The sequence below is a fragment of the Xiphophorus hellerii genome, chromosome 23 (genome assembly GCF_003331165.1).
Source record: "Xiphophorus hellerii strain 12219 chromosome 23, Xiphophorus_hellerii-4.1, whole genome shotgun sequence".
In the NCBI taxonomy this organism is placed as follows: Eukaryota; Metazoa; Chordata; class Actinopteri; order Cyprinodontiformes; family Poeciliidae; genus Xiphophorus; species Xiphophorus hellerii.
The window spans coordinates 31,976,010-32,249,057 of NC_045694.1; the positions used below are offsets into that span (position 1 = coordinate 31,976,010).

Below are 273,048 nucleotides of genomic sequence, written 5' to 3' on the forward strand. Positions count from 1 at the left end.
GCAATGGTGATTAAACAACAAAATCATTTGTGACATAAATTGAGACGAATCATCATTAGGAGAGTATAGGAGCAGTTATATGTTGTCCATGGATTGAGCCCTTAATAAAGGTAAATTTCCCCTCCACGTCCTTCTCCAGAATAAAGGGACGATTCTGCGACTGGACCCCTCTTGAACTCGGGGTCTGGGCTGGTCTGGGTTCGTTGCACTGTTTTGGATCGCGTTTTAAAAACACCCTCTCCTCCCCCTGGCCTAGAGGAATGTGTTTATGCGTGACGGGCTTTAACGCAGCCAGCCCAGACCAGCCCAGATTCCAAGTTCGCTACGACGTGACGGCGTTTTCCTGCAGGCCCCGCTGTTTTCCTCCACAAGAGGGCGTGAGGGTCGGATCTCGGTCTTGTCTCGGACATTGAGGACTTGGGATTTTTTTTTCAAGACCGTAACTGTGGAAATGTCACTAAATTGACAGCATGTTGTCCAGTTTATTGGTCAACATCCTTGTTTTCACTGGATGAAAAACAAATCTATTCAAATCCAAGCTGTTATGGATTCTGTGTTTGCCTCTCTTTATCCTCTTCTATCTGCTTACACGCACACGCTGCAATTTACATAACCATGTTTATGTGTGACTGCCACCATCAGTGAATTTTGCCTGCTAGAATCCTGTGTACCACGGCAGCATCAGACTATTGATGGGACTTATGGCTCATTGAAGTGAACGTATCCTGAAGATTTCAAAGAGCCATTCAAATTATTCATTTTTTAATGCATATTTTTCTAAGAATAGGCTAATTATCATCCGCCGTGGCCAAATGTGGGTAAAAGTATGAATTGTCGTGTAAATTGGAGCAACGCACCGCCACTGTGGCGGCTTGATCATTTGAACAGATGAAGGGGAAAAAAGCTGCATCCAGTTTGAACTTCTGTCCAGGGGAGGACTGACCGTCTGGGGTCCAGACTGATTCACATATTGTCCATATCTGGCGGCCCTAGGCTGTCAACATTTAACCAAAAACAGTATATTACATATAATCTTTATCGATCGCAAGAGCCCATTGGTTGATTTTATTGACGGACATTGAGCTTATCCAATGAAGTCCTTCAGTCCTCCTTAGAACGCCCTTCCAGTCGAGGTTAGAAATTGCGCCATTTCAGCCAAGAAAAGTGAGCGGATACGAGACGGGGAGGGTCAGAAAAACGACGACAACAAAAGCAAAAAAGCGCATAAGCCCATTCAGAAAAATGTGTCAAACCAACTGATATGTTATGACACAAACAGTAGCGGAGAAAGAAGGGGAATTAGTAATTCAGGGGATTTATTATTATCGGAGGAGGATAATGAGAGAGAGAGAGAGAGAGGTGACCAGGGACAGATTGAGGAAGAGTTCATTTTAGCTGCTGCCCGGTAGGGAGCGGAGAACACTTTATAAGAATAAAGAATTGTTAATTTCAATAGAAACCCTAACATGTAAGGGAAAACAAATAGAACAGTTAGAAAACAGCTATTGATTCCATTTTTTAAAAAAATTGTAAAATCACTAAACACATCTCTAAATACTATCTGGGGGAGTTGTAGCCAAAATATGGAAATATTCAACATTGGAAATAATTGCAAGAATGTTAGGGTTGTGTAGTTAAATTTGCTGTTAGTAATTACTTCAAGTGAACTTATTACATTACACCTCTGTTAAGGTATCCATCCTTTGTTATGTTAAATTAGTCTGTATAAGTATGGTAAACATATTGTCAGTAAATTGGTTTTCATAGAGTTAAGAATAAATCATATATTTTATATAATTTGCTTGTACTGGTGGGGTTTGTAATCAAAAGAAAAAACCTGGCTGGTGAAATGTCTGAGTGGCTGATATATATATATAGATATATATATATATCTATATATCTATATAGATATATATCTATATCTATATATAGATATATAGATATATATAGATATTTCCACCCGTTTCAAAATACAAATTTACTTTTCATAAGAGTTATGTGTATCAATAACATTTTAGTGCTATTTGTAAGATAGAAACAAAATAAATCTAAATTTAACAAACAATAGAGGAAAGAAGTGGACTCGAGTTGCTGTGGCAGTAACAAAAATCCTCGTCTGCACAATCATTACAATTAAGGCAACACACTAATGATAAACAATGCTTACCTATAAACATTAAGTAAAGAGAAACAAGCAAGAAGAACCAAAGAGAAGCGAACGCATCATGACGGTCCTCATCCTCTCTGCTCCTGCAGGAAGTCAGTGTAGCACATCTCTGCCATGAGATGAGATGAAAACAAACGGTGAGCAATGAGGATGAGATTTGTGATCATACAAGTAGCCCTTCCATCTATTTTATTTATTCGCAAATTAAATGAATATATGTTTGAAATTAAATAGAATAATAACAGTTACTGCAGGGCACTGTAAGCAAGCAATGTTGTAAAAAACAAAAAAGAACTGACTGAGACCTGTCATTCACGGTGAAGAGCAGAATCAAAAGAATCGGTTCTCTTGTGAAAGTCACATCACTAGATCAGACACTCTGGAGTAGAGTGACCCATCCCTCACAGATCACTAACTCCACTGGACCTCCCACCTCCACAGGTCAAGGAATAGTTCTTACACTGCAGTTCAGGAATGGTACAAATTTGGCCCCTCAACATATGGAGCCAATGCAGGTTAACAGCGTTTATATTTTCTAGGGTAAGGCTTTACATCTTATTAAATGAAAAATGCTACTATATGTACAGCACAAAGTATTCTCTTTTTTCAGCCATGTTTTTTCCACTTTCATTTTAATATGTATTAAAAAATGAGGATCATTATATGCTAGCTTTGGACAAAACGTTTGGCTCTTTTCCTCTTTAATCTTGCCCGGGATCTTCCGAGTCCTTGGCGAGTGACGCTCTCCGTGCAGCGACTTGCAGCGACCGCGTGCTGCTAAAACGAAACAACGACAAAACGTGTTGACGTCACAGATCACGGAGTTTAATCTCATACAAAGCAATCGACAACAAAACTGCAGAGGTACAGAGATATACATTTTATACAGACAAGAGAACAGACAACACGAAACACAAAAGACAGACAAAGGCGCCCAAAATGTGGAGGAAAAGATGAAAAAACCTCTCTTGCTGGCTTGCTGACCTGTACTTTTTAATGAAAGAGGTGTTTCCCTATTTAATATATGCAGTCAAGGCGTTCCGTTCTTTGACCAATTAGAAACTTAGAAACTCCCGGAAACTCCCCTTCTTTACAGCTCCGATGTCTGGTTTTTATCTAACCACTTCGTGCCCATCTCCGTCCGACCTGGCCGAGAGGCGCCAAGAAGTCTGTTCCCCCTTTTCGGAATGCAAATTTATTGCTCTGTCTTCAGCAGGGGAGGCAAAAAGGCCCTGCTTTGTCTGCTGAATTCCCAACTGCTCAACAGAAACTATTCCAAATAAGAGTGTTGGCTATAACTGTTACACATGTCGTAGATTAACTGTATCAAGCATTAAAAATAATCATTTTTCTTTAACAGTCCCCCTTTTGAGGTCTGAAAAACAGACCTCACTAAAATTGATTAAGCCTTCTAATACAGAGCCAAAAACTGTGTATTAAACTAAAAGAAAAACGAAAAAAACCAAAAAATGAAAACCAAAAGAGTGACGTACCCTAATTATATCCAGTCCCCCTTTTTAAACAAAACCCAAGGGTAAGAAATACTTATCCTCCCAAAAATAAAATCATAAAACAAAATTATCACAATAGAACCAAAAACACAGGACAAACAAAACCCAAAGTATAAAATGAAAAAATAAAACAGAAACATACATAGAAAAATTAGTAAGAAATGTCTGCAACTTAAAGGACAACATTCACCACAAAATTACAATCTGCCAAAATGAGAAACACACAAAGTTACAATCTGCTGCTCGTCTTTTTCTGTTTTTTTTTTTTTAAATGTCCATCGACAGTCTCTTAAAAAATATGAAGTCTTCGTCAGGAAATGTTCAAAAAATGCGCGCAAAAAACGAAACGAAAGTCCTTTTCAAAGTTCCCAACGAACGAAAAACACGCAATAAAAATTAATGTCGATGATGATCCTCCTGTAGCCTGATCTTCTTCGACTGGAAACCTCAAGAAACGACCTGTCACAGGTCATTACACAGACATTTTGTGTTCAACATGAATTTCATTAGCATCAGAAACACAATTACCACATTCTTTAATATCATCTTCATTACAGTCAGCATAATCAAACGATGGTTTCACCTAAAAATAAATTTGTTTTGTTATTTTCCATCCAGGGAAATTATTTTAATCCTTTTTATCAAAGAACGCAGACTTTGAAGGAGACCACATCCGCAGGGCACCAGGAAACCAGCTGCAAAACTATAATGACAAGACAGAGATCAGATTTATCCAAAGGCATCATTCATTTGTGTAATTCAACACAAACATCTTCAAATCACTGTGTGTTCGAGTGAATCCTTCCAACGCTCGTGGCTCTGTGGCTGTTATCTTCGAAATAAGTGTGAAGCCGCTTCTCCAAGCAGCCCCACCCCCGCCTCGCATGACACAGCTTGTATGACAGAGTCCAGAGTCCTGGAGCTCCGAGTTCCAGGGCAGTCTGTGTGTAAAACCATGAGCAACACATCACGTGAAACCTTATCTCCTACTCTGTCCAGTTCTGTTCATCAAATGGTGGATGTGATCCCTTCAATTTACGTTTCAATTATAATATACTATAGCTCCTAACCGATGGAAAACACCAAAACCCTGTAACCATTTGCTTCAAAAGACATGTTTCCAAAGTAACGTGTTCCCAGAATGTTAAACATATGCAGATCTTTTCTTAAACCAATCTTGTAAAAATAGGATTAAACAAACGAAACAAAACAATCACAAAAACTTAAAAATGTAGTTGTAAAGCTTACATGTACCACCAAAAAATGAATAACAATGTGAGTTAAACAGTCCAGTTTAAATTACCTTCATAGAAGAAACTAGATCTTACTGGTTATTTGTCTAAATCATTTTACATACGTTCCTGAAACAAAATTCAAAAGAGTTAGACCTGGAGAAATTATAATGCAACAAATCCAGACATTTTCAAAATATACCAATTTTCTAGGTCTTGTACTTGTCGTTGAATTTAAAGTTTTATTCAAAATCGTTTTAAATGGATGTAAATCAAAACAAAAATCAAGTTTAGAAAAATCATTATAATCCCGCCTGTGTACTTTTACTGATTAATGATAACTTTAATCAATGACAGATTCTTCAAAACATTTCTTAAAACATTCATGCTCCATTAAATTAATGCTCTGAAAATGGCTGACACAATAATATTTTAATTTCTATAATTATTTTCCCAAGTTAATTAACCAAAATATGCTCCATTATCACTATAAATTTATCTATTGTATCAACATACCTTAGCCCATTGTCAGAAAATCTTTTAATGGAGAACAACTCAAATCCATTTAAAATAAGCACATATCAGACATATTCTTCAAAAGTTTTGTTTAAGTAATATAAGTGTTTCAGTAATCTAATTAAGTAATATAAAAATAACCCATAACATATTCTCCCTCTGTATGATACATTACTGGCTAATGTATCATCAGTACCTAATATGTTAACTAACGATGTTGATTAAACGGGGTCATTATTTTACTGAGAAATTCTACCCAATACCGCCCCGTCCTAACAGGCAAACTGTCAAAACAAACAGAACAATTTATTATAGCATGCTTTAAACCTTCAAGATTACTATTTTCAAAAAAAAACATTTCACATTACAGTTTTAAAGCTCAGTATTCAATTTCACTCTCATGTTATCAAATAATTCGTCGTAGAAACTTCTCAAAAATTTTCAGCAATGTTTGACAAAACGTGTATACCAATTAAAAACTCAGTGAAGGTTATGCATAAACCAGCCAGAGAGACGTTGAAAGAGAAAAAATATAGTCTTAGTTAAGAAAATCTAAAAATGATAAATTTCGACAAATACTGATCAGAATATAACCAAATCTACAAATGAAAAAAATTAAACTAAAGACCAAAATTCCCTATCCCCTGGTGAACGGGTCCAGAGGAAACTGATAACTCAAAAGAAAGAAAGTAATTTGTTATATTTAACAAAATAGACAAAGAACTTACACAAATAGCCAAATAAAAAGTCAGACTAATGAAAAGAAATTTAAAGATAAAATCCTAAACTACTCACTAGTTAATATATAAAGTAATATGAAAGGAAAACAGAAAATCATTACCAAGAGTGTCTGTGTGTGACAGTCGACTCAGTGTTTTGACGCTAAAAACTTATATTTAACATTTTCCACATTATTCCTTACTCACTATGTATTTGCTTGTTTAAACTATCTACTTTAAAGAGAAAATGGTTCACTAAAGCTAGGAAACCAAACAGCATCAAAATTCTGTCTTATGTATGACTCTCTAAAATTAATTAAATCCTCATATTTAGATTTCACAAGACATATCTTAAAGTCACTACACTATGCTGAACAATCTCTATTGTCAGACGATAAAACAAATTCCTAAGCCCACCATAAAACCCCCTTTCACCTCTCAGAGGAACCAACTTGTATGGCAGGAAAGAGAGCCAATAAGGATTTCAGGAAGAACTCCCAATTCTCTTAATACATTATATGTTTTAGTCTCTTTTAATTGTAAAATTTGAACCTAAAAACCTTTTGTCGTACCACTACATTTTGTCAGGAGGTACTTTAAACAATGGGGGAGAAAATCATGTGCCTTACAGCTCCTCGTTCTCCCTTGCTGAACTTCTGTGAGCAGAGGTTGCTTTGTACTTAAAACGTGGTTTGCAAAGAGGCTTCACATGTTAATTAGTTGAATCTAGTGGGGGCAGAAGTTACAGCCCAGCTGTTGCTTGTTCTTGTTTTGTTCTCTTTATTTATTTTTCTTAATTTTCTTATTTTATTTGCAGCCCTCTCCTCTGTCTATAGGCACTATTTAATCATCTCTTATTACAGTTTAATATTGATTCTCTACCATAGTTCCATATAATCTTTTTTATTTATTAACCAATAAGTTATTTCAAACTTAATGTTATCCTTCAACAACAAATCTTGTAAGTTTTAGCAAACTTTTCTATATTCAACCAATTTCTATTTAACAAGAGAGTGACTTCTAATTTATCCTGTCAAATTATCCGTAAGTCCTGTAGATTTAACAATATTTTATCTATCTTAAAGTTTTGGTCTGTTTGAAAAAGACTGATTGTGAAAATATCTAGAGTCAGTTGCATATTGCAGTTTGTTATTATCTGAACAATTTCCTCTTACAGTTAGAGCCTGTTTCTCTAAAAATCTTCGTTTTTTTTTTTTTTTTTTTTTTTTTCTTATCCTCAACTCATGAAAAAAATCCTATTTTACTCATTGTATGTTATTCCATTTTCCTACTACCTTCACAGCCTTAGAAGGAATAATTAACATTATATCCACTATTCAGTTCTCAAGTCTATATAAATTTTTATTTAATTTATTTCATAGCTGTACCTAATCAGTTATGTATTTATCTATTTATCCATTCAGCATATTTATGTATTTAACTATTAATTTGCCAAGACAGCATTTCTAGAATCCTCTGTGACCTAATTTTCTTGGCTTATTCTTTCTTTCTTTATTTATTTATTCATTTATTTAACCGTAGAACCCATATTGTAATTTCAATTTGTTCAGATAATGTATTTTATCAAGATTCTATCCTTTAATCACCTTCCAAACTGTACACTGCAGGTCACACTTACTGCTGTTATTGTTTAATTTTAAGAAGTTAGTTCAATTTAACACAGAGGATGTTTGTAAAAACTAGAAATTTTGCACCATCAAACAGCACTGAGAAAAATTCAGTATTTATATGACATAAAATACCCAATGGTATTTTATCTCCAATCACACACTCTGTCAAACCAACATGAATTATAACACAAACAAAAACACACAACACATTACAGAAAACACAAAACACACACATCTGGCCAGGTTTTATAGTCAGTCAAAATTTCATCAGTCCCCAAGTGTCAGTCTGTGGTCATTATTCTATCAAATTTTACTGTAATTTATATCAATTTTACTAAAGTTTATATGAAATTTACTGAAGCTTCAGAAATTGTCCAATGTTGTCATGTGTCAATTTAATTAATTTTAAACCCCAATCGTCAGTAACCTTTTAAATCCCCGTGCACGTTTAAAAAGAGAGACATCTCAAAGTTATGTTAAAATCAAACCACAACCAATAATTTTGTTTTCTGGTACCAGTTTTATGTACTGAACTCCTATTTATTTTATTTATTTATTTATGTTTTAAACTAAACGACCACGTTTTCGCCATCGTTGTACTTTCCCCGTTACGACTCTTCAACGAACCCCGACCATAAAATAGCGTACAGCACGTGTCGCAACTCAGTGTCCATAATAACTTCACAATAAAACGCAGCAAAATCAATGCAAATTCACACACACAGCGCTATCCAAACAACTTAACACTCTGCTGAAACACACAGCCAGCCCGAACTCGTGCACGCGCACACACACGGCCACACAGACACACACGCAGACACACATACGCACACACACGCAGATACACACAGACACACACAAAGCTCTGAGGACAAACAGCGCACTTCCACGGCAGCCGGCACACAAAGCAGCACACACAGAGAGAACACAAACACGTTTTCAGACAAACGTAACAGACAGACGGGGAAAAATAAAATGCCGGCCAAAAAATAAAAAATGCACCATATCAAAGCCTACCGCAGGCCGTTTATAAAGTCTACCGCAGACTATTTGTCAAAGCCTCCCGCAGGCTTATTTCCAAAGCTTCCCGCAAGCTAATTTAAAGTCTACCGCAGACTATTTCTCAAAATCTACCTCAGATTATTTCCCAGAATCTACCTCAGATTCTCTTAAAGTGTACCCCACACTAATACTTGATTCCTAAAGCCTACCGCAGGCTATTTTCAAAGTCTACCCCAGACTATTGTACGCACGGAAAATTCATTTTTTAGGGACCCAGCCATTGATTCCCAGGGCACAAGAACACAATTAACAAACCCAGCTTTTTACGACGGAGGCAGCGCAAAATCCTCCGTCTGAACCCGCTACGGTTCGCTGTTCTTACGTGTACCACACACTCAAAGCCTACCGCAGGCTATCGTTAAATTCCAATTATAACTAACAACAGACTCTTTTAAGAGCAAAACTATCCACCCTTGCAGCTCCGAAACTCCGCGTGGCTGCGCACAACAAAAGAGTAATTAAAAAACGTCTTACCGCACCAGCCGGACGGATCGATCGGGGAGAGACCGCCACCCGCCAAGATTCCAGAACCGGACGAAGCCCCCAAATATTAAAAAATGAGGATCATTATATGCTAGCTTTGGACAAAACGTTTGGCTCTTTTCCTCTTTAATCTTGCCCGGGATCTTCCGAGTCCTTGGCGAGTGACGCTCTCCGTGCAGCGACTTGCAGCGACCGCGTGCTGCTAAAACGAAACAACGACAAAACGTGTTGACGTCACAGATCACGGAGTTTAATCTCATACAAAGCAATCGACAACAAAACTGCAGAGGTACAGAGATATACATTTTATACAGACAAGAGAACAGACAACACGAAACACAAAAGACAGACAAAGGCGCCCAAAATGTGGAGGAAAAGATGAAAAAACCTCTCTTGCTGGCTTGCTGACCTGTACTTTTTAATGAAAGAGGTGTTTCCCTATTTAATATATGCAGTCAAGGCGTTCCGTTCTTTGACCAATTAGAAACTTAGAAACTCCCGGAAACTCCCCTTCTTTACAGCTCCGATGTCTGGTTTTTATCTAACCACTTCGTGCCCATCTCCGTCCGACCTGGCCGAGAGGCGCCAAGAAGTCTGTTCCCCCTTTTCGGAATGCAAATTTATTGCTCTGTCTTCAGCGGGGGAGGCAAAAAGGCCCTGCTTTGTCTGCTGAATTCCCAACTGCTCAACAGAAACTATTCCAAATAAGAGTGTTGGCTATAACTGTTACACATGTCGTAGATTAACTGTATCAAGCATTAAAAATAATCATTTTTCTTTAACATATGGTACAAATGAAATTGACCAAAATCGATAATGTTCCTCTCAATAGCATAATTGTGCACATATGGTTTTTGCTGCAAACACATCTGTGGGTATCAACATTTTATAGCCCAGGAATTAGTAAACTCGAAACTAGAATTACTGAGTTTATTTATTTGAAGGCATTTCTTGTTCATGAAGACAAACAGAAGAAAACAAAGCCAGTCTGTATGGAGAATTCATGTTCTTTATGCACATACATGAGTTTTGTCCAGGTACTCGATATATTCCTCCCAATAGCTCAAACCATTCCCTGTGATGGAAGGTGAGCTCCACCTCTCACCATATGACATTGGAGAAAGAAGACCTGCCTTTTAGAGAAAATCTAAAATGAAAGAGGTTTCCTGACTTCAGTAGAATTAAATCATATTTCACTTATATATTTGCCAATCTTAAGGTGACAGAAACCCTTTCCTCACATTAGCTGCATCCTATCAGCAAAAATAAAGATGTCTATGCCTTTACCTGTTTTAGAATCAGCTTCTTGCTGTGTTGAGCTGTAGATAGAAAGATGTTCATTGTTGCTTATTTATTGTTTCTCTTTACCTTCAACTTTCCATTCTGTCTCATACATGACAGCAAATTAGGAAGACAGAGTAACAGGCACAATTTTAAAGCATGATGTTGCACTCCATCACATCTGTTTTGGAAGAGCAAATTTAGTTGTAACCCGTGGAATGACTACAGTTGTTCTTCATATCTAACAGACTTATTTTTTCTGACGTTTCTTCATAGTTCCCTTGCCCCAAACACTCTGCTTGCTCTCTGTATTTACAGCCTGGCATAAAGCTTTTTTTTTTTTACAAATGTTCCATGGTTAGGAGGGAGGTGTGGTTGTTACCAAATATGGGACATCCTATGTGGAGTTTGCATGTTCTCCCTGAGCATGTGCAGTTTTTATCTGGCACTGTGGTTTCCTCACATAGCCTAGAATCAATGTACCATAGTAAATTCATTCATTAATCAAATCTTGTCCTTGCGTTATTGTCACGTAAGAGAAAACTAAATAAATAGATTAAGTTCCCCTCTGGTCTGTCTTCCTCATTTTCTATTCGTAATTAAAAACTTCTCAGAAGACTCTCATTCTGCACTGCCCCACTTCCCAATTCACACACAAAGAAAATCTGCTCAATGCCTTTTCTGCCTAGAGAAATCACTACATTTCTTCTTCCTAATGGTGTCTTCAATTCCCAATGTTAGAAAGTTGTCAAATTCAGAATAGGGTCTTTCCTCCTCATTCTTCTGTTGTGGGATCTTCTTTGACTGTGATTGACTACTATAATTTAGGTTCATGTGGACTTCCATTAGTGATCATCTTGGCACAATCTTTCACAAAGGAAGTGACTTGATACATCCTGGGTTGGTGTGAAAACCAGCTGCAGCTCCAAAATGGATGATTTGTAGGACATCAGCGAGCAGAGCTGAAGTAGACAAGAGTTAACATGCATGGAAATAAGTGTCATCTACAGGATGAGTTGAAGACACTCAGGAACAGTGAGAAGTAGTATAAGAAGGTTTGATTCTACATCAAAGAATGTTCATTAATATTAGAGGAACTACTCATTACCTTAGATCACAGGTGTCAAACTCCAGTCCTCAAGGGCCGGTGTCCTGCAGTTTTTAGATGTGCCACAGGTACAAACCACTGAAATGAAATGGCTTAATTACCTCCTCTTTGTGTAGATCAGTTCTCCAGAGCCTTGCTAATGACCTAATTATTCTATTCAGGTGGTGCTGCAGAGGCACATCTAAACGTTGCAGGACACTGGCCCTTGAGGACTGGAGTTTGACACCCCTGCCTTAGATCAACATTTAGGATTACACTTTTAATATTGGAGCAAGATCTAGAGAAACTCCTGTTAGATTACAAATTTAGAACAAACTTAAAAAGTACCATCTACTTTATATAATCAAACATGGAGAACCCTACTAGTTTATAAATTATGGACTACTTATTCTTATTAAACATGGGGAACCAATATGTAGTTCTATACTTTTACCTTGTCTTTGTTTTGGTTTGTTGTTTTGCTTGTATTTCTATGTAAATCATGTAAAACATTTAGAATTACTTTGCTGCTGAAAATGTGTTATATAAATAAAATGACCTTACCTTACCTTGTTGCAACATCACAAAAGCCCAATCTTTCTACCAATATGTTAATAGCTTAATTTATGACTTGAAATTTGTCTGGCATTTGTAATATTTTGTTTTACTTTGCTCACAGTTAGTTTATGACTATTCTTTTTTATTTCTTCTTTTTTCTGCTCAGTTTATCATATCAAGATTTTTTGTTAATAATGTGTGCCTTGCCATACTTGAAGTTTCTATGAAGACAACAAAAAAATAACAAAACATTGCCATAATACCCCTATTAACTCAAAACATCACATGCAGCAATGAATTGTGGGTAATACACTTCATCGAAGTTAGCATCAATGCAGACTTTGCATAAGGGTGGAAATAGGACCCAAAATGGACAGAGCGAAGGCCAGATGTAGAGAATGTGGGACACACTCGGCACTCAAACCCTTCAACATGAAGGCGCATTTGAAGGACACAAGGGTGGAGCGAGGGTAAAATTATTGGGACGGGGCCTTAGTAGAAGAGCAGCTGTTTAATAAGAAGCAGCACAGCTGAAGACAATGAGCAATGAACAGGAGGGAGAGAAAGTAAGCAGCACCATCAAGGCAGAACTGAAATCATGACAAATAATATATTTAAAGAAGTTAATATTCATAGTAATTCTATAAATTAGACAAAATACTTCTCCATGATCATAACAGATGTTTGTCAGGCTGCAGCATGTACTGAGATATGTTTTTATAACCAAACATATTCAAGTTTGTTTATTAAAACAAAGTATGTAATATTTAACATTACATACTTCTGTGGATGTTTCTGTTTCATTCACTGCAAATAATCTGTATGTTTTTATGTGAATTATTACTTATTAGGAAAATATGACTATGAAAAGATCAATAAAGCCAAAGAATCAAGACTTACACTAAGAAATCTGACTGAAGAGACAGAAATTGAAGGAATGAGAGAATGCAGATGGAGGGTGTTAGAATTCTCCAATTTATAAATTTAATTCTTCCTTTTTATTCCCCCTTCATATCATATTTCACTAAGCTTTATTTTCCCTTCAAATGTAACACACACACACGCCCACACACACACATTGAAAATAGTCTGTAATAAAATGTAGCAGCTGTGTAAAATGTCAGGCTGGCCTTTTCTCAGACACACAGTTTGAACTAGTCCAAATGTTACCCTTTCTCCCCTTCGCAAGTAAGAAAAGAGAAGAATGAGAAAAGCAAGAATTTACATGGACTGAGGGACAGAGCAGACTGGGAGTGTGGGGAAGGGAGTTGTGGTTGAAGGTCTCAGGAAAGTAAAAGGAGGAAGACAAGAATACAAATGATCTAGAGTGCAACTCTATTTATTATCTGAATTGAATTAACTTTATTATCAAACGAACAGCAAGCATTTATGGTGTTTCCTATGCAATACCATTTTAATATACATTAAAACAATACAAAATTTATGGAATTTACAATACAGTTGTCTCTGGCTATCCAGTAAGTTATTGAAATTCCCTTGGCTGCACAGCTCCTACATGTATTGTGACTGGTTGTGAAAACAAGCAGGTTAGCTGCACATCATGCTCCAACCATGCTGCTGCAATGACTAGTTCACACTAGAGAGAGATATAGGCACCCTTCTGTCAAATTTTAATCGGAGTTTGATTGATGAGTGATTTATGACCCTAATCATTAATTGATTTTAATTTCCGGTCACATGATGCCCCTCATGTGCCCCTCCCCCCCATCCAATCCTCCGGTTTAGCATGATGCACTCTGATTGTGTATTAATGTGACTTTTACTACGAGACTTTATGGAGTTCCAGTTGTGTCCGGTAATAGCGGATTAAGTTCTATCTTGGTAGAATTATGTTTCCAATTATTTACTATCATCTGTAATAAAGTGATGCCAACACCACGGATTCAACAGTGAGGAGTTTGTTCTAGTCATCTTAAAGATGGAAAGAGTCAATGTTGTGCTGATTCTGAGTAACTGAATGATTAACTGAATGACTTTTTATTCATTTTAGAGTTCAATCAGCGAGGTTATTCATTTTGTGGTGATCCTAGTCTAAGAAAGAACAAAGAAAGAAAGCAGCAAATGTACATGTTGGTTCCACCGGCTTCCCCTGAAAATATGGATAAAATCAGTCATTGTAGGGTTAAAGTAATTTTAAGAAGGAGAAGCGTATATGCCGATCCTCCGCAAAAATACAAAAAAAAAAAAAAAAAACATTTGTTTAACATGTCAGAATTTTAACAAGAAAGAAAAACACAGAGTACAAGCGATAAAATTGTTGTGTTATTAGATGCAGGTCACAACAGCTGGAAGTGTACATTTTATCTTTAGGGTTTTATGTAACACCGTACTAATAAGCTACATTATTGTTGGTGAATAATATCATCCATCACTAGTGGATCTGTTCTTCTCTTTTTCTGCAGCCCCTGGATGAACAGGAACAACTGATGTTTGTCCGTTCTGTAGGACACAATTTCCCTTTAAGGAGAAAAAAAATCAAAGTTTAGTTTGTTTTACATTGTTGTTTTTTAGCACACGCAAATGATAGAGCACTTAATAAATTAAAATAAAAGTTGTTCATTTACATTATATTCATTTAGACCAAAAAGGAAAGTTATTAGTTATACTCTACAATTCAGAGTAGAATTCAATTTTTAACGAGATCCAAATTTTTTAAAGTTTTGACCAACCTTAAAGTGTCTTCAGCTCGTGGAGCCGTTTCAGTGAAGTTAGCGTTCATGGAGGGAAACTTGATGTTGCTGTTCTGCTCGGTCAGAATGTTGCTGATGTCAGAAAAATCTGCTGTCATGTGATGAGCTGGGAAAAAAAATTAACAAACATGTTTGCAAAAAGAAGTGTTTTCACTTAAGACTTATAAAATAGTTTCATGATTTTGGTTATGCCTGTAAAATTTAAACTGAGGTAACACTGAACAATGAATCGTTGGGTAAATAGTTTGAAAAAGAGTAGATATTAAAGACCTGCTAACCTAAATGGCTGCAAATGCATCCATTGCTGGAAATGAATCAAACTCATGTGTAACGTTTTGTCTTAGTGTAATGTTTCACCTCTCTGCAAAAATTTGAGTCACTAAGCTTTATTCTGTTTTAAACCCTTGCTATTTGATCAGTTTGATTTTAGAAGGGGAACAATGACATTTTTTTATTTATAACAGAAACATAAAATCTAGTCTTTTTACATCTTTAAGATGACTAGAACAAGACTCACTGTGTACACTGAGGCCCATGAGTTCAGCCAAAAGTAAGACATTCAGGATTCCCAAAGATACAGCAGCACGGGGGCAGAGCCTCTCTTTGGAGCTGCTCCAACCTTAACAAAAACCTTAACCTTAGCAAAATTGAATTAAATACACACTAGATTTCTCTGTAACTTCGTTCTTACCTGTGTGATTAGATGCAGTTTGTCCAACAGGTTCCATATTGACGTAAATTTCCTCCATCGCTTCAGTCTCTGTGCTGGCTTTAAACATTGACTATAAAATCCACAGCAGTAGTGGAACTAAGTGAAAAACTGTGGGAAAGAGATGAGATGTCTGGTGTTCAACAAAACAAAAGGTAAACGTATTTTAGAGATAACGACCAAATAAAGAAATTCATGAGCGCAGATTCAATATTAGTTTCTTAAATATCATGCACAACATAAAATTCTTGAAGGTTTCAATAGTTTCATAAGTTCATATTTGCTGATTCGGTTCTGTATCAATGAATATTTATTTCTCCCTTTTCTTTGTTTTCCTTCAGCTTGGTTAATCCTACTCATAATAAACACATTACACTTTTCCATGGGTGAAAAAATAATTGACTCTTTCCATCTTTAAGATGACACAAAATTAAAAATAGTTTTAAATCGCGGATATAAGGATGAAAAAATACATCTGATGTTGTGATGTTCTTGCTTCATCTTGCTCCTGCAGATGGCTGTGTCCAAAAATATTTCCTAAAGATTAATAAATTGTTGGAGCAGATGACTGGTTCCCTCCTTGGTCATATGGACCCAACAGTTTTACAGGTCTCATTCTGTCCTGATAACTAGTCACAGCCTTGCTCTCGGTAAAAACACTATCATCTTTGTATTTTGTTTTCTAAATCCTCTTTTAACCCTGTTTCTTGTCCAGTAGCAGAAACACTTACATTAAGAAACCACAGGTGTTGAACTGAAATCCTCCTTTATTCCAGAAAATGTAAAATCCCTGAATTGCATTATTACAAAACTTCTATAACCGTTGGATCGAATAATTATGGAATTGTACGTATTTATTCATATTTTAAAGATATGTACTTTTAGGACAGCCATCTAGTAAAAACAAGCTGCATGCGCTGGCTAGTACTGTCTAAAACTCAGTCACCATATCTTCTAAAACAGCCATGAGGCAGATCAACAGTTTGACAAACGGTTTGCTTTGTGAAGCACCGCCTCACTGGGAGGGAATCAAAAGGGAATCAGGTGCAAGTTGGGCGGGTTAAAGTAAGAGAAATCAGATACTCCATTCAGAGCATGCTGAAGACCAGCAAGCAAAACATTCACAGAGAGGATATAGTAGAATATCAGAGTTCAGGAGATACAGGATAGAAGATTTGACTGAATCAAGACATTGCCCAGAAGTTCAGACTGGGAAGCTAACTGGCAAATTGCTAACTAAGTATGTGGAGCAGGAAAATAGGTCGTATTTACTTTTATTTATGCAAACCAATTGCCTCAAAAAGACTCAATTACTGCAACATATAAAAGACAAGTGTAGTTACACCGTGTGATTTTGGCAAACAATATTCTTAAACTCATCCAAAATATTATTCTCCGCAAAACTTCTTTTATTTTCTGCTCACAGCAGCAGCAATATACTGTATTTGCTACATAGATTAAAGATACATGGTCTCGTTATTTGACATGGTTGTTCTGTTCAAAACCTTTTGGTTTGATTGAGCAGAAATGGCGTAGTGTCTGGGCATGTTAAAATGTTCAACTTTTACCGCCCAAAATCCTCATTACTTTCAAATAGTTCACTTTTTATTTAATTTTAGTTGTTGCATGGACTCAACTTAAATAGATTAACTTATAAAGCTTTTTTTTTTTATATATATATATCCAAATGTTCCTGCCACTTGCTTAAGATGAGTACAAATAACAAGTCGGTGATAATTAAGTGATGTTCACTTGAACTTTTTTTAAGTCTAATGTTTTATTTTACAGTGAGGAAGGCCAGAGTCTAGCTTTAGCAGATGGCTGAAGGCGTCTGATCCTGAAGGCATCTGATCCACACTTCAAACTCAGTACCTGTTTGCTCCAAGGCAAAACTTGGGTAAGGTTAAATTTAGTGGGTTAAAGAAAGTCAGACGGTTCGTTCTCCAATGTGAGAAATCCCTTGAGGTCGTCAAGTTTCTTGTTTGATCAGATCTTGTTAGTCATTTACATAGTATGATTACTAATTAACGGTTGATTCTTTTGTGTCTAGATGCAATGTAATCATTCAATTCATAATTGAAGTTTTATTATCGGGATTCTGCAAATTAAATATTTCATAGTATATTTCACTGATTCCTTTCATACAGTCTAAGTTCCCTGAAAAGGAGAAATTACCTTTCAGAGAAATATAATTTTGATTGCTTTGAGTATAATGATATTTTACTTAATTTGACTGATATGATCTTCTTTAGCGCATACTGATGCTTCGCATTGATCATTTATAAGCTTATCAATTACAAGAGGTATACTGTCTGTTAGAGAACATTAGTGAACAGCATCATTAGGACCAAGGAACAAAAGCTGTAGGTCATTTTAAAGGTAACAAAACAATTCACCATGTTCTGAGCAACTCTTGGAGCATGGTTGTGTAGTGAGTATGTTTAATTTTTATTTTTAGGTAAAGTGTACCAATAACAAACTTAGTCAATGTTATTATAAGTGGGGCTAGTTGTCAGAAGATGTAAGTAAGTCTCTGTGAGAGGGAGTATTTAAGAAAAAAACACAAATTCACTGATTAAATTGTTGGTTGATAGCCAGCATATATTTGAATTTGTGCAACAAACACATTCTAATGCAACCAGAATGCACAATTTGGAAATAAGACATGCTTTTCAATTTTTTTCTCAAAAATTCTGAAATCTGGTGCACATTTGTTGCTCACATGAGTGTATTACATTAAAGCAGCAAGTTTAGCTACAAATAAAGCTTTAAGTTTTTGCTATGTTGCTATAAGCTATAAATGGAGAGGAAATGAATTTTGTTCCATATTGAAATGCTGCTGCTGTTGTAATCCACTACAATACAGAGAACATAACTTGGTTTCAGTTACTGAGTCACAGTTAATGTCCAAATCAGTACTGATGGATTAACCTTTTTTCTGTTAGAAATAAACAGAGTAGTCCTGTGACAGACTGGCGACCTGTTCAGGGTGAACTCCACCTCTTGCCCAAAACGTTCACTGGTGATATGCACCAGCACCATTCCCAATCCCACTAGGGACAAGGGTGTTCGAAAATGGATGGATTGATGGATAAACATCAAAATTGTGTGCTACAGGTTTTTCTGAAAATGTATTTTAACAATGCCAAAAATACATAGAAAACAACTGAAGTCTTTCTAGCTTTCCTAGAACAGTAAAAAAAAATTCACTCCCAAACCAAAGAGGATATACTGTATATATAGATTAGATAGAAGATACATCAGAAATAATATATCTGGTTAGAGTTGACTGACAGTTATCTTTAACAAATGTGTCTGTAAGTGTGTATATGTGCTTTGTAGTTGATTCCTGCTTCCAGTGGATTGAAGTTACTACAAAAACGCTACTTTATCAGGGTACAGTGTTCCTAAACCATCACAAAATCTGCACAGGTGCAACAGGTTGGTGAATGACAGGAGAGCTTTATTAGAAGCCTACATTCCTGTGACAAAGTTGTAAATAGACAACCACCTTTGTTAATATTTTTTTGTGTTTCCTTTTCTAACAGCACTCAACAAGTCTCCGCCTCTAAATGTTCTCTGCTTTCTGTACTGCATGTGTCCTCTGAAACCAAGGCAAGTGCTGCTCTTGCTCTAGTTCTCTCAGGCTAAAGGGGGAGGGTGAGAAATTGTCTCCATAATTGAGTTACCTTACATATCTATTCCCTATTCCCATCCGTTCTGATCACCCTCTCCTATTTTATGTCTCTCTGACTCCATCATCAGCATTTGGCTTTGTGAAATTAGTTCTAACTTTATGAATTGTCAAGCAGGGCACACTATTTGATTTAGGTGACCTTTGAACTGTCAGATAGAACTGAATAGGAAAATGCATCCACCACAAGAGGAGATTAATTTATACAGAAAACAGAACACTAAAGACCATATACTGACTGAAAAGAGCCTCTGTTGGTGGTGCTGATGTAAATAAAGACGGTTTTCTGTTCCCCCAGTGAAACAACTGTCTGCACGTTTCTGGTTAAAGGTGGTCCTCCAACCACAGCCAATCACAGAGTTTGACAGCTGACATGGGTCACAAAACTGGCATTGAACTCAATTGTTTCAAGTAAAGTCAAAGTAAAAAGATCCTTCAGGTTAATTAAATTAATTTAAGCAAGTTAGATTTCTGAATTTTAAGTTAATTGAACACAAAAATGTAATTTGCCATCAATAAACCAAATGAATTAAGTTAGATTAATGTAAAAAGAAAAAAGAAAAAAGAAAGTCCATTAGATGAACTACAGCCAAAAACACTTTTTACAGTGTATAGCGGTGCACAGGTGAGGCTCAGTTAAATGATGTCGTCATTTGATATCGCGATATTAATTATTTGATTGGTGTCAAAAATTCCACTATTAAAGTAAATGAGACCCCCACAGGCCTTTTATGATTTTTACTCCTTCTAATGTGAAGCCCTTTGTAAATGGTGCTTTGTGTATAAAATTAGCTTAAGTGTTGGGTGGTGTTAGCAGTATGGAAATTTATGTAATTCGAATGTCAAGTCACCTTCCATCTGTCTTTTGATGTTTTATTTCTTTATTTTTTGAATGGTGTGTTGAACTTCCACTATCATTGCCTCGCTCAAATCTTAACCCAATTAGTACAATTTAACATTTATTTTAATTACCCCCAAAACGCCTTCACTCAATTTGAGATAATTAATCTAATCAATAATTAAATATCTTTTTGAAACGTAATTATTTTTGCAGTTCCAGTAATTACCTACACTAATTAACAGATTGACTATAAGTATGTCATCATTTTTGTTTAGAGGCAAGTTCTGTTCATTATGTAATGCTAATGGTCCTGAAGACTTTCTTCATCTAATTCTTACATTTTGATTTGAAATAATTAAGAGTTTTATGATTAACCTAAGTATGTTTTAATTAATTACCGTAATAATGATAATTTTCTAAAAACTTTTGTTTTGCTTTCTTGAAAAAGTTATACATTTGTACCTGTAAGATTCAGCTCTGTATTAGTTTACACAAGCAAAATTTCACAAAAGTAGGATTATGAAATCCAGTATAAGAGATAAAGCCAGGTTTGACATAGCACCATCAGTTCATCCTGCCTTTAACCATTTCACAAAGACCAAACCAGGTTCAGAAGCTGCAGGTTTAAGTAATTCAGGTGAATGAACGGCCACAGATTTCTTCAGCAGACCCTGAGATCAATCACAGATTCATTGATGCTACGCAAGATAAACTACGTACGCCTGACCTCACACCAAATGAACAACATCTTTTGATGAATCATTAGAGGAGTCGAAACTTCATAAAGAAAAAACTGTTACTATGATAGCAATCAGTAGTGAATTGATTAAATGCAGAATTAACCCAAAATATACATTTCCAAATCATTCTTAACTAAAAAAAAACATGATAATCACACCTGTTATTTGCTCAAATAAACAAATATGAACAGTGAAAGTCAATATTATAACATGTTATTCTGACAGCAAATTCTTTTTTGTTTTACATTTTATCAATACTTATACAGAACAAAAATGAGAATAGATCAAGATTAAATATAAGAACAACACTGGATTCAAAGACCAGAATGCTAAAAACACACCACCATAGAACTCATACATGACAAAGTTCTCCAAAGTCCTGCTAACAATATGATTATTTGATGTGTCTCTGCTGTGTTGAAGGAGAGACACATTTAAAGGTTGCAGGACACTGGTTCTTGAGGCTTGGATTTGTAGAAGGAAACAGCTGAATTACACAGAATCTCCTGACAACATTTTAGATAGAATTGTGTCATCATAAACATAATCCCTACTATTTTCCAGGGATCCAATTACTCTCCTTGTATTTATAGATGAAATGGCTGCAAATGTAGAAAACTTTCATTAAATTTGGAATGGAGCGGTTCTGATGCTTGTCTCCTCAGGGAAGGTGACAGTTAAAACAGGTCTGATCCCAGAAGTCTTGTTCCCTGAGCAAACACTGCTAATTCTTTCCTTTTTAAAAGCTATTATTTCTAATCATGTCATGCATTAAGAGACCCAATATAGAAAGGAGGTCATTTACAACCCAAACATTCAACACACTGAATCTGCAATAGAGAAAATAAAAGCTTTCAATCTTGCAAATTAATAGTTAGATTTTTTTTCTCACACAAAAGACCCGGTAACACTTTCTGAAATTTTGTGCAGCTATAGGGGTATTGTATTTTGAGTGATTTGCATTATGAATTCAGTATTCAAAGGCTGCATATTCAGCTAAAATCAGATATTAACATACACTGTAAATATTTTTTGTGTCTCTTTACCAGATATTAAATCTTTCAGGTTTTCCAGTTTTAGATCAGTTAAAGATCCCAGATTGGTGGGAAACGGTGTTCACATTAAACACTGTTTGTGCTTAACTGACAGGTGTGAAGTGGCTTCCCTGGAGGAGAAACAAGGCTAGGCACCCAACTAACTCCTCAAACTTGGTAGTAGTATACATTTGGATTGTGGGAAATGAAGGAATATGTCATGAGATATGTAGGCAATCAATCGATTAGTGATTATGAAATCTCAACCAGCCAGAGAGTGGGCACAGAGACTGAGCAGGAATCCCTCATACAGAGTATACATGAAGTGGCAGTGGAGAGAAAACACTCCTTTTAACATCAAGAGACCTTCAGCAGAACTTGGCTCAGTATAATTGGCTATCTGCCACGAAGATGTGGCAGATAATTTTCTACCACCAAATAGGGAAAAATGCACTGAAAAATACTGACTTACTGATCATTCCCATTTGGGGGCGCACCACAAAGCATCTATGTTAGTTTGTTTCTCTGCTACACTGAGCTTGAACATGAATGATGGTACGCTCCAGGAAATCAGAAGACAGACTACAAAACTCAGCTTTTAAAACAACAGCAAAATAAAATATACTTATGTGAGTGTGGGCTTTGTCTGGACCACCCTGATGTATGTGTTCTGTTTCTGATTACATGCAGGATTGAAATAAATCAATGAGAACTGTGGGTGTGTTTTAGCGGCACAGGCACTTTCAAGATCAGCCATCCATAACATCAGATATACAAGAAATAGGATTTTACTCCACAAGGCAACTGGTAAGTACTCTACAAAACACTAATATTATTTATTCTCAATTCTTATTAATACTCCACTATTACTAGTTTTTATTTGTTTGGGTTGGACTTTTTTTTTCTTTGTTTTTTGTTATTTTTCTTTCCTTCTCAGTGAAATTAACTTTCTGTTCAGTGGGTTCTGTAGTTCAAGTGTACATAATGAACAGTTTACACAATGGTGTAGCAGTTGTTGATGTAAATGCATAATGTGTCAATATTCTACAGTAAATGCAATGCCTTGTGTCACATTTTCTAATGCCTGGTAAAAGAATGGAACGAAAGAAGTAGGCTGAAATTAATAATAGAGGAAAATTACTGTGCATCCCATGGAGACCAACACTAATTGAATAAGTTATGCATTTGTTCAGTCTGGTTTCTCTTCAATTTCATCATTACGCAGCCTCAGAGGGACTTCCACAAGACTCCACGACACTCTTTCCGAAGCCCTTGTGTTTCTCATTCTGATAAGCTGTACCTTAATTAATTCATTGGGGTCAGGAGTTATTAGCACCTTCAGTGCACATTCTTCATTACTAGAACTCCTTATTAATTCTTTTGCAGCACACATAATGTGTTCTTAAGCTTCCAGAGGAGCACAACTGATCAGCATAGTGGGAATAATGTAAAAGTGACTGATTAAATGACTAAACCTAATTATAGGTTATATGTAGAACGTTTGATGCAAATAATTATTGTTTAGTTATGTAACTGCATCTGTAATGTTGTCCAAAAGTATTCATGTATTTCAAGAGATTGTCTTGTTAGAGTCGCAAATGTTATTATTTTCTCGGGATTTCAGAGACTGACCAACAGTAAGAAGTGCTGAATTCTGAACTGGAAAGAAAATAAAACAAGTTTTTTCAAGCATTTTATAAATATCTAAAAAGTACAACATGTATTTGTAATAATTACTGCTGGGTGGATACTTTGTAGTATCCACACTATATCCCTTCGTCATATCCCTTTTTTCTTCTTCGTGTTTACAGTTATCAAACAACAAATTGGTGCATTCCAACACAACCAGTTAGTATGTGAACCAGAATGTCACTCGACGATTAAATTCTGTTATACAAATGTGTTTGTTTAAGTTAACTAAATATTCCCCAATAACTTTTACTTCTTGACTAAATAAATCATCTAAATCTAGTTTTATTGTAATTCTGTTTCAGTTTTGAATCGATTGTTGTCCTTCTTCGTTGTACTTTTGACAGTATAACTGTATGCTATGTTAGTAAAAACGTTTTTTAAGTTAGTTTCATGTTTATTCATTTATGGTTTACCTTGTGTTTTTCACTGCTCAAGAGTTATTTTGGGCAGTTCCATGGATGTTTCAGGTGTGACAGTGCCAGTTATGTGACTGGTAGATAAAGGGGTGTGAGTGTGTGTCGGCATGAACACTATAAGTTTGTGATATTGACACTCAAACTAAATCCAGTGAATTTTTTTGTGTAGTGAATCATGATGTTGTTTTTAATTGAATAAATTAAGTGGATTTAATCTTCTTTTTTTTTTTACGTCACCATAAGCACTTCATTTAAATAAGTTAAGGCCTTTTGGAGCTAAAAACGTTTTAAAAATTAAAACTAATTTGAATTAATGTGAGGGGTAGGTGACAGGCTGGCCAGCAGATCAGCGAGTGCTTTGTGCTACCACCAGCAGCAACGAATTAAACCACTTTTGTCACAAAAATTAGTTTTAAGATGAAAAAGTAACTTTAATCAGATTACTGATTACTCCTTGAAAAGTAACTTAGATTACTGATTACTTGAGTGGAAAGTAACTCAGTTAGATTACAAGTTACTTTATTAGCTACTTTCAGTAACTGCTGACATCAACATTCCGCTGCCTCAATATAAAAATTACATTGAACTTTGCCAGTACTTATTTGATTGCAAGTTATTTTATAATGATAACATTATAAAATGTGGAGACACATATCAGTGTATCTCCACTTATAAGGTGGAACAGAAGAGGAGATTACAACAGTCCAAAATAAAACTTCAGTTATTTTTGCATGTTTTTATGTGTTCCACTGTTGTCTGGATTTTAGAACCTCCAGAACATCGGGCCCCATGTGTCACGGCCCTGCTGTTGCTGTCAGAGCGCAGCGCACAGCGCTCCTCCTGCGGCTCCACAACTCACATGGTCTGCTGCACAGATTTGTGACACTTGTCTTAATATTAAAGATTATAATGGCGTTTAGTTGTGCAACTTTACGGACAGGTTCATTCGTGGCTGTTTTCACGTTTATTGCGCTGTTCATATTAATCTCGGTGTTTACAGTTTTCTGGAGCTCAACGCGAAACTCGACGTCACTAAAGCCATTAAAACGTGCACCTTATGTGCTTTCATTAATATTGTGACGCATTGTCTCAATGTTTGTAACCCCAGGGCGGTCATTATTTCACACTATATGTTTTGCACTGCTTGTATTTTGTGTCCCAATAAAGACTTAAAACAAGAACAACAAAAAAGAAAAACAAATATACAAAAAACTTTATTACGTTTCAAAACAGTGACGTGCCTCGTGTGGCAGTAACTGAGCTTGCTTTGGTTTGTAGTTATAAAGTGAATCCAGAAGGTGGCAGTGTTACAACCTTTGGATTCAGATTCACCCAGAAAGAAAACAAAGACGAAGTAAAGGATCCGCCTTTTCCGTTCACGTGACTGCTTGTGTTGTTTGTGGCCGCGCTTCTTGTTCATTTGGCGGGTCTGTATAGATCAGACTGCTGTCCTTCAGCTCAGCGAATTCACTGTCATTTAGAAAATTATATTAAAAATGTCTCACAGGTACAGAGCCACGCGCAGCGACGCTCACGATAGTGACTTTAAACACAGGTATGTTTGAATGCAGTTAGCTACTTGAGTTAGCTTTGTTTTGTTAAGAGTGTTTTAGAAATCTTATTGAATTGTTACTATTGTGATTCATTTGAGCTCGGTAAAAAGCCTCCATCAGTTTCAGAAAGTAAATGGCAGAACGTAGCGTAGCTGCTATTTTGTTGCTCCGTTAACTTTTTATGTTCGGTTTGTCTTATGTGAAGGAAAACCAACATGTGAATGAAAACGATGGTTTCTGTGAAAACAATTGGCGAAAAACAGATCTGGTTGAACGGATAAATGTCTAACATTGACATCAAAGATCAGCCGACTGAAAGTGGATCCCCGCCACTCGACACAATGGATCGATGGAGGATCCGAAGAAAGAAGCAAATGGCGGGAGAAGTTTTAAAACCCGCTCATCAGCTTCTGCTAATTATCAGCCAACTCATCGGCTGTTGTAAATGAATGTCCCGCCCTGCTCTGTTGACCTTCACTAAGACTTTGTCAGCCATATCAGCATGTTGTGGATTTTCCTGAATGGAGCCTTTTGCTTCGTGTTGCTCATTTGTTCTGCAGGAAAAGCTATAGCCTGCTGTACTGTCAGTGTTGCCACAGAGTGTATTCACACAGAGGCTTTCCTTTACTGTGCTAGGACTGAGATGTTTAACTACAGGGCCAAACTAAGATAGGCCTCCTCGATGTTTTGTTGGGATACAGGAGCAGTGGCCCGTCTCGGTGGTCCCACTGCCGGAAGAGAGGAATAGATGGAAGTCTGAGGAGCCACAGTGACGAGGACGGTGATGATGGACACTCTGACAGCAGGAATTCCAGGTAAGAGTTTGTTTGAAACAGAGACATGCCTTCTTATTGAATTGTTTTCTTGAATCAGAAACTGCATATCTGTAATGTTATTCAAATATTTATTGAAGAAAGCCTAAATAATTGTTAGCAGTTTCAACTTCTCAAACAGATGTAATCCTTACTGCCAGCTGCAGCAGACGGGGCTTCAGCTAGCTGCTGCGCCTGTTGCTTCTGTTATTGAATTGAGTTTGGTTTTAAGGAGGCCTGAGCTCTTCTTTGCCCCCCTAGTTTCACCACCCCAGAGAGCGCAGCGCCTGTGTCTCGATGTGGTCGGCAGTCTGACTGGGGGAGCCAGGTGGAGGACGAAGAGATGAGGCAAGATGTTCACAGAGATATGCAACGGTAAAAGAATGGTTTTCATTTTAATTCAGTAGTCTTTTTGAATGCTGTCATTAGGCCTGTCGCGATAAACGATAAATCAATCAATCGTACGATAAATTAAAATTATCGACGTCATTTTAATTATCGGCATTATCGTCTCTTCCGACCTTTTTCTCTTTCTGTTAATGACACTGAATGAAAAAAGGCGAAACTCCGGTGCTCTCCACTGACCCCCCCCCTTCCTCATTTCCTTAGTGTAAAGCCCAGCGCACACTACACGATCTTAGAGCTGTCGGCCGATTGTCGGCTCATTTTCAAAACCTGAGAGACCACACATTAGTCGACAGAAATCCTAGGTATAACGGTTCGATCCTGCCCATTGTTGTGGTGTCCAACAATGGGCACAAAATAATGGCTACAAGTCCAGTGAACTAATTTTAAAACCAGGCATTAATCAATGCTTTACTACAATCTACCTGCAATGCATGTGGCTTTATGTTGTTTAGTTTTTTTTTCCAAGTGCGTTTTTTGTTTTTGTTTGTTATCCATCTTTGGCAAGAAATCGCATGCATTATTACGTCATTTCCATTAAATCAGTGTAAAAAGGTCTTTAAACAATATTATGGTTTATCGCAATAATTTTTGAGACAATTAATCGTTCAGCAAAATTTGCTATCGTGACAGGCCTAGCTGTCATTATTACTTGCTGTTTGTTGATGTTATGTGCCCCCTGTTCAGATACAGGAGGAGGATACTAGGTTCAGAGGTCAATCAGAGGGAGAGAAAAACTTCATCAGGCTCTTCTGGCAGGTAAATATGACCTCATCAAGAATATCTGACTCAAACTTTAAATGTTTAAAGCATGAAGCATTACAGATGCAGTGATATACATTAGTAGGAATGTGAAAGTATCACGTTGGTTTGGAAGGAAGAGTAATTAGCTGGTAAAAGCAACTAATGGGTGAATAAGTCAACTTTAAATCCAGCAGAACAGTTTGATACTTAGTCTTTGGGATGCTACCCGTTTCAAATGAAAAGCTATTGCAGATGTATATACTAATCTTTTTCTTAGAATATCCTACCTTTATAAAATATAGCAGAATTGTACATGTTGTACATAATCGGCATATCCCACTTTCACCACAATATCCAACTTTTATCAAATACTTAGGTAACACATTTTGTTACACCAATTTCCTGTCTTTGAATTGCCTATGTTTCATGAAATACAGAGGTAGCACATATTGATGCACTAAAAACCCTTCATCAGAATATCCTCCCTGGTAAATCGGTAGAGGATGTCAATGCACCAAAATCTTTCATCAGGATATGCTATTTGTTTCACATTGGTATGTGGCACATGTTTATCTGCTAAATTCCCTAATCAGAATATCCTGCCTCTATGTACACAGTGAATCACTAAATTATTTAATCAAAATATCCTATCTGTCAAATATGTGGGTAGCACATATCAGTGCATTAAGACACTGCATCAGAATATCCTACCTTTTAAAAAAATATTTCAAATACAGAGGTCTTTGTAAGAATGAAATAGTATCAGACAGATGAAATAATTTTTTTATTTAAATTAAATTAAACACAGACGTCTCCAAATAGAAAACACTGCAAACTCTTTTTTGCGCATTGATACGTTGTATGGCAGTCTTGAAGCGCTGTCAACATATGTCCAATGAACTGTACAGGTCACTGTGCATCTGAAATAATAGGATATGTTTCATGTACACTAATATTACACCATACACACAGCTTCAATCTCATGTGATATTGCTACCAACATGCTCTATGTAGCACTGTTTAATAAAAAAAGAGTGTTGTTAAACTAAATATTTAAAATAGGGACAAATTAGCCCACAAGAATAACTTATTTTATCCTGATTAATGTGATTGACGCCAAACAACGACTTGGTTACAGTACACAGGATAGTAACGACACTGCAGACGGCAAACTAAAGCCATTTACAAATATAGTTACAAGCTGCCTGTCATGTAAACTTAAACATAAAATAATACAACAGCTTAAGGAAAGCCGGATGTAAAATAAATTAAGTAAAGCTTACCTTAATCTTCGATTAAATAAAACGGATGGAACAAAACTTCCACAGGTAGGATGTGTTTATAAGAAATCTGATGAGTAAGCAGAATGTGACGTAGCATCGATGTGCGCATGCACATTACCACAAGGTAGGATGGATTGATAGGTAGCACAGATAGTTAGAACCCTGGGTGGCTGTTGTCAGCTGACGGGCATGTGATCTGCTGAGACTCAGCAGGGATCAGGCATCATTGAGCTCCTCTACTCTCTGCAGAAACTGCTGCTGTCTAAAATGAGAGCAGCAGCAAGGCCACGTCCAGACACAACGGTCATTCGGTTTACGCATGTGGTCTTGGCACTGCTTAAGATTCTCTAGTGGAGAAGCAGTTTTTTCCCCATCAGCCTCTCATGGGTCAGTATACTTTACTGGCTTTCCTCAAGAAAACTACTCACTTCAGTGAAAATCTGTTCCATAATTCTAATCCAGGGGTGGGCAACTCCAGGCCTCGAGGGCCGGTCTCCTGCAACTTTTAGATGTATCTCTACTTCAACACACCTGAGTCAAATAATGAGGTCATTAGCAGGACTCTGGAGAACTTGACTGCAGTTAGGTGATTCAGCTGTTGGATTCAAGTGTGTTTGATCAGGGAGACATCTAAGAGTTGCAGGACACCGGCCCTCGAGGACCAGGATTGCCCACCCCTGTTCTAATCCATAAACACTAAACCTTTCACTGATGGGATGAGAACCTGTTGACTCGTGAAAACCGACTGCTCAGCTCCATATCTCTAGTTATTTTGCAGATGTTTCATTAGCACTGCACCAAGCAAATATTCCATCATCTGCTCGTCTTATGGCAGGTTGGGATTCTTCCTTAAGCCAATCACCCTTCAGCCATGTTCACACCTCCTCTGAACTCGCTCCAAGTTCTCGTTAGAATCTTTTTGATTGGAACTTGCTCTTAAGGACAAAAATTGGTTTTGTAAAAAGAGCTGTTGTCACTTCATCTTTGGATTGTGGAATCAGTTGTTCTGTCAGGTTTTTAGTTAAAGGACAATAACATCTCTGTGTACTGCAGCTGTGACTCCAGAGAGGGTGAAAACATGGAGACTGACGAAGCTGTGTTGATGCGAAGACAAAAGCAGATCAGCTACGGCAAGAACACCCTGGCCTATGACCGTTACATCAAGGAGGTGCCAAAGTAAGATGATGCATGTTACAGTGTCAGCATCTTAAAGCAACATTGAACATGGAGAGCAGGTCTTGAGTGTTTACATGCTAAACATAGAAACATGAACCCTTGCTTTTTTCAGGCACTTGCGACAGCCGGGCGTTCACCCAAAGACTCCCAACAAGTTCAGGAAGTACAGCCGGCGTTCCTGGGATCAACAGATCAAACTGTGGAGAGTTAAGCTGCATGCCTGGGACCCCCCAGCAGGCTGCAGCCAGGAACACACCCTCAGTGACAATATGTAAGAAAACACTGGCTCCCTCAGGTTTCCAGTAACTGCTTCATCATTACTCTGGCAGGCCGGGTCATGAAGCTGAAAGGGGAGGAAAACAAAATGAGCAAAACATTGATATGTACAGCAGTGTTTCCCATCCTGGTTCTCAAGACACACCGCCCTGCATGTCTTAGATGTTTCCTTGCTTTTACACACTCTACTGGGTGATTGCAGATCAACAAAAGCCTGTAAATCAGCCATCAATTGAAATCAGATGTGTTTAAAGCAGGCAAGTATTCAGGGCAGTGTCCCTTGAAGACCAGGGTTAAAAACCAATGATCTATAAAAACCCACAATCTCCAGAATTCCTATGGAGCCTGGAAAATGGTTGCATTTTTAAAATCATTTTGCACATTTGAATAGTCTGGAGAATGGTTTCCAGACTTTATTCTTATTTGGTGAAAGCAGAATTTCACAGGATATGTAAAGTGAGGCTAAATGTTTTAGTCACACAATAGTTTAATGTTTTTTTTCCCCAATTTCTTGATTTTTAGATATCAATCTTGTAAAGATTATTTGATTTGCAACAATGCATCTTGAGAAGTTGGCAAGCTCATTGGTCATTTTATTTAGTGACTTATTGACAGATGAGCCTCAGAAATACACTTCTTCAAGGCTACGTTCACAAAGCTTGCTAAATGTCTTTTTTTTTTTCTTTTTTTTTTTTTAAATCCACGTTTTGTTTTGTTTTTTGCCTGGTCATTCATACTAATTAAACCCGACTGCAATGAGACTTCTGTGTGAAGTGTTTACGTCCCCGAAGCAATCCACATGCGGAGAAGAACGTTGACATCACACAGCAGCGCTCTGTTTACGGCAGTAATTATGAATTTTTAAATTTATCCAGCAATGGGAGCTGATAATATAATCACAAGATCATAACATGAGCAAAGCTGCCAAAAAAGCACAGCTAATAACATCCTTTAGTGGAGCATTTGCCTGCTGTGTGAACACAGCCCGTAGACAGAGATGGGTCCACATACTGTACTTGGCTGTTAAACAAATTTACTCACGGCTGATTTAGCAACAAAGTATCACAAAGTATGCATTAAAGAATCATATGTTAGTGAAAAAATATTAAATCCAGTTGTGACAATTCTGCATTGTTAATCTTTTTAAATAAAGCTAAAGTTAAACAAACAGTAAAAAGTCCTTCAGGATTGTGCTGTCAGGATATGAGGAAGGAACAGAGTTAAAAACATAATGACAGCAACTTAAAAAACAGTTGAAATCTGAGTTTGAAATGATTAATGTGTTAGTACCCTGAGTGTCCTACTTGTGGCACGCGGTCAACAGGTGATAACGCCTTGATGACTTGCATGTCCATGATGAGTCACTGCTTGGTTTCTGCAGAGAGGAGCTGGACCTTGAGGATATTGTGGACATTGAGTTGGATTTTCCTTCCTTGGCTGATTCCCAGAACGCACCGTCTTCCCTGCTGGTCCATAGCTCTGCAGCCGAGGTGAGCTCCTGTACAGGCTGAACCTGACTTGGTTTCCAACACTGACTGGTTTCAGTGGGGGAGGTGGGTGTGGCAGTGTGGTGAAGTCACCTCTAATGCCGTTGCCATACATTTGGTTCTAAATTCCACAAATTCCATCAAAGCTGCACCAAACTCACTAGGTTCAATCCTTATCTGCTCCCCAACAAGAATCTACAACAATCTCTGGTGGGCGTGGCCTAATTCCTCTACAGCACCCAACCACCGGGCCGCGCAAGAAATAATGAACTACTTCTGGATCTTTTATTTTGAAAATCCTAAACCGGATTTTACCGGTTACGTCTTGTGCGTCAAAATTGAGCCAACTTGCAGCAGAATGAGTAACAAAACAACATCCGCTGGGGACCGCTGCCCTAGAGCACTTTTAATAACCACCCACAGGTCAAGCTTTAACCCAGAATCATGAAACTCAGATTCATGATTCTGAGTTTCATGAATCAAGTCTCTGGGAGCCGTGGTCTAAATCCAACAGGAAGATGACCATTTTGGGTCAGGCATTGTGTCTTTAACATAGACTTTGTATCTGAGTGAACTTCTCCTGCGGCTTTTGAGACACAGACTTCAGAATCAGTCAGCAAGGTCTTGAGGCATAGATGATGAAAAGTTAAAAACATCTTTTTCGTACATCAAAACAATGTCAGCGTGGCCAACCCTCCAAGTCTGACCATTCGCCATGAAACATCAAGATTTATCAAGATCAAGATTTCCACATAAAAGGTCACAGTTGCACCAGACTTTCTTTCTCATTACAGACCAGCCCTCATCATATTCACATGTTCACTTAAGCACTGCTAACATATTTCCAAACCAAACACTCGTGAGAAACAAACATAAATGATGTCTTGCCTTGTGGCTATAAGATGAGACACTCATTTCTATTGAATTTTTAAGTAATTTTTAATACTTTAAATAATTGTAATTAATATAATCTTTTCTTCAACAGCTTCCAAGTCATCCTCCAGCCAAAATCAGTGTTGTTCTACTAGATTGCATAGAAAAGGCACACTCATTTTTATCCCGTTTTATTTTTTTAATATTTTTTTTTTTTACCCCTCCAGGGGGTCTTTTGTGGGCTCTAGTGTCCCTTATATGATAGTAGGCTGACAGGAAACGGGGAAGGAGAGGAGGGAAGACATGCGGCAAATGTCGTCGGGTCCGGGAGTCGAACCCGCGACGGCCGCGTCGAGGACTCAAGGCCTCCAAATACGGGTCTCGCTAACCCCTACGCCACCACGGCACGCCCTTTTTTTAGCAATTTTATTTGTCAAAATGTATTTTTATTCAATAGCTTTCAGATCATGAGACCTATTAGCTCAAAGTCATTCCAAAATTTTTCTACTGGACAATTTTGCTGAGGCACACTCATTTTTATTCTTTTACAGGTTTTTAAATATATATATACAGTATATACAGTACAGACCAAAAGTTTGGACACACCTTCTAATTCAATGAGTTTTCTTTATTTTCATGACTATTTATAAGGCAAGAAATCCCACTTATTAACCTGACAGGGCACACCTATGAAGTGAAAACCATTTCAGGTGACTACCTCTTGAAGCTCATCAAGAAAATGCAGAGTGTGTGCAAAGCAGTAATCACAGCAAAAGGTTGCTACTTTGAAGAAACTAGAATATAAGGGGTATTTTCAGTTGTTTTACACTTTTTTGTTTAGTGCATATTTCCACATGTGTTATTCATAGTTTTGATGCCTTCAGTGTAAATCTACTATGTCAATAGTCATGAAAATAAAGGAAACTCATTGAATTAAAAGGTGTGTCCAAACTTTTGGTCTGTACTGTATATATATATATTTTTTTTTTAACAATTTCTTTAGTCAATATTTAGGAGTTTCCTTCAATAGCTTCCAAGTCATGTGACCTACTAACTGAAAATGAATGTGAAATTGTTCTAGACTATTTTTGATGAGGCACACTGATTTTATCCCATTTTAGGTTTTTTATATTTTTCTGTGATTTTTATAAAAAACATATATAAGGTAGCTTCCATGTCATGACAAGGAATCTCAGCCATCTGGGGCCTCATGTATAAAACTTGTGTACGCACAAAAAATGTGCGGTGCCATATTTTATGCACAAGTCGGCATGTACACAAATGAACTTGGCACAAATGTTTGCGTAAATATACGCAAACCTTTGACCTGCGGTGAAAATGTTCAGCAACCTTAAATAATTAGGGGATCTCTGATTTATTGGCCAGCGGATTTATCAACTTAGCCGATACTTAAATATGAAAATGATTTTATCCACGTCAGCAGAGGTCTAAAAATCAACCAGTCTTCTTTTAATTATTTCTAAGTAAATAATTAGAATGAAAATAATAAACATAGAGCAGTAATAACAATAGTCTTAAGGACACACGCATATCACTGAGTATATTGCTCAAACTGTATTCAGCATTTCAAACGCACAGCTCTACACAGTATTATATGTGTATTATAAAGTCTGATAGCCTCAGGCAGAAAAGACTTGCCGTAGGGTTCCTTAGCACATTTGGGCTGATGATCTCTGCATCCATTCTGATGCAGAGATCAGTATGGATGCATACTGATTATGGATGCATAATGTAAGTATTTACATTAAGGGGTGTAAATACTTTTTGAAAGGCAATGTAGCTGTGTGTGCCTCCCTTGGACATGTTATCAAGCCTGACCTGTTCTGCTCTGTTTTGTCTAGAATGAAGACTGTTCTGCTACTCCAGTTAAAGTCAAGAAGACAGAGGATCCTGACGTGGCCAAGGGCCTCTGATGACAACATGCGCAAGGATTTCACCTAACACTGATGTCTCTCAAAGTTAACATGGACAGTGTCTGTGACTGCTTCTCAACTTGGGGATGCTTTTGGTTTTCTTGTTTAAAGTTTGCTTGTTTCTGGTCTGTAGCCTGAAATTTCTTACAGATTCATCTGCTCAGGGAGTCTTATTTACAAGATTTATACTTCCTGTTCTAACCAAGTTGGACTCATTTCAATGAATCAAATATTGGGAAATTAATGTCTCTGATGCATGTTGCTGTTGGAGGATTCCATTTCAGTGAGGAAAAATAGTTTTGTCTTAATAAGCCCTTTTGGGATGGGAGAGGGGTGGAAAAAACTGAAGCACCAAAATGTTTTAAGTTGAATTTTTTTATACAGTTATAACTATGTTTTTGTGTTTTTATTCCTGTTTCATATTGAAGAGTTTAAAATAAAAGAGCACATTGAAAACTATTTTTTATTAATGAAGTTTATATCTCAATAGAAAGTGTTGAGACTTGATGCTGAAATGCAAAGACTCATGGAATTACTTAGACTATTAGGTGTACATATTTTAACTTGCATATTTATGCAGTTAAATTATAAATATTAAAAGTTATGTTATTTTTAATCTAAGTGGAGACTTTAATGGTTGTATTATGACAGTAATCAAACAGAAAAGTTAGTACAGCCTTAAAATGAGGGTCTGGGTCTGTTTTTGGACAGAGCATTCCCAGGTGATCCCTCTTCGCGCCACTGCGCGGCAGTAAAGCTGAGTATTCCACCGGAAATGATCCATAAGCGCCGAGAAGAAGAGTCTGTCAGATGGTGGTGTACGTCAGTTAGACTAAAGCCAGTAGGAAAAAGTGAGCAAAGTGGTGCTGAGAGGGTAGTTCTAGGTCGAAATTCAGAAAAAGGAAGCGAGGACCATGCTGAGGGTTTGTCTGCGTGGAGTCAAGGCCACAGCTCAGGTAGGACTGAAATTACATTGCAGCTGTTAGCTGCCATGTTGGTGTTAGCTTGTTGTCATTCAATGACCCGCAGCTTGGCTCAAGGTGCCTCAGAGAGCTCGCTGCTAACTTGCAATTGTGCGGTTGTAAGGATCTTTCTAACGACAGCAGCTCCAGCACGCTGGTCCGTAGTGTGACATATATTTTCACTTTAAACGAATCTGTGGTCTGTTTACATTCTTGGTCAGGGAACTGGCTGAAGGTCCTCACACTTCAGCCAAGGAAAAGGAAAAAGCGTAGGAAAAGTTTGGAACCATTCGACGCGAGACGTTATTGATGAAATGTCATGGCGGGATTGTGACGCAGTGAGTTAGGCTCTGTGAGGAGCAGCAGACCCTGTAGTGCAGTGGTCTCAAAATCCAGTCCTCAAGGGCCAGACTCCTGCAACATTTAGATATCTCTGCTTCAGCACAGCTGGCTCTCATATCAACGTATTAGCAGAGCTTGAATTTATCCTGATCGGCAGGATAAATTCAAGTTCAACAGACTAGAACCAGAAGACATGAGAGGTCTGGAAGGTTGATACAACAACAGATCTTTAATATATTGTGGTGCTGAGCTGTACAGCGATTTATAAACTAACAACAGTATTTTAAAGTTATATGAGCTCCAGGGAGCCAGTGGAAGGACTTCAGAACTGAGGTGATCAGCATCCATAATAACTCTTGCAAAGTTATTATTCAATGTTGTAAATGAGTTACAACATTTATTTTCCCTTTGGGATAAATAAATTATTTTAAATTGAATAAAGTGCACTGAACTTGAAAAGTCCCATATTTTTGGAGAGTGGAAGTTCAAACTGAGTACTCTGATCTGTACTCAGTCCAGGTCCAGCTTAGGTTCAATATGGTGACAGCACACAACAAACATAGTGACTGTGGGTTAGGCTTAGGGTCTGACAGTTTCTATATCATTACACCAAAACAGTGTGCTGGTCTGCTTTGATGTTTAGAATGGAAAGAAATCCTTGTTTCGCTAACGGTAAAACAACAGTCAGTCAGGTCTGAGCTCCGACTTCTAAGACCAGATGAATTTAGCTTAAGCAGTATGTTATTAGCCTTCATCCAAACCTTCAGCAGCTTCACAGTAGTAGGATGTGGTTGGTATGGAAGCCTACTTTGATACATAACTGGGTTTAATAAATGGGCAATAGCAGCTTGAATTAATGTTCAGCTCTGCCAGGAAGCTACAAAGCTTTTATTCATTTAGTTGTTGAAATAAAAAATGTGAAGGAATATGTCCGGAGAGAATTCAGGACAGAACTTATCAACAGAAGATTTTTGGTTCTGATGTTAGAACTGAAGTAAAGATCCATGTGACCTGTTTCTTTTTGTGTGTCCTATTACCTTCTAGAAGAGCTCTGGGAGAATCCGTCTGACTAATGTGCAGCAGTGCAGAGAATACACAACAGGAGAAAGCAGGTAATGCTGTTATATCTGAACTGGATTTAAGACAAATATTCCAGTCAACTTTTTATTGCTTATTTTAATTACTAAGTCACATTCTAACATTCCTTGTGTGTGCTTCCCTCTTCCACCTCAGCGGTGCTTCCAGAGTGGTAGCAGCTGGCTTGTTGACGGTAACTGGGGGCATTGGAGGCACAATCATCTACGCCAAGTGGGACCACAAGTTTCGAGCAGCAGTGGAGAAAAATGTTCCATATTCAGAATGGCTGTTAGGTCTGGCCTTGGGACCTGTTTCTCAAGATGCAGGTCTTCCCATCAGGAAACCGGTTAGTTCAACCCCACCTATTTATACAGTACCAGTTCCCTCCAGATATTGTCTCTAAGGACTTTATTGAAACAAGTCAGTTCACACCAGTATTACAGACGATATCAAAGTCCGTTACATCCATTCGTAACTGATCCTAGTTGTCAACCAATGCAGTCAAGTTCCGTTCACTCATTAAACTGGTTAAGAGTTTGCTGTCAAAGGAAACCCAGCAGATTGCATGAAGTCAGTGACCGCAGCATCTGCATGTCAGACTGTGTCTGATACAGACATTTCTTTCATCTGGGTCAAATCATTACTGTTTTAATTCCACCACTGTTTGGTTGAAGGTGTAATTTTTCTTTGTTTTTTTTCCTGAGGCACTGTGTGTTGCCAGCCTTCAGTTTGGCCGATGACACAGAGCTATCACCTGCTATTCTCATGACTTTAGAACAGAAAACCCTGAAGAGGGTGGAAGTGATTTTATGGTAAAAGAGAGCATCACACACCTCTTCTTATTCTACCACTCATGCCCAAAAGCCTTCTACTATTAGATAATCATGGTAAAACATGGTAAAATTAAGGAACTCGCCCAGCCAATTTCCTTAATTTTGGGAGATCGGTGATCAGCTGATACTTGCAGGCAAATCTGATCTTATCCACCGATCTTATCTACTTCTGCCAAGGTACAAAGTTTAACCACTGTCCTCTTCTGCTCTCCTGTGAGACATGCTTGACTGACAGACCGGCCCACCAGGTCATGTCTGCACGTTTGCTGTTAACAATAGTCACCCCACAGTTACCAATTCAGCGGCTTTCTTACTATATTTAGCAACATTTCAGACAAAAAAAAAATCGCTATCGGCCAAAATCAGAGTCAGCAGGTCAGGCTTTTTAAAGACCTGCAAATCGGTGCACCTAATAAAACCATGTCAACCTCTGTTAGTTCTGGGGTTTGAATGTCTGAATGAATCCTTTTACATTTAAACATAGCTTGATGTACGAAAAATATTTCTGCCATAGCAGTCAACTCTAAATGCAGAATGCAAGCTCACTGATCTGTCAGATCAGTGATCTGTCAGGTCTCATTGATGGAGTTTTGACTCTTTCAGTTCTAAGAGAATGGGGCAAAGCCTTACCCCTTCTATCATTCAGAATACACAGAGATTCTACAGTGAAGCATGGCAGTGACAGTATGATGCTGTGTGTGTGCTTGTATGTGAAAGCATCTTCACTTCAGATATGCCTGAAAACCAGCAGAAGTGATTCTGCCTGTAGGTGCTTGCAGGTTTCAGTTCTGGTTGTTTCCTCACGTTGCTTTGAGACACTAAACTAAAATCCTTTGGTGTTTCAAATGTTTGCTATTTAGATGGAGTCCATCCAGCCTCCTTCTATGCTGGAAAAACAGATGAGAACGTCCAAAGCTAAGTCCGAAAAGAAACTAAAGGAGACAACAGAGCATGGGACCCAGGATTCTGGCCCCGCATCGTCACAGCCGGCACAGAACATTCAGGGTAAAACCTCACTGCGTTGGCATGCTTTTCTCACACACTTGTTGCTGTATTTATAAAAAGAATTATTTCTTAACTTAACAAACCGTTTCCAACAGATTTGCAAACCAACTTCTTTCTTCATAGCAATGTCTGGAGAAGTTGCTTTTTCCAGACTTTGACTCTGCAGTCAATTCAAACTGCGTCTACTTGAATGACTTGTTTCTTCCCAAAGGAGCAAACTAGAAGACAATCAAACTCCAGAGGAGAAACACTGGCAACACCTCCAAACAATTATAAATGACCTGGAAAATTTTAATAAATTCATATGTAACATTTTAAAATGGGCTTTTGAATCTTGTATTGTTACCAAAGATCAGTATTTGTTTTTTTGCGAATTATGCCAAATTAGAGGTGGCTCACATAAAAGGTGAAAGATGGTGTGGCAGCATGGTTTAAAGAGAGGAGGAAGAATATGTCGGGAGGGACATGAGGGGCCTGGACCAGACAGGAAACAGATCCCACCTAAACTCATTCTAGACTCTACAGAGGAAACTCACTGAGCCACCACAACCTGCAACCCTGACTTGTCAACAGGATCCTCTTTTTATTGTATGGGGGATAATTTCAACAAGAACTTCATTAAAACCCATACCAAAAATATTCAAACTCTAGATTTTGTCCTCAGCTATCTCTCACCCGAAACGTTAGCTGGAGATAGGCACCATCACCCCTCCTGACCCCACTAGGGACAAGGGTGTACAGAAAATAGATGGCGATATATATAAAGGTATATGGGGACTTTCAATGTATATTTGATGATATTAGACTGTAGTGTCAACTCTCTGGTTCTCTCTGGACTATGATGGACTATGATGGAAAGTAGCTTAAGCTAAAACATCTTTTTATTAATGTTTTTTTTCCCCCACATTGTCCCTGTTCTAAATAAACAAACTAATTTTCTCTTGTTTTTAACTAGGACACTGGGATTTGACTCAGGTTTTCTAATTGTCACTTTAAAGCCCCTTTTTCCCAGTTTTGGCTCATTTTATAATTTACCCTTCATTGTGACATTTTTGTAACATTTCTAACAAACCAGTCAGAGCATTGTGTGAGTGTTTTCCTTGCGCATTGGGTTTCCAAGCAGAGGCTTCAGCAGAGGCGACTCAGATCATCTCGGCCATCAGTGAAGTCCAGTCCATTCCAGCTCCATGCGACACCGAGCCCACAGCAGCTGCAGGTCAGACGCTCCACCATGTTTCACTCATGCTACGCTAACATTGAGCTTCCTCATCCTTCTAACGTTTTCACAGGTTTTGAGTTCTGATGGAACACTTTGAAGTACTGTGAAGCAGCTATAAAAACAGGTTACCACCGTTAGGTGGCACTAGTGTGCTTTAATCCCACTGGATGATGCAACATGAGCATAATTGGTTCTATGGGCAGTGTTTGTGTTGATGCTTTGTGACTTTAAGAGAAACTGATCACTTTCCCTCGCTGCTAGTCGAGGCAAACATGAGGCCGCCTCACCCAACAATGTGTTTCACCTGTCAGTAGTGGTTCAATATTTATTGTTCAAACACTTTATAGTCCAGGAAACAAGGACAATACCTGCATATACGGTAAATGAGGCACATCACACGTGTGTAAAAGTTATAAAAGTGTTAACATGTTACACACACTGTCCACTGTTCATAATAATACATTGAGACAGTTTCTGACTGAATTGTATATGCAGCTAGTCCTCAGAATAACCTTATTATTCATCACTTTTTACATTTCCATGCCAACATTAGCTACTGGGGCGCAGTGGTGGTGCTGGTGTAAAGCGTGACTTGTATCTTAGTCCTTGACTCGGCCATCACAGGTTTGAGTCCCGGCCCGATGACCCCTGCTGCATGTCTTCCCCCAACTCTCACAACCCACCTTCCTGTCTGACAACTGTCAAACAAAGGCCTCTTACAGTCCATAATTTTTTTTAAAACAAGTTTGTTATTTAATTACCTGCTTGGTGAATCATTTATAGTCTGCCTAAACTTCTGTCCAAGGACTGATGGGTGTGGAGTAAGGCTAACATCAAGCTGAAACTTGTCTAGAAACTTTAGATTTCTGGACAAACCTCTGTGTGGACTAATAAACCTGTTCCATATGTTGTTCCAACATGTAGCAAAAGAGGAGGAACTCTACAGTGAAGGTGTCAGGATGGGAATATGGTTTCTGTGTATTTATAGTGCCAAAAAATTCTAATGTCTCGACATCTGAAAGCAGCCACAGTTTACCAGAGTTTTGTACATAACAAAAGTTCAACAACTATGCAACAGAAAGTCAAAAATAACCAAAAGTAGCACAGATAACACCCAGCCATCCTGCTGAACTAACTAGAGGTGAAGATTTCTGAAGATAAATGTTTTAAGCAGAGACTAAAAAAGATGAGAAGTTTTAGTGGCTCAGAAAAGTTCTGTCAGATCTGGATCTGAGGGTCTTTGGAGCAGAGCGCCAGTTGGTGTGAGGGTCCAGCCTGCATTAAGGGTGAAGCAGATCAGATAAGTGGTGTCATGACAACACATTAAGTCTTTTATATGTTGGCTGTAATATTTGAAGCTGAATTTTGCAGTCACATTCAGTCTAATTAAACAATCTGTAGCATTGAGACATCAAACACCCAGTGATCATTTGAGGAAAATCCAGCAGGACACATCCGACTGCAGTGAGCTGGAGCACCTTTATCTTGGTTCAGTGCAATAAATGGTTAGACTGACAGAAGGGCATCATGACAGAAGATGATGTCTCCAGAGAACATCTCCGGTTCTCCAGTACCTGAGATGTTCTTCACCTGCTGCTGTTAGAATGTAACACACACCAGTCACTTCAACTGACTTAAAAAAAGATTAATGTTCTAATTAATGAAAAAAGTCAAACTTTTTGCACTGCTAACATTTTAAACATGTTTAAAATGTTTAAAAAACATTTTAAACATGTTAAAATGTGTAAATGCTTTTAAACATGTTAACAGTGCAGTCTAGAATGAAAAGGCCGAATACCCAAACAGAGCAGGCCGCTTATACTGGAAACTAACATGTCTAAAAGAATCCTTTGTTAAAGTGATATGCGTTGGTTTTCCTTAGGGGACTGTAAAGAATGCAGTGATCCTAATATTGCCTTGGAAACAGCGGCTGTCTTTCAGGACACAAAGTCGGCTGGAACAGCAGAACCTCTGAGAGAACGGTCAGCAGAAGAAGTGGCAGCTAGGCTGGCCCAACAGAATCAGGACGAAAAAGACATTATCACATGTGAGTTTTCAGCAACACACACAATATTAATATTACTCATCTCAACTTTTACATACTTATAAGTGTTCAGTGGGGCTGACATGTTGCCTAGAATAACATTGTTACTCTCAGGTTGTGTTACCTCACCTCTGTGGTTTAAATTTTTGATAAAGTATAAAATCAATAATTATGGAAAACTTTCTTCATGTTTATTGTTTATTTTGTCATAATACGACCTGACAAGGTTAATGGGTGAATATAATAGTTGTCTGTACTTTAGATGACCAAGTAAAACTGTGAAATGCCTTGTGAGTTGTAAACTTCAACATCTTGTGTGTGTGTGTGTGTGGGGGTGTGTGTGTGTGTGTTGCAGCACTGTCGGCCCGGCTGGATGACTCCCTGGCCAGTTCTGCCAAGGCAACACTGCAGGCTATTGGAGCTCAGGAGGCAGCTCTGCAGGCTATCACTCAGCACACACACAAGCTAAAGGAGGCAATGGAAGCAGAGGTACGGAGTCTTCTGAGCCAACTATCCACACTAACCACAGTACTGTTGCTGCTAGTGCAGTTGTTTTCAATTATTTTCTGTTACGCCCCCCAGGGAAATGATTCCCTGGGAGGTATATATTTAGAGTCACAGTAAAACTTTCCAAAACTTGTAAAAATTATAACTTAAAAGGGTATATAGTTTTTAAATATTTTTTGTTCAAAATTTGCAACAATATTGCTTGTATTCCAAATTGTCAGAAGAGATGAAAAGTGCATTTTATGATAACAGTAAATAGTTAAGCTTCATCTATATCCTGGCCTTTTTCTGAGAGCTACTATTACTTGCTTATGACGAAGTAAGGCCAGTTTCTTTAGTTGTTTGTTTGACATATGACACTAAAGCTGTGATAATATGAGAATAAAGTTGTAATTTTATGGGAACTCTACACCACACTGTCCTAAAATGAGGAATACTGAGGATCTTGTAAAGTTATTGTTGGTATTGATTTTACAAATAAGAAAATACATTATCTTTTAACACATCAGAATCAAACATCAGCCGCCAGACTTTGAAATGATTATTTAAAGAACTGTTTAGTTCAAAGAACCCGACTTGCTGAGCTGGTCACGTCAGGTCTTGATAACGCTATAAAAGCTTTTCTTCTTATTTTTCTTATGTTTTTTTTCTCATCTTTTAAAGACTTTATAATATAACTATTCACGTAATATGACTTTATTCCTGTAGTTAAAAAAATTCTCATACGCCATAAAACTTCGTCATACTTGCTTTACAAGTATGACGAAGTTTACTTGTAACATTCTCATGTTGCAATGAAATTTCATTGTCACAATTTTTTTTTTTCTTTTGCTAACGGTTATTTTTTTGATGTTGAATTTCATGTTTTAATGAATACAGGGCCCATCAGAGGAAAAGTCAACGCAGTGGAAAGATCTAGAAGCCGCTCTGGCAGACAGAACAACTTCTGTGAATGATGCCAAAACTGCTCTTGTCAAAGCCAAGTAAGAGATGCACACACATCCAGAGCCTACTGCGATGAACTGAACTTGTCTTTACACACAGCATTTTGTTTTTATGTTATGTACCACTAGGTAAAGAAAAATATTTTGAAAATAATGTTTTTGCTGTCTTGGAGGCATGTTTATTTTGTCTTGAGTTCAGACAGTTGAGGTAAATCTTCACATTGATTTCTCTCCACTATTGCAGTGAAGCTCTTGACAGTCTAAAATCAGTGATTGACAAATCCAAAGGGTTGAAGATTACAGCTGCACGGCCGCTGATCTTAGCAGCAGAAGAGAATCTCCATAAAATGGTGGTAGACTTGGACAAAGTAGTCTCCAAGGTAAGGCCTGGTTATAAGGGATGCTCTGATCAGGTTTTTTGCTGCCAATTCCGATACCAATCACATGATTGGCTGTTAATTTTTCACTTTAGGTATAAATGCTACCATGTGATCTGGCAAAATGGAACCAAAGAATTGCCAAATTAGGCAAAAATATGCAAAATTCTTGCAAGCGCAATGCAGCAGGTATTCAGTCAAAAAGACAAATGTAAAACCTGTAATTGGTAATACAATATTTAACAATAAGATTCTCAAGAGCATAATTACACATAAGGTCAAATAAATCTCACAACACTGCCTATATTGAATAATGTCAAGCAAAATATAAAATATTCATTCAAAGTCAAATGCAGGTTGCATCAAAATAAACAATCCTGAATTACTAAATCAAAACTGCCTGAGAGCATGGCTAGCTGTTTTCTGCTGGCTCTGGTTGGTTGTTTTTGATCGAGCAGCATAATACTGCAGAATACAGAAGGAGGACAGATGAGATTGATTCCCACAGCTTATCTGTGTCATGTTGGGACCACAGAAGTTTTCATACTTATGTAAAAACGTCTTTTATTTTAAATTGCATGCTGCAGCTTTTTGGAGACGCTGGATGTGAAATTCCACGGTCTGGTGGGCCACATCTGTGAAATTTTACGTCTCAGTAGAACATTGCTGTGGTTCAACAGCAAGAGCAATACCCAGCATCTTACACCCCCAGCCCGATAACTTAAGTTATTTTTCAGATTATTTGCTTAGCTTTGTGACTATCATACTCATCCGGGTGCATGCTGCTTTATCTGCTGCCTGGCTGCTCCAGATGTCTTTTTTTACCTACAGTCAGCCTCAATAACTCACCATACTTTTTCAAGTGCTTGCTTTTTTAAATGTCATATTTAAAGCTTTGTGTTGATGCATTTTAACGTGCTTCATCTCTGAGATATTTTTCTGTCACAAGAGGCAAACTTACCCATTCTTTCTCACAGCGTTAAAGTTCCAAAAGACATTACTTATGATTGGTTGCCGTGCGCCTGCGCAGTGTGAAGAAAAGGGGAACAAATTATTAGCTTCCTACCTTCAGACTGATTTATTTTAAAATACACCAGTATGTCAGTTCTGCTGATAAATTTCTGACAAGCTTTGTCTGTTCCAGTCAAATTTAATCTGGGAGGAGCAATGAGATGCTGTTCACACAATGCAAGCTTTTCTCAAGATATGGAACAGTTTCAGAGATAGAGCTTTCTCACGCTGGGAGAACTTGGTGACAACAAACTGTTTTCTTGTCCTGATCTTCCCATCTGACTATGATCACCTTGCAGCTGATCATTAGCCAACTTTATTGTTTTGTTCCACATATTCCTGGATTTGGTTTTCAATTTTAAATGTTTAAAATCATTTTAACTGGGCACTCTATCATATTTTTCCTCTTCTCTATATGCTTACATGTTCTAATAATGTAAATCAGTGACAGTGTGCAGTACTTTAGGTTTTGTTTATATGCATATAGACTTCCTGAGATCTGCTCATGGTTCCACATCCAGAACATCCTTTAGCCCTCACCCTGTCTCCTGAATGGAATGTGCTTGTAGGTCCAATCAGCAGAGTCGGAAGCAAAGATCGTGGCCCAGTACACTGAACTGGTTCATGAAGCCAAGCAGCAGTTTCAGAGGGAAGTGAGTAGCCTAACTCCAGAGATCCAGGCCAACTGGAAAGGCCTTAGTAAGTACACACATTATACACATCAACCATTATTGTTCATGCAGGCTACAGCAGGAGAGTTTAAATGTTTAGTGAATCCTAAGCTAGTTTCAGTTGTGTGTGTGTGTGTGTGTGTGTGTGTGTGTGGGTGTGTTTGTGTGAGTAGCTGGTAAACTGTCAACAGATGACCTGAACGCTTTGATTGCCCACGCACATCGGCGCATTGACCAGCTGAATCGAGAACTGGCTGAGCAGCGAGTCCGAGAGCAGATCCACATGGAAGCAGCGCTGGAGCAGCAGAGAGCCGAGGACCAGAGAGCTCTGGACAAAGCCGTCGGCACGGCAAAGCAGCATGTTAAAGAGGAGGCCCGACTGGAGCAGGAGAGGAAGGTGCAGTGGATTGATGCTTGAGGGAAGCGGCAGGCATCCTGCAGAGCCGTGCTGACGTGAGGCATGTTGTGCTTGCAGCTGGCTGAGCTGAGGGAAGTGATCGAGGCAGAGATGAGAACTCAGCTGCGGCGGCAGGCAGCCGCTCACACCGACCACGTCCGAGATGTCCTCAAAGTCCAGGAGCAGGAGCTGAGAGCTGAAGCTGAGCAGGTCTTTGCACTCTACAAACACAACAAATACACACTATATGCACTTACTGTAGATAGGCTAGACTCTATTCCTGTAGAAGGTGGGGAGGGAGGGTGGTTAGTCTGTCTGTCTGCCTGTCTATCTAGGTCTGCAACTGATTGGACAAAGGAGAAAAGGCAACACGATACCTCTAAATTTAAAAAACAGTTCAGTCTGGGGCTGGTGTAAACAAATATTTTAGTAATCAAGTATTCCATTGATTATTCTTATGATTAATCAAACTCCCCACCCAGCTGTGCCAACAATGATGGAGGAATCTCTAGAGGTAACTGCTGTGTGTGACTGGCAGGTGTCTGGAACGATTGTAACAAACAGACTGCAGCAGTTTGCAGGAAGGGTCTGAGAAGAGATTGCTAAGATGCTTGACTTTCTGGCATTGATAAAAAATGTATTAAAAAACCCTAATCTGTTTTAACATCCGGTTTTATTGCTTGGTATAGCAACTCAATAAGAACCGTCTTTTCAGTCTCAGGTTGAGACAAGTTACATAAGATGCGGTCGGTACAACGTTTTTTTTGTCCCATTGTCAACCTTGACCAAGCTCAGCACATTTTAGAATGTTAAATTGCTTCATTCCTTGTCACTAAGTGTTGACATGTGTGGATTATGCCCTAATTTTCTTGTACTGCTGCTGTTCACCCAATGGACAATGACGAACTGAACAGAGCAGAGCAGAGTTTGTGAGGGAAAAATTGGAGACAATGGACCTTACCAAGCTCCGTCCACAACCAACCCACATGACAGCAAGTCTCACAAACAAAGCCTCGTGGCGCATTGTTTCTATGTAAACATGACTTGATTAGTGCATCATTTCTACCGGATTTTCACAATATATCAGCTACTACAATGGACAGAGGAACTAACAAGTTCATGTCATCATCTGGGACTCCTCCAAGTGTGACTGAGACTGGTTTCTCAGTCACAAGCTGGTTGCAAACCTGAGGCCAGCAGGTGTCAGTCAGTTATGGTAGATCTGAAATTTGGTTTGATGACCTCAATATGAGAAGCTACAGACTAATGGGAACCAAAGAGCTCTGTATAGGTAAAGGCAAATCTTCTGAAGTTGGGATATAATTAATTTAATTTCACATAATTATCGCGGTAGAAGCCATTTGTTTGTTAAAATTTTATGAAATATATTTGTTCTATTTGATGTTTGTTGTGAATGATGTATACTCACAAACGAACGAGGTAATTAGTCCAACGTTTAGAAACTACAGCGGCTGTAATGAGCCACAGCAAAGGTAAACAAAGGTAAAATAACCCGAACAGGTGATCAACTCAAAACCACTCCTACCTTTTTACTCTCTCTCTCTTTGTAGTTTAAGCACACCTGTTACCATGGCAACCGCCTGCGCCCCGCAAGACGAGCAAAGATTACGTTAAAAACATAACATAAAAACTCCGTTACGATATCAAGTTCCCAGGCTTGATATTTATTTCTCGATTATTAATCAGCGCTTCCCTGAACACAGCGATGGTTGATTGACTAGCTGTACTTGGAGCTAGAGTGGCTAACACGAGTAACAGTTTAGTCCAAAGCCTTTTCTGCTAAAATAAAATCTTTAGTGTATGTCAGATACAGTACACATTGCATATTGATCTGTTTAGCTAACGTAAGACTGTGTAGCAGACAGGCTTCAAGGTGTAGAAGTTGTATCAGTTCTGCCATTATGCTGTACTTAGCTAACGGGAAGCTAAGTGTGTTTGTGAGACGGCCACGCACGTGACAACATAGAATGGGCATCAGCCAATGAAAAGAGGCCCCTCTGGTAAGGTCCATAGCCTTAGTTCTCTTTACTTCTTACTCTAACTGGCATCCCATCTGAAATCTGAGCAAAAAGTAAAGAGTTTCAGGAGAAACAATAATAAGACTAACTTTTATTCAGTTTTCTGAGAGGAGACGGAGGAGGACTACTGGTACAGTATAAGTGTTGGACAACAGGTTGGCCTGGAAGTGCATGAAGAAAGACCTAGAGGAACTAGAGGTTGTGGTTTTCTAGGGTTTGCTTACTGCTTGTCAGTCTTTATATTAGTTACCGTATTTTAAAATGTTGAATTCAAGTGCATCATTTCATTTTAAAATGTTTTGTATTGCTTGTAATTTTAACAATGTCTGTTTCTCACTTCTCTAGTGAAGTGACTGGACGTAGTAATGAGTGCTGTCCGTTTTCAGGAGCTGAGCAGTAAGCTGCTGGCGCAGGAAACCCGCTACCGTCAGCTCACTCAGGAACAGCTCGATGACTTCACTCTGGATATGAATGCTGCCTACGCAAGACTGAAGGGAGTGGAGGAGGCCATAGATAGTAAGATCAACACACATGTCTCCTCAAAATTTTCCATTCCAGTCTAACATTAGGATAAACCAGAACTACAGTCACCAGCCTACACATCCCAGGTTTCTGTTATGTTACAAAATGAGATCATGATAAATAATTTCCCTTTTCCTTTAACTGACATTTCTTCAGAACTATTTAACGGAAAAACAAACAGATGTGTTTAGGGCAGTGGTTCCCAAAGTGTGGGGAGCGCTGTGCCATTGCAGGGGGGGCAGGGAAGCGGTATGGATGAAAGGGAAAAAAAAAAACAGTTACACAAAAGTGTTTCACTGTAAAGACAGTTTGTAGTTTGTTTTGTTGCAACCTGAAGTGTGAAATAAACTTCAGTGGAGTTTGAAAACAAAATATGTTTATAGGTTTATGTCTAGTTGAACGATGTGTGTGCCGTTTTGGGGGGGGGGGGGGGGGGGGGGGGGTTTATTGTAATTCATAGGGGGACCCAGCAGAAAATCTTTGGGAACCACTGGTTTAGGGTAAATGTTTAATAAAGCCTTTCAGTCTGTCAGCATGCCAGGTCTTGACTTTCCCACTTTACTGGGCAAAGGTTCTTCATATCTGTCACATTATGAGAATATCTCTTGTCCATAGCTCTTTTCAGATAATCTCCCAGATTTTCAAATATCTGGCTCAGCAAATTTCAAAAGTTATCTTATCTGCTAATAAATCTGCATTTTAATGATCCAGAGGTCTCTTTGTGTTCAGCAGCATTTGGATCAAGACTGACAGGAAATATTCAGAATTTCATTCTCCTTGACAATGAAACCAGAAAAACCTTTTTTGATGTCTTATGTTTCCTTTTGCAAGGTTTAATCCCCAAGCTAAATGCTAACATTTGATTAGGTTAAGGTGTGCAAACCTAAGCAAAACCAGTCAGTGTGTAAACTTTGAGATCTTCTGTCTGTGGCACTTTAGGGTTTCCTACATGCTCTCTACAGAGGAGGATCATGTGATAATTCTTTATCTATGTACCAAATGAAACATTAGTTCAAAAGGAAAATCACTTCAACATTCCACTAACTCACACTAAGCCAACCTGCAGGGACCCTTAACAGGATTGAAACTAGGACTGAGCTCGGTCTGTTTTTCTCCAAATATTTCTGAAACCAGAGATGTTTGACAGCTGGGCTTAAATACGCTTTACATTGAAGATCGTGCAAATACAATCTGCCCAGGTTTTGCAGATAAATAGCTTTAATGCAGGTTAAAACTATTCAACTCCAACCTGAATAGCAAAATGTGGTTATTTCCAGATTTCCAGAATTGTGGACACCAAGTAATGTATCTGCTACAAGAGTGTCACCATTGTTTTAATCACTTGTGTGATTGAGACTTTTAATTCTTCAGTAATATCTGTACTGTATAGAAACAATTCTCTGAGAGGAAGGTCACTGGATTGGACATGAAAACAAAATGTTTAATGTTTGTGTGAAGACAATGGGGGACATTGACCCTGCAGATTGAAAATATCATCCCAAACAGTAAATTCCTGAATGCTGAATGCTAGCTCTCCAGCTAGTGACATGCTAGTTGGAGACCTCTGACAAAAGTATTCCTTAAGAATACTTGATTCCTGAGCTATTCTTCAGGATGGAAAGTGAATACTCTGTGTTTCCGCCTGCAGGTCATGTTGAAGCAGAGGAGGAGGCCCGGAAAGCTCATCGGCTGTGGCTGTCTGTGGAAGCGCTTACCTACACCTTAAAAACAGCCAGCACTGAGTCTCCCAGCATGCCCCTGGAGGACGCTGCTGAGGCTGTGCGTGCCAGCTGCGTTGAAAATGATTTTGCCCTGGCTCTGGCTTCAGCTCTGCCTGAAGAATCCCTGAAGCGCGGCGTGTACAGCGAGGCTTCCCTTCGTGCTCGTTTCAACTCTCTGCGATCGCTCGCTCGCAGAGTTGCTCTCATCGATGAATCCCACAACACCTTGTACCAGTACTTTTTATCGTATGTCCAAGCTGCACTGCTTTTTGAGAAGCAACAGGAAGTCCCGCCCACCCAGCTACGCAGCGAGGATTTGGATCCCTTCAAGCTTCTCTCATATGCCAGCTACTGCCTAGAGCACGGGGATCTGGAGCTGGCAGCCAAACTGGTGAACCAGCTGCGAGGGGAGGCCAGGAGAGTGGTGGAGGATTGGCTGATTGAAGCCAGACTCACACTGGAAACCAGGCAGGTCATCAGTTTGCTTTCAGCCTATGCCAATGCAGTGGGTTTAGGCACCACCCAGGCTCCATAGCTGCCTCGTTGACCAGGCAACCCAAAGGGAGCATGTATGTTGGTAGAGGAAGCCAGCTGCAATGTGGTCGGATCTACAACAGCAAAAGAAAGCGCGATATTGTTGCAGTGAACCATCTATTAACGTTAACCCACAGATTAGTTTCAAATCACTAAGATAAGATGTAGTCTCAGTTTAGGTCTCGGCTTCATTTTCTTTACCTTATTTGGCAACATGCCATGGTCATCTTAACAGTAAATAAGTTATGCTGCACTGTTGTGAATATTGCACATTAAATAAATCATTAAGAAGGAATGCTGTCTATTTATTGCTTTTGTCCTCCGTCGAGTTTTAGTTTAGTCCTTACAGGTTTCACTTCCTGCTGGTCCTCTGGTCTCCTTCCAGCCCAGTAACCTGCACTGGCAGGAGACACTCATCTCTCCCAACTGAGACTTTGATCTCTGAGACTGTCGTGTTTCTGTGAAGGACTGGAGAACTGTCCGCACTCAAGTCTACATGTAAACAGGTGAGTATGATCCATCAACAAGAGAATAGCTGTTTTCAGCTGTCAAACATTTGAAGTTGTTAGACTTAAAATTCCTCTGTTGAAAATCAAGTGTTAGTGAAATGTTATTAATAAGACTTAAATGATGACAGTGACCTGGAGCCCTGCTTGGTGCTTGTACGTGAAGTTGCTCATTTGAGCTTGGAAATAAGCAGAGACACAACCAGATAGTTTTAGTCAGACTCTCCCTGTCCATCATTTCCTCTGTGATCCGTCCTGCTGTGTCTTTGTTAATATATTTGCTGTGAATGATGTCGAGCTTCGCGTTGCGCTACATCCATCCATCCATTTATTTACCCTTGAGAGGTGCTGGTGTCTATCTCCAGCGAGACGTTTCGGTCGAGAGGCGGGGTTCACCCTGGACAGGTCGCCAATCTGCCGCAGGGCAACACAGAGACAGACAGGACAAATATGCACACACACACTTAAACCTAGGGAGGATTTGGAGAAGTCAATTAACCTAACGGTCATGTTTTTGGACTGTGGGAGGAAGACGGGGTACACGGAGAGAATCCACACATCTACAGAACATGCCAACTCCATGCAGAAAGACCCCAAGACCTTCTTGCTACCAACTGCGCAGTTATGCAGTTGGTAACACGGAACGGGGAACTTCAGTTCACCAGTTGAAGCGCAAATCAAACCTAAAAGTTCAACAGTTTGCAAACTGTAATCGAGACTACAGTTTGCGTCGAGACAGCGCAATAAAAGTAAAAACAGCCACGAATGAACCTGTCCGTAAAGTTGCACAACTAAACGCCATTATAATCTTTAATATTAAGACAAGTGTCACAAATCTGTGCAGCAGACCATCTGAATTGTGGAGCCGCAGGAGGAGCGCTGTGCGCTGCGCTCTGACAGCAACAGCAGAATAGTTATAGCAAAATCTGGGCGATAGAGCGCAGGTACGTCTTGAAAATCAGAGAGAAGGAAGAGTATTTACGAAAACTGCGTAAATACTGATACATCTGGGATTGTAAACTTCACGGCTCCTTTTTTACCATCGCCTAAGAGGCGATGGTAAAAAAAAAGAAAAAGGTTTTAATGTTTCTGCCACCTCTTCATAATTATTATTCTGGTCATCATAATTTGTGACCAGTGTGATTTTGGCTATAAATATGAATATGAATACACCCAAATAATAATGAAGAAGTGGTGGAACTTTGAAAAAGTTTTAAACTCTGACATAATTTACAGGTACAGTACAGTCACAATTTATTCGGGCCATCATAATCTGTGACCAGCGAGATCCTGGCTATTTGAGGGTTAAATATTATTTTAAATGAGACATGACTTTAACGAAGTGATGGCAGAAACATTAAAAACCCTGTTAAAACACTACCAGAGCACTTTGAAGAATTTCTAACAGTTGGTTTACATATTTTAACGACAGCACAAAGGCATTCAGTGCCATGGTCCGTCAAGCAGTTTTCAAAGTCAAATACAAATTAATACATTATATTTCCCCCATCAATGCGACGGTAATAAAGGGGGAGCCGTGAATCTATGCTGTGAATGACCATACTTGACTATTTCCGGTCCAGAGCTCACGTGTTTCCGCTTGGCAACAGCGCTTTTTCCGCCTACCGACAGATCTGTTGATACTCTTTACCCCAAAGGATTTTCATTGAACCTGATTTCCCCCCGCCCCCCGATTTCAGACTTGAAATTGAACGCAGCATGAACACGGGATTAAAAAGCTCCTGTTCTGTGCAGATTGTGGTGACAGACAGGCGCAGATCAGCGCAATGCTGCGTCTGTTCGGAACATTTCTGTAGAGCTTTCAACGTCTTAGAAGATCTGAGGCTAAAAGCTAGCTGGAATAAGCTGTCCCCGTCCAAGACGCACCGTTGGTGGGAGAAGTAACGAGATGCTGGTAAAAAGTAAAGTTCTGTCATTATTGACATTCTTTAACTAAACTGTTGAACTTTAAGGTTTGATTTGTTCTTCAACTGGTGACCGCTGGCTACTGAATGCATGAAAGCAACCCTCATGCAGGTTGCTTTCATGCATTCACTGCTTTAAATCCAACCAAAGTTGTTCACCATCACCTGGATACGAACAAGAAGAGCTGCACCATCCAGACATGATAGCGATGAGGAAACATGTCTCAGTGAGGCAGTTTGTTTGGGTCTGCACTCATTTAGTAGCAACATTAACAGGGAACGTCAGTTTTTAAAGCTGAAAGAGTCACTCAGTTATTGTATTATTCTATAGAACACTGCTGAAGGCTCACATCACTCCTGTTCTTTTCCGCTTTGCTTATACGTCAGCATTTTTACGTCGCGTCCTGCTGCGACGTAATGTTCTGTTCAGAAAGGAGCAGTTTAGCTGTAACTCACCTAATGATTTAATGATGGTTTTCACCTCCAATCAAGGGAATTTGCCAGAACATGTTGTTAGATAATATCAACAGAGTTATATCACAGAGTCACCATAATAACAATTATTATTGTTATTATCACCATAATAACAATTATGGTGACTCTGCATAATAATAATTAGACTTTCTAGATGCTAACCAATTGGTAACCATTTCAGAATGCAGCGGTGGAACTAGAACTGTGTAGTTTGATCAGATGAGACTCAAGTCCCTTTCAGATAATAGTTCCAGAGTGAATATTCACCTCCAGAAGGCTGTTTTAGTTTGCTTTGACCTTTCACGTCATAAGTCACCTGCCTGTTCTGCTTGCTTTCATAGCATGCAGCTGGAGTTGTGGAACCAAAGGGACACGTCTTGCAGGTTGATAGTCTTGAGTAAAATAGCCATAAAGCAAATCTTCACTGGACTCAGCTCGGTGTTTTGACCCTCATGCAGGTTGCTTTCATGCATTCAATGCTTTAAATCCAACCAAAGTTGTTCACCATCTTTGAAATGATATCTACATCAGATTCTGCTGATGAACATATTTCACAGATCAAACTGACAGGAAGGTCCTGATATGCTGCCACTATGTTTACGCCTGCAGACTCTGCTGCTGCAGTCTTCATTTTAAGTGTGACATAGTGAAATGACACATTGTACAATCCATATAGCTGTTGACAAGGTTACAGGTCTGGAACCTCCTGAGAATCAGCTTCTATTGTTTTCTAACTCAGATTATCACTCTAGACCACAGATTTGTCTTTCTAACAAAATTAGTACACAACACCATCCATTCTCAGAAATGGCTTTTTTTTTTTTCATCTGTTCAGGTAACTGGTCATGTCACGGTCCCTGCAGCGAGCTGAGATTCTGTTCAGAAGTACTTTTAATCCCAGTTTGAAGTGTCTGTTCCATGTTCCGAGTCAAGATGAAGAGGAGGAAAACCTTGTTGTGGCTCACAACCTTGTGTCGCGCTCCTCTGCACGTCTGCAGCGAATGCAGCAGCATCTTCTGGCGGTGGTGTTGCAGGGCCCACCGGTGGGAGGGGGCCAGATGGGATCCTTACCAGTGAGTTCAAGCAAATATCTGCCACTTTCTGTTTTAACTATGATTGAGTCACATTGAAAGTAGGGTCTGAGGGTGGGCTGTTCCATCTGAAAGTGGTCTTTTTGTCCTGTCGTCCTCTCTCCTCTAGGGGCAGTACAGAGCTCTGTGGAGGCTCTTTGAGCAGCGATCTCTGCTGCTCTTCATACATGAATACACCAGAAGGCTTCGTCTGTCAACAGCTTTCGTATTCAGACTGAAACACTTGTTGCAGCATCAGCTCAGGGAACTTCACTTAATGCAAACTCAGGTCACAGGAAAACAGAACCCTTAAAACACTCTTCTCTTTCAGCTGTGGGTGGATGGAAAGATGGAGGGATGGACTGTTTGCTTTGTCGGAATTATAGTTTTTTGTTTTACAACAAGGCAGTTCTCTCTTTTACTGTTTTATTTCTCTGTTTTCTGAGTGAGGCAAAATGTTCTCAGTCTGAGAGTGCTTAAAGACTTTCATTTTAAAAGTTAGTGGTTACTGAGAGAAATTAGCAACATTTATGATTACTGATTTAAATATGTTTTAAGACATTTTTTTTGTTCTTTTGATGAACTTAATATTATGATTTCATTGGAAAAAAATGTTATGATACTTTGCCAGATTGCCCACTCCCACTGCGCCATAGCAACTGATTTTACATCCTGATGACTTGCATCCTTGTCCACTGACCAGTATGACTGTAAAGGGAGGTAAAAGTAGCAAGTCTGCCAGAGCTGGACAGACTCTGTATGCTGCATCCTGTAGGATTTCATTTAGCTGTGAATGGTGTTAAAGCTGCATTACATGAAAGTATTCACAAGTGCAAACTACTCTTCTGTTGTTTTTTTAAAAGAAAGGTATTGAAGTAAAAAAAACTATTAGTAGAAGACTATGTGTGCATTTCCTGACTTTTGTGGGGACAAACCTCTAGTGTTTCAGAAGCTACTCTCAACCATTGTCGCTTTCTTTTCAGGTCCTGCCTGGCTCACCTTCATCCAGAATCAGCCTTGTCTCTCTAAGTCAGGAATTCCGACTTCATCTGAACCACTGGAGTTTCTTCACCAGCCGAGTCCATTCTGACCACTATCTGAGACAGGCACTAGTTTCACACACCAAAATGCTGGAGGAGATGAAACAGACTCTAAACCTACTTGGTCTACAGCTTTTGTTCCTAATGGAGCAATGTGTATATGGTATTCTGTCTGTTATTGGGAAGACTGAATTGGACTTGGTACCCAGAGATGTTCTGGAGGACATTTTATCAGGAACAGACCTGTACAGTCAGGCTGTGGAGGAGCACAAAGTCCAGCTGAGGATGTTGGTTTTGCAGGAGGCACATAAATCCAAATTCTTTAGCAGTCTTCCAAAGTTTATAAGACAGCGTGCTTCTGCTGTGTCAGTCAGAAGTCTAATGAGTGTCTTAGCTGTCCATCGGGCAGAAATGATTGCCAGACTACTGGACCTCTGGATTTCTGAGGAGAGCTGTCATGTTTGCAAGGTTCACTGCACTCACCAAACATTCTGTGACGACTTCAGGAGTCCAGAGTCTGAATGCAGTTGTAGCTTTCCCAAGTGGACCTGGGAACAACTGTGGCAGACATATCTGACTTCCTTTCCTCTTCTCGTCAGTATTCAGCCTTCTGTGCAGATGTTGTCACAGAAATACTCCCCTATTTACAGCCCTAATCGCTCCTTGCAGAGTTCTGCTTTAGAAATTCAACTCCCTGTGTTGGTGAAACTGTCTTCTTTCCAAAATAAAGAAGAAAGCTCAAGAAAAACCAGAACCAGCCAGAGCCAAACATGCATACCTCAGTCTGGACTCACTCAGTTCAGTGCAGAGGCAGCTCAGTCTAACCTGGAAGGTTTAGGAAACTGTGACTGTCCTTCACCCTCTGTAGCCACCTCCCATCATGCCTCAGCCCTGCCTCCTCCTCAGCTGGACCAGTCCTCTGTAGAACCACTGTTTCAGGTCCTCATGACCTCCACTGAGCTGTTGGCTCCACTGGCACTTCAAAGGCCAACATCAGAAGAAGCTGCTGCTCAGCTCGTCTCGGTCTCAACTCCTGGTGTGGCTGCTTGGAAGGCTGGATCAGTCGGTGTAACTGCAGCAGCTCAGTTCAAGATGTTCAGCCAGCAGAACGTCGTTGGGACCAACACACAGGACTGGACCCGGGTCAAAACAACATCGGGAGCAGATGCTCCAGAAAGGTAGGGACAGCATGAGCAGGAAAATGATTGCTGCTTGTGCCATTGTTTGGCTGTTTTAGAAAACAGTCACACTTTTTCTTTTTTGTGGACTTCAGTCATTTTCCACTGGCAATGACTAAAGTTAATGATTGAAAGGCGCCTGATCCTGTGGTCATCCGTTCTGCACTGCAGGCTAGTTTACATCGGCATTCTGTTCATGATAGTTTTCCTTGGCTTCTCACGGGTTAATGATGAAGAGACTGTTTTTGCTTTTCAGTTCTGGTGTTGTGAAGGATGAGGACTTGAGGAGAGGTGGCAGAGATGGAACAAGGTTAAGCACTGTGGAGCCAGAGTGTGTTGGTGGGCCTCATTCTGTGCAGTGGATGGACATGGGTCGATCAGTTCTCCTTGCTGATCTTCTCCAACTCTATCAGTCTCAGCTGTTGGTCTTCTGCACTAATGCTCTGCGGCTTAAACTCCGCACAGCAGCAGCAGGAAACGCTGGAGGCAGCATCAACCTTCAAGATGATCATAGGAGCTTCCAGACCTTGCACAGTGTTACTCATGCTTTAGAGACAGGTAACCTGACATTTCCTCTCAGCCCACTGTGTTGCACACACATTGCTGTGTATTTTTGGAGTTTTCAGAAGCCTGCACTACTGTCCTTTTATGATATTGGTCAGAGTATCTATTTCTGCAAAATGCAGGTCATCTCAGGCTAGTTTTCTGAATAGATGATGTGCCAGGTGGTGTTAAAGACGTCCAAACGTCTTCCCCCAGGCTTGTGATATCAGAGATCAATGACGAGACGGCAAGTTAAAATTAACCAAACTTTAAGAAAATGCAAAACATATTTTTCAGAGATCAGACAGAAAAATGCATCCATAGACTCAATCAGATCTGGTTTCCATTCTACCTGCAGCCTTAATTATTTAAGCCACACCTTAAGCTGCACAACAAACACTTCTGGAATATACTGTAGTAGCACTGTCTGCTCGCATAACCAATGGTTTGTGTTACTTTCAACAATGTCAGTTTATCAGTCCTACTTTCTAATAAGGAATTGTTGTTTCCAACAATAGCTCCAGGTGCAGGCCCAGCCTGGTTGGGTCTACCTGACCAGGACAGGAATGTGCGCATAATATTCCACAAGCGCCATGATATTATTATAGCAGATCACTCAATTAGTTAATACACTGCCTGGCCAAAAAAAAAGTCGCCACCAAAAAATGGTCACACTCTCTAATATTTTGTTGGACCGCCTTTAGCTTTGATTACAGCCCGCATTCGCTGTGGCATTGTTTCAATAAGCTTCTGCAGTGTCACAAGATTTATTTCCATCCAGTGTTGAATTAATCTTTCACCAAGATCTTGTATTGATGATGGGAGAGTCTGACCACTGCGCAAAGCCTTCTTCAGCACATCCCAAAGATTCTCAGTGGGGTTAAGGTCTGGACTCTGTGGTGGCCAATCCATGTGTGAAAAAGATGTCTCATGCTCCCTGAACCACTCTTTCACAATGTGAGCCCGATGAATCCTGGCATTGTCATCTTGGAATATGCCCGTTCCATTTGGGAAGACAAAATCCATTGATGGAATAACCTGGTCATTCAGTATATTCAGGTAGTCAGCTGACCTCATTCTTTGGGCACACAATGTTGCTGAACCTAGACGTGACCAACTGCAGCAACCCCAGATCATAGCACTGCCCCCACAGGCTTGTACAGTAGGCACTAGGCATGATGGGTGCATCACTTCACCTGCCTCTCTTCTTACCCTGATGCGCCCATCACTCTGGAACAGGGTAAATCTGGACTCATCAGACCACATGACCCTCTTCCATTCCTCCAGAGTCCAATCTTTATTCTCCCAGCAAACTGAAGCCTTTTTTTCTGGTTAGCCTTACTGATTAGAGGTTTTCTTACGGCTACACAGCTGTTCAATCCCAACCCCTTGAGTTCCCTTCGCATTGTGCGTGTGGAAATGCTTTTGCGTTCACAATTAAACATACTCCTGAGTTCTGCTGTTGTTTTTCTTCGATTTGATTTGACCAAACGTTTAAGTAATCGCCGATCACGATCATTCAGGATTTTTTTCCGACCACATTTCTTCCTGGAAGATGATGGTTCCCCACCATCCTTCCAGTTTTTAATGATCCGTTGGACAGTTCTTAACCCAATTCTAGTAGTTTCTGCAATCTCCTTAGATGTTTTCTCTGCTTGATGCATGCCAATGATTTGACCCTTCTTAAACAGACTAACGTCTTTTCCACAACCACAGGATGTGTCTTTTGCCATGGTTGTTTAAGAAATGAGGAGTTACTCATTGCATCAGCTGGGGTTAAATAACTTGTTGCCAGCTGAAAGATAATCGCCTATGCAGTACTTATCCAATAGGAGGCTTGTACCTATTTGCTTAGTTAAATCCAGGTGGCGACTTTTTTTTTGGCCAGGCAGTGTATAAGCTTGAATACCTGCTGATAAAGGAGCCAATCTAGAGATGATTATTGGATTATAAGCTCACCTTTCACCCAACACCAGTAAATTGTACAGATTACAGACATTCAGAAATCGTCACAATCATCTCCCAGCAACTCCATCAGCAAAGGATGACGGTGACCAGCTAACCTGACACCATGAATAGTAAAACATTCATCCAGGATGTTAAAGTGGGGTACAGTATGACTAGAGAAGTGTTTTATAAACTCAGTCTATTTAGTTGAGCAAGAGAAATATTAATCCATTAAATCCTACAATTCTTAAGTATTAGATCTATGACAAATTTTTGAAATGTATTTTATTCTTAATGTCTTATTTTAATTGTTCATGTTTGTGTTGAAACAGATACTATCACATAAACAGTTTTTCATTTGAAACTAATGAAAATGATTTCTTATTCCATTTCCCAGCTTTAAATCTGACCTTTTTCCTTCACCACCTTGTTCTCTTTCAACATTCTGGGTCATTCCATAAACCCTTCAAAAAACAGGTCCCACAAACAACTTATTCCACAAACCAACACAAAATATTCTTTCTGAATACCACAGGGTTCCTTCTGGTTATTTAACTTAATATTATACTCAATTGCACTTAAATATTTAGACTCTTAGTGTTTATCATCTTTACAGTATTTCTAACAGTATTTCACCCAACAGCCTTCATAAGTTTTTTCTGTCCATGTTAAGTTTGCTAAAGATCACATGAACAGTTAGGATGTCTGCCTACTGATGGTGTAGCTCCAGTGGAACAGTTCAGTCCTGTAGACTCCATAGAAAGAGCGCCCAACTGTGCTACACCAAGCAAAACTGAAGCTATTTGATAGTATAAATCTGTAAGAACGAAGAATACAGTCACATTTCAGCCACGTAAACATGCTAGTGGAACTGTTTGGTTGGACTAGGCCAGAATGGATTTGATGGATCTGTAGATACTGGCAGAACTAGTTCACTGAAAATATGTTATTAGTCAGAATTCTGAAATTAATACAACATTTTAGAAGTAAAAAAAATAAAGAAACTAATGGGAAATGTAGCTAAATAACATTCCTTAAACAGATGATTTGAAGCTCTGATTTTGGAAGAGCGAAGTCCTCATATCTCCCTCCTTTCTAAAGCCATCTGGTATCTTAGCTGGTACTAAGAAAATTACTCACAAATGCTCAACATCAAGAGTGCAATGAAGAATGGCATATCAAGTCAAACTGACTGTCTCACTTTCCTAACTGTGAATTCCTTGACTACTTTAGGGAATCAAGTCACATGCACTCAGAAATATGTTGGAAGATGCTGCTGCTGGAAGATGAAAACTGTAGTAGAGTTCATATTGTCTGTTAGGATTTCAGGCTTGTGTTCTGTTCTGTTTCTGTGAAAAGTGAGTATTTACAAAACAGAACGTATTTTGTTCTGTGTATTTTAGGTCTGTTTCCAAAGGCGTTCCGAACCATACTGGAACACTTCAGGATGTATTTGTTTGTCCAGTCAGCACACGCCCACTGGGACTCTGGTTAGTGCTGCACTCACAATCTAATGGTCCCAACCAGTCAGTTAGCACATCTCAAACATCAACTGCAAAGTGCTTTACATATTTCAATGTACAGGGAAATAACAACAAGCTTCCTTCACCCCATACTCACACAAAGATGGATAGATATTGCATTCACTATAGATATTGCTATGGCAACTATAATTGCCTTATTGGCAATTATACAAAAATATATTTGTGTTTTTGCTGTTAAACATATTATAAACTAAATAGTAAAGTTGATACCAATTAGATGGTTAATGAAAAGTTGAGATCAGATGAGAATAAATGAAAAATATTTTTTTGGAAACCTCTTAGAAATAAACAGCAGTTAAAAACAGGCACAGTATAAAACCCAAAAAGATTCAATAAAAATATAAATTTATGTTAAAAATTGAGATTAAAGATTTGATACAAAGAAATGTCTTGAGTCTGCCTTTAAAACTTCGAATACTGCCAGCTGCCTTCAGGCTGCTCCCATGTGGCTCTTCAGTAATCTGAGGGGTCAGAGCTGAGGAGTTTGACGAAGCAGCCAAACACCTGAAGTTTGACCACTTAAAGCATTAACAAAACAGTGACACTTTTTAAAATTCAGTCCTTAAAGTAGGAAGCCAGTAAAGAGACCTATAAATTACAATGTCAGCTGTCTTTCTAGTCAAAAAGCATGCTGCTGATTTTTTCATTATTTGCTGTAATAAAATGTACTTTATCATGCAATACAAGAGTGTTATGATAACTGTTTTCCTGTTAATAAAACATGGATCAGAGTTCTTGCATTGACTTGGGAGATAAATTGTATAATTTTGCAATGTGTGTTTAAACAGCTACATAAAAAATAGATATGCTGTCAAATATACTAAATCAAAAAAGACTTGAATTTAGGACATACAGCAGATGTATATCTAGGGTGGGTATTTCATGCACAAACTGGGTATATTATTTGCCATAACTTTATCTACTAGATGGCAGCAAAGTGATTCCATATTGACCCTTGGTGTGTGTTGACTTTGCCTCACCAGGCATTAGTGGTAAATAGACACATGATTGGCTCTAAGAGGTCTCTCTTGTAAATGAGACATTGATGTGCCTTATGACTGCAGACCAGCAGTTGTGTTTTGTCCTAGCTGAGACGTAATATCAAAATGTGCGTCATCTGTATTGCTGTTTAAATGCATGTTATGTATCGGTGTTATCTTGTCAGGCTGATGTGTCCCAGGAGAGGAACAGTCAAACAAAGAATCTTCCTCACCTTGTAAAGTCTTAGAACACTGCTGGATCATTTCACTCAATAAATCTCATCAAATACATTAGAAATCCTTCACATCATTACAGCTGTTTTCCTCAGGTGTTTTGGACTTGTAGAAAATCTGCAGCCGGTCAGAGACTGTCAAACCTCACCACTTGTAGAAAAAGTCCGATTTTCTTTGGGGGTTGAGTGGTTGTACTCAGATGAGGTTAAACCAAACATTTTGCTGCTCAATGAATCTGATGTAAGTTGCCATGTTGATAGATGCATGTGAGTCCTGCTTTGATGGTGTGCCACATTGGTATGTGTGTGTGTGTCTCATCAGTGGCATGCAGAGGTTTGGGTTCAGCCCTGAAGGATAAATGTGTCAGAAATGAGAGCAGCAGCTTTGCAGCAGCAACTTCAAACGAAGAGGGACGTGTCCTGATATCGCAGACAATGGCACACTTCCTCCAGCTCCTCCCTCCACTGCTGTCGTCTCTGTGTTGTTGCCAGTCAAACAGCTCAATGTGTGGTAAGACAATCAGGAAGGAAAAAGGTTGCTCCCCTGCATGTTCACAAACGTTATTCTTTTATTAGCAGAATTTCTTTCATGTTTTTGCTTCTAAAGGTGCCATATTATGTAAAACTGACTTTTTTGATCTTTACATCATGCTATAATGCTATAATCCCTCATCAAAAACATACCTGCAGAGTTGCTTTGACTCTTTCATGCATGTTTGAGAAATCCTTGAATCTCATTTGGCAACCATCTAGGTTGAAGCTGAAGCTTTAAGCTGGTGGATACTGAAGGAGCTGCAGTATCCAGCAGAGATTCCGCCTCACAGAGCAACCCTCCTCCACCACTCCCCAACTCAGCTCCTTCAGACTAGCGGCAGCAGCAATTAAACACCTGGTGGAACTGTTCATCTGCTTAGCTCATTATAGGAACTACTTTTCAGTGAAATGCTGCAAAAAACGATGTTAGAGCATAGGAGCATTACTGTGATGTCTTCCTTCAGGTGGCGTATGGGAAAGAGCAGGAGCTTCTTAAAGAAACAGAGGCCCAATTTCAGTTTCAAGGCATTAATTTGTGAAATCAAATTTCTTTTAAGTCATATTTGATATATATGGCATTTTTATAACAGCTGAAGGTGACAGGTACTTGACAGTGCCATTTTATGGCACATTGTGCCATAAACACACAATGAAACACATAATATTGCCCCTTCAGCTTTTCATGGGAAGTAACCAGAAATCTTCTAGAGATGTTGGTTATTAATCTAAAAGGATGAACTTTAATTTATCTGTGAAACTAAGACAGCCTGTGACTTTTGAAGAAATTGGTAATTCTTCTAACATCAGTTATTTATGGCTAATGGTTTTGTTTTTTAAGGATTTAACTTTTTTATTTTTGCCATTCTGATCCATTGTGTTTAGAGTCCTCCTAGAAAGAAGCATTTTTCCCACCCAAGTTAAATAAACCCAAAGCAACTTCAAACACTGTCTCTTCAAGGTTATTTATCCTTCTCCCTTCAGAATCTTTTGGCCTCCTCCTGCCCAGCTGTGTACTGCAGAGATGGACTGTTGGTTTGCTGTTTGCTTCGATCCAAATCTCTACAGTCTGGATCATGTCCAAAGCAAACCAGTTCCTTTCTTCATGGAGTCCTAATAAGTTCCTCCTTGTCACCCAGGGAGATCTCAGAGTAAGCTGCTCAGTGATTTCAAAAACCTTGTTTCCACTATTGGTTTTCAATAATTAAACAATTATTGAATTCAGTTGCACACTTTACCCTATAAGTGTAGTTTGTTGAGAATAATTTGTGTGTTTGGGTTTTTTTCACCAAAGTTTAGTAAACTTTATATTCGAATAATTATTAAATCTGAAAAGAAAATCATGACATGTAAAGATAAAATCCTGGTCAGTAGTCACCAGCTGTGCTCTTTCTCACCGTCACCTTTATCTGTCTTGCCTGTATACAGTACTGCCAACACAACTGAGCACAATAATGGTTCACATTTACAGCATAATTCATTTACAAAAGTTTGCATTACAACTGAACTACTGCCAATAAATAGAGTAGAGTTTAATGTTTGACTTTATTCACTCCAAACTATTCAAAGATTCAAACCACTCTGAACATCCTTTAGTTTTGGACTAAAGGAAATGTACACCATAGCATTCTACATCTATAGAGACAGAGGAGATGAGGGAAATATCCGCTCAGCTGCCCACTAACCTGACATCAACACTTTCCTAACTCCACCAAAGAAGTCAGCCACCGTTATCCTAAGCAGAACTACACTGATCTCTGCTCAGATGCCAACCTAGTCTTTGCTAACCAGCTCCATGAGTAGGTCGCTTTGGACTTTCAAAATTGACTGAGACATGTTCCCATCTTCAGATCACAAGTAAATTTATGGAACATTGAGCAGACCCACAGAAGTAGAATATGAAAACTGTTAAACAAAGATAACCTCAAATCTTCTGACAACATATCATCAGAAAGCCATTATTATCGCTGCTGCTACAGCAGCATTAATAATGTTATGCAGGAGAAAATGTTCAGTTGAAAATGTTATGCCAAGCAATGTGTGCATAAACACCAACTACTAAACCAGATCAAACTGTTGGCACCTAAAGACTTTTCTTGTATTCATTCACAAGATATTGGCCTGTTTTTCTGTCCTGGAATTAGTTTGACGAGTAAAGACAAACAAATACTTATGAGTTTTTTAGCAATGATCAGCTGTATAAAGTGTATGTGATCCAAAAACTATCAGTATGTTTAGTTGCTGTAAAACTGCTGTTTTGTCTTTAGATGTTGATGGAGAGCCTGGATAAGACAATTGGTCAGACAAAGTCCCTACTCCTGAGTTCAGACTGTGACCATCATCCCACTCTGCAGAGCCACAGTCAGCATCTACAGAGGCACCAACTGGAAGCTCTTGATCGGGCTGCATGTGAGCTGCAGGTGAGTCTGTGTAGGACAGTTTGATTCATTGATGATGCTTGGTCCAGTGTTACTGCTGTCTTTCCTTTGTTCATGTGAGAGTATCTGTTGTTTTCTACAATGTTCCTTTCATAGCTGATTCTTTAGACCATTTTTCTTACTGTTTCATGGCTGTGTCCAGTACATGCTGAGATTGATAGTAATCTGACATGCTTTATCCTTGAATTTATAAATAACTTTAATTTTTTCCTGTTCACACATCAGCATTTTATAATATTTTGACTCCCACTGAATGCATACTTGTTTCAAATGACAGTGGTCCCTAAGATGCTTTTAATTCGAGTTGAACTGGACCTGTGGATCCTAAACTGGGTCAAAATACCAAACAAGTGTTAGCATTAGGACTGGTCCCACCCAACAGAACCTTGAACTATTTCATTTGAAATGTCTAAGGTATGTAAACAGACAGACTGGGTTTTAATCAAACACAAACCTACCTCACTATTCACCCCGATTAAGCTATAAACCCAAAAACTAGAAAGCAATAGGAATAAGCTGGCTAACAATATTTTGATGTTCTCAAAGAAGATATGGCAAGAGGTACACAATAAATAGAATATCTTCCCATAGTTCCAAAGATTTAAGAATAATTGTTTATCTATATGAAGAGGACATATTTATATCATGCAATTATTTCATTGGAAAGTTTAATCTGGAGGGAAGCAGTCATTTTTGGAGATATTTACAAATTAGAGATTGTATAAAAGTCAAAATGAAGTTTCCTCAGGTGAAAAGCCTGATAGTGTTTTTGGGATTACCAACTTTACTTGGCAAGGCATGAAGATGGTATAATTCTTGTCCATGGCTTTAAAATAGTAGAGATCTTGATTGTATTTTTAATGAAGGAACCTGGGACTCAATTATTTCAGGCTATATATCAGGGAGGCCAAAGATGAATTTATTCAAAGTAAAATTCTCAGCAGATTCTATATCACTCCATCTAGACTTCACAAAATGGGTCTACATAAAGACATCCTGTGATGGAAAGTCAAGAAGAAAAAGGTGCTGTCTTGCATGCTTTGTGGGAGGGTTCAAGTCTCTCCATTTTGGAGCAGTGTGTTATCATTCATGGGGGTTTTAAATGACCTGAATCACCAAGACTGTTGTTATTGGGGACAGAGGCAAGGTGCCACAGTTTTCAGAGTATGAAATACTGGACTTGTGACTTGTGTTCACCTTATTTTAATGCTATTGAAAGAACCTCAGACTCCAACCCTCAAAATGTGGAGAGAAAAACTGATTGAAAATTCAGCATGTGAGATGATGCTTGGAATATTAAATGGCAGAAATGAGGTTGTGACGGAACAGTGGGACAGTCTTCATTCTTATGTCTACAATGTTGTAACTCTGAATTACTTCATGGACTGAAGCATCTTATGGTGCATTTATTAATTTATAACTGTGTTCTTGTCTCTTCACTGTCTTTTAATTTTTTAAAAATATAATAAAAGCCTTACAAACCTTTTTCAAAAGTTAGACTTAGATTTTTATAAATAGATAATCTAAGTTTTTCTAGTTTCCAATGCTCCAATGTGGGGAAAAAGACTTGCCTACTATTCAAGCAGGTTGAAGGGTAATACTTAAAAACCTTTATAAAATGTAAGATGGAATTGTTATGATAAATGTGTAGAAACCTTGCAAAATATTACGATCAGTGTAGAAGCCCATTAACATTGTTTCCAAAGATAAATGTGTTAAAACTGTTTTCTTTACATGTTAGAAATGAGGTTATGCAAAGCAAATCATTTTGATGGATCTGATCTCGACATTCTGCTCCACCAGGCGTTCTCTTCTATGGTGCTGAGCAACTTCTCGACTGACTGTAAGCGGATGTCTGGGAAGATCTTTGAACGCACCATGCCGTCTGCAGGATACTGGAGGCCGAGCCAGAGGACGGGTACGCATGCCAGAGTCGTACTGATGGGCCGAGCCGGGCTCAGCAGGCTGGATCAGTTCCACATGTCTAGAGCAACTGGTTGCTATTTGTGTTTGGGCATCATTGAGTAATCACCATAGTAACCAGTTGCTACAGTGCTTGGTCTTCATTTCTTTAGACGAGTGAGTGGAGGTCGCTGCTCTTCCAATCTTTGATTCCCTTTTAAACTGTTCTTCATTTCAGTCTTTATGCTGATTGTTTTGCTCTGATCTTTTATTGAAATATATTTCATGCAATTCATCCCTTCTCCATCAATTGACCATTTTAAAATAAATAAATTCATTGTAAAAAGTGATGAAGCCAACTGTGGACATCAGGTTGATTTAATGGCCTGATCTGTAATATTTCAGCAGTAGAATCATGAGACTCATGGAAAGCAGCTATCAGACAGAAGCACTGCTGAAGGAGAAGAACTTCAGCAGTTATGTGTCAACCACTTCCATTCTTTCTGATCAGCTCTACCCCTATGCAATGCTGACAATAACATGCTTTGCATGTTCATCGGCATAAGATGGAGGAAAATGAATTTCTTTCCTTCAATTAGTAAAAAATCTGAGGTTTCTAGTTTCAACTACAAAACACAACAACAGTAGTCACTATGCAAGGTAAAAGTGAATGTTTCTTATGCATTGCAGTTTTTCCCAGGAATCCCAGTGAATATGCATCTCTGGCAGCTCAGACTGTGATTGGCCAAGTTCTAGAGGCTGTTGCGCCATTGTCAGAAGATGCTCACGTCCAAGCACTAACTGTCACGATGACGGCTTTCATGGAGGCATGGATGGAGCACATATTAAGGCAGAAGATCAAATTCAGGTTAGGCTTTAGCATTTTTCACTGGAACAACATATCACCGTCAACTGACTTGTGACATACAGAGGTTTTACTTCCTGTGTTCTGTCGGAGGAACCAGAACTGTGTTGCTGGTCTTTGAATTTGCTGTGACTCTCATTGTCTTTTGCAGAGAGGCATTCCCTGTTTTTGTTTTCATTCTGAATACCAGTGAACAAAATCACATTATGTGCTGCCCACTGAAAGCCTTATGTTTCTTCATGCTGATGTTTAGCTAAAGTCTGTTACTCCCTGAACTTTAAGCTGTTTATGCTTAATTCATAAATGCATATTTGAATAAATCTAACCAGATATCCGTGTTAATGGGTTGAAACAAATACACTGCTCAAAAAAATAAAGGGAACACTCGAATAACACATCCTAGATCTGAATGAAAGAAATATTCTCATTGAATACTTTGTTCTGTACACAGTTGAATGTGCTGACAACAAAATCACACAAAAATCATCAATGGAAATCAATTTTATTAACCAATGGAGGCCTGGATTTGGAGACACACACAAAATTAAAGTGAAATAACACTACACGCTGATCCAACTTTAATGTAATGTCCTTAAAACAAGTCAAAATGAGGCTCAGTATTGTGTGTGGCCTCCACGTGCCTGTATGACCTCCCTACAACGCCTGGGCATGCTCCTGATGAGGTGGCGGATGGTCTCCTGAGGGATCTCCTCCCAGACCTGGACTAAAGCATCCGCCAACTCCTGGACAGTCTGTGGTGCAACGTGACGTTGGTGGATGGAGCGAGACATGATGTCCCAGATATGCTCAATCGGATTCAGGTCTGGGGAACGGGCTGGCCAGTCCATAGCTTCAATGCCTTCATCTTGCAGGAACTGCTGACACACTCCAGCCACATGAGGTCTAGCATTGTCCTGCATTAGGAGGAACCCAGGGCCAACCGCACCAGCATATGGTCTCACAAGGGGTCTGAGGATCTCATCTCGGTACCTAATGGCAGTCAGGCTACCATGGCAGTCAGACTAGGACATGGAGGGCTGTACGGCCCTCCAAAGAAATGCCACCCCACACCATTACTGACCCACTGCCAAACCGGTCATGCTGAAGGATGTTGCAGGCAGCAGACCGCTCTCCACGGCGTCTCCAGACTCTGTCACGTCTGTCACATGTGCTCAGTGTGAAACTGCTTTCATCTGTGAAGAGCACAAGGCGCCAGTGGCGAATTTGCCAATCCTGGTGTTCTCTGGCAAATGCCAAGCGTCCTGCACGGTGTTGGGCTGTGAGCACAACCCCATCTGTGGACGTCGGGCCCTCATACCATCCTCATGGAGTCGGTTTCTAACCGTTTGTGCAGACACATGCACATTTGTGGCCTGCTGGAGGTCATTTTGCAGGGCTCTGGCAGTGCTCCTCCTGTTCCTTCTTGCACAAAGGTGGAGATAGCGGTCCTGCTGCTGGGTTGTTGCCCTCCTACGGCCTCCTCCACGTCTCCTGGTGTACTGGCCTGTCTCCTGGTAGCGCCTCCAGCTTCTGGACACTACGCTGACAGACACAGCAAACCTTCTTGCCACAGCTCGCATTGATGTGCCATCCTGGATGAGCTGCACTACCTGAGCCACTTGTGTGGGTTGTGGAGTCCGTCTCATGCTACCACGAGTGTGAAAGCACCACCAACATTCAAAACTGACCAAAACATCAGCCAGACGGCATCGGTACTGAGAAGTGGTCTGTGGTCCCAACTGCAGAACCACTCCTTTATTGAGTGTGTCTTGCTAATTGCCAATAATTTCCACCTGTTGTCTATTCCATTTGCACAACAGCAGGTGAAATTGATTGTCAATCAGTGTTGCTTCCTAAGTGGACAGTTTGATTTCACAGAAGTTTAATTTACTTAGAGTTATATTGTGTTGTTTAAGTGTTCACTTTATTTTTTTAGCAGTGTATGATGGAAGCCACATTACACTTACTTACCAGCACAGGTGAATATTACAACAGGGAAGAGGGCTGATAGATAAAAAGAAGAATTTAACTACCACAGAAGAAGAAATGAAGAGGAAGGACCTGAACTTAAAGCCACATGTTCTGAATGGACACTGGCTGTTTACAGCCTTATATGTGAACTATTTAGTTGACAGAACACATTTTGTGTAATATAACAAAATATTATGATAACTTAGTAAAATAACAAAACAATCTTAAAGCTGCTGTAAAACAGACATGTTGTCATGGCAACCTCCATGTTCTTCTGGGACGTCAGGCTCTGAAATGATCATTTGACTCAGGGACAACTTTTTTGTGTCAGCTTTTTGTGTGTGAGTGCTGACACACTCATCCTGCAGTGGTCTGTCTGTACAGTGTGCTGTGGTTGTTTGTCCTCAGTCTGCAGGGGGCACTGCAGCTGAAGGAAGACTTTGATTCTGTCAGGGAGATGATCAAGTCTGACAAGTACGACCTGTCAGCCGAACTTCACCAGAGACTCCTCAGCCTCAGGTAACTTCCACTGTTCACACTGATCTGACTTATTAGCTGCACACTTTCTCTGCTGCATTTCCATATTGTTGAACTGCCAAGGTGAGTGACGATCTGAGCATGATCTTGTGTTAAAGACAGATGGAGTCCAAGCATCCAAATCCAAAATGCTGAAAAAAAATGGAGACAGAATGAGAAATAAAATGAGAGCATATGAGATACGAAAACATAGTTGTTCTGATTGGGAGAGGTTAGGTTTGTTACCATGACAACATCAGACTTTTGAAATAGCATTGGATTCCTGTCAGTTTCCTGACAGCTACTTATTTTTTTTTATTTGCTTCTTCCTTTGTCATGATTTATATCAGTTGGCAGACAACAGATAGACAATATAGACAATATAAAAAACATTGTCTATCCCTTTTTGATCAGCTCATGTAGGTCACATCACATCTGTTAGACACTAATCAGATCAATAATAAACATGTGGCCATAGACACAAGACCACTTTCAGCCTTTAGTAACTTCCTCCCAGGTAAACCTTTTACCACACCAACATTATAAAGTGAACACACCTAAAACTGTAACGAATTTAGACAGAGATAAGTAGGTCAAAAACCCATTTCTAATTGTATATTTTTGGTCAGATGATGAAACTCTTCACCTAACCACATGGAAAAGATTCTGGGAGGATAAACAAAAAGGGTTTTCTTTTTTGTTTTAGGGGTTGGGGATGTTTTGTGCTTCTGAGTTCTGCCCTCAGAACAAACATAAAATAAGATGGGATGACGAGGTTGTGCTTTGCTCCTTATGCTCCTTGCTAACTGTGATGATGCTTACTAAATTTGCTTCCAATGGCAGTATGCTGTAAGCACCAGAGCATACTGATCGTACGCAGCCATTAGTAAAATCAATCCCCTAAAATAAAATTATTTTCAAAGTCCCCTCAAAATGAATTTCTTTGTAAAACAAACAAACTTTATTTTTCTGAATCCCTAGTTGGTGATGGCAGATGTTCTGGTTCTGCTGGATGTTTGTCCTGTTGAAGAGTTTTTCTTTCCACTGTCGCTAAATGCTTGTCCAGGTAGAGGGAATACATGAAGTCACTGACCTCAAATTAATAGCAGCAATTGTTTCGTTATAAGAAACAAGCAATTAATCAGTTAATTATATGATAGAATATAATGAGCTCAATTTTCATTTTGATGATTAATATTTTTTGAAGCGCAATTTTAAGAGACTTTTTTATATGTTTTATTTATGGTTTGGGTTGTGTTTTCTTGTTTTTACTTTTTGTTTATTGGTTTTGGTTGTTGTGTTTTATTTTTGAATATTTAAATTGTCTTCCAGTTTCAGTGTGGAATGTTCTTTACAAAATTAAAGTTTATAAGTCTGAAAGGGTGAATTTGCTTTATAACGCCATTATCAATATATCACTTGAAAAAAGGTATCAAACAACATTATAATTTATTAAAATCATTTCTGGGTCAATTTATCATCCAGTAAAATTTATGGTGACAGGTCTACTCATCTAGGAGTTGATGTATTTCTAACATGAAGAGAAAAAGCTATATGGAAATGGACACAAAAGAAATCCTTGAAGCTTCCCTCATTGAAAAGGCTTAAGGTGAAGACTAAAGTCTAAATTAGTAAATTTGGTTCAAAGATGAATCCTACTCCTTAGCCAATATATTACGGATATTTTAGGGGGTTAGCATTTGCATAATAAAAATAATTGTATTGATTTATGTACACCAACATAATCTTCCTGCTGCAGCCAGGTTTCAAAATACATCAGTCTGATTGTTACAGTCATTCAAGTCATTAAATAACCTTTACAATGAAAGATTTTATGTTCAATAAACATTAAATAGTTTTTTTGTGCTGTTAAAGTAGTATTTATTTTATTCTTCTTAAGCTAATTTTTAACAGGAAAGAAAGCCAGTTCAGTTTGTGTGGCTGTCTGACGGTTCCATTCAGAAAGATTTGAAGCTGAAAACAAATGTCTGGTCAGATGAAGCTGCTAAGAAAAGAAGGAACTCTGGATGTCTCAGAAACCCAGCAGGACCACCAGGGTCAGACCACTGGCAGGACGTGACAGAGAAGATTAACTTGATGGAAAAATTTAAACTGAAAAATTATAGCCACAGAATATTTTCTGCAACATTGATATTGACTGGACTGTTGCCTGTGTGTGAAGTGTTTTTCAGCAGGTAGACTCGGCGCTTCTATGTTTGCTGCAGCAGCCACAGGCCAAGCCGTACCTGCAGCGCCCAGCCTGGGAGTCGTTCACACGCTGCTGTAAGTTCCCCACCTTTCAGTCAAACTATGAGTCATATAAACCTCTTTGCTTTGCCGTTGTGTCAAGATACCCTGTGATTTTGAAGATCTGACACATGTTGTAGTCTGGCTTACTGATGGACTACTAGAGTGAAATGTGTCCATGTGGGTTGTCTCCCCCCCACACCTCCTCCACACACACACCAGGTCCAGTTAAAGGCAGCAGAGACAGCTTGGATACTGCTGCTGTGGGCAGTAACATAACCAACCTGGGCTGTGTGGAAGGTGAAGAGCTGACTCAGTCTGATCAGACTGTCCACCCTCCAGTGGACACGTCACGCCCTGCAGAGCCTTACCTGGCTTTCAGGTAAGCTACTTGGAATGTAGAGGAAATGTGTGGTCTTTACATTTTGCACATTAAGAACATACCCTGCCTAGAAAAATATTCACACCTTTGGACGCTTTACTATTTTTATTGCTTTTACAAATCGACCATGAGCAAGCAAAAAACCCTTTAGTGTCAAAGTGAAAATTTATTTTTACAAAATAAAAATTGAATAAAGGTATTTATGATAAAATAAATGATTGCACATATATGTACCCCTCTAAAGGAACTGACCTAATTTAACAGAGGTCAGTCAATTCAGGCCAGTAAGTCTCACAGTGAGGGGAATGGAGATCACCTGAGAGCCTTGTGGACTACTCTCTGCCAGCCACATGGAGATGACATCAGTGCCATGACTGAGTGTGAGACTGACTCTATAAACTTCTGTGTGAACAACACCATCCCAACCAGAACAGTGAGATGCTTCCTGAAAAACAAACCCTGGATCACCAGTGACCTAAAGGAACTGTTAATTTAAAAAAAAGAGCCTTTAGGGAATGAGACAGGGAGTTATTGAGGGGCAGGGGCGCCTCCAGGAATCTTGGGCCCCATGAAAAAAAATTAGATTGGGCCCCCCCACGCAGCTGCTGGTACAATTTTTTGAGTCTATTTGACCCACAAAAAGCATCACAATTTTAAAGGCTTCCAACTGCCTTGTTTTCTTTGGTCCAATACTGATACTGATAACTAGCACAATATTTACTGCTCATGAATTTTACATGCAACAGTCCAGTTGCAAGTAAGTTCCTTAAATTTCTTCTATTAGTTTTAGCTTACTGAAATGTCTCTCCCCATAAGCAACAGTCATAGGCAATGTGCAAAATATTTATAAAGCAATCCAGCCTTCTCAAAAAATGCTAAGTAGTTGCATTTTATTCAAGCTGCAGTATATAACTTTAATACAATTTTTTTTCTCCATATTTATTAAAGCTGTCACCATGTCGTGACAGTTTGTTATGAGACAGGTAATCTGTGAAAACAATCAGTCTCATCCACCTGAACTACCATTACTGGTTAAAGTAATGCAACGTTCCGACCAAAACAACCAATCAGAACCAGGAGGAGGGTCTTAGTGCTGTCAATAAATCTCATTCACTCACTGCTAAATGTGCTAATGGTGGAGAAACAACCTATCATTACAGGAAAACTGTTTATCTGCCATCATTGGTAACTATGCTAACCAGACTGAGCATTCACAACAGGCTGCATTAGCTACAGCATAGCACAGAGCAATGGGAGAGAGGATGAGCAGCACCACATAAGATTGTGATTGACAGCATTAAAACTCTCCTGCCACTGATTGGTTGTTTCTAGATAGTACTGGAAAAAGCCAGAGCAAATAGATTTTTCACAGATTATCTCTCATGCTGTACTGTCACAATATAATGGCAGTTTTAACAAATATGTAAAACCCACGGTGCATCAAGTGGCTTTGATTAAAGGTGATCAAAGATATTTGCTTTGATCACCTTTAAGTTTTGAGTGTTTTGATTTTTAGATTTTGAGTTTTTAGACAAATATTCACAGCAATTAGCCTGACACAAGAAAAGATTCCACTGTTGTGGAAGACATCCTGTCTGGTTCCAGTAGCAAAGAAAACTCAGCCATCTGTTATCCTGACATCCCACATCATATTGGTCCTAGAAGACACTCCTTATGGCCAACTCGAGTAAGCAGACAAGCACATATCTGTACCTAATGCAGTTTGCTTATTGCCGTGAAATTGGAGTTGAAGTTGAAGTTGCCTTCATACACCTGCTTCAACAAACCCACTGTCATCTGGACAAAGCAGGCCGCACTGTGAGGATCATGTTCTTTGATTTCTCCAGAGCTTTTAACACAATTCAACCTGATCTGCTCTGTGAGAAACTCAAGAAGACACAGGTGGAGGCCTCAACAATCACCTCTATCTATGACTATCTCACACACAGACCACAGTTTGTGAGACTGAAGAACTGTGTATCTAACCGGGTGGTCATCAGCACGAGTGCCACAGCTGACTGTACTCTCACCATACCTTTCCACTCTAAACTTCAGATTCCTGTGGCATTAGTCCGACTCCTGTCATCTACAGAAATACTCGGATGACTTTGTGGTTGTTGGGTGTATCAGAGATGGAGAAGAGGCTCAGTACAGACAAAATGGAAGACATGATTGTTGATTTCAAGTAAAATAGGGTTAGATCAAACCCCATCTCCATCATGGGAGAAGTGGAGGTGGTTGAGGAGTATAAATACCTCGGTGTTGTCCTTGACAACAGACTGGGCTGGAGACTCAACAGAGAAGAAGGGACAGAGCAGACTGGACTCCTTGAGGAAACTAAGATCCTTCAAGGTTTGCAGCAAGATGCTGCAGATCTTTTATAAGTCTGTTGAGAGCTTTATTTCTTCTATTGTCATTTGTTGGGGCAGCAGCATCAGAACCACGGACCTAAACAGACTCAACAACCTGATTAAGAAGGCTGGTTCTGTTCTGGGGATGAATGTGGATAAGACTGTCTGGGGAAAACAGTGTCTTCAGTTAGAGGCTTCTTAAAATTCACTGTAATACAGACTGCTACAAGAGCTCTTTTGTAAAAAAAACAGCCATCACTAACTACAATAATTCTTTGAAGAATTTGAATTAATGAGTTACAACAACACTAGTTTCCCTTTAGGATCAATAAAGTATTTTTGAATTTTAATCTGATTTTGAGTGCATCTCCAGTGATAGTAGTATAAAGACATCTGGTTGTTGATGTCACTGGTTTACCTGGATTCCTGCCTACATTACAGCAAGAAGGCTGAAGAAGACTCAAGCCATCAGAAATGTAGAAGTCAGCAGATGGGTTTGTGCTGATACAATAACATTTATGTTTAATGGTCAACCTCAGCAACAAGGAGGCTTTCATCCAGCAGCGGCTGATTAGCATTGCAAAAGCTAAAATGAGTTCAGTTCAGTCTGTTTAGCTGGAGCAGGGACTGTAGCTAAAGGAGCATTTACTAAAGTGAATATTTACATAATCATTATGTTACATATATTTTGTCATTATTTTATTAAAATTTGATTTTACGCTGACATTACGTTTTTTTGTATTTTTGATAAAGCGCTGTGTAAGGAAAGGCCATGTTCCATCGTACTCATCCTACTTAAGTGGTTGCTGGAGGTGTAATCTTTTTCTGTGCTTCCAGTACGGTGTTGGGTGCGACCCACCAGGAGTGGTTGGACCTCCGGGTCCACAGCAGTACTCGTCGCTGGCGACTGCCTGGACTACAGTGTCTGTCCAAGATGGAACCCTAAACAGATCTTAGTCAGACTCAACAGACCGGCATAAAAACCATGGTTTTGTTTCTCTTTGTTCAATATTTGCAAAGTGTTCACCTGTTCGTATCATCAAAAATTTATTTGTAAATAGATTTTCTATTGTCACACTAACTGCATGTGTTTTTTGACGGTAGCTTTCAATCTGATGTAGCCCAGTAATCCCAGCCTGTAAATGGTTTTAATGGAGTCAGTTTGAAGTTCTCCCTCCAGCAGATGGAGTCCCGTTACTCATGCTGCTATATGGCAGACTGGGATTTGAAAAGAAAGCTCTGACATTTGATTGGGGAGGAAAAGATGTTAAGAACTAATCTTGTGGGACTCCTCACTTATACAACTGTTATCTAGCTTAAACAGTTGCTAAAAAAAATGGAGACAGAGTCAGAAATCCACTGGAGACAAGAATAGACATGGCAGTAGCTTTAATGCAGCTGAAGGACTGACTCTTGTTTCTGTTTCTGCTGTGTGTTTTGTGAACCGGGGTTTCTTTGCAGGTGATGTGTTTCTGTTGGTATCTTCCGATCATGGCCTCAAGCATACGCTGGAACTGCTTTGCACTTGTAGACGCATCTCTGCTCCAACACACCTGAATTGAGTTGCTACACCAGCAGCCATCAGGCTAACGAGCAGTTCATTTGATTCAGGTGTGTTGGAGCAGGGATGCATCTACAAGTTGAAGGGTGGCAGATCTCCTGTTCTCAGAAGGAATTGGTGGTCATCTTGTTTTGGCTCCTGGGTAACTGTTTGATCATTCCAGCTCTGTGGGCCTTTGTGTGCAAATTTTAAAATCAATTTAACCGTTGAAATGTGCTGACTTCAAGGGCTATTTGGTAACATCATTGTTTTGTGAGAAGGTGCAGGTCTCAGCAGTAGCTGCTGATGGATTTCTAACATGTACAGTGGGAGACTTGAGTAATGTTTTTTTTTTTTATTCCTGCCTTTTAATAAATACTTTTTACAAATGGCCTGCTGGAAATTGGAATTTCTGAAATAAACTATTTTGTGTAGAAAGTCTCTTGCTGTGTTTTCTGAACTTGGACAATTTGGTTACTGCTTCCATCTCTTAAAAAGCACCTCATTATCTTCAATATGTATTTAGTTTTCTGCAGGATACTTTTGCCATGTAATCAGTGCACCAGTCCCAATGGCACCTGTAGATTAATAGCATGTGTTAGCGGTGCAGTTAGCAGCCTCTACAACCCACTAGTTCTGTAAACATTCTCCATCAGTAGACGGGTGTGTCTTCTGAAACATATTTTCTTTATATTACTTTTTGGACAAGTTTAAAACCCCATCCTTACAGTCCTTGGACTCTTGAAGTGCCAGTTATAGAAGTTCTTTATTAAAAAGTGAAAACACTGGATCAATCAACAACAAAGAAATGCGCATATTTTATTTCAGGATATTTTATTCAAAGGCCAACAAAAAGGCCGTTGAAGATTCTCAGAGAAAATGAGAGTTAATAAAGTACATACATTGCTTCACACTTCGTTTTACAGAACTTCCCATTTCAACATCAACATACACAAAAAAAGATGTAAGTCTCATACTGTTAGGTTCTACGTCCTCTGGCCTTTTTAAAATGAAAATAATCCTAAAATACCATGAGTTCCTTTTTCCAGTAAGTAAGCCAAAGTACAATGTTTTCATAACAGTATTATGTTTTGTTTGTACAATCCTAACTGAAGAATAGGGGTGGCAGCATCATGCTGTGGGAGTGTTTTGCTGCAGGAGAAACTGGTACACATCATAAGGAAACAACATGATGTAGAAATATTGAAGTAACATCTAAAGACATCAGCCAGGAAGTTAAAGTTTGGGTGTAGACTGACAGTATTGTCCATTTGGAAGACCAAAATGGGTTAAGGACAACAAAATCAGTGTTTTGGTGTGGCCACAACAAAGTCCAAAGGGCTGTTTCAAAAAACTAAATTAATTAAACCTTGATTCGGCTTTACAAAAGCGGCAATTCTGTGAAGCTAGCCTGCTCTGGACCAGGCTAACCACCAGTCTTAGTTAAGCCTGAAGCCTTATCTGTTCAGTCAGTGGTCACACTGATCAGAAACCATTAAGTCTTGTCTGGTTCCATTTTCTTATCTGCTTTGGTCCTTTTTTATCACCCTGCATTAAAATACCATTAATTCATATTCAGTCAAGTACTATTATTATAACACTATGATAATAGAAAATAGAATTATCAGTTTTAAAATGATCCATATGGCCTCTATTGCTGTTTGATTGTGTTTCTGAAGACCTCTGTTCAGTTTGTCACAAAGGCCTTAATAGACCATTGCAGAGGATTAGAGAAATGATTGATAAAGAAACAAAGGTATTATTACAATCAGGCCAAATCATATTATTTGTAGAATACCTTACTGATGAATTTTAACCTAACTTAAAATAATGTTCACAATGTAAATTAACTTTATTTTTTGCATATAATTAAACAAATGCAGTTTAAATCACACAATATTTAAAACAAGTACTTATTTACATCTTAAACATCTATTTTGCCTCTGTCCAGGGGGCTGATAATAAAATAAATTTTATAAGCTCAGTTACAATTTATGGAGAATAACCTCGCTGCAGCAGACAGAAAGGGGCGGGGACAGACCAGATGTCACTCCCATACCTTATTTGCAAACGGCGCCATTGCACTCCTGAACTGAAGGGGCGCTATTTCCTATATTATCTACGGCAGAGGTCTCAAACTCCAGTGTTCTGTCCTGCAGTTTTTAGATGTGCTACAAGTACAAAACACTGGAATGAAATGGCTTAATGACCTCCTCCTTGTGTAGATCAGTTCTCCAGAGCCTTAATGACCTAATTATTCTATTCAGGTGGTGCAGCAGAGGCACATCTGAAAGTTGCAGGGCAGTGGCCCTCCAGGACTGGAGTTTGACATCTGTGATCTACAGTGTGACGGTTTTTATCTTTAGAAATCGTTTTGGATTCCAGACATGATTAAAGCATAATTACGAAATAGAATATATTTGTATATATATGGTATATAGTATATTTTAATGAGATAGTATCTCATTATAATGCACTTTTATTATTTTAACGCTATGTTAGAAAATAGAACGACTGATGGAGATAGTTATCTCCATATAATAAGATAACTTTGTTCTTTAATTAGAGTGGGAGAAACGGGCTTCCATACATTAAAATCATGCAGTGAAGTCTTTTATTGTCAATATTCAAAGCAATATGATGACTCTTCAATTAAATGCCTTACAACATTTAATTTCTCTTTGGGATCAATAAAGTATTTCTTAATTTGAATGTCTTCTAGGATTTCAAGATCAAGATGGAAGAATCTACATAGACCAAAACTGTTTCAAGGAAAGTAGTTTTAAAAAAAAGAAGAAAAGAATAAAGTAGAGTAACAATTACAACAATGGATGGATGGATTACCATCATTGTTAGAGTTTAGGAAAAATTGCTACTATACATACATTTTACTCAGAAGGCTAGAGTAAGATGTTAATTATTGCATCTATTATTATTATTATTAACTTATTTGACATTTGATGTCACATGTGCTTACAGTGAAACGTTTTGCTCATTTTCACATGAAAAGGAAAACTATCCTCAATTAGACACGTTTTCAAGGCTGATGTTGTTCTTCAAGTCTTTAATGTTGGCCCACTGTATAACTGGGTCAGATACTCCAGTTCTAAATGGAGCACAGTTATCAGAAATCACCAAAAATGTCTCCAAACTAAATGAATATCAGTTGTTAACGAGACAATGTTTACATCATGATAACAAACATCATATAAAAAAGGCTTGATTTATGTTCTCCTATAAAATCCTGGAATAAAACCGTTTCCATATGAGCATCTTGCAGATTTGGACCCATACTACAGATATCCAATGATTACTGACATGACAACAACCCAGCTGCAGAGCATCTGGGAGATTTTAAAAAAACATTTGTTTAAATCAGCTCTAGCTGGTCAAAGACTGAGCCATCTACACCAAACAAACTCAAAAGAGGAAGAACAAAGAACACGCAAGCCAACAGCATTCAGCTTCATTATATTTAAAAAGAGAAGATACAAAAAGTGATTAAATGTTAGGTAAAATACTCACAAAACTACATTTTAATTTATGGAATTTGCAGTGTTCCAAATACACCAAGAAACTGATATTTTTTGAAGCCTTAAATGAATACTTAGTTTCTGTAATTACATTCCCACATTCATGATTTCTGTAGCTTATTGCAGATTTGCCTACTTGCAAAATCCAGAGATTTCCAAGTCCAGAGATTTCAAAATAATAAAAACAGGAGATCACTTCCAATGTTCCATGATTCCTACAGGATCCTATCAAAATAAGGTTTAAGTCTATCCTTAATCACCACATACTGGCACACAAATCTTCAGTCATCCACATTAGTTTTGGTTTTCCAGAGACACACACCAGGCAAGTCAGGAAAATCAGGAGGAGGCAATACAAAAGCTGCCACTGCTTGCTGGATGAACTAAACATTTGACATGTTTCTGATTGTTGCTGCTGTCCAGGAAGTTCTCGTCCTTTCTTCAGGCTGTGGTGCCTGTCCCAGCGTCAACAGGGCCTCAGCCTCCCACAGCTACTGGGAGCTTGGATACTTCAGGCAAAACCTGTTAAATGCATCATAAATGGCCTGTCTGGAGGAAAAAGAGAAACATCATCTAATTATTTGGCTGACATAATGATGCCTAAAGCCAAGGACGAAAGGAAATTACATTAAGAGAAAAAATACATAAAAGCCATAACTCTGTTGAGGAAGCCAGGTTTTGCAATGCAAAACAGTAAACAAATAAACAAATAAATGCAAAAATGCATATTCAAAACAAATGACAATCATGGCAGATTAATGAAATTCAAAAATTCTTTATTAATCCCAAAGGGACATTAAATAATAAATAATAAAATAACCTCTACATTTGTGTGACCAAAAGCATACAAGTTGCTTTTGGTCTTTAAAGGGGAATTATCATGTACTTTCGAGGCACATAATAACATTTTGTTGGGTTACCTTAACCATAACCCTAACCCCTATGTTATGTTCAGTTGTTATAAAAATGCTATATATCTCAAATATCACATAAAAGAAATTTGACATTGTAACTGAATGCCTTGAAACTGGGCTTCTGTCTCTTTAGGAAAGTCCTGCTCTTTCTGAAACTCCGTCTTCAGGTTTTTATCACATGGCTCCTCTATTGACCACTTGCACTTTTTTACCAGTGTTGCACTGAGAAGCAGCTCGGATAACGAGCTCAGCAGATCACAGTTCCACCAGGTGTTTGCTAATTGCTGCTGACGCTAGTCTGAAATCATGCGTTTTGCACTAGATGCAAAAATACTTGCTTGAAGAATTTCTCAAACTTGGATGAAAGGCAACACTCCAGATGTATTTTTGATGAGGGAATAACATTATGACATGATCTTTTCACCATAGTTAACTGGAATTTTGCCCAATTCCTTCACTCAGAGCTCAGTCTGACATGTACACACACAACATCACACTTCTGTGATGGTCACAACCAAACCTCCACTTTGTCACTAATCTGGCAGTAGCTCAGGGTTGCTGTCTAGTTGAATAATTCCCATCTGTGCTCAAACTTCTTGACATCTGCTAATGCAAATCTTTTACACAAAAAGCTTCATGTGTGTGACACAGAACCTGTCTTCCTTCTAATGGTATGATAGTTCCATGCTATATATTTTTATGTATTATTGTTTAAACATATGAAGGTGGCTCCTTCATATGTTTACAAAAAGGATTTTACTGCTTTGTCAGGCAGTCAAAACATGTGCAAAACATGCTTTATGAAGTAGTATTTCTTTGCAGTTTTAAAAGAAAATATTTCTTTCACTGAACTAATTTGTAATATATCAGTCTTTCACAGATTGTTGCATCTCGAACAGAGTGTTAGGCATTATTTTAGGCATTATCAGCACCTTAGGCATTTTTAATTAGTTTAAAGTAAAAATAATGCCTAAGGTGTGCAACATTTCCCAATCTAAGTGTTCATCACCATCAAAAGGGACATAAAGGCAGCCAGAAGGGACTGGGAGACAAAGCCTTGTGGCTAAGGCACTTCAATGGCTTCATCTAAAATCTTAAGAGTGGTATTCAACATGAAAGAATAGATATAGATTCTTGCAGTGTAGTAGTGCTTGAGTCCGGTCTTGGTCTCAAGATGACTTTTTAATAGTCTCGTCTCGGGTAATGATGTGACGTTCACAAATGATCCGATTCCTTGAACGGCTCTTTATGAATGGTAGGACTCAAGTCTCAGTGTGAGCCGTTCTTAGCTTTTGTAATGTTTTGCACACATTGCAGTAGTTATTATTATTCTCTTTAATTGAAAATATATAATCTGCAATGAATAAATGAAATAGAACACGGTAGGATCACACAGAGTGCATGCTCATTGCTCTGTTTTTGTCAGCTGTTCTGCTGTGAGCTGCAGGTTTCATGCAGCTGCAGAGAGGATGAGGACGGTAATGATGTGCTTCACTCTTCTTGCTTGTTGCTCCTAAGCTAATGTTCACAGTGGAGTGTTTTTTTTAACCATTATTGTGTTGCCTTATTTATTATATTTAATGATGCATGAGATCAATTTTGTTTCTGCCAAAGCAACTCAAGTCCACTTTTTTTCTCTATTTGTCATATTTTCCTTTTATTTTGTTTCTATATTACAAATGGCACTAAAATTTTATCAATCCACAAGACACTTGTAAAAACACTAGATGGGCATTTTACATTGGTATCTTGAATTTTATCTTTTTTAAGGACATATACATATTTTTATCTGCAAGAACATCATTTTGTTATGTCATGTAGCATGGTGCGCTAGTCTGGGTCTCGGGTTAGGTGGTCTTGACTATAATACAGGTTTCTGAGGAATTATGTCAAAATCTAAGAAGATTTCTAACGAGTCTTTAGCTTACCTAAAGAAATTCTGTTTAAACAGGTAAGCACTGATGTGCCCTCCATTCAGATATCTGATTTCACATCCAGGCCAAATCTCCTGAAGGCTGAGGACTCCTGTTCGAGGGATGTAGGCGTCTTCTCTGGCCTGCACCACAATTATGAGACCAGTGTCTACGGGTACTGGAAGAGTCAGAAAACAGTATTTTACTTTTGTATACATTGTTGGTATTTAAAGACCTTCTACAAAAACATATTCAGTTGCATGATTTTCATGGCAAGTTGCCAGGGTAAAGTTGTAGCTCTTGTTTATTTAGAGGCAAGACTTAAATAACGTTAATACAATCAAATATTCTCTCAAGGCACGCAACAAGAAAGTTAAATTAGTTCAGAGGTCAGTTAATCCAAGTATTAAAAATGCAGTCAAGTTCAGTTTCTTATTCAAACTGGTTAAAAGGTTTTCTATAAAATGAAAGTCAGCAGATTGAGTCAGTGATTAGATGAATCCGTCCTGGGGGGAGGGATTCCTTTGACAATGCCGGATAGTCAAAACACACACCAGGTCTGGTCAGTACTCATCTGAAACACTGTTAAAGTAAAAAAGCTTGGCAGGAGGACCCAGGAGTGATTTTTACACACAATAAACCAAGAATATGTTTATTCTTATTCTGTGTGAATTAGATCTATGTGTAGATCATATCTACACATAGATCTAATTCATATCTGTGACTAAGTTTACATCTAAACTTGAGTGATCAGAGATGTTTCCCTCTATTGATCCTTCCTTTGACAGACTGACCTCACTAGCACATATGTTTTGGGATTGTCATAACAATCTTTGAATACTATTTTTCAAACTTTTTCCAAAGTTTTGAAAAAAAAAAAAAAAAACTCAGATCAAGTCAGACCTAATTATGGATCCATTTGGTGTGAGGCTAGCTGCTGACTGACACACAGGACAGAAATATTTGTTTAGTGATTTTAATGGCACCATTTTGTGAGGTTGGAAACAGAACACACACACACACACACTCCCAACCTCTACCTCACTTGGCTTTAATAAAAGACATACTGGGACATTTAAAACATGGGGGAAATAAAAATTCATTCAAATGCAACAAAAAAGAAAAGGTATAGTTTCTGAGAGTGTTGTAGTCAGATTTTTTACTCCACATGGCAATCCTTCAATTGTTTCGGTACAAATATGTGCCTCAGTTTGGTACAGCAATGTATAAGACATCCTCTGATGTTTGATTTTCTGGTTTTGAGCATTCACATTTTTGTACCACAATAATAAAAAGAAGATTAAAAAGATAGCGAAAATCACAAAAGATAGGAGATAATGCAAAATCGGAGAGTAGTAGGAGAATGCAGCAGAGTGAGAAGCTAAATTGGGAGAAATATGATCTCTCTTTTTAATTTTGATTCAAACTCTTACTGCGGCATTTTTAATCAGTCAGAGGCTTTTAATTGTATTTTGTGGACTTCCTGATAGTGAAGAGATGCAGTAGTCCAGCCTAGAAGTAACAAATGCAGGGACTAGTTGTTTATCATCACTCCTATATGTTTCTAATTTTGCCAATATTCCTGAGTCCAAAGTGCTAGTTGCAAGATTGTAACATCAAATTTTACTTGAACTTGCAAAAAAAACCAAGACATCTGGCATGTCCAGAGGAGGCACTGACATGGAAAAAGGAGGTGGAGTGTAAAATGAAAAGAGTCCTTCAAGAGTCCTTTCTCCGACTCTTGAAGCATTTATCATGGAGAGGATCATTTGCCAGACACCAGGCAGGGAGGAACCTGTGAACTCAGGTAGAAGAACTTACCAGAAAAGTTGGCCATGTGTGTGCATTCATCCATTACTCCTTTCATGAAGCTGATTGACTCTGTGTGTAGCGATGGCCGACAACATTTGTGGGAGTTCATCTTCTTCCCATGACCCACACTGTGAGCAGTGATGGTTCTAAAACACAAAAAGGAACCAACTCCTTAACTTTAAAGTCTAGGTGCTAACACTTTGCAAGAGGAGGTAAGGATTTTAAACTGAACAATAAAGATTAGTTCAAAATACTGACATGCATTAAGTTCTTGAGTGGTGGAAAGCTGTATGTATGAGAGTATTTTTAAATGGCAGGTTCATTTCTTTATTCTGTGTTTCTAGATCTGATTATAGATTAACATACTGAGGATTTTGGCTTCCTGTCTGAAAAAAATAGTTTTATTTAAATATAAGGATTTCTTCAGGAAATGTAACATTTCTCTGCTTGCTTCATTCAGTGAACTGTTATTGACTAAATAGATGTAGTAATGGTCTCAAACAACAATTACCCGATATTAGTTCCGCTGCTGTTGACTAGTGATGAGCTGACTTCAGACTGCGTCTCCACTTTAACGAAGCGACCATCTTTGATTGGCAGAGCTCCAGCAAGGCCAAGCAGATTCCCTAAAGAGTCCACATTCCTCTGCAGTTCTGTTCCCATCTTAAAAGAATCAGCCTGACAGGCAGAGGCATAAAGAGGAAACAATAAGCATAACACTTGTGCTGTGGGATGAGGTCTGTATATTTGTATTTGTTCACCTTACTAATTAACAGATTTTTTTCCATTCAAATTTCATAAACCTTATGGAATTATGAGATTATAACTATTCATTCCATGAGGGTTGTGAATAAATGGAATTGTTATGCAGTAATTTAGTGATGTTCAAGGAATGATGAGATGTTTACCCCACAGTACTCCAGCAGCTTGATGATCTCCGTCTCATACACTGAATTAATTGCATACTGCTTCTCCAACTCGGCCCAGTTTACTGCTCTGCTAAGCACACCCTGGATTCATACACACACATTACACCAGCTCACTCTTAGTTTGATGGAACAACTGAAAGAAAACAGAAACACTACTTGGCAGGTCTCAACCATCCATTAAAGCACAAGTTCTAACGATCTTTCAGTGTTTTTCTTTAGACATTATGTCTAAAGACCATCACAGGCTACACTGTACAGCCATAACACAAGTCGACCAGCTGCGGTCTGGACAGCTGGTTAAAATATAGTGAATAGGAAACTCGTAGTGGTGGAATTAAACTTGGTCCATGTTTTTGCCTAAATTTGAGCCGAAATTTTTATTTGATGCTGTTTACATTTTTCAGCAATGGGCATTTGACGTTTTTCACAAACTGCTGACAACATTTTCTTCAATCAAGAAAAGGTTTAAAGTTCAGTCACTCTGGCAATAATAATAATAATAATAATCTTTATTTAACTAGGTTTGTCCCACTGAGATCAAAAGATTTGTCTGAGAGTTGGGTTAAAAAACTTCAATTACACCACATAATTACATTAAACGTGTACAAACAATAAAATAAAATATACACAAAGCCACTCAAACTAAACAATAGCATTTTTGCAACTTGAAGAATTTGCACTTGTAAACTAACAGCACTCTTGAGCTGATCCCATCAATTTTCAATCTGGATTGGAGGAAGTCTAATAAATCCCAAACTGTGGAGGAGAACATCGACTTCTTGGAGTTTGGCTCCATAGAGTGCAGATATGTTGCAGAATCCCATCTCAACATCTCTGCACTGAGATTGCCTCCAATGGTTACAAGCATTGCTTTGCCCCACACCACCAAACTGCCTCCACCCAAAGCTTTTTGCTACTGGAAAAAATAGTATTTTGGAAGGTTTTCATGGCCATAACACAAATACTCAACTCATAAATGCATTTTCTTTACGAATGTGAAAGAGGCTTTCTAAGGGTAAAAGATTTTTAGAATATTGTTACAAATAATAACCAGACATGTATTTCCTTCCTTTTGTGCTATGTTATGTTTATCTGCAAGATTTTAGAAACAATGCCTTACCGTGGTGAACACACTGGAGGCAGTAGACCACGACAGACAGGGAATCAGAGGAATTGGTTTGGGCCAGTTGGTCACTGCCAGAGATGCCATCTAGACACAAAACAGAGTCCATGAAACAAATGATCTGTACATAGAAACCATCTCATCATAAGATAGCCTTCTTTTATTTTCATTATTCAAAAAGATTTTAGTAACTTTATGGAAAGATGGTGAAAGATGACTTTCTGGGTGATTAGAGTGGAAAAAAACTCCCCAGGATACAGTGTGGCAACACTGGCTGGTATCATTTTATCAAACATGTCTGTCCATGGAGCTTCAAGGTTTACTGACTGGCTGACTGCTTGGAAACAGCTGGAAACAGAGCAATTACCCCATCAGTTCCAAAAAGAAATCACAAATTTGTACATGTAAGATCAGGACAAAATGAAGTTCACTTTGGAAATCACCAATGAGTTTACCTCCTGCTGAGTATTGAAAACACTGTAAACATGTTGCTGGGATCAGGCACAGATGACATCTGGAGTTGTCTTTATGCAAAAAAGGTTTTATTTATCTTTTCCACTGAACATAATAACCCAGCTTGACTCGCACTCAGTGCCAAACGAGCCACAGCAAAACAAAGCAGTACACAGAATGAAAAAGGCACGTTCAAGGAACATATGTAAACATCGGCGTTCAATGGCGTCTTGGAATCATCAGCACTGCAGATCAAGGCAGGAAATAGACAGGAAAAACATTGTTTCTGAGTGTTAATGTCCACAGGTACCCAACACAATTTGTTTATCAATTATTTTTATCAATATCTTCAAAAATCCAAGGCAGAACATCAGCATAAAAATGGATCTGCAGGTTTAAACAGTGATCAAAGACAAAAAATCATGCAAACTTAAAGCGGTCAGCAAAAAGTAGACTCCCCCCCATCACCCACTCACTAAAGTCACCAGGTGAGCAACAATCACTAGAAACACCACGTGATCAAGAGATACACCTAGCCACAACATAGATGGTCTCGTCTTCTCAAATATTGCTTTTGACAAAGAAATACAAACATTGAAACTTATTTTAACATGTTAACAAAGACACAGGACAAAAGGATGTTGCCATATTCATATGTCCACACCTGCTAAATGACTATAAGTCACATTGTTTCCTAGGGTTTGCCACAGACAGTTTCTCCAGAAGAACATCTTTCAGGTGAAATGAGGAACAAGTTAGCAATTTTCAGGTTACTGAGGGCCAGGCTAAGGTGTATGAGTATATTCAATCTACTCACATATCCTCCCATAGAGATGCCAGTCATTCCTAAGGGCCAGTATCCTTCTCTCTCCAGCCAGCGCAGCAGCACAGTTGACTCCAAGATCAACGCCCCTCCCATCACAAACAGGTCCGACACATTCTTTAGACATGACCTCCTGAGATACAAAAATAACTTAATGTTAACTGGCGGGTCTTATAGCTGTCAATTACAATCTCATGTGCTACTGCCACGTTGGGAAATCTCTGATTATTATCTGCTTCTACAAAACAGGCCACCACATGTTTAGAGAGTTCACTTACAGTTGGTCTTTGGGTTTGCGATAGCCATTTGACCTGTTGGTCAAGGAACATAAAAAGATTGCACACACTACAGCTGCATGTTATGTATTGAAAAACTAAAACCACACATTTCTGTTGGAATTCCTAAGTGGGTAAGATTCATGTTAGAGCTATGTGTGCTCTGACTGTAGGGCAGTTTAGTGAAGACAACAGCAGGCTTGTTGTCTCCACTAGACAACAAGCCTGATGCACTCGAAACTGTGCATCAGTTTGGTGAGGCGTTCTTCATCCTAGTCCTCCCAGGAACAACCTGAGCTGGGAGAGAAATCTTTGCAGCATTTGCATCCGTATAGTTCTATCAAACTCCTTCTTTCCATTGCTTGTTATCAAATCAAAATAAAGCAAGGAGACTGAACATGAACAAGAGCTCAATAATTCTTTCAAGGGAAACAAGCTTGTCATATTCTTAAAAATACAATTCAAGGTTAATTAAGAAAAATTTTTTGTTGAAATAAAGTTTATTTTTTACAAATGAAAGAATTTATACACAAATACCGTAATAATAAGCTGAGAGTTTTTTCATGATCCCAAAGAGGGATCTTCAGGTAAATAATTACTTTTGGTTTAGTAGGTACAAAGTTGAATAAGTTAGGGATCGTTTTTCCAACCTTGAGCCTTGTTAAGGTTACCACTTCTCTACACAACCAAAACTAGGTCATGAGTGTCAAACTACAAGGCAAGTTCAACCATCTAACACTGGCATTGAACATATATACACACTACTAAAGCAGTTTAACAAAGAAAAACTGAAATAAATGTATTTACTTGTGTATATGGACACATTGCCGGTTTAGGCATATGCTCAAAGACATATAAAGGATATAATACGGATTTTCCAGAAGCAGAGAAGCCATTCCTGCCTCCTTGATCATGGGCCTGGCCATCAAGGTCCGACGCCGCCAAAAAAACTACAAACATAGAAGAGACAAATAGAACAGAATGAGAAAATCTCATAGCACTCTTTACTGAACTGATGTGTAGTTCCGCTTGGACTGTAAATTCTCCTACTGCAGGTCACTGGAGACGTGTGAGAAAGATTGCTGCTGCAAAGCTGACTGCACTGTTTTTTCTTTTGTTTTTTAATAGAATATTTTTGGCTCTAGTGGCCTTTATTTGATAATGGACTGACAAGATGGTGTTTTATGAAAGAGGGAGAAGTCATGCGCCAAAGGTCAATAATGGGATAGGGCCCTAACCTATGTTAGGAGCTTTAGTTTAACCTTTGAGTCTGGTTTTACTTTTTTTTTTTTTTTTTTTTTTAAACTTTATTTTTATTCAATTTTTAAACATACAATGACATACAATCGAACATGAGGGCTAGGGCAGGTGGAATGAATTCACACTGATAGGCATTACAATGTTACAGACGTTTCACTGTTTAAAATCACAAATGGAAAGTAACAAGGAAAACTCCCAGGTGTCTGTCCGAGTGATGTGGAGTCACAGACATCATCTGTTACACAACTTTGGCAATAAAATGATCCCATTTTTCCCAGAGTTTCTCTCCTTTCTCCTTCTTGAGCCGTATTGTAAAAGTCAACATTTCCATATCGTGGATCAGGTTTATAATATTCACAAGAAGCTTCAGAGTTGGAGGTCTAGGTTGGAGCCAACATTTAGTAATCGCTTTCTTGCTCGCAATCAAAAGTATCTTCAGCAAGTATGCTTCCCCATTACTGAGTCCCTCAGGAAGTATTCCGAGGTACATAACGGAAAACGAAAAGGCTAAAGTTATACCCAGGATTTCATAGATTACTCGATTAACATCCTTCCAGAAAGTCTTCAACAGAGGACAGTCCCAAAAAACATGAAAGCAGCCCGCAGAAACCACACCGCACTCCCTCCAGCAACAGAGCTGTGAACCACCCAGCTTTGATCTCTGCTTTGGTGTAATAAAAAATCTGATTAGGTTCTTCCAGCCGAAATCGCGCCATGTTAAGGAATTTGTGGTAGACAGAGTGTTTCTCCAAATATGCATCCAAGCCTCAGGTAAAATTATTACGTTTGCTTCCTTTTCCCATCGTTGTCTAATATAATTAGTTGAGTTCTTATTCATAGATGTTAAGTTTCTGTAACATTTGCCGATGGTGCCTTTTGTATTTTTGCCAGCATATGAATCTATAAATCTTTGTAATATTCCTGGCTCTGTATCCAGGTCAGGGGTTTTGATTTCCTTCCTAAAGAAACTTCGGACCTGCAAATAACGGTAGAAATCTTCTCTGCCCATCTCATAAGTCCGGCACAAATCCTCAAATTTTACCAGCTCCCCATTTTTAATTATCTTACATAATGCAGTGACTCCCTGTTTCGCCCATCTTCTATATTTGTGGTCTATCGATGCTGGGAGGAAACGCGGGTGGTACGCAGGCCAACTCAATACTCCTATCTGTTTGTGGAGATTAAACTTTTTAACCACCTCTGCCCACTTTTTCAAAGAGACATTCAAACATAAATTTTGTAGTTGGTATACCTGGGGCAGCCCATCCAGGCATCCCAGAACAGACTGTATGGGAAAGTCCAACAAAGAAAGCTCAATGTCTTTCCATTTAGCCTCATAGGCTGGATTACACCAGTACACCAGAGGTTTAATCTGGGCAGACATATAATAATCCACCAGGCAAGGCAGGCCCATCCCGCCCTGATCCCCAGGCAGCTGCAGTGTCGAGTATCTTACTCTTGGCCTTTTATTGCTCCATATAAACCTTGAAAAACGCTTATCCCACTCCCTAAATTGTTTTGCTGGAACTTCTACTGGAAGTGCTGCAAATATGTACAATAGTCTCGGAAGAACATTTATCTTTATTGTTCGGATTCTGCTGCCGAAGTCAAGGGGGAGCAGGCTCCACCTGTCCAGGTCCTCATATATTTTCTTATTTATTCGTTTATAATTTATTTCATATAATTGAGCCAAATTTTTTGTTAGTATAACACCCAAATACTCTATTTGTAGTTGATGCCAATTGAATTGATAACTATTTATTAACTGTTTTGATGGGACAAAATGGAAGGTCAAAATTTGAGTCTTTTGTATGTTGAGTTTATAACCTGAGAGTCTGCCATATGTTTCCAGAATGTTCATAAGTGATGGAATACCAGATTCAGGGTTTTTAATTACTACTAAAACATCATCCGCATACAAGCATATTTTGTTTTCCACATTCCCTATTGTCACCCCCTCCAACCCAGACTCCTCTCTAATAACTTGAGCCAGTGGTTCGATAAAAAGATTAAAGAGTAGTGGGCTTAATGGGCAGCCCTGCCTACATCCTCGTTGTAATGTTATATGATTCGAAAGGCTTCCATTAATTTTAATTCTTGCTTTTGGCGAAGTATACATATTTTTTATACATTGAATAAATTTATCACAAAACCCAAATCTTTTCATTACTTCAAACAAAAACTCCCACCCTACAGTATCATATGCCTTCTCTGCATCTAAGCTGAGAAGGACTGCACTTGATTTTTCTTTAACTATATGATCAATAACATGAACAGCCCTTCTTATACTGTCATGCGTTTGTCTATTACCAATGAAGCCCGTCTGATCCTCATCTATCAGGAAAGGCATCAGGGTACTTAATCTCTTAGCTAATATTGCAGCATATAGTTTGTAGTCTATATTTAAAACACTAATTGGTCTATACCCTTTAGGATCCGTTTTGTCTTTCCCCACCTTTGGTATGACCGATATAAACGCTTCTCGCCATGATGGCGGGAGAGCGCCCCCTGCCAGGGTGTAATTGAAGGAAGCCTTTAATAGTGGGAGAACAGATTCCTTCATGGCCTTATACCACTCAGGGGGGAACCCATCACAGCCCGGTGATTTGCTGGCCTTAAGATTTGATATCCCACGGTCAACTTCCTCAGCTGATATTTCTGCCATTAACTTGTCATTCTGGTTTTTTCCCAGAGATGGAAGATCCAAGGAGTTAAGAAATTTTTGAATTGTTTGATTATCCATTTTGTCCGGCTGTGTGTACAGAGCTGCATAATACCCTTCGAATGATCTGTGAATTTCATCAAGTTTATTAGTTATTTTGTTAGTTTTTGGGTTCCGAACTTTATAAATTGTGTTTTCCACCTGTTGTTTCCTAAGCCTCCATGAGAGCACCTTAGCAGCTTTAGGCCCTGCCTCATAGTACCTTTGCCTCATATATTTAAGTTTTTTTTCAATATCCTCACTCAAAATTTTGTGAATCTCCTGCTTAATAGGCCTCATTTGTTCTAGTAAGGAGGGGCATTTGTTAATCGAATGCAGTTGCTCCAGTCTTTTTAAATTTTCCTGCAAGTCCGTTAGTTTTTTCTCTCTAATCTTCTTCAAATTAGCACATTTTGCAATTATTTTCCCCCTAATATATGCTTTAGCCGCATCCCACAGAATTGTAGGGCTAACTGTCCCATTATCATTAAATTCTAAGTAACTTTTAAGCTCCTCTTTCATTTCTGTTTTGAATGCAGTACTATTTAATAAACTTGTGTTGAGCCTCCATAAAGTGTTTTTAGGATTTCTAGTTAAATTAATTTTCATATCTAACCCAGAATGATCAGAAATGTCTCTTTGGCCTATTATACAATCTTTCACTCTGTGAAGGTCCCTATTGAACATAAAAAAATAATCAATTCTAGTATGTATGTTATGCCTATTAGAGTAAAAAGTAAATCCACGATCATGTTTATGGAAATATCTCCATATATCTGTGAGTCCCAATTCCTGAAGGATTTTATTGAATTGTTTTTCTAAGTGAGTCTTTCTTCTCTCTCTGCTAGTTGTATCCATTTTTGGGTTTAGGAGTAAATTAAAATCGCCTGCACATATACATGTGCCGTCTGCTTCTGCGGCCACAAGACTAAATACCTCCTTAAAGAAATTTATACTACTACCGGGGGGAGCATATATATTACACAGGGTGATCTTTTCCTGTTCCAACTTCCCCTTTAACAACACAAATCTGCCTTCTTTATCTTTATGTTCTGAAATAAAATCAAATCTGATGTTGTTTGATATAAGAATGGCTACCCCTCTTTTTTTCCCCTATCTGTGAGAAGCAAAATATGTTTTTCTATACCCCATTTTCTTTATTTTCTCATGTTCTTCATTTGACAAATGTGTTTCCTGTAAGAAATGAATGCCAACCTGCTCTCGTTTAAGCTTTGAAATGATCTTGCTTCTTTTAATGGGATTTTTTATACCATTCACATTCAGCGTCTGTATATTATAGCACTGCATATTCTCTAGACACCAATATGTTTTTTTCCACCTGCCTGACAACACTCCTAGCCCTCAGAACACACAAAGAACAAAAATACATAAAAACAGAACTTGTCATAACAATGAACAGGTCTTCCAAATAGGAGGATCCCTTATTCCTCTTAATGTAGGGGGAAGTGCCACTAAGTGGGGCCCCTGCCTAGTTGCCTACTTAAAGGAAGGAAACTGAAAAAACTAATTTAAGAGTCACCTGCATCGGTTCTTCATTACTCCAATTATGAAGGGGGGGTCACAGTCCTCACCATATTCCTGCGCAGAGACAGCCACCCCGTGACACACTGGTACTAATCAGATGGTCTGCTTCTCTCGCTGCAAGATGATCGGTTGTTTCTTCGGTGGGGATAAGGAAGATTATTCCACCATAGCAACGTCCTCTCCGCCTGGCCGCTGAAACACCTTCAGCTTTTCCCGTGCGCTCTGTCGCAGGCCAGGCGCGCTCCCAACGCGTCGCGGTCCCACTATATCCGTTGACAGAAGATTGTTGATCGCCTCCGCTGTGATGACTTTGGACCTGTTTGCAGACACCGGTCCCACCGTGAATCCACGTCTTCTTAGGTCCAGCGCAGCCTCCTCCGCGCTGCTGTAGATGATCATGCCGGAGTCAAAGTGCACACGCATTTTAGCCATCGGGGTTTGGAACCGGATAGCGTTTTCTTTGAGTGCTTTCTTAACCGGAGCATACTCTCTCCTCTTCAGTTGTATGTTTTCAGCATAATCGTGGTCGAAGAATATGCGTTTTTCTTGTATATATATAGGCTTCTTCCACGCCGCGCGGAGAATTTGTTCTTTAACGTTAAATTTCAGGAAGCGCACCACCGTGGACCGAGGTGGAGCCCCCGCTGGAGGCTGCGCACCCAGCGCTCTGTGGGCTCTCTCTATCCCCAGATTCTTCTCACTGCCTAGATCCAAACTGTCCCCGAGTTCAGTTTCAAGCATGTTTTCCACGTACGATTGCATTGAGGTACCTTCTGCATTTTCAGGGATGCCATATACCCGCAAATTATTCCGGCGTGAGCGTCCTTCCAAATCCGTGATCTTCTCCCGAAGTAATTTCTGGTCATTTAGCAGCTGGACGATAGCATCTCTCACTCCAATGTCCCATCTCTCTTTCTCTGCCATGCTCTTCTCCATTTCTCCAAGACGCTTACCCATCTCCTCAGTCTTGTTGATAGCGGCGCTAACCCGTTGATTTATTTCGTTTGTCAGCTCGTTCAATAGGACTTTAATTTCCTCCTTTAAGCTCGTTCTCACTTGCGCTAACTCCTTCTTCATTTCTGATTTGAGGTCCTGCATGCCCTCCGCCATTACTTCACTCACCACCTTTCTTAGTGAGCTAATTGTAGCAGGCAAGGCCTCATCCGCCATCTTATCTCCTTCCTCGACCGCGTGTGCTCCGCAGGCTTTGCTTTCGTGTCGCATTTCAGAGTTCCGAGACTGGACTCGTCCCTTCTTGTTTTTATCCCCACTCATTCTTCTTGAGAGAGAGTAACTTTTAACACGCTAAACCTTGGATTAGGGGGGTTTTTATATCTAGCGACGCAGGACCTCTTTTCTATGCTGCCACACTGTTCGCCATGACACCGGAAGCCTCGAGTCTGGTTTTACTTTTGACAGACATGTTAAGCCTCTGGTCCATTCCTATTTATATCATCCGAGAAATATTGTCAAATTAAGGTCCATTGTGTCACATCCATAGCTGGAAATAATGATGCATGCTTGTGTTTCATCATGTTTGGATTATTGAAATTAAATTTAAGCAAGTCTCAGCAAAACTTCCATACACCGTTTGCAAGTTGTACAAAATACTGCTACCAGCGTTCTGACAAAATACTCAAAGTTTTAATATGTGATTCCAATCTTGATGTAAATCCACAGGCTCTCATTTTTCCAGAATAAATAATTGTTTCAGAATTTTTGCTAGAGGTTGTTATAAATATGTTAAAATTATGACACACTGCTACATGATATGAGGTATTGTTAACGACACTGTTGCCCCCTGCTGGTCCAGGAGGGTTGAATGCTGCAAGTCAGTGACTCGATGCAATCTATTGAGTTTCCTTAGACACGGTATAGAGAATACTGCATTGTTTGACAACTAGGATCAAGAGGAATGTATGTATGATTGAACTGAAATGTCTTTTTTGTAAAGTGCCTTGAGACAACTTTTGCTGTGAACTGGTGCTAACTGAATCTGTATAATTATGAAACCCAGTGAATATCAAATGATTTTGTTTTATGACCTGAAACAAGAAAACTCAGACATTCAATAGTATGGGAATGAAAATGCAGAGAGCTTACATGATCTCCAGTCCCAGCTAACTGAATACATACTGGTCTGTTCCTCTGCCACCTCTTTGGTACAATAAATTGGAACCTGAAACAACACATATACTTGAAGTACTGCTTACACATTAGAAAAACACATTACTGTATGTAAGCTAAAATAAGAGTTAAAGTGACAAAATAGATTTTTCTTATTTATTGTTTTCTAGTTTAAAACATTACTCTAGACGAAAGTAATCTGCTACAGCATAGAGAAAAAGGTTTAATACCTTCTTTAATAACTTCTAGATGCATGTATTTCCCAAGAATATTTCTCAGTCTCATTCTTACATATTACATTCCATAAGTCATTATTAATCATTGTCATATGACAATGTGTATGACAAGCTAGAGAAGTGCAGCACTTCTGTAGCTCTAAAGTTTATTCTATGTTTATGATGCTCTTGTTGTAAAACATGCCTGGATAAACATGTTTATCCAATTGTACTTTCCAGTGAGCACTGTTTGGCCCAAACTCCAGAAGTGAAAAGAACATCATTACATTAGAAATTGGGACCAGATCTCCTCGCAAGATTTCAGACCAAGGAGTGAAAATAAGTAGCAAAAAGGGTCAGATGTGGACACGACTGTGTTCAAAGAAGTTCCCCACCGGTTAATTCCAATTAAGCTGTAGTCATTACAGCTTAATTAACTGATCCAAGAATGATCACCGGAACCAGGACACACTGCTATCATCATGAAAGGGGCCAACCAGCCATCACACATTCTTCAGTTCAGACAAAATTGGTGTCAATCAACTCAACTACATTTGTGCTGGTTTGTGCAGCAAAAACTTTTGCTTGTGCTGCTTTGGCTTTGAATATATTAATGAAAGTTTAAAGGTCAAAAGGTCAACCAGCAACCACACTTTTACAAAATCAAACAAAATTTGTATGAAATGTTTGTGCTATGTCGAACACAAACGTTTGACACAAATTTTGTATGCTTTGAAGAAGGTGGAGGGGAAAACTTCACTCAGGTTCTAGACCTTTCTAGAACCTGAGGAATATATTCAACAAGTACTTTTACTTTCAATACTTTAATGTATTTTTAAAAGAGAGTACTTACTTTTACACAAGTAAAAATGTTAGTGTAATAGTTTTTACTTAAGCAGAGTGTTTGAATAAGTTCTTCACCACTGACCAACCTGCTGTCTGAGAGCAGTTCCTAACAGAGAACTTTGCTCTCAGACAGACTTCACCGCTGGTTCCTAGAGGTTCTAACATTAGAATGGGAGGCAGATCCTGTGGAACCAGCTTAGTCTGTGAGGCAAACCCCATGTCTACGTTAAGTCTAGGCTTAAAACTTTCCTTTTTGGTAAAGCTCATGTTTAAACACAGGGTAATGTTTCTTAGACTAAAGCACTGATGTCAAATTGCATTCCTCGACTGCCAGAGTCCTGCAACTTTTAGATGTCTCTCTCCTTCAGCACCCCTGGCTCCAATATGAACTTATTAGCAAAGCTTTATAAAACTTGACTGCATGCTAGTGAGATAGTTTCACCATTTAGTGAAATGGTAAAACTATAGTCCACCAGTTTGACACTGGTGGACTAAAGGGTCACAAAAGTCGTCTGGGTAGCGTAGCAACCAGATGACAACTCCTGTGTTTCTCAGCAAAAATCTAAATTCAACTACCCAGTTGTGTATGGTGGGGAAGAATGCTGCTTCTCTGTGGCTCATCCTCTCATTCTAAGGGCTTAGGTTTTCTGTGAAGTTATTCTGCTATGTTAGGCTGCTGGAGGACAAACTTTATTCTTCTACGATTGTATGGTATTATATTTAAACTAAAAGATATTAATAAACAAAATTAAACCATGACTTATTTAATTTTGATATTTTGGAAATATGAATTAAAAACGGGATTGAGATTATCTAAAAACTCAAAGTTCTTATTATACTAGATGCAAATGTTTCCATCACAGATTCAAAGGATCACCAGACTGCCATGTTGGGTACCTTGCTTTGACAGCCTCTTGTGGCAGGATGCCTGGCACCAAATGCTCCAAAGGAGAAATGAAGAAACCATCATGGATGTGGCAGTCAGTGAGCTCCTCTGTCTAGGCAAAATGCAGAAGAAAAGATGATGAACAGAAAAACTTAGTACCAAATGTTTTTAAATAAAAGCCCAAAACAAACCTTGTTTATGTAAACAGGATAGTCCACAGGCACAAGTGTCTTGCACTTCTCTCTGTCTCCAATGATCTTTCGAAACTCAAAAATTCTGCAAAACACAAAAAACAAAGAATTAATTTTTGAAATCTTTGTATATTTAGTGTTGGGAGGAATAATGGAGGTCATAAATATCCATTCAATATTATCTGCTTATCCAAGATCAACCACTACTTCTAAACCTGTGGCTTGGGATCACCAAGTCGTCAGCTTGGTGAAAGCGGTCCTGGTACTTAAATAAGTGGTGGAGAGACAGGGGGTCAGGAGCAGGTCCGGGCAATGACCGCCCACAGCGTCAGCCGTGCGCCCCCCCCCCCCCCCCGGACTGGAAACTGTTTGTTGTTTTTTGCCTTAAAGTGGCCAACTCTCTGTTATTCCTATATTGATTTTGATACAGTTCCGCAAACCAGTTCCGCACTTCCCATATCTGTGCTCTCTTTCACTTGTTTAAGCAGTTAAAATTGTTTAATCCGTTGTTAACAAGTCGTACCATGTTTTTCTGAGCAGCCTTCAAACGCAACATGAGCGCTTCGACGCTCGAGCTTTTTACACCCTGTGCAGCAGAGACGGAGACCTGCTGCTGCTGTGCAGAGCTACACAGATGTGTGTTAGAATCATGGCAGCAAACCAGCAAAACGCAAAGAACTTTGAACAGTTTCTTCCCCAAACCAACCGACTGAGTTGAGTAGTTTCTGTTGATCGTGTTGTAATACCGTTGATCGTTGGCACTTGTACATTGTTTGGCCTGGTGAGTCTGTGTCGCAGTCCTTGTAAAGTTTGAAACATGATAATCAAAATGGAATAGCTCGATAATTGTGACAGAACAAAGAAGTGGCCTGGAGTTGATAGATACACACATCGGCCAGATGAGATTCCCCGAGTTAACCCAGTGCGGCCCTCTACCACCAATAGTTTGCCGCACGTTTAGGCTCTTTAAATATGTATATATTTGAAATGTTAAGTTGACATTCGTGACTACAAAATAGACCAGCAAATATTGCAGTAAGCATACTGCAAGCGAACGCAAAACTTATTGCGAGGGAAGGCAAAAAAACAAAATAAAAAACAAAAAAATTCCCCATGTCCCTAGAGGGCTCTGCAGTACCTTTAATAAATACATTGAAAAGTGAATGTATCAACCTGTCGTGTAGAACAGTTGCTGTGATTTCATTGTTTAAAAGTATTCCAATTTCCACTGTTTATAACTGATTTCGGGTAAATCCTGATGTTTTCAGGTGTGTGTGAAACAAATTAGTAATTAAAAAGGGGCGTGTGCGTCTGCGCAGGAGGCGCAATCGGGGAGGAAGACGCTCACCGTGGGATCTGTGCAGCGGGAGTTTTGACTTGTCTGAACGTTTAAAATTAGTAAAAATCAAAGGAAAGACATAAAAAACAGCGATCAAAGTTCGCCCCGTGCCACAGATAGTATTTTAGGAACTGGATCGGAGTTTGCACCCAGGAAACGGCGCCCGGTGCAAGTGGACGCCGCCAGTGCGAGAGGACGCCACTGAGGGGAAAGAAAAACGCTCCCAGTGAGATCTGGACTGTACTTTTCCTTTTGGGGATTTTTGCTGGTACCACTCTTTTTTCGTATCTTTTTTGGGAGGGGTTTTGACGTTAGGATTTTCATTTTGGATCGGGACTTTGGATCAAAACGGGGAAATACTTCGAAGACTTTGTTTATTTTTCGAGGATATGGAACTGCTTTGTGGACAATAATCTCTTTGAAAAAAGGATGGGAAAATTTTGGACATTTAATTAATTAGGTCTTTTGCTGATTCAAACCGAGTGACCATAACTATTTTTTGAGGGAATGTGGTTATCGATCTATCTATCAAGATAACTATTATTATTTCGTAGTATTAAAATTCTTTTTGAATAAATCATTGTTGCTAAGGATCAACTTATTTCTTATTGAGTGATTGGGTATTTATTTATTTTAACAAATTAATGGTGTAGCATACCTTACCTGATTCCTGGGACAGATCTCCCTTGTGTGTATTGTAAGTTCTGCTTTAAGCCGAATGTAACAAGCCTACTAGGACACTAGTTACCCCCCTGCTGCCTTGCAATCCTCCTCTGCCATCAGATCCAACTCACTGGGAATTCACCAGCATCTCAGTTCTAACTTTTCTCCTCTGGAAATTTCCACACTCAGCCATCCTCTAGCTTTTAACTCAATGATGCTTAAAATTTTATACATAAATTTATCCATAAATCCAAACTTTCTGCATTTCAGCTCACTCCCTTTCTGATCCACTCGCCTATCAAGGAAGAAAGATCATCCTTTCCATTTTAATTCTCATTAGTTTGTGCTGTGTCACAGTCATATTTTATGCAGGTAATCAGGTATCTGTCTCAGGTGTAAGGAAAAGAAGCAAAGCTTTTTCTCTTTTGGATTATATAACAGGGTATGATGAAGAGCCTGAAATAGGCATTACTTTTAACATAGTGTAATAATAAGTGGAATGGAATATTCAACCAAAGTTATTTTTGGAGTTTTGCATTATTCCAAGAATGTAAGCTCCAACATACAACAGACAACTAGTAAATAAACTTCTAGGTGGTAAAGCAAGGATTTTGTTACCTTTTGAGGTCTTCGGGCTTTCCCCATCCCCCAATGAAAAGTTTGGTGAGGAGAAGCCTTCTGTAAAATACATCCAGCCGACTCATACCCATGGACTAGACCTGGGCATCTACAGAGAGAGACATTAGCCGTCTTCACAAAGTAGATCAACCAGAACTTTATGGTACACAAATTACTACAAATTGAAGTCAAAAATGGTGTCAAAGTGAGAAACAGAGGGGGGTTGTGTGCAAATCCAGGACAGGAATATGATCTCAAAATGTTCAACATTTTATTTATGGAGACTAAATATGTCACACACAATTATTAAATATGTCAAACAGTCTGTGGAATATCAACATGTGTAAAGAATTTGTAACTAAACAACTTTATTGGCAATATAAAGACAGCAATGAGAATGCGCTAATTGCCTACGTCATTCACTTGTGTAATACCGTGCCTACAACAGGTGTTATGCCGAGAAACGCATGCCCTGTCGAGAGAACGCGCATCGCTCTAAACTCTCTCATATTAATGAGAAAACGGACTGAAATATGACTGAAGACGCAACTTTTAAAGATATTCATAACATTATCATGTTTCCTAACCCACCTAAAATGGTGGGTTTTATGTCACAGATGAATTGAAATAAATACGGCTTTGACACCTTTGTTGAGACATATGAGTCGAACGTTTTACACTCAGTGTCTGATGAAAATATTCTCCACTTATGTTTCGCAATTTTCCGCTTTTTCTTTTAACAGCTTAACGCATGAGAAAACAGAGGACCATTATGTAGAAAATGTGATATCAACTTTAACTGTCTAGTCTATTATATAGGAGGGGATGCATTTTAATTTCAAAGCCTGCCATTATCTGCATCCCCTGTCTATTGTCCTATTGATATGAAACTTATACCAGTAGCTCATAGAACAAGTGTGATTATGTAGAAACGGTTATTTTATTCTTAGTTCTTTATTTCTCCAAGTTAGCAGGAGGATCCATTTTTAGCCTGCCAATATCTGCATGCCCTGCCTATTTTCCCCAAATATTATCCTATTGATATGAAACTTAATATTTAGCAGAAAACAGCTAAAGAACAATGAGAGGATATTTTTAAATTTTATAATTTGGCCATTTGAATCGTTTTATTTTCAAATTGTCCATTAAAGCTGCAACAAGTGTTACCACCAACAAATGTGTCAAGAACCCCCCAGCTAACACAGATTGATGAATGTGTACTACTTAAAGAGTTAGATTTGAGTAAAGTGGGTTCTTTATGAATAATTTTTGCTGTCTTACCCTTTATTGTGAAATAATGCATAAGATTAAATAGTTCACTGACGCCAGATGAGGAAGGTCATCAGCAGCCTCCAAATGTCCCTTGCCAGAAAATGCATGCCCTGCAGTGTGAAAATATTGGATGGTTATGTGTTACATGAAATTTTCTACATAATGACACACATCCTCTGAGCTACTGGTATGACTTTCATATGTGTATGACACCTTTTGAGCTGGAAAAACAGGGGATGCAAATATTGGCAGGTGAATCATTTGCTTTGCCAAAGAAAATGCATCCTCCTGCTAACTTGGAGAAATAAAGAGTTAAGAGGAATTTCACCTTTTCTACATAATCACACTTGTTCTCTGAGCTACTGGTATAAGTTTCATATCAATAGGACAATAGACAGGGAATGAAGATAATGGCAGGCTCGTCCCCTACTATATTAATAGACTAGAAAGTTAAGGTTGATATCACATTTTCCACATAATGGACCTCTGTTTTCTCATGCGTTAAGCTATTATGGTGTTAAAAGTAAAAACGAGGAATTGCAAACATGGGAATGGGCGCTATATAAAAGTTAGGACGATTCCAAGGGTCCCTGACCGACAGGGGGCCCTCTACAAAATAGTTTTTTGTTGGTGTTTATAGAAATAGAAAAAAATTGGGGGCCCTGTTAATAATTAAATTAATCATCTTGTGTTTTTTTAATTGCTTTCAGCAGCTAAATGAAATATTACCCCTACCACACTACATAGCACACAATCATATTTGCCCTGAACACTCCTATGGATCTGCATGAAATGGTTCGTTCCTGCGGTGACGGTGTTCAGCAGCTGTCAGTAGAAAACATGGACGGTTGTAGCAGTTACTGTACTGCTAAGGAAAGTTGTAAAGTCAGGTTCCCAAAATTTGTAACCCAGTTTTTCTCCAAGAGAGGTGGGTAGACTGTGTAAGATTATCAACCATTTAGAACAGTTAGCTTAGCTAAAGACTACTGTTTGCCTTCTTTTCATTTAATGAATGAAGGGGGGCGGGGGGGTCTACCAACATATTCATATATTTAACTTCTTCCTGTACATTTTACGACACTTAATAGCTGAGTCAGTCAACAGAAGCTCTAACCCCCAGCCGGCATAACCCTTCACCCCTATCCCAGTGATAAAGGTGAGCAATACTGTGTTCAATGACAAGCTAGTTAGCATCATTCCAGAGAGTCTATGTAGATTTTTCCTGTCTGCTCTTTTTGCAATTACACAACAAAAGCAATATATTTATTACTGACAGAAATTCACTCTTTATAAAATGAGATCCTATTTGCATAGTGTATGCAGACTTTTGCATGTAAAATTCATTAGCAGTAAATATTGTGCTAGTATCAGTATTGGACCAAAGAAAGCAAGGCAGTTCCAAGCCTTTAAAATTGTGGCACTTTTGATGGGTCAGATAGACTCAAGAAATTATAACAGCAGGTGAGAAGGGGCCCAATTTCATTTTTTGTCATGGGGCCCAAGATTCCTGGCAGCGCCCTGATTGCGAAACATAAGCGGAGAATATTTTCATCAGAGATCAATAAAGGTGTCAAAACCGTATTTATTTCAATTCATCTGCGACATAAAACCCACCATTTTAGGACTTACATGGTTAAGAAACATGATAATGTTACGAATATCTTTAAAAGTTTCCTCTTCGGTCATATTTCAGTCCGTTTTCTCATCAATAGGCGAGAGTTTAGACCGATGCGCGTTCCCGCGACAGGGCATGCAATTCTCGGCATAACACCTTTTTCTTTCATACATTTTCGTGAAACAACCCTCAACAAATGTTTTACTCTAGCTCCAGATAACACAGTAGAAAGGGATTTTAGGAGAGCGCTGTGACAGTATGATCCAGAAACGAGACAAGAAAACCAGAACAATTGGAGAAAGGGAGATCACAATGGAGATAAGGTAATGAATGAAGGTCAGCGAGCACGAAACGACACATCGAAAACCTGACACTTCAGGGTAAGTTTCGCTTGTTATACAGACAGACGTACGCACGTACGTACTACCCCTCCTGTGCCCGTGACAGGTAGTAAGACACTTGTTAGAAAGCTGGTCAAAGTTCAGCTCACTGTTAGAAGCATGAAGGTAGCCTGCCGGATCCATTATAGTCAAATGATGAGCAGAGGATGGTCACGCTACCTCAGAGCATTCTTACACGGTAGGAGGTTAGGCTGCTTTTAAGGTTGCAGAAAACTCTGCGGCCGAAGCTCTGGGTGGAAGGAAGACAACCGAGTAAATTCAAGCTCCGTCCAAATGGATTTTCGTTTTTCTTTTGATTGTCGGTAATCGACAAATAGGAGCGCGGCCGCCACCAACTGGACTGGAGTATGAAACAGTAGAGAAACAGAAAAAAGCATCTAGATTGCGATTCTTTTTTCTTTTGTTTTATTTTCTTTTGCTTTATTTTCTATTCTTTTCTTTTCTTTCAAAACTACGAAATCAACACACTTTCCTGGTTTGTAGATTGAGCTTGCCTTAAAGTTTCACATTAGGGCTTTTTCACAAAACCAGGATAGTGGATTAAGTCCGGATTTTCCGGATATCTTGGTTTAATTAAGCCTCAATTTGGTTTCACAAAAGAGATAACACCTAAGATAACACCTAAGCAGCTGAGTCTGCTTCAGACCAGACTAACTGACAGGCTTAGATAAGCCTGGAGCCTTATCTGTTCAGTCAGCGGTCACACCGAACAGAAACCAATTAGTTTTGTCTGTCATTTTAAAACTGATAATTGTATTTTCTACCACTGTAAAGTTAAAATAATAGTACTTGACTAAACACCAAAATTAATTAGTGGTATTTTAATGAAGGGTGATAAAAAAAGGGTCAAAACAGAGAGATAAGAAAACAGAATCACAGACAAATACTTATTTTTTTCACTTTTCCTCTGTCTGTGCATGTTGATTGGCCATGAATTGTACAAAGTTGATTCTACTATCATTTCAAATTACTTTTGATTCAATTCAATTCAGTTTATTTATATACAATAAGTGTGACAATTGGAGGTGACGGAGGTAGGAGATAGTCCCCACTCTGTCCATCTCTGTTGTTGTTTCGTTGGGCTGGACACTTTACCCCCTTGCCTGCTGGTGGCCCCGCCTGTCAGACAATCCAGTAGCTTACTACTGTCAGCATGTGAATGTATGAGTGAATGAGTGAATGTAGTGTGAAGCACTTTGGAATCATCTGAACTAGACAAAGCCCTATACAGGCCATTTACCATCTCACTGCACTTTACAAAAAAAGACAATTCAGTCTCACAGACAGATTCCAAGTCAAGTACATACGTTCCAACTGCTGCTATCTATTATCTATACCTGCTTGTCCGTGCAGGGTCATGGGGAATTTCTTTGCAAGGCAGGGTTTGTCCTGGACAGGTTGACACATGCAACAGATGCACAGGAAAACTAACCGTGCAAATACACACACCTAAGTGCAATTTCAAGAGACTAATGAAAAATTTTATAATGTGCTCCTGACCACTTTTTCCTTTTTTTTATTTGAATAGTCTTATAAGATTGGCTAGGTGAGAGTGTAACAGAGAGAAAAGTGTGTATGTACGTACATGTGAATTTTACCCAATAATAATAATAATAATAGTATGTATTTATGAGATTTTTAATCGACGCATATGTTTAGAGCCACCTAGTGGTGTGATGAGTAGACTGCATGCAACGGGTCCTTCAGGCGCTCTCACGGCTTCCCCCACCAGTATTCTGAGGAATGCTGGTGGAGGTAGGTGCGAGTGAAGCAGCTCTTCACTACTTTTTTTTTTTACTTAGGGTTATATTTTTCTAGTTCAACAATTAACAAAATACTGTAAGATCATTTAACATCTACAAATATAATTTGCAAAGTTTTCTTGTGGTTGGGCTGGAAAAATATGAACCTATGAGTGGGAGCTGCGCCAGTTGGTGTTCGTGGCTGACTATTCAGTCACGACACTAACTGTGTCTTTTATTTTTCAGCTGTGGGGCCACTTGCATGCAGTCAGAAGTCACATTGTGAAGAGTGTTTTATTCTTTGTTGTGCTAGGTGACTAACAACTAAGCGAGGAAGGTTACATTGGTGCTGTGACTCCGTGATTCCTGATCTGCTTGATGCTGTTCACCCGGGTTGCTGTGTCAGCTACCTACGAGCTGCCTCTTCACTTCAAGACATGTCAACACACCTGGGTTACAAGGTTAAAGGACTGAGGGGAGAATATTTATTGCCAATAAGTGACTGATTTTTATTTGAGTGTGTTTTATTTTCATTATTCCATTTTGAAATGGCAGAGATTCCAACCAAATGTTGAAAATGTGAACAGTCAACCCTCCTTTGGGAGAGGCAGAGTTGTAATGGGTCTCACTTTTCAGTCAGGAGTGGCAGTTGGGTCGGATTTTTGTGCCTCACCCATGTTACCTGCAAGCAATAGGCTTGCAGGTATGGGGCAGATGTTGTTGGGGGGCCCGAGCCACTCTACATTTAACTTTAACCATGACTTACACCTGTTAAGTGACATGATCTATCAGTTAGCTTCACAGATTGGAGAGTCCATTGCAAATAAATTGTTCTCTTCTGGTGTTGCTGGGGAAAAAGAAACCCAAAATGCCACCTGTTTGAAACAAGATGGTGCACATATTGAAGACACTTCTGTCTTTGATAGTCAAAAATTTAATATCATTGTAAAATCAGAAACAGCACCTCCAATTTTTAGAGGTGAGAATACTGACAAATAGACTGTTACTGAGTGGGTTGAAATGATGAGAGGTTACCTTAGAAGGCAGAACTATAATAGTTCCATACAAACAGGACATTATGGGGAGGCTAATGGGCAGAGCCAGAGATGTGGTTAAGATTGGTCTTAAAAGTGACCCTGTTTTAAATGCTACATGCTCCCCAGATGTAATTTATAACATGCTGATTCAATACTTCAGTCACACATCCTCCTGACTTCTTGCAGTGGCACACTTCTACACATTAAGGTGCCATGCTTGGAGAGATGATGTCTATGCTCAGTGTGAGGGACCGGACTCAAACAAGGACAAAAAAAGTGTTCAAAGTAGAAAAAGTTCAATTTAATTCTTCAAAAAATAGTGAACAAAACATAAAGATTTAATGTAAGAATAAGTCAAAGGATAAATAACAAATTTGGGCCCAATTTAACTGAGGTCAATTGAACTCTAACCGAACACAAACAAAACTGACCTGCAAACAAAGAACAAAAGGCTGCTTAAATACTGGTGGAGTAACCTAAATCTACCACATGAGGGAGGCAGGACATAACAAATAAATACAAAATTAACTACTTTCATAGCATCCTATGAAACAAATAAAGCAAAACTAACTTTTACTTAGCAGAAACAATAATAAGTGAATATTTAAGTGACAAAATTAACTAATTAAAAGCAACTTGAAACAAGTTTCCCCCCCTCAGTCTTTCAAAAACAAATGGTTTGTTCCAGGTTTCCTCCTCCAGCTGGTTTGCATCAGCAGCCCATCAAACAAAAAACAAGTGCAAGTAAACCATTCAGACAGACATTAATTAAAGTGTGCACCCATTAGAAAATATGTCTAAATGAAATAACTGACTTAAACAGATTATAAGCTGTAACTAATATAAAGAAAAAATACTAACACGATTGTATGGGGGTGATAGGAGCCTCCACCACACTCAGGCAGGTCCTTGATAAAGTTCAGGTTAGAGGTCTGCTCGCCACAAGCGCACATGGGGTCGAGCCAGACCTGTTATAAACGGTTGCATATGCAATGATGACAAGCACACAACAGAAGCCCACTGCCGTTCAGACCGCCTTTGTTTTACATGCTTCAGCCCTGACCACATGAGGCGCTCTTGTCCAAACAGAGCTGTCCTAATAAACAAGGTGCAGGGAAACTAAATGACCTGTGCCTGGAGGGAGGTCGCATGGGTCAAAGTGATTCCTCCCACATATCTGATGCTGCTGAACTGTACCAAAATATTCAAAGACTAAATGAGTCTGAAAATATTATTATGCAAGACACACAAAAAGTAAAAAAAGTGACAGTTTATTATACAACAAATGTCAAAGTTAATGACAAATTAATTCTTGGTGCCATGCTAAATAGTGGCTCGATGGGGATCCACGACAATGCTGGTCATCACGGACAGTTCAGAAGTTTGGCTAGTGCTCGTCAAAGGTTCTTCTGGCCCCATATAGATCGTGATGTCAAAGAGTACGTTCGCCAGTGTCCCAGATATGTCATTGCAAAGTCCCCTGGTCCAGATGGTCGAGCACCTCTTGAGAGTATAAAAACATCTGCACCATTGGAGATTGTGTGAAAACAACTTGAGACATTGACCTTCATGTACAACTGCACAGTCAATGAAACCACAGGCTATGCCCCTTTTTATCTGATGTATGGGAGAGTGCCACGCCTCCCTGTTGATGTGCTTTTCAAGAACATCCTTCAAGATCCTGAAATTGGTGAATATGACAAGTATGTCTTCAAGATGCTATGGCCATAGCTCAAAATCATGCAAACAAGGAACAAGATCGACAGGCTGGTCTCTACTATCTCCAAACTAAAGGGAAATCTATTGGGGTCGGCGACCGTGTTTTAGCATCAAACAAGCGTGAAAGAGTCAAACGCAAAACTGCTGACTGCTGGGAGTCTACAGTGTCCACCGTTGTGGGCATGAACCCTACAACTCACACATATCAAATAAAACACCCCACCACCGGTCAAGTTCGAGTTGTGCATCGTAATCTCTTGATGCTAGTGAACTTCTTGCCTGTTGATACATCCAGTCAGCCTGTCGACTCCGCTGCCGTCACACCTGAAAGCTCTGACATTAACTCTATTTCAGATGCTCTGGGATCAGTCATTCAGGAAAACGATTCAAGAATCAGAACACAAGACTGGGTCAGCTCCCTATCTGCTGAGCCCCATGATGTTGCCCCTGTGAATGACAATTTTGTAATATGTGGCATCACATCTAAAAAAAAAAAAGAAAGAAAGAAAAAGAAGGAATGCTGGTGGAGCACTTGCATGCAGTCAGAAGTCACATTGCGAAGAGTGTTTTAATCTTTGTTGTACTAGGTGACAAACAACCAAGCGAGGAAGGTTACATTGGTGCTGTGACGAACGAGTAGGGTTACAAGAGCAGTACATAGTGTATTCAGATTGCAGCTCATCATTACTTAAAAGCAGTTGTTCAGAAAGAAGACGAGACATCTTGCTAGAAATAAAACAAACATTTATTGTTATATTTGTATGGTCACCAGCTAATGTTGGTATAGGAAAAGAAATGGCACATACAGTTGCAAAAGAGGCTTCAAAACACATTTTAGTTAGATATAAAAGTCAGTTGAACAGAAGTAGTTGGGGTCACCCAACTAGAGCTTGTGTAGAAGACAATATTGAGTGTTTTAACTTTTCATCTCCTCGGCTGGTTTGGTCACATAAGCAGCAAAATAACAGACAAACTTTTAAGAATACTTTGAATGGCAGGTAAAACAACTCTGTCTCAAATGTTTGCTGAAAGAACATGGAAGATGGCAAGGAATATTTTAGCAGAGAGCATCCATCCTCTTTATTCATCAGTTTGAACCTCTGAGCTCACCAAGGCATTATTGTGTTCCTCTGGCAACTAAGAACACAGATTAGAAGTAATTTATTGACAGTGCAACAGTCATTTTTAACCAAACAAATTAATAACATTTACCTGTAGCATGGTAAATGAAGTGTTTTACTCGATGCACAAATTGTTGATATTGTGGTTCTATCTAAGGTCTAAGGAAAATTTCCACCTCAATAGACTCAATAGTTTCCTCTTATTTTTTCTTCTATATAAGACCCTACCAATAAAAAAATCCCTCAGAATAGCATATATGGCACCATATAAGCAAAAATGTGAATTTTTGCTTGTATCTGTTTAACAACCCTGGCTGTAACGAGATTTGTTCTTCTTCTGTGAACCTAATAAATTTGTTTGTTATTGACTTTTGCTCAATTAAGTTTCTTATGTATATATTGTAAATGGTATTTTTATCATAGTTGGTCATGTTGCTTTTCATGTCTCCTTATTAATTTTATTCCTCCTATAATTAATGGAGATATATAGATATTATTTATAATATATAAAGGTCTTGTTTATGTAATTTAGTTAGCTCTACATCCTTAAGAAAATGAAAAAAATATGGTATTTTATCATTTATCTTTTACGGTGCCAGTAATGCCGGAATTAATAGCAAATAATGAAGACTTTGTGGTATTCTGATTTAGTAATTATATTAGTTGTGTTACCACCCCCACGCCACTAGAGGCAGTAGTGGACCCAAAAAGATGTAACGAAAGAGCAGATTTAGAAGTACACGGAAAACTACAGAATTTAAGAACTGTGAGCTGTGCTGAAGTAAATAAAAGAGAGAAGTTCAAATACATGCCGAGAGTACAACTCCTTCCTAGAGGTGAAGATATTTCACAGATTTCAAAAGAAAATAAAAACGGGAGACCGCTGATAATATAGGAAATAGGGCCCCCTTCACTTCCGGAGTGCAATGGTCCCATTTCCAAATAAGGTATGAGACTGACAGTGGTCCGTCACCGCCCCTTTCTGTTGAGAAGGACCAAACAGAAAGGGGCGGGGACGGACCTTTCCGTCAGTCCCATACCTTATTTGGAAATGGGACTATTGCATTCCGGAAATGAAGGGGGCGCTATTTTCATAATCACTAGTATAAATACCTTAAGACGCGGGGTTGAGAGGAAAGGAAGAAGAAAGAAAGAAAGAAGTTTGAGAGGTTCTTCCACTGGTGTTCGGCACACGATCAACAATGCAAACCTCACAAAGTCAACAAAAGGTATTTTTACCTACTTAAATTTTTTTCACATAGTAAATCAATACGCTTTTCTAGATTAGGTTGAAAATACAATTAACAGCTGTAAACTAATGAAATTCGTAATTCATACAGGGGAAGGCTAATTTTAGCATGTAGCATAGCTAGTTATTATCCCGCAGGGCATATAACTATGCCCTGCGGGATAGTTATATGCTATCCCGCAGGGCATAGTTTCATTTTTCATTTCATTTTATCTAATGAAATCTATATTTCATTAGATAAAAATAGAAATGTAGATAACATGTATAATTGAGAAATGTATTTTATGCTCAAACTTTATTTTTTATTTTCATTATACAGATCCACGTATCTATTTGCAACATTCGGAACGGAGAGAAGATTCTTCCGTATTGCATGAACGATAAATATTGCTGTCCCCTTTGCTCATACAAGCTACAGAACCATATAGCACAAACTGCTATGGTTCAACATAACGGTATGTATAACTACACTTGAAAAATATAAAATATTTTTTACATACTTATCAGTTTTCTAGTGTTTGTATTTTATTTTTAAAGGTTAATCTTTTTTAAATATGTTTTGTACACCAATGTTAAATTTCTGGAAAGTATAATATATTTTATAAACTAACAGCAGCCATTATAGTTGGGTGTAGTACCCAGATGTGATACTCTAATGATGAGTAGCACAACTTCAATATATTTTTAGTAAGTAACTGCAATAAACTACACTAGTAAGAGTAACAAAGTATTTGGTGAAATGGCTATTATTAACTACTGTTTTACTGATCATAATGTGCAATGTGATTTTTTATTTTGTTTGTTTTTTTGTTTTTTTCAGATGCCTCTGAATGTTCTTGAAGCTGTTCTCCAGGAGGTGATACCAGCACAGGGAGACTCAGCTTACCTCACCTTGGCATTGACCTGCAAGTGCTTTGAAGCCGTTGTGTCTGAGCCAGTTTTCAGGAAGAAGACTCACTTTGCTTGGCAGGATGGTAAGGACCTTTGACTTTTTTCACCTAAAACATGTGAAATTAGATTTCAACTACATGAAATCGATTTTTCATTAACAGGTGAGATCAACTGGGGCAAATTTTCAAAAACATTCAAGGCAGAAAACCGGATTCCTTTTGTGGTTGTAACGTGTTTTTCCTGCAACCGGTAATATAAAGACTGTGGGCTTCACCGGCAATGGAAGACGAGGAGAGTACCCTGGTTACTACTGTGATGGCCGACCTGGACACTGCACTGACTGTCAATACTGAATGCAAGGAGAATATTAGTTGCTTTCCTCTGTCTTTCACACATTTCAGTTGTCACACATTGTTCGTTTTTTTTGTGACATGCCATTTTAAAGCATTTCTGCTAAAGAATATTTGCCTTTTGACTTGTGCAGTCATCCTTTTTAATAATGTGTTCTTTCAATATTATTTACATTTTTGAATGTTCCTTTTGTTGTAGTTCAGTTGATTTACATTATTTAGTTTTCATAGAAATGGTGCCATTTCCACACAAAGTTACATTGTCGCTGTAATTTGTTGGAGAGAGTAGAACCAATAAAGTAGTTGTAAATATATTGTAACAGCGTTATTTAACAATAGGATAACCTTGTTTTAAAAATTTTAAATGCAAGCAAAGCTAATAACTTGTAATATTTTATATGTGTAAATACAATGTTTCCTATACTTTTTGAACAATGACTGGAATCAATACAAATTTTCTTTACAAACCTGACATACAGCTAAGTTTATGTTTTAACAGAATCAACTGTTGGGTTTTTTTGTAATAAAGTAAGCACATACAGAAACATATTGTTCAGTTACAAAGTCATAATACAAACATAAGATTAAAGGTTGTCTTGGGTGTTTTAAAAGGCGTTGTCAAATAAAATACGTTATTATTAGTATAATTATTATAACACGATCGGTACAGGAAATAGTGTCACTAGCGCCCCCTTCATTTCCGGAATGAAATAGTCCCATTTCCATATAAGGTATGAGACTGACAATTGTCCGTCCCCGCCCCATTCTGTTTGCTGCAGGAGGTGTACTTGTTTCTGTTTGCTGCAGCGAGGTTCTTCTCAGACGAAGAGACGAGACCAGCTGCCGCAGAGCATGTTGGGCCGCTGAATGCTCCTCTGCATGATTTCGGTCTAAAAACTCATTTTCAGTACAATTAAAATCCCCCAAAACGCTTTTTCTCTGCATTGGTAATAGGAGCATAAATATGAATTAAAAACCCTGCTAAAATGATCAAACCCTGCTTTGACTAAAACAAGCCATTCACAGAAATGCTAGACTACACTAACTGCTGATCCAGTTCAATTTTTTCAACAAACAAAACCACAGTTCCGTTCATTCGATCTCCAGACTTGATGAACCCATGTCCAACTCCCCTACAGCCAAACAAAACTTTGTCCACGCTGCACGGAGAGCCAGCACCCACCTTGATGCGATTCTTCCGTGTCAGCGTGGAGAAAGCCCCAGCACCTGACGTCCACACACCAACTAACAAAAACCTCTTAAAACATGACAAATTAACAAAAAAAAAATCACAACTAAGCAAACATAAACACAGTGAAAAACAGTAGAAAAAAGCCAAAGGTAGAAAATATACAAACTCTCTCTCTCTCTCTTCCTCCGCTCTTCCACTTAGACATGAATTTTAAAGTCTGGCGATCCACACTCCATTCCAGTAGATGGCGGTAATGCACATCTAAACGTTGCTTGTCAACCGCTATAAAAAAAAACAGGAAGAAGAACAACAAGAACAACAACAAGAAGAAGAAAAAAAGATGGCTGAAAGTATTGACAATGCGGCTGAACAGTCATCCGCTCCTGACACTGAACAATTAAAACTATCTGACTTATTGGAGCGTGGTTGGAAGATACTTCAGGAACTGGACAGTTCAAACGAACCGTTTGGCCCCAACACCGTGCATCGCATTAAACGCGGCATTAACATGTTGGAAGACGCGTCGAGGATGGTTGTTCAGCTCGACCTGTTTAGCCGTAACGAAGAGGTGGAAGAGATCGCCACTGCAGACCTGAAGTACCTGCTGCTCCCTGCCCTGCTAGGGGCCCTGCACATGAAGCAGAGCAGCCCGCACAAGCGGCTGGAGACGGTGCAGATAGCTCGGGCTTACTTCATGGATTTCTTAAAGACGTGTCATGACTACAACATCTCACAGTTTGAGCTGCCGAAGCCATCAAATGAAAACGGTGTTTCCCAAGAAACATCGGAGGGCGTATTTTCCAAAGCCAAGGTAAAGACTACCCTGAGCTTTATATACATGTGTACTACTCATAATAATATAAAGGTAAAATGCTAACTTCCGCAAACTTTTACAGGTATGGTTTAAATAAGTTTATTTTCAAAACGCAAGGTTTTGATATAAAAATGAGATTTAAGTTTTAAATATTTTTAATTTTACACATCACCTTTTGTACGTGGATATAAATAAAACTTTATTTTAGTTGCAAACTTGCAAACCGTATTTGAAGCACAGACAGAAGGCTGTGTAGTCATGCCACTCCGTATCTTGGCAACATGTTCCCACGCCACAGTGGAAATATTCTTTTTTAGATAATGAGGTGACAGGGTTTCCCCCAGAAAACTTAGTAGACCCAGTGGTCAGGGCACCGAGGTGGTCTACGGTGTTTTTGTATTAAAAGATAAGTTGACAGGAAACGTAAAATATTACTGGGTAATTTAGTTACTGGAAGACATTTCCGATAATAATTAAACCCACAACTATAGAATCTTAAAAACAACAAATAAAAAGAAATAAAATTAAAATAAATATCAATTATTTGCACTTCTGTTAAATCCAAATTAATTAATCAGTTAGTGGATCTAAAACCACGATGTAATGCTGATCACATTTAGAACTGTCCCAAGGCATAAATGAACTAAGAGAATATCAGTGGTGCTAAATTTGATTTAATGGTTTCAGTATACTTAAATTAAAAGAATTTACATTTTTTTTAACATCTAAATTTAAGATTTTAAGGAGCTGGCAAGTTTACTTTGTAAAAGTTCAAAGAACAATATTTATAGTTAGATTATTTTGTTACCACAACAACAATATGATGCTGTCAGTTTAATCTTTGAGTTTAAGCTGTTTGTTTACACATACATCTTATGTATGTGTTCATACATCTTAGTAAACTACTATTATAATTGACTGCTCAGCCCCCTCTCCCAGATTGAAATCTGGGAGAGATAACCAAACGCTGTTAGTGGTGCTGATGTTATTAGCAGGACGAGGGGGAGGGGTCCAGTTAGCGCCACAGAAATTGTTTTGGTTGCCTGAGCTTTATGGGATGAGTTTTTCTGATCTGCACATGGCTGCGCAGCAACTGTACCTGACATTAAGTGGACAAAGCATTAGATATGCATTGTGTTGCTTCAAAAAATAAAATAAAATAAAATAAAAACAAACCAGTGTGCTGCGCAACTATTAGGCGAGCGCAAAAGCTCCTCCACAAGCTGAACTACCAGTCCACTAACGCACCTGCTAACTGGAAACTCAGACTGTTGCTTGATACCGTTAGACATAAATTCATGGACTTTGATTTACTTATGTGCCTGTGGTTTCAGTCTTTTTCTGCAGGTCCATCAAATTTGGTTGCCATGGCAGCAAAGAGACAAGCGAAGATTGAACGGTATCGACAGAGAAAGGAACTGGAGACTAGACTGTCGGATGTTCACAAAGTAGTGGAGAGTGGACAGGCCGATGACGAGGTCAGCAGAGAATTTTACCTTCTGAATGTCCAGAGATGGATCACTGTTTGTCTGGAGGAGATGGAGGCCATTGACCAGGAGGTGGAGATACTTAAAAACATGGATCTTCTGAAGCAGAGTCGTGCTAACCAACCAGCTCAGCCACCCAGAAATCCCATGAAACCCTTCATCCTCACTAGAGATGCTTTACAGGTGAGTTTGTGTGATGATGGCAACAGTTCATGTGAACTTTAATAATCATCAGCATTCTTAAAGTGCATCTTTCACTTAAACACATGTTGAAGTCTTTGTATCGTAACAGGTCTGAAATTCAAATTCTCACTGCATAAATGGCCCATATTTCAAAGTAAAAGGTACTAGTACCTCCTCTATTTAGCCTACTTACTGCTCCACCTGAAAATAACGCCCCTAGCGACAACCGTTAATGATGTAGGCAGAGTAAAACTTTCCAGACTATGCAGCTAAAAACAAGACCTGGAGGAGGTGACCAGTCCTGAGCATTAAATTGGCTACATGTTTCACATTGAAGGCTCATAGGTGAGCCAGAATCTGGAACTGTTGACAGCATGGTAAACAGAGTTCATTTAAATGGTTGGAGAGCAGATATTGAAATGGAAAACAGCATGCAGACAGACCTGGAAATAGGGCTGGGCCGATGTACTGAGTATACTCGATGTAGCCCAAGTTTTTCAATTTACCATGGTGAAAATGGCTCTATCGCAACCATCGAGTATAAATTGTGATTCAAATAATAAGCTTTCGCCATCTAATTCACTACGAGTGTAGTGAATTAGATTGATAATTTTCTGCCAATGTTTTAACAATCTGTGCTGCCTTGTCAGATTTTCCTTCTGTAGTGCATCTAGGTAGCTACGGAAGTAATAGATAGGTACTACCTTTCAAAAACAGCGACCGTCATGTTTACATACCAAAGACCTTAGCAGTTGGTGTCAATGTTAAATATAATAAACAGAAATCATTCCATAAGTGGCACTTACCTTAGCAGTGATAAGTAGCAGTTGAAAAAAATATATAAATGACAAACTTGTCTAAAAGCACCTGAATCCCTGTTTGAAAATACCTGCTTGTATAAATGCACTAAAATCCTTCAGGAGAATAGCGTGGCTTTTTTAATATGTAAAGCTGGTACATTTTAACTCACTAAAACCCCATATTAGAACCCTACCTTCATGAAATACACATGGTAGTAGGGCTGTTGTAAACGAATATTTTAGTAATCGAGTAGTCTATCGATTATTCTTACGATTAATCGAGTAATCGGATAAAAAAAATTTATAAAATAAACTATTGGCAAATCTGCAATAACACCAGTTAGTCCAGATCAGTCCAATATCTCCTTTTTGAGCATCCCTAACAGTTAAATGTTTGTAGTTTAGAAAGTTTACTTGTAACAGTAGTTTGCTTTAACCTGAAGAAAAGTTATACTAAGATATTAAATTATATTCAAATAATAAAGTGGCAGGCTCACAAATATGCTTATAAAAATGTCTATACTCCAGCTTTTAGTTTATGTATTTATCTTCAGTGAGTAATACACATACACGTAAAAGAACTAAGTAAACAACTCATTTAACTCTAACATTTTATTGATAACGCAATAACATTAAACCTCCAGTAAAGTTTCAAATCAGTAGTACAGCAAATCTCTTGCTTTTTTGTTCTAAAGTTCAAACAGAAAAGATAAATAAAGAAAATACTTGATTTAAAAATAAAACAAGTTTAGACAAAATAGTAAATACTGCATTTTATACAATAAAATCTAAGTCTAAGGTGCAACAAATTCCTTGCTTTTTTCAGTGCTAACACAAAAGAGTAAAAAAATATTCATTAGCTTTAAATAGAAAAGTTAAGGCAAACCAGAGAATACTGCCTTTTATACATTCAAATTATAAGTTTCAAATCTGAGGTAGAATATTTAAAATGCTGTTTGTGAACTCAGCTGCTTGAACAACCGAACATCCTGGAACCCTTTGAACAAAGCTGTCCAACGTATGACTCTTCAGTTCACTGAAAAGAAGCACAATGTAATGATTATTTGTTTATTCCTTGTTATGAATTAAATATATTTCAAGTGCACTAATTTGGATATTTTAACATTTAATATTAAGTTGGAATCTGCACTGACAGCTCATCTGCCATGATAGCAGCTTTAGTTTCAGTTTTATTTTATTTATGGATTTAAGGCTTTCATTTATGTGTGAGTTTTGAGGATGCTTTAATTAAAAGCATTATTTTTAACCATCACAGAAAAATCTAAATGCAGTGAAATGTTTTTTTATGTATTGGAAAACAGAATGTAATCTATATGTTAGGAAAAAAATAAACTTACTCAAAATGTAAAGGTTTGAGTTTGTACAGAGTTCTGCAGCCTTAACTAGTCATGATAAAATGCAAAAATGTTGCTATTTTTATTAAAACGATGCTATTATTTATTCTTGATTGCTTAGGTATAAACAAATATAGAATTACTACAAAAAATATTAATCAAAAATTTCTAATTCATACATAACAGTAGCGAGAAGAAAAGACTGTAACTTTTCAGGATGGAAAGACACCAATAAATAAATGCTTTTCAGCTTATGCCTGTAATCTGTTGCTGCGTATTTTTATTAACAAACTTACATTAAGTCCTGCATAATTTCTCTCAGTTCCACCCTCACATACAATTTACACTACACCCGGTTAAGTAACCGCTATGTTTAGATGTAACGTTAGCAAAATAATGTGCCTCAATTTACATCTATAACATGGCAGATTATCACACAACGTAGTTAGCAAAGAGAACATAAACGTTACCTGTTGGCAACCGTGTACGAGTTGGATGCATGTAGCGGGTGTTTTCTCTTCAGATGCTGCAACATTGATGTCGTGCTGTTGTGGGACGCCAATTCTGCTTTGCAGTGGATGCATTGCGCTGTGTTGTCCTTTCTGTTTAGCCTAAAATGTTCCCAAACTTTTGACATTTTTTGTCGCTTTCGGGGTTCTCCTTCTGAGCATTCTCCGGTTCCCTCCATAGCTACAAACTTAGCACATATGCTCCAGGCGCTAACGGAAGTGGTAGCGTTGTGCAACACAAAAACCCTCCGGCTAGACCAGTGTGCTGCGTATTTAACAGCATTGCTTATTACAATACAATAAATTTAGCGAAGCTTCGAGGCAGATAAATTTCCTCGAGGATTTTTTGTAATCGAGTTACTCGAGTTACTCGATGAATCGTTTCAGCCCTACATGGTAGCACATGTTGATCCACCAAAGCTCCATCAAAATATCCTATCTGGTAAATACATGGGTAGCACATTTTGCTACTCCAGAATCATCCATTTGAATGTTATTATAAAATAAAGTGGCAGCAAATGTAGATGTAGTGCGCACTGCAGATCGCCATGTTAGTTTTCATACCATGAGTGGTGAAATCTTATCTTCCCAGCTGGACGAATCTCATCCCAGGCTAATAATTTTCTCCTGCCTCACCATGTCCAGACCAGTTGCAGCCTGAGCAGACGCACGTAAACAAGTTTTAACCACACATGAGCCAACAAAACCTCCTTAAGCTCAGCAATCACATCACAGCCGTTGGGCTCCGTTCACCTCCAGTTATGTCACAAATCACACGATTTTTTCTAGGAGAGCTTTTTTGTTTATTCAGCACTTTAAAATATTTACTGGCTAATTAGAAACCAAATACAGCAACTAGATTTACAGTTTGACCCCAGAAAATATTTTTCTACCATTTAAAGGAACCTTGAATATGCACTTTAAGTGTCTTTAAGAAAGAGTTTCAGCTAGGTCTGTTCACTGTACATGCTGCTAGATAGATGGAATGAAAATGACACTGATTGGTTAAAACAGTTCAGATAGGCTCACTCAGTGATCAGTCTGCCATCAGTTGTAGTATAGGTTGTCATTTTCAAAATATGCTGAGTCACTGTGCGATGGTTTTCATTTCTCTTGTCTACAGGCTCAAGTACTCGGCGCTGGGTATCCTAGCCTCCCCACCATGACAGTGGATGACTGGTATGAGCAACACAGAAAACATGGAGTCCTGCCTGATCAGGGCATGCCGAGCAAAGTTGCTGTGGAGGACAACACTGATGAGCAGGCGAGAGATGAAGAAAAAGAGAAAAAGGCTGAGAATGATGATGAAGCTTCTTTGTTAAAAGCCAGAAACTGGGATGAGTGGAAAGATGATCACCGCCGAGGATATGGAAACCGTCACAACATGGGCTAATCCTTTCTTAACGCACTCTTAATTTCATGTTTGTAATGTAAACAACAAAGTGGATGTTCCTCACACGTTATTGCTCCTAAAAATTTAAGTATAAGAATGTCTCAAAATTTGGAATGGCCCTTGTGTTCTTTGCTTTACCTTCTGTAGAAAAGAGCTATTTGATGCAACTATGAATCAGGATGAATAGTTTAAACATCCTCTCTGCTTTCTTCTTATATTTCATTAATGCCATGGTTTTAAAGCTACAAGATGGTTGTACAACTAAGCTTTTCCTTATTTGTGACTACAAGATACAAAAAATCCTGTTAGCCAAAGGATGCACGTATCAGCACCATAATGGATTTGTAATATAAATATTCTTGTTCTTGCCTAAAACTGATCCATGTGATGTCACCAGATCTGAACATCTCAGAACGTCAGGTTAAAGAAAGCTGTCAAGTGATTTCTTGTATTGTCGTGTATGCAGCAGCTGGAATGGAGACTTCTAATAAAAATGCTGAGCAGACTCTTGATTAGCCCACAGACACAACTGAAGGTCATCATCTGAACATAGAAACATGAAATATTTTATAGCAGTTTCAATGTTACAATTCATTTTAATATATTGATACTCCTTTATCAAACCTATGCTGATTGATTTTCTGTCACAAGCATAGCATCTCTGTTTTGGTGAAAAATCTGTGTCTCCTTAAATTGTTTGGTAATACAACAAATTAAAAGTACTAATGGTAAAGACTAAGCAAAAACCCAACTGGCTGTTTTTGCTAGAGTAGCTTATGTTCCCTTTTTTCCAATATGCTCCTAGAAAATTGTTTTTTGGTGTGTGCGTCAATTACTGCCTTAAAGAAATTTACTGGGGAAGAACGGGTGTGAAAAGAATCACTGTCAGTCATGCCATTTTAGCCAAGGTATATAATCAGTGGTTGCTATAGCGATTTCTGCCTTTTTCAGTTTGCTATGATTACTGCCAGTTCTGGCATTTTTGGGTTTTTTTATTGTGATATCAAGTAATACTTTGGGTATTTGTAGTGTTTGTTGATATGATAGAGGAAAAAAGAAAATTTTAAAATCACTGATCATAGTAAAGTAGCATTACTACTACTAAAGAGAAAATAATGAAGTAATATGAGTGATAATTAATTGAAGGTGTCTGCCCCAGAGGAGACACCAAAGATCAGAGGGTGCAGCACTGTGAACCCAGGCCACAAACCATCAGTCCAGATGTTCTCACTCGGCCCATGTTAGCTAAAGAATGACAGGTTTACCTTGAGTGCTATCGATGTTTTGCACCTTTATAGTCCATGGGCCAGAGGCCAAAATTTCACATTTTGGTCCATTTCAGGGTGGCACAGTCTATCCATATTTTTTGAAAAGATGCATGTCTCTAGAATAACATTTTGGTACGATTGCCTTTCCAAAGTCATAGATAACTATGAGTCATAGTTATCAGCTCATTAAGTTAACCCCTTTAAACAACTTCTGTTTTTTGAGATTGATGTATGTCTGGTTTAGAGTCATATGACCATTTGTCAAAGGTCTATAATACAGTGTTTGGTATCATCTTAAAGGGGAAACTCTTGGCTTTCATTTGGGGGATGGTGTTTAGGATTTTTAGGGTGTCACTGGTGTCTAGTTTGTTAGTTACAAAAAGGTTAATCAGCAATAATAGAAATTTGCACTAGTTAAACTTTAGAATGCAGATTTTGAGTTTTTCCTTCCTGGGCTACCAATGCATAGCCTGTGATAACCACATAAAAACATAACATGGGAGGAAACCACCATCACTAACTGACACATTCTGAGGTTAAAAAGAAAAAGATTATTTTCAGATGATTAGGCGGCTATTGACAGCATAATTCAGATTATAGTACATTTCTGCCAACAAGATGATGACCTTGGGCATAACGGTATCAACTTATGCTTGATGTTGACTTTAGTCCGGCCCACTAATGAGTTCATTAAAAAATAAAATCAGTAAGATATACTCATTACACTTACTTCGAAAGCGTTAACAGGTGTGACTGGGAGGTTAGGTTGCTGCAGGCTACTCAGTCTGACTGGGCCACCAGCTGAAGTGGAGATTGACTTTCGGATGCTAAGAAGCATCTCCTCAACACTAGCTTAAAAAGTCTTCTTATTGACCTGCTTGGGACCAGCCCATCAGGCTGAAGAGGTTTGGACTCTAAACGGAGAGCTGGTTCGAGCTGCTTTACTGTGATGAGGTAAGCTTGACGGCAACAAACATGGTTTGTCCTAGAAATGAATCATAAGGCTCTGAAGTGGCTTGAAAGAATGAAAGCCTCAAACAACAGAATAGCCTATTGGTATTTGGCAATGCAACCATTTCAGTTTGATGTCCATCACATTCCTAGGAAGCTGAACTCTACTGCTGACTACCTAACATGCTGGCCCATGGAGTTTCCAGAAGAGGGGGAGTGTGGAGGTTCCTTCAGCTTTTCCCCAGTGACTGGCTGGAGAAGAGGTCTGGCTGTAAGGCAAAACCAAGAAGTGGAGCAATCCATCAGGGTGCTAGAAGCAGGGGACTTGACTCTGGCAAATCTACATCTCTACTAATAGTACAATTGCTTTATGGTATTAAGTTTTGTTTTCACATTTGTGTTGTAGTTATGTGTTGACTTGAATTAGTTGTTTAGGTTTGCTCATTGTCTTGGTCTGCTCCCCCCAACCCCATCGTTTGTGTAGGTTAGCCTTTGTGTATAGTCTGTAAGATATACTCATTACACTTACTTAGAAAGCGTTAACAGGTATACACAAAGGTTAGCCTTTGTGTATAAATACAGTTCAGTCTGATTTGCTTTGTCAGAAAATCCAGAAGACACAAGTGAAGGCCTCAACAATCACCTGGATATGACAAACTTGCAGACCACAGTTTGTGAGACTGACCAGCAACAGCAACACAGGAGCACTGTACTCTCACCATTCCTTTTCACTCGCTACACTTCAGACTAATACCACAAGTCTGACTTCTGTCATCTACAGAAATACTCAGATGATTCTGCAGTTGTCGGTTGTATCAGAGATGAAGAGGCTTTGTAACAGTCAACAAATTTCAGCTTTGCTGACAGAAGTTGTCCATTATTCACTTGTTAATTTTCAAAACTGCACCTCTGTTTTCAGTTTAGTTCCACATGGTTCACTGCAGATTCTCATAGAAGGCTCACAAAACAATCTCTAAATGTGAGACCAACACATTGTGGTTATTTTTACATTAAGTTATTCAGTTTTGGGGGAAAAATTTTTGTAGCTTGAGTTTTGGCCAACCATATATTCTCTTTGAATGTTACAGTTTTTTTATACTGTTAATTAGTCCATCAATTTATGGACACTAAAAACAATGTTCTTAGATTTTTAAAAAATAACAGGGGAAAAAACATTGACCAACAACAATACAAAGCAAAATTATATCATGCATAGTATTTATCAATCTAAAAATCAATTAAAAATAAAAACAGAAGTAAACTGAAACATACATTAAAAGTACAATTACAGTATAGTCAGATATCTACATGTACTTGTCAGACATAAGTGTAATTAAATTTGTAATTATTCTTGTCCACAGCAGATCATTACAGCTAAAATCTATACATGATAATTAATTTGCATGTTCTAGTAAAATGCTAACATTACTCCCAGCAAACCCATACCGTAGGTCCAAAGCATTCCAGACTGTAATGGACTTTCAAAGCCATTTAGTAGGTACTCAACTCGAGACCAAGATCCATTATTAGGCAATGGATGTACACCTAAAGTCCAGCACATCAGGTTGTAGACATCCACTGCTCTAATTGGAGCTGCTCGAACATTCTTCTTGAAGTCTGGGTAGACAAAGAAAATATATTTAGATCTCTGCTTTATATTTCCCCTGCCAGTTTAAACACAAGAACCTGACAAAGCACCAACATACATTTCCTGTTCCAAATGTACATCTTGTATTTTTTTGTAAATCTTTTTATTGATTTTATAGATTTTCAACATGAAAAAAAGCACACCATAGTCACCTCCCAAACAAACACACAACAGTGGGAGGACATAAGATAACAGGGGGTATTCCATAGCATATCCATAAAATACTGCATATTATTTAAATTTATCCATCAAGCTAGTACTGGTTGTCAAATATTATAAAATAGACTTTCTTGGTTAGTCAAGGTAAATCTGATTTTCTCCAGATTGTTATGCATATATGATTTCGTGTCTTTCCTCCTTCCTCCGCTCACATGCACACTGCTGCACGCTTACATAGCCATAACATATAAGACTGGCGACAGTCACACAAACAAAACTGATCAAAGCAGGCCAACACCTCTTAGAGAGGATGCAGAATGAGGAAAAGATAAAAGCAGATCTTGCGTTACAATCTTTAATGTGTGCTTAGTGGAGCCCAACTGGACAGTGAATGTCACTCTGTATCTATTTCTTTTATATGACTTGTAACATTTTATCATTTTTGGCATTAAATTTTTTTTATACTTCTAGGTAGTGACTCTGAGGGGTAATGGTCTGGTCCCAGAACTGTTAAACGGACCTGGTTGTTGCATGGAACAGAAAAAGGGTGCAAAAATAAACAACCAGGGGCTTGTCCAAATCTGTTTCCAGGTTCCTGAGACCAGGGCTCCCTTCTCAAAGAAATCCCACACCATGATGTCCAAAAATGGAGTTTGTTGTGTGCACAACTAAACTGGTAGGCAGTATGTTTTTCTGCTAGTAAGACATTTTGAGAACAAAGTGCATTTTGAGATCAAAGTGCACTTTTTACACCTGTGTGAAAAGTGCACTTTGATCTCAAAATGTTTTACTGCAAAGCTTGATTCTTGCTCACCCTTTCCTGCCTTTTTGTCCATAAAGTACAGAGGGACATTCAGTTAGTGTATCTTACTTTGGTAAGCGGTAAATAGTAAAACAGTAAGTGGTGGATGAAATTATTGAAAAGTGTATTGTTGAGAACCATGTTTAGAAGATTAATTAGGTCATTTGGGCCTGTCAAATCAGTGTTTACAAGTGCAAAATAGACACTCTGTTTTGAAAAGATCAATTCCTTCAGCTGTAGATTAAAAACAACTGTTTCGAACCAATTAATTGGGAAATTTAATTGCTGAGTGATCATCTAAACTCTTGCATAAACACAAGAGTTACAGCTATCAAAAGAAATAACCACCAGACCTTTATGTTTTTTCTTGAAAAGTTACAAGAATTTAAGGATACTCTGAACTACACAAAAATAGTTCTACTTGATTTAAATGTATTTTCTATTTTCAAACTGCAAGGATTTATAAACAAATATGATTTGAAGACAAAATCTGAAATGCAATACAAGTAATGATTCTCATTTTGAATTTTATTTAGATATACGATTTAAAAACTGAACATTTAAGGCTCTTAACTTAATGACTTGTGATATGATAAGTCAGAGTAACCCAAGATTTCCTTAACTTTTCTAGAGAAGAACCTGTCACAACTCTTGAGTCTTTCTAGAGTCACAACTCTGAGTTGTGACTGGTTACTACTTGTATTTGGGTCCACTGGACCCTAATATGAAATAGTTTGTAAATAGGTTGAGGCATTTACAAACCATCTGAATCGACACCTTTGGTGGAGAGAAGCAGTGGTTTTACTTTGAGGGCTTTCTGAATGACAGAGGTGCAAGTCCATATGTCATGGTCCTGCACCATGACATATGGTCAAGGTTCAGGACCATGACATCTGTATTCTGAAATGCAGATGGAATGGTAATCAAGAGCTTTGCTTTTTGGCTTGGCTCTTTTCTGTGCTGGCATTACAGCAGAAAAAGCCCAAGTGAGTCTGTCCATCTCCCTCTCGATACCACCATCACTCATAAATAAAAAGATGGAGCAGTCAACTTTTCTTAAAGGAGCCAACTGTCATCCCAATCCCGAAGAGTTCTTTTTTTCTCTTATATTATAGAAAATTTTGTATTTTTGTCTCTTTTAGGCAAATGTATCTTTTGTTACTGTGTTCACTTAAAAGTGGTGTAAAAAGATGTCACTAGGTCACAAATAAAACAAAATACCATACTAACATCTAAAATTAATTTACCTGGTCCTACCGCCAAGAAAAAGCCTCTCATGTCAAGGAACTCGTTATCATAACCATGCCAGCCATTTTGCCAAGCTGATGCCTCTCCCGAGTCATTTTTCCAGTAGGGTAGTGTTGTCTTGTTCTGCAGAGAACACCAATAAATACTGATAACAAGCTTTCAGACAAAGTAAACAGCATGTTACGTAATAATATTTACAGAATGTATGTGCAGAATACATAATACCACTCTTTACTGAAAAAAAATGAAAGATGTTTCAGTTTTGCCTACATAATTTTAAAATTAAATCAGACTAAACCTCTCTTGTTTAAGCTCAGCTAGAATGATCAAAATTATTATTTTTTTAAATTATTTTTAGATCAGTTACAACACAAAGAACAGAAACAGAATTCCGTGCTGCCTCCCACATACACATACAAAAGAACCAAAAAAACCAAAACAACTATAACAAAATACCCCACATTAATAAGAGATGAGGAGTTATTAGTCTTTTCCTCCAGTCCATGTCACCTCACAACCACTAAGACAAAAAAAAAACTCCAGCAAGAATAAATAAAGCAGTAAAACAAAATAATAAAAAACTAAAATCTTAGGGATTAAGTAGGAAAGACTCAAGTGGACCTCAAAGCTTCAAAAATGTGTGTGATTTGTGGTTAAGATCATGAGTCAGTTTTTCCAAAGGAAGGATGACAGATATCTGTATATTTATATTTGTGGATTACAATCCACAAATTCACTGTGAATGTGCATCCAAATGGTTTGGGGTAACATTTCAGTTTTTTAACTAAAACATCCCGATTCTGTTCATTACTTTCATGGACAGAATTTCTAGGCGCAGCCAAGGTGTTGAGGGGATCCGTTCTGGTGGCTTTAGGATCGCATCTCTGCTTTTTGTATAGTGTGTCCCACATTCTCCACATCCGCCCTTTGCTCCGCCCATTTTGGGTACCATTTCTGCCCTTACACGAAGTCCACATTTTTAAGGACTTCGGCAAAATGTATTACCCACAATTCATCGCTGCCACAATTCATGTTTTGAGTTAAAAGGCGGATTCATGGCAATGTTTTGTTGTTTTTTCCAAGTCTTTATTGAAAATTCAAACAAAACAGCATGACAAGGCACACAGTAATAAAAAAGTTTGATATGATAAACTGAGCAGAAAAAAAGAAGAAATAAAGAATAGTCACAAACTAACTGTGAGGAAAGTAAAACAAAATGTCACAAATGCAAGAGAATTTTAAAATCTTAAATTAAGATATTAAAATATTAGTATGAAGATTGAGCTTTTGTAATGTTGCAACGTTTAAGCATTCTCTTAAAATTATTTCACTTTAAAAATTTTGGTTATTTTTAGAAAGCAGTATTTGTGAATAAAACTTAGCCAGAGGATTAAACATATCATAAATTAACTCTTCATCCCCTTTTAGAAGACATTTTATTATATTTAAACTTAAAGATGGAATAGACTTCTTGTACAATATCCACTTTTAAAAATCTTTCCAAAAACATTAATGAAATCGCAGTTGTATTGTCTCAAAATCTGAGCCACAAAATGAAAAGGAATTTATATTTATTTCAATTTTCGTTTGCAGAAAGTTATTATAGGGAAAACTTTATACATAATTAGGAAATTAATACCTTAATTTTTTTGTGGGAGTGGAATAGAAAGCTATTTGGTTCTTATTTTATTTAGCAATATCAGAGTAGAGGGGAAGAAAATTGATGTCAGAGTTTCTTATGAATTTCTTGTGACATTTTTGTCTATAAAGTCACAACATTCATAGTTTCTTTTAAAAATGACATTTTAGTTCCATTAGTCCTTTTCTTTTTTCAGTTTTATATTACATAAGAAGCCATATACGTAAAGTATAAAAAGTATAACGTTAGTTGTTCCAAAAAAAAGCATGTTATAGTACAATTTGTACGCCTTAAATTGTGATTTACTACAATTGCATTAGTACTAAAATACACCAAGTACAAAATTAGTTGTTCCAAAATAACACACTTAAAATACACTGATGAGCAGTCTGGCTTCAAGTGTGCTGAAGTTTAACATGCTTAGTATATTTATTTTTTACCTGAGCAGTTAGTTTTTTATTTTGCAATTGCAAATTAGCAATGTCGTAAGTACATACATTGAATTTAAAGGGAGTTTTTTTTTTTAACTTTGATATTTCTTTTACTTTCCAAATCTAAACTTTTAGCTGGAAAATCATATTCTATTCTCAAAGGCAGATACTCTAAAAACGATGAGATGACAAATAAAAAATTACATATGTTGATATGTTATTTCATACCTTAGTGATAAACCAGCCTGGTTCAGCAACCAAAGTGAGAGAGGAAACAAAGTTCCCTTTTTTGTAAAGGAACCGTTCAGGGATTTCCTGCCTGGAATAGACACGCATGTTATGGACCTGGCTCAAGGCAGCATAGACCTGGTAATACACACAAACAGAAACATGTACAACTTCAAAAAACTAATTTTATAAAGCAACTCTGAAATGGCTACTCCTTAGAAAACAGAAATGTTACATGCTGTCAGAGGCGTAGGAATCAGGTGGGACGGAGGTGACGTGTCACCCCCAATATTAGAGACAGTTATATGCATTTGTTTCACCCAAGAAACTCACCACAGTTGCGAAAACTATTTGATTTTGAATTTTTTTACTATGTAGGTGCAACACAGAGCTCCACAGAGGCAGGAGACAACAAAGAGTCAGAAACTCCTTTTGCATGAGGTAAAACGGTCTGTCGGGAACGTTGCCATGAATATTACTTTTTATAGCATCTTATCAGTTTACTTTCATAACCAAATATTTTTGGTTAAGTCGTTTTAATTCTGGAATGTTCCAATGTTTTACTGCTAATTTCATCTAAAAGTTAGCTACTCTAGCCACAATGTTTTATTTCTCATCACAATGAGACAAACAGCAGCAAAATGAGCCATTTGTTGTTGTTGTTGTTGTTTAAAGTGTAAAAACAGTGCGAGCAATGGCTACACAACACTTGATCCTTTATTTATCAACATGTATAACATTGGATGGCAGTGCTAAAGTAGCAATGCTGTTGAAGAAAGGTGAAGAGACTAAGGAAGCTCAGGAGAGGTCTTCAGTTAGTTTACTGAAATATGTATTAACCTGTTATTACTTAAATAAATTAAACAATTTTATTATGAAAAGAGTTGATCAAGGAGGAGATAGAAGAGTGAAGTTTAGCTTCAGGGTGTGAAAATATAAAAATCATCTTAATTATAATAAAACCAGAAAAGAGAACAGGTGAGGACTGATGTCAGGTAAAAAAATTTTTTAAATTAATTACACACTATAAGGGTAGCAGTCAGGTAATGATTAGGTTATCAGCTGCAGTAGAACACCCCACCGGTTTCTATATAGTGACCTCTCAATGGATTTTGATTTTCCTGTTTGGCTCTAAAATATTTGCCATTTTTGTAGGACATACTGTAGAGAATTGTTCAAAAAGAACAAAACTTGTTTTTTAGACTTTATATTTGTTGGTCAAACTGCTGTATTGAGTTTAAAACTGCTGAGTCCTATTTTACTATGTGTTTTTTATTTAAGGTTTTAGGAAGAGGCAGAACCAGTTCAATTGCTAGTCAACAAATGTAAATGCATTTTTGACCAATAATAAAATGTATTTTGACCAATAAAATATATCAGAATCTGGTAGCTTGTGTGTGCCACCAGAGTATTTATCTTGCTAGTTGTGAGGCAAATGATAAAGTGTTCTGTCTTGGAATAACAGTCATTATGCTTGATTAAGGCCATTTTGTTCTAGAGGAAATGGAAAAAGATATTTTTTGGGACAGTTTGCCACCATGAGATCATAAAACATATACATATGATATATACTGAAATTAATTTAGTATGGTGTAGTTACTTTGAAAAAGTAACTTGATTGCTCAATGAAAAATTCATCCATCAGATAGAAAATGTGCATCTCTCTTTTCCCTCCATTGTTCGTTTGTGACGCTGGTGTTACACGAGACGTCACTCCCTTAGAAAAAAGAGGAAAGCAACAACATAGGTTTTTACTATATAAAATAAAATATACATAGTCAGACAGTGTGACTTGGATACGCAACTTTAATCTGATTATTGGATTGTAAATAGTAACACGTTAGATTACTGTACAATAATAAAATGGAAGTGTTTGGGAATGACAGCAACTCAGCCACTAAGTGGTAGGCCACGTAAACTGACAGAGCGGGGTCAGCGGATGCTGAAGCGCATATTCCAAAGAGGTCACCAACTTTCCTCAGAGTCAAACCCTACAGACCTCCCACCTTCATGTGGCCTTCAGATTAGCTCCAGAACAGTGTGCAAAGAGCTTCATGAAATGGGTTTCCATGGTGACTAGCTGTATCCAAGCAATACATCACCAAGTGCAACGCAAAGCGTCGGATGCAGTGGTGTTATACAAATCCATTCCCCCAACTTTGTGGGAACAGTTTGGAGCTGGCCCCTTCCTCTTCCAACATGACTGAGCACCAGAGGACAAAACAGAAAACCAGCATATGCACTAATATTGACACCCCCCCTTAATATTTGGTTGCACACTCTTTAGCAGCAAAGACAGACTCCAAACATTTCTTATATCCATCTATAAGCTTCTTGCACTTCTCAGCAGGTATTTTCTCCCACACTTCCTTTGCAACATGCTCAAGCTCTTGTACAGTTGCAGGGTTCCTTTCTCCGATGGCAGATTTCAGCTCCACCCAAAGATATTCAATTGAATCATTGCTGGCCATTTTAAAACAGTCAATTTTTCCCTTTGAGCAATTTCTGCATGTTTTTGGAGGTGTGCTTTGGGTTTTTATCTTGCTGGAGGATCCAGGATCTTTGCCTCAAACTAAGATTCCTTACACTGGGCAAGACATTTCACTCTAGAATTGCTTGGCTGTTTTTACTCTCTTAAGCCACCTCAGCTTTTGCCAAAAGTTGAAAAGGTATGCTTCCTCCAAAGAGAAGCAGAAACAACTCATCTCAGTGACATCTTTTATTCATCTTTTCTTTAGATGAAGCTCATCGGCTGCATATGAACAAGCAACATGGTCACATAAGTAGTCACAGAGAAGCCAAAAAACTAAATCTATTTTGGTCTTCTGAATCCAATCTGAATCATGTAAAATGTGAGCAATGTCCATTTCTTACCAGTGATGTCTTTGAGGAAGCTTTCAGTTGAGGTCCTTTGTCTGAAGAGAGATCATTGTGTGAGCACAGGTGTGCCAGGTTACCATATAGATCTGGCTGCTGAGCTTGAGCAGTGAAAGGGATGGGTGCATTTGATTCTATATGATGTGTGTGCCAGTTGGGTGAAGATGGTGAATACATTCAAAAGTGTTGAATGTGCCAATTAAACTTGACATTGATAATCTTCTTATATGGGTCAAGGCCTCCAGTACCAGATGCTGCAAAGCAGCCCCACAGCATTATGGATCCTCCACCGTGCTTGACTGTTGGTATGATGTTCTTTTCTTAAAGGCTTCATTGCACCATCTGTAAACATACCGTTTGTGTGAATTACCAAAAAGCTCCACTTTTGTTTCATCTGTCCATAAAACATTGTCCCAGAAGGCTTGAGGTTTGTCCAAGTTCTCTTTCACAAAGATAAAGCGTTTTCTTTTATGTCTTTTCTTCAGCAATGGGGTCTTCCTTGACCTCCACCCATGAAGCCCCATTTTGTTTAGTGTGCCACCACCTGGTGACACGCCTCTCTGTGTGACCATAGCAGCTGTGAAGAAGACTCTCCAGGAAATCAATCCCTGTAAGGCTGCTGGCCCCCACAACATCCCAGGGCGAGTACTGAGGGACTGTGCACATCAGCTGTCTGATGTGTTTACGGACATCTTCAATATCTCACAGTCACTGTCATCTGTGCCCACCTGCTTAAAGACCGCTACTATTGTCCCTGTCCCCAAATGCTCCACAGTGATGAGCCTTAACATCAGTAGTCATGAAGTGCTTCGAGAGGCTAGTCATGAATCACATTAAGGACTCCATCGACGTCACTGTGGACCCCCATCAGTATGCCTATGGGAAGAACTGCTCTCCTGCTGATGGCATCTCATCTTTGGTCCACACAGCCCTCACCTGGAGAGCAGGAACTCCTACATCCGTCTGCTCTTTCTGGATTTCTCCTCAGCCTTCAACACCGTCATCCCACAGACCCTGGTGCAGAAGTTCTCCTCTCTTGGACTGAGTTCCACACTGGGGAACTGTATTCTGGACTTTCTGACCAACAGACCTCAGTCAGGATCTGAGTCTTCTAACACCGTTTCCTCCTCCATCCCCCTCAGCACTGCCTCGCCGCAGTGCTGCGTGCTGAGCCCCCTCCTCTTCACTCTGTTGACGTATGACTGCGTGGCAAGACACCCCAGCTGTCATATAATGAAGTTTGCCAACGACACAGCAGTAGTGGGACGCATCATGAACGGTGATGAGTCCAAATACAGAGAGGAGGTGGAAGACGTGGTGCAGAGAAAATAACCTCTGAATCAACGTGCAGAAGTCCAAAGAGATTGTGATGGACTTCAGAAGGGACAAGGATCCTCTTCAGCCCTTGTACTTCGGAGAAGCAGCTCTGGAGGTGGTCTCCAGCTACAGGTACCTGGATGTGCATATATTCAGTGACCTCACCTGGAGTACCAACATCTCCCGTCTGGTCAGGAAGGCCCACCAGTGTCTCTACTTCCTCAGGAAGCTGTGAAGAGCTGGACTTGGGAACTTAGTCCTGAGGAGCTTCTATCGCTGTGTGGTGGAGAACATCCTCCACACCTGCGCAGAGGATGGCTCTGAGGAAGGTGGTTACTACTGCACAGAAGACAGTAGGGAGCAGCCTTCCCTCCACAAGTCACGGTGCAGGAGGAGGGCGCTCCTCATCATGAAGGACTCCACCCATCCTGCACACAGACTCTTCCAGCTGCTCCCCTCAGGCAGGAGGCTGAGAAACATCCAGAGCAAAACCACCAGGCTGAGGAACAGTTTCTTCCCTTCAGCCGTCAGACTGCTGAACTCAAGCTGCATTAAATACAGTTTCACCTCAGATTATTTGCACACAGACATAACATAACATGTTATGTACATGTATATATGTAACATAGTTAAAATGGTTCAGGTTAAATCCTGCTAAAATGCACCATCTGCTGGTAAAACGGGGTATTGCATTCACTCTAGAAAGAGCGGGGTATTATGGGTAATCCTCAGAGCCATGAGGATCACTGTCGAGGTAACATGTCTCTGCGATGTGATAAAGAAATATTATTTATAAAATATGTTTATGGTTTTCGTTTTTGCATATTATTGAAATATGTTTAATCCATGTTATGTTAGCTTTGCTATTATATTGTTTTTGTTGCGTTATAGAAATGTTTAGTTCGTGAGAAAGTGTGGCGGGAATTTCCCACACGTTAACATTATGGCTCCTCCTTGCAGGAGTTTCTTTCATGCCAGAGACTGACTTTACCTCGGTGCCCATGTGTGAAATGCAGGTATGTTTTACTAAATCTCTGTAGCAGATGGCTAATATAAGGCAGTTTTATATTAATAGTTTTATAAAGATATGGTTAATGTTTTTGCATTGTTCCAAGATGCAAGTTCGTATAAGCTAAAATATAAAAATGGCATCTAGTAAATTAAATGTCAGCATTTTATTTTATTTTTCAGAGCATTTTAATTAATTGTGTTACTTTCTTTAAAAAGGACACTCACTGGTTGTTCCTTTGATGTAAACCAAATCCACTATACGATCACTGTAATTTTCAATTATTTTATTTTGGTTACTGTATTATGGGTAATCCTCAGAGCCATGAGGATCACTGTCGAGGAGTTTCTTTCATGCCAGAGACTGACTTTACCTCGGTGCCCATGTGTGAAATGCAGGTGGAGAATTAAAGAAAACAACTGATGCCAGATTGAGCTCCTTGTCGTTCATTTCTGCACCAAGAAGCCACAAGATACACGTAGGCCACATATATACACACCTCATTTAAATTACTTTATTGTTAATTTGTTTATATATTTTATTATTTAGCTTTTTTTGTGTGTGTAGTAAATTCTTAATCTGGGACCCGAGTACAAATTTCATACCACAAATTATCAAGGTGGTATGACAATAAAAAAATTCTTGAATCCTCGAAAAGTCCTGAGAACAGAGCCAGCGTTCTTAATTCCCTCCTTGTCAGCCTGCCAATTCTGATGGATTTGTAGAGTAAGTTCATTTGTATGTTTGTCATATATTTTCCATTTTCAAGAGATGTATATTATTGGATTTTATTTTAGAACAAAACATTAGTTTAAATTTGATTCATCTTTGTTCCTGATATGTTTGTTGTGGTCCTTATTTTTATGACATTATTACATATAAGCTAATGTTCTCTATCAAAGCTCTGAGGCCACAAAATTGCAACATTTATGCAGAGTTAAAAAAAAAAAAAGTGACACAGGGTTACCTTTTGGTATGTGGTATTTTTAGGCCACAGGCTGACTACTGGTCCTCTATCCATCATCTTCACAATGTCTGACATGTCTATATATTTGTCCAGTTCTATCACCTTCTCCATCCACTTGATCTTTGTCATACCATGGTCTGAAAATAACATCACATTTAGCTGATTCTCCAGGTTGCTGTCCTGAAAGAAAATCAGCAACACAAAATTATAAAAACAACTATATACACACACACACACACACTTATTTTAACATTCATATTGATATGAAACTTACACCAGATGCCTGTAAGAACCCCAGTGGTTCCCAGAAAGAAAGAAATTAAAGCAAGTTAATTTCTTAAAAGTGGCATAGTACAGGGAGTAAGTTTTGAAAGCATAACGGCTGTGTAAAAAGGCCTAAAACCAGCTAGTTTAATGACAAAGGGTTTGTAATTTCCAAACCCTTGTGCAATGTATGTCTACAGTTTCTCTATATGATCCAAGTCTGGAAGTTATTACCAAATAAGTATTTTCCACAAACTATGTAAGATATTATTTTAAGTTTGTTCAACACTTTTTAGTGTTTGTACATCATCTGTGGACAATTTTGATGTTGTGCTGGGGCTTTAGTGCATTCCTTTTGACTTATTACAGGAAAAAAATAAGTAGAATGGGGAGAAATCTTTATTTTAAACATTTCAGTTCATGAGTCTGAACTGAAATGAACAGTCTTGATGCTAGATTTACCAAAAAGAAGCAGACATCAAGTACATAGACATACATACAAAGGTAAAAACCTACAAAAGCAATAGTGATGTTATTACCTTGATTTTTTGGTTCAGGATCTGCATGGTGAGATCGAGGTGTTGCACAGCTGTTTTGACCTGAGGAGACTCTGGACCAAAGTGATGTCCTTCCACATCTATTTTCTCATAGTAAACAGCTGCCATGTCTGCTTTTCCTGAACTTAAAAAAACAAAGGCATATTATAACAAATCTCCAACCAATAGTATTGAATAAATGTCTATTAAAACAAATGAAGCAATACATACAGAGCCTCAAGCACATGCAGGGGCGGGCGGGGCTGGGGGCTTGAGACCCTGCCCCTTTTATCCTCGATGCCCCAAGTGCCCTTTTTTAAGGGTTTTTTTTCCCACAATTTTCTCCATTTTTTTTCCACATTTTTTTTTATCTGTGCATCAGGAGACCTGCTTGTGCCCCTCAACAATAATATTTAGCCAAATATAACTATTCAGCATTAATCTGGCTACCCTTGGTCTAACACTAAAGGGGTGGGGGCTCTTTGCCCTCTAACTATCAGATTATGGTCAAAATACTTAATATTTTGAACATACAAGTGTCTGTGAATAAAGATGTGGATCTGATGTTGAAGTTAGAAAAAACATTTCTATTTATTTTTTTAATTGCCCTTGTAAATGCAGCATTTCTGTGTTTGCGGGTCCCAAACACAGAAATGGTTCAGCTGCAGAGAAAACTTTTGACTTTAATTTCATCATTCTGCCCCAGTGCTGGACTAAATGCCCAATAAAGTTATTCAATGTGCTGACTTTTTGGGAATTTGTAAGGCTTGATTGAACTTGCATTTGTAAATATGCAATTTTAAGAAAGGAGAGGGGAAAAGACAGGAATATGGGATTGAAGCCACAGAAAAATATATATATTTGCACTGACTTGCGAAAGTATTCGGCCCCCTTGAACTTTTCAACCTTTTGGCACTTTTCAGGCTTCAAACATAAAGATGTGTACGACTGATTGTTGATAGACAATCTCACCTCAGCTGTAGATCTCTGAAGTTCATCCAGAGTGATCATGAGCTTCTTGGCTGCATCTCTGATCAGTCTTCTCCTTGTTTGAGATTAAAGTTTAGAGGGACGGCTAGGTCTTGGTAAATTTGCAGTGGTCTGAAACTCGTTCCATTTCAATATGATTGCTTACACAGTGCACCTTGAAATGTTTAAAGCTTGAGAAATCTTTTTGTATCCATATCCAGCTTTAAACTTCTCCACAGCAGTATCTTGGACCTGCCTGGTGTGTTCCTTAGTCTTCATGATACTCTCTGTGCTTTAAACACAACCCTGAGATGATCACAGAGCAGGTGTATTTATACTGGGACTTGATTACACACAGGTGGATTCTATTTATCATCATCAGTCATTTAGGACAACACTGGATCATTCAGAGATCCTCACTGAACTTCTGGAGTGAGTTTGCTGCACTGAAAGTAAAGGAGCCGAATAATATTGCATGTCCCACTTTGCAGTTTTTTATTTGTTAAAAAAGTTTAAAATATCCAATAAATTTCGTTCCACCTCATGATTGTCTCGCACTTGTTGTTGATTCTTCATAAAATAATAAAAATTTTAGATCTTTATGTTTGAACCCTGACAAGCGGCAAAAGGTTGAAAAGTTCAAGGGGGCCGAATACTTTCGCAAGGCACTCTATATGTAGCTCCCTCATAATGAAGGCCCTTTCTACAGCAGTTGAGGAAACTCAAACAGCCAACTGAGCTATACATATATATATATATATATATGTACATATATATATATATATATAATATATGTACATATATATATATATAATATATATGTACATATATATATATAATATGTCCATCCTCACCTCCTCTATCACCATATGGCCACAACCAGGGACAGGCAGACTAAAGTGCATTGTGCGCAAGGTGACCGGCTACAACCGCCAACCTTTAAAGGACCTGTACTCCTGCAGAATTGTAGATACATTGTATATTTTTCTTTTTCATGTTTTATTTATTATTTATTTACTTTCGCACCATTACATCAAAGCAATTTTCTAGACTATAAATGTGTTTACTGGCTATGGCAATAAAATGATTCTGATAAATTTCTTTATAAGATATTGATTTATTGTTGACACAATAAATTGTGATTAAGGTTTGAAAACCCCTAAACCTGTAGTGTCCATATTATTTTTACTATTTTTCTCCACTGACTTTTTTTTTCCAATAACGGTGTATTGATGAATAGCAATACGTCAATAATGTGGCCGGCAGGACAGAGACCCTGGAAAACTGCATGTGTATGCTGAGAGTATTTTTCTTTTTGTTAATAAATCCCACAACTAGGCCTGTCACGATAGCAAATTTTGCTCAATGATTAATTGTCTCAAAAATTATTGCGATAAACGATAATATTGTTTGAAGACCTTTTTACACTGATTTAATAGAAATGACGTAATAATGCATGCGATTTCCTGCTAAAGATAGATACACTTTATTTTCAAAAGAATATTTAACACTGGACCTGATAAACAAAATAAACAAAACAACCAAAAACAAAATGGATTCTCTGTCTCCATTAACAAAAAACTCACTTGAAAAAAAAAACTAAACAACATAAAGCCAAAGTGGAAATAAATACTGCATTCAACCAAAAGAGTGCAGATTATGAAGTCTGTATACTATGTTGCCCTTCAGTAATAATTAGATTTAAATAGAGAAGATGGGCAAATCCGACTACCTGATGCAAAAGTTCACACTACATGATTTTTTGCTCCTATTTTTCCCCATACAACAATCTTAGAAAGTTGATCTTTCTAAGATTGTTTGGTGTGTTACGGTAGATCGTCGTTGCAGCTCCGATCTAAATCAGGGGTTTTCCCCGACTGGGCGCTTTAACGCAGCCTATTGAATGTGACAGGCAGCCAATTAGAAAGCGAGGATTATCCTCCTTGTTTTCTTAGGGGAAATTACGGAGGGGAATCTCAAACAGCTGACACGACGCAACCCGAAGTCCAGCGGACATTGGAGATGATATGTGGAAACAACATTAATGTTTATTCAACATGGAAATAATATAGAAATGACAAGGGGAGGAGTTGGAGCGAAATTGCTACCGCAGTTGATAAACCCGGTAACTTTTCAGCTGTTCTTCGTTAACGTGACATAAATAGGTTATAATGATTTTCATTCGGTCAGGACTTTACGCTGACACTAGCCACATGCATTGCAGGTAGATTGTAGTAAAGCATTGATTAATGCCTGGTTTTAAATTTAGTTAACTGAACTTGTAGCCATTATTTTGTGCCCATTGTTGGACACCACACGGCAGGAACGAACCCGATCGAACCGTTATACCAAGGATTTCTGTCGGCTAATGTGTAGTCTGTCAGGGTTTGAAAATGGGGCGACAATCGGCCGACAACTCTAAGATCGTGCAGGATAAGATAGTGTGCGCTGGGCTTTACACTAAGTAAAATGAGGAAGGGAGGAGTCAGTGGAGAGCACCGGAGTTGAGCCTTTTTTCATTGGTGTCATTAACAGAAAGAGAAAAAGGCCGGAAGAGACGATAATGCCGATAATTAAAATGAAGTCGATAGTTTTAATTTATCGTACGATTAATTGATTTACCATTTATCGCGACAGGCCTACCCACAACAAAAAAAAGTGAACCTCTTTTACCAATGAGTATTACGTGTTGCCAAAGACTTACATATTTTATTTTCTAATATCTTAATTTATAAGATATTATGTTTGAAAAAAAATGTCTTCTTACCTCAAGGCAGCAAGTGAACTGGTTATCGAATCTATAAGATCTTCTTTTGATGGACTGTTAACGTATTCTTTGCAGAACGCTGGACGGACATTCAGAATTTCCACTTCACAGCCTAAAAACAAGTATAGGAAATCATTGCACCTGTTATCTGTTACCTGTAGATGCCTTAAAAAATAATAACTAATATCACAGTTCAGATGAGTATGATTAGATTTGGATTTACTTTAACCTGAAATATATAATAGATTTGACCTTCTTTGAATCTTTGCTTTCTCCATAACAAACAATTTTATTTCTATTTATGTGTTGCACTCAACAGGTCCATGATAATCTGACCTGTTCAGTCAACAAGTCAATTTGACTCAACAAATTGACCTTCTGACAGGGGCATTTGTATTGGGGCAATACAATACAAATGCCCCAACACCATCAAGTACACCATTCTACAAGACAAGATCTACAGAGTTGTCCAATTACCACAAAAAGACTATCAGGTCAACATCTCTCCATCACTTCCTCCACAATTATTGCATCACAACCATAATGACCCCTTATCTGGACATTTCGGATGATATAAAACCTGTAAACACCTACAAGTATTGGTGTATTGGTCAGGGGTTAGCATGGACATACAGGTCTACATGAGATATTGCCAAGTCTGCCAAATGTAACAAACCAAAAGCCCCAAAAGCCTTGGGTAAGTTACAGCAAACACAGGTGAATGCACAATGGCAAATGATAGGATTGTACTCGACTTAACCGTTTCCACAAAGTCCACCTCCTGGTTTTTGCGGATTGTTTCTCTCTGTGGGTTGACATGTTTCCCCTCCATAAAGCTACTACAGAGACAGTCTCTCAATACCTGATCAAAGAGATTTTGACATGATGGAGTGTCAAGTCTACTCAAAGTTTATTTGTATAGCATATTTACAACAGCCTCAGCTGACCAAAGTGCTTCACAACAAACACAACATCACAAGTAGATAAATGATCAAATAGAAATAAAATTAATTTTAGTAAAAAATAATAAGACAAATAGAAAATTGGCAGAGATACCAAAAGCTAATACAATGGATAAAAACCAAACAATTGAATTTTAGCTACAGCAATTTCCTTCCATCTTTTACCTTTTCTCTTTAACTTGTGTTGAAGACCAAGGAGAATAGATGAGTTTTCAGACAGGACTTAAACTGACCTACTGACTGAGAAAGCTTAACAGACAGAGGAAGACTACTCCAAAATCTAGGTGCAGCCTCAGAAAAGGCTCTGTCCCCTCTAGTTTTTTAGCTAGCTTTAGGGACAGACATTAAAAGCTGGTCAGTTGACCTTACTGCTCAGGTTGGGCTGTAGGGCTGCAAGAGCTCACTTACGTAAGAAGGGCCCCTAGAGTTTAAATACTTAAAAACAATCAATAAGACCTTGAATTTTATCCTAAAAACAGGGAGCCAGTGAAGGATGTGAAAAACCGGGGTAATAAATTCACGCCTCCTTGTTTTTGTCAACAGACAGGCTGCAGCATTTTGTATGCTCTGCAGTCACTGCAGGGAGCTCTGGTCCAACCCTAATAATAACCTACAATAATCTAAATGTGATGTAATAAATGCGTGGAAAACCCTCTCAAAATAAGGCAGAGGAAGATAACATTTTATCTTATCAAGGGCCTCAGCTGAAAGAAACTATCTTTGATAACAGCGCTAATATGTTTATCAAATTTAAACATAGGATCAACAATCACACCCAGATTTTTCACGAATGGACAACAAAAGACAGGGGACCAAACACACCGTCATGTCCAAGCAGGGGTTTGCATTGACCAAACACTAAAATCTCGTTTTTTTCCTTATTTAGGTTCAGAACATTTGCTCTTAACCATTCCTGTACATCCTGAAGACAATCCTGTAGCATATGTACAGCAGACTGGCTGTCATTTGTAGTTACAGGTAGTCCAATGAACAATGAAAAGATACCTTGTGCTTTATAAAAATACAACCCAGAGGCAGCAGATACAAGGCAAAAAGAACAGGCACTAATATCAATCCCTGGGGAATCCCATACTACACAGGAGACACAGAGAAAGAATGCTGTCCTACATTTACAGTAAAACTTCTATTTGAAAGGTAGGATCGGTGTTCTGACTATCAGTGCTACCTCGTCAGATTTTCCTGCCAAAGCACAGATAGATAGCTAAGTCTATCTGTCAGTGATACGCATCCAAAACTCCTACCGTCATGTTTACATACAGAAAACTATAGGGAGTTGTGTTAACGTTAAATATATTGGATAACATTATTTGAGTGACGGGACTGAAGTGGAAGCTTAGGAGTTATGCTTAGCTTAGCAATGGAACAATTTATATACACGACAAAACCAAACAAGAATATCACTTCCTTCATCTGAATATCCTAACCGTTTAAAATGAAAAGCTATAGATGTATGACCTAATCCTTTTACTAGAATCCTGTTAAAAATATTTTAAATACAGAGGTATTTGTAAGGATAAAACAGTATTAGACAGGGGAAATAGGTTTTTATTGGAATTAAATTAAAGAAAAATACAGATCACCGCAACTCTTTTTTGCGCATTAATACGTTGTATGACAGACTTGATTAAATGCAGCGCAGTCACAATGTGTCCACCGATCTGCGAAGGTCACTGTGCACCTGAAATGATAGGATATGATTCATGTACACTAATATTACATGGCTATTACACAGCTTCAATCTCACATAATATCGCTACCAACATCTATTTAGCAAGGTTTAGCAATAAAGAGTGTTATTAAATAAAAAACCTTAAAGTATAGGGACAAAATAGCCCACAAAACAATGTATTTTGTCCTGAATAACCATAACAAAACTCTAAAATAAATAAATAAACCTGGTCTTCTGTGGGATTCTTTATTACGGAGCCCTCTAGGGGACATGGGGACATTTTTTTCTTTTCTGTTCTTTCACAAAACTTAAGCTATGTAATAAAAGTTAATGACATCTTTATTATTGATCCTACTTGTTCCACTTTATTTCAGGTAGGGAGAAATATTAATGACGGTATTGTTAAAGTGTTTGACAGTGTAATAACACTTAGTGACATCTGTAATTACGATAGTCGCAGTCCTCTATTAAGACACATTATTGGTCTTAATAGATGTTTTGAGATATCCTTAAACAAGAACTTTGAGAATCAAAAATTCAGGCTTCCACCTCATCTAATCTCCGTGCCAGCTGACCCGTGGCGCTGCGTCCTGATATGCGCAAGTGGGAAGATAAACAACAACCATGGCAGACTGTAATGAGGATAAAGTGTTAAAGTGCTGACTCCGGTCAGACAACGACTTCAAAATTGTAAGCTATGCTCCACCGTTACCATCCATGTTTACTTCCGCAAACACTGAGCATGCTCTCTATGTGTGATGTTATTGCACGCTCTACTGCGTATTCGAGACATTTTCAGGTCGTTTGCAGTTCACACTGGAGAACACATACAGGTAGCATATACTTGGAAGTGTGAATGACCACTGGAAAAAAAATCCGATTTGACAAAAAAAATCTGAATTGGGAAAATTTAGGCTGCAGTTGCAGTCTTGACAAAATTATGAGTGTTTTAAAGACAAATCGTTCATAAACGCCATGAAAATGATTGGATCGGGATCTCTGGCTGCAGTGTGCACTCCCAACACAGGGGGAACAGATTTTCACAGGGGAATGGAATTTCGCACAGAACCTGTTTGCTTTCAGCTTAGTGCACCAGAACCTGTGTCTATCTAATTTGCGCAGCAGCGGCTTGTTCTGCTTCACTTCCACCTCTGCGCCACAAATCTCTGAGCTTTAATGTGGCACAAAGTGCACCGACGTGATATAATGCAGCCGCCAAAAATACAGAAACCTGTTGAGGAAAGCTGCTACCATGGAAACAGATTTTAATCCTAAATGATTCAGTTCCACCTGTCACCTAAAGTCTCTCCTCCTGGACCAACAACTACTGCAGACTTGGAAGCGCTAGCCTAGCAAAATTTCACAGCGTTGTTGCGCTGCATGTTGTTGCGCTGATATCGTCAGTGCTGCCTTCAAGGAGTGCGGGACCAAAGAGCCGCACATGATCCGCAGAAGAGCTGCATGCAGCTTGAGAGCTGCAGGTTCACCACCTCTGAACTCGAGTAACAAAGAATAACTAACTATAAGAAATAAACACGACTAAAAACTCTAAGAAGTGAACTAAAGGAAAACAGGGACAAGACAGATCTAAACAAAATAAGTAACACAAAATAATAATGACACAAATGAAATCAAACTACATATCAACCTAATAACCCAGGATTGGTTAATAATAAAGACTTGTTCACAACTCATGTTGTGAACTGGTCTTATTTACACCAATCTGAATGAAAAATAAATGAGATCCAACAAAGTCACAAAAAAGAAGCTACAACAATGGATTACTTTACGGACAATCTTTCAGCTGCAGTTGAAGAAATGTTATCAAAAGTGTTAAGGAGTCCTTAAGTTAACAGTGTGCACTCACCAGGCCAGAAGTACATGAAAACTTTCTTTCCCAGGTTTTGCATGGTGACCCAGAGAGGTTCTGATCCATTCCACCAAAGAGGCAACCGACTATCAGAATTGGTCCCAATAAGGAACTCTTTGTCTAAGACTTCATCCCACATATAATTTCCAACCATCTGATGGGTCTCGCAGTGACGGCCTGAAAAATAATTGTATTGTAAAGTTTTAAAACGGATTATTTCAAATCTCATAAAACTACTCACTAAATCAAAAACAATAAAAAAAATGGACATTCTACTATTCACTTTAACAGTACATAGGGGGCTACAAGTGCTTAAGAACCTGCTACTTGGGCCTGGATGTTCAAAGTGCCTCTCAAAGAATTATATATTTTTTCTGACAGATTTAACAAACTGTAAATAAGATGCAGTGAGGGGGGGGGGGGGGGGGGGGGGGGTGGGGTTAATTTAAGTCAGCAAGATTTTATTTGTATAGCACCTTTCACAGATAAAAGTGCTCCACAAAAAATATAGGAAAAACATAACATCAAATTGAATCAAAATATGGTCTGTAGATTAGATTTGTTGTCATTGCACAGCACTTTTAGTAGGGCAACAAGATTAATGGAGTAGCTCTGCTGAAAGCTTTCTAAACAATCAAAATGCATAACATTAAGCAGAAGAGAAGACACAATTTGTGGCAAAACTGGCAGTTCAAACAGCCCTTGGGAAAAAAACTTTTTCAGTCTATTTCTTTTTGTCTTTATAGTCATTGTCTCCCTAATGGCAGTACAGTAAACTGGTGGTGAGCTGGATGGTGACAGTCTTTCAGGATGCTCTGGAGAAATATCGGGAGCTGGAGATTTTCTGTACGGGGGGGGGGGGGGGGGGGGGGGGGGGGGGGGGGGGGGGCATTTTGTCAGCTAACCTGAGGATCCTCTACCGCATTTTCCTGTCAGCAGCAGAGCAGCACCATATTGTGATGCAGGATGCTAGAACCCACTCAACAGTGGAAACATAGAAGGGGACCAGCAGCTGTTTTTTTCGAAGCAGACACGGGTAGCGTAGGCGTTGTTAGGCCTTCTTCAACACTGATGTTGTGTTTTCTGACCAGTAGAAGTTCTCAGAGATGTGAACACCAAGAAACTTGAAGGTCTGAACCATTTTCACTAGGCCTGTGATTTAATCGTACGATAAATTAAAACTACCGACTTCATTTTAATTATCGGCATTATCGTCTCTTCTGACCTTTTTTTCTTTCTGTTGATGACACTGAACGAAAAAAGGCTAAACTCCGGTGCTCTCCACTGACCCCACCTTCCTCATTTCCTTAGTGTAAAGCCCAGTGCACATGACATGATCTTAGAGCTGTCGGCCGATTGTCGGCCCATTTTCAAAACCTGACAGACCACACATTAGTCGACAGAAATCCTAGATATAACGGGTCGATCGGGTTCGATCCTGCCTGTGGTGTCCAACAATGGGCACAAAATAATGGCTACAAGTCCAGTGAACTAATTTTAAAACCAGGCATTAATCAATGCTTTACTACAATCTACCTGCAATGCATGTGGCTAGTGTCAGTCCTGACTGAATGAAAATCATTATAACCTATTTACGTCACGTTAATGAAGAACAGCTGAACAGTTACCGGGTTTATCAACTGCGGTAGCAATTTCGCTCCAACTCCTCCCCTTGTCATTTCTATATTCTTTGCATGTTGAATAAACATTAATGTTGTTTCCACATATCATCTCCAATGTCCGCTGGACTTCGGGTAGCGCCGTGTCAGCTGTTTGAGATTCCCCGACGTAATTTCCCCTCAGAAAGCGCGGAGGAGAATCCGCGCTTTCTGATTGGCTACCTGTCGCATTCAACAGGTGTAGTTAAGCTCCCAGTCGGGGAAAAACCCTGATTTAGATCGGAGCGGGAACTAAGATCTACCGTAACACACCACACAATCTTAGGAAGACCAACGTTTTAAGATTGTTGTAAGGGGAAAAATAGCAGCAAAAAATCATGTAGTGTGAAATATTGCATCAGGTAGTCGATGTGCCCATCTTCTCTATTTAAATCTAATGATTACTGAAGGGCAACATAATATACAGACTTCATAATCTGCACTCTTTTGGTTGAATGCAGTATTTATTTCCACTTTGGCTTTATGTTGTTTAGTTTTTTTTCAAGTGCATTTTTTGTTAATGGAGACTGAGAATCCTTTTTGTTTTTGGTTGTTTTGTTTATTTTGTTTATCAGTTCCAGTGTTTAGTGCTCTTTTGAAAATAAAGTGTATCTATCTTTGGCAGGAAATCGCATGCATTATTACGTCATTTCCATTACATCAGTGTTAAAAGGTCTTCAAACAATATTATCGTTTATCGCAATAATTTTTTGAGACAATTAATCGTTCAGCAAAATTTGTTATCGTGACAGGCCTAATTTTCACATAGTGTTCCATCAATGTGGAAAGGACATGGTTCAGTTCTATTTTTCCAGAAATATATCACTATCTCTTTTGTTTTTTGTTGCATTTAGCTGTAGGTTGTTTCTTCCACACCATTCTGCCAGTAACAGAATTTCACTCCTGTAGAAGAATTAACCTCCTCCTGTAATAAGTCCAATTACAGTAGTGTCATCATAAAATGTTATGATGATTATAAGAGTGAGTAGCTTTGCAGTCATGCATATACAGGGTGTAGAGGTGCGGGCCAAGCACACATCTCCGTGGTTATTTTGTTAACAATAATCTGTGAAATTATTGTGTAAAGCAGAGGAGTACTCCACAAAGATTATCTGTCCATAATTGTCTTGTTCTAGATGAGACAGGCCTGTATTTGCCCTATACACAAATTGATATGGATCCAAAACAGGTGGAAGCAGGTATTTGATATGCTGAGCTACAAGCCTCTCAAAGCACTTCATGATTACTGATGTTAGTGCAATAGCAGGGTTTCCCCCAGTGTATTAAAAGCCTGGCAGCCACCATGCTTTGCTAGGCCCCCCGCCAGGCAAAGTGTTGCTTGTTTCTATGTTTAGAAAAATTAATTGGGAAAAAAACATTTTATATATATATATAAATATATATATATATATATCAAATCTCTGTTGTTCTGAGTTTCACTTGCGAACCACATTTATTTCTAAAAGATAGCTTTATAGTTTATGCATTTAAAGCCGGGAGAGTGGACCAGTCACACAGCTGGCGCCTCTGCGCATTGCCTCCGCGCATTGCCTTGCCAACCTAAAAAGCAATAAGTTTTAACTGCAGTTTATTAATTTGTATTTGTGAACAAACAGAGCTCAAACTAAAAGATTAAACTCACAGCATCTGATTGTAGCTATGGTAACAAAACAATCTAACTATGAATATTGTTCTTTGAACTTTTAAAAAGTAAACTTGCCAGCTCCTTAAAATCTTAAATTTAAATGTTAACCAGTTTTAAATGATCAATTTATCTTTGCTGAAACCATTAAATCAAATTTAGCAGCATTGATAATTCCAATATACAAATGTTACATTTATGTATTTGTGGTCTGTGTTAAAATATTAGCATTTATAGGGCCACTGAAGCCCTGGGGGGTGGGGGGGAGCTTATGGAGCCACTGATTTAATTTTGATTAAACAGAAGTGCAAATAACCGAAATTCATTAGAATTGTATTTTTTGATTAGTGGTTTTTACGACTAGTTGTGGGTTTCAATACCATTTCACTGGTGATGTTTTTCCTTAAGATATAGTTAACCAGTAATATTTTTACATTTCCTGTCAACTTAACATCTTTTAATACAAAACCATGGTGGACCACCTCGGCGCCCCAATCACCGGGCTTAGCAAGTTTCTGGGGGAAACCCTGCAAGAGGTCTGTAATTATTAAGGCTATGTATGGCAGATGTTTTTGATGATGGTTGTTGACTTGAGACACGGTTGACAGTTGGCTGAAAATCTCAGTGAGGACCTCTGCTAGCTGCTAAGCACAAGTTTTCACCACTTTCTCAAGTACTCCATCCAGGCCAGGTGATTTTTTTTCTTTACTCTTCAGGATCAACATTCTTGATGGTCCTGAAGAGTAAAGGCTGGAGGACTGTGAGACTGACAGTGTTTTGTAGGATTGTGTATGGAAGTAAATAAGTGTCACTAGGAGTTGAGTTAAAAATGGCCCTGAAATTTTAATGTTGTATGTTTGTGCTTACCTTTTCAGTATTCAGGATACTTTTTTAACCTAAAGAGAAGTTCAAACTGCTTTAATTTAATCCTGGTTCTGGCAGATTGTATGATATTCTCACCTACGCTGACCGTAAGAACATCTTTTTGTCATGGGTCAGAGGTAAACCTCATTCCAAAACATCTTGGCACAAACTCATCATGGAACTTTTTCCTTTGGAATACTTAACCTGCTCTCTTCATTGTGCAAAGGGACAATTTTTGTGTATTTGGATTCCGTTTCACAAATTCTACTGTTGCATCCATACTAAACAGCATTATCATAGATTAACAGTGAATGTAAATACAGCTCTGGAAGAAATTAAGAAGTCACTGCACTGAACCCCATTGAAAACCTCATGGTTATTCCACCAAATATTGATTCCTGAACTCTTCCTGAGTTAAAACATTAGTATTGTTGTTTCTAAATGAATATGAACTTGTTTTCTTTGAGGTCTGAATGCACTGCATCTTTTTTTGGTTTTTGACCATTTCTCATTTTCTGCAAATAAATTTTAAAAAATTGCTTGATACTTCAGAGACATGTTGTGAGTAGTACATAGAATAAAAGAACAATGTTCATTTTATTCAAAAATATATCTATAAAAAGAAAAGTCAGAGAAACAGATCATTTTAAGTGGTCTCTTAATTTTTTCCAGAGCTGTATATGTATGTATTTGTGTTCCACCCTGTCTTAACTGTGAAGATCTATGTTGTGCTGAGCCTGGGTTTTGTTTTGCCTGTTCTGTTCTAAGCTGTTCAAAAAGGAAATAAAAAAATATAATAAAAGACTCAAAAAAGGGCATTTGGGGGTTCCAGGATAAAACCAGTAGGAGTTAAAGCCTTATCCGCATGTTTACTTCTGCTCCCTAGAATTTCAAAAAGTAGAATGGGGAGGCAGATCCTTTAGGTATCAGGTTCCTCTCCTGTAGAATCAGCTGTCGTCTACTTTTAAAACTAGGCTTAAAACTTTTTTTTCATAAAGTCAGTAGATACTGTACCCTGCCATAGGTTTAGGGTACTGGAGGACAAACTGACCATTTTTCTCACTTTCCTCTTCTACTCTTCAATTTGCATTATTTTGTGCTATTTCAATTGTTACGTTTTTGTTTTCTCTCAGTTATTTTTCTTTCCATAGAAGCTGCAGCTGCTGAAGATTTCTTCTTCTTAAAGGAGAGTTTTTCCTGTCCACTACAAGCATGCTGAGCAAATAAGTTACTCAATGCAATCTGCTGAGTTTCCTTAGTTAGAAACTTTTTAATCTACTTTGACTAATTAACTGAGCATACTGTGCTGTTTGATAACTAGAATCAATTGGAATGTATGTGTGAATGAATTGAAAAGTTTTTTTTTGAAAAGTTTTTTTTTTGCAAAGTGCCTTGAATTGGCGCTATATAAATGAACTGAATGTTTGAAAAAGCTGTATTGAAAAAAAGCATTGATCTGTTTAACAGCACTTGAGAATTTTTTTTTTTAAAATATCAAAACTTAAGATCAAAATTATTATCCCGAATTAGAAACTTTAACTGTATATATACACCTATATATGCACCTGCTTCATATACTCACAACAAGAAGAAGATGATTTGATACATATGAAGAAAGTTTGATAGACAGTTCTCAAAATAATGTTTACTCGTCACTGAATATTGTCAAATATCTTTAGACTACTCAACTATTTGCTGGACAACTTGTCTGCACTGTTGTCTATGAGGAGCATATAAACTCCATAGTCAAGAATAATTATTAGTGATTGCCAAAGTTTCAAAGGCCAAAGTCCTTTTTGAATATGGATAACAGATACTATGCCTCTCAGTCTGCTACAGATTGCTTAAAATCTATGTTAAAGTATTATCATTGCTGGGACTTAAATAATTTCACAACAGATTATAGTTGTGTTAAATCAAAATTTACACTACCACAAAGGCATTTAGGCTGTACAGGAAAAACGATGCTTATTTAACTTATAATATGATACCAAACTGTTTGACGGATTGATAGCTTACCTGTCATTAAGGAATAGTAGTTTGGGAATGACAGACTCGGAAAATCTGGAGTCATGTAGTCCACCTTCACTCCTCTCTCCACGAGCTCGCGAAACCCCGGAAGTTTATGTAGTTCATCTATATAGTCATAACGAAAGCCGTCGAGCAAAAACACAAGTAACGGGCGGGCAGCGAGACCCGGTTGTAGCGCTTTAAATAGAAGTAGCAGAAAAAAGCACATATGGGAGAAACACGAGATTTGTCTCGTGGCCATATTAGGGCCTCGTTCTGAATCGTTTCACCAAATACCAAATGTGGCCTGGAGCGTTCTAACAGGCACACTGTGGTGGGTGTGGTTACACGAAGCTGAAGTTGGTTTCCCGATTGCAGCTCCCGATTTGGGAAATGGCTAAAGGGCGATTCCATCTAATTTTGTACGACCTTCAGCATCTTTTATCTACTCTAGTTAAAAAATTACAACAGCTAGACTCTTCAAACCTGGACTAGATTATTGTCAATTAATAGCAGAATATTTAAAACCAAGTTTGTGATTTGTGAAACATTTATCTGATTTGTGAAACTTCAATAAAAGGCAATGTCACTTAATTTTTTCACTAACTTCATCTTTTATGACAGAAAACAAAAAACTAAAACTGGATATATCAGCAAAACTAATGGAAATTTCACTCCTTTCACTCAAACTGGACACAGGCTGACCTGTTTGGATATTTAAATCAACCCTCTGTGAGGACTTATGTTTCTTTGCAGAGTTTTTCATTAAAGTAGAAGTCAAGATTAAAACCCACCCCGATAGTTCTGGGTGTGCACCAAAACTTAGACCAAACCTACGCCCTTGCCGCAAATAAAAAATTGCGCATTAATACGTTGTATGTCTGTTATCAGCAGCAGCGCAGCCACAATGTGTCCACCGAACTGCGCAGGTCACTGAAATGATAGGATATGATTAATATTATACACTGATATTACATGGCTATTACACAGCTAACCATACCCTAACCCACAGAGTATCGCTACCAACATCTATTTAGCAAAGTTTAATAATAAAAAAAAGAGTGAAATTAAACTAAAATATTTTAAAATATAGGGACAAAGTAGTCCAAAAAACAATGTATTTTGTCCTGATTAACCGCCAAATAATAACTTGTTTATAGTAGTAACGACTTTGCAGACGGCAAACTAAAGACATAAATATATTATCAAGCTGCCTGTCATGTAAAGTAAACACATGAAGTAATACAGCAGCTTAATGAAAGCCATGTATAAAATAAATTAAACAAAGCTTACCGTAATCTTCGATTAAATAAAACACATGAAACGATGCTTCCACAGGAGGATGTAGCCTATTTAAAAGAAATCTTTTTTTTTTGTTTTTGTGCCAATTTAACAAAATAGTAAACGATTATTAAGGAACCCAGTAGAGCATACTTTGTTAGCATTAAGTAGCATGTATGTAAACACTGTGGTTCATTGAAATATAATTAGACACTGTTTACAAAGTACTTACAAATATTATTGAAATGTATTTATCATGAGATAACCTATTTGAAAATATTGCCAAAAGTACAACTTCAGAAAAGTATTGTTTGTATATATTTGTGATATATTTTTAAAGATTTAAATATAAAATATCAATTTTTACAAATACATGCAAAGTGTATTTTTAAAAGGATTATCCAAAGTATAATTTTAGTAATATAATTAATTAGAATTTAAAGCATATTTTAGAAAAATACACTTTTAGAAAGAGTACCAACATACATTTTTAAAAAGAGTATTGGGAGTATGTTTTTAAAAATGTATTTATTTTATATTTTTAATATAATCTTAAGTATATCCACTTGACAACATACTGAAAATGTATTTCAGAAAAAATATTTGATATATACTCAAATATATTGGGTTTTTTTTCACCAGAGACCTTCCAAAGCATCAGAGGGATATCTAATTATTCAAATATGTCAGTCAGGTGAAGGCTACAAAAGAATTTACAAGGAATTAAATATACTATGGAAAACGGTGAAATCTCATCATCAAGTGTAGAAAATATGGCAGAACATGGACATTAAGAACAGGTCGTCTGTCCAAAATTGATTAGATGAGAAGAAAACTGGTCAGGCTGGCAAGAAGCCAACAGCAACACTAAAGGAACTGCAAGAATTTCTAGAAAATACTGGCCATGTAGTACATGTGACAACAATCTCCTGTCTTCTTCATATGTCTGGGCAATGGGCTAGGGAGGCAAGATGGAAGTATTATCTTAAAAAAGAAAAACATCCAACGCCCTTAGTTTTGCAAAAAGACATCTGAAGTTTCCCAAATGCATGTGGGAAGATGTGTTATGGTCTAATGAAACCAAGGTTGAACTTTTTGGACATGATTCCAAAAGGTACACTTGGCGCAAAAACACTTCTCATTACCAAAAGAACACCATACCTACAGTGAAGCATGGTGGTGGCAGCATCATGCTTTGGGGCTGCTTTTCTTCAGCTGGAACTGGGACCTCAGTCAGGGTGGAGGGAATTATGAACAAAACCTTCGGCCTTCCATTAGAAAGCTGAAGATGAAAAGGAACTTTATCTTTCAGCATGACAGTGACCCAAAGAACACATCTAAATCAACTAATGAATGGCTTCACCGGAGTAAGATCGAGGCTTTGGAATGCTAGCCGCAGTCCACACCTGAATCCCACCGAACATCTGTGGGTGGTCTGAGGAGGGCTGTACACAGACAATGCCCTCACAAGCTGTCAAATTTGGAGAAGTTTTGCAAAGATATTAAAGCCAAAGGTACTGCAACAAAGTATTAGTCTAATGGTGTGCATATTTATGCAACCATATTTTTATTTTATATTTTCCCTTGTGGTTGACAGTGCCATCCTGTATGCTGTGGTGTGCTGGGGCAGCAGGCTGAAGGTGGAGGTGGAGGACACCAGCAGACTGAACAGACTTATCCACAAGGCCAGCAGACTGTGGTGTCAGAGAGAAGGATCCTGTCCAACATGCAGGCCATCTTGGACAACGAGTTTCATCCACTTCATGCTGGCCAGATACAGGAGCACCTTCAGTCAGAGACTCATTGTATTAAAGTGCACCACAGAGCGACACAGGAAATCATTTCTGCCTGTACAATGCCCAAGTCTGAGTAACTTTAAACTAATTTTCTCTGCACTCACATTATTTATAGATTAACATATTTCCATGTGCATGCTTGTTTTATTTATTTATTTATATTCAGTCATACTGAACTACTTATACTACATACTTGGGTATATACACTGATCAAAAAAATAAAGGGAACACTTAAACAGTTGTTTAACACTTAAAGTGTTCCCTTTATTTTTTTGAGCAGTATATATATTTGATCAACTTTGTCTCTTATTATATTTGCCAAATATAATTGGTTATATTTGTATTATTAATATTTAACACCTTACATGGAGTAGCTTGTCAACTAATAAGCAATTTTTCCTTGAGGATCAATAAAGTATATTCTATTCTATTTAACAGTTTCATTTTTTTCAATTGCATTGCACAGGTTATAGGTCACATTAAAGGTGGAAAGGTTGTGAAATTATTTGTCTTGCTGTCATTTATTTACATAAAGATTACCTGGCATTTAAACAAGGGTGTGTAGACTTTTTATATCCACTGTATATTAATTTAAAACAAAACTACCTAATATCAAAACATCTTGCAATGATTGAAACAGCAACAGATACTCTAATAAAATGACTTAACAGTAGCTTCACAATTGAATGATAGTACCTATCAGGAGTACACATGGACATGGATGTCAGTGGTTTCAATTCCACATTAAAACCAATAAAGTTTTATAACAGAGATTAGATGAACTTTAGCGCAATTTCTCTCTTCCACACAAAATTACACAGAGGCTCAAATATATACATACATCCTATTTGAGGAAAGTGCTTTCAATTCTTCTAGAGAAAAAATACTTATGGTATCCATCAACAATTTGTGGCTGCTTCCCTGACAGAGACCTTTAAAAAGCCCATATGCTGACAAAATCATGATTTCAAAATGGTAGCTGATAATCTATCATGGCGACTCTCTCTACTTCCTAAGCTTTTAAACTTTTAGCTTAAAAGCTTTTAGCTAAAATCTCTATTTAAGGAGAGCTCATTGCTCTCATTGATGCCAACAAAACTCATTGCAACAAAAAAAACCCTTTCTCCAGCAGGCTTTTAGCTAGTTTAAGTGATCAGCTGCAGATTATAGTCTTGAGTAAAAGATGCTGACTTTTGCAGATAAAGTTTGCAAATGACACAATCGCAGTTAATTATACCTTACCAACCTGTGCAACTAATGTTTTTTTTTGTTATTAATTGGTGGATGTTTATTCCATCTTGGTAAAACAATTGTTCAAATAAAACATTAAATGTTGGAAAAATGAATGACATTCATGTTTTTGATAAGTCTAGGTACTGTTGCTCTTTTAAATAAACCTTAATGTCCAAGAAATGAAACCTTTTTTCACCTAATGATTTATTCGGTATTAGCATTTTTAGTAGTTAGCCACTGTCACAGAGGCAATGGTATAAATCCTGTGGGGGAAAATGCATTCTGTATTGTGCTGCATAAACCTTTAAGTACATGGATGAGATATATTTATAGCACCATTGATTCAAGAATTACACAAGATAACACCTTGTTGGAGTAGCTCTGTTACATTCCTTATGGGTTTTTTTTGTTGTTTTTTTACATACTCTTTCCCTTATTTTCTGTTGAAAACCAGGCTTTCTGGAGTCTTTCCCTATGTTTTCAAATGCTATCCAGCAGGAAGAATTTTTGCTTGTACGTTTTAGTTTTGGGCAGTTGCAATGACGTGTAATTATAGCAGTAAAAGGCACTTCTTTTTACAACAGAGAAACAAATCGACAGCTCAAAAGCTTGAATACTACTTAAACTAAGACCCCAAATCTCAGATGAATTAAATAGATGATGAAGACACAGAGCAGGAGCAAAGTGGAGAGAAAGAGAAGGAGGAAATTCAAACAATCTTTTCTATTGATCATCACAGCTGGGGGGATGAGATCTCTGACAAATAAAATATATGAAGTTCAAATGCTGAAATGGACTCACACAGGGTGGAAATGCAGTGTTATGTGTTTTGCTGAGAAGTTGCTTTAGAATCACATCCCCGAATTCAGTGTTTTCTGCTTTTAACTATAAAAGCTGTCTGAGAATTGAAAAGAGGCAGTAAAAGGAAACGAGGTGAATTAGCTGTGCTGGTTAACAGCTGATGTAATCCACAAACATGCTGCTGGGAAAATCATCTCTGCAGCTCAGACATTGCTGTAACTTAGGTCCATATTTATCAACTTCCAGTAGTTTTAGGACTAGGCTTTTCCTTTTGATAGAACTGTTGGTTATTCTGAGCTATCTTGGAAGTTATGCTGCTGGACCACCTTGCCTCATAGTAAAATATCCTACTATTCTCCAGTTCTGCATTATATCTCCTTTTAACTTTATCTCAATGTTTTTGCTTTTCATGGAAGCTAAGCTCACCTGTTCTATTTGGCTGTCACGTTCCTGAAGGAAACTACCAGCTGAGCTACTGCTGCCACCTACTTTATGTTCCCTTGCTATAGCTGACACACATTTCTCTACCTATCTCTATTCATTCTTGTTCATACAGCAGTTGCAGAAGCTAAGTATGAGCAGGCTCTGTTTTCCACCCTTTAAATTTTACTACAAGCTCATATGCTTACAAGTGTTTCTCCAAGATCATTGCTTTTGTGTTTTATGCATCTCTATCTTCTCAAACCATCAGCCAGTCATAGCCAATGGCTGCTTCCATTGGCTATGATTATGAAAGATGGTCACTGAAAGTTTCTTGCTGTAAAAATACTGTGGGGTGACTGTGCAATACACTTAACCCCAAGTTGCTTACCAATCTGTGGTGTATGTGTGTGGGAATGGGTAAAGCTCTTTCAGTGGGTAAAATGAATGGAAAAGCGCTATACAAGTTTAGTTCATTTAACATTTAAAACAGGAGGTCTCCACTGTTGCTGCATGGATTCTCAGTATGAGGGATTGCTGCAAAGTTAACAACGCAATTGTTAACTTTGGATAGTTGTTTGCAACCCAAACAACTGTCACTACCTGCTTATTCTGAGAGATGAGTGCTTCAAAGTCAGTGATTCGAAGCAACCAACTGGGTTTCCTTAGAAAGCTCTTTCCCACCGATTTTGATTAGAAATTGAACTTAACTGGATGACCTATTAGCTGGTATGAAACTGTACATTTTATGTATATAAAATGTTTGATATGTCTTCCTTTTGAAGAGTGCCTTCAGAGAATATTTGAGTAAATAGGCACTATATAAATAAATTGAAATGCCTTATTAATTTAATGTCTCATTTTCTTAAAGTAGGGAATTACTTACAACACACAAGCGGTCATCAATGTATAACATCCATTTTTCAATTCACAGTTGAAATAAAATAGAACTAAATACTAAGGCTTGCTTTTAATCATCTGACTCCACTTCCTTCCTGAATATTGTTGTAATAAATGTGTTACGGGTTCTGTTACTAGATAGTTATCTAGTACAGTTCTTAAATAGATTAAAAAGTGCTGGGGAAAAAAATCCTATACTGATTACTTATTTGTCTATGACAATAATGCACCTAATTCCGCACATTTTCGTTGGGCTTTAAACATCTAATTTATAAGCTTTTTTCTATAGAAGCTTTGTTTAAGAAGCACCAAATTGGCAGAAGTAAAAATTGTCTTTACCAAAAAATAGTTTTGAAGGCAATAAAACCACAAATTTGTCACATTTTAAAAAGCTGTAAAAATTACTTTCTAATACTTTCAACCCTAGAAGACTTGTCACATTTATCTGAAAAAGTGTAAGATCAACAAGTTGTTAGTTTTACAGAAAATCTTGAAATAAGACTTGTGAATGTTAAATTACCACAAAATATACCAATGTGTGAAAAGTCTTTTTTTTTTCTTGCTGTCTTGCCTTAAAGGGTGTCTGCAAGTGGCTAATATGACACCAGAGCTGAAAAAGCCAACTAAATAGAATGCATCAGTAACAGTACTCAGCAGAGGTACAGCTCTCATTTGTGTAGCACCAGCAGAAGGAGATACACTGATTGGGAAAAACAGAAATGAGACTGAAAAAAACCCCCAAACAAACCTGAGATTACAGATAATACATATTATTGACACACACATGCCTCAACCAAAATATATGATTAAAAAAATGCTAGAGCACTGGTGTGTAAAAGACCGAATCCAACGAGTGGGTTACAGTTCATTTGTGCATGTCTTTGTTGATGCCTGCACATTTTCATATCTGCAAGACAGAGAAAGAACTGTTCTAGATTCTTTTTCCCACAGTTGATCTATCACAGCTTCCCTAGTTCAGTCTGTCAGTTTCATGGTGTAGCAGTCAGGTGGAGTGGTTCTAGGATTTTCTGTCCGTTTTCACTGACTTTGTGCTTCACTCAGCCCTTAGTTCTGATACTAGACGCTGGTGATTGACGCAAGGCAGGTAGTGGGCTTCTGTAGTTTCTCCTGTTGAGTGGTGGCAGTTTCTGAAATAGCATGGAAGGAAAAAGGAGGACCGCTGCCAGTTGTGGTGCTGAGGTGTCCAGGACTCAGGGCTACGTTTTGACGTCTGTTACTTTCAACTATTGAAGAGGTGTTTGATGCTAAGCTCTCTCTTGTTCTGAAAAGACAGACACAAAACATGAAAAGATGCCCCTAATGAGATTGGTAGCTATTTTGCCAGTACAACAAATTTGCAGTTTTAACAAGAGTTAATACGCAGTATATTTAAAGGGGTAGTAGTATGTGTTTTCTAGGCACAATCAAGTAACTGTGTTACCTTCAGTTGTTATGAAATTGCTATATGAATCAAGTATGACTTAAGACATTTAACTTCATAATTTAAATGTGCTTTAGTCTCTTAAAAATGTTCATTCTGAAACGGCACCTTCAGGAAGTCATCACAACATCACTAGTCTATTAAGCCTTTGACAACGTTTTTACCTGCGTTGCACTAAGAAGTGGCTTATAAATAGCTCATTAGATGCATAGTTCTACCCAGTGTTTGCTGGCTAGTCTGAAGGATTTGAGTGGGGGAGTCGAGGCTCTATATTGTTGAAGCCTGCATCTTGGAAACTGCAGCTCTGAGGAAGAGCTGCCTCTCAAAGGGAGCTACAGCCACCCAGGAGTTTTGCACAGTTGAATGGCTGTCATGTTCATTCAAAGATTCCTCAAACATGCATGAAACAATCAAGACAACATGCCAGGTATGTTTTAGATGATTATTACATGATGCTCAAAAATGTCGAGTTTACATAATAATATTCCTAAAAGGAAATTTAAAAAGACACAAAGATAGAGTGTAGAGGTGTGCCGATCGATCGGCCACCTATCATAATTGGCCGATTTCCGTGAAAAAGTGTATGATCGGTGATTGCATCACATTTATCTCACTTCGCAGCCTGCGTGTGTAGCAATCTCTTCTTTCCTTCACACTACGCAAGCGCACGACAACAAATCCTGTCATGTGGAACTATAATGCTCTGAGAGTGAATGGGGAAGTTTGCGTGTTGCGGCGGAAAATTACATCGGGAGTGAAGCACGTCAAAATGAATTAACACAACAAATCTAATATGGCATTTAAAAAACAAGCAAGTTTGGCTTTATCGAGGCTCGATGCAGGAAAAAAATAACATCCGGAGTGGCCAGATAGCAGGTAAAGTAGCGCACAACTACCAACACTCACCCGGATTAGCATGACGGTCAGAAAGCTAAACAAATAACCCGAAAAATAATTAAAGTCTTCGAACTGGCGGTGTATGACGCTGGGATCTGCTCTCGCTCTTGGACCAATGCTACGCACTATTGATAGTAATATTTCTTATTGCCAGATAATTTTTCCATTTTGCCAGATAACACAGTATCATTTCTACCTAAAACAAAAAATTAACAGCCATTCCAGGCAGTTTTAGGTGATCGGCAGTGATCGGCCTCATGGATGATCGATATCTGAATCGATAGCAAAAAACCTGTTCTAAGAGTCCTTAAAAGAGTGTGTATAAATCTGTTAGGAAAGGAGACTGCATAAAACTGTTTAATAAACTAACAGAAATAATATTAAAGTAATAAGGAATAGGGTTGATTTAGTAAATACTTTAACATTTGCAGACAAATGCAAAAAATATATTTAAAAAAATTCTGCAAGAAAGCATTAATACCAATGCTCTCACCGTGGTGAATTGAATCCACTGTCAACTGTAACAGAGCTGGAGTCCATACTGTCAAGTCTAGCAGAGTGGACTGAATGCTGGCTCTGGCGGGGCTCCGAATGGTTTCCTTGAACACCAGAGAAAGTAAGAGTTCTTTCAAATCTCATTTGTAAATCCCTTGCCTTCTCTCTCTCCAACAACCACTGCATGGTCCCTATTCCACATTCTTCCACCTCAGAAACACTTCCTTTAGGTTTTTCCCCTCCTTTTTGAACTTTAGTCCCTTCATCTTCAAGTTCCTCATCATCCGAGACATTGTAGTAGTCAAAAGAGTTCTCTGCAGCACTAGATGTGGCCTCCACTCCCTGTTTGGGAACAGACAAAGTTGTTATAAGTGGTTTAGGAGCATCAAATCCTTTGTGGGAATCAAGAGCGTCACAGGATGAAGATAGAGTAATGGAGGCAAGAACTGTAGGTTTCCTCAAGGAGCTATAGCCAGGCAGCGAGAGGTTGGGAGGCGGCTTGAAGAGCGTATCTTTACTAAAAATTTCCTTGTGTTTCTCCTGGCCAGCAGAGGCACTGTGGGATGGTTGTCCATTTGAAATTGCAGGGTCAGGGATAGACAGAGGTATTGGAGGTAGGCTTCCACCTTTAGGTCCAACATTTGACAAATCCTCATTTGAGGGGCTGGAAGTCTGTCTCTCTGTTTGCCTGTCAGTAATGTTTGCTATTAATCCACTGTGGCTGTTTTTGCCTTGAGTTCCTAATATAATTGTTGTTGTAAGAGCAATTTCAGAGTTACCAGTACACTGAAAATAATCCTCAGAGGGGTTGGAGGCAGATAGAGGTTTGGGTGAGTATGTTGGTAAACTGTCCTTGCTCTTAATCTTCTCATAATTTCTGGCACCATCCAAACCAGCAGAATCGGCTGCAATCTTAGATGAAGGTGGTGTGGTTCGAGTGTAGTGAGATGAGCTTTGATTAGCTCGTAGAGTGCAATCATCAGTAAAATAATGACTGCGGTCATCATAATAGTCAGGTGGTGGTCCAATCAAGCCAGCATCTAGCTGCCCTTTAGAATTGTCCATAGATCTAGAACGTTCCTTAGCCTTGCTACTGCGTTCATTTCTTGATTTTCTCTCCTGAGTGTGAGAGTGTGAGCGGTGGACTTTGGAATAATGAGTTGATGGACCATGGCTTGGCTCAGGGAAAGGCATTTCCATGCGGCGCTTGGCTAGCTCCCCAGATACATCCCATTCTGGGGTGACAGGCAAATGAGATGAGTCAAGGATGTTGGGAATGCTGTGTGCAAGGTGATGTCGAGCTCGTTGACGCTCCACAGCCAGAGCTTGCTCTCTTGGTGATCGTGCAAGTGAGGAAGAGTAACCTCTATAATCTTTGTCAGCTAGCTCTAAATGGGTACCATCAGTTGTTTCAAAGCGGAATGCCCTTGTCTTACTCTGTGAGCGACTAAGTTTGGATTGAGATTGCTTTCTGTGCCTACTCCCACTTCTTCTACTTCTGGAGCTCTGATGTGCTGATGATGCTTTGCTCCTCTGAGTGCGTTCTTCTTCAAGTCTTTTCATAACTGCTGTATGTCGGGCCAGATTTTCCACCGTAAGGTCAGGGTTGATTCTACGTATAATTTCCATTTCTACGTGACGGGGCAAGTGGTTGGGTTCCTCTTCGTCATGGAGTGGCCACTCCTCAGGGGGAAACTGTGCAGAGAAGGTAGCCAACTGCTTGGCCTTATCCTTCTTAAAACTCAGACGAAACAACTTCAAACCAAACTTTCTCCCACCTGTAGCACTGCCCAGCGTTTGTTTGTCTAGATCCCCAGATCCTCCTCCTCCAACAGGCCCTCCTCGGTGCTTGATGAGGGTGTCTGTCTTAAACGGAATTCCCAGGGAACTACGGTTCTTTTCTGAGTTGCCAGCTGCTTGCTGAGAAGGTGTTTGTGGGGAGTACTGTGATGAGTATGCGTCTCTGTGTTCTTTCGGAGACCGTCGCTGAAGTGTAGTGTGGTGGCTGGGTGGATCATCTGCACGATAACCACTGCTGTAAAAAAAATCATCACCTCCTGCACAGTGGCTTTGGTTGGACTTTGTGTGTGTGCAATCTAGAAACCCCCCTGAATTGGATGGTGTTATGGTTCCAGAAAGAGGAGAGATGCATTGAGTTTGCTGATGCCGCTGTTGTTTCTGATGCTGGTATCTGTCAGATGTTCGCTCATCTAAATGGTACCACTTTGAGCTAGTTCGAATAAGACTTGGGGTGATAAAGTAGGTTTGAGGAGTTACAATGAAATATCCATCGGGTGTTGGGTAAATTTTACGCTCCCGGACCAGTAAGCTAAGTGTGTGGTGCAGGGCTTCCTCTGTTGGTGTAGGAACACCTAAGAAAATATCAGAAAAGTTACAGAATTAACAAATATATTTTAAATTCATTAAAAGACCCAATACAACCAACAACATTGCTACGCAATAAAATATTTTCCATTTCCTCAACTCTTGATGAATTTGTACAAGGATTTCCCCTTGTGCATTATAGGTCTGACAGGCCACCAGAATATACTTGCCCCTACACTGTCCACACCACTTCATGTTAGCCTCACACACTGTTGCCTGGTAATACACCTCCAAGCTTTTGTACCTTGGTGCATACCACCTGTGCCACCATTCATTTTATTAATTTTATTTAATTTATTTTAACAGTACTTTTTTACATTATTACCCTCACATTTCTGCAGATATATAAGGGTATCTTTTCATGGGACAACACTGACAAAATGACAAAATGAAAAGTAGTCTGTGTGCAGCTTATATAACAGTGTAAATTTATTCTTCTGGCAAAATAACTCTATATACAGCCATTAATGTCTAAACCACCAGCAACAAAAGTGAGTACACCCCTAAAGGACGACACCTCTAAATGTCCAAACTGAGCACTGCTTGTCATTTTTCCTCCAAAATGTCAAATGACTAGTTAGTGTTACTAGGTCTTATGTGTGCATAGGGAGCAGGTGTGTTAAATTTTGTAGTACAGCTCTCCAGCTCTCACACTCTCTCATACTGATAGGTGAAAGTTCCAGCATGGCGCCTCATGGTAAAGAACTCTCTGATAATCTTAAAAGATGAATTGGTGTGCTACATGAAGATGGCCAAGGCTACAAGAGGATTGATAACACCCTGGAACTGAGTTGCAGCTTTCTAAAAGAGGAGGGTCAAACTCAGAACAGACGTCGAGTTGGTCGTCCAAAGAAGCTGAGTGCATGTGCTCAGCATCACATCCAAATGCTGTCTTTGAAAGACAGGCGTAGAAGTGTCGTCAGCATTGCTGCAGAGATTGAAGAGGTGGGAGGTCAGCTTATCAGTACTCAGACCAAATGCCACACTCTACATCAGATTAGTATGCATGGCTGTCACCCAAGAAGGAAACCTCTTCTGAAGTCTGTACTCAAGAAAGCCCTCAAACAGTTTGCTGAAGACATGTCAACAAAGGACATGGAATACTGGAACCAGGTCCTATGGTCTGACGAGACCAAGATCAGTTTTTTTTGGTTCAGATGGTCTCCAGCATGTGTGGCAGCTGTCAGGTGAGAAGTACAAAGATAAGTGTGTGATGCCTACAATTAAGCGTGGTGAGAATGCCATGGTCTGGGGCTGCATAAGTGCAGCAGGTGCACTCATGGTGCACTATATTTCATTAACTCCAATATGTACTGTGAACGACTGGAGCACTCCGTCTGGAAACTGGATCACAGGGCAGCGTTCCAGCATGATAACGACCCCAAACACACCTCTGAGATGACCACTGCTTTATTGAAGAGGCTGAAGGTGAACCAAGCATATCTCCAGACCTAAACCCAAAAGAACATCTTTGGGACATCCTCAAGAGGAAGATGGAGGAGCACCAAGTCTTGAATATCTGCCACCTCCATGATGTCATAACGGAGGACTGGAAAAGCATTCAGTAACATCCTGTGAATCTCTGGTAAACTCCAAGCCCAGGAGAATTAAGGTAGTTTTGGTAAATAATACTGGCCACATAAAATATTGACACTTAAGGAACTTTCACTAAGGGGTGTTCTCACTTTTGATGCAGATAGTTTAGATATTAATGGCTGTATATAGTGTTATTTTGAGGGAAGAATAAATTTACACTGTTATATAAACTGCATACAGACTGCTTTTCATTGTGTCAAAGTGTCATTTTGTTAGTGTTGTCGCACAAAAAGATATACTTAAATATCTGCAGAAATGTGAGGGGTGTACTCACTTTTGTGACACACTGTAATATATATATATATATATATATATATATATATATATATATATATATATATATATATACAGTATATATACACTGCCTGGCCAAAAAAAAAGTCACCACCTGGATTTAACTAAGCAAATAGGTACAAGCCTCCTATTGGATAAGTACTGCATAGGCGATTATCTTTCAGCTGGCAACAAGTTATTTAACCCCAGCTGATGCAATGAGTAACTCCTCATTTCTTAAACAACCATGGCAAAAGACACATCCTGTGGTCGTGGAAAAGACGTTAGTCTGTTTAAGAAGGGTCAAATCATTGGCATGCATCAACCAGAGAAAACATCTAAGGAGATTGCAGAAACTACTAGAATTGGGTTAAGAACTGTCCAACGCATCATTAAAAACTGGAAGGATGGTGGGGAACCATCGTCTTCCAGGAAGAAATGTGGTCGGAAAAAAATCCTGAATGATCGTGATCGGCGATTACTTAAACATTTGGTCAAATGAAATCGAAGAAAAACAACAGCAGAACTCAGGAGTATGTTTAATTGTGAACGCAAAAGCATTTCCACACGCACAATGCGAAGGGAACTCAAGGGGTTGGGATTGAACAGCTGTGTAGCCGTAAGAAAACCTCTAATCAGTAAGGCTAACCAGAAAAAAAGGCTTCAGTTTGCTAGGGAGCATAAAGATTGGACTCTGGAGGAATGGAAGAGGGTCATGTGGTCTGATGAGTCCAGATTTACCCTGTTCCAGAGTGATGGGCGCATCAGGGTAAGAAGAGAGGCAGGTGAAGTGATGCACCCATCATGCCTAGTGCCTACTGTACAAGCCTGTGGGGGCAGTGCTATGATCTGGGGTTGCTGCAGTTGGTCAGGTCTAGGTTCAGCAACATTGTGTGCCCAAAGAATGAGGTCAGCTGACTACCTGAATATACTGAATGACCAGGTTATTCCACCAATGGATTTTGTCTTCCCAAATGGAACGGGCATATTCCAAGATGACAATGCCAGGATTCATTGGGCTCACATTGTGAAAGAGTGGTTCAGGGAGCATGAGACATCTTTTTCACACATGGATTGGCCACCACAGAGTCCAGGCCTTAACCCCACTGAGAATCTTTGGGATGTGCTGGAGAAGGCTTTGTGCAGTGGTCAGACTCTCCCATCATCAATACAAGATCTTGGTGAAAGATTAATGCAACACTGGATGGAAATAAATCTTGTGACACTGCAGAAGCTTATTGAAACAATGCCACAGCGAATGCGGGCTGTAATCAAAGCTAAAGGCGGTCCAACAAAATATTAGAGTGTGAATATTGGTGGCGACTTTTTTTTTGGCCAGGCAGTGTATATACAGTACAGACCAAAAGTTTGGACACACTTTCTCATTGGATTCAATGAGAAAGTGTGTCCAAACCTTTGGTCTGTACTGTATATATATATTAGTGACGTGCGGTGAGGTTCACAGCTGTTGAGGCACTGACTTAATCATAATCATATTTACAAATATAGGCCCCCTGCATTTTATTGCTTACATAAGGAAGTTTTGCGCATGCGGACAACGCTGGAGGGCAAAAAGACTATTCTTTTACATAGAAGAATGTAAAAGAATACATTAAAATAATGTATTCTTTTAAAATAAGAATAAAATAATTCCGTTAACTCAATCAAACTTGGACATGCAGATATTATTAATTTCGTGCTCCACAGCAAAGGGAAAAACCCTTAAAGTACAACTCGAAACCACTTCTTTCTCGCCCTCTGTTTCAGCACAGCTACACACAGACTCGTTGCCATATCAACTTACAACAACGCCACAAAAAAAAACACTCTAATATTTCTCACACAAAGAGCAGAACATTCAGTCTGTTGCAGTAGTATGGTTTTAGGCTTAATGTTTATTTTGCGATTATTAAAAAGTAATTGCTGTGATAAGAAGAGAAAACTATAAATATATCGCTGCACTTGACTTTACTGTATGGCTAGCTCACTTTTACTGTCTCACTCTGCAGTTGTGGAGTCACAATGTCTGGGATCATGAGCGCCCCCTGCCATGACACAAGAGAACTGCATGCCTCACCTCGAATCTGTTCTCTGCCATTTATGATCGCTCCTCAGCACATTACATACACAGCTGGTGACAAAAAAACACTGCATAAGCGAAATTATGGAAAATCAGTTCATACATTAAATGTTTTTTAGCCATTTTATTGGCAGCGTACAGACAGGAGGAACATGCTCTCATAGAATGGCAGCCAGTGAACTTAGCGAGAGGTTGATCAATCCCAGGTGAGGCTTAGGTCATATTTATATTGCTATTTTCACCCGGTTGTTTGTACTGTAAAGTTACTATTTTTCATTTAGCTTAACCAATTTTGATTTTGTTTTCTTCAAAATCGCAAAATTTTCTTATTTTCCCATTCAAATGCTTGGAAGCGCAGCTGGTGAAGCAGCAGCGACCTCAGCCTCACCTGGGATTGATCAACCTCTCGCTAAGTTCACTGGCTGCCATTCTATGAGAGCATTTTCCTCCTGTCTGTATGTCGCCAATAAAATGGTTAAAATACATTTAATGTATGAACTGATTTTTCATAATTTAGCTTATGTACAGTACAGACCAAAAGTTTGGACACACCTTTTAATTCAATGAGTTTCCTTTATTTTCATGGCTATTGACATTGTAGATTCACACTGAAGGCATCAAAACTATGAATAACACATGTGGAAATATGCACTAAACAAAAAAGTGTAAAACAACTGAAAATACCCCTTATATTCTAGTTTCTTCAAAGTAGCAACCTTTTGCTGTGATTACTGCTTTGCACACACTCTGCATTTTCTTGATGAGCTTCAAGAGGTAGTCACCTGAAATGGTTTTCACTTCATAGGTGTGCCTTGTCAAGTTAATAAGTGGGATTTCTTGCCTTATAAATAGTCATGAAAATAAAGAAAACCCATTGAATTAGAAAGGTGTGTCCAAACTTTTGGTCTGTACTGTATATAATGTGCAGTGTTTTTTTTGTCACCAACTGTGCATGTAATGTGCTGAGGAGCGATCATAAATGGCAGAGAACAGATTCGAGGTGAGGCATGCAGTTCTCTTGCCTCATGGCAGGGGGAGCTCAAGATCCCAGACATTGTAACTCCACAACTGCAGAGTAAGAGACAGTACTAACGAGCTAGACAAACAGTAAAGTGAAGTGCAGCGATATATTTATAGTTTTCTCATATTACCACAGCAATTACTTATTAATAATCGCAAAATAAACATTAAGCCTAAATCCATACTACTGCAACAGACTGAATGTTCTGCTCTTTGTTTGGGAAATATTTTAGTGTTTTATTAGGGCCGTTGTTGTCAGTTGGCATGGCAACGAGTCTGCATAGAGTGGCCAAAGATATATATCATTGGCGAGAAAGACGTGGTTTTGAGTTGTGCTTCAACGGTTTTCCCTTTGCTGTGGAGCACAGCACGAAATTAACAATATCTAAATTTCCAAGTTTCATTGAGTTAACAGAATTATTCTACCGTGGCAGCGCGGCTATGGATGGCATATATATATATATATATATATATATATATATATATATATATATATATATATATATATATATATACTGTATATACAAATACCAACACATTCTCACTCCCGACTCGTCATATATTGACGAGTTGGGACGATTTCTGACCATGCATCGCATATTGACGCGAAGGGTACTCCCCTTCGCGTCAATATGCGACGACTTGGGCAGGGTCCTTCAGCGTCACATGTTGACGATTTGGGAAGGTTACGTGTTTTACGTGGATTATTAACGCGAAGGGTTCTCGCAACCGCTGCCGAACCTTCAAAACCCGACGATTTGGTTAGGTTTAGGGCAAAAATTACGGTAAGGCATAGGGTAAAACCCCTTACGTCACATATTGACGCGAAAGTGGTACCCCGCGCGTCAATATGTGATGAGGACGGACCATCCCATGCGTCAATATATGACGACTTGGGAGTGAGAATGGGTTGCAAATACACATACATAAGCATGTATATATGTGCATTTGTAAGATAATTTGTAAGAGAGAGGTGTTATGCTATGTATGCTCAGGATTGGGAATTAAATTAGAAGATCTATGGCTGTCTTTCGATAGACAGCTGTGCTTGCAATGAATCTATCAATGAATGGAATTTTAATACATTTCTAAATGTTTTACAAAGTTAAAATTTTCATCAATCAAGTTAATGTTTGTTATCCATTGTTTTGTTGATTTTTCTATAAAGTAAAATGACTGAACATTCTAGAAGATTTGGTTCCATATTTTTGCTGTTTATGCCTTAACCAAGTGTAAATTGAATAATCAAGATAGATGCCAGTGAATTGTGTTGGCTGGCTCTTGTGTTACCTGGAAAACATGTCTGCAGGTGTTCTGTTAGAGCCTCTTGAGTGACAGTCTTGTGGGCAGAATTCATAGCAGAGACAGCCAATAATAAAACTTCTCCCAGTGGGATGAACTGCGACTGGCTTATAGGGGACATACTGATGGGAGAGACATCACCTGGAAAGGGAGCCACGTCATTAATTTTGAGTGACTAAGATTAACAAAATTAGGTACAAAGTATTCTTTTTTTCTGTCCCAAAATGTAAATATTACGAGACTGTGACATGCCCCTGACTTTTAAATACATCAATATTTGAGGCATGTTGCATACTACCTATTGCGAAAAAAACTTTAAACTTGACCTTTCTGCTTTGACTTACTTAGGAAAAAGGAACTTTGCTTTTCACAAAAACCAGATGTGAAAGCACACAGCTGTGAGACGTGTTTTCTCTCCGTATAAGTTGCTGACAAAATGGAGCGTTGTACAAAGTGTGTCTCATGGTGAAGATATAAAAAGCATGCTTTAACCGTGTAAGATCGCTCTCAGACTCTGGGAGCCTTCAAGGACCTGTTTTGAGCTTCTTGAATAAATTAAGACAAAATGTACATTTCTGTTGTCTGATTGATCAGTTCTTAATAGAGAACTTCCATGACATAACCTTAATATATTTGTAATTTCATCATTATATGTAGTATGTGTTGTGACATACTCCAGTGAGACTTGCTTGTAACCACTTTTATGTTCCTGAGGTGCTAATATAAAACTGATTTTTACATTTTTGTAAAAGTTGCATATTGTAGCTTCAAGTGAAAACTTGGCAATTTTTAAATTTATTTCCAAACACGCAGTTTTCAAAACTGAGAATTATTAGACCCTCACAGAAAAATAAACAAACAGTGAACACAGGCCCCAAAAATTGACTGGAAAGGAAAACAATGTAGCATTTAACTGAGAATTATAATTTCAGAACATGATAATGCAATGTGTAAAAAATATATTAAAACAAGTGTGGTTCAGCATTTCTTGGTCTGAAATCAATACTTGTATTGGAGGAATGACCTCTCCTACCAACAGGGGGGGCATATATGGGGGGAAAAGTTAGGAAAATTCCAAGGGTCCTTGACCAACAGGGGGCCCTCCCACAAAAACGTTGTTTTTTTTTCTTATAGAAATAGAAAAAAAATGGGGACTAGGCCTGTCACCATAACAAATTTTGCTGAACGATTAATTGTCTCAAAAAATTATTGCGATAAACGATAATATTGTTTGAAGACCTTTTAACACTGATGTAATGGAAATGACGTAATAATGCATGCGATTTCCTGCCAAAGATAGATACACTTTATTTTCAAAAGAGCACTAAACACTGGAACTGATAAACAAAATAAACAAAACAACCAAAAACAAAAAGGATTCTCAGTCTCCATTAACAAAAAATGCACTTGAAAAAAAACTAAACAACATAAAGCCAAAGTGGAAATAAATACTGCATTCAACCAAAAGAGTGCAGATTATGAAGTCTGTATATTATGTTGCCCTTCAGTAATCATTAGATTTAAATAGAGAAGATGGGCACATCGACTACCTGATGCAATATTTCACACTACATGATTTTTTGCTGCTATTTTTCCCCTTACAACAATCTTAAAACGTTGGTCTTCCTAAGATTGTGTGGTGTGTTACGGTAGATCTTAGTTCCCGCTCCGATCTAAATCAGGGTTTTTCCCCGACTGGGAGCTTAACTACACCTGTTGAATGCGACAGGTAGCCAATCAGAAAGCGCGGATTCTCCTCCGCGCTTTCTGAGGGGAAATTACGTCGGGGAATCTCAAACAGCTGACACGGCGCTACCCGAAGTCCAGCGGACATTGGAGATGATATGTGGAAACAACATTAATGTTTATTCAACATGCAAAGAATATAGAAATGACAAGGGGAGGAGTTGGAGCGAAATTGCTACCGCAGTTGATAAACCCGGTAACTTTTCAGCTGTTCTTCATTAACGTGACGTAAATAGGTTATAATGATTTTCATTCAGTCAGGACTGACACTAGCCACATGCATTGCAGGTAGATTGTAGTAAAGCATTGATTAATGCCTGGTTTTAAAATTAGTTCACTGGACTTGTAGCCATTATTTTGTGCCCATTGTTGGACACCACAGGCAGGATCGAACCCGATCGACCCGTTATATCTAGGATTTCTGTCGACTAATGTGTGGTCTGTCAGGTTTTGAAAATGGGCCGACAATCGGCCGACAGCTCTAAGATCATGTCATGTGCACTGGGCTTTCCACTAAGGAAATGAGGAAGGTGGGGTCAGTGGAGAGCACCGGAGTTTAGCCTTTTTTCGTTCAGTGTCATCAACAGAAAGAAAAAAAGGTCAGAAGAGACGATAATGCCGATAATTAAAATGAAGTCGGTAGTTTTAATTTATCGTACGATTAATTGATTTATCGTTTATCGCGACAGGCCTAATGGGGACCTGTCAATTACAAGACCCTCCTGGTTCTGATTGGTTGTTTTTGGTCAGAATGGTCCATTATTTTAGACAGCACTAGCAGCTCAGGGAGGAGGTAGAGATTGATCTTTTCACAGATTATCTGTTTCATAGCAAACTGTCGTGAAATGGTGGCAGCTTTAACAAATATGAAAATTTATTTATTTTTTCAAATTAAAGTTATATTCTGCAGCTTGAACAAAATGCAACAATATAGGATTTTTTGAGAAGTCTGGATTGCTTCATGTATATTTTGCACATTGCCTGTGACTGTTGGGGTGAGACATTTCACAGAGCAAAAACTACTAATAAAAAAAATTAAGCAACCTTTTTGCATACAGTATGTGGACTGTTGCATGTAAAATTTGCTAGTGTATGTTGTACTAGTATCAGTATTGGACCAACGAAAACAAGGCAGTTGCAAGCCTTTAAAATTGTGACGCTTTATATGGGTCAGATATACTTAAAAAATTGTAACAGCAGCTGCAAAAGGGGAGCCCAATTTAATTTTTTGTCAATGTGCCCAAGATTTCTTGCGGTGCCCCTGCCTACCAACTTGCCTAAAATAAGGAATATGACCTATGTACTATGAGATCCTGCAGGGTAGTCTGAGGCTGCTATCTTTTCAAAAATTCTAGCTAAATCAGATCCAAATAGCTGCCCAATACATTCTCTAAATGCATTGATTTCAACATATAAAAACAATTGTCATTTTACAAGTATGTGTGAGCAGTTTTTGTTTGACGTTGTGCATGAAATCCTGCAATGCCATTAAAATAGTTAATTAGTCTTCCTTAAGAATTAAGAAAATATGTCTGAATTGACCTGAATAAACAACCCAGGAGAGTGTGTAGGCCTTACCCAAGCATTTGATGGTGAAGCCCCGCGGAGGGTTAAGAGATCTCCGCATCCATCCCTCTCTTAGCACCTCCAGATGGTCCTCTTTTCCCTGGATCAGTAGCACGTGTTCGTCTATCCATCCCAGGAAGAAGATCTCCGACACAGCTTCAGTAATCCGCTGGTTCCATATATGCTGCTGAGAGTTTTCTGCTTTAAAATCGGCAAAAATCTCATAACCAGTGTGGTGTCTCGGAAGCTCGTCGCTCTCTGACACACCAGCTGCAGCTGATGCCTCAGCACCTCCATCTCTGGCCAGTACAATAGCCAGAGAATGGGGAGCAATCTGCAGGAAAGATTCCATTGACAGTACGGCCTTCTAGCTGATTATTGACTCGATTATAGCCATCCCTTTTGTTAATTTCAAACACATTTAGATAAGCTGGAAAGCAAAAACTCCAAATTTGCCGGCAATGCGGCTAAGCTCTGCAGTAACCGCATTGCCCACAATTATTTTAAAAAACGGTGCTTGCCTAAAATCTGCCTTTTTAAGGTTACATAAAAGTCATTTCTGGTCCCACTCTGAGCGCAGCCTGTCAGGCCGTGAACGTGTGTTCAGTGAAGAACTGCTTTCGAACGCAAACACGACATGACATTGGCACATATACCAAACAGGCTCATTGTTAGGTCACAAACTAGCTAGCTAAATGCTAACGTGATGGTAGTTCACCCAGGCAACAGATGCGCGAGCTGCCCTCCACAGCAGCCAGTGGTGTGGGACGCCTCTTTGTTCTACCCCTCGTGAGGTGCAAAGCAGCCAGATGTCCAGTCGCTGTGCAGCAAAGTCCTCCTCTGGCGACCGGGCAGCTTCAAGACCGACACCATAGCTGGATGCAGGAGTCTCATCCAGACACAACGAAAGCAAACGTCATTACGAAGCTGCGTCACCACAGCGTCATCTCAGAGTATGTGAATCCTACTACGATTTGTAAAGAAAAATATGTATAATTTCGCTGTCATACTATAAGATATTAGATTAAAATATAATTTCTTGGTATTTTACATTCTACTTGTTGTAGATTATGTATCGTTTAGATCAGGGATACCTGCAACTGTTAAAATACCTGTGCGTGCGTAATACTGGATTTGTAATCCGTGTAAGCATTTTTGTGTGTAACTATGGATAGTTGTATCTGTGAAACATGATTTGTAAACCGTAAAAAGAACATTTGTGCGTAATTTGTAAATATGTGGTAACATAAAAGTACCACATATTTAATTTTACAAATATAGAAATTAACATGTAATTTCTATATTTGTAGAAATTACAATATCTACACACATTTTTTAACTACAGCCTCACAAATCTGATAACTACGAATTCAAACCTTCTCCTATGCCTACAAATGATAAATAAGTACGTACGAGTCGCCTGATGCACAGACAAAACTGCATTTACGCACTGATCCGGTTACTAGTGCACTAGGATTTTTGAGAATCATTTCATGCGTCACATCTTTTTTTCTCGGAGTGTAGTGTTTTCATCCTCTGAAGGTTTGTCGCTGTGCTTGTGCCGAAGTGGCAAAGACGTTGTTTCGCTGGAAAACGGAATATTTCAGTACTTCTTTATAATACTCCAAAATTGTTTATAGACATATTGTGCATTTTTGAACGGTACAGATGAGATTACATGTTTTAAAAAATGACCTTGTGGTAGGGGCGCCATATAGGGGGAAAAAGAAAGGACAATTCCAAGGGCCCTTGGCCAACAGGGTGCCCTCCCACAAAAACGTTTTATTTATTTATTTATTTATTTTCTTATCCGGGGAGGCTTACTGTGGAAACGATTATGGGTCTTACTTCCGGCACCAACCGGAAGTAGCAGTATTTCATTGTAATTTGTAGGGTTTTGCTGATCTGTGTTCATGATAGAAGTTATATATCTCTTTTCGGTTATTGCACAATATTTAGTAAAACTTGTTTACGGACACAGCGTCTGCTATCAGAGAGCTGCTCAGTACAGAGGATAGTAATTGTGAGTTTAATCACGGGAAGCGACAGGAACACAGCGTTAAGTTTTGTAAAGGAATGACCGTGAGTTAGGAGAGCTGCTAGCAGCTTGTTTCTCTGAAGAACTGACAGTAATAAAGAAGAGAAAAGCAGCGAAGCGGGAGCTGCAGTTTTGTGCCGACAGTATAAAACAGCAGAACTACATAATAAACAACACAAAACAGAGTAAGAAGACCTCGTTTATTTATTATTTTACAATTTTGTAAACAACAGCTGCCGATTAAACTAAATGTTACAACCTTGACATGATTATATGAGTTGTTTTTACCGAGAAATCAATCAGAAGCGCCGTGAAAATGGTCAGAGCCTCCTATCTGCCTGCAATGCGCGCTCCCGACACAGGGGAAACAGATTTTCACAGGGGAACAGAATTTCGCACAAGATCTCTGTTCTGCAGCAGGACCGAGCTCAAATCGTGGCAGTGGCAACTATTGCGGCACTTCTGGTGACAGCTGCCACGGGCTGCCGTTACCTGCATGGTTTAATATAAATTATTTTATTTAGAAATAAAAAAAATTTAAAAACCACCGGTGGATCTGGCACAGCCTGCTACGGAGCCCCCTAGGGGACATGGGGAAATGGTTTCTTTTGTGTTACCTCGCAAAAGTATTGCATTTCCTCTTAAGTGTTGATTTCCCTCACAATAAACAAATAAGCCCTGGTCTATTTGGGATACAGTCACAAATGTCAATTAAAATTTCTAATACATTTAAAGAGCTTCAGTGAAAATAAAATTATTCATATTCAATCTAACACAGAAGCTGCAGTATATGTCACCGAATCAGTGATGGATGTATGTATTTATTTTGTTGTTGTTGTTTTTTGGTTCAAAATAAAACAATTCATTTTCAGTTTGACACAAAAGCATTCGTCACAGAAGCTAGAAGCTGCCGTTATTTAGCTGTGGCTGATCGTGGCACCCCGTGCCAGATTGCGGCAGGCCACTGGTTGGTCTTGGCACCCTGTCCTGGTGGATCGGCAACCTCTGTCAGGTCGCGGCAGCCCATGGCAGATGCCACTAGCACGTCGCGGCAGTCTGTGCAGGTCGCCCATGGGAGATGCCAGTAACAGGTCGCCACAGCCTGTGCAGGTGCCCGTGGCACCTTACGGCAGCTACCACCGGAAGTGCAGCAATAGCTGCCACTGCCATGATTTGAACCTACTGTCTCTCTGACACCTGCACAACAGGACTAAAAAAGTGATAGTTAAATAAAAAACTTACATTTCCCAAGACCACGACTACAAATAAAACCATGTGTGCCATTTTTAAAAGCTATGAACCTCATATGCAAGCTCATAGCCTCTTACAGTGTGTAAGGCACATCACTGCGATCCTTTAGCAATAGTCGACATTCATGTGCACTTGATCATCCTCATATTTCATGTCATAGTCCTGATCTGTGCAAGGTGTCCTTTCTCTCTTAGGATACAGTGCACAAGGTTACCTTCACTTTGACCTAAGTTGCCATCAGTTTTAATCCCCTGTGAAATAATTGTTGTCAAATCTGGTTTTGATTGTTCACTTTTAACTCTCTTATTGAGTGAAATGTTCTCATTCATATCTCCATCAGTCTGAGTGTCACATTCATTAAGACTTTTTGTGGTAAACTTTATCAGCTTATTCTTAAGCACTCTTTCTGTGTCTGGATAGAAGACAAACAATGCTATTTTTGTCGTAACCAACAAAAATTCCTTTTTCACAACTTCTGTTTTGTCAGAATTGTCTTGTATTCAGTGTTTTTCATATCCTAGATGCTTCTAAATGGTATGTACTACACTGCATCAATTTTATGCAGGAGTCATATGGTATGTACCATGTACAGTATATTGATATGTACGTGGTTGTGTGTTTGGTGGTGGTCAGAGTGGACTTTAAAAATGGCAGTACAGTACCACTTCTTGTAAAACTGCCCCAGGATAGTATCAAGAAAAGCTCATAAAACTAATTTTATTATTATATGATGTTCTCTTGTTTCAATTTTAATGATCTGCAGTTTTGTTCATGTTAAATTGTCTTGAATTTACAGTGTTTCCGGTCCCAAATGCTTCTGAGTGATATGTACAGTATTACAAAATATTAACTACAGGTAAGTGTGAAACTGGTATGTATTGCATGTGTTCTGGTTCAAGTTTTACCAGTTCTGTCTTATTTTGTTTTTATTTATCAGATTCAGTCAGCATTCATTGTGCAAGAAAGCACAATGAAATTTTAAAAGTAGCAACTCTCAAAGGCAGTGCAAACAAGTAAATAATAATAAATTAAGTATATTTAAATAAATATAAAAAAATATAGTAGAAACACACAGAAACAATTGGGATGCTTACTCAGGCCCATCTGAGTAAGCAGACAAGCACATATCAGGATCCCCTGCAGTTTGCTTATCGCCGTGGAGTTGGAGTTGACGACACCATCATACTACTGCTTTAAGAATTCTACTATCATCTAGCCAAAGCGGGCAGCTCTGTGAGGATCATGTTCTTTGATTTCTCCAGTGCATTTGTGCCGAAGTAGCCAAAAGTCTGGTGGCCAGCACTGGCGGAGCAGGAACCTTGCAACCTTGGAGGGAGCAGGCGACGGAAGACCCTGAAGTCTAGAGGTCGGCTGTGAGGCTGGAAGGACCCACAAAGAGGCTCTGGAGGTCGACCATGAGGCTAGAGGTACCCATGAAGAGTCTCTGGAGGTCGGTCATGCTGCTGAGGTACCCATGAAGATGGTCTGGAGGTTGGAACCCACAAAGAGGATCTATAGGTCAGTCTTTCGAACGGTGAATTTCTGATGACAGTCATTGAGTTGGAGTGGGCCATGTTCTGTTCCTCCATTGTCTTAATGGAGGTGTGACTGCAAGGTTGTCAGTGCTTGTCACAGTGGCAACATCATATAAATATGATGCCGGTGTCCTCTTGAGGACACCGGCAGTGAGGCTGTCAGGCTGAAGAAAGAGTCCTGTTTTGTCTTTTTGGCCTATGGGACCCTGGAAGTAGCTGATGGGTACAGTCCAAGTGGCATGCAGTTTGGGTGGTTGCTGGGACAAAAACCTAGATGTGAGAGGAGTTCTGAGAGGCAATGGAGAACAACTTCCATGTGGCTTCGAGGTGACTCTTTTCCACCATACAACATCAGTGTATGGTGGAAACACTGATGTTTCCACCAGTGTTTCCACCATAACTACTGCCTCAGTGGATGAGGCAGTAGCACACCACCAAAATTGTGTGTAGTGGGAGTGGTGTGCTACCACCCCCATCTCGAGACCTCAACTCGAGATATTATGGGTCGGTTGGCAAAATACTTTCAAGACCTCCTCAATAACACAAGCATGTTTTCCCATAGGGCCACCATGGAAGTCTCGGTCAAAACCTTGTGGGACCTAAATTGTTGCCCTCGCCCTCCCATATGGGCCCCCAGATGGGCCCCATATGGGATACTAGGTATACTAGCTGGGAAATGGTCCAAAACTAAGGCGCTAAAAAAAAAAAAAAAGACAGTGCGACTTGTAGAGCAGGATTTGTAACTTCATCATCGGTTTTGTGTAGTTGCATTCACTGACCTCTATCTGTGTTAAGGAAAAAATATTATTTAAAAAAATGTGTCTGTGTCAAGATGTTAATACGGGTGTTTGAATTAGTTTTGCTCCAAATGTACTGGACTGAGTGGAGCAAAAGTATTAGAGCATAAATTTTATATTTTGTGACTTGTAGAGTGAAATTTGTGCACCCCTAATGAAGAATATGTGAAGGTGTAGCAGCAGTTTTGTGTCTGTGAGTGATAAAGAAATATTTGCAAGTTATTTTATGAGATACGGGTATGTTAATTTGTTTTGCACCATTAGTTTTGGATCATTTGGAGCAACACTGAATATGTAAGCTTTTTTAAAGTGTGACTCAAAGAAAACAGTTTGTGTATTTGTGCTTAAAGAGGTGTATTTGTGACAGACTGGGAAAGATCCACAATAACTATAGGATTTTTCTGTCCAACTTCAACTTTACAGTAGCAAGGCACAAATAGTTTTGCACCAAAAATACCTCCATACGATGACTGTGGACAGGCAGGCCCTCCTGCAGTGGTCTGTATTACAACAAATTTGAAGAAGCCTCTGACAGAGTAAGCTATCTTTCTGTGACAGTCTGATGAAGAGGATTCTCAGGGTTTTCATAATTCTCTTGATTTTATGCAAAACCCGTCTTTGCGCAATCATCTCCAGAGGTTCCACAATCGTCCCCAGAAAATCTTAATCAGGTTGTTTAGTCATTTTTAGGTTCTGGTTCTGATGCTGCTTATTCATGCTCCTCAATCACCTCCACTCTTCTCCCATGATGGAAATAGAATTTGATCTGACCCTGCTCTTCTGAAATCTACAATCATCTCTATTGTTTAACGTTCAAGATGTTAACAAACAATGTTGGTTCTACACCATGCCACAAAGCGGCCCACCAGCTTTCTGTACTCAGTCCATCTGCTGATAAGCTCAGTAACTGCAGAGTCATTTGAGCATTTCTGTAGATGACAGAAGTTGGACTTGTGCTTGAAGTCTGAAGTATAAATGACATTACAAAATACAAAATAATAACACTTTGAAGACAACTGCAAATACTTGAAACAAGTCAATTCAGTAATAAAGTTAAAAGCTAATAAAAGAAGACAGTTGTGTTGAATTTCACAAACTCAGTTTGAATACTATTGTAATAATCATATGTTATTATTTTTCTTATGTTGTAATTTCTTTTCAATATAATACTGTCTCTTATTCCTATTTTTGTAAGTTTTCCTTTTTTATGAATGTGGTCCCACTTAAGTTAATTTGCTGCGTTGACACTAGAATTTTCAAACTGTCAGACAATAAAGATATTTCCCCACTATTCTTTTCTATTGTTTTTATTTTACTTATTCACCAGTCACGTAAAAATTAGTTGTACAACAGAAGTAGCAACATCACATAATTTACCAAGTTAAATTAACCATGAAAGACAATAAAAAGAATATATGATGTCTAATTTTATATCAGAAAAAATAAGGTAGTTAATTTATGCTTTAGAAATCGTGTTTTGTTCCTGATAGTTATGAAATTCCCAACAGCACTTGAAGGGGCCATGAGACAGCATAGCTAATCGCCTTCAACTGAAACCAGTTGAGGAAGGGTAGAGAAGACAAGATGGCGGAGTGAGTGGGTTGCGCTTTGTACAGACGGTTGCGGTCCTTAAAGTTAGCCGGAAAAACAGTTCGGAGACTGTAGAACTACCATTACCATCATCGGGAGCGTTGCTTTCAGCTCCTTGTGACAGAAACTTGGGACACTTTTCAGTGTTGCTGCTCGCCACAACGTTAGCTTGATGCTAAACTTTGCTGTGCTGACGTTAGCTTCTCGTTAAAGGCCTTCAGCTTGTTGGGATTTAGTTTTGGATTTACTCCTTCTGTTTGGCACGACATTTCTAGAGAAATTATAAGTTCTAGCTCATGACAAAACCAATATCATTGGTCGAGATCCACTTAAAATAATCATTTTTGTATTTGGGGGGGGGAATTGTTTGTGACGGGTTGTACAGTGGTTTTACTAATAACGCAACTTTATGTTCTACCGATAACCGAGCTTGACCAACAAACGCAACGATCCTAAAGCTTTTCTGTTGGTAATTGTTCTTCGGTTGATATTATGGCCAGCAGCAGTGGTTCCAAAGCCGAGTTCATAGTCGGTGGAAAGTACAAGCTCGTCAGAAAAATTGGATCGGGATCTTTCGGCGACATTTATTTGGCAATCAACATCACAAATGGAGAGGTAACTTGGTGAATCAGTCTGTTTCTGGGTTCTTGTTTGGGAATGGGATGGTTCATTTTAGATTCTTACTATGAGAGGCAGATAGCAACACTGCCCTGTCTTTTTGCCGGAGAACTAAGAAGATTTCATGTTAGCCTATTGGTATATCGGAAGTATTTGTCATATCAATTCTTGAACTGCAGCGGTAACAGCTACCATGTTGTGTGTTATTTGTAGGAGGTAGCTGTAAAACTAGAATCCCAAAAAGCCAGACATCCACAGCTCCTATACGAAAGCAAGCTGTACAAGATCCTTCAAGGTGGAGTCGGGATTCCACACATCAGGTAGGAAAATCTTTTCTCCCCTCTAAGTCTAGTTGGTGTCATCGTATTTATGTGTTTCCGTTTGTTTTGCCATCCTAGACACAGAGAACCAACAGTGATTTAGCGAAGGTCTCGTTGAGATAGGGCTCGCTAATCATGAATCAATTATTGTGACGACATATTTTCAACCAAACAACCTTATTTCACTGTGAAGCCTCTTTAGGCCGCATTTGGATCCAAGGCAGGGAAAAGCTATGTGGTTGGAAATGGCCGCTCCTCTTTTGTTGTGTTACTTCCCAACATGTCTGTTAGAAAATGGCGGCGGAGTTTTCTGAAGACACTGAGTTCCTCAGTGAAGCTAGTCCAACCTGATTAATTTTTTTTGTCGGATCGTTAAAATTATGTTCTTCAGAGCGACACGCACGTAATCTCTACTCTGTATATTTTGAGCAAAATTTTGCTGACGCTGTCAGACAGGCGCACTGTACACTGTAGTGTGTGTGCGTGTGTATGTATGTGTATATATATATATATATATATATATATATATATATATATGAAATACACGCACATGTACACATGTATATAATTGCACTTTACTAATTTGTATTTGTGAACAAACAGAGCTCAAACTCGAAGATTAAACTCACAGCTGCTGTGGTAAAACAAGTTAACTATGAATATTGTTCTGGCAAGTTTTACAAAGAAAACTTGCCAGCTCCTTTAAGTCTTGCATTTAAATGTTAATCAATTTTAAATCTTTTAATTTATGTATGCTGGAACAATTAAATCAAATTTAGCAGCAATAATAATCTCAAACTGTAGTCTGTGTTAAAGTATTACCATTTAAGTGGCCCCTGAAGCCCTGGGGAGCTGTTGACTTAATTTTGGATCAAACATTGATATTAATTTTAATTGTATTTTTTGATTAGCTGTTTTTAAGACTAGTTGTGAATTTAGATAGCATTTCACTGGCGATGTTTTTCCCTAATGTATAGTTACCCAGTAATATTTTTACATTTCCTTTATGCTTAACATCTTTTAATATAAAAACACGGTGGATCACCTCGGCACCCCGACCACCGGGCCTAGCAAGTTTTCTGGTACATATATTTCTGATATATATCAGGGTTTCCTGATATATATATATATCAGGAAACCCTGATATATAGTATATACTATATATATATATATATATATGATGCTCAGTGGGAGAGTTCACTGTCAGGTGGAGCAGAAACGGTGCTACGTCTGTGAAATATTACTACCAGTAGCACATAGCGGCGATCTAGCCCAGCGTCTTACACCACTAGCCCGAAGGCTTAAATTTTTTTTCAGATTATTTGCTTTCTGACTATCATGCTCTTCTGGGTGAGTGTTGGAAGGTGTGCAGTGCTTTACCTGCTGCTGCCAGGCCGCTACGTATATCTTTTTTTTTTTCCCTGCAGTGAACGTTGATTTAGCCAAACTTCGTCAGGTGTTTGTTTTTTAAATGTCATATTAGATTTGTTGTGTTGATGCATTTTGATGTTCTTCACCCCCGAGGTATTTCAGCGTTGCAACATGCAAACTTCCTCATTGAGTCTGAGCGTTGAAGTTCTTCACCACATCACTTAGGATTTGTTGCCGCATGCTTTGCAGTGTGAACGAAAGAGGAGATACGCTGCACACACAGGCTTCTAAGTGAGATACAGATGAATGGTTTTGGTGAACGGCAACACGAGACTGTGATCGGCGATCACCGATCATACACGGTTTCACGTAACTCTTGCAGATTCTGATTATTGGAAAGAAAACAAGTTCATATCCATTTAGAAACAACAATACTAATGTTTTAACTTAAGAAGAGTTCAGAAGTCAATATTTGGTGGAATAAACTTGAGGTTTTCAATGATGTTCAGTGATCTCTTAATTTTTTCCAGGGCTGTGTATATATGTGTTTGTATATGTGTGCTTTTACATGAGTGAGAGATCAGTGCTGCTGTCAGTTTAATGTTGCATAAAACATGTTGGAAGTTAACGTGGTGGTCATGTGCTTAAGTCATTATGCAGCTACAAGTAAGGTTTTTCAGATCAAAAACAGCATGGATTCAATTAAATGTCAGATGCACATTGCAAAATAGTTTTTTTGTGTGTCAACAGGTGGTATGGCCAGGAGAAAGACTACAACGTCCTAGTCATGGACTTGCTTGGACCCAGTTTGGAGGACCTATTTAACTTCTGCTCTCGACGATTTACCATGAAAACTGTCCTCATGCTGGCAGACCAAGTAAGTAAAATTGCACTAATTAACCCTAACCCACAAAGCTTGTTTTGAGTATCCAAAACAGTCTCTGTAACCCTTATTAAAAACTTATTAACTTATTAAAAGCTCAACAGAAACAAAATGGAAGCGCTATTAAAAAGCCACACAAATCAAGTCTCCTGTTAGTCCCTTTGTGCTAGGTACCGGCAGTCAATTGTTTTTCTTTAAAGCATTTTTCTATTAAGTGTATTACCAGAAAAGAGCAGAAAAAATTTCAGCCCATTATGTCTAACGGTTTTTGAGATTTTGGGGGGTAGGTGTACCTTGCCTCAAACAAACATTTGAGTAGAAAAAGATGGGGTATTTGAAAGCTGATTACTTAAAAAATAAATCAATTTGACACTTATTTGTAATGAAATTTTAAAAATATATATAAATCATATTGCAAAACATGAAAATGCACAGTATAAATATCTTACCGTATTTTCCGCACTATAAGGCACACCTAAAAACCTTCAATTTTCTCAAAGCCGAGAGTGCGCCTTATATATGGATCAATATTGAGCCACAACAGGTCTCGCAACTACGGTAAGCAGCCGCCGACTTCATTTTCCCCTGTAGAAGAAGAAGCGCGGTGCATGCTGGGTTTTGTGTAAAGACCCCAAAATGGCTCCTATTAAGAGACACGCTTACGACACAAGAGTTTAAGCTCAAGGCGATCAGTCACGCAGTAGAACACGGGAATAGAGCAGCAGCGAGAGAATTTAACATGAACGAATCAATGGTGCGGAAGAAGATATATATTGTGATTGCACTAACGTTTGATTTACCGTAACAGTATCAGACTGTTTTTTACGTGTTTATTGAATCAAGGAAAAGTTCCCCTCCACTATATGTTATACCTTGCTGTTGTTAAAAGATAAACTGTGTCACGAAAATACCACGTCACTTACTTTACCTCGGGGAAAATAATAAAACAGCTGTTTATTCATTTTGGGAATAAATGGAGTTTTCAGAACGCTGGTTTGTAATATATGAAAAAAGTTTTAAAATAGGCCATTCATTGAAGGTGCGCCTTATAGTGCGGAAAATACGGAACTTTAAAAGTGAAAATTCTTTAAAACTGTCATTTTGAAAAATAAAACAAATTTCAATGTTGACCCTAACAGCAGACATGGCGTTTTTGGGATGCCATATTAAAAAATATATGTTGAAACCAAGCCCCAAAAGCTATTTTTCCCAGCCTGCTGTGTGATCTTAACAGGCACATTTTTTTGTAGGGGTCTGGGACTGTTTAATAAAGATTTATTAGGCTGCAAAAATGCTTTCAAAGCTAATTTGACCAATGGAAAAAAAAATCAAAAATTGACAAAACTGGGTATTTTTTGACCACTCCCCAAATTTGTATTTTTCATCCTATTTCAATAAAACTTCTCTTCTACAGATACATTAGTCTGCTGAATAATATAAAGGCATTCATTTTTGTCCATCTTTAATAGTTTTTTTTGATACTGCTGGTGGGAAATAGGGATGTTCTGTTTTAGAAAATTCAACATCCTCCTCTTTCCGTGGATCACACTGGTAGGCTTTGCTTGCATGTCTTTATTTAGCATCGTTTGTGTAAAAAGAATTTAAAAAAAGATGTGCTGCTTTAGTGGTTTAGGTTTGTGCTGCTTTTGTGCGGACATGCACATGATGCACGTTGGAGAGGTGGTTGTGCTCTTGCAAGTCAGGTGCAGTGATAGTTTTGTGCATACCTTCCAATCTGTCTGACATTTTTTTTGACATCTACTGATGTCAGCCAATGCGTGACCCATCACCTTTTAAGTTTGTGAAACCACAAAAAAAACGGCGACCCTGCCAGAACCGCGCACACTGTAAAAAGCTCAGGCGGAATCTTAGAACAACGGGAGGTTCAAACTCCGCTCATCAGTTTTAGCTCACAGAAAATGCAAACTGACCAATAAGATTTAGGCTTTGGGGTGCCAACCCACACAGACTCACACTGATGTGCGCTACATACCAGATGTTTTGGCACAAATGATCTTTCTTCTCTCCACAATTTTGTTAACAGTAAAGAGGGTTGGATAATAAAAAAAATACAATAACTTTTCTTTTTTTTTTTTTTATTTAAATTTTTTATTTGCGACACCTCCAGGCGCTGCAACCATCTTCTGATGTCTATTTATTTCTCATTTTGTACTATTTATTTCTTTATTTTTGTATATTATGTATATACACATAACCTGCATCTTAACTCGAGTCGAGCAAATCTCAATCTCGTTGTAATCTGTTGATGACAATGACAAATAAATCTTATCTTATCTTATCTTAAAGGAAAATCTCAAGTATGTACAGCCGTGCAGCTGCAACAATTCATACTCTCAGTCACTTGTGGGCAATTTAGAATCACACAGAAAAACTCCAAAAGGGAATCAAACTTCAAACTCTGAACTAAGAACTTCTGATCACTTAATAGCAATTTACCATAGCTGCCATGGTAAATTATTACTGAGAACTATTGTCTGTCAGTAGTCCCTAACTAACATTAATGTGATCAGGCAGCATGCAATCATATATATACATATATACTGTATATACTATTGTTATAAAGGCTGAGCCAAGAAAATTTATGTCTGTATCAAACAAGTAGCCCTTCGTGTTACTCTGTACCCGTGAAGTAGCTCCCAGTCTCAAAAAAGGTTGGTGACCCCTGGTTTAAGGTTTAACATGATATCACTGTTGGCTAATTTGGTCATTTGTTCACGATGCCCTAACCGGTTGTCTTTTACAATGTTTCAGCGCGGGGTCAGGAGGGGCATTCAAATTAGCATAAATAATGCGTTCTAATCAGTCTTTTCAAAAAATTTATGAAAACTATTTGGAAAATCCAAGTGTTTTATTATTATTATTATTATTTTTATTTATTCAATATACATAAAGTGGGTATCATTGGAAAGTAAAAAATAATAAACTTTAACACAGTTGTGTTGCTTTTGGAAAAAAAATTTTTTTAAAAAGGACTTTTGATGATGGGAAGTTAGGCTATTTTCTGTGATCAGCATGTGTTCTCTCCTATTCTTGAGTGGAAAGAGCGTCACTGCCGGTACCTATTTGTACCCAGCAGAGATGCGCAGTTTAGTGTATTTAACTCATCATGCAGGGCAGGTCCACGATTGTATGAGTCCTTGAGCAGAATTTGACTTAGGAGCCCCTCCAACATCAGCACTGCTAACAGCATTTTAACACAAATTTAGTCATTTCTGGGAGAAAGAGGGTAATTTAATTGGCAAACCTAAAAAGCAATTGGTAATAAATGTAATTTACTGAGATATATTTGTGAACAAACAGAACTCAATCTCAAAGATTAAACTCACAGCATCAGATGTCACTGTGGTAATTAAACAAACTAAACAATCTATCTAGATTGTTCTTTGAACTTTTACGTAGTAAACTTGCTAGCTCCTTAAAATCTTAAATTTAAATGTTAATTTAAAACATTCTAATTTATGTATGCTAAAACCATTAAATCAAAGTTAGTATAAATGATCTTCTCAATAAACAAATGTTAAAATTTATATATCTGTGGTCTGTGTTAAAATATTAACATTTATGAGGGAGCCTTTAAGTCCTTGGGGACCTTCTGGAGCTGCTGACTTAATTTGGATTAAACATACGTGCAAATAATTGATATTTATTAGGTTCAAGCAGTGAATTTCACCCAAAATTGTCCTCAAACTAAAATTTTTGGATTCTAGTGGAATCACAAATGGGCATAGCCAAACTGCTCTACAGCACCCTCTAACGTGAGTTTAGAAAATCTGTAGGTGATACAGATCTGAAATTTGGTAGATTTGGTAGCTTGATTTTTTTTAATCAAGAAAAAATGTTTATTGGAGGTAACCCCTAAAATGTACAAGAAGGTGGCCATTTGGGGCCAAATTTTGGCCATTTTTCAATTTTACACACCTCGAACGTTAACGAACTCCTCCTAGTGACTTCGAGCTATCAACTTCATTTTTGGCCAGGATGCAGTTAAGGGGTGGGGCATTAAAAGTTATCAAAAAACTGAGTTTTTGTATATTCTTAGGGGCCAAGCGACAAACTTGCCGTACTCGCCAAAGCAAACAAAACACTATAACTTTCACATAAAAAGATCAATTGGCACCAAACTTGGCATGAGTAATCCTGGTTGGATGCTCTGACCCCCTTGATCTAATCAAGATGATCTTGTGTCAGAAGACAGAAAACTAGTTGGTCTCACTTTCTTAAAAGTGCGAAGAGGTTTCGGTGGAGGGCATGAAACTGGTAGCGCGGCGAAGTCACAGGTTACAAATTCCACATATTTCAGCTGAGCTGCACCAAACTCACTGTGATCAATCCTTGTCCAACCCCCTAGAGGAATGCAGTCCAATATTTGGTAGGTGTGGCCTAATTCTTCCTCAGCGCCTCCTAGAAATCTTTTTAAAAATCTGCCCCAAGCTATGCTTTCACTGACAATCATGAAATTATTGTCAGTCAAGATGTATATGTACACATATACATACATCTTGATTTTACTTCCTGTCAAGATGTATATGTGTACATATACATCTTGACTGTAGATGTATACATACAGTATGTGTACATATACACATATACATCTTGACAGGACGTAAAAAAAAAAGTCTCTAGGAGCCAAGCGGAAGTCAGCCATTTTATATCAAAGCCATAATTTTGTCTCTGTTAGACATGTTGTATCTGAACAAACTCATTCTACAGCTTTCCAGATCCAGGCTTCAAAATCTGTCAGTACAGTCTTGAGGCATTGGAGGTCAAAAATGATCAAAATCTTTCTCATACATCAAAGTGTGTGGGCATGGCTAAGCCTCAAATCAAATCTTCGCTATGAAACATCAAGGTGGAATAACTTCCCCACCTAAGCTCCCAGTTGCATTCAACTTTCTTTGTGATATCACAGATCAGGGCTCCTCACATTCACATGGTCAACTGGTGGCATCACCTTAGCCCTGCAACAACATAATGGTAAATCCTTCTCCTTCAATGGCTGCTGGCGGGATAGAGGCAAATTTTTCTGCCATAATTCTAGAGCACACATTTTCAGTTTGAAAGCATAAGCTTCAAGTCTTTCTTCTCAAAATTTGTAATGCTTGCATTCAAACCTCTGCTCTCCTTCAAATATTAACTGTCAATTCAAACCTTTTTAGACTTCAAACCTTTCTCCTCACGCTCAAAACTTGTTTCTGCTTGGATCAAATCTCCGCTTGCAAACTTCTCTGCTCACTTGTGAATCATTTTCTGCTTGCGCTTAGAACAAAAAAATTTCGTCTTTTGGAAACCTCTCAGCCAGTAGAATGTAAGTGTCATACCGGGTGCGTTTGCACAAATATTAAAAGTTTTGAGAACAAGAGACATAAAATTCTGCTTTGAGAATGAAAATGTGTGCGCTCGAATTATGTCATGGCTGAATGGCGAATTCTAATCTCTTGCTGTTTGCATACAGTTGTTTTTAAATCATAAATGCATCATCTGATTTTCACCAAACTTATGATTGATCTTTGTTAACCTCTAAAGAGCTCAATAGTATTCAATTGTAAATTAACTCCACTACGCCCCCTAGTTTATTCTAACAGCTATATCCCTCTAAGATATCAACTGATCTGCAGCAGATTTTTTTTGTGCATCGTCATAGAGCATTATTGAAAACATTTTGTTTCGCTGAGTGGACATGTGTGGGAACTGCGCGAGAGCAGGTAGCGTTGCTGGACCACCTGCGGGCACCATGAGGCTGGAGTGGCACTGACCTTCGAGGGCCTCCAATGCTGCTTGCAGCTTTAATTTTAATTGCATTTTTTGTTGTTTTTAAAACTCTATAGTTGTGGGTTTAAATAGCATTTTACTGGCAATCTCTTCCTGTAACTTACAATTACCCAGTAATATGTTAACTTTTCCTGTCAACTTAACATCTTTTAAGACACAAACACCACGGACTGCTGGTAGACCGCCTTGGAACCCTGACGACCAGGCTTAGCAAGTTTTCTTGGGGAATCCCTATTTTAGATGTAAGAACAATACAGTAATACTGTAGGCTGTTTAGTTTTTATAAATTGTAAAAATAAATAAATTTATAAGTAAATTTGATAAATTTAAAAAAAATTTATGAAATGGAATGAGTTTTTAATTTTATTAAAATGTCAATTTTAATTAAAATTTTGCTAGCCAGCATGCACGTGTGTGCATGTCTGTGTACGAGCTTGAAATTTCACATGCACAAATTTCATCAGACGCTTGGCTGGATAACTGTCGCCTCACTGTGCAAGCTCCATAAGAATTGAATGGAGAGGGAGCGGCTCTATCTCCTGTCACTGCATCACTTCCGCATGGCGGGTGTATGTATATAGGTGGAGCAGATACTCATATAGATGGATATAACACATGCTTACTGCAAGTGTAGCTTTACGAATAAATCAACAATAAATTTCCTGCCATCCCAGTTGCAACAACTGGGTGGTGGAATGAACCGTACTGGTATGTAGCTGGCGAATGTTTTTCTGTGTGTGATGAAGGTATCAAATCCTGTCGCTCAAATGGAGACGAAGGCTGTAAATAACTGGAAAAAGTGAGAGTTCAGCTATTAAATTGATTGAATATGAACATAAACTAAAAACTGTAGTACAGACATTATTTTAGAAATGTCTTTGTGAGCTTACTGTTTTTTTTTTCTCAAATTATTTTTTTTATTTAGACAGATTTCTATCACATTCATTAATTACAACTTTACCCACTTAAGGTTGTATATGAGGATGGAAGCTGAAAGTCCAAGTGATTTTGTCCAAACAGCCTTTCTAGTATTTTCTTTTACAAACCGTTACTGAGTTGTGAATGATACAATAACAAAATTGAACAGAATTTAACAAAAATTGGGAGTGCAGTGGTGCAATTCTCTTTTTCAACTTGGAGGGAAAAAGAAATCTTTTCCATAACATAAATCTGGTAGACAATTTCAATCCATTCATCAGTAGTGGGTAGTTCTGATTTTAACCACTTCCTCATGACGGATTTCTTACTGACTGCCAATAGTATAGCCAGCAGTTTTTTGTCTTTGTTTTTCCATGAGTCAAACAGTAAGTTGCCCAAATGCAAAGTTTCACATTTAAATGGAATGTTTACATTAAATACATTTTCAATGTTTGTGGAACTCTTCCGAATGTGATCTTATGATCCTAGATGAAGCTGAAACGATTCCTTGCATGATTAGAGTACCTCTCTTCGAGGAAAATTTACCTGGCTCGAAGCTTCGTTAATTTATGTTTTATTATTTAGCGCACCGGGTTCCAGTCGGAACATTACTTGCGTTACGCGTAGCTCTGACTTCCGTCTCTGAGTTGTTGACAAATGCAAATGTTAGCTGCATAACGTCCAATTTTCAAGTTCGGCCCGGGGGGATTTTATTGATTGATTGACAATGCCCGTGTTTTCATCGTTTATGGGGGAACCAATAAGCATCCTTAAAATGACTGGCGCGATGCCTCGAGTACGGCAGGCTTTCTTCTCTGGGAGCTGCTGGTTGAAAGTGAACGGCGGGAAGAGCGCTGCGGGAGTATTTATACAGGTGAGTGGATAGACTGAACACGGCGGGCTGCTGAGTAGTTGATGGTTACAGTGTAAGTGTATCTTTACGGATGAACTGCACAATAAATTTAATATCATCCCGGTCTGGACGAACGGGTGGTGGAGCGCATCGTGGCGGTACATGGCTGGTAGATGAGTTTCTGAGTGTGACGAACGAAGGTGCCTTAAATATCCCGTATTGCTCCCCCTTTCTTACTTTCGTCCCCTGGCCTACGGGTCCCCGGACTTACGTTCATCTGTCCCCTGGTCCATTTTCTCCCCCGCCTACACCCACATCTTACGTGCGTTTGCTCACCTGCCTCCTTCCCCCACCACCTCAAGCCCCCCACTCCAGGGAACATTTCCCTTATTTTCAAACCCAAAACTTGACAGGTATGGGGCAAGGTGAGAGTTCATCTTTTAAACTGACTGAAGATAAATACATTAACCAAAAATAGACATTTTTTATAAGCGTATTTGTGAGCCTGCCTCTTTATTATGAAATTGAATAGAATTTCAGATCTTTGTATAACTTTTCTTCAGGTTAACTGAAGAAAAGTTCAGTCATAGAAGTGAGCTATTATTGTTACTAAACTACAAAAACATAACTGTTGGGGATGCTCAAAAATAAAAAAGCTGGACTGATGTTGATATCCGATAGTAACACCGGTGTTATGCCAAATTTATTAATATTTTATTTTATAATTTTTTTTATCAGATTACTTGACTAATCGTAAGAATAATCGATAGATTACTCGATTACTAAAATATTTGTTTACAACAGCCCTAATCTTAGACCCAGAAAGTCTCCAGCAAGCATCCATGTTGCCTTGATATCGTTTCTGAATGAGTGGAACATAAAATTGTGCAATATTGTTCCATCTGAATTCCCACCATTATATAATTTAGAGATAATTTTGCTGTCTGATCTGGACTTTGTGATAGAAATACCTCCATGAAACTTGAATCACCTTTTTCTATCACCTTTTCAAAATGTCTACTAAAATAACGTTTCCCCTGCAGGTACCAAAAACAATCATCTTTTTCCTGTCCATGATCCTTCTGTAAGGTTTCAATTCTATTTGGTGCAAAATTAAAAATCATAGCCACACCACCTCATAATTTTATGTCTTCTATTCTGCAAATTTTAACCAATTGCTGTCACGACTTGAGAAAGCTGCCTGTCATAGAATCTCCTGGAATCTGCTGTTCTTCTCATAATTATAATCATTAAGTAGGACTGTTATTGGGATTCCTTTTATCATTGTGCCTTCCATACTGGCACAATGTATGGAAGGCACATTGTGCCAATATACATTCAGTATTTCCTTCCATACTGCAATGTATGATGGTGAACATAGGTGGACTAAAGGTTTCAGCCCATTCCACCCTTTTCTTAATTGCAGCATCCTATATTTAATTCTGGCCTTTTTACCCTGCCACAAATACCTTGCTAATAATCTGTCCCATTTTAAGACAGATTAGAGATTAGTGTTCTGACTGGTAAACACTGAAATAAGTACGGTATCTGTGGAACAATATTTATCCTGATGGATTCTATCCAGGAGCTTAGACTTAAAATGGGAATAATATTCCATCTATGTATATCTGACTATTTTCAAATTTTGTGGGCTGTAATTTATATCAAACCACCTTGAGGAGGCCCTAAGTAGTGAAACACCCAAGTATTTGATAGACTCAGCATCCCAATTGACATGACACCCTCTCCGCCCCCATGCTGACGTAGAGCAATCCTCCCTCAATCATTCCAGGGCATTTGTCAGCAACTAACCAATCCGCGTCGCAACTACACACCCCTTATGTAGAGGAACTGACCACCGACAATATTGACGGTGTTTATCAATGCGGTCAGAGAGATTTGGGGGAAAATAACAGTCATGGTCCAAGCTGTCAGTGGGGAATGTGCAATCTACCTAGAACGTGTAAAGGGTGGAATACAATTTATTACATTTTCAAAAACCAAAAAGGAGACTGGAATAATGCAAGAAATGGATCATGGTTTGCAGCCCACCTCATGTCCAGCTAAATTAAACTGATTGACTGGAACTATAGTCAGCACTAAAGTAACCCAAAGTAAACATCCCATTTTTGTCATAACGACACTTATTGATAATCAATACAAGCCTTATAGTGGTTAATTAGGCAAATAAATAAACACGTGAATAAAGAAAAGTATACTTATGTACCCCCTTTGTCATGAATGCTGCTTTAACCTAAACAATGTAATATATTATCTGGAAGTAATCTGGCTAATGTCTTAAAGGCTCTGTGCCTTTAGGCTGACTGCTAAGCGACAAATAAACACAACTTAGTCTGATTAAAATAACAATACTAAACATCTAATCATTTTCAGATCAATAAGTGAAGGTAGTTATGCTGGATTTTATACGTGTAGATTCCAATGGTAGCTCTATGGCAGCATGAAAACATGGACTGCAGTAAATGCTGTATGACTTTATGTCCCTTGTCATTTTTTCTCTTGGACTTTACCTTTGATTCCTCCTTTATTTCCTGCTTACAGACCTAATGTAGGACTCGTTAGAGAATTTTCTTGCCTGCAGTCTTTGGCTCAGCATTGGTTTATAAGGCAAAAATGACCCAAAAATGTCTCTGGTAATGCATTGAGTTCCATTACCTCTGCCATAATAACAGTTTGTTTGTCAGGGTTTGCTCTACTTGCGCATGGGGACAGAGTCGGTGTCATGTCAATTCCAGTTGTACCCAGTTTTAATTGAAGACGGGGGTCATAGTTAAATGTTAGTACTTGAGTTTTGTTTATATTAATTTTGTAACCAGAGATTCTTCTAGCAATTTCATCAGTTTTGGGATTGTCTGTGTGGGCTGTGTTTTACTTATCAATAATCTTCAACAAACAAGAACAGTTTTTGTTCCCCAGATGTCATTGTAACCCCTTTTATATCTGACCTCTGCCTGACCAATTGACTCATGGGTTCCATGGGTTCGATAAATAAGGCAAAGAGGAGCGGTGACGCACAACACCCCCGTCTCATTTGTATTTCCAAAATGAATGAATTGGTCAAGTCTCCAGTAATTTTAATTTCATTGTTGGCTTACTAATGCTACAAATATGTCAATTACATTTGTATGGAAGCCAAATTTTGAAAGCACTTTATATATACAGTACAGACCAAAAGTTTGGACACACCTTCTCATTGAATTCAATGAGAAAGTGTGTCCAAACTTTTGGTCTGTATATAAATACACTGCTCAAAAAAATAAAGGGAACACTTAAACAGGTGTTTAACACTTAAAGTGTTCCCTTTATTTTTTTGAGCAGTATATATATATATATATATATATATATATATATATATATATATATATATATATATATATGTAAATGCCTTTCACTAGCGGAGCAGATTTATTTCTAAAAGATGGGTTTATAGTTTATGCATTTAAAGCCAGCAGCGCTTGGACCAGTATCACAGCTCTGTGCGTTGCCTCGCACCCTGCTGCTGCTTGATGAAGTTTACCTCAGTGCGGATCGCACACTCCTCCTTTCACTCAAACTGGACACAGGCTAACCTGTATGGATATTTACATCAACTTCCTGTGAGGATTTATGTTTCTTTGGAGAACTCAAGGTAGGAGTTTAAAACCCACCGCGTTAGCTCTGGTTGAGCAGCTCTATGCGAACCGCAGGAATAACTTGTAGTCGCGAATTGAGAGGTGCGTGTTGACGGGGTGGTGAGATTGATTTATCTTTGTGAACGAATAGTTATGTGTGGCGTTTACATCTCAATACGCTGTCCAACATATAACTATGTGGCTATGTCTGTCTACGCTGTAAAGTTTAGGTATGTGTTCTCTGTTGCCCGGTGTATTAGTGGTTAACGAACCACTAATTGCTCTCTGTTGCCCGGTGAACCTGAGGTTTTATATATAGATGAGCAGCTTTCGTGCTTGCCTTGTAGTTATGGTTTTATATTATTTTTATTATTTTCCTGGTTACATGATGCATCAAACCATATCAAATTTAGCAGCATTGATAATCTCAATAAATAAATGTTGCATTTATATATCTGTGGTCCGTGTTAAAATATTAGCATTTATGGAGCCACTGGATCATAACTTTATTCGGAATTTAACAGATGTACAAGAAATGTATATTTATTAGTATTTTTTTTGTTTGTTGATTTTAAGTCTACAGTGTGTGTTTAAGCATTGTAAGCAATCTCTTCCAGTAATATAATTACCCAGTAATATTTTTACATTTCCTGTCAACAAAACATTTTTTAAGAAAAAAGAAAAAAAGAGCTTTCCTCTGGTGGACTGCCCTGGTGCCCTGACCACTGGGCTTAGCAAGTTTTCTAGGGGAAACCCTACAAGGGAATATTTTTGTTTTCGTTTTAACTAATGTTGCAGTTAGTTGGTCTTGCATAATTTTGTACCATTCAAAAAAAAAAATGTCCCAACCACAAAAAAATTTGTCCCGAACAATCTAGTTTCTTCAGTAGTGGATCTCCACTATTGGTTACAATCGTAATACAGTTCAAGATGCAGTGTTGCATCAAGTATATAGTCAAGTATATTTTTTCATGGGACAAAATGACACTTTGACACCATGAAAAGTAGTCTGTGTGCAGCTTATATAACAGTGTAAGTTTATTTTCCCCTCAAAATAACTCTACATACAGCCATTGAAGTCTAAACCACAGGCAACAAAAGTGAGTACACCCCTTAGTGAAAGTTCCTGAAGAGCCAATATTTTGTGTGGCCACCATTATTTACCAAAACTGCCTTAACTCTCCTGGGCTTGGAGTTTACCAGAGGTTCACATAATGTTACTGAATGCTTTTCCAGTCCTCTATGATGACATCATGGAGCTTGTGGATATTCAAGACTTTGTGCTCCTCCACCTTCCATTTGAGGATGTCCCAAAGATGTGCTATTTTGTTTAGGTCTGGAGATATTTTTGATCACCCTTTCTCTCAGCCTCTTCAATAAAGCAGTGGTCATCTTAGCGGTGTGTTTGGGGTCATTTTTATGCTGGAACGCTGCCCTGTGACCCAGTTTCCAGAGGGAGGGAATCATGCTCTGCTTCTGTGTTTCACAGTACGTATTGGAAGTCATGTGTCTCTCAGTAAAATATAACTCCCCAACACCTCCTGCACTCATGCAGCACCAGACCATGGCGTTCTCACCACCATGCTTGACTGTAGGCATCACACACTTATCTTTGTACTCCTCAAATGAGGAGTACAAAGTTTATGCATTTAAAGCCTCCTCAAATGAGGAGTACAAAGATAGTGTACAGACTTTACCTGTGTACAGACTTAAGAGGCTTCCTTCTGGGTTGACAGCCAGGCAGACCAATCTGATGTAGTGTGCTGCGAATTGTCTGAGCACTGATAAGCTGACCCCCCCACCTCTTCAATCTTTGCAGCAATGCTGACAGCACTCCTGTGCCTGTCTTTCAAAGACAGGTTTTGGATGTGATGCTGAGTACGTGCACTCAGATTCTTTGGAGGACCAACATGATGTCTGTTCTGAGTGGATTCTGCTCTTTTAAAATGCTGGATGATCTTGACCACTGTGCTGCAGCTCAGTTTCAGGGTACAATCATCTTGTAGCGTTGGCCCTCTTCATGTAGCGCAACAATTCTTCTTTTAAGATCCTCAGAGAATTCTTTGCCATGAGGTGCCATGTTGGAACTTTCAGTGACCAGTATGAGAGAATGTGAGAGCTGTACTACAAAACTGAACACACCTGCTCCCTTTGCACACCTGAACCCTAGTAACACTAACTTGTCACATGACATTTTGGAGGAAAAATGACAAGCAGTGCTCAGTTTGGACATTTAGGAGTGTAGTCTCTTAGGGATGTACTCACTTTTGTTGCCGGGGGTTTAGACTTTAATGGCTGTAGTTGTTGAGTCATTTTGAGGGAATAAATTTTCACTCTTATATGAGCTGCACACATTACTTTTCATTTTGTCAAGGTGTCATTTCGTCAGTGTTGCCCCCTGAAAAAGTATACTTAAATATCTGCCAGAATGTCAGGGGTGTACTCACTTTTGTGATGCACTGTATTTCACAATTCTTCCGGCTATCTTTTATCTGGGGTAGATCCTCTCTAAGTTCTGGAGTGGCCCACTGGTGTTCCCATGAAGGTTTGCAGCCTCTCCTTGTAGTTGGAACCCTGGCCGGCTTTAAATGCGCCCTTCGTCGGTCCTCTCTACTCCAGGGCAGCTGCTGTACCTGCCCCATGAGCGTCTCTGGAGGTTTGATGGTTGTCACGGTGAAGCCTTGTCTCAGCAGGCCTTGTGATGACTCCTCTACCTTGTCGTATGTTGTGGTATGACAACCTACGACAAGGTAGGTTGTTGTACCACAGACCCTTTTCCCCGCTCAGCTTCGTGGGGAAGAGGGTCTGGAAGTGGACATTATGTTCTTTCAATACTTTGTGGATTTCTGTATATTCCCTACATCTTTGAATTATGATAGGTGGATAGTAGTGATCCAAGTTATGTGGTTTTCTTGCCAGGTAAACCCCTCCTCCTGCCAGGCTTTGAGGAGTATTGTCTTTTTAGTTCTGAAACTTTAGAACTTAATTATGATGGAAATGGCGACCCCACTGACCGATGAGCTCTTTCAAACTAGAGATTGGGGATGCCATCATTTAACTCAAGACCTTCACATAGTAAGGTTTCTATAAACGAGATCATCATTGTCCATTCCTACTCGGATCCCTCGAGTACCCCATACATCCTATTGTTTTCACATCTGGATAGACTCCAGATACAGCAATTTGTCCTCCATCTTGGCGTGTAGCTTTAGCATAGCTGTGATGACTTCTTCCATATTTTGGATCTTTTCCTCTGCCGTCTTAATATGCATGAAAGTTGAGCCTGGTGCTTTATTATTAAATTGAATATAATTTCAGACTTCTGTACAGTTTTTGTCCAGGTTTACTTCAAAAGTGAGCTATTATTACTACAGATTAATTTTCTTCTTCTTTCTCTTTCGGGTTTTTCCTTTTAGGGATCGCTACCCCTAAAATGACAGCGAGTCATCCATCTCCATGTAACCGTATCTTCCACATCTTCTCTCACACCAGCTATCTTCATGTCCTCTTTCACTCCATCCATAAATCTCCTCTTTGGTCTTTCTCTAGGTCTCTTGCCTGGCAGGTCCATCTTCAGCATCCGTCTACTGATGTATTCACTGTCTCTCCTCTGCACATGTCCAAACCATCTCAATCTGACTTCTCGGACTTTATCTCCTACACATCTGACATGAGCTGTTCCTCTGATTTTATCTATCCTTGTCACTTCCAAAGAGAACCTCAACATCTTCATCTCTGCTACCTCCAGCTCTGCCTCCTGCCTCTTCATCATTGCCACTGACTCTAAACCAAACAGCATTGCTGGTCTCACTACCGTCTTGTACACCTTTCCTTTCATTCTCGCTGATACTCTTTTATTGGACATCACACCTGACACTCCACTTGCTCCAACCTGTTTGGATACGTTTCTTCACTTCTTTTCCACACTCGCCGTTGTTCTGGACTGTTGACACTAAGTACTTAAAATCTTTCACCTTCTTTATTTCTGTTCCCTGTAACCTCATGTCTCCACTTGGGTCCTTCTCATTCACACACATGTATTCTGTCTTGCTATGGCTAACCTTCACTCCTCTCCTTTCGAGGGCAAGCCTTCATCTCTCGAGATTTTCCTCCAACTCTTCTCTGCTCTCAACACAGATCACAATGTCATCTGCAAACATCATAGTCCATGGAGATTCCTTTCTAACCTCGTCTGTCAACCTGTCCATCACCACAGCAAATAGGAAAGGGCTCAGAACCGATCCTTGGTGAAGTCCCACTTTTCTGTCACTCCTACAGCACACCTCACCACAATCTTACAGCTATCATACATGTCACCACTCTAAGATATCCATACTTTCTCATGCAGTACCACAGCTCCTCTCTTGGAATCCTGGCAAATGCTTTCTCTAAATCTACAAAAACACAGTGCAGCTCCAAAAGAAAAGTAATTGTTGGGGATGCACAAATATGAAAATTTTTCCTGACATTGATCTCTGATATCAATTAAGTTCAGTGTAGTGAGCTGCGTACCATTTTGTAGAAAATCATTTTTCTACCTTTCTTTCTGAATTGTCACGATTGCTGACTGGATTGCTAAACCAGAGGCGCCTGATGCTCAAATAGAAATATTTAAGCATTTTTTGTTGTGATTTGCATTTTATTATTTGTTGGATTTTGAAAAACATAGTCGATTTTGAAAAACATAAAGTCAAATTTCAGGAGTGGTTAACAGCTTTACCTAAATCTAAATAGTTTCACATTAAAAAATCTTGTATGCCAGAATATGCATAGCAAAAAAAAAAGAAAATCTCATCTGAATTTTTTTCCCATTATATTTGGGTCAAAATGAAATATGGGTTTGAGTCCATCAGAACCACTCATAGTTCTTCGTTGCTAAGTGTCGCTGCAAATGTCAGAGTCGTTCACAGCTGCTGGGCTCATGGCCCACCCACTCTCCCACAGTAGGGAGGAAAAACTCACCACTGCAGCGAACCGCACATTAGCCGGTTACAGTGAGACTTGCCAGTGGAGAAACTCCTTAATAAATCAGACAGATTCTGAGCCAGTAGTTTCCTAACAATTTCTGTAAATAGTTCTGTAATAACTGAATGGTAAGCAACTCATGTGCTTTTCCCCCACCCTCCTTTTGATGTTTTTCCCCCCCAGATGATCAGCAGAATTGAGTATGTACACACAAAGAACTTCATCCATAGAGACATCAAACCGGACAACTTTCTCATGGGTATTGGCCGTCACTGTAACAAGGTAAGGTCTTTGTAGCTTTTATACATATTTTAAAATATGGCACATAACGACCTGTGTAGAGCTCGTGATAAAAAGGTGAATACAAATATTTGTTTAATTGTTAATTTAATTTATCTTCATGTGTAGTTTTAGTAAGACTGTGGTGTTATAACTTTAATGTGGGTTGACAGCATTAGAGAGACTGCATGCTGTCAACTTAATGTCACACTGGGGTCAGGCCTATAAACCGGCCAATTAAATGATTAGAAAGACACCCTGACAATTATTAAAGACTAAATACAGAAAATAGGACTAACACAGCAAAATGCTGGTCTGCAATACAGAATTCAGAATTGTCTTTTAGCAAACTTTTCACTGAATAAAAATAAAGCAACCATATGAAAAAAAAACTGATTCTGTATGATGCCATCAGACTTTTATCTGTTATCCAGCAGCTGGAAAACGGGAATCAAAGACAACTTTTAAAGCAAGGTTTATTAGGAGGATAATAAACGATCAACAGTGTTAAAGAAATTAGTCATAAAGGTATTTATGGGTTGTGGGGGAAATGATCAGCTGTAAGTGACATATTTACTTAAATTGTAATGATTAATTATTCTTGTAGTAATCTGATTTTATTGCTGAAGCATAGATTTTTGTTTTTGTTTTAGATTTTATCAAAAACAGAGTTATGCATTTTTATTCTTGTCGCTCAGGTTTTGATTTGCTGCAATGAACTCATTGAGAGCTCCTGACAAAAGCTATCAATGAACAAAAGGGGTTCTATTCACTGGTTCAACAGCACTATTTCAAACTCTGGAATTTCCAGTCATGGCGAAAACACAAAGAACTGGTACTGAGTAAGGACTAGCAGCAGTTAAGGACGGGAACCCATTTGGTCAAACACATCTCTTGAACGCCTCCGCTAAGTCAAACACAAAGTTAAGCTCTGAATCAGCAATTTTTATGAAAACTAGAACAGGGATGTTCTAGAGCAGGGGTGGTCCTGAGTAAGCAGCAAGCAAGCATTGATCTCTTCCCAAACACTGCAGTCAGTTGTCCGTCCTACAATGTACCATCGCCAACACTCAGAGCAGAAGAGACCCATTCTACTCCATGTCCACATTGCAAAAAAAAAAAAAAAATCACATTTGGAAAGCTGAGTAATGCTATGATCAACCCTCACTGCAGCCACTCTCACTATTCTATCTACTGACTCACCATTGGGCAGAGCAGTGTGTCCGAATGAGATGGTTTTATACTCAAATCCCGTTCCAAGCTATGAAAAGCCATACCATTTTAAACAAATCTGAGAATTCAACTGCTTAGGGACTATTTGACCAAAGGAGGAGTACTGAGATAGTTTTATGAAAGATTATGCAGAATTTAACAAATTTACATGGCTTATTGGCAGAGGTGGAAATTAGCACCCGCCACTGGCCAAATGCGGGTAAAAGTCTGAAGTGGCGTGTAAATTGGAGCAACGCACCCGCCATCGTGGTGGGTTAACAATTTGAACTGAAAAAAAAAGCTGCATTCAGTTTGAACTTTTGTCCAGGGGAGGAGTGACCGTCTGGACTATAGACTGATGCACATACTATGGGACGGACCAAGGGTGTCATAATTTAACAAAAACATATATATATCAAATATAATTTTTATCGACCGCGGCAGTCCATTAGTTGATTTCATTGACGGACATTGGGCTTATCCAAAGAAATTCCTCAGTCCTCCTGGGCCCGCCCCTCTCCACTGAGGTTATAAATAGCGCCATTTCAGCTAACCATAGTCCGAGAACAGTGAGTGGAAACGAGATGAGGCGGGTCAGAAAAACTACGACAACTAAAGCTAAAATGCCCATTCAGAAAAATGTGTCAAACTGATATGTTAATTACCACACAGTAACGTCACACAGGGTGCTACCTAAAGGCGGGGAGGGAGAGAAGCTAACGTGGGAGGGGTGGTGGTGGAGAGGGATATAAAATACAAGAGGTAATATACAGTAGTTTATATTATATTAAAACGGGAGACTTGACAGATATGGGGACAACAGAGCAATGATGACGGCCCGTAGAATTAATAATGAACACGTTTTGAGATGTTTTCAGTAATAAGAATAATTGTAACAATTTCAACAGAAAACGTAATAAGTAAGGAACAACAAACAGAACAGTTAGAAAACAGCTATTGATACCATTTAAAAATGTTTAAAAAATGACTAGACACATCTTCAATAAATACTATCTGGGGGAGTTGTAGAAAAATGTGGAAATGTTCAACATAGGAAATAATTGCAAGAATGTTAGGGTTGTGTAGTTAAATTTGCTGTTAGTAATTACTTCAAGTGAACTTATTGGATTACACCTCTGTTAAGGTATCCATCCTTATTGTAATTTCCTAAATAATGAAGCCATAAGCTTGACGCTCTCCGTCTTTCCCATTCGGTCCACTTGATGACGAAAACGGCAAAACCAAAAAAAGGGACTGGATCCTCTTAATATAGTTGAATGGTTTACTTCAGAAATAATAATAAAAACAGTACAAAGGTTACCTTTCCACGAAAAATAAAGAGAAAAGACAATTTAAAAGGAAAGAGAGTGAGGTCAAAAAACTGTGTGGCTCCACTCCAACTGCCCAACTGACTCTGGCTAGCCACACCCTAAAATCCTTAATTCCAATTAGATATGCAAATTTTCAAGACTTAATATAGTAAATTACTATGCAATAGATCCAACTAGTTATCATTTTTATCCAAATAAACAAATTATAATAAGAAATATGAACATAACTTATCCTAAAGTCTGAATGAACAAAAACTGAATGTAGGCTTCTACACTTATGTTAAATTAGTCTGTATACGTACATAAGTACGGTAAACTTATTGTCAGTAAATTGGTTTTCATAAGAGTTAAGAATAAAGCATATATTTTATGTCATTTGCTTGTACTGTGGGGTTTGTAATTGAAAGAAAAAAACAGTGGCTGGTGAAATGTCTGAGTGGCTGTTAAAATATTTTCTCCACCAGCCACAGTGGCTGGTGGAGAAAATATTTAATTTCCACCTCTGCTTATTGGAGACTTTAGTAACAAAACCCGAAAACACCGATAGTACAGTGAGTAGTGAGAGCTGCCATGAGCCCCTCCCACTTCCGCAGCAGGCTGCAGTACAGTAGAGAGGAGATCCATTCCCTTCCGTTTGTACATTGTAATGGAATAACTGACAATATTCATGCATTAAAAACAAAATAAAAACATCATGTTTAAACTAATATTGCCATGTTATGAAACAAACAAAAATTAAACTTGCCTTTATGGGCTTGTATGAAATGCATTCATTTTTTAAGCGATTTAGCACTCCTCAAGACCTTGGACTTTAATGTCAATTTCTGCCTTGGTGAAATAATGGAGCTGATGAATGACTCATTAGAAATATTTTGCCTATCTTCTTTGCCTTAATGTTGACTGGTAATGCAAAGATGCCTCACTAAATGTCACAGGTAACACAGAGACCATCACCATATAATCGTGTTTGTTGGAGGTTTGCTCTACTCCTGCATGGGGGCGGAGTGAGCTTGCCTAATTTAGAATACTGCCCTGTTAATAACTTGGATAAGTTTAAATGTATGTATGATTGAATTGAAATAAGTTTTTGTGAAGTGCCTTGAGACAACATTGTCAATTGGCACTATATAAACAGAGTGTTAACTAGGGCTGCTTAACATATCACAAATTTCTTGTAATTTTAATATCTGTGTGTGCTGTATTCCTGTTGAGAGGGGCTGTTGTGCAATAATTAGGCCCTCAACAGGAATACAGTGTAATATTTGGTGGGCATGGCTTAATTCCTCCACAGTGTCTCCTAAAAATCTTTAAGAAATCAGCCCCAAGCCATACTTTGACCGAGAATTGAGTAATTTGGAATAGATGTATCTTGCAAGGATGGACCAAAAACTCTGTTGGTGCCATGGTCCAAACATAACAGGAAGTCAGATATTTTGGATCAAAGTTGCCATTTTCCCTTTTACACATTATAACTGAGCGAAGTCCTTCTACACATTTTGACATACAGACTTCAGAATCACTCAGTAAAGTCTTGAGGCCTTAAAGGTTAAATGTTATCAAAATAGGTTTCCTGCATAAAACGTGGGCAGGACCAAGCCTCAAAATCTGACCATTCACCATGAAACATCAAGATGGAGTAACTTTCACAGACAAGCTCAGAGCTGCATCAAACTTTGTGTCACAACAGACCAGAACTCCTCACATTCATGCAGCCAATTTGTGACATCACCTTCAGCATACCCCCTTTCAACACGAAGTCACCTGTTTTCCTGCTAGTTTTCTTCCTTTTACTCTGATTCATACAAGTCTAAACCTGTTTAATGACACAGAACAACATGATGGTAAATCCTTCTCTAAACACTAACTGCTGGCTAGTGCACGTGGGAGTGGCCTAATGGTGACTTTTAATCCCTTCCTGTTTGCAAACGATTGGCTCTGTCTCACATACATCATCCGATTTGCAACCAAACTTTATGATTGACCTTTAACCTCTAAAGAGGCCAAAAGCATTAAATTGTTAATTGACTCCACTGCGCCCCCAGGTTATTCCAAAGTCAACAAAATACATCAGCAAAATTGCATTAGATTTTTTTTTTATTTTTTATGTATCATCAAAGAGCACTGCTCGACATATTGAGTTGTGTTGCCTAGTAGACTGGTGCGGTGTCTGAGTGAGATTGATGACGAAGTTTTGGTGGCATTTGCTGGAGGTCCTGCGGTTGCTATTAAGCCAGAGCGGCGCTGAGCTGTGAGGGTCACCAACGCTGCTTGCTGCTTTATTTGTTTAATGTACTCCAAGTATTATGAACTTACATTTTACATGATAATGCAATGTTGTCTTACAGCAACAGATGCTCAAACTTAACACAAATGACATTGCCAAAAATCTAAAGGTAGTGATGCATTTATATTTGTGTGTAAATGTCTGCCCTGTGAATCTTTCAACATGTCTGCCGACATCTGTGCCTCACCAAATGTCTCAGGTAACACAGTGATGCTGCAAGATGGCAGCCATCCCGCTGCCTAGGTGTCGACAAATGTCTATTTCAAATAAAGTTATGTTGTTGACATGATCCCAGTAGAGTGCAAGCCTAAGAACGGCTAACATCCTGGATAGAACCCTCTGGCTCTGAGGCCTCTGATACTTCTATCAGGCCTTCGCCTGAGCTTGAAGTAGAAGTGCACAATTGGCTAGATGATAAGTTAGGTCAAGATAAAAATAACCATCGTTTGGCAGGTTAATGTGACTGATCCCAAATTATGTCATGTTTGCTCATTAATAGTCGCGAGTGTTCTAGGATGTCCAATTACAAACAGAATGACAACATCCGTAATGCGTACAACGCTGGAAGATGACATTGTCCCAGGTGCTTCATTTCAACAAAATTTTGACTTATCAATGCATTGCAATTAGTGTTGTGCCAATCGATTGGCCACCGATCATAATCATCTGATTTTCGTGAAAAAGTATATGATTGCTGATCACTCTTGTTGCCAATCACAAAACCGATCACCTGTATCTCATACTTCGCACCCTGCAGAGGCCCCATGTGCAACACATGTTCCGCTTTCCTTCACATTGCGCATGGAAGCAATGTCATGTTAATCTTTCATGTTTTCAGAGTGAATGGGGACATCTGCGTCTTCTGACGGAAAAATACCTTGAGGGTGAATCACTTTAAATTGCATCGACACACTGAATTTAATGACACTTGAAAACCCCCTCCCAAAAAACAAGTACTTAAAGGAGTATAGATGTGTCGAGTTTCACTGCAGGAAAAAAGTCTACCGGAGCAGGCAAAACGGTGCATAATTGCCAACACTCATCTGGATGAGCATGATGGTCAGAATGCTAAGCAGGTAACCTGAAAAATAATCCAGGCCATTGGACTAGATGACGAGCTGTGGAGGACGTTTGGTTCCACTGCTCTTTCTGTTGGACCACTGCTATGCTCTACTGAGATGGATAATCTGTGAAAAAAATACAGCTCCTCTGCCTCTTCCATGTATTCTGCAAAAGTACTTCGTTCAATCAGAAACAACCAATCAGATCCAGGAAGCAAATCTTGGCGCTGTCGTTCTCTCTTTACCACTTCGCAAGATTTTTTAACATGCACAAAACAAATAGCCATGCTCTCAGGTAGTTTTGATTTAGTAATTTAGAATTGTTTATTTGAATGCAACCTACATTTGACTTTGAATTAAGGGCTATGTCAAATAATGTCAAGTAAAAAAGGAAACAGTGTTGTGATATTTGACTTTATGCCTATTTTATTTATGCCTACTGTTAAATATTGTATTACTCACCGCAGATTTTACAGTTGTCCTTTTGATTGAATACTTGCTGCATTGTGTCTACAAGTTTTTTGTATGTTTTTGTCTAAATTAGGTGATTTTGGTTTTATTTTGCAGATCACATAGCCAGTACCACTTGTAACCTGCATTAAATAAATGGCCAATCCATGTGGTCGGCTATGATGGGCCCTCATGGGCGATAGGGTATAAGAATTGGCAGCAAAAAACCTGTTCGGAGAATCCCTAACTGCAATAAATTTCTTCTAATTAAATATTAATTCATAAAAGACAATTGACAATTACTAACATAGCACTTCGACCCTTTTTCTTTTGCATGTCAAACACATTTAAAATTTAGGGCATTATATTAACAACAGAACAGTTTTTTGCATGCCCTAGCAGGGAGCTAGGGAGCAGAATATTGCGTGCTTGATGTCACGTTGCAAACAAACAAACATCACTGATAACTTGTGGTGTGGTTGTTTTATCTAATTGATTGTTTAGCTGAAGTTAAATCATGGATGGACCTAAATTTTCTTCACCTCAGTCACAACAAAACTCAATTAATATTATTTGGTCAAAACATTCCTACTTTACTCAATATTTATTATTGATAAATACTCAATAACTTTGGTTACTCAACTTATTGGTTGAGTAACCAAATATTGTAACCATTTTGTCTGACTTCTGGTGGAAAAATCTTGGTGTTATCTTTGATAGCTGTTTAAAATTCGACAAACAAGTTAGTTCAGTTGTTAAATCAAGGTTTTACCACCTGTGGCTTTTAGCAAGGGTAAAGTCCTATTTTTGTTTTAAGGATTTTGAAGGAATTATTCATGCCTTCATTACATCATGATTATTGTAATTAATTATATAAAGGCATAGATAAATCCCTGACACAGCGTCTTCAAGTGATCCACAATGCAGCAGCTCGATTTCTTACAGGCAGCCAGAAGTTTGACCATATAAGGCCAATATTGGCCTTGTTACGCTAGTTGCCTGTTGCATATTGGATACATTTTAAGATTCTTTTAACAACTTAAAAAGTGTTGAATGGGTTTGCCCCTTCTTCAGGATCTTTTGAAACTTCAGAATGAAGTTTCAAAAGATCCAGAAGATCAAATAATAAATAATAAAAAGCCTTTCGGACTCGACTTAAGAGCAAAGGAGATCAGGCTTTTTCTGTTGCTGCTGCTGTTCATATTCTCTGGAATAATCTACCTTTCCAGAAGCCCACAGCCTGGATCATTTTAAATCGCTTCTTAAAACGTATTTTTATTCTTTGGCATTTAATTGGGGCTTGATACTGTAACTTTTCCGTTGTGATGTTTTATTTTTATTTTATTTACTTATTATTGTTATTATTTTTTGTATTTTTTTTCCTTCCCTTTTTATCAACTTATTCTGTTACCATTTTTGTACAGCACTCTGGTGCAGTTTTAAACCTGTTTTTAAAAGTGATATATAAATAAATTTGACATTGACATATTTTGATAAAACTCTGCCTTTCCTGCATGAGACCTGTACAGAGTTCAAGTGGTGTCAGCATAACTGGTGAAAATAACGTTCTTATTGGAAATGAATGATTTTTAAGAACTGTCATAATTTTATTTTAAAAAAAAAATATATATATATATATATATATATATATATATATATATATATATATAACAATTACCCCAGGGTGTTACACGCAAACAGACATATAAACAAAAAAGGTCAGAACGACTTTCAAACTGGGAATTTTCAATACCATGTTAATTCAGCCCAGCTTGTCAGTAAACAGAAACCGTAAAGGTTGTAGTTTGGAATCTCTTTACGGTTTTGGAGAGAAAGATGAACTGCTGGCTTTGCAGCAGTATTCAAAGCATTTTAAGACGCCCACAGTGCTAAAAATGATAGCAGCAAGTTAGTCTTAAGGAAACCACCGGAACTCGAGTCTATTGGTGAAGCTTTTGAGGAAACATAAAAATTTGCCAGAGAGAATACAAGAGCTGAAGTGATTAAAGATCTCATAACAGAAATGATGGCACTCCACAATCAGCACTCCACCTTTTTTTTTTTTTTTACTTTATTTTTTATTTTTGGCAGTTTTAGAAATATACATACATTGAAAATTCAGACCCCCTCTAACACAAATTACAGAGTGTCTAGTTGGACAAGAGCAATTAAATAGTAATAATAATAACAGTAAAATAGCTTAAAACCAAATGTGAGTACATTCACAGTCAACAGAAAAGATGTAATTACATTGATCATACATTTGACGCCAAGCTCCGATGGATATTCCATTTCTTCCAATATTTATTGTATTTATAAGCAGCAAGTCTTAATGAAAAAGTCAGTCTCTCCGTTGCATGTATTTCCTTAATTATTTCCTTCCAGTCCAATGGTGATGGTGGTTCCACATCAAGCCACTTGCGAGTTATAGCTTGCACTAGCTTTGCACCCGCTAGTAATATTAATAGAAGATACCTATGCAACTTCTTCAGTCCCTGGGGTAAGCTACCCAAGTAGACCACAGTAAAATCACAGGATAAGTCCATCGTAGTATTGATTTCTTTTATCACCTCTGATCAGTAGGGTGCGATTTTAGTACATTTCCGAAAGGCATGAAAATGTCCTGCAAACACATTCCCACAGTTCTTCCAACATTTTGCCTTTTCAGGGTCATTACATTTGTTTACTTTTAAAGTTAGGGGTAACAAAAAAAAAAAGCATACCGTGCTTTTCCAAGAAAATTCCATTCAGAGTCCAGAACTTGAGGCGTGAATCACAGAATTGCATATATTTAACCATCATCAGTTACTGTTGTTTTGGCATCTTTTTCCAATTTAACCTCAATTTATGTTGTGTTAAATTTTCTCATTTGTAGACATAAATATAGTCTGAATATTGATTTTTTTTATTTTTTTGGGGGGGGTTAGGGGGAGTTCTTTGGTTGCATAATTCTAATAGGATTTTAATTAGTCCTCCAAAATCTTTATGTTCTTATTGTAATCTTGTCTTAGCTGGAGGCCACATTTTTCCAGGTTTTAGTTATATTGAAGTTATTTAAATCTATTTCATTTTGTTAATTTTTGTAATCTTACAGTAATTTGTTGTGCCTTTTTGTGACCACTATGTGAATCTCTTATCCATACTTGCAGGGAGACAATCTCTATCATAAGTGGGCCATCCAATTTTTACTTGCTTTAATATTTTATGCCATCTGTCCAATGGTACTTTTATCCACACATCTTTTGCACATTGTCCAAATCTACAAATTATGGATCTGGTCAACCGGTCTCTCAGTGATATTGATAAAATTTTCTCAACGAGAAGACTGGGCACAGGAGAGCCTCTTGTCCTGCAGGGACATACCCGGCAGGATACACCCTGGATTTTAATTAAACACTTCGTGCTAGACCCTGGCATATTGATAAATTTGTGACGGATTGGGCTGGCTACCGAACACTGAGACTGTTATGCAAGTGTGGGACAGAAACACAAGATGGATACGTGTTTTGCTTAGACTCGCAGCCTAGCTGAGAGAACTCTAATTCTCACTAGCAGGATGGAATCGATCTTGGAGAAGTTGCTAGCTTTGGTTCAGTGGAATGGCCACACTAATTTGAGTAATTGGGATGAACTGATCTGTATCAGTGAGACTTTAGGGGAGATTGAAATGTAAAATCTACCTGATCTAAAACATTCTGTACCTGAATTTACTTTCCTGTGTTAACCTTGGAAGAGCTGCATATTTCAAATCTCCTAAAAGATATGTAAACATAACACTCCTTCCCACCTCACCCCCTCCTCTTATCATCCATGTGATTGTGGAGCTGGGCACTCCCAAGGACATGATGCTAGATAACACCATCATATTGGACGCATGCCTGGAGATTGAGCTTCACGAATCATGGCCATATAAATGCAATGCACAAACACAGCAAGCTCAAATACAGCAAGCACATACACTCATTGACGTGACCGCATTGCACCCATGTCTTTGTTTTGTCTGAATGTTACTACACTGTGTTCCAAATTATCATGCAAATTGGATTTAAGGTTCATGAAGATTACATTTTTGTTTGTGCTATTAAATTTATAGATGGTATTGTGTGTCAGGGCTCTTTGAATCACTATAATTAATTTCAGAGAGCTGGATTGATTAGTTTGTCTGGTGAACTCAATTAAAGGAAATCTACTTAAGTAGGATGTTCCACGTTATTAAACAGGTCAGGTTTCAAGCAATATGGGAAAGAGAAAGGATCACTCTGCTGCTGAAAATCATTATAGTGTAGTGCAGTATGACAAGGGATGAAAACATTAGATATTTAACGGAAACTGAAGTGTTATCGTACTGTGAAGAGATCTGTGGCTGATTCAGAACAAAGATGGGTTTGTACAGATAAAGGCATAATGAGGAAGGTTTCTGTTCATTCAAATTCATCAGATTAAGAGATCAGCTGTTAAAATGCCCTTAGAAAGCAGCAAACAGTTATTTGAAGCTGCTGGTTCCTCTGGAACCTCAAGGTGGAGGATCCTCCGGAGCAGGGGTGGGCAACTCCAGGCCTCGAGGGCCAGTCTCCTGCAACTTTTAGATACATCTCCACTTCAACACACCTGGGTCAAATAATGAGGTCATTAGCAGGAATCTGGAGAACCTGACTTCACTTGGGAGGTGATTCAGCTGTTGGATTCAAGTGTGTTGGACCAGGGAGACATCTAAGAGTCGCAGGACACCGGCCCTCCAGGACCAGGATTGCCCACCCCTGCTCCAGAGGCTTGCGGTGCATGAACCTACTATTCGGCCAACCCTAACCGGAGCTCACAAGCAGAAACGGTCGCAGTGGGCCCAGCCGTACATGAAGATTAATTTTCAAACAGACTTGTTCACTGATGATTGCTGTTCAATCCTGGATGGTCCAGATGGATGCAGTAGTGGATTGGTGGTGGATGACCACCACATCCCAACACGGCTGTGACATCAGCAAGGAGGTGGTGGAGTCATTTTTTGGGTCGAAATCATTGGGAGAGAGCTGGTCTGCCCCTCTATAGTCCCTGAAGGTGTGAAAATGACCTCAGCAAATTATATGGACTTTCTGACTGATCTCTTTCTTTCATGGTTCAGAAAGAAGAGCCGTACCTTCCGTAGCAAAATCATCTTCATGCATGACAATGCACCATCTCATGCTGCAAGGAATACCACTGTGTCATTGGCTGCTATGGGCATAAAAGGGGAGAAACTCATTGTGTGGTCACCATCCTCCTTTGACCTCAACCCTATTGAGAACCTTTGGAGTTTCCTCAAGCAGAAGATCTGAGGGTGGAATGCAGTTCATATCAAAACAGCAGCTCTGGGAAGGTATTCTGACATCCTGCAAAGAAATTCAAGCAGAAACTCCACCAACTCACAAGTTCAATGGATGCAAGAATTGTGCAGCTGATATCAAAGAAGGGGTCCTATGTTAACATGTAACTCGGTCTGTTAAAATAACTTTTGATTTTAGTACATGTGACCACTTAATGCTGCACAATCAAAGAATGACCATCTGCAGTTCTTTATAATCCATAAAATGTTTAGAAAATCTGCTGTGCATAATAATTTGGAACGGTGCATTTTGAGATTTTTATTTTTTTTAAACAAATACTGTTCTCATGGGGAGCTTTGTTTGGTAAAATTTGATTTATACTGTAAATAGTTCTTGACTTGAAAATTATACTGACTGGCTGAAAATATCACTTGCATAATAATTTGGAGCACGGTGTATATGCATACTTCCCTTATGTGTCCTTTCCTCTTTTTATTTTACTTGTTAGAAACAGTAGAGTACTCACTATTAAACTAGAAAAGGAATTAGAACAAACTTGGTTTAGGTACAAGAACTCCATTCCTGTTTAGAGCGGCTGTATTCTGTCAACCCAGATCAGGAGTGTCTAGTTTATATAGATCAACATTATTAGATTCTTTTTCTTTTTTTGCTCTTTCTTTTGGTTTATTTTGTTTGTTTTTCCTTTTAATTCATGTAAAGCACTTTGAAATTGCCTTGTTGCATTTATGGGGGTGCCCCAAAGTTCTGAGGGTCCTTCTGGAGCTGCTGACTTAAATTTAGATTAAACAGAAGTTCAAATAATCGATATTCATTTTAATTGTGCTTTTTTGATTTGTTGTTTTTTAAAGACTTTATAGTTGTGGGTTTAGATAGCATTTCACTGGTGATGTTTTCTTGTAAAATATAATTACCCAGCAATATTTTTACATTTCCTGTCAACTTAACATCTTTTAATACAAAAATATGGTGGACCGCCTCGGCGCCCTGACCACTGGGCTTAGCAAGTTTTCTGGGGGAAACCCTGGTTTTGGATGTGTGGGTTGGGACTCTGTTGGAAGTTGCGATTGATAATCATGATGAACTAAAACACCAGGTGGGATTGCTACCATTCATCTCACGTCTTTTCCCCCCCCTTGAAATAAAAAAAAAAAACACAACTAAATTGAACACTGTGGCTCACAAAGCTGAATTAAGTTATGCTACATATTTTATGTTCTTGCACTGTACACATCACTATAAACATTTTGAACTTAGCTCACATACCCAGCATGAACTAATTCCTATACACTACACACATTGACTAAAAAAAATTACATACAGATTTCATGACTGTTATTTCTGTACTCTTGTTTCTCTTTATTCTTGTGTTCCACTACTTCTGTGTACTTTCTGCTATTTTCACCATTCAACTTTTAGAATGCTCTGCTTATTTTGCTAATGCCAGGTACGACTTATGCTATTTATAACCTATGTAATATTTATAATATTCTGCTTATGTTAATATAATACTCCGCTCCAATAAAACCAAAAAAATTCCAGTAACATTTGCCTGCTTTGCAAACTTTGCTATTTCCAAATACTTTCACCTAGAAACATCATTCAACTTTTAAAATGTAGTAATGCCCTTCAACTATTTCTGTATGTTTCAGCTTTTTCATATCTTTTACCGTTTTCATAAAATCCCTCTTCCTCTTCAACTTCACGGTGCATTATGATCATAATTCCTCTTTATAATGGATTTCAATTATGGAATTCTTCACCATGTTAGAAAGCAGAATTCCATACAATTTTTGTAATTTCTGCTCCTCCCTGAACAGCTTCTGAACACACATTCAGTTTTCAGTTTCTATACGTTTTATATATCAAAACGTACCAGACATGGATTTTCTGAATCCATGTAACACTCATTGATGTGGAACTTGCAGTTTTCTGGCAAATTAGCCCAATGCATCGAGGCGTACCCCAATTGGGAATCTATATTGTGGAGGAGAAAAAAAATCAGAACAAAGCTGGCTTCAGACATGTTTTCGGAACGTCATATCTCCTAAACAATGCAACGTAGAAACACAAACTGACATAATTTCAGTTCAGACCTTCCTGGTGCTCACAATCTATGCATTTTTTTTACCTGGTAATTTTGCCTTAAATTTTGTCTATTAGAAAGTTGAAAATCTGATTTACTCAAAAAATTTTTTTGAAAGTGCCAAAATGAGGCATATTTTACAGTCTTTTACAGCCCAAAGACAGAAAAGGGTTCTTGCATGAAAGAAGGCATGATTGTTCACTGGCCCTTCCTGACGCCTACTGTGAATGAATTGTATCGGTAGCCCTTATAGTTTCCAAGATAAAGGGAATAGTTTCAGGCTTCACCCATTTTATCAACATTTTTGACTCAATTTTATGCCTTTAATATTTAAAAAAATAAATTGATTACGACAGAATCGGTTTTTTCATCCCAATAAAAATGGTGAGTGAATCACATCCATAACTTTTACGGTTCCTGAGATATCTCGAGTGGTTTGGAGGCATTGTTTGCTTCTTTGAAGCTCTGTGACAAGTTGGCTGCACTGTCACCCCCTCATGCAACTGGATACAGGCTTACTCTCACACATGGAGGTGCCTGTTTATTTATAGGCCCTGTGAAGACAGTGACTCTTTGAGAGCCAAAACAATGGCAGTTAAGCTAGCCACTGCTAGTGTAAATTGATGGCTAATGCTTAGAGTTAAAATTAGCATTTCAATTTGTAAGGTTAGTTCAAGCAAACAATAATAGCAACAACCTAATATTAGCTTTTCAGCAAATTCAGATTTAAAGAGCTAAACATAATAGACTGAATGGAGTGGATTAATATTAGTCAATCTGCTGGTTTTGGTTCACATGCAATTCACAACATTTTAGCTAATAACAGTTCAGTTACATGTTTTTTTCTTCACACAGCATGTAGAATGTAATTATTGTACATCGGTGGTTCTCAGTTATTTTCTGTCATGCCCCCCCAGGGATAATAATTTCCACACCCCCTCAACCTCTACCATACACACACGCACCCAAGCACCAATTATATACTATTGTGAAACTGATATTTAAGAATTTATCTGTACTAACTGATAGCTTTTTTTTTTTTTACCTGGCAGTTTTACTTTCTTTGTCACAAATTTCTCTATCTCTCTTATGTCAGTATGTATCGTCAGCTCCGTTAACACTAGTATTTCAGTGTAGACTACCTCTTCTACAGGTTTCAAGAGGCAGCCTGTTGATTAATTTGAACACTGTTGCCATGTAGTGACCAGAGGGTTGTTTATTATTCAAGCGTGAATAAAGAGGACTATTGTAAAGTCCTGTTCTCACGCCCGTGGGCAGGATGCTCACATCTCCCATGACACCTCGCCACTATCCTCCAGCATAGTGCCACTATCCCGCCACGCTGTTTGAGATGTATTGTTGTACATCAACATGGTAGTTCTAGCCTTGCTTCCATCAGTAGTTTTTTTTTAAAGCTAGCTTTAGCTTTAACATGGCTTTTTTCACTCATCATGGATTATGTTACTGTAGGTTAAAATGCTAGTGCTAGCCTAGATGCTATCTTTAGTAATTTAGCTAATTTTAGACTTTTAGCAAATTTTACATTATAAAATATTGTGACCTTAAAGTTTAGTTTTGTAAGTACTGTTCTGCACCAATTTCCAATACTTTTTACTTTTTTGGTGGGATTTTTGCATTGTCTTCAAGTTTTCGGTCCTCAACAGTTTATTTTGTAGGCGTTTTTCATTGCTTTGTTCTGCTGCTTCTGCTTATTTCTTATATTTCTGCTAATCTTCTGCAGTTATCTTCAAATGCTTCTGCAATTTTCACCATAAAATTTTGGCTTACACTATTCACAGTGCGTTTTCGCAGGAAATGCTAATTTTATATATAGGCAACCACAGGAATCAACCATTTAAAGCTAAAACTCAGCTTCACACAAACATAAACTTGCTAGCATAAATGTTTTTTTTATTAGCATCTCCGCAAATCTTTTTGATAAACATTATATTAGCAAGACACTTGAAAACATACCTTTATCTTGGCTTTTTTCTATTCTTCTTTCTTTTCTCTCTCCCTGAAGGACAAATTCTTTTTTACCTGCCGTGACCACCAGGGGGTCCCTAAGAGCAATTTCTTTTCTTTTTTTTTCCCATATAAAGAATAATCTCTACGTACATTATCACATATGTATTTTGTAAAAAGAAATGACGACTTTATAATGTAATGGTGTGATTTTGCTAATATAATCACAAAGAAATCATTACGAAAAAGAAACAACAAAAAAAATGTCTTTCACTTAAGGAACCCAAGTGGCCCTAAGCGGCCACTTAGTTTGCTTATGCCTCGGGCCCTGCTGTGAGGTGTCCTATTTTGATTAAAATTCTATCTGCTAAAGTTTGCATTAGTTCATTTTAAAGTGGACTTAAATATGTTGTATGCTCAGCTCAGCTAGGTAGCTAACTGGCTAGCTTGGATTTTTGACTTACATTTTTAGCATCATGGGTTTTGCAAAGATCCTGTGTTTTAAGCTCTGGCTCAGGCCTGTGGTAGGGAGTTACTGGCAGGCTTATAGTTTGGTTTGTTCCATAATCTGATTTGGATTAGCATTGTTTTCAAAAAAACGGTTTGTTGATGGCATCATTTGCCGTTGTAAGAGTTTGAGGCACTACAGGGCTCCTCCTGGACTTCTCACCTTCTACCGCTTGTAGATAATTAGAATAGATCTGTTGGATGAAAAGGTGTTGTTGCAAAGTTCTTTTTGGTGTAGACATAGGATGCTGAATGTACTGTCAAAGTAATATTGATATATTTAATTTTTCTCAAGCACTTCACATGTGTTTTGAGTTGCCTGCACAACAATCCAGGATGTCTGTGTATCTATCACTTGACACGTTTATCCTTGCAGGATCGCAAATGGGGCGGGGCTGGTATCTGTCTCCATCGGTCAAAGAGCGAGAGGCAGGGTGAAACCAGGATGTATGCTGTGAAATTTAAATGAAAAAATTTTAAATACCACTTTTGTCATTTGGTAATTCTACTACTGCCACTACTGTATTTAGCCTGCAATTACAACTATTAAGAGATTCTAATTTTGATTGTCAAGAGCATAATTTTATTTAACCCCAACTTTTACCTGAGTTCTCCTTGTGTTGATCTCTCTACTCTTACCCCTAATTTGAAGTCTTGTCAGACTTGGGAATAAAGATAAATGCAGTCATTAGTTTTGATAGCCATGCATTAAGAGGTAAAATCTTTATCACCCTAGATGTCTGTCAAGGGTAAAATTTTTATTTTGTAAGTGTGACTTGGAAACACTGATCCGAGCATAAACATTAGAAATGTTGCTGATTAACACTTGCAATTCAGTATTGTGATTTAAAAAAAAAAAAAGTGATAAAGTTGGAACTGGACGATATGGCTGAAAAACTTATCACAATGTAAACATTTCACATGTCTATAAATAATTAATGATTTGTTTTTAAATGTTTGAAGTACTGCCAAACCAATGGTGTGACCTTTTCTCTTTTATCCACAGTTTACTCCATGCCGTTATCTAGTTTTAAGCCGTTATGAGGCATGGTGGCAAAACATAAACTGCTAATGCTCAAGTTACTCAAGTTGTTGCTAGGTAACCAGAGTGAGTGAGTTAGTAGAGCAGCTAAAGTCTTTCCTCTGTCTACATCTCCCAATGTGCCGTTTGGTTCTGGATCAGATTTTAGTGAATATTCTATATATTTAGTATTTTATCAGATATGTCATATATTGATATTGAACTCACGTCTATTGCAATATATATTATTGATTTATTCTTTAGCCCTATAAAAGTTTACTATTTTATCACCGATTTCAGAAAGTGAAACTTGTGTAATATAGAGATTCATAATGCAGTGAAATATTCCAAACATGTCATGTAATTTTAATGAATATGGCTTACAGCTTGCAGCTTTTAGATAATCTGCGTTGTTGGTTCTAGTGCCTCATCTTCATCTTGACAATATCCTCTAGACTTTCTATGGGATCAGTGCAGTCTGCTTGTTAATCACGCACTGCAACACTATGGTTATCGAACCAGCCTTTGGTACATTAGCATTGTGGGCTGGTACAGATTCCTGCAGCAAAATGTTAACAGCATTTCCATAAAACTTATCAGCAGAAGAAATTATGAAGTGCTCCAAAATTTTCTGGTAGACTATCTTCTTTCTTCACTTCGGCCTCTCGAAGATATGATTATCCGTGTTGCTGGTGCACATTTTCCTACCACGCTTTCCTTCCAGTTGACTTTGTATGGTTTGCAATACTTTTTTAAAAATGTTTTGTGGGTGTACTCTCTGTAATCCATAATCAATAATCTTACAAGAAATAATGACTGTGTAATGAATTGGAGTCTCACTTTCAGAAATAAGGTAAAACATTATTGAATATTTCATCAATTACCGGAAACTCTATGAAATGCACCAAGTTAACACACATTCACAAAATATTTTTAGACTGTAACTTCGAAGCACCTAATGAAAGTAAAGGAACAAAATGGATGAATATGAAATTTTGGAGCACTACCTGCATTGGGGTCATTCAATTTCTCTTCAGACTTTCTCTTTAGGAAGTACAATGACAAATACAAAACAGCCTCAGCAGTAAACTTTTAGATTATAGTAGTAGGCAATCCTTTGCTCCATACAGAAAAATTTGTGTGACTCCCATGCTCAACTTCCAATTTAAACCAAACTTTTTACTGTCCTGCAATAAACCCTAATTTTTGATTAGGTAGAATAATTCTTGCATCAACACCAAAGTGCAAGGGCTGTTCAATGCTTGTTAGATTATCTTAAACATTCTTCAGAAAGTTTTTACATGATGAAGAAGAAATTCAGTCCCATGCTTTGTTCACTGCTGAATAAATACAAATGATGCGTTTAGTTTTCTGACTGGCAAAAGGTGCTGAAACAAGACTTGAGATGTGTACCTGCGAAGCCCTCCTTCTGCATCCTTCTGGTTCCTTCAGACAGCGATAGTTTTAGTTTTTTTCCCCCTGAATGATGGCCTCAAATATTAAATCTTGAGTACCTAAGTTTTTTAGTAGCTTTCTCATCCTCTTTGGGGCTTTTTTTTATACAGAAGTCGATCCTTTCTCTAGCTGCACAGAACACTGCCGGTTGCACGTACCTGAGAAAACCATGTGGGCGCAACAGAATTGCCTGTTTTGCTCATGTTAATTTTGACTAAAGGTGGAAAGCAGCTGTTTAATTTTGACCCCTGCCCCTCTACTGTCTGCCCTAGTGTTTAGACTCGTCAGTGGGGAAGAGGAAAAGAAGCTTGGCTGTTAGCTCTTCTCAGGACCCATCTTTCTCAGGATTAAACCAGGTGTGACATTTACCACAACACCCGCTGCCTCACTACAGCATTTGTTGCTTTGCTATTGAATGTTGGTTTTAATTGCATTGGTCCACAAGCTTCCATCATACCCTGGCATAGCACTGGAAACATGTATTGTCATCTTTTTGCTGTGTGAGAAGATTGGAAACGCCCATTAAAATTGTCATGTGTACTTATTATAGTTTCCAGTTATTTTAGTCATTTCAAATTTGACTACTTGTGTTTCGTAAAGCCCAATTCATTTCGTTCTCATAATTTGCTTGGAATGCCTGATGTAATATTTTATTCTTAGAGCTGAAGCAGTGGTATACTTGAAATGTATGAAGTTGCAAGTTAAAGTTCACTGATTTCCTGCTTTTGGCAGTTTGATTAAAACTATCATTTTGTGTTCATTATGGTTGATCTATGTAAAATCTCCCTAAATATTCTGGCTTTGCAACTGAAAGACGAATCAATATACTCTTAAGGTATTAGTGTTTAAAAATTGTCACTGTCCACTCCTCAACATAGTCACATAACTTTCTGGTAAAGCCCCTCTCAGAACAGATAAGGCCCTGTTGCACTTTTAGGTGCCCTTCTTCGGTGCTTCAAACTGTCAGAGGGTTATGATATTGAAAATGTGACTTTTTGCTGGATTTTGTTACCATTGGTGACATGGATACTCTTACATACATCATTGCATGGTTTTCGAATTAAGTTAATTTTCCTTATCCAACAGAAAGTCGGAGTAACTTTAGTTGATTTTAAGAACTGACTTTTTCAAGTTCCGCAGATGTCATCTGTGTTAACATAAAGGTATTGATACATTGATGGTGCTAAAACCTCTGTCACAACAAGAAGGAGCTTCGCTGCGTTGCATGAAGAATGGTAGCCGACAACGTGAATGCTGGAAGTTTAAAATGCCTTTAAAATATCACAAATATTCATTCAGGGTTATTTTCTGGGTATATGACTCCTCCATTCTATTTATTGATTTGCCACAACTGATTACATTGTTGGCTAAGAAGGAAACTTTAATGGTTTAAACTGAACTTAAATATTAATATTTTGGAAAAAAGTTCAAGGGATGAAGTTTGCAGACTATGCCATACTGCATTGTTATATACAGTAAACTAACTAAATCCTGGCATTATAACCAATATACTCTTATTGATTATTGTATAATCAATATATATTTGATTATGTATATATATATATACAGTACAGACCAAAAGTTTGGACACAACTGTGTGTCCAAACTTTTGTTCTGTACTCAATACAGACCAAAAGTTTGGACACACTTTCTAATTGAATTCAATGAGAAGGTGTGTCCAAACTTTTGGTCTGTACTGAATACAGACCAAAAGTTTGGACACACATTTGTGTCCAAACTTTTGGTCTGTACTGTATAACTGACCCAATATCATCTGTATTGGTTCTAATATCAAAAAAAAAAAGCCTCTAGATTGGGTATTTGTGACGATATGCCTGATCCAAAAGGGTAGAAGTGTTGTTTTGTGTTCTGAGAAACTTAATGCTTTATTTATTTTATGTTATATTAAGTGTATTTTCTGAACCATTTGAAAGAATATTTGTTGCTGATTATTTGTACGCGTTTGACCCAAGTCAGGGTCTCCTCCAGAAATCTTGCTAAACCTGATGGTAAGAGTGCTTGGGCAGTCCACCAATGGCCAACTGTGTTTTTGTGTAACTTTTTTTTTTTTTTAAGTTAACAGGAAATGTAACAATATGACTAGGTATGTTATTGGAAGGCGGTGACTATATTTAAACACAACAATGGAGTTCTAAGTGCCTTAAAACAAGCTATGCTTGTCACGTTCAGAGCCGGTTTAAGGAATAAGTGGAATTGAATTTTAACACAGACCATGGATCTAAAATTGAGAATTACAATTCTATTAAATTCGATTTAATGATTGCATCAGAGAAATTTAAAAGCCTTAAATTGTTTTACATTTAAATTTAAGATTTGAAAGGGATTTGCAAGTTTACTTTGTAAACTGTAAAAAAAAAAAAAAATCAAAAAAAATTGTCTTCATAGTTTAACATAACCTGATGTCAGCATCAGGTTTAGCCTTTGTGTTTGAGCTAGGTTTGTTCACAGATGCATCTTCAGTGGTGGAGAAAGTATTCAAAAAGTGTACTTAACTAAAAGTACAAATACACAGACAAAAATGTACTCTAGTAAAAGTACCATATTATCATTTTTACTTGAGTAAAAGTAGAAAAGTACTGGCTTTTAAAAATACTTGAGTATTAAAAGTAAAAGTACTTGCTGAATACATTATCTAATCGCTAATACAATATCATTAAGTGTACCTATCATATTTAATTGTCATACATCAGAAATGTTGCATTTTAATGAACAATGCCATAAAGCATGTTTTTATTGTGTTTACTCTCTGTAACATAGTTTAGACTCAGATATGTGATTCTATGCATCATAATTTCAGGGATGGAAACATCTTGTCTCCTGTCCTAACAGAGCATGAACTTCACTTTTTTTGCCACTAGTGGCATTTATTTTGAAGGAAATTTTGAAAGAAATAAATGCCACAGAAAGGGGATGGAAAGAAGGTGGGTTGGGGAGGACATGGAACCAAGGAGCCACGTAGCAGTGTTGTAGTCAAGACCACCTAATACGAGACCAAGTCAAGACCAAGACCAGCACCCTGTGCTACGTGACACAATAAAATTAAGTGTACCTATCAAAATTGCTTCTCAAATTGATCTCACATTCCTATAAAACACCTAAATATTAAATACTTGGAGTTTAAATGAATTTAACCAATACCATTATCAATTCAAACTATTCTTCATTCTGCTTTGTTTTCATCTCTGTGCCACAATCCGCAGAGGTCTCCTGCCATCCCCAAAACGATAACGCCCTGAGCGGTTGCCCATATTGCCCATGTTAGAAACCACAACTGTCTGCACTATTAAACATAGCAATTAAGTCAATGCATTAACGGTAAACAACACTCAACTGTGAACACTGTCGAGGCGCAACAAGCAAGAAGTAACAAGCAGAAGGAGCACCATGACTGTTCTCACCCTCCCTCCAGCTGCAATGTCTGCCACCATGACAGGTGACGAAAACAATCAAAGAGCAATGAGTATGCTCTGCGTTCTTACGTTCTTGTTTTATTTATTTGCCAATTACCGCATTTTCCGCACTATAAGGCGACCACATTATAAGGCGCACCTTCAATGAATGGCCTGTTTTAAAACATTTTAAAACAGGCACCGCATTATAAGGCGCTTAGAATAGACGCTACAGTAGAGGCTGGGGTTACGTTATGCATCCATTAGATCAGTGTTTCTCAATTCCGGTCCTCAGGCCCCCCTGCCCTGCATGTTTTAGGTGTACGTTATGCATCCATTAGAATAGATGAAGCTGCGCTAAAGGGAATGTCAACAAAATAGTCAGATAGGTCAGTCAAACTTTATTAATAGATTACAAACCAGTGTTCTGAAAACTCCTTTCATTCCCAAAATGAATAAACAGCTGTTTTATTATTTTCCCCGAGGTAAAGTAAGTGACGTGGTATTTTCGTGACACAGTTTATCTTTTAACAAGAGCAAGGTATAACATATAGTGGAGGGGAACTTTTCCTTGATTCAATAAACACGTAAAAAACAGTCTGATACTGTTACGGTAAATCAAACGTTAGTGCAATCACAATATATATCCACTTCCGCACCATTGATTCATTCATGTTAAATTCTGTCGCTGCTGCTCTATTCCCGTGTTCTACTGCGTGACTGATCGCCTTGAGCTTAAACTCTGCGTCGTAAGCGTGTCTCTTAATAGGAGCCATTTTGGGGTCTTTACACAAAACCCAGCATGCACCGCGCTTCTTCTTCTTCTACGGGGGAAAATGAAGTCAGCAGCTGCTTACTGTAGTTGCGAGACCTGTTGTGGCTCAATATTGGTCCATATATAAGGCGCACCGGATTATAAGGCGCACTCTCGGCTTTTGAGAAAATTGAAGGTTTTTAGGTGCGCCTTATAGTGCGGAAAATACAGTAAATAAATCTATATATATTTTAATTAAATAAAATCATAGCGACTGCAGTGTATGCAGAGCATTACAAGAACAAAGAACGGCTCTCAGTGAGGCTTCAGTCCTATAGGACTTAGTAAAGATCCGTCCAGAAGAATCGGATTGTTTGTGAATGTTATATCACTATATAGCAGACTTTGGTCACAACGTTGTCCCATATATTTGACACCTCAGTCAACACCTCCACACAATAATTCAGCGCATGAATGACAACTTTTTTTCATCGCTGATGCAACATGTGTCTCTGTACAACTCGCTTTGCTAACATCACGTCCACATAGCTTACCTTTCTTTAAGCTTCCTTTCCAAGTGATGCTAAAAGTTAGACGAAGCGCTGCTGATTTTACATGTCGCCAAGTCTTATGATTTATGTAGTGGAATTCTATTACTGACGATTAGACAGGCATCTTCTCCTGCTCAGAGAAAACCACTGAGCCTTGGAGTGATGTCTTGGAGTGCCGCGTGCGAGTGAAAGGGGGAGGCGATGGGTAACAACAGACACAATTAGTTATTAAGTCACGTTATTGCTTGGATTTTACAGCACCACGTTAAGTCCCTGAACTTCACATTCTAAAGGAAAGGAAAAAAAAGTGCAATGCAACTTGGATGTAACGAGTAACGCGACGGTTTTGTAGAAATGTAGTGAAGTAGAAAGTACAGACACTTACTGTAAAATGTAGTGGAGTAAAAGTCGAAAGTATCCATTACTAAATCTACTTAAGTAAAGTATGGATACACGAAAATTGTACTTAAGTACAGTAACAGTACTTCCCACCACTGATTCCAACTTACAATAATATTAAAGCAAATAATAACCAACAATAATATTCTTTGAGTAGGAAACTCATGTATTTCTTGCATGAAGTTTTTTTTTCATGATGTCTGCTGCTTGATGGAGTATTTTGATTCGCTGGATGTTATTTACCCAAGCAAATTCAGTATTTGTCTGGAGTACTCTGAATGGAAAATACCTGTCTGTGATTCCCAGGTGAAATTATTCAATTACATTAACTTTATTAAGTTACAAGTGCAGACTCAGAGCCAAAAGCTTACCAGGACACGTATTGAGTGAGTAAATGGGATATTTAAACGCAGACGTCACACAATATTGTGTGACGTCAGCAATATTGTGAGCCGATATGCGTGAACCGAGCTGTGTGGCTTTTATACTTGACGAGTTAAGAGGTGCACGACCAGATACTCACACCAAACTCAATGCAACGACAAACCCGTCTTTGCTATCACTTTTACCGCATGCACCGCAAGCCTCTGGAGGATGCCTTTATCTGTACAAACCCATCTTTCTTCTGAATCAGCCACAAATCTCTTCACAGTACGATAACACTTCAGTTTCCGTTAAATATCTAATGTTTTCATCCCTTGTCATACTGCACTACACTATCTGATGATTTTCGGCAGCAGAGTGATCCTTTCTCTTTCCCATATTGCTTGAAACCTGTGGCTTGTTTAATAACGTGGAACATCCTTCTTAAGTAGATTTCCTTTAATTGAGTTCACCAGACAAACTAATCAGTCCAGCTCTCTGAAATTAATTATAGTGATTCAAAGAGCCCTGACACACAATACCATCTATAAACTTAATAGCACAAGAAAAAATGTAATCTTCATGAACCTTAAATCCAATTTGCATAATAATTTGGAACACAGTGTAATAACATTCAGACAAAACAAAGACATGGGTGGAAGGCTGTCACGTCAATGAGTGTATGTGCTTGCTGTATTTGAGCTTGCTGTGTTTGTGCATTGCATTTATATGGCCATGATTTGTGAAGCTCGGTCTCCCGGCATGCGTCCGATATGATGGTGTTATCTAGCTGTTCTTCATTGTCAAACTTACAGCTGAAGGGTTTCTGTATCTTATGTTTTGTCCTACATATTATGTTGTTTTTAAGTTATTTAAGTGCCCAAAGGTCTGTATTATCATTATTATTATTATTGTCGGAGTGCCCAGCTCCACAGTCACATGGATGATAAGAGGAGGGGGTGAGAAAAAATTTATTGGTGCATCCCTAAACAAAACCTTCCCCCTTCTAATGTAGATCTGTCGATTTTCAGCTGCAGCTGATTTGCAGTGTTCTTTGCAGTTCAGCCAAATAAGAGTACTTGTTAGTCTGGAAAAACTATTACACAGATCCTTATTATTTCAGAAATTCCATATGAATGGTCATATGCTACGGGTCCATTCTTTGTCAGCCAAATGAGAGCACTTGTATATATCTTTAAAAGTTGAACTACATGGGATGCTGTGGTGGCGCAAGGGTAGAACACAACCCACATATAGAGGCCTTAGTCCGCAATGTGGACATCACAGGTTTGAGTCCTGGCCTGTTGACCTTTCCTACATGTAAGACCACTCTGTCATTACCCACTTTCCTGTCAATTCACTATCAAATAAAGGCCACAAGAGCCAGCTTATAAAACCTTAAAAAACAAGCAAAACAGAAACTGGAGTACGTAATAGGACTAATGAAACTGAATAGAACACCCTGTTCTTTAAAGCCCTGCACAGCTGACAGCAAATACAGGATTTCCTTCAGTGTATTGTAGGCCGGGTGGGCCACCAGGCTTTACTTGCGTTCCCACCAGGTTAAGAATTGTTTATTTTTTATTGTCTATTTTTTTCAATACACCAGTAGCAGTGTGTTACAGTGGTAGTACAGGTGGGTTAAAAAGTTGGAAGCACAAGGAGTTCAGCCGTCTTTTATTGAGTGGAATTCTGTAACCACTGCTTGTCTTAACAACTTCAGGTAATAGTCACAAATCAAGGATCACAATTGGAACTTTAATTAGGATGAAACCAAAGTTCCAAATAATATTTATTTGTATTTTTTTGTTTTCCTTTTTTAAAAGACTTCAAAGTTGGTGTTCAGTTATTGTTAAAAATGTCTTCCAATAATGCATAAATGCCTCATAACTTAGATTTTTACACTTCCTGTCAATAAATTACAGGGGTAAAACACAACATGCAAACATTTTTTCAACTCAACCATAGGGGGCTGGATGACTGTCCTAGTGCCCTACCGCTGGGCTTAGCAAGTTTTCTGGGGGAAACCCTGACATATATAAAAGAAATTAAAGAAGTTGCAATTACAGACTAGCAGAGGTGTTATGGAATAAAATATAATATCCAATACATTCCCTTTGAAACTAAAAAATAAAAGTGAATGTAAAACATTTTCTCCAGTTAACTGTTACTGTTGCATAGTCACAAAAATAAGTTTTGAGCACACAAAAAGGGAGATTGCTGACACATGCAAAATCAGTATGACAGAGCTGATATTCTCTTGACATCAGCGATAAGAGATCAGATGAGATCTGGTCAGGTTCACACTGATTGGCTCTTGGAGAAAATCTTTCTTTATGAAAGAGAACTTTGATCAACCAAGTAATAGTTGTTCAGAGTATTGGATGCACACTTAGCAGATTTAAAAGCCTCCACAACCAGACATGCATCCCCCACTGCTCCTCTTTATCCAAGCCGAGGTCGTGGAGGCAGCAACATAAGCAGAGGCATCGGATATGTGTCCAATAGTTTTCAAAGCATCTGAACGATTGTATGGCATTTTATCCGACTTTTAAGTCATTCCTGTTAGACATGCATTATAATTTTGTACCAGAAGAAGCCACAATCAGTAAATCTGAATTTAAACAATGGTTGAATTTTTTAATTCTGAAAACTATAAAAGGAATGTCAATGAAGCAGATCACAATCCCACCACTCCTGGTTTCGAGTCCACATCCAAGCAGACTTCTCTACAGAGTTTTCTGTCAATGTTTCACAAAAAGCTGTTGGTATTGGTCATTTTCTTTTTTTGACTATATTATGAACAATATTGTCAGCTGCCATTGTTGGACAACTTTAAAATTAATGCATGAAGGTGCTGCAACGGCACAGGGGTAAATCGCACCACCTATATTCAGAGGTTAAGAGTCCCGACCTGATGACCTTTGCTATATGTCTTCCCCCTCTCACAATCTGCATTCCTGTCTGACCACTATCAAAGGCCACTAGAACCAGAAAAAATATAAATCAATCCATCTATTATTACTGCCATAAACTGTGCTGCTACATGATGTCGACACTCTTTGCCTGTACATGTGGGTCATGTTGCAGTCCTACCTAACTAGCTAGCTCCCCTAAAATTCAACATAAATATGGAATTAAAACACATTAAGCAACAGGTCAAAAACACTAACCTGTTTATATCAGTTTACCGAAAAAAATCCTAAAAAAAAGCATTGAATTAAAATATACACTCACCGGCCACTTTATTGGGTACACCTTACTAGTCCTGTGTTGGACCCCCTATTGCCTTCATAACTGGCTTAATCCTTTGTGACACAGTTTCATCAAAGTACTGGAAACATTCCTCAGAATCCGGTCTATATTGACATAACACCACGCAGTTGCTGCAGATTTATCGGCTGCACATCCATGATGCGAATCTTTCATTCCACCACATCCCAAAGGTGCTCTATTGGATTGAGATCTGGTGACTGTGGAGGCCATTCGAGTTAGTGAACTCATTGTCGTGTTCAAGAAAAAAGTCTGAGATGATTTGCACTTTATGAGATGGGGCGTTATCCTGCTTTAGCCCAGACAGTGCTGGAAGAGACACTATTATTAGAGACATAATAGCCCTCAGAAGATGGGTACCCTGTTGTCATAAAGGGATGGACATGGTCAGTAACAACACTCAGGGAGGCTGTGGTGTGGACACGATGCTCAATTGGTATTGATGGGCCCAAAGTGTGTCAGGAAAATATCCCCCCCACCATTATTACACCGCCACCACCAGCTTGAACTGTTTATACAAGGCAAGATGGATCCATGCTTTCATGTTGTTGATGCCAAATTCTGACCCTGCCATCCGAATGTCACAGCAGAAATTGACTCATCAGACCAGGCAACATTTTTCCAATCTTCTATTGTCCAATTTTGGTGAGCCTGTGCGAATTGTAGCCTCAGTTTCCTGTTCTCAGCTGACAGGGGTGGCACCCGGTTTGGTTTTCTGCTGCTGTAGTCTATCCCCCTCAAGGTTCTACGTGTTGGGCATTCAGAGATGCTCTTCTGCATACCTCAGTTGTAACGAGGGGTTATTTGAGTCACTGTTGCCGTTCTATCAGCTCAAACCAGTCTGGCCATTCTCCTCTGACCTGTGGCATCAACAAGGCATTTGCACCCACAGAACTGCCGCTCACTGGATATTTTCACTTTCGGACCATTCTCTGTAAATCCTAGAGGTGATTGTGTGTGAAAGTTCCAGTAGATGAGCAGTTTCTGAAATATTAAGATCATCTCTTCTGGCACCAACAACCATGCCACGTTCAAAGTTACTTAAATCACCTTTCTTCCCCATTCTGATTCTTGGTTTGAACTGCAGCACATCATCTTGGCCATGTCTACATTGAGTTGCTGCCACATGATTGGCTGATTCAATGTTTGTGTTAATGAGCAGTTGGATAGGTGTACGTAATAAAGTGGCCAGTGAGTGTGCTTTCTCCAGGAAAGATGAGCGCTCTGGTGAGAAACAGATGGTGACGAAAAGTTATGAAAATATTTTTGAAGTGTACCAGGTAAATTGCTGACTGTTAATTCTTGAAGAAAGAATGATTTTCTACATAAGCTGTGGATATGTATCCACAGCTTATGCAGACACACTATACACCTGTGCAATAATTCAGCAATGTCGATGTTTTTGTGCATGTTTCGTATTTTTGTCATGCAATTCAGTTTATTTTTATAGTACCATTTCATGACAAATGTCATCTCTAGGCACTTTGCAAAAAATTCAATTCATTCACACATACATCTAGTTATCAAACAATACACTATGCTCAATTAATTGATCAAAGTAGATTAAAAAGTTCCTATGTAACGACACCCTGCAGAATGCATTGAGTCATTGGCTTGCAGCATTCACTCCTCCTGGACGATCACATTGCGACAATGTCTTGCATTGTCGTTGACTATACAGCAATCCCTCACACCAAGCATGCATGTAGTGTCAGTGGAGAGGAAAAACTCCTCTCCTCTGGAGGAAGAAACCTCCAGAAGAAACACAAAGAGTACAAATGGCCATCTGCCACGATCAACTTGGAGTCTGAGAAGACAGAGCAGAATGCACAAGAAGAAACTGATGAACATCAGAAATAATCCTACATCAGTTCATCCGTTAACGGGAGAGGAAGAAAGATTAGTTGATGGCTGCATTATCTCAGCTAGACCAGATGTAGCTTCTATAGAAAGAAAATAAAACTGAGAAAACAAAAAGTTAACAGTTAAAATAAAAGCAAGTGATGCACGTTGGAGAGTAGTAGAAGACGATGAGAAAAAGTGCTCTGTTTGTCCTCCAGTAGCCTAAACCTCTTCTAGGAACATATGGATCAGTCTGATGTATGATGTAGCTTGATTATTAAGGGCTTTATATGTAAGAAGGATGATCTTAAATTCTATTCTGAATTTAACAAGGAGCCAATAAAGGGAAGACAAAATAGAAGAAATTTGATTTCTTTAATTTTTGTCAAAACTCTTAACTGTGTTATGTGGGCTTACAGAAACAAATTGACTAGTTTTTCAGCCTGACCCCTGGATAGAATATGTCTGTTTTCTGCAGTATTCTATAGATGGGGGCTGGGGGGAGAAACTCTTTGAAACTTTAATGTGACATGACATGTCCTAATGAAAAATAAGGCCAATTTAATGCCATCCAGATCAGGTGATCGACTAAGTGGCTTCTTTTTCATAGATTCTGGTCCAAAAATAACTTCTGTCTTGACAAAATTTTAAAGAAGAAAGTTTAGTGTCATCCAGATTTTAATATCCCCAGGACATAATATCATTTGTAATTTTCAGCTTTCACAAGTGCTGTTTCAGTGCTATGAACTAACCCTTGCCCTACTTTTTTCATGCAAAATATACATATTTCCACAAGCAATGACAATAATGGTCAACAATAGTTTTCAGCTGGCAAACAATGACTTTTTGAGTTGTAAATGTTGCTAACCTCCACAGTGCACAGCTCCTCATTATATTGTACCCAAAAGATTGGCCGTAGTTCAGAGTATAGTTTCAAAACAAACCTTCAGAAATTGAATCAGTCCTTGGGCCAAAATACCCTTTGTCTCTAAAAACAGTCTTTGAAATTGCTCCATTTGAACCCAAATTTTGTGTTTCTTGTTTGTGTTAAATCAAGACGTTTACAACAACTCCTGAAACCCTGAAGGAGACCTCAAAACTGGTTGCATTGTGTATTCAAACATTAATTTGTATATTCTGCATTTTATTTTATACTAGTTGGTGTACAAATGTTTTCCAAGCATTGGCACAATGTTTAATTTAGGTCTTGTACAAGGAAATGTGAAATCAGTTTTGTGAAATTTGCCCACTCTGCAACATGGTTTCAAAAATGATTGTTTCTGGTAGTGATGTCCTTATCCCAATGTCAAGTACACATACTTGTAAAAGCAAGCCCATACTCCAAACCGATACCAGTTTTCTGTTGTATGTTTTTTTTTTTGTGGTTTTTTTCTGGGCTGGACTGTGGTGTAACTCAAATGCTAAACCACACTTCAAACCAGGTGGTTGTGGTAATACACCAGTAAGTTATTTGCTGATCCTCCAAAAAGAAGTTAGGTGGCAGGAGGTGTCTGTAGTTTGGAGATATTTCAAGGTAGACAAAAGCAAGCAGACTGCCCTCTGTGCTCAGCAAAGCAGTCAAGTCTAGGAGTGAAAAATAGCATAGATCAGGCTTATTGTCTGATCTATGACCTATGGCAATGTCAACAGGCTGAGCCTGAACAGTGGCGGTAAAATCTGAAGGCCATTTTGACAGTTTACACACACCTGACCACATGGTGCAGGTGTGCAGACATTTTAAACTTTACTTACGGAGTACATTACAGAGGTAACTGAAATAAATTAATTTTAAATATAATAGTGTCTCTTACAGCACTGTCTGGGCTGTCTCCCTTTGACTTGGATTTCTCTGGTAGAATTTTTACCAGGCAAATCAGTGAACAATGATGTTGATTTTCTGAGCTGTTTTAGAATTCTAGTGTGCCTGTAGTTTTAGCTAGCAGCAGGGGAAGTGAACAAAGTCGTACAGTTTGGGTTTTTCTGCACTTCCAATGATTAAATTAACATTAACAGCCAATTCGCTCGACTCTCTTCGCAGTGGAGAATGATTGTTTATAGTTCAGGCAATTTCCATAAGCTTAATAGCATTGAACTTGCGCATTACATACGTCACGAACAAACGTACTTTAGAAACTTCAACACATTCCAGCAATTGTTTCTCAGTGATCTGAGGGCCCACACCCTCTGGACAAAAGAAAGTATAGTACAAGGGGCTGGTTATTATCATCTGTGAAAGATCTGAATTATAAAATGTTTTTACTCGTCCATTTTTAATGTGTTAACTTTCATATTATTGCTATTTGAGTCCTTGGTGACTAAAGACTGTATTCTCTCTCTTTCAGTTATTCCTTATTGACTTTGGTTTGGCAAAGAAGTACAGAGACAATCGAACACGACAACACATCCCCTACAGAGAAGACAAGAACCTGACAGGGACTGCACGCTATGCCTCCATCAACGCACATCTGGGCATTGAACAGAGGTGAATATCTATTACCGTATTTTCCGCACTATAAGGCGCACCTAAAAACCTTCAATTTTCTCAAAAGCCGAGAGTGCGCCTTATATATGGACCAATATTGAGCCACAACAGGTCTCGCAACTACGGTAAGCAGCTGCTGACTTCATTTTCCCCCGTAGAATAAGAAGAAGGGCGGTGCATGCTGGGTTTTGTGTAAAGACCCCAAAATGGCTCCTATTAAGAGACACGCTTACGACGCAGAGTTTAAGCTCAAGGCGATCAGTCACGCAGTAGAACACGGGAATAGAGCAACGGCGAGAGAATTTAACATGAACGAATCAATGGTGTGGAAGAGGATATATATTGTGATTGCACTAACGTTTGATTTACCGTAACAGTATCAGACTGTTTTTTACGTGTTTATTGAATCAAGGAAAAGTTCCCCTCCACTATATGTTATACCTTGCTGTTGTTAAAAGATAAACTGTGTCACGAAAATATCACGTCACTTATTTTTCCTCGGGGAAAATAATAAAACAGCTGTTTATTCATTTTGGGAATGAACAGAGTTTTCAGAACGCTGGTTTGTAATCTATTAATAAAGTTTGACCTATCTGATTATTTTGTTGACATTCCCTTTAGTGCAGCTCCATCTAATGGATTCATAACGTAACCCCAGCCTCTATTGTAGCATCTATTCTATGCGCCTTATAATGTGGTGCACCTTATAGTGCGGAAAATACGGTACTTTACCCTAACGGCTAATTTATCAGTAACGTGATACATTTGTCACATGGGATGTGATCAGATTTAGGACTATTAGCTCTATTGACACAACACATGGAAGTTTCAGTTCAGTTAGATTTATCTATATCATTCCATTTCATGCCTGATAATTTTGCCAAGCAACTTTTTAAAGAAATGCATCCAATTCATATTTAGAAATATATATTTTTTTCAATCCAATGTTAGACACATCTGGAGTCAATCGTGTGAATTCCAATTTATTCCTTGAACTCTACAAACCATGAGTAAACCCACAGTCTACGAGCAAAGTGCTCTGTCTGTAACACATGGAACAGTCAGATCTCTACTACTTGGGAGAGCAATATGTGAATATTGTGAATATTGCCAATTAAACTACCTCACTCTCTGATTCCATTAAACCTATGTTAAAATGTTGTTAGTGGTGCTAATGTTCTTAGCAGCAAAAGGGGCCTCTCTAACTGAAATTCTGCTCAAGACCTATACAACTTTGAACCGGCTGTTTATGATGAGCTATATCTGCTGCACTTTGCATCTCTCTGCTGGACAAAGTGGGACACAAAGGAAGATTTAATTTGTATGGCTTTAGTAGTTCTTCCATTTCATGTTTATTGAGTTTAATAAGTGCCACACATACTGATTTGGTTGCCTAAGCTTTATAGGATGAGTTTTTTGATGTCCATGCGCAACTCTGCCTGATTGTAATTAAACAAAGCATTTTATATGGTGCAGTTTGATGCATCATGTCAAACTGCACCATATAAACTCAAATAAAATAAAATGATAAGACCACCATTCTGCGTGAGGCGAGTGTGATATCTCCATGGATTGAACCAGTGGTTCACTAACGCACTGGCCAACTAAGGAACACACACACAAACTTTATCAGCGCAGACACAGATCCATGTACTGGGCAGCATGTTGAGATGTAAACACACATGCGGCACATAATTCTTTGTTCACAAAGATATATCATTCTCACCGCAAGCTCAACGCGGACCTCTAAACGTGCAGCTATATTTGCGGTTCATTTTGAGCCTGTTTGAGCATGTTTGACCCCAAACATGGTGACTTTTAAACTTGACTCATACCTTAATGAAGAATTCTTCAAAAGAACATGGGTCCTCACAGGACGTTGATATAAATGTCCATACAGGTCAGCCTGTGTTCAGTTTGAGCGGGATCCACGCCAAAGTAAAGTTTAGAGATGCAGATGCACCTGCAGTGTGATTGGTTCTTGCCCTGTTCAGTGCATCAACTATAGACCAATTTTTCAGGAAAGATTCTGCCCTGCAAAACTTGTAAGACACTGGAGGAAACACTGTTTTAAAAAGAGAAATATCACAAGTCAATATTTGAAATTGACTTGTGAATTTCAAGTCAAGTCAAACAAGTCAATGTTTTCACATTTCACAATGTGAAAACTAAATAAAAATACATGGTGGACATCTACACTGTCAAATATCTGAGTTGGAAATTAGTGCTGCATTATGTAAATCAAAAAATGTCATTTAATACAATCGTGGTGAAAAGAGTAATTAATCATTTGTATCTAGGCCTGTCACGATAGCAAATTTTGCTGAACGATTAATTGTCTCAAAAATTATTGCGATAAACGATAATATTGTTTGAAGACTTTTTGACACTGAAAATCACGTAATAATGCATGTGATTTCTTGCCAAAGATAAATACACTTTATTTTCAAAAGAACACTAAACACTGGAACTGATAAACAAAATAAACAAAACAACCAAAAATAAAATGGATTCTCAGTCTCCATTAACAAAAAATGTACTGGAAAAAAAACTAAACAACATAAAGCCAAAGTGGAAATAAATACTGCATTCAACCAAAAGAGGGCAGATTATGAAGTCTGTATACTATGTTGCCCTCCAGTAATCATTAGATTTAAATAGAGAAGACGGGCATATCCGACTGTCTGATGCAATAGTTCACACTACATGATTTTTTGCTCCTATTTTTCCCCTTACAAAAATCTTAGAACGTTGGTCTTAATAAGATTGTGTGGTGTGTTACGGTAGATCGTCGTTGCCCCTCTGATCCAAATCAGGGGTTTTCCCCGACTGACAGAGTTAAAGCAGCCTGTTGAATGTGACAGGTAGCCAATCAGAAAGCGAGGATTCTCCTCCATGTTTTCTGAGGGGAAATTACAGAGGGGAATCCCAAACAGCTGACACGGCAACCCGAAGTCCAGCGGACATTGGAGATATGTGGAAACAACATTAATGTTTATTCAACATGCAAAGAATATAGAAATGACATGGGGAGGAGTTGGAGCGAAATTACTACCGCAGTTGATAAACCCGGTAACTTTTCAGCTGTTCTTCGTTAAAATGACATAAATAGGTTATAATGATTTTCATTCGGTCAGGACTTTACGCTGACACTAGCCACATGCATTGCAGGTAGATTGTAGTAAAGCATTGATTAATGCCTGGTTTTAAAATTAGTTCACTGAACTTGTAGCCATTATTTTGTGCCCATTGTTGGACACCACACGGCAGGAACAAACTCGATCGAACAGTTATACTTAGGATTTCTGTCGACTAATGTGTGGTCTGTCAGGTTTTAAAAATGGGCCGACAATCGGCCGACAGCTCTAAGATCATGTAGTGTGCGCTGGGCTTTACACTAAGGAAATGAGGAAGGGAGGAGTTAGTGGAGAGCACCGGAGTTGAACCCTTTTTCATTCAGTGTCATTAGCTGAAGGAGAAAAAGGTCGGAAGAGACGATAATGCCGATGATTAAAATGACGTCGATAGTTTTAATTTATCGTACGATTAATTGATTTATCGTTTATCGCAACAAGCCTATTTGTATCCCAGACAAATACAGATTTCCATTCAACCAAGAAGTTGTTCCTGAGAGGAAATAAGTCTTAAAACTATAAACGGAGGATAATTTTTTAACAAAACTATTTTAATTTTTTTTAAAAATCAAAATTGGTATATTACATTATTTGTATGACCTTTCCAGGGTGTACCCTGGAAAGGTACACCCTGGAGGTTCCCTGGAGGTTCTGGTGCCTCTCGTCCGGAACTTTAGCTGGAGAGAGGCACCAGAACCCCTCCTGACCCCACTAGGGACAAGGCTGTTAGAAAATGGTTGGCTGGATGTATAATTCCTATTAATAGTGGAAAAATCTAATGTAGTGGTAATACACAAGTTCACTGATGTGTAAATACTGCTCATAATCACTGACCAACTTTTTGAAATATTTAGCTTTTTTACTAAGGCTGTGACGATTCTTCGAACGATTTCAGTAACTAAATTCAAATTCTTTGAGGTAAATTATCAACCACAAAGCTTTGTTAAATTATGTTTTATTATTTAGCTATCTGTGTTCCGGCCAATAGAGCTTTGGAGCTGACGTCACTGCGTGTGACGTTTATGTCGCTCGGCGCCATCTTGTATGGCCACATACCAAAACAAACTTTTTCCGGTGTTTTCTTTGTGTTACCGACCGCAGTGAAGTTGTTTTCAAGTTGGATATTGGATATCGGCGCTCTGCGGAGAAAGGGGCGTTTAGCTCAAGGTCGATCCGATTTATGAACGCTAATTCCAGCCAGCTGTCCTCTACCGCTCCCTCCTCAAGCTATCGGAGATTCACATAGGGACCGTCCATTTCCGAACCAAACACTCCTGTAAATAAATGCCTTATGACCAACTGATACAAAAAAAGTGGTAATTCATGTTATTACACGACGCACACTATCCTCTATTAAAAGTTTAAGTGACAGACTGGCGACCTGTCCAGGGTGACCCCGCCTCTCGCCTGGAACGTTAGCTGGAGAGGCAGCAGCACCTCCCGACCCACTAAACACAAGGGTGTAAGACACAGGTGTCAAACTCCAGTCCTCAAGGGCCACTTTCCTGCAGTTTTTAGATGTGCCCGAGGTACAAAACACTGGAATGAAATGGCTTAATTACCTCCTCCTTGTGTAGATCAGTTATCCACAGACTTGCTAATGACCTAATTATTCTATTCAGGTGGTGCAGCAGTGGCACATCTAAAAGTTGCAGGACAGCGGGCCTTGTGGACTGGAGTTTGACACCCCTGGTGTAAGAAAATAGGTGGATAAATAATTTTAATATTAAATAATATGATTTCTTCAATAGCTTCCAAATCGTGTGCCCCATTAACTCAAAATCAGTGTGAAATTGTTCTACTAGATCAGGGGTCGGCAACTCCAGGCCTGGAGGGCCGGTCTCCTGCAACTTTTAGATGTATCTCTACTTCAACACACCTGAATCAAATAATGAGGTCCTTAGCAGGACTCTGGAGAACTTGACTGCACTTAGGAGGTGATTCAGCTATTGGATTCAAGTGTGTTGGATCAGGGAGACATCCAAGAGTTGCAGGAGACCGGCCCTCCAGGACCAGGATTGCCCACCCCTGTACTAGACTGTATAGATGAAGCACACACATCTTTATTACATTTGACCCCTTTTTTTATTAAACTAATTTTATAATTAAAATATATATATATATATATATATATATAAAAATGTTCATAAAATGTATTGCCTCAGATGATCATCACATTTGTTACCTGTAATGTTCAATTACATAAAATTCTAGGACAGGATCTATTTCATTACATGTTCACTTCTTACCTGAAATATGTTAAATACAACAAATATTTCCTTAAAGTGTGATCTATTTCATAATATTTACCTTTATTGTTTACTCTGAACTGTTTAATTACACATTAAATGTTTAAAGATGGGCTCTTTCATCTGGTTTGCCTGTTAAATTAAATGTTTACTGCAAAATGTCTGATTATATAATTGTTTACTTAATCACATAAAATGTTTATTTAAAAACATAATCTTTCATTACATGCATGTTTATTACCTGAAATATTTTAAATATCAAATTTTTACTTGAAATGTGATTCATTTTATCACCTGTTTACATGCAACTTGAAGTGCTTGAATCCAAGGTTTCATGAATGTTTACCACATTAAATTATGAAATGAGAGAAAACAGCCACTTCCAACTGTACACATTTATTTCAACACAAATGGTTCATGTTCCTCTTCAGAGTGTGCAGAATTGCTGAGTTCTTCTCCTGGGGTTTCCTCCTCAGTCTCTCCAACTTGCTCCTCTTCTACAGCCTCAGCTGCTGTGTTTTCATTATTTACCTCTTCTGGGGTAAATAATGAAAACACAGTCTCTGTAACTTGTTGATCCTGTATTTGCTGTATTGCCTCTTTAATTGACGCGCATGTCGGTCCGATGTTGTGGTGTTTACCTCACAGTGACCCAGATTCAGTCTGGATTGAGCTAATCCATTTCATACATGCCTTGAAGAGGACATATCAGAACACACATCAGTATTAATACTGTAAATTTTATAACACTAGAAAACTTGATTTACTTCACAATAATGGAATAACCTCGATGTCCACTGACAAAACTCAGACTATGCTACATAAAAAATATAAGCCCGACCTAAACAAGGTTGACCCACTTAAATGAACTCAACATAACTGAACATGAGTACACCAGGACAAAATCATAGCAAAACATTATGACACAAAACATTTTTTTTGGCGCCGGCACAGCTGGCTGCTTGCAGACGCAGCTCCCGTCGTGTGTGTTAATCTGTGTATATTTGCTGTAACCGATTAAGGATCCGTGCTTAAAGAACCCATAGACCATCAGTTAAGCTTTCCACAATGGCTGGATGTGGTTCTGTCGCTGTTCTCCGCGTTCTTCTGCTACTTTTTCTACTCTTTGTTAAGGAGAATCTTGCCGAACAGAGTAGCGGCATTGTTTACTCGCGTGAACAGCTGATTGCGCTGTGTAAGCCTCTGCTGCTGCCCGGAGACAGGCCTGTGGTCCCAGAGGAGTTACGGAGGAGACGCCGGGGCTGCAGGTCAGGACCGGCTATTATTGTGGGGAACGTGAGGTCTTTGGGGAATAAGACGGACGAACTCACGGCGCTGGTTAGGACCCAGAAGGAGTACAGGGAGTGCAGTATCTTCTGCTTCACGGAAACCTGGCTACACTCGCTTATTCCGGACTACAGCGTGGAGGTCCCTGGATTTTCCTTGGTGCGGGGGGACAGGGACTTTTCCAAGAGTCGGAAGAAGAAGGGCGGCGGGATTGCACTTTATGTGAGTGAGAGGTGGTGTAATCCCGGTCATGTTAACGTGAAGGAACAGATTTGTAGCCCGGACATTGAACTTCTGGCTGTGGGAATGCGGCCGTATTATTTACCGAGGGAGTTTACATCCGCAATTTTGATCGCTGTTTACATTCCCCCATCAGCTGATGCAGCGGTGGCCTGTGACGTCATCAGCTCTACCGCAGCTAAACTCCAGACTCAACACCCGGACGCCTTCATGGTCATCACAGGTGACTTTAACCATGCCTCATTGGACAAAACTCTACACAACTTCCAGCAGTATGTTGACTGTCCCACCAGGGAAAACAAAATGCTGGATCTCCTGTATGCTAATGCCAAAGATGCATACAGCGCCACAGCCCTGCCCCCCCCGGCAGGTCGGACCACATCTTGGTAAGGATGACTCCCAAGTATCTCCCTCTAGTGAGTAGGCAGCCTGTGCGCATCAGGACGGTGAGGAGGTGGACACAGGAGGCAGCTGAGGCACTGCAGGACTGCTTTGGGTCGACAGACTGGGATGTGCTCTGTGGGCCTCATGGGGAGGACATCGACAGCATGTCTGACTGCATCACGGACTACATCAGATTCTGTGAGGACACTGTCATACCAGCCCGGACCGTGCGCTGCTTCTCCAACAACAAACCCTGGATTACCAGTGACCTGAAGGCACTTCTAAACAAAAAGAAGATGGCTTTCAGGTCTGGAGATAAGGAGGAGCAGAGGAGAGTCCAGCGTGAACTCATAGAGACACTGAGGACATGCAAGGACAACTACAGGAGGAAGCTTGAGTCTAAACTCGAGCAGAACAGTGTGAGAGATGTGTGGAAAGGAATGAAGCACATCGCTGGGATGAAGGGGAAGGACACACAGACATCTGGGAGCCTGGATAGAGCAAACCAGTTCAACCAGTTTTTCAACAGGTTTAGCTCACCTCCTGCTACTCCCCTACCACCACCATCCCCCCACACATCTACACTGCCCCAAGTTGTTCAATCCACCTACCGGCATTCTCCTGCACACCACCTCTCCTTCAGCCCCCCATCCCCCCCCCTCATCCCCCATCTCCACTGCAGACAACAACACCTACCCCCAGCTAACAGTGACTACAGGCCAGGTTAAGAGACAGTTGGAGCGATTACACCAGGGGAAGGCTGCAGGACCTGATGGCATTACAACACGGATCCTGAAGACCTGCTCCGGCCAGCTGTCCCCTGTACTGGCACACATGTACAACCTGTGCTTGAGGCTGGAGAGAGTCCCGCTGCGGTGGAAGACATCACATGTGGTTCCTGTTCCCAAGAAGCCAAGGCCATCCGACCTAGAGGACTACAGACCAGTTGCTCTCACATCTCATGTGATGAAGGTCATGGAGAGACTGGTCCTGGCCCAGCTGAGGCCTCGGGTGAGGACGTTTCTAGACCCCCTGCAATTTGCCTACCAGGAGGACGTTTCTAGACCCCCTGCAATTTGCCTACCAGCCCCACTTAGGAGTTGACGATGCCGTCATCTTCCTGCTGCAACGAGCACTTTCGCACCTGGATGGTGGAGGAGACACTGTGAGAATCACATTCTTTGATTTCTCCAGTGCCTTCAACACCATTTAGCCTCTGCTACTGGGTGAGAAGCTGCGGAGGATGGGTGTCAACGACTCAGTGATCTCCTGGGTTACTGACTACTTGACAGGCAGGCCACAGTTTGTCCGTCTGGGCAGTGTCCTGTCTGATGTGGTGGTCAGTGACATAGGAGCTCCACAGGGAACTGTGCTTTCTCCCTTTCTCTTCACCCTGTACACCACTGATTTCCAGTACAACTCTGAGTCATGTCACCTACAGAAGTTTTCTGATGACTCAGCGGTTGTCGGGTGTATAGGGGATGGAGGGGAGGGGGAGTACAGGACACTGGTGGACGGCTTTGTGGAGTGGTCTGAGCAGAATCACCTGAGGCTCAACATTAGTAAGACCAGAGAGATGGTGATTGACTTCAGAAGGAAGAAGACATCTTCACGGCCACTGAAGATCAAAGGGGAAGTGGTGGAGGAGGTGGAGGATTACAAATACCTGGGAGTTGTAATCGGCAACAGACTGGGCTGGGCATCTAACACTGATGCTGTGTGCAAGAAGGGGATGAGCAGACTCTATTTTTTAAGGAAGCTGAGCTCCTTCAATGTGTGCAGCAAGATGTTGGAGACCTTTAATCACAGTGTTGTTGCCGGTGCCATCTTCTTTGCTGCTGTGTTTTGGGGAAGCAGCATCAGAGCCAGCGACTCTAATAGACTAGACAAAATCATCAGGAAAGCTGGCTCTATACTGGGACTAAGGCTGGAGTCCCTGGAAACTGTGGTGGAGAGGAGGACACTGAAGAAGGTTCTGTCTATTATGGACAATAACAGCACCCTCTCCACCACATAGTGGACAGACAGCGGAGCACCTTCTCACATAGACTGCTCCAGCTCCGCTGTTGTAGGGACAGATGCAGGAAATCCTTCCTGCCACATGCCATCTCACTGTACAATAAAAGCTAAATCATTGTTCGGCACTAATCAGTCCAATTTTGCACAACTGCACTGTGGCACACTTGCTGTACATATATTTACATATACATATCTGCATTTTTTAAAAATCTTTGCAAGGACTGCTGTAAGTTGCTTTTTATATTAACATCATTTTATATTTTTACAATTCATAGAATTTTATATTTTATTTTTATTTTTTATTTTATCTACAACTACTACTCAGGGGTAGTTGTTATTGTGTCTTGTCTCTATGCTGTAACTGCGAAGTAATTTCCCTGCTGGGATGAATAAAGTACTTCTATTCTATTCTATAACACCAACAAAGCGAATTTAGACACTCACCAGAATGGACATGTCTGGAGCAAACTCGTAGATATCTTGTGAAGTTGGAGAACGTCATATCAGGACGTCTCACCGCTGATACCCAGGACATTTGTCTCCTTTTCGTTAGCTCCGGTAGCTTAGCTCCGTTAGCTTAGCCTCCTCGCGTTGTTTACAGGCAGGAAAAAAGTGAAACGAAAGTCCGTTTTCCATCTTTTTACCGTTTCGGTTGTGTGATCGGACATTACATCCAATAATGCAGCAAGTTTGTACCATTGCTAAATAATTTTAAGTAACTTAAAATATTCAAAAATTCAAAATATCTGTGAGACAGTCGGTTATGTTCTTTTCTCGGTTATGTTTATGGCCATACAAGATGGCGCTCAGATCCCTCCGCCTAGAGCAGTGACGTCACGCTCCAAAGCTCTATTTATGGATTATGTTCTCTCTTCTGCCAGTGAGTTGTTGACAATTGCTAAATGCAATTAGCATAACTATAGACCAGTCTTTCAGCATAACATAGGGTGACCAAATGTCCTTTTTTTCCTCCGACATGTCCACTTTTCACTTTCTGTCCAGGGAGATTTCATTGATTGATTGAAAATGTACAGTTGTTGTTTTTCGAGGCACCAGTAGGCATCCTGAAAATGACGTGCAATAGATGAAATACAACAGCTTTTCTCCTGGAGTTGCTAATCATTCATATCGACCAATAGAAAACCTTTATATTGTGATACATTTTTCAGCCAAATCATCCAGCCCTACGATCAGTCAGAAGGAACATTTTGACCCTAATCTGCTAGGGGTGTGAAAATTGCTTATATTTGAAAAGGCTTTTGAATAAATTCTAGTAAGTTTAAAACAATTTTTTAATCACCATTCCAGAGGTTAACAGTCATGTTTAGGGCTGTTCACTTGCAACTTAGTCAGGATTCATGTTGATGTCAGGTCTGAACAGGACCTCAGATAAACAATATGTTGTCAGTAAACACAGGAAGAAGTAAACTACTATTTGGCTTCAGCTGTATCTTGAAAGTATGTCCTGGTTTTATACTTAATAATTCACAATGTTGTTTGCAGTCGCCGTGATGACATGGAGTCTCTAGGCTACGTGCTGATGTACTTTAACAGAACCAGTCTGCCTTGGCAAGGATTAAAGGTATGAACATTCAAAATAATTCATGTTCGTGCAAGTTGTAGCCCATGCATTCACAAATACAAGTTTATTCTTTCAGGCATCACTGTACTATTAACTACTATAATTATCAGTATAGTTATTAATAACTATGCTTTCAGCATTTATCTTGGTGCTAGAGAGCCAACATGGAACCACATGTATGCCTTTGTCTCTCTATCAATTGTCTGCGATTGTGTTGACAAAGCTTAAAGTCTATATAAAGCACTTTGCTTCTGTACAACAGTTTTCCCTTTTAGCAGGTTAGACATTCATTGATCTTGCATTCCTCCACTCCACACTTAAATACAACAGTGTTGATACTAGATTTATTTTGCCTCTGACCTAAGCCTTACCCCTAGGTTACGGCCAGATTTTACCAAGAAAAACATTGGGAAAATTGCGTTTAACCACCACCAGGGGTTTGAATTATTTAGAGATTAACTTTAGCTGCTGTACCATTTTATTTTTTTCCCTTTTATTTTTTAGGCAGCCACAAAGAAGCAAAAGTATGAGAAGATCTCGGAAAAGAAAATGTCTACTCCTGTTGAGGTTCTCTGCAAGGTAAAATAAACCACAGACCATGCTGACATCTCCTAACCTTTACTTGGTGGTTTGTCTTAAAACCAGGAAGTAACCCTAACCAGCATTTATTTGTTTTTGTTTTTCAACTCATGCTGAGTGGAAAAAACTGAGTTGTTGTGTTTACCATACACTGCCAACATTTTACTCGGGTTCATGCTCCTGTTTGGGCCAACAACTGGGTAGCTTGTTTGATTGACTGGTGATAATGGTCTTTCCTAAAGAGATATTGGTGACTCCTGTGAAGCAAAAGTCATGCCATGTAAAATACTTGGTCTGAAGGAATAATGTGTTGCACCCTCAGCTGTTGCTGGTAATGTATGTGAAAATGAAAAATGATTATGAAAAAAATACAAAGTACAGTAGGACAAATAGTGACTCGCTTGTATTTCACTGCTCTTCTGACTGAGCCGCTGCAGCCTGACTGCGCTCTGTAGCGTTTTTTTTCTTCTTCTTCTAAAGCCCGCGGTGCAGGTGTGTTTTTTTGAGAGAAGAACATAGTTATCGGTAGCTGTTGTCGCTCTTTTTTCTTCTGGGCAAAAACATTCTTGAAATTGGCAAACTGTTTTACGTACATGTACATATTAAACCGCAATGTTATTGACACACAGGTAGAGAAGATGCGGAGAGATTGTTTAGCCAATCAGAATGCAGAACACAATGCACGATGCAAATCCATGAAGCAGCGAGACCGTGAAAGGTGAACCGCAATATAGTGAGGGTTCACTGTACTCGGATTTTTAAAAATGATAAAATAAAATATTGGTTAATGTAACATAACTGCAGTGTTGCTATTGGCCATCAATACCAGTCCAATTTTTCATGTTTGAGCATCCCTAACAATTACTCTTCTGTAGTTTAGAAAATTAATCTGTAACAGTAATAGCTCACTTTCTAAGTTAACCTGAACAAAAGTTATACAAAAATCTGAAATTATATTCAATTTAATAATTAACAGGCAGGCTCACAAATGGAATATAGACATAAAAAATGTCTATATTCCAGCGTCTATTTTATGTATTCATCTTCAGTCAATTTAATAAACGAACTCTCATATTCCCACCCATTTATAGTTTTTATCCATGTTAGCGACTGGATTTGGCTCTTCCGACACACAGAAACACATCTACCAGCTATGTACTGCCATGTTGCGGTATGAGATCGGGATGATATGAAATTTATTTGCTGGTTCGTCCATAAAGCTACGCTTATGTTAAGCATTAACTACAGCAGAGCTGCCCGCTGTGTTCAGTCTATCTGCTCACCTGTATAAATAGTGCAGCTGCGATCTTCCTCACTATTCGCTCTGAACCAGCCATCAGGCAGCAGCTCCTGGAGAAAGGCTGTCAGACTCCAAGCATCATGCTTGTAGATTTAAGGATGCCTATTGGTCCCCTGAAAACGATAAAAACCCAGACATTATCACCAATCAATAAAATCCTCCCAGACCAAACTTGAAAATTGGACCTCATTCTGCTAACACTTAGCTTTTGTCAATAACTCATAGGCAGAAGTGCGAGCTCTGGGCATCACAAATAATGACCCGGCCGGAACACAATGCGCTACAAAATGAAACATAATTTAAAGAAGCTTCGAGGCAGATAAATTTCCCTCAAGGAATTATAATAATCGATTTAACTCAAGTCATTCAAGGAATTACTACCACCCTAATACAGTCACAACACCCCAATGCATTTGTGGCAATATCTGGTGATCATGCCTCATTCTCTTCAACACTGCCAACTTTTCACCAGTTTGTCCACCAGAGAAACAAGACATTGGATTTGTTTTATGCTAATGTCCTGATGCATATGTCTCCAAACCAAGACCTCCTCTGGGGAAATCACAGTCCCTTTTATTTCTACTCTGAATACAAACCTCTTGTTAAGAGACTACCTGACTGATAGTCACAGGGAGCAGAAGAAGCCCTTCAGGTTTGTTTTGAAACAACTGATTGGACTACGCTCTGCCAGCCACATGGAGATGACATCAGTGGCATGACTGAGTGTGTGTTTGACTCTATAAACTTCGGTGCAGACAGTGCCATCCCCACCAAAACAGTGAGATGCTTCCCAAAAAACAAACCCTGGCTCACCAGTGACCTAAAGGAACAGTTAAACAAGAAAAAAAGAGCCTTAAGGGAATGAGACAAGGAGCTATTGAGGGAGCATCTCCAAGTCAAGACTAGAGACAGTAAGCAAAAGGAGGCTCGGGTATATACAAATGAGGTGAACACATTCTTCAACAGGTTCAGTTCAGGAACAAGGTCATTATCATCTTCTGTCCCCAGCCATACAAACATCCCACCTTCCTGTGACTCACATCTTTCCTGTCAAACCTCAGATGTCCTATCTTCCACCTTAGTCATGGACTCTTCTGCTTCCACAAGTTTGTCTTCAACCAAATCAGGAGACACAAGAGAAGATTCCACTGTTGTGGAAGACATCCTGTCTGGTTCCAGTAGCAAAGAAAACTCAGCCATCTGTTATCCTGACGTCCCACATCATAAAGGTCCTAGAAGACACTCCTTATGGCCAACTCGAGTAAGCAGACAAGCACATATCTGTACCTAATGCAGTTTGCTTATTGCCGTGGAATTGGAGTTGAAATTGCCTTCATACACCTGCTTCAACAAACCCACTGTCATCTGGACAAAGCAGGCCGCACTGTGAGGATCATGTTCTTTGATTTCTCCAGAGCTTTTAACACAATTCATCCTGATCTGCTCTGTGAGAAACTCAAGAAGACACAGGTGGAGGCCTCAACAATCACCTCTATCTATGACTATCTCACACACAGACCACAGTTTGTGAGACTGAAGAACTGTGTATCTAACCGGGTGGTCATCAGCACGAGTGCCACAGTTGACTGTACTCTCACCATACCTTTCCACTCTAAACTTCAGATTCCTGTGGCATTAGTCCGACTCCTGTCATCTACAGAAATACTCGGATGACTTTGTGGTTGTTGGATGTATCAGAGATGGAGAAGAGGCTCAGTACAGACAAAATGAAAGAAATGATTGTTGATTTCAAGTAAAATAGGGTTAGATCAAACCCCATCTCCATCATGGGAGAAGTGGAGGTGGTTGAGGAGTATAAATACCTCGGTGTTGTCCTTGACAACAGACTGGGCTGGAGACTCAACAGAGAAGAAGGGACAGAGCAGACTGGACTCCTTGAGGAAACTAAGATCCTTCAAGGTTTGCAGCAAGATGCTGCAGATCTTTTATAAGTCTGTTGAGAGCTTTATTTCTTCTATTGTCATTTGTTGGGGCAGCAGCATCAGAACCACGGACCTAAACAGACTCAACAACCTGATTAAGAAGGCTGGTTCTGTTCTCGTGGCGACTGTGGAACACCTGGAGATGGACAAGCCTGAACACCATTTTCATGTGACTGTCATGGGAAAACAGAGTATCTTCAGTCATAGGCTTCTTCAAATTCACTGTAACACAGACCGCTACCAGAGACCTTTCCTACCAACAGCCGTTTTGATTTACAATAACTTTTTGAAGAATTTTAATTGAGTTACAACATTATTTAATTTCCCTTTACAATCAGTAAGGTATTTTTGAATTAAATTTGAATTAGAATTGTTGATAGGAATTTGTTCTACTTCATAATAAACACATATAACTTAAACACTGAATTTTGTGTTACTAGTGTTTAATGTTTAAACCATCTTTCTTGCTATTCCATGTTACTCTTTGTTGAATCTCTTGTTCTGTTGCTCAAGTTATGTTTGACATGTGAATTGACAACTTGACAGTATTCTTTAGATATTCAGCCTTTGTATTAATCAATTTGCAGAAGTTTATACAAGTGAACATCACATATACATTTTGATACATTCAGAAAACATAGAAAACTGCACGTCCATGAAAGTTTTGTTAATACATGTTTACAGGGTTTTCCAGCAGAGTTTGCCATGTATCTGAACTACTGCCGTGGGTTGCGCTTTGAAGAGGCACCAGACTACATGTATCTGCGCCAACTGTTTCGCATTCTCTTCAGGTAAGCTCATAGACAAACAAGGAAACAGTTAGTTCACTGTGACTAATGTAATAGTAGTCATGTGACACATTCTTTACCTCTAAATAATTAGTGGATGAAAATGTCTTGTTCAAATAGACTACAAGTCTGAAAAGGAACCCAAAATCTAATCTCATTTTACTAACCTTTAGTTACGTATGATTTTATTGTATGTATGGTTGTTTCAGAAGGCTTTCTGGTTTAGGGTTGACTGTGGCACTGGTCTCAGTCACTGTAGTTGCAGTTAATATACATTCACTAACCACTTTAATTGGTACAGCTGCTCAGTTGCTTTTTAAAACCAGCCATAAGTAAGCAACTAAATGCTTTTAGGCATTTAGAAATGATTAAGAGGCCCGGCTGAAGGTCAAAGTGACCATCAGGGTGGGAAAGAGAGTGAGTTTGAACTAGGGGTTTAGTGATACAATAATCTCATGATATGATATATGATATTCTGATCACGATACGATATGTATCACGATATTTGGCAAACAATACAATTCGATACGATTCAATGCACTTTTGCAATATTCTGAAAGATTTTAAAAGGACAGAGTGATTTTAGTGACATTTTGTGTTCCATAGACTTGGATATAATTAACTGAAAACTGATTAAAAGCATCAACTACACAATACTTGACTCTGATTGGACAGAGTCTAACAGTCTACAGCTGGACAAAATGAATCAAAGGTGCAGTGAGAAAATTAGTTTCTGTTATTTAATTTATGTGGATTTGACATAAAACTCAAAGTTTCCACAGTGATCCAGGAGCTGAGTGGGGAGATTATCATCCTCTATAGACTCTCAATATGCAAATGATTGCACTTATGTTTTTCTTTTGCACATACTGTGGCTGCATTTTGGAGTAAAAAAAGTCTTTTGGACTATAGGGAAAAGGCTTTTCTACCTTGACTCCCGGAGTTAGCCGTGGCTGTAAGCTGTTTACTACTAGCTACAGGGGGAGTGGCTCTGCCTCACCCCATCAAGATCGACTCCTTGCGGTGCAGCGCCGCCATTCCCCTGCTTGAATCTCTGAGTAACAGTTTGAGGATCTCATCGTTCTCTCAGTCTCTGATACTCTGTCAGTTGCTAATAAGAATGATCGATCCGCCATCGTCATCGTGGCAATCCTCACTGCGCCTAGACTGCGGCTGCTGGTTTCCCCTCTTTGTTTTCCAGCTCAAAACAGAGTGCCGCTGAGTGTTTATTCTTCAGGTAATTCTTTATATACAGAACAGAAACCACTGAGCTAAAAACAAATTACGAAGTGGATGCCGCTAGTTGCTCAGATATCTAAACTTTGCATTAATTTCGCAATCTACTGGTTTTGCCGCTACTCCGTTCCGCTTCGGAGTTACTTGCGCAACTTTACTTCGTTTCTTAGCAACAAGATACAGCCCATAATTATTTATTGAAGATTTGAGATTTCCAAAAACAAAGGAATGTAATGTTGCGTTTCATTTTTACATTTGGAAGCTCATTCCCTTTCACATAACCGGAAAAGCCAGTTTTTGACATTTCTCTGACATTTGGAAAAATATGGCTCACTTATTGTAGCGTAACACCGGTTTTACTTGGCCTATTAACACAATTTAAAAACTGGTGTGTAGTTTATAATATGCACTTTAAGCACAAGTTGAAAGTGAGACTGGGGGAGGCGGAGTCTTGCTGCTACGCCGTCACAAACCAGACATGTTAAAAAGACGGTATAAGCCTATGGACCCCCATGGTTTATCGTATCGATATTCGCGGATGGAAAATCGATACTTTCCGAGAGTGGAAAAAAATCGATATATATCATAGAATCGATATAATTATACAGCCCTAATTTGAACATGGCATGGTTGTTGGTCTTAGAAAAACTGCTGATCTACTGGGATTTTCACTCACACAATCTCAAGTTTCAGAGAATGCCTGAAAAAAAGAAAATTCACAAATCATCAGTTGTATGGAAAAATCAAGATAAGAAAGGAAACACTGGTTTGAGATAATTTTTAAAAAGGCAACAGTAGTACAAATAGCATTTACGGTCTTCGGAATACCATCTTTGGAAGTACAACACGCCTAAGCTTGAAGCAGATGGACTACAGTAACACAATACCTCACTTACAGGTGGTCCTATAAGCTAACAACATGAAACGAAGGCTACAATTCACACAATCCCACCAGAAATGAAAACAGTTTGGAATAGGTTTCCCGTTTCAAAAACATATTTCAGTTGCAAGATCTAGATTGTTGTGTCAGAATTTGGTAATAACAGGAAAACATGAAACCCTACGTTATTTAGTTCAAGCTGATATGAAAGTATAAAGGTGCTTAAATGTTTTCTTGACCCCTTGCCACCAATTTAGGATCATTTAAAGACCACAGCCTTCCTGAGTATTTTGCCAATTTGACCACATTTATCAATCTTCTATTTTGTACTTACAGCAGCATGATTCACCTCATGTCACAAAGCTCAAATCATCTTAAGCTGGTCTTGTGACCACTACATTGAGATCACTTCACTCCAATGGCATCCAGTCACCAGAACAGAATACAGTAGAGCACCTTTGGGATGAAGTGGAGCAAGAGATTGGGATTATGAATGTGCATCTGGCAAATCTGGAGCTACTCTGAGATCTTATTTTGTCAATATGTAGCAAAGTCTGTGAGCAATATTGTATTCTCCTTGTTGAATACAATAATCAAGGCAGTTCTGAAGTCAAAGTGGGCCCAGCTCTTTAAGTGCTTTATTTAGAACAAGTTTTCATGTTATTAGTACTCCGAGTTTTCAGTGAACCTTTTATCCCTTATCCAGGTACAGACAAGGCCTCTTCAGACATTTGTATCAACAGGTGCTTGTTGCTCCAGTCATTAGTCGCCTGTTTTACACTGCAAAAACACTTTAGACCAGGGGTCACCAACCTTTTTGAGGCTAGGAGCTACTTCATGGGTACAGAGTAACGCAAACGGCTACTTGTTTGATACAGACATACTTGTTTTTGGCTCAACTTTTATAACAATAATGTATTTGCATATGTATGATTACATGCTGCCTGATCATATTAATGTTAAGGACTACTCACAATAGTTATAAGTAATGACTTACTATGGCAGATATGGTTGTTGTTATGTGATCAGAAGTTCTGATTTCACAGAGTTTTAAGTTTGATTCCCTTTTGGAGCTCTTCTGTGCGATTCTAAATTCCCCACAAGTGAGAGTACAGTAGCAGCTGCAGTGGTATGCACTGTGCGGGCCTTGAGATTTTCTTTTAAGTAAAAAAAAAAAAAAGAATAGATTTTTTTTTATTTTTTTATTATTGTGTTAGCAAAATTGTGGTGGGGGAAAAAAAGATGTTTTGTGTGCGGTTCTGGTGGTGGCACACCACCTGAACCTAGGTATCTTCATCCTCCTCCTGCCGTGGATCACATGGGTAGGCTTTGCTTTCACATCTTTATTATGTAGCATAATTTGTAAAAAAAAAAAAAGAAAGGGGGGAAAAAACGGTCTGACTGACTGGAGGCTACGCACAAAACTATAACTGCACCTTTACCCGCAAGAGCATGACCACATCTCCAGCGCACATGTGTGTCGCACAAAACCGGTACATACCTAAACCACACAAACACTAATCTATTTATTTATTTATTTTTTACAAGTTATGTTAAATAAGACTTGACAGCAAAACCTACCCCTGTGATCCATGGGAAGAAGAGAATGGGGATTCCCAGGTTCAGGTGGTGTGTCTGAGACAACCAGAGGAGGAGAAAATGAAGCAACAATGTTTGCTTAATTTCTACTCTTTTGGCAAACATTTTTGACTAGATTTAAGTGTTTAACTCTCCCACAGTCTTAGCGCAACACTCAGGAAGAGCATGATAGATGTCAGGGTAACATGTCAGCTCTTCAGTTCCGGAAAACCTTAAAAAATAGCTCATAAACCGGAGATCCCGCCAGAACCCCGCACACAGTGAAGAGCTCAGGAGGGATCCAAATGACCGCTCTTAGAATCACAGAAGGGTTCATACTCCGCTCATTCATTTTTAGCTTACAGTAAAAGAGCCAAGCTGCCAAATAAACAAAAGTAAAACGACCAATAATATTTAGGCTTAGGACGGACATGCCCACCCCCACAGACTCGCTACATACAAGATCTGTTGACACAAAAGAAATTTTTTTTCTCCACAATTTTGTTAACAGGTAGGAGGGTTGGATAACAAAAAGTAAAAAATTTTTTTTATTTTTTTAACTTCAACAAAAATCTCAAGGTACGCACAGTGCGTACAGCCGTACAACTGCAGGCACGATTGACCTCTGATAACATCCTGAAGGGGCCCCTGCGTCTGCGCATAATTCTGTCTGACAATGTCCCCTCGGGCAACCAAGTGCCTGTGGGCACTGTGTTGGTGATCCATGCTTTAGGCACTATTGTATAACACTACAGTGAATTCATGTATGTTTGTGTATTTTCATTATGTCACACTATCTAACAATGGATTAAATCAGACCATTAAAGAAATGGCCTTCAGAAAGTATGTTCTATACAATAGCCGTAAAATGCAGTGGAGACTGGAGTTTTAAACTAGGTGTAAAACCATACATCGGAGAAAAAAAAGATAAATTCTTAAAGTAACATACTTGGGTTTTCAAATAAGACTTGAAGAGCTCTTCATTCATAGATTTTCTCTAGGGCAGGGGTGCCCAAAGCATGTTTTAGTTCTCTCCCTCTCTAACATGTTAAACAACCTTTTCAGCATGTTAATGTTCTTCTTAGGTCTTCTAACAAGCCATCATTGGATCCAGGCGTGTTAAATCAGGGAGAGAACTAAAACATTCAGGATGCCGGCCCTCCAGGACCGACTTTGGGCACCCCTGCTCTAGGGTTTCAGTCTGCTGGACATAAATAATTATTGGAAGAAATGTTGATAATTTGATGTTTTTCTATTTTGACCTAGGACTCTGAATCACCAGTATGACTACACATTTGACTGGACCATGCTGAAACAGAAAGCAGCACAACAAGGGGCCTCTTCAGGGGGCCAGGGCCAGCAGGCACAAACCCCCACAGGCAAGCAAACTGACAAATCCAAGCCTAACTTGAAAGGTTAGTAGCAAACAGCCAAGTGACGTTTTTTTTACCGACACCAATTGCTCATATATTCATTGAGTTTTTTTATGTAGAAAAGTAAATATTGTTTAAGTAAGTAACACATACCCCAATTATCTTTTTGATACCCCAATTATCTGCCTGGCTCAAAAAAGTCATATGCCTGGGTGCCATTTACTTTTGAATAGCATTTAGTGAGTTTAATATTTTAGCTTTGTGTGGAAAAGAGAATTGTTTTGTGAATCCTTAAAATACTCCTTCTGGAAACGCCTTACAGTGGGAAAAAATAGGAGCTAGTAACTATTATATTTTGGATCGTTAGTGGTGTTTTGAGTGGAAGAAATTTGTTTTTAAATTTCAGAAACAAGATCACTTGCTCCGTTTTGCCTGGAAAAAGTCTTGTATTTTGATTAGTTTGAGTACAGCTTGTATTCACTGTGACCTTAATCAAATGGACTCAATAGCATAGCTCAATAGATGAAAATCTTGAATCAATAGTTCATCTATTTTGGTAATTCTATTTTGAAACTGGAAGTACTGCATAGAAATATTAAACAGAATGATTGCGTGGTTTGATTATTGAAAGTCATTTTATGATTATAATTGACGGCTAATGAAAATCCAAAATTCAGCAACATTGTGGGCTCTGGTTTCTTCTCTTCCCCTTGTCAAAAGCTCATAAGTTCTCAATTGTGTTTAAGTCAGATAGGTTTGCTGGCCCACCAAGCACTGTTGATAACATAGTCTTCAAACTGGGTATTTAGGTACTTCTAGCTGTATGGGCAGTCCTGGCAACCCTGCAAGTCCTAAAATGAAAATCAATTCAATTTATATAGTTGGTTTATTTATATAGTACATACATCCACAGTAGAGGTGTGCCGATCGATTGGTCCACCGATCATAGTTGGCCGATTTCCGTGAAAAACTGTATGACCGGTGATCGCCGATCACTGTCTTGTGTTGCCAGTCACCAAAACCGATCACCTGTATCTCACTCCGCAGCCTGCGTATTATTTGAGGGCAGGAGGACTAATATTCACATTCGGAGCACTGTTTCTGCTCCACCAGACAGTGAACTCTCCCATTGAACGTCTGCTTAAAGCTGCAGCATGTAACTTAAACAAACAAAAGATTTTAAATATATTAAAACTTTCGCTATGTCCTAACATAAGATAGTTAATCTCTGAAAAAAACATGGATCTCCTCTTCCTCCTCCTGGCATTCTGCAGATTTACTCTGCTTGGTCAGAAACAGCCAATCAGAACCAGCATTAATCAGCTATTCGTGCTCTCAGGAAATTTTGATTTAGTAACTCAGGATTGTTTATTTTAATGTTTCCTTTTTTACATGACATTATTTGATATAGGCAGTGTTGTGAGATTTACTTGACTCATGTATAATTTAGGCTGTTAAGAGCCTTACAGTTAAAAAGAATTTTTCCTTTTGACTGAATACCTGCTGCGTTGTGCCTGCAAGTATCTTCCACGTTTTATGTCTAAATTAGATGAATTTATTACCAGATGATTTCTCAAATATATCAGATCACAAAGTAACATTTATACCCAACGCAAAAAATTAACAGACAGTCCAGACGATCAGCAATGATTGGTGATCAGCAGTGATCGGCCCTCATGCATAATTGAAATTGGCAGCAGAAAACCTGATCGGAGCATCCCTAATTCCCAGTGATCCTAGTTATCAAGCAGTATCCAATTTTATTCATTTAGAAATTCTAAGGAAACCCAGCAGACTGCCTTGACTTAGAGCATCCACGCCTCTGGCTGAGCACATATCACTGGATACTGTATACAGTATACACAGTGTGTCATTTACATTGCAGCAGTCCCTCATTCTGAACATACATGTAGCGACAGTAAAGAGGAAAAACTCACTCAGTGAATTCTGACATCAGCATTTCTATAAAGCTTCTAAGAGGATGGTTGCACAAATTGCTCTGAAATATTCTTATAGCGGACTAGTCTGACTTAGGACTTTATAAAACACAGTCAACCAAAATCAGCAGATGACATGGCTCTACAAATCCTTGCCAATTGTTGGAACTGCACATAGAACTTGAAGCAGTGTGTATTCTGTGCTTCTTCACTCATCCTCCAGATTATGGGACCTTGATTTCCAAATGAATTGCAAACTTTTATTTAAAAAATAATCTTCGAGTCTTTGTTCCGTCTAGACAGTTGTAACCAATGTGCTGGGTATGTGACATAACATGTGTGTGACATAACTCTTGACTCGACCTGGTTGAGATGTCTTGGAATCTCACCCAAAACTCGTGAATGACCTGAATGCCACAATCCTCCAAAAACTAGGCATATTCATTTAACTTTTTCAATCTCACTTTTTCTTCCGGCCAACTTTCTATTACCCGGTCTACAACCAGCTATTTTATTGAAAATATTTTAAGGCTTAACCTCCTTGTGGAGGGCTTGAATGGTTGTTTGTTTGACAACTGTCAAGTCAGCAGTCTTTTTGCTAATTGTGTAGATCATATTCCTTGTAACTTTTTTTAACTGGTGGGATATAACATTCAGATTTTCCCTAAAACTGAATTTTGGTTTTCTTTAGCTGTACGCCATATTCTTAAAACAACTAGAAATAAAGTTCTATGATAGGTCATTCTGTGTAAACTATGAGTTTCACTTTCTGAATTGAAGTATTGAAGAGGTTAAATTAACCCCTACAATGACAATCTAATTTAATTGTAACTGTAAGGTCATATTTATTTCCATGTAGACTTGTTAACTTTGGAGCCATGAGTACATTTTAATTGTCCGTTCCAAAAGTTCTCAAAACTTTTGCTTTGGATTCTGTTTGTCCAGTATGTGAAACATAAGACCAAGCAGTTGGTTTCTTAAAGATAACAGTTCTATCTGTTAATACTAACATTTTAAAATTATTTATTATTGCTTATTATAAAAGCTAAATTTTGCAGAGTATGCAAGATTTTGAACATTGCAGAGTATTTTAACTTTGCATAGTTTAACACTTTGCAAATAACATCTAGGCTACAGTTTAGTTATATAGTTTGACTGTGTAATTGATGTATGCAGTATTTAGAAATGTCTGATTTGAATGTACAACTTATAAAATTAGCTTTTCGGCATGACTGGCTTCACATCAAAGAGTACCCTCCAAAAACACTCCAATAAGTCTTAATTTCTGTTGTCAATACAACTGATGAAGTGAGACTAAGAAATAATACTGTTGTATTCCTAATCTGCTTTGAAAACTAATGAAATTAATGAAAAAATTATTTTAGTTAAATAAAATGCTATCAATCAAAGCATTAATTAATGCAATAGTTTTCCTATGGCATGCTCCTACATGCTTAAATAAATCCAAATACTGACTTTTTTTGGGCCAGGTGGTATATAACTAATAATAATTTTGCCAAATTGGAAACACATTTTTCATTATTTTGGTCAAGGCCTAATTTGTTGAAGCACCAAAAACCCTACCAAAATGCCTAGGAAAAATGGTACAATTGGTCTGCCTTGCAGAAGCAAAGACGTCCTTGGGGAATTTGACTACTAACTTTGTTCCCTTGTTATGTTGTTTTTATATTGGGGTTGATCAATGGGCTTTCTCATCGATGATATTGAGCTAATGCTTAAAGATTTGATATGATCTCAACCCTCTTATTCTGCTCTTTCTTTTTTAACATTTCCTCTCAAAACTATGTAGTGTTAAACTGTACTATTTAACCTATTTTCTTGATGTCTATACTATAAGTATATAACAATGCCATTAACAAATACTGAAATTATTTGTTGTACAAGTAAGCACTTGTGGTCCTCATTTAACTTGTGCTGTTCACCTCATTAGAGTTGGAATTTGCATATCTCTTTCTACCTGTATTTCTGATGTCATTATTAGATGGGATATGGGCCTGAAGTCACCAAGTTATTCACTAATCCAGACTCTGTGGTCGGGTGTTGCCACTGACATTGTGGCCTGTTTAGTTAGCCAGCCTGCACTTTGGTTAACAGATATACTTGTTTAGACTTTTAGCATGTCAACTTTACTTTCAAAACGAAGTGACCAGCACAGCTAGTTTACTGAAACATTAAAGGGAAGGGAAGTCTTTAGGTAGTCTGGCATTTTATTAAAGTGATTTTAAGCAATATGACCGAAAATGATTGTTTTGAAACCATTCCATTTTAAAACAGTGGTATAACTTGACACTGGTAAGAGGCCTTTACCTAGACTCAACATACTGTCTCACAAAGCTAGTAACACTATCAGGGTAGAGTTCGATCTAATTTGGTGGAACTTCAGTTTCTCTTAATCCTTCTGAAAGTATTGATGACCCTGTGTCCTACCCATGTAGAAAATTCCAGAGTAATTACTTGATTACCAGGTAACATTCATCACCAATTACACATGTAAAGAGACAATTATTAGTTGTCCAGTTTTTAGTACCCAAATTAATTGGGTCATTTTCTGAGTAGAGTTCTTTTAATGTTTGTAAAAAATAAATGGTGGTTCTAGAATTATGGAGGTTTTTAAGGGTTACCTTAGCTGATTTTAAACAACACCTTTGGAGCTTATGTTGAGCTACTAAAATTAATCTAGCAGTGCCAGCATTTCTGGTAAAGACAGCACTTCAATGAGCAATCTACATAGAAGGAGATTTAGATATAAAGCAATGCTGCTACAAGATGACAACAGACTCACCATGTAATCGAGTTTGCAGATTTGAAGAAATGTTTGGGAGTTTGGGAAAGCTTGGGAGATGCCAAGCAGACCATGCCACACCCACAGTGAAGACAGAGAAGGAAGAAAAACTGTGAGCGGGTGGATTTCTTCCTCTTTCTCATTTCAACTAAAGAAACTGCAAAGGGCCGCCCCTAAGTGGACTGGAGGTGCAGGACTTCATTATTTTAAGATATATTTGGCGGGAAAAAATTATAAATGTGGTTGTGAGCCACAGTAAAGTAGATGTGGATTAAACCACTGAAAGTGCATAGAAGTTGATATAAATACACTCATGAAGCATACTGAGTGAGATTATAGACTGATAGGGTGGGTTTGACACCATCATGTGGCCAAATAGGATGACTACACCATGGATGCTGTCAGTCACCTCTGAGTCTCCTGTTTTCTTTTGATTTTCATATGTACAAAAATTGAAAATGTCCCTAAAATGTGGCAGTTTGGGCTAAAAATTTGAAAGTTACATCAAATAACGAAACTTGCTTCTCCTTTATAATGTATTTTTTTCATGCTGTTTTGTTCAAGTATAAGTGGAGAAAACATTAAGAGCACTTAGTGTCAAAGTTTGATTTGGTGTTATTCAAACAAATAAGCTCTGATTCTTAGCAAACTTTGAAGATCGACTAATGCTGATGTATTGCACTGGTATGAGCAATTTCATTAGAATTGTGGGAGATGCAGATTTTTGTGTTAAAGTCGAACTTATAAAAATCAGAGTGATGCATATGAAGATATGGCCATAGAGCAGGAGTCACAACACGGTGCCCACAGGCACCCGGTCGCCCGAGGGGACATTGTCAGTCGCCCGCAGAGCAACTTCTAAAAATAGCTATTGTCATTAGGGAGCACTACCAAAAAAATATTTAATTAAATGTTTTTACATTGAAGTAATAACTTTTGTTTATATTTAGAATAAAAAAAAAGTAAATTATAAAAACGTTTAAAATAAATTGCTTTATGTATAAAGCTTTTTTCTAGGGTAAAGTTCAAATTATGCAAAGATGCCTGCAGGATATTATCGGAGGGCAGCAGCGCCTGCAGCTGTACGGCTCTACCCACTCTGCATACCTTGAGATCCTTTAAGTGAAAAAAGAAAATAATTTCTGGAATTTTTATTATTTAACCCTCTTTACTATTAACGAAATTTTGGAGTAAAAAAAAGATCTTTTGTGTCAAAAGATATTGTACGTACAGTACATCTGTGTGATTCTGTGGGGGTGGGCACGCCAAAGCCTAAATCTTATTGGTAAGATTGCTTTTGTTTATTTGGCAGCTTGGCACTTTTTCTGTAAGCTTGAAATGAACGAGCGGAGTTTGAACCTCCCGTAGTTCTTAGAGCGGTCGTTTGGATCCCGCCAGAGTAGTTTTACCTTGTGGTCGATTCTGACGGGTCGTTGGTTAATGAGTTTATTTGATGTTTCCCGAACTGGAGAGCTGACAGGTCACCCGTTGACGGACATCTGCTGCTCTTACTGAGCGTTGCGCTAAGACTGTGGGTTAAACTATTGAATCTAGTCGAAACGTTCCCCAAAAGACTAGAAATTAAGCAAATATTGTTGCTTCACCTTCTCCTCTGGACGTCTGACACCACCTGAACCTGGGAATCAACATCCTCCTGTTTCCGTGGATCAGACAGGTAGGCTTCGCTTCCATGTCTTTATTATTTAGAATCGTTTGTTAAAAAAAAAAAAAAAAGTCGGCTGCTTTTGTGGTTTAAGTTTGTGCTACGCGCACATGATACGCGATGGAGAGGTGGTTGTGCTCTTGCAGGTCAGGTGCAGTGATGGTTTTGTGCAATCTGTTGGACCTTTTTTTTTTTCAACATCTGCTCATGTTAGCCAAATGGTGACCTGTCAGCTTTTCAGTTCGCGAAACCATAAAAAAAGCTAATAAACCGGCGACCCCATCAGAACTGCACACACTGTAAAAAGCTCAGGTTGAATCTTAGAACTACTGGAGGTTCAAACTCCGCTCATTCATTTTTAGCTTACAGAAAAAGTGCCAAGCCGCCAAATAAACAAAAGCAAACTGACCAATAAGTTTTTCTGGTGCCCACCCCCAGAAAAACACACTGATTTGAGCTACGTACAAGATGTTTTGACACAAAAGATCTTTTTTTTCTCCACAATTTTGTAGTAGTAAAGAGGGTTGGATAATAAAACATGCAATAACTATTTTCTTTTTTTACTTAAAGGAAAATCTCAAGGTACTCATAGTGCGTACAGCTGCACGTGCTACTACAATAATCCATACTCTGTCACACTTGTGGGCAATTTAGAATCACACAGAAGAGCTAAAAAAGGGAATCAAACTTAAACTCTGAACTAAGAACTTCTGTAATCATAGCATGTAATCATATATGTATTACTGTTACAAAGGCTGAGCCAAGAAAATTTGTCTGTATCATGCAAGTAGCTCCCAGTCTCAAAAAGGTTGGTGACCCCTGCCATAGTGTATGAAATGTGATTAGGGTTCAGAAGGCATTCTGAACATTTGAGGTCATTTGGATGAGTATGATTTTTTTTTTTTGTTGTTGTTGTTTTGTTTTAAGGTTTGGAGGTCAGGTTAAGCATTTGTCACCTTTTTGTAAATGACGTCCTCCTTCCCCTCTTCAACCAACCATAACAATATAAAAAATGTAAGATAAGACCTACGACGTGGATGTGCAGAGTTTGGCAATAATCCGATCAGTTATTTTTGCGTAACAAACTTCGCACACCTAGTGCTGGACCCTGACAAAAACTAGCTAGACTTGGTTGATATTGTGTTTTTAGTTGGAAGGGAATTGTGGAATATTTTATGGTTTCAAAATTATGGGCAACTTGATTTTGAAGCTATGTGAGTAGCAATGTTTTCCTAGACATATCCTAATTGGGCAAAAAAAATAAAAATAAATCTGCCGCAAAAACTTTTGTTTCTTCCTTAGAGCATACAGTATTGTGCTCAGAGTTGATCTTAGGGGCTGAGATTGGTTTTGACTAATGCATCTTAATGTCTCTTAACTTTTGCACAGTGGCTCATCTGTTGGAGAATCTTTCTAGGAAACCTTGCCCACATCAATTTTAATGATGCAGTTTTGGTTGGTGAAACTCGTATTTTCTAGGACCATATACGGAGGACTAAGGCCTCTGTGTATGGGTTGCATATTTTACCCATGTGCCACCGCCATGCCCATAGATCTAGAATTAACATTTGTTTGAGAATGAAAATTCAATGAAATCTGATTTAATGCTTTTAGTATAGATCAAGCCTGCCTTCCTGCCATGTTTATAATGCACTTGGGAAACCCTGAATTGCTCTGCATAGTTACCTAGAAAAAAGTAATAGTTACCACTTTTATTGTTACCCCATTACTACTAGGGCTGTCACTAACAAATTTTGCTTGGGGATTATTGTCCCAGAAATTATGACAATAATATTGTCATTTTGAGAGCATTGTTAACTAATAGCACAATAATTGCATAACTATGCAAAAGCACCCTCTCATAGGTCAATAAACCAATTTCGAAAAAGAACATTTAACACTGGAACTAGAAAACCTTTTAAGTTGAGAGGGGAGCTTAGGGGGTTTGCATTAGGCACTGTTCACTTTCAAGTCCTCTGATTGCCCATGTTGCCCATATTAGAAAAGCCACTGCACCTCAGTGATTATGGACTGTCAATAGGATGGTCCTCAAGCAAGGAAACCTGCATCAGTGCATTTTATGTGCAGATATGTTGGTTTTGTTTAGTTGCTACTGTTTACAACATAGCTGGTCCACAGGTTCAGTGCTTCACCACGGTCATTCAGTTTGAATCCCAAGCGCTGCCAGACTGCAGCTGTCACGTTCAGCTTCTAAACCTGGCTCACTCCTCCTCACCAGGCTTTATGCTACACTAAGTGGTAGGAGACCAGGGGCCTCGTGTAAAAAGCGTGTGTACGCACAAAAAATGTGCGCGCCATATTTTACGCACAAGTCAGCCTGTATAAAAATGAACTTTGCGTAAGTTTGCATAAATATACATACACTTTTTCCCTGGCGGGAAAATGTGAGGCAGCCATGCAAACTTTTCTGTGAACAATATCAAACTAGAAAGCGTCAAAACTCACCTAAATACACTGAAATCTGTCGACATTCAGTGTTATTTAAATCAAGAAGCGTCAGACCCGATGTTTGTTCATGTTTGTCCATGATTTTAATATTTTATTGTTTAAACAAACAACGAAACTGAACCGCATTTATCCTCAGACAATAACCTAACATGCACACAAAATTTAAAAAAATGAATAAAAGGATGTGAAAACCTCACTCGAATGCAAATAGTACTTTTCCCAAGTTTTTGTCTCATAAAGATGTAACGCATTGGTTTGTGTGCCGAAGTGCATGAAATGCATCTGGATGGTAATTTCATTCTCACTAGAAAAGAAAACAGGGTTGGATCAGCAGATTAACTCCAAACAGGTCAGGCTTGATTATTTTTAATGTGATTAAGGTGTGTATACAATCACACGTATACAAGTAGCTGCACAAAGGTGAGCTGCGAAATTGTGGAGTGCTTTTGCTCTGATGGAAATCATCGCCGATGGAAGGATTCAGAGGGAGCGTGTTTTCATAGATCATATTGATCTGCTACGAAATGTTGATGATGGTTTATTACAAGGTTTCCGCACAGTAGTAAAAGGTAGTAAATTAAATTAGCCCAAATTAAGGCCAGTAAAAGGTAGTAAAATGTAATAAATAGAATTTGACTTGGTAGTAAATTTTCCCCCAAAATTTTCATGACCCCTTTGATATATTTAGAATTTTACATCAATGTTGACCTCTTGTTTTAAGTACTTTTAACCATTGATAGACTCGATTGGTTCCGCTGTCCAATGTGTTGTCTGCATGCATAGTGTTGGAAGCGCCTAACGTGTTGAGACTAGCGAGTCATTTTGCGCCTCATCATGAGAAAATATACGTTTTCACGACTTTGGCTTGATGACCATGTGACAGAGAAATGCTTTGCAGAAAAAATATGCAGTATGCAGAAAAAAATATAAATCTGACCTGGAACGGCGTGACTATGCTCAAACCGAGTGGAGCATCTACCATTCATTAGCAGCGGATTCCTGCGCAGGGGAGCTGATCCCTGTTTCATTTTTGTGGTACGACACAAAGCGATGCAACTTCAAGCTCAGTTACGAGCACAAGTATTACCGTCGTACCTCAGCAGAAAGCCGTATTACCAGCAACGCGACAGGTGGCGCAGACAGGCAGCAGACCTTACTGACACCATTAACCTCAGAGCTGAGCTTCTCTGGGGCCTGAACACCGCTGCTACTTACGCAAGTTAAGTAACATCACCAACTAAATGCAAACAGATGTAGAGTGTTTTCAGACCTAGTGTTTATTTTGCGGTTATTAATAAGCGATCGTCTGAACACAGTGGTAGTTGATTAGCTAATTTAAACATATGCTCTACTGGTGATCAGAGTTGGTGTGTAGGCCTGTCACGATAACAAATTTTGCTAAGCGATTAATTGTCTCAGAAATGATTGCGATAAACGATAATATTGTTTGAAGACCTTTTTACACTGATTTAATGGAAATGACGTAATAATGCATGCGATTTCCTGCCAAAGATAGATACACTTTATTTTCAAAAGAACACTGAACACTGGAACTGATAAACAAAATAAACAAAACAACCAAAAACAAAAACAAAATGGATTCTCAGTCTCCATTAACAAAAAATGTACTTGAATAAAAACTAAACACCGTAAAGCCAAAGTGGAAATAAATACTGCATTCAACCAAAAGAGTGCAGATTATGAAGTCTGTATACTATGTTGCCCTTCAGTAATAATTAGATTTAAATAGAGAAAATGGGCACATCCGACTGTCAGATGCAATAGTTCACAATACACGTTTTTTTGCCCCGATTTTCCCCTTATGACAATCTTGGAACGTTGATCGTTCCAAGATTGTCGCTTGCGATTTCATAACCGTTCATCCTGTAGTGTGTGGTGTGTTATGGTAGATCGTCATGGCCCCTCCGATCCAAATTAGGGGTTTTCCCCGACTGGGAGCATTAACGCAGCTTGTTGAATGTGACAGGTAGCCAATCAGAAAGCGTGGATTCTCCTCTGTGCTTTCTGAGGGGAAATTACAGAGGGGAATCCCAAACAGCTGACACGCCTGAAGTCCAGCTAACATTGGAGATGAGATGTTGAAACACAATAATGTTTATTCAACATTTTGCGCAAAGAATACAGAAATGACAAGGGGAGGAGTTGGAGCGAAATTACTACCGCAGTTGATAAACCAATCAATCAAATTTTATTTGTATAGCACATTTCAGCAGCAAGGCATTTCAAAGTTCTTTACATTATATCAAACATAGAAACACAATGCAACATAGAATCAACAATCAAAACACGACATTAAGTCAGGTTCCATCAATAAATTTGTAATTGATTACGTTTCAGATACAATCCTAAACAGGTGGGTTTTTAATTGAGTTTGCATCCATAAAAGGTTTACCTGTTATACACCTACTGTGTTATATGGAACAAAATACCTATTGCTATTTTTATTCCCACTCACTCTCACAATCATACAGTTTAAAACGATGTAGCCAGCATTTTAATGGGCTTCTGGCACAAGGCTCACCTCTTTCACGGAATTTCGAGCAGGGATTCCGCCGTCCCTCACGGATTTTTGTGCAATTCTATGGTACCTGTTAGTGTCTAGAATTTACAGGGTTTGTGTTACGCGCAATGACCCTCAGTCACTCGCCGTTTTTCTTCCGGCACTAGGCTCCATACACCTCTCACAGAATTTCGCTCTGGGACTCCAACGTCCCCCACGGATTTTTGTGCAATTTCAACATAGAATAAACAATCAAAACATGACATTAAGTCAAGTTCCATCATTAAATTTGTAATTGCTTACGTTTCAAATACAATCCTAAACAGGTGGGTTTTTAGTTGAGATTTAAAGGAAGTCAGTGTTTCAGCTGTTTTACAGTTTTCTGGAAGTTTGTTCCAAATTTGTGGCACATAGATGCTGAATGCTGCTTCTTCTCGTTTGGTTCTGGTTCTGGGGATGCAGAGCAGACCAGAACCAGAAGACCTGAGAGGTCTGGAAGGTTGATACAACAGCAGCAAATCTTTGATGTATTGTGGTGCTAAGCCGTTCAGTGATTTATAAACTAACAACAGTATTTTAAAGTCTATTCTTTGAGCTACAGGGAGTCAGTGTAGGGACTTTAAAACTGGTGTTATGTGCTCTATCTTTCTTGTTTTAGTGAGAACTCGAGCAGCAGCATTCTGGATCAGCTGCAGCTGTTTGATTGATTTGTTGGACAGACCTGTGAAGACGCTGTTGCAATAATCAATACGACTGAAGATAAACACATGGATGAGTTTCTCTAGATCTGGCTGAGACATTAGTCCTTTAATCCTGGAAATGTTCTTCAGGTGATAGAAGGCCGACTTTGTGATTGTCTTTATGTGGCTCTGGAGGTTCAGGTCAGAGTCCATCACTACTCCTAGGTTTTGGGCCTGATCGCTGGTTTTTAGTTGTAATAACTGAAGCTGTGCATTGACTCTAGATAAACCTGGTAACTTTTCAGCTGTTCTTCGTTAACGTGACATAAATGGGTTATAATAATTTTCATTCAGACACTAGCCACATGCGTTGCAGATTGTAGTAAAACATTGATAAATGCCTGGTTTTAAAATTAGTTAACTGGACTTGTAGCCATTATTTTGTGCCCATTGCTGGACACCACACGGCACGATCGAACCGTTATACCTAAGATTTCTGTCGGCTAATGTGTGGTCTCTCAGGTTTTGAAAATGGGCCGACAATCGGCCAACAGCTCTAAGATCGTGTAGTGTGCGCTCGACATTACACTAAGGAAATGAGGAAGAAAGATGTCAGTGGAGAGCACCGGAGTTGAGCCTTTTTTCACTCAGTGTCATCAACAGAAAGAGAAAAAGGCCGGAAGAGACAATAAAGCCGACAATTAAAATGACGTCGATAGTTCTAATTTATCATACGATTAATTGATTTATCGTTTATCGCGACAGGCCTATGTGTGGGTCGCCTTTTTTTTTTTAACTGAACCGAAATACCAAGTTCTACTGCACATCAACATATTATTGTTTTTTTTTACTTGTGTTGACAATTAGTAGCAAACCAATGTTATTGCTTTCTAGAGAATAGCATCGGCTTGTGAAATTTGTATGTCATAGCATTTTGTTTATATTCTTCAAAGAAATAAATATCCTAAGTTTTCTGGAAATGCTTTTGGAATATTTATATGTGAGATCTTGTTACATGCCATCATGTTACATGGGTCAGTGCTGCGAATTCACTAGTGGTGCACTGATCACAGTTTTTTGGCCGATCGCCGATTCCCATTTTGCTCTATACCATTTTTTCGTCTGAAATGTCACTAAAAAATTATTTTGGCAACAGTGACTATTGTTAACTGCAACCGTGCAGACATGACCTGCTGGGGCGGTCTATCAGTCAAACCTCTCTCACAGCAGAGCAGAAGAGAACAGAGGTTGATTTTCAGACCTCTGCTGAGGTAGATAAGATTGGGGGATAAAATTTGCTTCACATGTAAGTATCGGCCGATCAGTGATCTCCCAATAATAAGGAAATCAGTGCTGATAAATCAACTGGCTAATAAATTGGTGCACCACTAGAATTCCCTTCACCCCCAAAAGAGACTGCTGCTTGATTTTGTGTTGGTAGTAAAAATATTGTAGAGGTAGTAAAAATAGGTAGTAAATTCAAGTTTAGAATTCCTGCATTTAAATTGCTCAGACTGGTCATCCTGGATCTCTGAGAAAAACTTAAAGAAGGAGCCGTGCGGTACCGGTACCGGTGCAACTGCAGTCGTCCTTCAGTCGATTCATGACCGCTTTGTGAATGCGCCTTTATGGACAGAAAGCATCTCTATTCTGTAAATGTACAGCTTATGCACACGATTTCTCTATTTAGAATACATGTCCACTTTCCCCACTCAAGACTGTCTGACACGCTGTCTAGACAGACGGCGTTAAATCCCGGTTGAATGCTCTGCAGGGAAACAAGCATTTGCACTATTCTTTTTTTTTTTTTGGATGTTTTTTTTATGTATTTTATTTTTGTGAGGTAACCTTTTGTGCCCTGAAAACACCTTTTAAATAAAATATATAATTATTATTATTATAAATACTTATTCTGCTACAAACAAGGACGTTGCCATGATTATTGCTTCATGTGGCGGCTGACTTCTGGGTATTTAAACTAATTTACATATGTGTTTATAGGTGGAGACAGGGCGGACCAGCAGCTGTGCTCTATTTCCCCCAAATTGGGATGTATAAAGGAAAGGTGCACAATCTCGTGCGTGCGGACGGCTTTATACATCCGTATTTCTCTGTGCGCTGCACTTTGTCCATAGGTCAAGTTTTAGTGTGAAAAATGCGCACTCTTTTATGCATGAGGCCGCAGGAGCCTAGCAGGTAACTGAGGTAATGGTCACACAGTGACGTGATACAGCGCTACTTCCTCTCCATTCATTTCCTATGGAGCATGCGCGGTGAGTTGACGGTCGCTTACCCTCATCCAGAAGAACGAACAGCGTAATTCGTTCATGTGAGATTTCGAGTTCGTACACACAGACATTGAGGAAATAAATAAATTTTACCTAAGGTGAAACACTGAGTCAATCAAAAATGAATCAAAATGCATTTTGATTATTATTTTATTAAAAAATTAAAGAATATGAGTAATGACTCCCTTGGCTAGTCCAGGGAAGTCCAGGAAAGTGAAAAGAGGTGAGAAACGGGGAGTATCCCACTAGTTTCAGTTTACTTCACAACTCTGGCATTTGCCCCTGTAGATTCTTATGGTTTATTGCGTTTCTAGCAAACTGCCTCCAACATGAAGGGTGCTTTATAGGCAAAATTGATCGATTGCTTGATTGAAAAAAAAAAAGTTTTGTCAAAGCAACGTGCACACGCAGCCTAGCAACGCTACACAAGAAAGTTGAAAATTATTCAACTTTTGTTCCTGTCGTCGCTATCATGACCTGTGCATGGGGTTCAGCCCTAGTGGTGGAAAACTGAGGCATTTAACTTCCCGTCTGTTTAGCCATTACCAAGGGAACGAGAGGGGAGGAGTAACTCGAGACACCGGAGTGAAGCTTTCTGTCATCCAGTCTCTTTGGTAGAAAGATGTGACAAAACCAAATAAGAATGCATTATTATCGCCCTTATTTTATCATCAAGCTCATTTTAATTTATTGTGCAATTGATTTATTGCTTAAAACAACAGGCTTAACTACTCCCACAAAGTATTATGATAAAACTTTCGTCCATATTGCCTTCCTGTAGTAACAAGTCTTCCTGCATGTGTTTTGGGTTGTTCATCACATTGCATAAGTCCCACTGCTCAGCGTTGATTGGCAACATGTATGCCTGGGAAAGCGTAGAGACAAAAGCTCTCAAAACAAAACTGACCTATTGTCTTGTGAGCTTTTCTCTGACTTATCTAGTAAGAAAAATATATTTTTTAGATGCTATCCAATAAAGCTGTGAGCTTTTGTCTTGAGCCTTTGTCATGGAGTTGTCCATGAACAGTGTATTTTAGTGGACTTATGGAGAGAGAAATAGATGCTGTAACTTGATTGTTTTGGTGACATCACAAGCATTATTCATTTTAATTCACTTTAACAAAAAGTCTGTCAGACCATCGTCCTCTTCTGTGTAGTAGCTCTTGTTGCTGGACATGTTATGCCTTTTGCTTCATCAGAGCAGATCTTTTAATGAACATATGCCTGCTTGTCGATAGCCAGTGCAGTTGCTGGCGGAACAGGAATGCTGAAAGCTAATAGGCTCTGCATCACTGAGTTCTACCAAAAAACACACTAAATCTGTTGGCATTTCACTGTTCTATGAAAATACGTATTTATACATACCAAGACTTCATATACAGATGCCACTCTGGTGGCAACACATGTTGGCAGTAACTTAACATGCCAACACTTGTGGATGGAGATTGTGGTCTGGTCTTCATCGTAGGTCCTAATAAGCTCCAGAACTTTCTTGATCATGGGTGATGAACTTGGATGTCTGTGGCCACGACACCTTTTTCCTAAACCGTGGTTTTACCTCGTTTTCATCAAAATGCCTGATGTCAATGTTGCAAAATCTGAAAAGGAAAAACTAAAAAAATACTTATTACTTAAACAAATAACTCCTAACCCTTAATACAACATATTAGACAATGTTTTCCATGTTTAAGAGTTTAGATCGAGCCTCGAAAACCCAGCCAGACCCGCCTCGAGCCTGTCGTCATAAAGCCCAATTAACTTGAAATGTAGACCCGAGCCTCAAGAAAGGCTTGTTGGAGTTCCACAAGGCAGTGTCTCATCCCCTGCCTTGCACCCGGACCACGAGCTTGTCATTATAAAGGACAATGCAATTCAACAAGTGTCCCTCTATAAATACAGTGAACCCTCGTTTTTCGCGGGGGTTGCGTTCCAAAAAGAACCCGTGATAGGCGAAATCCGTGAAGTAGTTACCTTTATTTTTTTACAATTATTATACAGCATAATTAAATACTCTACATTGAAACCAAAGAACAAAGCCTGTTTTCAGGCTGAAGCATTTTTTTTAACAAATAGAACGCTTTCTTACAAATAACTACAGTAAAATAATAATTTTAATCATCAATACGAAGTACAGTAGGACAAATTGTGACTCACATATTTCACTGTGCCTCTGACTGTGACGCTGCGACCTGACTCCGCTCTCTAGTATCTTTTTCTTCTGAAGCCTGTGGTGCAGGTGTGTTTTTTCGAGAGAAGAACATAGTTATTGGTAGTTGTTGTTGCTTTTTTTTTCTTCTGGGCAAAAATATTTGTCAAAATTTGCCAAGCTGTATTACATATATTTAAATACCGTAACGTTATTGACACACAGGTACAGAAGAAGCTCGGAGACTGTTTAGCCAATCAGGACGCAGAACACAATGCACTGTGAAAAAAAAACTGCACAAAAAACTCCGCGAGGCAGTTAAAGGTGACCCGCGTTATAGCGAGGGTTCACTGTACCTCGGGGTTCAGATGGACATTGACTTTCTTTCCTCACGACTTCAATAGTGACCATACCTTTTAAGACGAATAAGACTGTACGGTGGTCCATGAACAGTAGACGACTGTTCATGGACAGTCGTTCATGGGTTCTAACATAATACCAGTTTTTTACTGTGCATTGCTGGTAAGCATTATATGGTATGGGATCACAGCCTGGTTTGGTAACTTAGCTGTTCAACTCAGTGACAAGCTGGCCCACATTCATAAAACAGCCATGAAAATAATTGGCTTAAGAGAAAAGAGAACCCATGCAGAATACATGCATGGGTTCTCATGCATTGATGAGAACCTTAAAAATCATATTCACTGACAGGGTTTTAGTTAATATTCAACTAGTTGAACTGCTAATCCAGTCCCATTAATCTATAGACTAACCGATGCACCAAGCTTTTTTAGAAGCACAAACACAAAAGTTAGTTCAAATGAAGCTCCTCCACCTTCTCCTTATGGACTCGCTGTCATCTATACAAATGCACTGTTCCGTCGGAAACAACCAGTCAGAGCCAAGAGTAAGGTTTTAACTCCCTCAGTTATACTTGTGAATGTGCTGCTCACAGCCTTCCCCTTTCTCTCTGCTAGGCTACAATAGAACTTGCCATTCATTCTAGTTAGGATAGCCACCATTGACAGCAGATAAATGTTTTTTTTCCTGGAAGTCAATTAACAGCATTAAGACCCTCCTGCTGGCTCTGATTGGTTGCTTTTGAGTAGGAGTGGTACATTTCTTCAAACTACAAAATTAGCCCGGAGAGGAGATAGAAATTTCACATTATCCTTCTCCTAGTATACCAGTGACGTGCAGTGAAGATCATAGCTGGTGAGGCACTGACTTAATCATATTTGCAAATATAGACCCCCTGCATGTTATTGTTTACATAAGGAAATTTTGCGCATGCGGACAGTGCTGGAGGGCAAAAAGACTATTCTTTGAAGAAAAAATAATCAAAATTGTTTAAGCTTAAATGAAAAATAGGTACTTTATAGTACCAACCACAGGGGGAAAATAGAAATATATTTTATCATTATATATTATTTTTCCATGATGACAGGGGAGGCTCTGCCTCACCTACCTCCCTTGACCGCACGTCACTGTAGTATACTGTCATGTCATGGTGAAATTGATAACAAATGTGCCAAACATATTTTTGTAAAAGTTATGTAATGTTCCTTTAAAAAACTTGTAGGAGTTGAAATTTGCACATCTCAAGAGAAAAATAAAATTTAAATTAGATGTTTTAAAGGCTAAAAATCTTATAATCCGAAGAAGCTGTTTTCTTCCTTTGTTCTGGCTAATTTCTTTGACATTTCTGTTCTCTGGTCTGCTTTGTATCATGTATTTTCCTTCATTGTGTTCTTTGCTTGAAGTTCCTTGTTCCTCAGGTGAACTAAAAGTTGCAGCTTTTCAGGTTTCGTAGCAAGTTTCTGACCACTGATTGAAGATACTTCCCGTCTGTTCTTCTGTCCATCTGTAGGGTTCTAAGTCATCCCCTCCCTAACCTGATCTGCTGTTGGTTACCAGGACAACCTGATCTCTCCTGGACAAACGACGGTCTTCTCTTCCATCATCAATATCTATGTAATGGAATGTATAGATTTACACAAGGCTTTGTCATTTGTGTTATCTATATTTTCATGTGTTTAAATCATAAAATTCCAATTGGGAAATGTATGGGGTTTTCTTTTTTAATTATTTTATAAGGGTAGTGAGGCTGTAGCTGCCTCTTCCCGTATCAGATACATCTCTCCCCATTTATCAATGTCTTTTAATTGATCTTTATTCTTTTGGAGACTGGGTGAGAAAGTCAGCTGATCTGGGTTTTGGTTTTTTTGTTTTTTTGTCTGAGGCAACAAATCCTCTCCTTTCTCACTACTTTAATAATTTCAATCCCTCCTTTTACCGAAAGAAATGGTAAAATATGTAAACCTGTTCTTTTTGTTCCTAAATGATTGAATGACGCAACCCTGGATGTTGAGTTAAAAAGAACTTTTGGATTTTTTTTTCCTATGGTGAATAGTTTGCTTGTTGATATAAGAAGCAAGGCAACAGTTGGTAGAATACTTTTTCTCTCTCCCTTTCTCTAGAACTATGATTTATTAAGTCTGTTGTAAAATGGTCTTCAGAAATGCCAATAAAAACATTGCTTAACTCTATTGTGTTGGTTATTATCGACAACCGAACCTACTAAAGAAATCTTTCTGTAGGGAAGAAAATCATGTTTCCATTCTGCTTAGTCACATTATGTACGACTTTTAGGAAACCTCTTTTTCCAATGTTATTTGTTGTGAAGTCAACAGTAACAGTCAAATATTTACAAGCATCTTTTGACTAACTGTAATCAACTTCTAAGCTCATAGAACAATTTCAAAGTGGTTTTGAATCAATAGGTCATATGATTTAGAAGCTATTGAAGAAAATTACATTTTAACTAAAAAATAGAAAATGAGTTAAAATGGAATGAAAATGAGTGGCTCACAGACTTAGAATAATTTCACACTGATTTTGAGTCAGTAGGTCACATGACCATGAAGCTATTGAAGAAAAATACCAAATTTTAACTAAAAGAAATAGATAAAAAATATAAAAAGGCTTAATTAAAGGGGAATAAAAATATGTGCCTCATCTATACAGTCTAGAACAATTTCACGCTGATTTTGAGTCAATGGGGCACACGACTTGGAAGCTATTGAAGAAAACATATCTATCATATATTAAAATTATTTGAAAAAGCCCTTTTGGACAGATTCTCAAAAAAAAATCTCATTATCTAATGCTGCTAAAAGTCTTAATGTTTTTAAAACTGAGTTGGGACTGGTGGATCTGTGGAGACATGGGAACCAGGCACTTAAGCAGTTTACCTTCTTCCATGTCCACCATACCTATACACGCATAGATTTTTTTGTTATTGACATCAGACTGCATTCTAAAGTAAAAGCCTGTGATTATCACACTACAGCTATATCCGACCACTCACCAGTCTCCTTAGATTTAGAATTACTCTGTCAATATTGTTTTAAATTTTGGAGATTTAATTCTATACTGCTTACAGAGGAGGTCTATAAACAGTTTTTTTAAAAAATCAACAAAAAAAAACCATGATTCATCTGATATATATATCAGTGTTACAGTCCCCAAGTTATGAGGGTGGACTTGCTCTTCCCAACTTCAGACAGTACTACTGGGCAGCTAACGTACAGAAACTATTATATTGGGGGTGTGATGCTGAGGCTTCACCTGCATATTGAAAGGGCATTTAGCCGTTATTAGTTGTCCTCTCTGCTTTGCTCTCAGCTCCCCCTTCCCTTCTCCCTGGTAGAGGACAATCCCATAGTCAGGGTCACTTTAAGGATCTGGAGCCAATTCAGGAAACAGTTCGGCCTGCATGGACCCTCGATACAAACTCCTTTAGCCAAAAATTGTAACTTTATGCCTTCAATCATTGATTTAGTTTTTAACTCGTGGCACGACAAAGGGATCAAGACTGTTAAAGATCTTTATAACAACAATACTTTTTCATCCTTTGCTGAACTTTCATCTAAATTCCAACTGCCCAATTCTCATCTCTTTCAGTTCTTTCAGGCCAGGGATTATGTTAAAAAGGTGTTTTCGCACTTTCCTAATCGACCCCCTGAAACACTTTTAGATACTCTCCTGCAATTAGACCCACAACGGAAAAAATTTATTTCATTCTTATATAGTTCTATTAATAATAATAACACCTCAAGACTTGCAGCTTTTGTTAAAACAGCGTGGGAGGAGGAGCTGGGTGCTGAGGTGGAGGGGGAGCAGTGGGAGGCTGCCAAGAATTTAATTCATAAGTCCTCAATCTGTGCCCGGCATGTTTTAATACAGTGCAAAATATTCTATAAAGTGCATTACACAAACGCAAAATTAGCAAAGATTTACGCATCAGTCAGCGACATTTGCAACAGGTGCGGACAATCGCCAGCCAACCATACCCACATGTTTTGGGCGTGCCCAAATCTAATCGGGTATTGGGATAACATTTTTAAAACACTAAGTCAAGCATATAATCAGACAATTCTCCCCAATCCATCATCGGATAAATTTGGCATCCCTCAAGACCTGAACTTCTTTCTTCAATAAAGAAAGTCGAAAAAAAAATGTATTTGAAAATATTGAATATGACTTTAAAATTTAATAGAGGATAGTGTGACTCATGTAATAGCACAAATTACCACTTTTTTGTGTCAGCTGTGGCTTGGGGAGGGAGTGGTAGAGAACAGCTGGCCGAAATTAGTGAGCGAATATCATCACTGCGGTGAAAAACCCTGTGTGTAAAGTAAACATTATGCTGAGGATATGATTTGAATATGGTTCTGTTTTAGATGGTCAAGGTAGACCAGCTATTCATATTACAAGAAAGCAGATCGGCTTTCTTTTGGACCAAGGACACATGGTCAATGGGATGGCAAACATCTTTGGATGCTCAACATCATTTCTTTATAAGTCCAAAGCACTTGGTGTACCAATAAGGGGAAGGTTGGCTGCAGTGACTGATGAAGACCTTGAAACTAATTTGAGACAACTTCAATCCCTGTATCCAAATTCTGGGACTGAGGTATGGCATCTAAATATGTTGCTTCTGAACAAATATGTGTAATATGTTCAACAGTGGTGGAGCAGAATATTAGTTATTTTATTTAATATTAAGTGTCACAAATGATAAGAAAAGATGAATTGATTTTATGACCAGATATGAAATCTGAAACCTATATTTTGTAAAAGATTACTTTCAAAATGCTAAATTGTGTGGTGATTCGAAATAGTAAGACCATATGTCCTTCATTGAACCAGATGATGCGAGGCTTGTTGCATGCACAAGGACTAGTGTAAGCTCCACGGTGTAAGGTCCATGAGATGATGACTCGAATCAACCCAATGGCAACTGCAAGGAGGTGGAGCAGTGCAGTATCTCGACATGTCTATCATGTGCCGTATCCCAACAGTTTATGGCATATTGATGGCAACGTGCATCTCATAAGGTATATGAAAATATCAAGGATGTATTTCAGAGTACATTTTTTAGAACTAAATTCATTATACACATTTGCATACATTATTCCTTATACATTTTTTATATTTCCATTTAGGTGGGGCTTTGTGGTCCATGGTGGCATCGATGGATGTTCTCGCTTAATTACTTAAACTGTAGCACAGACAATCGCGCCTCAACAGTGCTATTTCATTTTCTCAAGGCAACAGGCCTCAATGGCTTACCTTCTAGAGTGAGGTCAGACCATGGTGGAGAGAATGTGCAAGTGGCACTGGTGATGAACCTCCTTCAGGGCATTGAACGTTGGAATCATATCACTGGGGAATCCATCCATAACCAGAGAATTGAGCGTCTTTGGAGGGATGTGTTTTTACATGTTCTGGAACCATTTTATAGCGCGTTTTATAATCTTGAAGATTCAGCCCTCTTGGATCCCAGCAATGACGTGCACAAACTTTCTCCTCAAATTCACTCCTCAGATTCAAAACCGACTAGAACAATTCAGAAAGGCATGGAACCACCATTCCTTGCATACAGAAAATAACAAAACACCAACACAAATTTGAAGTGAATGGATGCTGCCACATTAGTGCCAGTAGCACAGCAACTAACAACATGTTTGGTGAAAATTCCAAT

At 38.6% G+C, this 273,048-nt stretch overlaps 8 protein-coding genes and 2 long non-coding RNA genes across 30 annotated transcripts; 7 read left to right on the forward strand and 3 right to left on the reverse strand.

Annotated features, from left to right (window-relative positions):
- Nucleotides 1–25,456: 25,456 nt before the first annotated feature.
- slbp (stem-loop histone mRNA binding protein) lies at nucleotides 25,457–34,770 on the forward strand. 2 transcript variants are annotated; one of them, XM_032554715.1, is made up of 8 exons: nucleotides 25,457–25,639; nucleotides 26,339–26,452; nucleotides 26,711–26,824; nucleotides 27,548–27,613; nucleotides 29,935–30,057; nucleotides 30,170–30,328; nucleotides 31,715–31,823; nucleotides 34,556–34,770. In XM_032554715.1, the coding sequence occupies exons 1-8, from the start codon at nucleotides 25,581–25,583 to the stop codon at nucleotides 34,625–34,627; spliced, it is 816 nt and encodes a 271-aa protein (XP_032410606.1). In that variant the 5' UTR covers nucleotides 25,457–25,580; the 3' UTR covers nucleotides 34,628–34,770. The 2 variants fall into 2 exon arrangements, with proteins under 2 accessions (XP_032410606.1, XP_032410605.1); XM_032554714.1 differs by having other exon boundaries at nucleotides 25,458–25,639; nucleotides 27,542–27,613.
- A 629-nt stretch (nucleotides 34,771–35,399) lies between these two features.
- Nucleotides 35,400–51,127, forward strand: immt (inner membrane protein, mitochondrial (mitofilin)). Of its 5 annotated transcripts, none has more exons than XM_032554708.1 (14): nucleotides 35,400–35,583; nucleotides 36,976–37,043; nucleotides 37,165–37,354; nucleotides 38,702–38,846; nucleotides 39,967–40,062; nucleotides 41,948–42,112; nucleotides 42,465–42,598; nucleotides 43,496–43,599; nucleotides 43,805–43,940; nucleotides 45,518–45,647; nucleotides 45,793–46,016; nucleotides 46,095–46,226; nucleotides 48,442–48,571; nucleotides 50,226–51,127. In XM_032554708.1, exons 1-14 carry the CDS (start codon nucleotides 35,542–35,544, stop codon nucleotides 50,831–50,833), a joined length of 2,304 nt encoding a protein of 767 aa, XP_032410599.1. In that variant the 5' UTR covers nucleotides 35,400–35,541; the 3' UTR covers nucleotides 50,834–51,127. The 5 variants fall into 5 exon arrangements, with proteins under 5 accessions (XP_032410599.1, XP_032410602.1, XP_032410600.1 ...); XM_032554711.1 differs by having other exon boundaries at nucleotides 41,993–42,112; XM_032554709.1 differs by having other exon boundaries at nucleotides 39,970–40,062.
- A 1,803-nt stretch (nucleotides 51,128–52,930) lies between these two features.
- Nucleotides 52,931–77,407, forward strand: ccdc142 (coiled-coil domain containing 142). 4 transcript variants are annotated; one of them, XM_032555672.1, is made up of 15 exons: nucleotides 52,931–53,260; nucleotides 54,573–54,810; nucleotides 54,938–55,096; nucleotides 55,791–57,025; nucleotides 57,282–57,583; nucleotides 60,919–61,005; nucleotides 62,595–62,783; nucleotides 63,788–63,954; nucleotides 65,071–65,223; nucleotides 67,045–67,159; nucleotides 67,834–68,011; nucleotides 70,388–70,498; nucleotides 72,678–72,778; nucleotides 72,965–73,124; nucleotides 76,313–77,407. In XM_032555672.1, exons 2-15 carry the CDS (start codon nucleotides 54,583–54,585, stop codon nucleotides 76,419–76,421), a joined length of 3,294 nt encoding a protein of 1,097 aa, XP_032411563.1. In that variant the 5' UTR covers nucleotides 52,931–53,260; nucleotides 54,573–54,582; the 3' UTR covers nucleotides 76,422–77,407. The 4 variants fall into 4 exon arrangements, with proteins under 4 accessions (XP_032411563.1, XP_032411562.1, XP_032411564.1 ...); XM_032555671.1 differs by having other exon boundaries at nucleotides 52,931–53,253; XM_032555673.1 differs by lacking the exon at nucleotides 60,919–61,005 and having other exon boundaries at nucleotides 52,931–53,253.
- Nucleotides 77,408–80,049: 2,642 nt separating this feature from the next.
- Nucleotides 80,050–104,766, reverse strand: abhd18 (abhydrolase domain containing 18). Of its 6 annotated transcripts, none has more exons than XM_032555679.1 (15): nucleotides 104,629–104,766; nucleotides 102,463–102,563; nucleotides 101,182–101,290; nucleotides 98,562–98,646; nucleotides 98,382–98,482; nucleotides 96,400–96,475; nucleotides 89,656–89,740; nucleotides 88,794–88,821; nucleotides 88,510–88,648; nucleotides 87,237–87,326; nucleotides 86,096–86,197; nucleotides 85,699–85,865; nucleotides 85,197–85,333; nucleotides 83,391–83,553; nucleotides 80,050–81,097 (listed from the first exon to the last, which is right to left on the reverse strand). In XM_032555679.1, exons 3-15 carry the CDS (start codon nucleotides 101,271–101,273, stop codon nucleotides 81,040–81,042), a joined length of 1,323 nt encoding a protein of 440 aa, XP_032411570.1. In that variant the 5' UTR covers nucleotides 101,274–101,290; nucleotides 102,463–102,563; nucleotides 104,629–104,766; the 3' UTR covers nucleotides 80,050–81,039. The 6 variants fall into 6 exon arrangements, with proteins under 6 accessions (XP_032411570.1, XP_032411569.1, XP_032411571.1 ...); XM_032555678.1 differs by having other exon boundaries at nucleotides 104,559–104,766; XM_032555680.1 differs by lacking the exon at nucleotides 102,463–102,563 and having other exon boundaries at nucleotides 104,645–104,766.
- Nucleotides 104,767–111,196: 6,430 nt separating this feature from the next.
- LOC116714249 (uncharacterized) lies at nucleotides 111,197–112,194 on the forward strand. The gene is made up of 3 exons (XR_004338031.1): nucleotides 111,197–111,317; nucleotides 111,657–111,792; nucleotides 112,158–112,194. It is a non-coding gene; the product is annotated as an uncharacterized LOC116714249 (long non-coding RNA).
- A 1,891-nt stretch (nucleotides 112,195–114,085) lies between these two features.
- On the forward strand, nucleotides 114,086–121,385 carry igbp1 (immunoglobulin (CD79A) binding protein 1). The gene is made up of 3 exons (XM_032554678.1): nucleotides 114,086–114,581; nucleotides 115,919–116,254; nucleotides 120,042–121,385. Exons 1-3 carry the CDS (start codon nucleotides 114,111–114,113, stop codon nucleotides 120,309–120,311), a joined length of 1,077 nt encoding a protein of 358 aa, XP_032410569.1. The 5' UTR covers nucleotides 114,086–114,110; the 3' UTR covers nucleotides 120,312–121,385.
- On the reverse strand, nucleotides 114,094–150,433 carry enpp6 (ectonucleotide pyrophosphatase/phosphodiesterase 6). Of its 3 annotated transcripts, XR_004338030.1 has the most exons (9): nucleotides 150,097–150,433; nucleotides 143,911–144,090; nucleotides 139,392–139,503; nucleotides 135,659–135,800; nucleotides 134,856–135,035; nucleotides 128,686–128,823; nucleotides 126,387–126,510; nucleotides 123,864–124,147; nucleotides 114,094–114,101 (listed from the first exon to the last, which is right to left on the reverse strand). XR_004338030.1 is itself a non-coding variant. In XM_032554676.1 (8 exons), exons 1-8 carry the CDS (start codon nucleotides 150,347–150,349, stop codon nucleotides 123,939–123,941), a joined length of 1,338 nt encoding a protein of 445 aa, XP_032410567.1. In that variant the 5' UTR covers nucleotides 150,350–150,432; the 3' UTR covers nucleotides 123,732–123,938. The 3 variants fall into 3 exon arrangements, 2 of the variants coding, with proteins under 2 accessions (XP_032410567.1, XP_032410568.1); XM_032554676.1 differs by lacking the exon at nucleotides 114,094–114,101 and having other exon boundaries at nucleotides 123,732–124,147; nucleotides 150,097–150,432; XM_032554677.1 differs by lacking the exons at nucleotides 114,094–114,101; nucleotides 128,686–128,823 and having other exon boundaries at nucleotides 123,732–124,147.
- Nucleotides 150,434–153,666: 3,233 nt separating this feature from the next.
- LOC116714393 (storkhead-box protein 2-like) lies at nucleotides 153,667–172,242 on the reverse strand. 2 transcript variants are annotated; one of them, XM_032554939.1, is made up of 4 exons: nucleotides 171,332–172,242; nucleotides 167,996–168,148; nucleotides 159,350–161,723; nucleotides 153,667–157,800 (listed from the first exon to the last, which is right to left on the reverse strand). In XM_032554939.1, the coding sequence occupies exons 1-4, from the start codon at nucleotides 171,669–171,671 to the stop codon at nucleotides 157,596–157,598; spliced, it is 3,072 nt and encodes a 1,023-aa protein (XP_032410830.1). In that variant the 5' UTR covers nucleotides 171,672–172,242; the 3' UTR covers nucleotides 153,667–157,595. The 2 variants fall into 2 exon arrangements, with proteins under 2 accessions (XP_032410830.1, XP_032410831.1); XM_032554940.1 differs by lacking the exon at nucleotides 167,996–168,148.
- Nucleotides 172,243–178,457: 6,215 nt separating this feature from the next.
- Nucleotides 178,458–269,548, forward strand: csnk1a1 (casein kinase 1, alpha 1). Of its 5 annotated transcripts, none has more exons than XM_032554391.1 (11): nucleotides 178,458–178,532; nucleotides 179,362–179,468; nucleotides 181,590–181,716; nucleotides 198,064–198,162; nucleotides 217,119–217,202; nucleotides 229,781–229,920; nucleotides 240,737–240,815; nucleotides 241,320–241,394; nucleotides 245,322–245,428; nucleotides 250,386–250,534; nucleotides 268,870–269,548. In XM_032554391.1, exons 3-11 carry the CDS (start codon nucleotides 181,627–181,629, stop codon nucleotides 268,875–268,877), a joined length of 831 nt encoding a protein of 276 aa, XP_032410282.1. In that variant the 5' UTR covers nucleotides 178,458–178,532; nucleotides 179,362–179,468; nucleotides 181,590–181,626; the 3' UTR covers nucleotides 268,878–269,548. The 5 variants fall into 5 exon arrangements, with proteins under 5 accessions (XP_032410282.1, XP_032410277.1, XP_032410279.1 ...); XM_032554386.1 differs by having other exon boundaries at nucleotides 178,493–179,145; XM_032554388.1 differs by having other exon boundaries at nucleotides 178,493–179,145; nucleotides 250,386–250,498.
- On the forward strand, nucleotides 250,541–260,015 carry LOC116714082 (uncharacterized). The gene is made up of 2 exons (XR_004337994.1): nucleotides 250,541–256,170; nucleotides 256,273–260,015. It is a non-coding gene; the product is annotated as an uncharacterized LOC116714082 (long non-coding RNA).
- Nucleotides 269,549–273,048: the final 3,500 nt, after the last annotated feature.

Coding starts and splice junctions, on each gene's coding strand:
- igbp1 (XM_032554678.1), top strand. CDS start 114,111: ATGGCTGAAAGTATTGACAATGCGGCTGAACAGTCATCCGCTCCTGAC. Junction 114,582..115,918: donor GCGTATTTTCCAAAGCCAAG/GTAAAGACTACC, acceptor CTGTGGTTTCAG/TCTTTTTCTGCAGGTCCATC. Junction 116,255..120,041: donor TCACTAGAGATGCTTTACAG/GTGAGTTTGTGT, acceptor TCTTGTCTACAG/GCTCAAGTACTCGGCGCTGG.
- csnk1a1 (XM_032554386.1), top strand. CDS start 179,023: ATGGCCAGCAGCAGTGGTTCCAAAGCCGAGTTCATAGTCGGTGGAAAG. Junction 181,717..198,063: donor TCCTCATGCTGGCAGACCAA/GTAAGTAAAATT, acceptor TTTCCCCCCCAG/ATGATCAGCAGAATTGAGTA. Junction 245,429..250,385: donor CTGTTTCGCATTCTCTTCAG/GTAAGCTCATAG, acceptor ATTTTGACCTAG/GACTCTGAATCACCAGTATG.
- ccdc142 (XM_032555672.1), top strand. CDS start 54,583: ATGTCACGGTCCCTGCAGCGAGCTGAGATTCTGTTCAGAAGTACTTTT. Junction 54,811..54,937: donor GCCAGATGGGATCCTTACCA/GTGAGTTCAAGC, acceptor TCTCTCCTCTAG/GGGCAGTACAGAGCTCTGTG. Junction 67,160..67,833: donor GAGGCCGAGCCAGAGGACGG/GTACGCATGCCA, acceptor TATGCATTGCAG/TTTTTCCCAGGAATCCCAGT.
- LOC116714393 (XM_032554939.1), bottom strand. CDS start 171,671: ATGGAATCTTTCCTGCAGATTGCTCCCCATTCTCTGGCTATTGTACTG. Junction 168,149..171,331: donor CTTCACCATCAAATGCTTGG/GTAAGGCCTACA, acceptor CTCCCTTTCCAG/GTGATGTCTCTCCCATCAGT. Junction 161,724..167,995: donor CCTGCAGACATGTTTTCCAG/GTAACACAAGAG, acceptor ATATTTTCTTAG/GTGTTCCTACACCAACAGAG.
- slbp (XM_032554714.1), top strand. CDS start 25,581: ATGTCTCACAGGTACAGAGCCACGCGCAGCGACGCTCACGATAGTGAC. Junction 25,640..26,338: donor GATAGTGACTTTAAACACAG/GTATGTTTGAAT, acceptor GTTGGGATACAG/GAGCAGTGGCCCGTCTCGGT. Junction 30,329..31,714: donor CACACCCTCAGTGACAATAT/GTAAGAAAACAC, acceptor TGGTTTCTGCAG/AGAGGAGCTGGACCTTGAGG.
- enpp6 (XM_032554676.1), bottom strand. CDS start 150,349: ATGGCCACGAGACAAATCTCGTGTTTCTCCCATATGTGCTTTTTTCTG. Junction 128,824..134,855: donor AAAATACCACATACCAAAAG/GTAACCCTGTGT, acceptor GTGTATTACCAG/GTCTATGCTGCCTTGAGCCA. Junction 124,148..126,386: donor TTTCTTGGCGGTAGGACCAG/GTAAATTAATTT, acceptor TTGTCTACCCAG/ACTTCAAGAAGAATGTTCGA.
- abhd18 (XM_032555680.1), bottom strand. CDS start 101,273: ATGGGTATGAGTCGGCTGGATGTATTTTACAGAAGGCTTCTCCTCACC. Junction 86,198..87,236: donor CCTCCAGTGTGTTCACCACG/GTAAGGCATTGT, acceptor GTATGAATCCAG/GGTGTGCTTAGCAGAGCAGT. Junction 83,554..85,196: donor ACACATGGCCAACTTTTCTG/GTAAGTTCTTCT, acceptor TGACTCTTCCAG/TACCCGTAGACACTGGTCTC.
- immt (XM_032554708.1), top strand. CDS start 35,542: ATGCTGAGGGTTTGTCTGCGTGGAGTCAAGGCCACAGCTCAG. Junction 37,044..37,164: donor TACACAACAGGAGAAAGCAG/GTAATGCTGTTA, acceptor CTTCCACCTCAG/CGGTGCTTCCAGAGTGGTAG. Junction 38,847..39,966: donor GCCGGCACAGAACATTCAGG/GTAAAACCTCAC, acceptor TGGGTTTCCAAG/CAGAGGCTTCAGCAGAGGCG.